We start from the raw sequence: 288,358 nt of genomic DNA, 5'->3' as shown, positions 1-288,358 counted from the left end.
GCAATTTTATTTTGAATTTACTCGTTTGTTTGCATCACAATTTCATCAATGTCTATATCTATACATTTTCGAAAAGCCGCAGCCTTATCAGGAGTATTTCTTGCACAGAGTTTTGTCCTTGGTAGGGTTTTCATAATGTTTTTGCGCTTGATCTTTGTAGCACCGCAAAAAGAAGTTTATTTCCACTTGCAAGATTCATCAACTTTTCCAAAAAAATAATTATTCTCACCATCAATATCACAATCTTCAGCAGTAGTAGGTTCTTCCACGTCACCATCAGACCTAGCTTCATCAGAGTCTCTGCCGTTATCACCAGGGGAAATATTTTCCTCCTCATCCGTGTCATCGCTTTCCTCAATGCCGACTTCCTGTTCCTCGTCTGACAGCTCTTGTAGTACACTCAGATAGTTTTCTTCGGCAATGAATCTTCGTGCCCTAAGCAGTGTGATAATTAGCTTTTGAATTTTTCTACATCGAAATCCCATAAAAGGACAACAAAATATCCTATGGAAATTATTCCAAAAAATTTATTCACATCATAGGGCTCACGTTGGAGAAAATGCCACAGGTCAATTTCTTTCCACAAACAGCTGCTTCGACACACCACACACTTAGCTGTTAGCTCAACCTGATTCAGAGAAGGAATGGTGAAAACTCTTGTGTTCCCACCAACTAACCTCACGCTACATCGTACAGAAATAAACAATGTTGATCAATAATTGCCACTACGGGATAGTACTACATCACCAGGCGCGCGTTGCACAGAGTGCAACAATGATGACCAGTTCATCTACTTATTCGCTTTATTTTGAAATTCGAGAAGGCAGGCGCTTGAATCAATAACAGAAATCTTCATAGTGATACACAGAAGGAATAATTGGTGCGTTTGGTTCACTGACCAACTACTATTAATAACGTGAGACCGAAACGGCACAATGTTGCACTTTGTGCCACAGCGCGCCCGCTGGAGGGTTAAATGAGTATAGATTTCTTTGAAAAAATACCAGGACAAATTTCAGTTATTTTTGCCCTCCAAAAAATACATTTTTCATTAAGCAGATAGAACTCACTTTGCAAAGCATTGCAGATGGAAGGAAATTTTATGCCAAACCGCTCTAGGAATGAATCGATGAATGTCACAGGTTTCTGTGAAGGGGGTTGCCTAAATAGTAGGATGTTGTTCCATTCATCTTCCTCTGGCAACAACCTCAAACTCTGCCCAAGATTTTTTTTCATGATACTTTCTTTTATTCCCTTGAAGAGCTTATTTTTTTAATTATCAGATTGAAACTTCAATGGTAATAAATACTTTTATTTCTAGTGGCATTCCAATATAGATTAGAAATGTTGTCCTCATATCCAGGCATCTTGTGTTTCGTTGACTTAGTGGTCATCCTAACATCTTTTTTCTCTGAGAAATAACATTCCGTATCATGAATTGAATGAGATAATGTAAAAAGGTAATCAGAGGTTAATAGAAAAATGTTTTTTTAAGAACTTTTTCCAAGTATTTCATTAATGATCATGAGTACCTGAAAGGTCTGAAGTGAATATTACTCATACTACACTCTAATTATCATTACATCCTTAATCTTTTAAACTCATGAGTTTAAAAGATTAAGGATTATAATTTTCAGCAAAATCTTTTCTGAATGTACAGTCAATTGATTATTGGTAATCTATTTTTATTCAGTTTACTATCACAAATTTTTGTCGCAAATAACTCTGAAATCAAGAGGTTATCTCCATGCTTGGTTATCTACTGTATACAATGTCCTTACTTTGATTCGATCCCATGCAGTTCTCTTAGGATTGAATTTCATGGAGTAGGGATCCAGAGTGTAATTCCTTATCTGCTGCACCTCTTGTTCTTCCATGAAGTTGATTTCAGCCAAGCAATATTGCCCATAGAGCATGTTTTGTGCTGCACTATTGGAGAGGTCAACTTTGATACCTGTGCACTGGTCAAAGTTCCCCATGTGGCATGAATTCCCACTCACTACACCATCTGGGAATTTTGTGGATGCGTCAAACACTGAAAAGAATTAACTCATGAGTTAGAAAAATGTTCAATTCTTAGGTGAATCTTAATGGAATGTTATTTATTGTGATGGTATTGTTTCTTTAATTCAATGGATTTTTTTTTCAAATTTCACTTCAATTAATAATCAAAAATGTATCTAGATGGTCATGTCGGATTATAGTAAATTAATTTGAAAAATTATTATTTTATTTTTATACATAAAAATAGGCTGTAAAAATTTTCTTCTTTTGGCATAATGCAGTATTTTACAATTATCTACATAACTAGGGTAGCAATATATACCATTTTGCGCATGGTACTTAATTTAGTGAAATTTATACTCTTTGGTCCGTGCAGATCCGGGCATGTTTCTAAATGAATCGCCTCAAAATATATGACGCAGTGCGCGTATTTTTACTTATCCAAAAATTCGTACTAAGGGTGAATTTTCTGACCACTATCTTGGATTTGAAATAGGTAACATTTTAGAATTATTGGCAAATATTACAAATTGAATCAAAAATAAAAATATTTTTGATAAATTTTATCGCTTCCCCTGGCCGTGTGATTATACAAAAAAAGGCTTGCACACATTTTAAACAACGATTTCTCGGTGTTTGACTCACTCAAAAATATTTCATTATTTTTCATATTAACCCCAAATGGTTTTACTAGCAACCAGCATCATGTAAATTAACGGACAGACGGGTTGCTTCTCGGACAATGGGTGCCATACGAAAACTAACCCAATGGAGCTACGTTGGGCACTTATCTTCCTGCAAAGCTATGCATGTTGCATATCGACTGTGGAGGTCTGCTACAGAATGTCAGTACGCAAGCGGCATTCGGTAGGTAAAGTTATCGCTGGCCAAATTTTTGAAAATAGTTTTCTGAAACAAATTGTTCAATCCCTTATCACCATTAAATTCTTTACCATAAAGAGCGTCTGGAATGGTACTTCCCGTAGTAGAGTGCTTTCCCATTGATAACTTGAAAATTTTAAGGATATGCAACCTTTCATTAAATGTTAACGTCACCTTGAAAGATCTGTCTACTCTTATTTAAAAATAGGCTTAGTATTAGCTGACACTCATTATGGTCGATGGTGCTACAAGACTGTATAGCAGGGGCGGTCATCAAACAACTTTTTTCAAAATTCAAAGTTCGACATATTACAAAATGTAGCCCGAGGTACCAAATGAACAGAGAAAAAATTTTGTTCGTGTAGGTTGACATCCTAAGGTGGCACCATAGCAGTTTATGTTGAGCGTAGGCAACCCGCAAAACATACCTTCTTTTTACGCTATTTCGGCGATAAATGTCGTGATTTAAATGGTTTTTCTTCAGCCGATTTTGCACCAGTCATGTCTGAAATAGTCGAGGTAAGCAACATAGATAGAATAATCACGTTTTTTATACAATCACCGGTATTAAAATACAAAGAAACGTAAAAAAAAACTTTGAAATTTTCTTAATTAATGGTTTATATTTTAATTTGGTGTACACGTATGGGCATGATCGCACTAATATGACCCTACCGTTAATATAGAACAACACTTTTAGCCTCTCTCATCCTAGAGTAAGGATCTCCTCATCTCCCTATGGCCCGCCTATGAACTGATGTAAATGCACTGCTCAGGGATGTGAAAAGCCCTGATGCCTTCATCTGGCGAATAGGTCTTTCTTGCTTGCAATATCCTTTGGAAGGCTGCGCTTCGCACTTCGTCCCTTTCATCAGTCACCAATGATGATGTTTACTGGATGAGCGAAGAACGATTTGCTCTGGATGAATTTCTCAAGATCTGTACTTTTTACGGAACTGTCTTATTCTCTTAAACATTTCCCAGATATGTTCTGCTTCTGTAATCTTCCAATTTTTCTTTATTGTGAACCACATAGGAATATAGAGTTTCATCATAATCTCGGTTATTGAATTCAAAGCCACTGTTGGTCGTCTTGTTTCTAAGTAAACGCGGATCACTCTGTTGGCCGTCATTCCCCATCTGCTTTTATTCATTTCTCCATTATCGCGATGAGCCAGCTCTTGTGGGATGTGTCCCCTGGCAATTCCACGAGCCATGCCCAGCGAATAATTTTGGTATTTGCTGATGAGTGATGAATTTAGTTCAGGATCAGGTAGACCAAGATCAATCGTCTGAAATTTCATTAAAGGTAGCTGCACACAGGTCTTCAGTTGGCGACCAATAGACCCAGTGTAGATATTTGGCCCCGTCGTTGGCCCATCAAATTTCTCCATTATAAGTCGAAGAGGGAGTTCATTTGAATGCAGAAGGCCCACATAAATCTATAAGGCACGCCCGAGACGCACGTCGATAAAACATATAGCGCCTCCCTTCCAGCCGGTCGCGGTATTCGAAGGTGCTCCGTCATAACCGATGCACCGTATGGAAGACGTGTCAATTATAGCGGCTTCAACTAATTCGAGGATAGAGTTTCCGAGACATTCTGTATCTCCTGTTTCAGTTTATGCATGTCCCAAATGAACCCCGCCGGGTTCTGCGAGGATAACTACATGCTCTTCGGATGAGTGATGCGCACTTTATTGTTGCTGCACAATTCCCTGATTTTCGTCTTGTCTTTTCTTCCCTCGAAGAACAATGCTATCCTCGGTTGGTCTCTTCCATATCCTCTGAAGTCGCAAGCTCCCTGTATTTCTTCCTTTGTCGCGCAATTTTCTTCCGGTCGACAATCATCGATGCATTTTCAGGTGTTACCTGGCCGACGCGACGTTTTCAAACGCTCCAGTCACGAGGGTTGCTGCAAACCGCTTGCTACGTTGTGCCTTTTCACCGATTGGCAGGTCACAGGCAGCTTCAGGATATTGCGCGACGAGCTACTTGAGGATAGGCGGGCGGATGGTTGCCATTCATCGTCGAGCACAGGTGGCGAGTAATCTTGAACTTTAGAGCACTAAGACTTGAGTTTGGAACCAATTTTCTGGACAAAGGATGTTGATGCCCTCGTTTCAAATGATTCCTCCGTTTTTATCAATTTTTTCTTTGGCAGCCTTCTTCCTATATTTTTTTGTGGTTTTCCAATCAATGGTCCCAATTACTAGTTCTCCGGTTGATATTTATTCTTTGGTCTAATAGGAATGACATTTCTTCATTTTAATTTACGTCCTCGGCTTACGAATACACTGGGCCAATTTTGGAAGACACATTGAGTAAAATCAAACGGTATTTTAACATCTTTCTTTAATTTTTTCAAGTCTCGATGGACAACAGATGAATTTTTCTTCTTAGTGCTCTTCATATTTTTTTTACATTTCGGGTGGTATCTCTAATCTGCCATGAGGATGCCGCGGTTCGACATTATAGGTCCAGACACGCCGTTCTACACTTGGTCCACTCTGTCGGCGACAACGTGGGCAATCTCCTGAACCGATTGATCAAATTCTCATCTTTGTTGCGTCTTTTCCATCTTCACCCACTAGTAATACTTCATAATATCTTCATATGTGGGAAGATATCTCCCAAACAACTGTCGATGTTTATTTTAGGTGCTTCTCCATTGAAAAAATCACTTCGGCACGAAATCCTTGCCTAACCAAACCTTGCGAAAGGCCATCCGCATGTACAAGATAATTCATCAATAGCGTACAGGTAATATATATAGTAAGGGAGAATAGAGGGGAAATGGAGAAAGAGGAGAGGATACCGGCAGAGTGGCACCTGTTCTCATGATGGGCGAAGAACTGCAAAATTTGGAACACGGAGCCATTTTCGTGGACGATGTAGCCTGAGCAGTGAGTTGACATTAGTTCATAGGGAGATGAGGAGAGGGGAAAAGTGTTGTTCTATATAAACGGTAGGGTTATATTAGTGCGAGTATGACCATACGAGTACACCAAATTAAAATATATACGCCATTAATTAAGAAAATTTCAAAGTTTTTTTACGTTTCTTTGCATTTTAATACCGGTGATTGTATAAAAAACGTGATTATTCTGTCTATGTTGCTTACCTCGACTATTTCAGACATGACTGGTCCAAAATCGGCTGAAAAAACCATTAAAATCACGATATTTATCGCCGAAATAGCGTAAAAAGAGGGTATGCTTTGCGGGTTGCCTACGCTCAACATAAACTGCTCTGGTGCCACCGTAGGATGTCAACCTACACGAACAAAATTTTTTCTCTGTTCATTTGGTACCTCAGGCTACATTTTGTAATATGTCGAACTTTGACTTTCGAAAAAAGTTGTTGATGACCGCCCCTATACTATAGACTGCTTGAGTAATTCGTTTATTAAGCGAGCAACTAAGGTCTGTTCACTTTATCTTTGCGGGTGAGCTGGTGTGGCTTAACCGAGTTGGGTTGAGAGGAGGGAAGGTTTATCTACACGTGACTTTCCCTTTGCCAATCAGCACACAGTAGGCGTGGCCTAGCAACATGGCCAACGTGGCCTTAAATAAACATGTTTTAATATTTATCACATTAATTAATCAACTTCGTGACTATTTTCGGGACGAAATTTTGCGGGGCATTCCGATTTTGAAATTTCCGAGACTTGGAGATATGCTCTAAAAATTATCCAAAAAATGGAAAAATATAAATAACCATTTTCGAATTTTGATATTTGTATTCTCCTCACCATCCTGTTGGTTAAGATGGAGCCAGAAGCGGATTTTAGTCATTGATTTTCGAGGGTGGTTCACTACCTTTCGCGGCGCATTGGTGGTATGCATCAGCTGAGCGATAATTTGTCTGCGTGGACTATTGGCCTTTATATATTCTCCAATTATATTTTATCATTGTTCTTTAATATTGTAAAATAAAAAATTACTTTGTAGAGCCACCTTAATAATCACCATCTTTATAAAGATTTAGGGATTATGGGGTGGGCGAACCCTTAATCCGTTATTACTTGGGTCATATAGAAGCGACACACGTATTTTATTACTATTAGCTTCCTATCCCTCCTCATTAATTCTCTCTATTTATTTACTACCATGCTTCATACTTCACTTATTTTGTCCATGTCTCTTCATCAAAACTCATCATTCCTGTTCCTCCCATCCGATTTAGATAACTTCTTTGGCTGCTGCCTCACTATCCCTGATGAGTTTACCCTCGTGGATTTCCTGTTGCAGATGATTGCATGTAGCATATGAAGCCGATTCTTTAGTCCAAGTCTGCCATTATAGTGGTTAATTGACTGATTGATTCACCTGAGATTCTTTCGTAATCAATGCCACTCCGCTTAAGAAATGATATAGACGAATTCTTACCTAACAGGATATTTATTCAGCTGCCATCAACACGCATGCTAGCATCAATTGAACATTTACTATTTCATACGACATTGACACCCATTTGAAATTTCAGGTTTCTCAGCCCAATACTTGAGTCGTAGAATTGATCTTATTTCGATAAATTATGATTTTATGTGTGTTTGCGATTGATTTTTAGTGAAAGGATGGAACTGAAATTCTCTGGAAGAGCGTTTTGTTTCATTACTAATCAGTGAATACTGGTCTTTACTTAACATTTGATTAGGGAAATAAATATTTGAGCAGTAACAACGACTGTAAAAAATTTTATTGGCAGATTATCTATGGTTATTCATTTTATCTTCAACGAAGTCTTTTTTTACTTTGAACAAAACATGCCGACTACCGTTAATGTTTTGATACTTTTCAAATGAGGATCCGATGACATTGGTCTAATTTAATAAAATCGCACGATTGTATAGACTACTAATATTATCAAGAACTTACTGACTCTTTTAGAGGTGATTTGCGAAAAGGAATAGTTTTAGAATTGCACGGATATTTAGTTAAACCTTGCTGCCCTATTTCGTTTGAACTCCGTGATCGCGTAGGGTCTACACATTGCTGTGTGAATTTAACAGATTTTTTTTTGTCCAAACTCATGGAATTACAGCAAAAACAGTGTAGTTAGTTTAAAAAAGACATTTTCCTTTCATAGAAAATATTATTCAAATGAATGTAAGGGCTTCATATCGTTGACGCTCGTATTCATGTAAGATATCATCTGATTGCTTCCTACTTCCTTCAGATTATTTTTATGCAGTTTTTTTCTATCTTACATCAAATAAACGTAATACTATCTCTGGAACACTTAAATGAAATTAAATCATATAGATATCCCCCCGTATAGTTCATCATCCTCTTCCCTCCACTTTTTGACAGTCTCGTCAAAGCCTCCAATATTCCTTCTCGGCTTTATGGTTCTCATAGGTGCTCACTACAAGATTTCTCTTTCAGAAAGCGCAGAAACCGCAGTACATGAATCTTATCTCCTATCCATACTCTGTAGGCACCAAGCTGGCAATCACTCTTACGGTGCCATTGGTTTGCGGACTGCATATCGCCAGGGTACCACTAATCTCAGTAATTCTCGCATTTTGCCTGGAGAGTTCTCACTTTGAGACCTGGTGGTCTATTTATACACTTTCTAGTCATAATAAGTTATTAAATCACAACTTTGCATTTTTTATTTCCAAAGTGGGCCTAATGTGGGCTCAGGCCTGGGAAATTTGTCGAAATATCGGAAAAAATCACAATATTTAAATATATTGGGAATCTATTGTCGAGTTTGGACAATGCCTTCTTGTCTTTTAAGAATCGTTATGTATAGACGGATTACAAAAATTAAAGACCACTTACAATAAAAATGTATTGAATATACATCATGATAAGTGTATCATAAATATCCGATATCATCGTGTACCATGCCAAATAATCTGATCCTGTTTCATCGGTAGATAATTTTTATCGTGTTAAATATCACTGCAATTAATCATGACGTTGGATATCGTTTTGATATTAGCTATTGTAATTCAAAAATTATTGTATTCCGATAGTAAGTATTCAATATTGCCAATTTATAGTGTGCTCGCCTTGAGCGTAGATTCAGCTGTATGGCGGGGTACATTTCAGGTATACCCTATTCATGGGGATGTACTCACTCTGCACAGCCCAGAGAGTGAAGTTCCGTAGCTTCCTTAGGAAGATTTCGCTCTGGGTGCGGCAAAGCTCGTCTCCTCCGGATGACGTGATCTGGCTGACAACCAACGGGAGCACCGGAAAAACTGGTGTCTTCGTCATGTCGGTCCAAGCCGAGTGCGGTAATCCTTCCATTCCGAGGAACCCGGCATATTCCTTGTACGTGTTAGCTGCACCGAATGATAATCCCGGGCTTAACGCCAGCGAGAGACACAAAATCAGCAGGGGACTACCCCGCGAACGGAACTCTCCTCGCGATCGCATCTTGGATGTTTACTACCAGTCCCGTACAAAGGACTGAATACGGGAGAAAGAAAACAAAACTCTTTGCCGCTACTTTTTTCTTTGAAAATCCTCGGGTAGTTGTTAAACCGAAATTTTTTGTGGAAACCAGTGTGTCTCCCTTGAGAGAGGGTTCGGACACTGGAGCTCTGTATCAGCTGTTCGATGCTGAGGATTTTAAGCCGCCAACACTATTAGCTTCGGGCGGTTTCGATCGAAAAACTGATCTCCACAATGTTTCCTTTACCTCGAAACCTTTGGTTAGTCCTCACGAGCCGATCTTGCAGTATATCACCAATAGATCGCATTCATCAGGTCAACACTTCGACGTTTCTACGTAGAAAACGAGAGCTGATTGAAGGGGTCTCTGTTGGCGGTCTGTGCCCTTGCTTGGCTGCGACCCTCTCGACCTAGTTATCTGGGCGGAAAAGAGTGTCCCATGCTGCCCGCGTTAGTATAAATATAATGAAGCTAGGTGATGGTGCGGGTGGGGGCTGAGGAAATGACGCGGAGGTGTGACGGTGGGGTGGTGGTCGGACTTTGTCGATTTCGGGAGTTCATTGGATGTTTTCGGAAACAAGGTTTTCTCGTCATTGTCGATCTTATCGGGCGTCTTTAAGGTCGGTATAGTTTTCCCCTCCGATATCTCCTCATAGGGAGGGAATTGTGCGGATTGTCGACCGGTTTGCGCGCTAGCAGCGTCGTCGATGTTTTACGGCTGGGCGTTTCACAGTGACCGTACGGTGGCGAAATGGAAAAATTTTGTTAATTCCCGTGCGCGCCGCAATTATGTTTTGCAGGAAGAGTGATCGAACTCAGATCAGCAAATTTCTCAGTCAGAAATCATTGCGTTTTTTTCACGTCCGTTGGTGTTTTCCTTTCGTCTCCTTATACTTTTTCACTGCAGCTGATAGAAATAGAGTATGCTGAGCTACAAGACCGTCGCCTGAAATACTTTGCGGTGGTAACTTTCGGAGGGAGTACATCTTAGTGTGTACCTGCCAAATCCACCCCGGATGCGGCCTTGCGACCTGATGATGAAGATCGCGTTAGTCTAGGGTTTTCGGCTTGTCTTTCATGGTTTATACGTTAGTTGATCATTTATAATGAGAACTTTGTGATTTTTTTAAATTTTCGATTTTGATTTAAATTGAAGGATAAATATTCCCTCGATCTATCGCCTGCTAGTCGGGGTATTCGCGGCGAAAAATCGACTCTATCATTGGTTGGTGATGTCAACAGCTCATCCATATGTCACCATTTCTCCGCTACTTTTCAATCGGATTACAATAATAAAAACCATGTTAATGTCATAAGGATGCAATGAGTAGTCTTTTAGTATAAACGAAACAAATGTAGAACCTCCCATATCCTGGATTTTATGTTGAGTGGGACTCGAACGCGCTACTTTTGGTTTGGCTGGCATAGGCTTATTCACCTCGCCAACCGCTTAGCATAGGATTTTCGTGGTTCTTCAATTAGTTGGTCAGGGGTCACAATCTATGTTTAATGGGCAATACCCGGGTTTCATAACAGTTACATTAGGTCGTGCGTACAAAATAGTGTACCATATGAAGTGTATTTCTTCTATCTCCCAAAATCAACATTTCCAAAACTTGGGTTAAAAAAGGCTGTTCGTGATGGTCCTGTATAACGTTGCTGTGAAACAAAGTTTCAAATACATTGCTCCGTTAAACGAGTTTTCTAATTGGAGTGATAAGTACGATGCTATCGACGTGAAACCTTCGCCACTATATTACAGTCACCGCATTTTTTCGGTCTATCTTTTCTAAATTGATATAAATTGGAAATAGGGTGGTTTCCTGTTTTTTTGCCTTAATAGAAATATTATAACTCCTGGAGTACGTATTTCATGCTTTTAGATTTTAAATGACGATATCTGTTTTTTGCGATTAAATGAAAAGTGAAAATTTTCAAGCGCGCGAAAACGCGATGGCTAAGTATGAATGCTGGGAAAAGCCCGTGGAACGTCATTCTAGTTCTGGCAGTCGACGCGTGAGGCCACCTTGGTGTGAGTTTATTAGCGCCGCTACGATCCAGGCTGCTTGCAGGTAGCATAGTACCATGCTAGCAGGTAACGCTTGGCTTGAATAAGGATTATTAATACCCCATAAAACGAAGGAAATTTTCCGCCCTTAAGCAATTTTAATAGGCGATTATTAAGAGATGTTTCCCTGAGGTCTGTGCCACATCCATGCATTGGTAATCTCAGAGATGTAGAACTCCTGACTACTCGTGTAGCATCTAGGTCCCTGTTACGTCATATGGAGTGGCATTACGCCAATCTGGCCTTTTTCAAATGAGGTTAAAATTGACCATTAACATTCGTCTAGACTGGTATTTCTAAAACCAAATAATTTGTGTATTATGAATACTGTAACGGTGAGTAACGAATCGCAATCAATGCCTTTCGTTTTCTTCGATGAAGGGAACTACCCTATTGTGTCTGATGACCACAAGTAACTTAATTATTCTACTCACTGTTTTATCATTCATCACATAGTTATTGATGTAAAGCAGGGTTGTCCACCTGCTGCTGATACACCTAGCTCTTTCCAATCCTACCTTGGAATCCCATAGTGGACCAGCCAAGTGACCCGTGAACGAGCCAAGTTTACTCAACAGACTTAGATCTAAAACCATTTTTTTACGGTTAATAGCATAAAAAGCCAACAACTGAATGCGTATAATTTTTATTTCATTAAATGCTTTATAAAACCACAATGCCCAAAATTTCTTAAGTTAAAAGGTAAGAAATTTCATTGAAAAAAATCCGCGTAAACGTGCTCCGATCCACCCTACGTAAATTCAATAAAGAAATTGTCTTTCTGACAAGAAATTTTGATACTCATTAACGTAGTTTTATTGAATTTGTACCCTTATTTTATTATAATAAATCAAATATGAATAAAAACGATAAAGCCGCTCTTTATTTATAAATGGTGTGACTAAACTGTAAGTTCATTGATTGTTAGGCAGTACGAAGTTCGCCGGGTCAGCTAGTCTTTTTATAAATCATTTTGTTACTAATATTAGGGGGACGGATGAGTCACAAACTAAATATATTTAACTATTCATACAGCCGCAAAACCCACCATTTTGAACCAATTCTATACCCTATAGACCCGCCAGTATTAGGTGCACCTAAAACCCCCCTCAATTCCTAGCTGCGCCCTTGAAGCGAAGGAAGAAATACAGCGGATGGTTACTGACTCGTAAACATACCACATATAACTGACCATGAGAAAATCATGGGTTTTTATTAGCACATGAGAACAAACATCACAAAAACTGAAAGACTGACCATGCGATTTGTTAATCGTTATCACGAATTGGATATTGAATACGTTTAAGCTCATAAGGGTATATAATTTGGGTTTATGGAATCTTCGGATTAAGAACTTCCTCATCTTTGAATTTTCCTTTGAGTATAGTCGCGTGAATCACATTCATTATCAGTTTCTTTAAATTTTCAAACGCGTTTCGTTTGATAGTTTTGGTTGGTTTAGGTTTCGAAAGATCATGAACAAAGAGCCTACCTTTAGCTGTAAATCGTGCCGTGGTAAGCATGGTACGTCCAAGTACTTTAAATATTCAGATAGATAGTTCTTGACTTCGTCTTCGTTTATTACACAGTTAAAAGATTTGAATTCATGCAGAGTACCAACTATTTGATCCTGATTTACCTAGTTTGAGTCATCCACATATTCGTTATAGGCCGTCGATATTGCTCGCTCAATCAATCATTTTTTTTATTTTAGTGGTGATCAGCCATATTCTGGAACATTTTGTTGATGAGCTCACCTTCCAATGAAATAATTTGCAAACATTCCGAGGAAGTGAAATCAAGCTGCTCGATTCCTCGACAGGAACACGGACATTACCGATTGTCAACAATTGCTTGGAGATTTGTTTACAAACACGGTAGTGAAGTGTCAACTCGAGCATGGCTTACAATTATCTCGAATTAAATTTTTTAAATAAAATTTCAATATTAAAATATAATAAAGCTGCAAATTGATTACCCACTGACTGACTCATCACAATGCGCAGCCCAAACTGTGATAGGCGTGGATATTTGGCTTATTGGACGTAAAAGTAAAAAAAAATTCATCGGGAGGAAAAATCTTAAAACTTGAAAAAATCGATCATTTTCGAGATATATCGACTTGAATTAACATGGGAGCCTTATGGGACTAAAACTTTTTCGCTTTTATTTTGTGCTTTTAAACGTCTGAGGAACATGATATTCAATGGACACAAACTAGATTTTTTGGTCGATTTTTTGGTACGTTTGTCATGGCGACCAATTGATATTTAGTATTTTTTATTATTTTTTGTACGTTTTCTATCCTTTTCTTATGGAAAAAGTTTAGGAATTTTTTTGACCAACTTGCAATAATTGTAGGACAAATTCCTTGAAATATAAGGTGTAGGATTTTTTGGTTGATTTTTTGGATATCTTGAAATGTTCATACGTCGAAACAATTCCGAGGAATAAGCGATTTCGATTTTACATTGTCGTGAAGGGCGAATTTTCAAACTCGGATTTCGGCGTTGAGACATGTGCCATATGAAAATTTGGAATCTCCTAGAAAAACCGTAGAGGGTACTTCGTGCCCTCACGATCTACCTTACTTTTCCCGAAACCGTCTTTGTTAATTCATAATAAAATTCCGAAAAATATCCTGCACGCGAAAAATCATTGTCGCCATTTTTTTGTGGAGCATACAATCTTGGATATCTTAGCAACCGTTTCAGCTAGATGAATGAAATATTCAGGGTATTACTTTTATCAAAAAAGTCAACTTTTGCAATGATGACCATTTCGCTCTATCGATTCATATGCGAGTTATATCGATACCAATCTCCTTAGTTACGCTTTAATCGCTAATAACTTTTTTGTTAATCAAGTTTTGAATATGAAAGTCAGATATATAAAATCTGATAATATGTTTTATCAGACAAATATGAAATCAAGCGGATCGAATGATTAGAGCCGAAGTAATTATCGATCAAAGTGTGGATTCGATAGATGCCTTTTTTAGACTTATTTACATAGTTACGGGCATATAAATTTTAATATATTGGTAAGATAGAAAAGCTCTATGCACACATGCAAATAATTTTTATGAGTATCGATTCCTAATGAAAATATATCGATATGAAATTATATCGATAGGACTCATTTTCTCCTTTGCTACTGACCGTACCTCTCTGATATTTTCAGGGTAGTACCTGATCGGTAATATAGATGTTTCGTTATAATAAGGGCTCCATGGCAACCATAGTTTTCATTTTATATCGACATTTAATTTCAATGTAAAGTAAACGAGTCGATTGGGCGCTTGAATTCATCAAGCGGGTAATTAGGGGGGGTGGGAACATAGTTGTGTCACATGTTTCCGAGTCATGTGCCCATAAGTGGTTCAAAAAGCGAAAGAAACACCCCAAATATCGTTTAAATGATTGAAATATGCGGGCAATACGCTCATTCACTGTCAACAATACATAAGACCTTCTTAGTAACCACGGTGATCAATGCTTCGGGAAACCGTTTTGATATGAATGATTTACGCAATGTAGAAAAATATGTAGTGTACGATGGATGAACTTATGAAATGTAGCCAATTTTTCATATTTTAGCCCTTACCCTAGGATTGTATCACCTCCATTTTTGATTTTTAACATTTGAATACAGCAGACTTAATGAAATTTAATACATAATTATTAGAAAATAAACGAACAGAGACTACTGAAATGATTATCCGAATAAATATGTCTCGAATAATGAAGTAATGTTCGGATTTCTCTGACGATGTATGTCTCTCAATGCTGTCATTTTTTTTATATCTAAGGAAGGTTTATAACAACAAAACGCATTGATTACAATAAATATATTAATACGGTTATTAAACTTGAATTGGAGAAAGAACCGAAGAATGTTCAACTGTCCCCGTTGATGTTATATTCGGTAAGTAATAGCAGTTTGATATATTTTACAAAAAGTATATTCGATAGGTGTCGAATGGGAGCATACAAAGCGAATATATTTCATTGGTGCAGCATGAGCAATGCTTTAATAATCATATTCATAAAATTTCTTCGGTCTAACATCAATAGTAATAAAGATACGGTAATTAGCATATTTGCTACCATAATCATAACGAATTGTCAAGTATACTCACATGTGAAAATATAAATTCGCAATCCTATTGATTTATCTTCCCGTTAGGTCATCTACTCTATATTTCATGGTCAAATACGCCCGCGGATGTAAAATCCTGCATGTTATAGCAATTCAATATATATTTTAAGAAAACGCTGAATCGATATACATCTAATGAGACGGTAAATGAAAAACATATTCGATTGGGCTTTGTGAAGAGTATCAGGATGTACACATTCACCAAATTTCATTGCTCCAAAGGATATAAGAATCAAGTTATGCAATTTTGCGTATTTTCTATAATAATCGATTCGATCATTCGATTATACTGCATCTGTAATGTAGATTTCGCAATGCGTTTGATTTTAATTCCGGTCCATGGCCATTCACCATATAATTCCTGGTCAACTTTGCCCATTGATGTAAATTCCGATGTGTTATAACAATTCCATATATTTTAAGAAAAAGTATATTCGATATATATCGAATGAGAGACTACATACAAAAAATCTTCCCATTGGGCATTGTGAGGAATACCAATGTGTACCCATTCACCAAATTTCATTGGTCCAACGCATATACTATTCAAATTATGCCAATTTGCATATTTGCTACAATAATCGATTCGATCTATCGATTAAACTGCCATCTGCACTGTAAAATCCGCAACGCTGTATATTATAATTCCAGTTAATAGTCATCTACTCTATAATTCCTGGTCAACAATGACTGTGGATGTAAAATCCTAAATGTTAAGGCAAATCGATATAATTTGGAAAATGAAGATTCGATATATATCCCATGTGAGACCATATACAAAACATATTTCTATTGGGCATTGTGAGAAATATCATGATATACCAATTCCCAAAATTTCTTTGGTCCAACTTATATAGCAATCAAGTTATGCCAATTTGCGTATTTGCTATAATTATCGTATCGATCTTTCGAATATACTGACATCTGTACTGTAAAATCCGCAACGATATTTATTTAATTTCCAGTCTATGGTCACCTACTATATAGTTCCTGGTCAACTATGCCCTTGGATGTAAAATCCTATATGTTATAGCAATTCGATATATTTGAAGAAAAAGTAGATTCGATATATATCGAACGTGAGACTATATACAAAACATATTTCCATTGGGCATTGTGAGGAATAGCAGGATATACCCATTCACGAAATTTCATTGGTCCAGCGGATATAGTATTGAAGTTATGCCAATTTACGTATTTGCTATAATAATCGAATCAATTTTTCGATCATACTGACATCTGTACTGTAAAATCCGCAACGATATTTATTTAATTTCCAGTCTATGGTCACCTACTATATAGTTCCTGGTCAACTATGCCCTTGGATGTAAAATCCTATATGTTATAGCAATTCGATATATTTGAAGAAAAAGTAGATTCGATATATATCGAACGTGAGACTATATACAAAACATATTTCCATTGGGCATTGTGAGGAATAGCAGGATATACCCATTCACGAAATTTCATTGGTCCAGCGGATATAGTATTGAAGTTATGCCAATTTACGTATTTGCTATAATAATCGAATCAATTTTTCGATCATACTGACATCTGTACTGTAAAATCCGAAATGCTATTGGTTTAACTTTCTGTCTATGGGTATCTACTATATAATACCTGGTCAACTATGCCCTTGGATGCAAAATCCTATTTTTTATAGCAGTTCGATATATTTGAAGAAAAAGCATATTCGATATATATCGCACGTTAGACTGCATACAAAACATATTTCTGTTGGGCATCGTAAGGAATACCAAGATGTGACCAATCGCCAAATTTCATTGGTCCAACGGGTATACTTTTTAAGTTATACCAATTTGTGTATTTGCTATAATAATTGAATCGATTTTTCGATCATACTGACATCTGTACCGTAAAATCCGCAATGCTATTGGTTTAAAATCCAGTGTATGGGTAACTTCTTTAAAATCCCTGGTCAACTATGTCCCTAGATGTAAAATCCTATAGGTCATAGCAATTCGATATCTTTTAAGAAAAAGTAGATTCGATATATATCGAACGTGAGACTACATACAAAACATATTTCCATTGTGCATTGTGAGGAATACCAGGATTTACCCATTCACGAAATTTCATTGGTCCAGCGTATATAGTATTGAAGTAATGCCAATTTACGTATTTGCTATAATAATCGAATCGATTTTTCGATCCTACTGACATCTGTACTGTAAAATCCGAAATGCTATTGGTTTAACTTTCTGTCTATGGGTATCTACTATATAAAACCTGGTCAACTATGCCCTTGGATGTAATATCCTATTTGTTATAGCAGTTCGATATATTTGAAGAAAAAGCATATTCGATATATATCGCAAGTTAGACAACATACAAAACATATTTCTTTTGGGCATTGTGAAGAATACCAAGATGTGCACATTTGCCAAATTTCATTGGTCCAACGGGTATACTTTTCAAGTTATACCAATTTGTGTATTTGCTATAATAATTGAATCGATTTTTCGATCATACTGATATCTGTACTGTAAAATCCGCAATGCTATTGGTTTAACATCCAGTGTATGGGTAACTTCTTTAAAATTCCTGGTCAACTATGTCCCTAGATGTAAAATCCTATATGTTATAGCAATTCGACATATTTTAAGAAAAAGTAGATTCGATATATATCGAACGTGAGACTGAATACAAAACATACTACCATAGAGTATCGTGAGGAATACCAAGATGTACCTGTTTACCAAGTTTCATTGGTCCAACGTATATACTTATCAAGTTATGCCAATTTGCGTATTTGCTATACTAATCGAATCGTACATTAGACTCTGCTGACATCTGTACTGTAAAATCCGCAATCCTATTGATATCCCTTCTATGGTCACTAATATCCCCGCTTTCAAAATTTAGCCTATGTTCTTATATTGGTGACGTAATTGGACGGGATGCATGTATTTCTTACGGGGGCCTAATACAAAAAGATATAAATTCAAATGGATGTATTTTCATTAGGAAACATAATTCATCTAAATAATTTCTGTGTGCGCATAATTCATTCTTTTCCTTACATATTGTTAACATTTTTATCTCCGTAACTATGTAAATAACCCCAAAAAATGGCTCAATCGAATACAACCTTGTATCGATCATAACTTCGAGTGTAATCAATCGATCCGCTTGATTTAACTTTTGTCGGATGAAAGACATTATCAGTTGTATTGTGTAATACTTTCATGTTCAAAATTTGATCAACAAAAAAGTTATTAGCGATTGAAGCGTATCCAAGGAGATTGGTATCGATATAACTCGCACGTGAATCGATCGAGCGGAATGGCAATCATTGCAAATGTTGACTATTTTAATGATGCTATTACCCTGAAAATTTCATTCATCTAGCTGAAATGGTTGCTAAGATATTCAAGATTGTATGCTCCACAAAAAAATGGCGACAATGATTTTTCGCTTGCAGGACATTTTTCGGAATTTAATTATTCATTAACCAAGAGGGATACGGAGAAAGTGAGCTCAAACGTAAGGGTTCGGAGAACCCTTAACGGTTTTTCTAGGAGATTCCAAATTTTCATATGGCACATGTCTCAACGCCGAAATCCAAGATTGAAAATTCGACCACCTCTACAATGGAAAGTCGAAATCGTTTATTCCTCGGAATTGTTTCGACATATGAAAATTCCGAGATAGCCAAAAAATCAATCAAAAAATCTAGTATCTTGCGTTTCAAGGAATTTGTCCTGTGATGATTGCAAGTTGGTCAAAAAAATTCTTTACGTAGTGCCATAAGAAAAGCATGGGGCACTTTCAAAAAATCATAAAAAATACTAAATATTAATTCATCGCATTGACAACCAAACCAAAAAATCAACCAAAAAATCTAGTTTATGTCAAGGGAATGTCATGTTCCTCACATATTTATAAATACATATTTAAAGTGAAAAAGTTTTAGTCCCATAAGGCTCCCATGTTAATTCAAGTCGATATATCTCGAAAAGTAATCGACTTTTTCAACTTTTCAGATTTTTCCTCCCGATGAATTTTTTTTTCTTTTACGTCCAATAAGCCAAATATCCACACCTATCACAGTTTGGGCTACTAATTTGTGTCAATCACCCAATCAATCAATTACTTTCCAGCTTTAAATAGCGTAATAATGGCGATACACTCATATCGTTTTTACGTACGATTTCATTCAGGATTTCGAAGTGGTTGCTAAGGCTGGAAGTGATTGTTGATGTCTGGTAAACCAACTCTACTACACGTAAGCGTAACCAATTCATTATTTTGGTTTAAACATTGACTTATTTTTTTACTTTCAATGACGTTTGCATGCATTACACCATTTCAAAATGCTTAACTGTATTTATGTTTTTTTATATTTGATTGGTTTTAACAGTTTTAATTTCCCTTTGATAATATATCTCCTTTCCAAAATTACATACTACATCAATGCATCATTGAAATACGAAAAATTATCATTTCAGTCGCATTATTGATTGCCTAATGTGCGGAATAATTTCAATCATAGTAACCGGTAATACTGACCATTATATACCAGGGTTGCTTTTTCCCGTGGTTATTTAACTACACGAAATTACGGATAGTTTGCTATTAAAATTTGTAATTACATTTTCTAGAATGCGTAGGGCCTATATGTTATGCCTGTTGCACACTTCTTTACCAACGCTGAAATTTGGGGTTACGGAGACTACACCCTCACGTAATTCATCGTTTAAGAATGTTTTACATTATATGGGATTCAAGAAGTCGGGAATCGATATCTAATAAAGTTCGCGTAAGGCGTCACGACAAATGAATGCCATAACCAAAAATTGAGTTAATCCGGCGAGGACAATTTGCTGTGAATATGTAATGATTATGAAAAAATCTTGCGCGACCGGTTATGAAAGCCGTGTTACGCTGATTTGCGTTGGTGGCGCCATCTATTCAGTGATAATAAAAATATATTTTAGAATATCTATTTTCATGTGTATTGTTAATAAAAAAAAACTTTCGTGCATGGTGATACTTTTGTGTCCCGATATTTCGCGTTCATATTGCCATCTCCCACCTCACAAATAAGAGCAGGTTTTAGAATAGCTAATTTTATGGCTGTGTGTGAAAATAATTTACAGGCCAGGCGATAGCTATCTTTCAGATTATTCCGCACTCATATATTTAAGAATAGATGAACAGTTATGATGTGTATGAATTGTCGAATTTTTATAAATAAACCTCAAGGAATATGCGAATGCTGGATTTTGAGGACAGAGCGTTTGAGCTTTTCTCGGTTGAAAAGTGGTAACATTTAATAGATCCGCGCTTTTTGGATTTCTGTCTTCGAAATTAACTTGATCGGCTGGGTATTGGTGCATTGAATTGGTCTCAGTCCGATAGTAAAAAAAAAGCTGTTATATTTTTTTAAGTATGTTGGGTTCTAATCTTCATAATCAGAAAGAGAAAAGCTACAATTCTAGGACAAGGGTCAAAATGCGAAAAATCGGTGATATTTCACAAGTGCATCCGTCGTTAATTTTATATTTCTCTCCATTACGTAAATATTCTATTCAAAACGGTCTTAACGCTTATATCATCGTGGTTACTAAGACGACGTTAAGTATTGTTGAGAGCGAAAGAGCGTATCCTCCGTCTATTTCATTTATTAAAAGGATATTGTAAGTGTTTTCTTTCCCTTTTTAAGCAACTTATGGACCCAATACTCGAACACGCGTGACATAAACATGTTCCCACCCCCCTTTCGAACCCGCTTGATGAAATCAAGCGCCTATCGACTCGTTTTATATATATTTAGTATTTATAATTTTTTATTGTTACGAAGTTTAGTTATTAAATTGGTAAAATCAAAACAAATAATTTAATTTGTAGTTTTGACCGACGTATCTATTGTTGTTGTGTTACTAACTCCTAAAAACATATCCCTAAGAAAAGGATGAATTTTTTTGTGAACTTTTCCTATTTTTTAATACTCTATATGTTATCCAGGGCTGAGACGAATCCAAGTAACCTAATATAATTAAAATTGGTGCAGCCGTTCTCGTTATAAGTGTTCTAACTAACAGGATTTTCGACTTTATTTTTTATATATAGAAGATGTTTCCCTGAGCTCTGTGCCACATGCATGCATTGGTAATCTGAGACGATGTAAAACTCCTGAATACTCGTGTAGAATCTAGGTCCCTGTGACGTCACGTGGATCGCATGGTCGCCAATCTGGTCTTTTTCAAATGAGGTTAAAATTTACCATTTTCATCATCTTTTTTGCCGGATTTTAAAATGGGAGTAACAAGTGCTGTTTTCCAAGTCGAAGGAAATGATCCTGCTGAAAAGAATCGGTTGAATAATAGGGAAATTGCATACTTTTTGTAGACAGTGTGCTGATATACTACAGTAAATACTTAGTACCGCAATACATTTTTTTCCGCTTAAAATTCAGTTTATACACTAGAAAATGACTCCCAAAAGTCTCACTAATTTCGCGGGCTAATAAATACCGCCCCCACTAATCTTACGCCGCACAGTGGTCCCAAATCGAAAAAAGCTGGCCAAAAGTCATATTTTCGAAAATTTTCAAGGAATTTTTGAACCTTATTTTCGGATTCTACAGGATATGGTCTACAAAATACACTACTAAGTTAGTATTTTTGTTCATCAGAGCGGCTGCAGTGATCCGTCAAACATGGAGCATTCACCGTAAAAATCACAGTTGCGTGAAATCGGTCGATTTTGAGGAAGTTCAGCGTCATGCAGGACAACCTTTACGCGATATATTTGGCCAAAAATATTTTTAACTACAAATATAAACATTATTACATAGTGGTACATAAATTTTATTCGGATTTTACTATGTTTAATATTTTATATATATTTTGTAACTTTTAGTGTTTTTTACCCGAATTTTCAAATAAAATGTACAATATCGTTTAGAAAGGCACGTGAATGCACGGTGTCTTTTGCACCAATACAAAGGGAAAAGTATATGCAACGCAGTAGTGAAGAAAATTTTTGCTACTAGTTGCTACTCCGACCTCAGCATTGATTTAACTATAATGATGCAATGCGCTGACGCGGGCGGCGGCCTGGCTGGCGCATGGTAGGGCTCGAGGAAATCCAGTATTTATGGGTGTTATTCAACATTGTTGGATATTTTATTTCTACAAAAAATATTTACCCTACGAATAAACATCTCTTGTCATACGTAGAACGTTTTATCATTAATAGTTTCCATTTGACCTTACCTTTTATTTACGCGTGCCCATGCTCTCATAAAAATTGCTTAAGGACTCGAGCGGAAGGATATATTTATGGAACGAAAGTACGCAGCTGTGCTTATAGTAATCCTCAAAAACATGAATGCATTCAAAACAAAAAAGAATCCCTCAAATGCTATTCCACCCTTTCCTTCCGTTAGACGGGTTAGTTTTCGCCCTCACGCTGCACATTGTCCCTCTGTCGCCTCCTTAGCGGCCTCCTCAACCACATGCAGGGCAAACGACGGCCGAAAAGGCCTAGGCTATTGATTGCGCCCATCGGGAAAACACAACCACCGCTCTCTATACACTTGTTATGAATTGCACTTTGGCCACCGGGGATGAACGGAGTAAGCCTTTTCACCTTTCAAATGTGATATTTCCTAGAAAATGGAGATAATAGCATCGCGAACCTCACACTGTGGAACACCCAAATTACTTCTAGACATCGCTTGCCCGAAATTTTCTCGCCAAAACTCAGTTTTACTCAGATTTTGCCAAACGAAAGACGTGAAAGTTAGTTTCCTCAAGCGTGATGATCGAGTCTTGAAAAAGTCGAGTATCCTCGAACTTTTTAAAGAAGACTTGTAGGGTTGAAGAAGAGTGCCCATAGTGTTTTAGTTCGATAACTCTGAAAAATTTCACGCGTCTTGAGATGCATGAAAAATTTCTTGAAAGTGGAAGAGGGTCCGTATCGTTTAAAAACCAATACTTATTGGATTGCTGGAGCAACAAGTTAGAGTTAGATGAGGACGTTAATTCAATAGTTATCCTAAAAAAATTGCGGAGAAGTGTTTTTTCTCTCAAATTATCTTCGCCGGTGGAAGGAAAGAAAAAGAAATGACAGGTTTTTTAGAAGAAAGTTTGCTGACTGCCTAAATGAGAAGTTGAAATTTCCTCCACCTTTATTTAAACAATTTGAGAAGTCCAGTGAAAGGGCCTAGAGATGGAAAACGGAGGATCTTAGAGCTAGCACATCGCCAGTAGAGCATCCATGAGTTATCGAAGCAAAGGTGATGAGTTCGTGGCGAAAATAATAAATGAGGTGACAACAACCACTCTCTCAAGAGCGCGGCGAGTGTTATCAAAATGGAGAGCCAAGGATGTGAGGCAAAGTAAAATCTCCCACGAAGAAGCCCTTTCCATGATCGTTTCTGGTAATTTCACGAAACATCAGTACTTGCTCCTCCGACGGACATCTAAAGAAGCTGCCCTTCCTATTGTCCACTTGTCCGAGGAGGCAATGGAGGCGAGGAATAAGGACATAAGAAGATTCAGGGAGCACCATGCAAGGAAATTTTCCTGGATAGCAACGAATGAAGACCTGTTTAAAAGATTACTCCTAACTTCAGATGCAATGATATCAAGTATTTCTAAGGCTCAAAGAAGGAAATTACTTAAATTACCAGTCGAGGTAAAGAGTTTATTAATCCTGGAAGAATTGAGTGGATGACGACTGTGATGAGGATTTGTCGGATAGTGATCATGAATGTATTTAAATTTTTTTCGTAACAATGACTGAGAAAGATAAGGAGAAATGTTAACTTATTTTTTTGATAATTAAAAAAGCCCAAATTAATGGAAAATCTCATTTAATTTTTCGTACCAAATCATGTGCTCGTTAAATTGATGCCTCACTTCGTAAAGAGCTTATTGCAAGCGTATCAATAAATTTGGCGGTTAACTTGAGTTATAGGAGTTATGAAATATTGTTTATAACATTTCAATGATTGTAATAATGCCTCCGTTGAAACTTGTGAAATACGGAACCCCGTTTAAAATTGCTTCCAAATCCATTGGCACGTTACAAGGAACTATAAAATTGTCTACTTAATTAGAATTAGATATTATAATTTTTAAACAATTAATGCAGTACAATAATATTAATAATATACTTATAATATAAATTTCCAATTAATATTAACTTATTTTTCGTATCAAATACGATCAAACATATGAGAAAGTAGAAAATGTTCTCTTGGTTCATTCAAAATAAGTTGTTCAAAATTTGTCCAAAAATAAACAATGCATTCATTTTATATGCATTTATGTATGTTTTAAATAACTAATTCAGTTTTATGATATGTATAATTTTAATTTACTATCACCAGTATAATCTCAAATTCCAATGTTAAAAAAATTAATTGTTTAAACAAAATGTGAAATAGCGATAAAATTATTGCAAATACATAAAAAATAGTTATAAATTCAGAATAAGCGGGTCAAAAACAATAAGAATGGACATTTAGGTCAAATATATACATAATAACAACGGCGTAATTAATTTTGGCCAGCTTTTTTCGATTTGGGACCACTGTGCGCCGTTTCGTCATAATTCAGTATGAGTCCAAGATCCAAGCCAAGTAACGTCGTAGATGCAGGTTTGGAAGAGCCACGTTGCGTTTAAAAGAGAACATGGCTGAAATAACGAAAAACTACAAATGGTGCATTGTTCCTCAGTGCAATAACACCCCAAAAAAAATTTCGTCAGCATTCCCACGGAGGAAATTAAAAGAAAAGCCTCGACGCATGCCGTCCGACGGGATGAGCGTTACGGAAAATAAGAGTATAATAAACGGAATGACAAAACCCGTGTGCTATGTGCGCGAAGATAACTCTAATATGAATAATATTTCCATATTTCATCGACTGAATAACTTGAACCTGAGATTTTTCTATAATTCGGCCGCATTAGAATAAAAACTTAGAGATACCTACTTGTTTGTCGATGGGTACGATGGACTCGAATTATTTATGGCACTTGTTCAATTTCAGTTACGTAAGGACATAGAAAATTGCATGATGTTTAAAATCAAGGGAGGAAATATGAAAATAAAGAGTAACGTTGTTCCTCATACATTCGACTGCCAGCCAAGAAGACAGCGTTTTCTCCTACTATCGGCGTCAAAATAATGTGCCGCTGTTCTTTGCAAATTTATATCTTGGCTAAAGGGATAAAGCAAGGATCCATTTAAAGGTTGTCAGGCCACCGTATAAAGTAGGACTGAAGTGCACCACAGGGGAAATGGGGTGTTTGAGGGAAAGTCAAACCCAGGGGTGCCGACTTACAAAAAATATTGGGGGGCCCAAACCGGGGACCTTGCCCCGGAAAATTTTATATAAGCATTTTAGAAGAGTCATCAGTTGGTCACTAGCACTCGTGGGTTACGGACGTGCTGTGGGGAAGGGAAAGTGACAGCGGGTGAGGTCGTGTTGACCGCTGGGGAGCTTGCTTTTGGGGAGGAAATGAAGAACGGAAGGGCGGCGAAATCGGTGGAAGTGAAGTGCACATTCTGCCATAGGACTCTGAGAAATGGGGTACAATGTAGTGAATGCTGCGCATGGTACCATTTTAATTGTACCGAAAGCAAGCTGGAGGATTGTGTAAGGGATGATTGGAGGTGTAGCAGATGTGAAATTCAGAAAAGTCGGAGAGTTATGGAGGAGAAAGCGGAAGCTCTTGAGCGGTTGCAAGCGGAGCTAGAAAAAGCCCAAAGTAGAATAATTGATTTGACTGCTGAAAACGTTGGACTAAAAGCAGAAATCGCAGAAATGCAGGTGCGGCTGGATGAGCGCTTCGAAAGCGACGCCCGCACTGACCGAGGGTTCGGAGGAAGGAAATCCGAAGAATCCAGGACTACGAGGGAGAAATTTGACGGTGATAATGCAGACAAGAGTGCGCTGAGAGGGGAGACACGGAGGAGCATCCTTAGGCAGGAGAAGAAGAATAATCGAGGAAGAGGGAGGATGGAATGGCGAAGCAGAAGACAGGAGATAGAAGAGTGTCCGCAGGTGGAAGATGGTGGGGAGGGATCGACTTCGGTGGAGACAGTGCCGCCCCGCGTGAAAATAATCGGAGATTCCATCATACGGTTTGCTGGTGGCTTTCAGGCAAAGGGTGGGGTGGGTGTGCAGTGTTTCCCAGGGATAAGAACGGAACAGCTGGACAGAAAAATAAGTGACATGACAAGTAATGATGATGAAAGTGAAAGTTTAGTGATAATCCATGTGGGGACAAATGACTTAAGAAGTGCAAAGTCTGACGACCATTTAATTGGTTTTATTTGGGATTTAGCAACATCTGCCAAAAATAAGTTTAAAAAGGCCAAAATTGTGTTTAGTGGTATTCTTCGGAGAAGGGATATGTACTATAGGAGAATCGACCGTATCAATGAGAGCATCGAGTGGGTCTGCTCGCAAAAAGGGATGACCTTTGTTGACCCTAATTTTTGGATAGGTGACAGGCATTTAGGCCGTGATGGAGTGCATTTAAACAGAAAAGGATCGCAGATTATGGCCAACTTGTTTAAAAACATTGCACATAAGCTCTGTGATCAGGGAAACTTGTAACGCGTGCGGAAGGTGGAACTCCCGAGCTTGACAGATGTGAAGGGAGTGAATCACGGGAAGTGGCCGAGCTTGGTGAAAATAAAGGTAAGGGCTTAAAAGTTTTGCTGGTTAATTGTCGTAGTATTATAAATAAAGTTAGGGAATTTGAGACGCTGATTGATGCATGTAATCCCGACATTGTGATCGGCACGGAGTCCTGGCTTGGTGATCACATTACGACAAACGAGATTTTTCCACAAAATTTTAGCGTTTACAGGAGGGATAGGGATGGACGAGGAGGAGGTATATTTATTTGTGTTCGTAAAAAAGTAATAAGCTCTCTGGAGTGGGTTAGAAACGATTGCGAGATGATGTGTGTCCGGGTAAAAAATAAGAAAGGAGGGAAATATTTTAAAGTAATTTCGGTGTACAGAAGCCCAAACGAAGGAATGGGATCACTCGACATTTTAACAGATGTTTGTTCAGAAAACCCAGAGGGGCACATTCTCATAGCAGGAGACTTAAACCTTCCCGGTATTCGGTGGTCCGGTGAAGAGGTCACAGTAGGGGGTGGGCGGGCACAGGAAGTAGCCAACCGTCTCATAAATGAAGAGGGTTTTGTACAGGTCGTAAATAAACCCACTCGCGGAGAAAACACCCTTGACGTCATGCTGTTAAGGCCAGACAATTGGGTGAGGAGAGTCGATGTCCTTCCGGGAATTAGCGACCATTTAGCCGTGTGTGCATATCTCAAATGGGAAGAAGCCCAGAGTGAGGCGGCACAAAAGAAAAAGACAATATGGCAATATAGTCGTGGGGACAGTATTGGATTCCAGTCTTTTTTGAGGAGTAGGTACCCTGAGTGGGAGAGCGGTGGTCAAAACGTAGAAGAAATCTGGGGGGATTTTAAGAAGATAATGGAAGAAGGATTAAACCTCTTTGTTCCTAAAAATGTCATCAAAGCTAGTACTGATCCCGAATATTACAACAAAACTATCAGATCACTATAGAGAAAAGTTAGGATTAGTCATAGGAAACGGAACGAAAGTTCGGATTCGCTAAAAAAGTACAAAATGCTGTTACGCACATTAAATAGGGAAAAGAAAATTGCCAAAGAATTTTTTTTGCAAAACACAATTTCTAAAGATAATGGCAACATGTTTTTTAAATACATGAGGAAGCGGAGAGATAATAAGGGAACAATAGAAGTTTTAAAAAACGACAAAGGAACCATAATCACAGATGACAAAGAGAAGGCCAATGCCCTCAATAATTGGTACGCTAGTGTTTTCTCAAGGATGGAAACCAGAACGGACGAAATTACTGATGTAACCCAAACAAAAGGGCAACAGGAAGACAAAGATTTGGATATTTCGAGACTGATTAAAACTTCGAGGTCAGAAATTTTCGGCAACATTAGAAAAATGAGAAAAAATAAGTCAGTGGGACCCGACGGAGTTTCTATCGATTTATTGAAATTGGGTGGCTTGGCCGTCTCAAATTACATATACCATTTATTCAATGTTACAATGAACAACAATGCCTTACCAAGTGACTGGAAGAAGGCCAGAGTAATACCAATATTCAAAGGTGGAGATAAAGATCTAGTGGAAAATTATAGACCGGTAAGCCTAACTTCTGTAGTATGCAAATTGTTAGAAAAGATCATAGCAAATTACCTTTGGAATTTATGGGAATGCGAGAATTGGTTGTATAACCGCCAACATGGATATAGAAAAGGCCACTCACCTGAAACCCAACTGTTAGGGTTTTGCCATGAAATTGCCGACTTAATAGATGCGGGAAAAGAATTAGACGCGGTAATAGTAGATTTTTCTAAGGCCTTTGATAAAGTTGATCACGAACGGCTTATGCTTAAGATGAGGCAGTTGCCAATGGAAATAGATGGAAGAGTCATCTTGTGGATCGATGAATTCCTCAAGGGCAGGACGCAAAGAGTCAAGGTAGGGGATGAATGCTCAGAGACAGCGAGGGTAACGTCCGGTGTTCCTCAAGGAAGCGTCTTAGGACCTTTATTGTTTTTAGTATACCTAAATGACCTCCCGGAAAAAATAAATTCTAATATAAGGCTTTTTGCGGATGACTGTATTATTTATAGGAAAATAGAAAATAAAATTGATCAGGAAAGTCTTCAGGATGACTTAAACAAATTAATGGATTGGGTATCTAGTAACGGGATGGAAATAAATCCAAATAAATGCAAATATGTTAACTTCAGCAAAAGAAGGAAATGCGTAAATAGAAATTATGAATTTTCGGGTAGTTTAATTCCAAAATCTAACAGCTTTAAATATTTAGGAGTCCATTTATCAAAGAATTTGGGATGGGGTTTAAACGTCGAGCACACGACCAAAAAATCTTTTAAAGTATTGCACTGGGTGATGAGAAACCTCAGAGGAAGCACCAGAGCCACGAAAGAAATGGCCTATACAACTCTAGTACGACCCACTTTAGAGTACGCATCTCTTGTTTGGGACCCTCATTTCAAAGGAGAGGTCAAGAAATTGGAGAAGGTGCAGAGAAAAGCTGCTAGGTATGTTTTGGGAAAGCACAAAAAAACGGAAAGTGTTTCAGAAATGCTCGGAGTTCTAAGGTGGGAGAGTTTACAAGAGAGGAGGAAAAGAAGCAGGCTATGTGGCATGTTTAAAATTATGAGTGGGGAAAAAGCATGGAAAGAATTTGGGAAGGACATATCAAAACCCAGCTTTGATGGTAAAAACGATCACCAGTTCAAGATAAAGTGCCGATCACAGAGGACAAATGCGAAGCAGTTCTCCTTCTTAAATAGGACCATAAGGGACTGGAACGACCTACCAGCAGAACTATTTGAGTCCTTCCCGAAAAATTTACATAGTTTTAAAAAGCGGCTGAAGAAGTAGGGACCAAGGGCTTTGTATAATGTTTTCTATTGTTCTTTCAAATGTTTTCTATTGTTTTTTCAATTTTTCTATTGTTTTTTTCAGTGTTTTCTATTGTTTTTTTTTCATCATATGTACATGTTACCACCAGGCTAAATGCCTACTTTTAACAATTTTAATTATAATAATAATATATGATCAACATTAGAACCCTGATCACTCAAATCTCGATATCCGGACACTCCGGGGAAAATCAACAAGCCTGACACATTTTTTCCTCATATCTGTAACGAATTTTTGGGGGGGCTCGGGCCCCCTCAGGCCCCATGGAGTCGGCGCAACTGGTCAAACCCAAAGTTGCCCAAAGAATGTGCAGTTCTCTCATATGTTGCTCTTTCCCCAGTTAAAACCAAATAGAAATTGGGTTGGGATGATATTTTCACCACGGATTCCAGTGATATTGAGAGTGCAGGTGAAGCTTATCCGTCTCGGATTTCCGATACGGGATTTTTCAGTGAACACGATCGCAATGACGATGAGCTCGTCTTGAGAGTAGGTTCCAGGATTGTGTTGGAAATTCGTGCCTATTATCGCTACTAAATTGAAAATTAGTAGTCTGGATCGCTCAGATTCCAGTGTTCAAGAGCTTCCTATCGCCTTCCGGGCAAGGTATTTTTAAGTTGAAAGCATCATTGACTGCTTCGAGATGAAAAATAAGTTCACCATAATACTCTCGACCGGACTGCCAAAAGAATACACATTTCACATTAGTATACGCTTTCGCCTATATTACTTGCAAGTCTCACTTTGTTATGAACTAAAAACATTTCAGATGCACATCAGCTACCTTTGCATTTATCGGCATCGACGAAGTCTACAGTTTCACTAAAATACCTTGCGGTATCATGATGGAATCAGTAACAGGAAGCTTGCTAGGATCAGCTTAAGAATAACCATATTCCGTCATCTTTACGCAATCTATCGCTTTCAATGAAGGAGAAATTGATCAAATAATAGCCCTGCAGTCACAATGAACAACTCCGATACGTCTGCACCTCAAGAAATGAATTATAACCACGCCGTCTCTTGTATTCAAGTATGCAACCACTACTATGGCCGTGCCGCCGTGCCTCCTCGTACTGAATTATGACGTCACTTTTCTACCAACCAATCATCGGGCGTTTTCGATTCTCACTTGTATTTGAAAATTCTCGTGAACTTTGATGCATTAAATGTCGCAAACCACATCATAAAATAATAAAAAAAAACTTTCACCGTGGTATGCAAACATATATTTTTATATAATTTTGGGGCTCTTGATTATATCTGAAATATATGCAAGTTCCCTATTTACAGAGGGGGATGTGGAGAGTATCATCTGTTCGGTGCAGAAAGAGTGAGCCGAGGCCGTCGGCTCCAGTGGCTTTGTTGGGAGGCAAAGATTTAAGGAGGCGTAGAGTCTCCTCAGGCGTAACAGAGACCTTGGAAAGTGAGTGATAGCAAACCGGATAAATTGTTGGAAGTTCGAATTTAGGAGTGGGAGGGGTGAAGTTTGAGGAAAAGTATTTGTTAAAAGCCGAAGGTCGCTCAACCCCCGAGAAAGACGTTGAAGCGCATGCGTAGAAAGCGTTGAAATGAAAATCACCATATCTGACACAGTTGTTGGAAAACCCATTCGTTTCGGAAATATACGGGAATGGGCTGCGTACAAAAGGCGACACACTCACTGAGAGCACCACAACAGAGAGAATTACCACTGAAAACACCACTAGATATTATATTAGACCTAGTCAGTCGCTTCTTTAGCCATCCTTCATCTTCCTCGGCTCCTAAAGGATAGATTTCAGTTCGATAGACGTCTGAAGGTCTTCTTCAGCGCACTTTGCTGGTGAAGGACACCTCATCAGCGTAGGTTGGTCTGGCCCAGCCTTCACATCCACTTCAAAACCATTTCATCACTTTAAAGATTTTTGAACAGGCCTTACATAAAAGATAGGTTGGTAGAAATGATTTTGTTTTCATTATTTGTGATGGCGATAACGTTTTAATTTTGTTTACGTTCATTTTTCTGTTTATTTCTGCTTTAAATTGCAATGTTATCCGTAAGCCGGTGCATCAAAGACAATGATTGAACAGCGTATTATCATGGACATTAAAGCTGTAAGGAGATGTTTGTGTATTTCGACACATTAAAACTTTAAGTAGAGGTATTCCTGAGGTATAATCATTCGCGATCATGTTGAATGACATGTGATAAAAGTCGTCATACTACACCTAAACCATGCTAAGGATATCACCCAGCACGTTAAAATCATCTCTGCAGCGATGTAAAAAGCCTACAAATAAAGTTTTCTTGCGCATCTGCACTAGATATTGATATGGAGTAACTACCTAACGCAATTGTGTGCATCAAGTATTCCTCTTAAGCTTACAAAGGGAAAGTTTAGTCACATCTTATTCACAATTCAACACAAAGGTTGATTATTTACAATAATAACATATTACTGCGCTTGTATGAGAAAGTGTTATAGTAACCGATTTAGCCCAGCTGTTAGCGCCCGTCGCTACCACGCGGAAACTTACGCTTAGCAGACAGCTTACTACTTAGCAGAAACTTTCGTTAAACTATTAATTTTATGATTTTCAATCAGAATAGTATTTTCTGGATTGAAAATCTTTCACATGTGCACGCTACGTTGGTTTTATTATCCTTTTGATTTTGATAGTTTTTATCGAACTGCTGTGGCCATTTCGGTATCAATTACCAAACCAGTTTGATATAATTTATCAAACTAGTTTGGTAGTTGTTACTGAATTTTTAATGAGCCACATGACGACCGAAAAGTTTGATAAATTTCATCAGAATTCGATAAGTAGTTCTAACTAAACTTTTTTTCCGTGTACGATTACTTATCTCGGATTACTTGAGGAATCGCCAAAATCCAGTGGAATTTTATACGGAAAGGGAATTTATGTCAAGGTACAGTTTTTCCAAGGAGACAGTGGCGGATGTACTCCTACCAATGTTGGCACGGGCCAACAATAAAAACCTTATGCATGATGTGGAATAGTCTTTAAGTGCTCATTTCTCCGTCAAAATATGTGTTTGGAATGCTCGTTTCGTTGTCAGAATTGAACGTAAATTCACCTCTGTAGATCATTTGTTTAAAAGCGGTAATGTTACTTAGAAAACACGAATGTTATTACGTTATTATTTATTTCTGTTTTTGTGACACCAGATAGAGTATTATGTGAAATATCTATATAAGTTTAGCGTGTTTCTGATTTCCAAGAATGCCAGTATGAATTTTACGATTATTTTACGATACGACATACGTCGTTTACAGATAGTCTGCGCTGAATTATCCCAGATGACGCATCCAAAGTGTCTTATATAATCAAGGAAGGTGATATGTGATCATAAATAGCTCTTTGAAAACTGTGGTGCGTATAATATTGTTGATAATTCAAATCGTGAATTTTAAGACTGCCCGCTCGTAACATTCGCTGTCCAGAGACGGCATCATTGGCATCTATGAGAACAGCTGATTGTGTCGACGTGGCAGGGCGTAGATGAAAAAGGCTGTTTTGTTTACCTTATATCATGTCGCTTCGTACCTCGTACTCGACAGTTATTTACATGAAAAAAAAACGAAGCAGAGGTTATTTACGTACGTCACGAATCATTTTTAGTGTTATGTGATACTCCCTCTTGTGTGGTCTTCCTGAGTCTTGCAATGTTGTGCGAACCTTGTCGGAGGAAATGATAATCATAATATTTTCCATCGATTTTACGAGATTTTTAAAGTATCAGACAAGTAATAAATCGTCTGGGAAAACTGATTTGAACTAATGTAAACATGTTCACCGAGCACAGTAGGTAATTTTTTTGTTGTAAACGGCTGGTGTCCTAACACCCTCTGCCACACGCCTTTTAGGCGGCTTGCGGGGTATTATGTAGATGTAATGTTTTTATTTCGTGATCGTGTGTGCTGAAATTTTGTGTTGTGAAGGGATGGTATATGTTCTAAAATCATTGATTTGAGTAGTAATAATTTGGCATTTACATGATAGAGTTTTGGTTTATTAATATATTTTAAGCGTGCATGATATACTCTCATAATATTCTCGTTATAATTAGTTAGCGGACGTGGTAAGCTAGCATGTTTGCATCATCACTCATCTAAAAGTGCATAATAGTTTAATATGCTGCAGAATAATAAATTTTTATATAAACGAATATTTTTAATGCATCTCATGTTTTATGATGTTGGTTTACATAATTAGATTTTCCTTTTTCTCTTGTCTAGACCTTTTCTAATTAATGATTAAATAATTCCTGGAGTATAGGTAATATAATGCAAAAAGTTGTTTGCCAACGTGTTGGTTTATTTTAAAGACTTCATCAGGGCTATGAATGAAAAAATGAGAGAACAATAATATACAATATTGATACATAAATAAAGCTCACAAAAAAGCTTTTTTACAATGATATAATTTAAAAAATTAGAAAGGCATACACAAGGATTTTGACATTAAAAAATATTTTTTATGTCAAAATTCTTGTGTATTCCTTTCTCATTTTTTATTGTAATATTGTAAAACAACTCTTTTGTAACCTTCATGTATGTATCAATATTGTATATTATTTTCGTCTCATTTTTTCATTCATAGCCCTAATGAAGGTTTTAAAATAAACCGAAACGTTGGCAAAAAAATTTTTGCATTGCATGACCTATACTCCAGGAATTATTAATCATCATGTTGGCTTACGTTAATGCTGGATTGTTTAGGTGTACGTTTCGACTCTTAAAGACTATAGTTAATATTTACTAATCATCTAACTGTGGAAACTTGTTGATTTTTTCCCACACTTCGGTCTGTTGTATATTTGAAGTATGATTAATCTATGAATTTTCGGTGAATTTTATTTCTGATTCCAATTCATACTGTCACTGCGTCCGTTTTCTTATTTTCTTGAATATCCCTATGTTTGATTACCAAATTAAACAGAAAAACTCTTTCCGCGTTACCCATTCGCTCCATTTTGGCATATCTTGTGACCCATGTGACGCTAGGTGAGGTATGCTTTGTCTTTGTTTGACTGGATGAAGGGATCTCGGAACGGGACATTCCATGAACAACGAAAATGATCCAAAAGACCAGCTTAAGTCGGAAGATGAAGAAGAGCTTCACTGAGGATCGTCTCTCGAACGTAATCGCGTCCTTCACGAAGGAGGCCGCCGAAGGAATCCTACGTGAAGACGAGATCAGAAGGAGCGACTGACGATATGGGCCAAGAGTACGGGGGTGGATACCGGCGGCCATCTTGGCTATGAGAGCAACTGGGATTTCTAAAACCAAATAATTTGTATATTATGAATACATTAATGTTGGGTAACGAATCGCAATCAATGTCTTTCGTTTTTTATGAAGGAAACTACCGTATTACCACGCAGTATATATTGACGTTTAGAATTTTTCTGTACATTTTCAGAAAATCTGTTCAGAAGCCCGTTGTATATTATACGGGCCAGCCTATTTGCTCTGCGAAAGATCTAGCTTCACCAGAACGACTTAATTGGTATTGTTTCCTGCGGTTACCTATCTTAAATTTTCGACCGCTGAAATTGTAATCTCTAAATGAACGCACTGTGTTTTGTCCAAGTGTTTTACGCGCGCGATTCCCGTTTCGATTTTTTATCTCCAGCCGAGAGGCGATGATTTCACCGCTGCGAGAACGAGTACGATGAGTACATTCGCTTCAGTTTTGCTTCTCGTTGCGCAATTTTTTTCAGTCTACAATTTGTATCGCTCTTCCGCATATAAGAATTTAAGCCTACCACTATTTGATCTATTATTTTATTCTCGTAGTATTAGCCCCATGGCCAAGGGGACTCAATTACATATTCGTGCCCATGGCATTCGCACAAGGTCGTTGGCCTTATCGATTAAGCTCGATCTTTCAATTGGGATACCTTATAGGAAATCCAGGTGATTGATTTTAGTCACACTTAATATGTCACTGTCAATACTCGAATTTTTATGCTCCTTCTTCCCACTTATTAAGAGACCTTAACTCGCTTGGACAGTAATTGCCGCATAATTGGTCATGAAGACTGAAAAGGAGAAATAAATGTCGATAAATATCTAAATAAAAAATAAATTATTCTGCTGAGTGATAGTGCATCGGATAGAATTCAAACCATCGAGATTCATCTGTCAGTCAAGAGATTGAATACTTTGAATTCTACAATAATGAATTACTTATAAGTACATTCATTATTTCAATTTCGGAGCATTTCATTCTTATTTCACATTCACCGTTGAATTTTCCTCTATTTCGCAAAATAAAATGTAAATTGTATTCGGCTTTAGATTGTAACTCTTGTAACCAGTGCCTCGTTGGTAGGGTCGGTCTTGGTGGTGTGGCTCATGCCATCTAGCATACCATACTATGTAAGTATTTTGCTATGAAAATTTGGTATTTGTAAAAACATTATATATCTGTATAAATCTTACCCGGGTGTTTTAAATAAAATGTTAAGAAGTTCTATCTTTGTAATATGCATTTGCTGAGGTAAACTGGAAGGGGCATGGGTTGGTTGATCTCGGGATATCTCGGTTTCGAAACTCGTCTCTTGCCTAACCTAACCTAAGGGTTGAATGGCCTCTTAGTTGTTTGGAAGTTAACATGAATCTATTTTGCATACATTTATTGATGAAAAATGGGGTTAGGAAAGCTTGATCAATTCCGCTTATTTATTGACGCTTATACGATCTAGAAATGTTGGATTAATGAACTTTTAGCATGCTTTTACTCCCATGTTTCCGCAGTGATGAGTTGACATTTAATGCGGTGGAATGCATCCATATACTTGGTTTGTACGGAATAATTTTGCCATTTATCTTAAATGTTCTCCGATGATGGTAACAAACCTCCTAATCAAATACCCCGGGCCGTTCCTTAAAATGATTATACCTACCGTGGAGTATCTGTGACTAAATTAGCTTGAAAAAATATTATTTTGCTGATTTGCTGTTGCCCAATTAGGACGAAAGTTGAGAATTCTTTAATAAGAATCGGGTATTACTCAACCAGAAAAATATAAATTAATTACAGAGGTGCCTCGACTTTGCCGGAGTAAGTGGTAAAGTACATTCGAATTAAAAGTATCGGAACGAATTAAGCGGCGCCACTTTCGTCTTTTTAAGTCCTCAGTATTTTCTGTAGTGCCAGTGGTAGGGAAATTTTAACAATAATCCCATCTCCCGCTGTATTTTTATTTCTACATCATTCAGGGAAATGTGTACACGGGTATGAGAAATGTTTAAGTCTACATGAATTGTGCTGTTCTTATTAGGTAATAAATCCACTTACAGAAGTTAAATGTACTTTCTCACTTTAAGTGGCCGATCCATCTTAGTATATTTTCTTTCAATTAATGCTGTAGTCTTTTGATGAGATATAACGAACGTAACATATGTAAAAGACCTGCCGCAGTATCATAGGAAATAATGCCACTGCACATTAAAATTCAGTTTCATTCTTTTCATTCGTTCCCATGCAATGACGTAAGAAAACTCGTAACAAAACACTTTTACCTTGAGGGAGTGACTTGGCTCAGTGGCAATATAGCCGACTTTCCATGGTTATCACACTGTTATCGCACTAGTGTCGTGGTTCGAAACTGTTCGCATAGAGAGTATTTTTTCAATTTCACAAAATCGCTATGAGATATTTTTCTAATCCATTTGATCTCATTACGTGTTTTCTTAAGTTATTGCAAATTTCCTACCCACTAGCACAAAAAATATACCGCAACTCTATTTCCGAACTGCGGCAAAAGTGGCGCCGCTCAATTCTTGCAATACTTATGAATTCTACTATACATATTTGCACCTCGGCGGTAAAGGACGCTATATCTGTTTTCCTAATTTTTCAGAAGAGCAGTTTTTAGATTTTTGAAAAATTAACCAGTAATCACTAGTAGGTTAGGTAAAAAGTTCACACCATTTTTATATCACAATGTTATTGGTAAACCTAACCTTCTAGTAAATACTGGTTACATTTTTAGAAAATCTTAAAGCTACTTTCCTGAAAAATAAGGAAAACGGACAGTATCCTTTACATCCTAGATAAAGGTATATGAAGAGGTAGGTCGGGGCTCTTGGGATGTGCGAGTAGTACTTTTTGGTACCATTCAAACTATAAATCCTAGCAATTGAGTTAAATTTATGGATGTAATACAAATTGCTCTATAGAAACCTACATTGGCGGTAGATCCCTAGTACTTCTCAAGAAGTCCTGTTATAATTATTAATTCTAGGTATTAATCCTAGTCTCAAGGATTTGACTTTGGGACATAACGCAAATTACTTTGAATAGTAAAAACAAGGGAAACCATATGCGAGTCCCCGCAACTTAAGTACAAAACTCAATTTCGAGAATGCCGAGGTCGATATACTCTGTTCCCGAGGGAGAAGCTGTAGATTGATTATAAGTCCAAACTTCCCATTAGACCTTCTGCTCCTCACTTCGGCCTCACTTTCGTTTTACCCATTACCGGCCGAGTAAAGAAGTACTTGAAAATATATAATTTTTACTGTTGATTTTTCCTAATAACATGCTAAATAAGGTAAATTGAAAATATGGGCCTTCAAAAAAATTTGCTTATGGTAAAAAAAAATGCTGCGTTTTCGCAACGTTGGCCGAATCAGGTATCTGTATGCAGTTATGCAACCCGCATTACAATACATTGCCGTCTCATAGGAATATGCTGTTTTTACTGTCGGATATAATCCTATACCTTTTTATAACACGTATATGACAAATATCGTCATATTGGATAAATATAATCCTTAGATATTATGTTTCCAATGAGATGTTGTTATTTGACCTAAATCCACTACAAAATAGACATGCTTTACGGTTTGAAAGAAATAAGTCAAAGCGAAAATTTTCTCAGAAGAGCATGCATTTCACATTTTTTCATTGATTATAATTTTATCATAGCAGATTGAATTACAACAATTAATGGCTAGTTATGAAATACTCAGCATTTTGGGTGCAATGGAACATAAAATTTTGTACATTCATTCATGGTTTGGCTTTTACACTGTTTCGGCAACTACTGAATTTTTTTAACTCTATAGCCAAATTCGTCCTTTCATTCTTCACGAATCCGCGATTAATTACATGGCCTACCTTTTTCTAAAACCGTCTGAATAACATAAGCACCAAAGTTAAAAGGAAAATCTAAAACGCTTGTTTTTTTAAACATTTATGCACTGTAGTGACCAAAGTAAGGTACCATTTGCTCATTATTTCAAAATGTATGCGCAAATTTTCCGAATTGTAATAATTTTTAATTCAAGCCGTCAAATTGAGGTCATAATTTACAAATCTGTCATTTTTGTCCGGACAGGAATTGTCTGAAAAGTGTAGATTATTTTTAAAAATCTAAATATGTTTTGGTTCAATCATTTCCGAACCAAATCTACGCCTTATCGTCTTCTTTCACCCAATATCTTGTTGTGGAAGTCGGTGATATCGCTGAATCGTGAAGTAAGGAAGGACTAATTCGGATTGAATGTGCAAAGTTTTGTATCCATTGCACCCGAAACGCTTTCATGTAATTCATAAACAGTCATTATTTGTTGTAATTCAATCTGTTGTGATAAAAATGTCAATAAAAAATTGGAAAATACGTTATCTTCTTTAAAAATATTCACTTTGATTCTTTTCTTTCAAGCCGTAATGCATCTCTATTTTATATTGGATTTAGGTAAAATAATGCAGCATCTCATTGGAATTATAATATCTAAGAATTTTAATTATCAAATATGACGATATCTGTCAAATACGTGGCATAAAAAGGCGTAGGATTATATGTGACAGTAAAAACGGCATATTCCTACGAGACGGAAATTAGTGGTAATGCGGGTTGCATAACTTCCTATAGATACCGGATTCGGCCACAGCTGCGACAACGCAACATTATTTTCCGGATCTATTTTCGCTTAATGTTGACTCCCTGACGAAATATAAGCTTTAATATCTATTGATTGAAATTTCTACGTCCACGTGGACGAATAAAAAACTAAATAAAGGGAATATTTACTCTTAGGAAAAATTATTTATCTTGCTTAACAGGAGACTCGAAAATTGACGCATTTTGAGTATTTTTATAAATATCGAAATACTTATTAAATGTCATTATAATCTCACTAAAAATCAGTTTAAACTAATTTTTATCGTAAAAAGCGAATTCTACATTAATAAAATTCAATTGAAACATTTTTTTTTGCATTTCTCAATAATGTTGCGTTTTCGCAACGTTGGCCGTAAATGGGTTAATTGCCAAATTCAACACCCCTTCTTCTTCTGTGGACCTCCGGTCCCATACTGCGATTGACGGGGCCTGCGAGAGGGGGACGCGATCCACGAACATTTGCAGGTTAGCAAACGCGCGATTGATGGATAAATATCGACGTTAGCAGGTGGAAGATAATTGGATTGGCTTTCCATTTTAAATGATCACATTGCGATCCTTTAAAATGGAAAAAATTACTGCTTCTTTCTAGTTAAATTTGATGAACTTTCGACCGAAATTTGCTGGTCTCGGTGACGTCGGCGTAAAGTCCTCGTCTACCGGAATGAAGTTCGCGGGTTCGAGTCCCGCGTGGGTCTGTGACCACTATACAAGGTATGGGTATTTTTGATCGTTCTAAGTAGTTTTTTTTTGTTAAATTCCCTCGCTGTAAGTGACTTAAATAATCTGATTTCAGAGTGCAGAGGACAGATTTTAAAAACTACCAATAATGCACAGCATTTGTCCATGATTATCATTTTGGAAATCAGGAGACCTATTAGTAAAATCAGTTTCCCTTAAAGTTAAGTGGCGCTAGTAATGCTCTTTGATGATTTTTCTCTTTCATTACTGAATTATGTTATTCCTCGCTTTTGAAAATCGACATAGTTTCAATACATATCTTCTAGAGTGTTGCCAGACAGCACACACAGTGGAATCCATATGGATTCCAACTGTAATCTATGGAAATTCCATAATGGAAATGCCATATGGTATTTCCATTATGGAATTTCCATATGGATCCATGCGGATTCCACATGGATATTTCATGGAAAGTAATGGCAAATGTCCTCTAAATTCCATGAATTCCATATGGAATCCACATGGAAAATTGACATGGAATCCACGTATAATCCATGGAATATTTCCACATGGAAAATTGTTATGGAATCCATGTGTAATCAATTGATGAACTAGATCAAATACAATTCTTGGTTTGTCCGTTGGATAATTCATTTTGAAATAAGTTTCAATGAGACTTGTGAACAATTAACCATCCACTAGACATAACCAAGTTGCATTTCAATTACTTCATCATTCTAAACCAAAATATTTGACAGATATGAATGCATAAAGAATTTCAATGCTTACTCATTTCATCCAACCTCCATGACATTTGAGAGCATGTTTGGCCTCACACCGAGCTTAATGTAACTCCTTTTCGTAATGATATTCTTTAAAGAATATCTATGTATGTAAAATTTTAATGTTTACCCATATCATCCAACCTCCCATGTTTTTTAGGGAAGGTTTGGCCTTGCACCGAGCTATATGTAGCTCCTTTTCATAATGAAATTCTTATCAGGTATAGCATGAATTAGCTGTGCACGAGCAATTTGTGTACGGTATTTCAAAGAAGGTGCCAAAAATCTAAGTCCAAAACTCAACTGAGTTAGGGACCAAAACAACGTTCCACAGTCAAGAGTTCAATTGCTTCCAAAGATCATGATTTGCGTTTTAAACAACATTCTTGGAGATCCATCGACGTTTGTCATTCAGTGCCCCTTAGAAAAATTTCAATCAACAAGGAGACATCGCGAGAGTGATGATATCGATGCAGATGATATTTTCTGAAACTATATATGTAAAGTAGAAAAAGTGTCACGGCTTTCTTCCACTTAGGCCCGGGTTGGAGAGATATTCTCATGCTAATATTTTGCGCTAGATTACTTCTGTTAAGTATTCTTATTTATCATCTGCAGTGGTGGCCGAGCGGTCTAGAATGCAAGTGTAAGGATTCCTACAGCTTGCCTATGAATCGCATCTCAGTGTCGGCACTTTTTTTCTCTCTTATAATTGTAAAAATCACTGTTACAAATCATCCCCATTCATTTTATGTAGTTACCTCGCGATTTTTGAAAATTTCATATTAATTCATGAATTCAAATTGAACTCTGAATTCTGCCCATATACAACCTGTATATAATTTGTATTCATGCTATATATAATTTATATAAAATATATATTTACCTATATACACTCATGTTTGTATATAACTTGTATAAAACCTGTATATTACCTGTCTGAATTTTATACGGAATGTATAAAAAAAATTTATACATTCGGGTTTTATAAAGTTTTTTCATAGAGGTTGGAATCCCAGCTAAAAATTATTCTGAATGGGAAAACATATTATAGCTACAATAGGATCACTTAATAAGATAATAAACAGTTAAAGGATGGAGTTTATGGGGGAGTTTGCTCTACTTTTTAATCGGACACATCCATCTTCCTGGAGGGAGGAGAAGCTCAGGAATTACTGCAGGAAAAAACAAATGTTTGAAGTGGAGGAACTAAGAAAGGTGTAAGTAAGAGGGAAAAGATGGAGAAGGAGAAAAGATTGATCAGGATTGGTGGAGCTTTAGTGGTCATAGATGGCTTCCGCTGGAGGACATGCACAAAAAGCCTAAATAAATGCCTGCTCCAGATCCTTAACCCATTTATGCTGAATTGGTCGTTATCAATCCAGTCAGAAAAAATTATTTTTTGACAATGCATCACATTGGTAAAATTTGGTTACATAGAAAATGTTTCAGAAAGATATGTCGAGGGATTCATACCAGTAAATGGCCAACTTTCAAAGTTTCAACAACAGCCTCTGGTATGGAGGCACGCATTCAGCATGGAAAAAGTGTTGTTCCCGTTGCACCAAATCATAAGTGGGGTAATATGTAACAATTAAATTTGCAATTTTTGCACATCTCAGAGTTACTAAATATATGAAGGTATGCAGTTATGGGAATTACTTGAAATATTTGGTTCACAATTGAGTTACTAATTTTGATGCCCTTTCAGCACAACTGACCCTTTCAGCCCAACTATGACCCTTTCAGCACAACTACGCAATATGTAATTTTTCCCATTTTTAGAGCTGAATACCAAAAATGTGATAGTAATGTCTATGAATATATGCATAAATGCTTTCTATGCCCTATTGAAAATGTCCCATTGAGGGTTTTAAGAAATGCTATAGGAATTATGTAAATTACTATAGTAAATAAATAAATTGTGATTCCTATAGGAAATAGAATTTCCTATAGGAATCACAATGGTTCCTATAGGAACAATAAAGGTACCTACAGGACCAATATAGGTTCATAAAGGACCAATATAGGTTCCTATAGGACCAATATAGATTCATATAAGAACCTTAATTGTTCCTATAGGAACCATTGTGATTCCTATAGGAAATTCTATTTCCTATAGGAAGTTACATAATTCCTATAGTATCCCTTGAAACCCTATAGGAAATCAATGGGGCATTTTCAATAGGGTTCTTTGGTGATACAATTATGCTACCCTTTTCCATTTCTGTTTGGTTTCTTCTCCATTAACTTAAATGGTCTCTTAAATCTGCTGCTCTCATTAAGATTTTTTCTGTCTGAACCGTCTTTGTAATCTCTATTGTCTACAGAACCTTCATATGTCTTAATATGGAAGATGTCTTAGGAAGGGATATTTGGAAGCTTGTATTGCCTTGGCCCGTAGTAAATCATGATTTGGCCCAGTAATTTTGTTCTGTTGCGTTGGAAATACCTATTGACTGAAGGGAGGACAGAAATTTTCTTCTACTTAGGAACTAGTGAGAATTGAGTAAACACTGCCATTGATTATTTCCATGGTAATCCTTCAGCTTATTTTCATATTATTTTGATTTAATCTAAAGGTGCTTCCAATTTTAACCCTTTATAGTGGATTCCCCATACAATTGGATCAATTTTTTCATATTGAAAGTAGTAATCATGTTGTGGTTATCCAACAATGCATCTGTATTATTTAGATCTTCATTCTTTCTTGAAGATTTTATGTTTCAATTTTATTTGTTGCTGATGCTGAAATAAAATTCTGAATCGAAAATTAAGTCTCAGTTTGAAGTGATAGATATGTCCCTGAGGAATTTATTGTTACCTGGATATGTTCCTTGCTACCAGTGAATTTTATGTTTATGAAAAAATGGGGTAATTGGCAGCGTACATTTTTGTGTTTTGAACATTTATCATCTCAATAAAACAATTTGTGATATCTTAAGGTTTTCTTTAAACAGAAGGTTTTTTGAATCATACTAGCAGTAAAAAGCAGCTTTAAAGCTATCAAGGTTTTCGTTATGGAATTCTATTAAATAGCTATACTGTAAGTGGATGTAGGTAAGATGTAGGGCATCTTTTGGAAGCACTGATTAATGGTTAATTTGCACCTTTGGGGTATTTGGTACATCTCAATGAAATAGGGGCTTGGAAGTACCTTTTTTGGCTATTTGCATTGCGTATGAAGATTGCAGGCAGAGGTGGGGTCCAGGTAGAGAGGGGTGGGGACATCCAGAAAAACATATAAATCAAAAGTGTGGCATCCGCACTCACTGCTGGCTACTCCCGTCAGTACATATTATTCAATAATTTCATCAGAAATTCTGTTTAATTTAAGTTCTGAGAAGTTAAAGTAAAAAATAATTTCCAGAAGAGAAACACCCCCTCTTGAAGAGGATTACTCAACTGACTCCATTAAGGTTGGGGCCTTGATAAAGAGATATATACATAGTTTGTTGAAACTTGGGTCGGTTAATAAAAATCTGTTGCACAAACATTTGTGCATGTTTATGTTACCCCTGTAGGGGTAACATGAGTAAACTTCAAAGAAAAAATTATGTATGAAGCTGTTACTTTCTATTGAAGTCGAAGCATCTCAGCCACACCTAAGGAAATGAAGTTAGTTTCGGGAATGAAGGAACATAGACAATAATCAGGTTTGCATACTAAAAGATTTTATTCATCAGCAGTATGATATATTTAGGAAAATAAAGGCAACATAACTAATGAGGGAATGTGCTGGTTAGATTGAACTGGAAAGCAATCACAAAGTTAACCTAAGACTCCAATTTCCTTGTGACTCCCTATAAAATGGTAAGTTCTATAGTTACCAATTCTGTCAGTTTTCCTCAATTTAAACATTTGATTTCACATGTGAGACAAGTTAAATAACATTTAATCTAACAAGGATTAACTGTGTACATCTTTTCCATTTTGATAATCCTACAAGTATTAATTATGGCACTGCAAAATGGCAGTAATAACAGAAATAGTCATATCAAACTTGGCCGAAGAGCAACAATTAGGTGGATTATCACACTATCCACTCGTGTGCTACAGTCTTCACCAACATAGGCGATGAAATTCAAATGATGATCATATTTAGACATGGGAGAAGAAAGATACAATGATTTGAATACACAAAACTTCCATGTCCATTTGTCCTTTTTCTCTCCTCTGTCATACTCCATATCTTACTTCAATATTTAATGGGATGGTTTGATATCCCCTGACGCTTCTTCATGGACCCTTTCCATTTTGTGGCAGGGAAAATGTCTTTATTCTGAAAGCGAAGAGAATTTTATCATGGCTTTGAAAAATAATGATAAATATTCATTGTTGGACCATTCAGTATTGGTTATCTCTTAATAGGCATTATTCTACTGTGGTTTTCTATTATTTAACTGTAGTATATGAGCGTTGGATTAATGAGTCAACGTGAGGTTTTTCACTTATTTAAATATTGAATCACAATTAGATGCTGTAGTGAGGACATTATTTATGCACAATCTCAGTGTAAATTTCACACATAATACAGTAGAACCTCAGAATCTGTATTTACTTATGTATCCCGCTCAACCCCATTTTTGGGCCGGCTGGTGAGGAAAAAAAAAACTTCTTAGCACTTTTTGGGTGCCTTCTAATTTAGGTACTCTTGGTTCGTCGCTAAATCAATAAAATTACGTTACCGTGATTAATAAGGTACAATAGTGTTAGAAATGTAATTCCTGTGAAGGTTTCTTAGTTCAATGCTAAACTCTGAAGACATAAACAAAAAGATTATGAAGGAAAATGGCACCCAGCTTGCATTAAAATTTGGAGGATTTGTGTAAGCCACGCAACCCTTTTATTCACCGGCATTTCCGGATAAAAGTTGTGCGGCTTCTATGGGTGAATTCGGTATTCAGTCCTTTTGTAATAACTACCTCATTCATTCACAGGTTTTTATCAAATTCCAAATTACATAACCTAACTATCTAATCCTACTGACTTAATTTGATCTATTTTTTTGATGAATTGAAACATTTGAGTTTTCAATCACGAGTCTTTTTATTTTTTACTGCCTCTGATTTTTAATTTCTTATGACTACTTACCAGCTTCTTCTGAACAGAACCTTCTCAATTGCTCTTGTTGGTGCTTCAATTGACAGGCATAATAGCAGGGACGCTAGGAATGTCACAAATATGTCTCCAGCTGTTTGCCAAAGCTGTGATAAAATTAAATTTTATTGTAGTTGTTATTGCAATGATTCAACTAAGAGGATAATAACTTAAAGGTAACCTCGCAATCCTAAAATTTTGAAGAGTTTTAATGTCAAGTTGAAAATAAACAATGGGGATAAAGTTTCAGTGATCAAGAAGAATTTGCATGAAAAACTAGATGTCTGAAGATTTTTTTATCACATTCAAATAGTAATCTTGATATAATACATGTCAATATATTTCCAAGTATTATAAGGAAAAACAATTCAGATTCATTATATGGATTAGTACTTACTACATTAGGCACTGATATATACTCTGGTTTCCTCAGACTACCTATGTGGTAAAGCTGAATGATTGTGTGCACCAAGTATGCACAATACGTTAGTCTGCTCAAAGGTATAAATGCTTTCCATTCAACAGTTTGCTTAAGTAGACCTGTTACGATGAAAAAATAGGATTGTTAATTCTCTTTGTCTTCTGCTGTTTCTTATATTCCGTACATTTGCGAATATTGTTAAAAATATCGATCATTTGAAAAATATCTTTGTAGTAGGTCTAGGAAATACATAATAATTGTATTTGAATTACCTAAATCTCCCTTGCTGAAAACAAACAATAGGAATCCTATTGAAGCTGCCCATGATATTCTGAAACAGGAGCCATAAAATGCGGACTCCAGAGCATTGTACTGATTTCCTGGATAATAGAACAAATACCCAGATATTATTGTTGCCACAAACAAAATGAAGCAACAGGTGAATCCAACATGTGACTGGATCTGGAAGAAGATAGAAGGTACCTACGTTTGTATTTTATGATGATTTTTTAATAAAATACTAGATAACCCCTGTAAGACTATATATATTCAGTATACTTGTATACTTTCATGCTTCAAATAATTGACATATGCTAATTCAAAGTATACAACACCAGATTATGTATTTATTAAAGTATACCAGGACTAGCCACGGTGATAACTTTTTACGGAGTCACCCGCAATGCACAAATAGTGCGGAAAATCCACAGAGGAAAAATCATTCGCCTTGACCGGGATTCGAACCCAGATCCCTCGATTTCCGGCCGAGTGCTCTAGCCAGTTAAGCTACCGAGGCGTCATTCTCCCCTGTGGAAATTTGTGGACTATACCGGACAAGGTGGTATGGACTGCTGAGCATATGATGCGACTAGCAGTCCAGGTGGTGCGCATGGCGCCACAGCCGGAGAGCAAACCCCGAACTTTGAACACTAGAGGTGTTCGCTCTGGACTTATTAAAGTATACCGGGACTAGCCACGGTGATAACTTTTTACGGAGTCACCCGCAATGCACAAATAGTGCGAAAAATCTACAGAGGAAAAATTATTCGCCTTGACCGGGATTCGAAACTGGATCCCTCGATTTCCGGCCGAGTGCTTTAGCCGGTTAAGCTACCGAGGCATCATTCTTGCGCGTGACGCCGCGGTAGCGGTAGTGCTAGGACGATACGTGCACATGACCTGGACTGCTAGTCGCATCATATGCTCAGCAGTCCATACCGCCTTGTCCAGTATAGTCCACAAATTTCCACTGGCTAAAGCACTCGGCCGGAAATCGAGGGATCCGGGTTCGAATCCCAGTCAAGGCGAATGATTTTTCCTCTGTGGATTTTCCGCACTATTTGTGCATTGCGGGTGACTCCGTAAAAAGTTATCACCGTGGCTAGTCCCGGTATACTTTAATAAGTCCAGAGCGAACACCTCTAGTGTTCAAAGTTCGGGCTTTGCTCTCTGGCTGTGGCGCCATGCTCACCACCTGGACTGCTAGTCGCATCATATGCTCAGCAGTCCATACCACCAGTGGCGCCGACTCCATGGGGCCTGAGGGGGCCCGAGCCCCCTCAAAGATTCGTTTGGGGGGGCGGAGCCCCCTCAATAATTCAAGAAAATAATTAAGTTATATTATGCTTTTTGAAATCACAAAAATATATTGGTAATTTTTATTTCCCATGTTTGACGATAGTTACCTTTTAAATAAATTTAACAATGAGTGTTGAAACAAATAATTATAAGGTTAAGCAGGTTAACTGAATGAAGTGGTGTGAATCATGGTAGTGTTTCGGTGCTGCGACACACTGTGAATTTAACCTCTTCCCGGGGCAAGACCTCCGATATGGGCCCCCCCAATATTTTTTATAAGTCGTACCTTCCCCCCTGCATACCACCTTGTCCGGTATAGTCCACAAATTTCCACAGGAGAGAATGAAGCCTCGGCAGCTTAACTGGCTAAAGCACTCGGCCGGAAATCGAGTTCGAAATCGAGGGTTCGAATCCCAGTCAAGGCGAATGATTTTTCCTCTGTGGATTTTTCGCAACAGATTATGTGGTTTTTTCACTTTCATGATTGTTGAATAAAACCTAGGTGTATTATAATATAGTAGAACAGATTACATTTTATTTGTAGAAAAAAGGATTTAAATATAGAGTTAACATTTCTGAGAGAAAGAAAGTCAGATGAAGGATAATTTTGGAAAATTTATTTGAATAATTACATGTAGCTTTGATGTAGCTGCTCGTACATCGGATGAAGTATTTTTGGTCATGCTATTTTAACCAAGTTTTCAAGGTGTTGTGTACTAATGAATAGCTATGTGGAGAGCCACTGACCTTGGGGTAAAATATTCATTTCCCAAAATCCCGTGAATTAAAAAAAATACTTTAATTGGGATGGTGGAAGGTAAGATAAATTATGTTGAAAAATAAAATATTCCTCATTCAGCGATTCTTTCATAAGTTTAAAATAAAAAACTGAAAATTACCCCACTTTTCATGAGCTAGTGGTGTCAGTAGAATTCCAGTTCATGAACCCAGTCAGGGATGACTTCATTTAGGGATAAAATTGCTCTACAGAGTGTAAAAGATAAAGAACCAATTGTAGCCATAGAGCAATACTGGGTTAGCAGAGCAGGGTTAACTAATACATGTGTGGCAAAACACTAAGGAAAAGGTCATTATATGAGACTTATCTGCAGAAGGATTAAGTCTGTTGATTTTTTGCCGTGAACGCATAGGTAGAGAAAGAGGTTAGGGGCCCAAAAAGGAAAGATGTGGATATTCTTATTTTTCTAACTCGCCATTAACAATTTTAAATTTTGCTCAATGAGCCTGTATTATGGCTTTACCCTCTTTCTTCAGTGTTATTTTTTTCACATTGCTAAATAAGGGAATGTTTTTTACTTAGCATCTAATGAGGTAGTTGCATAAGTTTGATAGGCTATAGTGAGTTTCTTACCTTGGTGAACTTGAATTTGGAATCTCGAAATTTGTAAAATATAAATCCGGTAAATATTCCAACCAAGTAAGGGCAGGCTCTGTTGTGAGCTTTTATGTAGAATGATGTAAAATTCTCATAAGACTGAATATCCTTCAAATTGCTGAAATAAAAAAAAAATTTATTTGAGAAATATATGATTAATTTGGAATTTGCTAACAATATAAATTCTGGAATTAAAGTGATTCTCATGCTCACAATAGAAATAAAATGCTCACACAACAATTGCCTTACTGAGTAAATTGATTTGTGGAATAATCATTATAAGAAATGTCTAGATATTGAGGTAATACAAAAATAATCCAGTTTTGGTGCTTAGTAAGATTGGTATGTTGGTATTTTCAATATTCTGTCAACTTTTAATGTGAGAGAAACTATGATGGATATAATATGACACTATGTAGTGAGGTATTGAATAAAAAGGCCATTAAAGTTCAAGGGCACATCAGCATTTACCTCTTTCTCAGAGTATTTGCAAGTGACTTTGTACTTACCGTATGTAAGGAAGCAGCGTTGCATCCTTTTCTTCGATAAATATTATTAAAAATGGAATTAAGAGGGACAGAAATGTGGCAATGCCCAATAAAATTAACCCTATTCTTGGTTTCTTCCATATAAGATAAACTATGAACAGTGATGGGATATAGAACTGCACGTCACAAGACAAGTACCAAGATTGGGGCACACACTGAAATGGAAAAGAGGTTGGATGTGTCATAAAATCTTATTTAATTGGAAGGTTTTTATTATTATCTTCTTTTCTTTCTCTTTCATAAAACCCATTTGGTAGGCAAAGTTGCTGATTCAATGGAGATGTAACTATAAAAACTTGAATATAATTTGGAGTATTTCACAGAACATCATATTTCGTTCACTGTAGAAATTATAATTATGTACTTCATTAAAATATTCTAAGAAATATGTTTCTAAGTATATAATAGGGTGCTTTCCTATTATTTTTTACTGCCTTAATCGAAAGATTATTACTCCTGGAGAACGTATTACAAATTTTTACATTATTAACACTTTCAATGCTGACCATGTAAAACTCAAAATCGTCCCCCGGTGCAGCTGTCGTTTTTTAATACAAAACACATGCATGGATGCCATAAGAGCTGGGAAAAATAATGAAAAAAATTTCTCGGCTCTAATTTGTTAGCTTTGAATTTTTTATTTATGACGTGATATCAAGTCACCCGCACAGCGGGATAGATACGTGATGCGGGTTGCATACTATTGGCTTTTTCCCCGCGCCACCGTTTCTTTTAACTTTTTTGGGAGTGCCATCGGCACATCAAAAAGATGAGGAAGGTATGAGGAAAGATTTTGCTGATACATGTCCTTTTTGGGTCATTGGGGTATAGACTCCGTTGCCGAAATAAAAATGGATGTAGAAACAGAAATAATCAACCCATAACCAGTGGCGGCTTGCCCATAAGGACTCTCGGACGCCGCCCCTCCCAAATATTTGAAAAAGTAAAAAAAAAAAAATATCCATGAATTTATAATTATATATCTAATTAATCAAAGTGTTTTTTCAGTCACATACATCGAAAGTGTTGGAAAAACACGAAAAGAAATAGCGCGAGAAGTTCGTATTTGTAGCCGTGGGGCGCTGGCCAGAACGTCCCAATCCATCCCCATGCAGTTATATGGAGAGTGGTAGTGGTGGGGGCCACTGGTGCTATGACGCGTCTAACGTTGTGTCTTATGGAACTCTTGGGACGTCGTCCGAAAATGCGCAGAGCGACGTGTGAGTTGACATCGCTGCGCAGGCCGGCGGGCGTACAATCTGGCGTCTACTTGGTGCTGCCACAGAAAAGGGACGTACGGAATCAGAATGGTCACTGTACTGGGTGTAGTTATACGATTTTAATTTTTAATTACTGGTAGGTATTGCTACAGAAAATAAATTATCCCATTATGCTTGCGTTTTTTTGGTGTTTGGATTCCGGAATACATAAAATCAACCAGTTAAAGGCCGTATTGATGTAGGAAAACTATTCCCGAGTATTTGCCACAGTTCTATTGTGATTACGAATTTCAAGAACCTTGGGGAAACTAATATTATAATGTTTAGGCCTGAACAATGTATTCATATCTTCCCGATGTTTAGAAATGCGGTACCTATTTTTCAGATAAATTTATCAAAATACCTGCAGTATTAGGAAAATCAGTTAACATTCCCCACTGATTTATAATTTAAGAAATAGGTGCGTGCATGATAGGGAAGGATTAAACATGATTTAACCCGTAAAACGTGACTTTAAATGGAGTTATTCAATGAATGTCAAGAAGTTCCGAGTACAATGCACCTTTTGTGTGTAGGGTCATCATTTTTCTAGCCATCCTTGTTCTATTAGTTCATGTTCACCTAATTCCTCAGCGGCAGAGCGGTAGCTGTCTGACGGAAAATGTCCCCTTGGGTCTGATTTAAGTGGCTTCGAAGAGTTCATATCAGTGCGGATATCCTTACAGCTCCTATCTGTGGTTCAGAGTCGTCTTCTTTTACGATCTAGAATTTATATTCTATTATATCATGGCAATGATTTCGAAGACATGGTTATTCCAAGTGCGAACCGTTGGCGTTTCGTGTGTTTACCACATATGAATCTTAGACTCAAGGAGATGGTCCGTGACGTCTGCTTGAATGCCTTTGCTGACCTTAAATTCGTCCCTCAGCTGAATCAGCATTAGTGGACCACGACTTCTCCCTTGAGTCTTCCTTATAGTAACGGCAAGACTCTCGGAAAGAACGGAGTGAAATGAGTTCAGACATCATTTTTGAGGAGTTAACTGTGCTTAATTGCCGATTAAGAAGTTTCTTAGTGCTGTGTGTACATTCAAGAAGACAATTTTGAATTAAGCAACAGTGCTCGTTTTTGTTATAGGGAAATATAGGGAAAAATTGTCCCCAAATCTGTGTCCAGGCACCTTGTTCTTTTTGGTCGTATTTTTCGTCGGCCCATTTTGTGTCGTCCCTTGTTTATTTATAGACTAGTGCCCCTTACCATATGTTCAATCGGAAAGAAATTGTTGTCCGGCGCTGATTTCAACGAACGTGTAATTGATCACTTCGCTGGACAAAAGGAAAGAAGGATGGACTTCTGCAATATAACTAAAGGCATGTGAGTATTTCAGATTTTGTTAAAAATGTGTGAGAAATGTTTAATTATTGATTTTCAATCATACTGTATTCAAGAAGCAACGCGTACACCGCAATCAAAGTTTACATCTGCAATAGCAAAGCGCGCGCATTCTAGTAGTGTTTGTTACCTAGTGGAAGTCAGTGACACTCCCCTCCCTCCTCAGGTGTTACAAGTGTCATTGCTACCTAAATCTTTGCAAATGTTGAATAGATTTGACAAATAACGCATTATGATTGCAAAATGAACAACATAAGTGTATTGCGGGCATATCCGCACGAAGAATTTAGGCGCTAAAACCTAAAGTTACGTATTTTCGTTTGTATTCGCAAAATATCGCAGCAAATATATTTTTATTCTTCAAGATCATTGATTAATATAATTGAGAGTCCGGACTAAGCCGATCCGTATGACCGAGAGTCTACTGCATTTAGTATTTATTAATCAAGCTTTATTAGGAAAACAAGGTATTTTTGTTGAAATAAACGGAACATATGGCATCACAAAATTTTATTCCTAGATTGCCGTAAAAACTTAATAAAATACACGAAATATTAAAAAACTATGACCCCCGGTGGAGTGCGCCCCCCCCAGCATTTGACTCACGAGCCGCCACTGCCCATAACTTCCTCATTACTATCTTCTGAACTCAAGCCAATAACATATTTTTGCAATTTGATGTGACCGAGTTAGAAATTAATGCATAAAAACTGGAACTAATATTATTTGCAAGCAAAAATCTTACAAGTAATCTTCATTTAGACCACGTATCGCGGTTTTTACTACGAATGTTCTGCGAAAACCTGAAAATTATGTAAATTTTTACCGCAGTGATATTTTTTCATTTGGTGCATAATAATATCAATTCAAGCAAACCATTCAATAATTTGTATAGCTAGGAATAGATTTGCAGCGTCTATGCCCCTTACTACTTACCCGATTACCGAAAGCAACGATGGTGTTTTCTTTCTAATTACACGAGGGAAAGACTAATTTCATCGTGCTTGGAAATCTTTAGTTACTTCTTAATTATGTAAGAGGCCTAGTCTATTGAAAAAAGGAATCACATGACATGAAAAAAATATTATATTTTCCCAAAACAAATTCAATACAATCGAAATGATGGCCATTTTCAAATTATATATTATATACAACTTCATACCATAGGCGCCGACTCCATGGGGCCTGAGGGGGCTCGAGCCCCCCCAATATTTCGTTTGGGGGGGTGGAGCCCCCCCATTAATTCAAGAAATTAATTAAGTCGTATTATGCTTTGTAAAATCACAAAAATATCTTGGTATTTTTTATTTTCCTTGTTTGACGATAGTTACCTTTTAAAATACATTCAGTGATGATATAAAACAATAATTATTACGGTATTAAACATGTTAACTGAAAAAAGTGGTGTGAATCATGATAGTGTTTCGGGGCTGCGACACACTTTGAATTTTTCCCGGTGCGTGAACCTTCGGGTACAAACTGGCGGGCCAAGAGGGATGTAAGCTGCCTCCCGGTTGATTTAAATGGAAGAATGACTTATTTTTGCGCCAATAATGATCACAAATTGACCAAATTCAACATAAACCCTTCTGAAACCGGCCAGATAATAATGGGAGGTTTGTGGCGTTTTGGACCCTTTGTGTTACGGTAGTTACTCACACATAAGATGGCTTTGAAAAAACAACAATATAGGATTTTAGAGAAAAAAAAGAAATTGGACCTCCTTGCTCCTACTAAGTATTATGGATGACGTTTTGAGGGAGAGTGGGGGTTAGGATTTTCTTACATGGTCTTACGTAACGAGGGACTGGAACCATATTACGTAAGATCTTGTCCGTATTGTAACATGGTATTGTTCTTCAATAAAACTTAGTTGTGGAGGTTAAGCATTCGCTCGCTACTTTCGTGCATTTTGTAATCTCACCCCTACCATAATGCTACTCATCTGTCGCCTGACTGCCTGGCTACATTACCTTCATGGTCAACCAAAACAGGATGTATGCAGGAGACATTGGTTGATGGATTGGTCACTCCCCCTCACTACATTGTTGTGGAAGGTGCAACAAAGTTGCTAGTCAGAAATTGTCGATTTGCGCCCGGGTATCAGATGACATTGCTGCCGCACCGGGCTCATCTACACGTTCGCTTTCGAAGCATACGCAGCTTGGAGTCGTCTGCCGCGAATCCTTCTCTCGCGCTCATATAACAACCCCGATTTAGGCGAGTAAAAGCCAAAAATCCTCATCCTACTTGTAAGTAAATAGGGTATAGAATTGAGTTTTAGAGACTTTTTAGAATTATAATGACTTTTAATGATCAAGATCAGCAGAAATAATGACCAATAATGGTAATAATGACCAATTTGCAGCCTTGCGGGCCAGCGCTGCGGCCGCGGCGACTGCTAAAGGACTGAATCGGAAAGCAGAAGCACCTGAAACCCTGCGCGCCTCCGCCTCGCGTCGCCTTGACACTTCAAGACATTACGACGCCGCAGCAATATGGAGTTCACCCTGCTGGCGCAGTCATTCAGTGTGAATATTTCCTTTCAGTGCAGACGTGTTTAGCATTTCAACTTTAGTATTTCGGAGACTAATTTATGTGACTATATGTTATTTGTTTACTTTAGTCTCTTAGTGCATTTTGAATTAAGTTTGCAATGGATAAATTTGTTACAAAAAAGCCGCGCTTGGAAGTTGATGGTACTGCAAGTCAGCCTGCGACAATCATTGTGTCGTCAATTGCTTCATCGTCTTCAGGCGAGAAGTGTTCACAGCCGAAACCTGGACAATCCGGCAAGGGAAGATCATTTCAGAAGTCTTGGTTGACCAAATATGCATGGTTAGAATATCAAGCATCTACCGAAAAAGTTTACTGCAAAACCTGCAAAGAGGCAGATGCTAAAAATCTATTACAATTTTCTTCAAAAAAAAGAAGATGCATTTCTTTCCCTAGGCTTTTCTAACTGGAAAAAGGCTTTGGAAAAATTCCGTCTTCATGAAAATACGTTTACGCATAAAGGAGGTGTTCTGAGACTAAATTCTATCCCTAACCGAAGTGTGGTCTCCCAACTGAACGAACAGTTAGATAGTGATATGACGAAAGGCCGTTTAGCACTTGAGACAATTTTTACTACCGTGCAATTTCTATGCCGACAAGGACTAGCAATTAGAGGACACGAAGATGTAAACTCAAATTTTTTTCAATTGTTGGAACTCCGAAAGAATGAAGTACCTGAGTTAAAAGATTGGTTAGGGCGTTTGGGGTACAAGTGGACATCCCACGATATTCAAAACGAGATCATTGATCTACTAGGAAAGACTGTGTTGAGAAAGGTATTGGCTTCAATCAAGAAGACTGAACATTATTCTATTATAGTTGACAAAACAAGTGATTCTTCGATTCATGAACAAGTGTCATTTTGTATTCCTACTGCCGATGATTCCTTAATCATCAACAAAGACTTTATTGGTTTATACAAGATCCCCAACGCTGAATCACAGACTCTATTTATTATAATAAAAGACGTTCTGGCTCGTCTTGATTTGTCAATGGATAACTTGAGAGGACAGTGCTATGATGGTGCCTCGAATATGAGAGGTAGGTTCAAAGGACTACAAAAGTTAGTTTTGGATGTACAACCAAAAGCAGGTTATGTGCACTGCACTGCTCACAGTTTAAACTTGGCAGTTGTAGACAGTCTCCGCGCTCTTACATGTATGAGGGATATTATGGCTTTTGCCAAGGACTTAATAAACACCGTAAGGGAATCCACCAAAAGGATGGGACTTTTCAGAAGCATACGCTGTGAGAGCGCCAACGATCAACCTGGTCTACGACCTCTTTGCCCGACTCGATGGACAATGCGAGCTTCCAGTATTTTGAGAATAGTGAAAAACTTTGAAGAACTTCTTGAGTTTTTCAAAACATTTAGTGCAGAGGACAAAACAGAGGCTGGTTACAAATGTGCAGGCTACCTTGAGTCAATGTTACAATTTAAGACTCATTTATTTTTACGTCTTTATTGCCATGTAATGAACCCAGTAGAGGATGTCAATGAAAAGATTCAATGCCCTCATCTAAGTGTTGCTGATCTCGGAAAAATATATGAGGGCTTGATTTGTATATTGAATGGAAGGCGTGATAGTTTTGAACACTTTTGGGAATTGTGTTTTAAAGAGAAACCTTCACAAGTTAATGATCCTTCGCTTCCTCGGAATCGACTTATGCCAAAGAAATATGAAAACGACAAAGCCAGCTCATCGCACACTTTCAAAACTCCAAAGGATTACTACAAAGCTATCTACATTGAAGTTTGTGAAACGGTGCAATCTTGCATTACTGAGCGGTTTGCATCCACTGGACTCACGCAGGTTATTGCAGTTGAACAAGAGTGTTTGCTTTTAGTGAACAGAGGGGAAACAAATTTTGTAAACTCAACTGAGTTTTTCAAAAATGACCTCAACATTCAGAGATTGCGCTTACACTTGTATATGTTAGCTGATATCGCTAATAAAAAACAGCTGGTCTTAAAAAACATGCGTGATGTAAGAAAGTACATTACATAAGAGCCTGCAGTTGGAGAAATGTTATGCGAAGTAGTGAAGTGCGTTAAGTTTCTCCAAGTAGTTCCAATAATGACAGCGACAGCAGAACGGTCATTTAGCGCCCTTAGACGTCTGAAATCATGTCTGCGATCAACAATGGGACAGAAGCGATATTGAACAACTCGGCTGTTCTCCATGCCTACCGAGATGTTTTGGATGAATTGGATATCCGACAGTCATCAGCGACTTCACATACAGTAATCCGGTCAGACGGTCGACATTTGCACCTTTCTAAAGACACTCTTGCACTAATAATGGTATAAATAGAAATATTAAAAATCTTTATAAAACGTATATATTCATACAGAATGTTACATTTTCAGTTTCAAAATATTAGTGATAGGTCAGTACTGTATTTATGTATTATGATTATATCTATGTTTCGTACTATAGCACTGTATTATTTATTTTCAAGTACTTCAGTATTTTTAGAGAGTAAGACCCAATTAAAACCCGCTATTTACATACTTGTTAACTGAAAGTATTAGGCGTACTTTATAAACGTTGCTAACTGTATTAAAGGATTAACGTTGAGATATTGTTTTAATTCAATGAACTGAATGAATTTAAGTCTTCTTCAAAGTAAACTTAAATTACCTACATCACTTATTAATAAAAGTGCTATTGCTGTGCAACAGCAATATTTTATGTTTTATTCTTTTTATGATAGTTTAGGATTTATTTAAATATAATTTTAGTTTGTTCAGAGCTACATATTCACTGCTCTGTAATAGTCTATGAGCGTAATTATAACTGTAAATGAAATTAGCTTTTTACCAAAATACCGTGCTGTTGATGTTTTGTTTCTTTTTTCAAAGCCAAAAAATGTGTCAGGCTTGTAGAGTTTCCCGAAGTGTCGAGTTATAGAGAGTCGAGTTTTCGGGGTTCTAATGTTGATTACATGACCCCTGTAAAAGGCTTTAAAAAAAACACTATTTTTTATCTAAAATTTAGAAAATTTCCCGAGGCAAGACCGGCGGTATGGGCCCCCCCAATATTTTTTATAAGTCGGCGCCCCTGCTTCATACAGTCATGTATGTTTGACCAATGTAGGAAATACCTCTCTCATAAAATTTTATAACAATATATTTAACCTATAATACTATTTGCAATATATGATACAAAAATATATAATACTATTTATGCCTTCTTATGAAAGAAAGAAAAAAGCTCGGGACAGTAGAGGAGAATCCTTGCAGCCAGTGTAGATATCTGCGGTCTCTTTCCTACGCCCATGAGTGCTTGCACTGCAATTGTGCAATACTTGCACCATCGATACTTCTTTCTGCCACCTTCCTCTTGGATAAGTTCAGGGAAGTAAGATTGAGATATTGATGGTAAAAGTGGCTTGGGATAAGGAATGTTGGATGGAAGAATAATGGATCTAATGACAGTCACTTCTTCGCCAAGCCATGGGATAATGTGTAAACAGTTATTTGCAATTATAATAAGAATGTTTATAGGTGCATAATATACATAAAATCAACAATAAATATTATAAATAACTTACACTTTTTCCGTAAATAACTTCCTTCACTCTCGTAATATTGCTGCTTGTCGATCCCCTCCCTACTTAGGAGTTGCACTGACAAACGAAGGAAGGGTGCAAAAGTCAGAGACATGTTACGTTGCATAATTAAATTAAATTCATTTTTAAATTAACATTAAAGTTTAACTAATCACAGTACTTCATGCATTAATTTAATAAATCTTATTAACACCAGACAATAAAGGTTTGAAAAATACTAGGCTTGCAAGAAGAAAAAAAGGAAGGATGGAAAAAAATATCTATATTCTCGCTAAACATTATAAAAACGGAATAAAAAACAAACATAATTAAGTTCCAGATTGTAAATATATATGATTTGTAAAATAAAACTCAAGTAAAATTTGTCATACTCACGCATTAATAGAAAGAAATAAAAATAATAGCATAAAATACAGGGGGGAATATGAATGGAAATTGGCTTACCTTTAATAAAAGAAAAAATTTCTCCTGATCCTCCCAGGAAAGGTTGCTTGAAACGGCATTCACAAATGCACTGCTAGATCCCTGCTGAGCAACTTAGGGGGGCAAAATGTAATAGTATAACTGAACTGACTTCTTACACAGGGCCGGAACCCTCGGGGTACGTATGACGTGATATCACGTCATGCCGCACTCAATGTGTTAAATGACGTTATATATTTTTCGCGATTAAATGATAAGTGAAAATATTCAAGAGCACGAAAATGCCACAGTTAAGTATGAATGCTGGGAAAAGCCCGTATGATGTCATTCTGGTTCTGGCTGCCACCTTGGTGCAAGGCAATGAGCACCGCTACGATGCAGGCTGCTTGCAGTTAGCAGAGTACCCCGCTACATAGCAGTTAGTGCTTGGCTTAAGTAAGGATTATTAATACCCATCAAACGAAGGAAACTTTTCGACCATAGGCAATTTTAATAGGTGATTGTTAAGAGATGTTTCCCTGAGCTCTGTGCCTCATGCATGCATTGGTAATCTCAGTGATGTAAAACTCCTGACTGCATACTTGTGTAGCATCTAGGTCCCCGTGACGTCACATGGAGTGGCATCATGCCAATCTGGCCTTTTTCAAATGTGGTTAAAATTGACCATTAACATTAGTCTAAACTGGGATTTCTAAAACTAAATAATTTGTATATTATGAATACACTAATGGTTGGTAATGAATTGCAATCAATGCCTTTCGTTTTCTTTGATAAAGTAAACTACCCTATTGTGTCTGATGATCACAAGTACCTTAATTATTCTACTCACTGTTTTATCATTCATCACATAGTTATTGATGTAAAGAAGGTTTGTCCACCAGCTGCTGATACACCTATCTCTTTCCAATCCTACCTTGGAATCCCATAGTGGACCAGATCCCATCTTATAAAATAGGGTTGCATGGAAAATGACAACCACAGCATACACTGGCGTTAATCTGGAATAAATTAAATTATGTTCTACTTTTATTGTTTCCTTGATAGCCATATGTACATGCTGGTATGTGCAGTTATTTGGCTGCGTTCATGCACTGGTATGTTTACCTGACGAATCTTTGGATGAAGAGCTTAATGAAGTTAAGATTTTCCCTCTTGTCTAGCTTGATCAGAAGGAAATATGTATTTAGTAATCCTCCAAAGAGGAAAAATGTATCTACTATGATCAATCCATTGATGAGAAATGAACCCTCTGGTTGCCGATATATCTGAAATATGAAGGGTTGTTAAACTTAATTTTCTCGATAATGAACTGCCATTTTCTAGTGGCATTATTTATCATGTTTGAGCATGATCAATAATAAAATATTTATTGATTTCAGCCCATTACTAAAAATTTTCAACATTTTTTTTTTGGAAAATTGAGTTAAATCCTATCTTCGTTCGAAGGTAATTGTAATGATTTTTTCTCTACTGTTTTGAAGGCTTGTGAAAGCCTTGAATATGGTCAATGGGTAATGATTAAATAGAATACATGGTAGGTACTGAGAGGCAGATAATTTTAATTTTCTTATGAATGAAATAGTACTGGAATAATCGGCTTTTTAAAACAAATTAATGGTGCATAGAGTTTTGAACTCATTGGTAGACATGAGAGTAGTTTCCAACATTACCTGTTCAACCACCTCCGGGTTAAATAGTGGTCCACTGATGATTGCTAGTGTACGATGGCCCATTATTATAAGCAGCATTGACATAAATCTTAAGCCATGGATGCAGTTCAATCCATGGTTATCCTCTGATGCTTTGACATTGAAGATATTTAAGAAATTCTTTCGGGCAGAAAAGCAAAGGATTATCCTCTTCACCATACCTGTGGAAGAGAGAAAGAACAGCATAAATCAGACACTTTTTTGATAATTTTGTTGAATCTTACTTTAGACCACTTAAATTAATGATGGTTAGAATTCTTTCTAACTCAAATATTAAGTTCAGAATAGGAGGGAGTTTAGAAAGTGGCTGGTGGAACCCGACGCCTAACAGCAAAAGGGGATAAGAGAAAGAAGATATTAAGCTCAAATATCTGATCTACCATCTGAAACATTACACTCACACATGAAAGAGTGAGTGCATGGTGTATATTGTCCCTTCCTTAAAATTAATTGTGAAGTGTGTTGACTGTGAACATTTTTTTTGTGATAATTTTTTTTAAAGATTACATTTAGTTAAACTGATAAAATGATATTGCTATTCACAAAAATATTTTCCCAACTTTTAGGGACAGCACATGAGGTATCCCAGGGTTGACAAAAATTGATTTTTAAGCTGACAAGAATTTCTTACTTAGTAAGATTAAGCTTTCATCCTATTTTTTTACTTCAAGCATCTATCTAATCTTAAAAGAAAGGAATCAATTTATAAAACATTGCAGATTGAAGGAACTTTTATTTCAAATTGCTATCAAAATAGAAGAATACAACAAATGTTTTTCTTATTTGAGGTAATCAACTTATTCTTTTCACATTTGTACAGTTTTTCAAATAACTGAGTTTAATTTAATACGATATTTTTAAATCTTTTCATGTTTATAATTACATATTATGGAGGCTTCTGCAGTGATTAAAATGTTGATTGGTTTCCTGGTTAATTCCGTGTCGACTCATTTTTGGTGGACGATAGTCACAGGTGCGTTCCATAGCTTCCGTGTTCATATCCAAATGATATGCAGAGCTGCAATTCTTCATATAAATAAGGCTAGTCAGGTGCACGCTGATTTGCTTGATTTGAAATCCATTGTTGGAAGAGCCATTTGAATGGTGAAGCTAAAGGATAGCCATTCTCCCAATTTAAATTCTTTTTATTATTCGCTATTTCTATCGCCTCATTTTTTCAGCTGATGAAAAATTTATGATCATTTGGACCCAAAGACGGAAGCTGGAATATGCTGGAAACTGTTGTCCACCAAATATGAGTCAAGGCAAAATTAACTGGAAACCAATCATCAATAACAAATGTTTTTTGTATTTAATGTAGTCAACTTATTCTTTCTACATTTTTAAAATACATGAATTTAATTTAATATAATATTTTTAAATCTTTTACTTAGAGGATGCAAAATACCTGTTTCTCCCTGATAATGTACCAGGGTTAATTTTTTCCCTTCCTTCTCATTATTTCATCAGTGATCATCATCTAAGAGACTATTTAATGAAAAGGTTTTCCTTATCAGTGTTTTTTTACCTGTTTTAGTGCCTGCATTTTCTTCGTTATCAGTCATAGTGTTGAGATCGTATGCAGTTACAGCAATGACTGTAATTGATAGAGCAGTCAAGAAAACACTGAAATAAAACAAAAATCATTGGATACAATGCACATTCATTAAATTGGAATGCACTGTCAAACCTTTTGGCACAATGGGTGTTATCATTAATGGATGATTCAAGCTAGTATAGGGATTTCTTTCGTAAAATGTAAAAAGAAGTACGCGCTTGTGTGTCGAAAAATACATTCAACATGATGTAAATAATTTTGGTATGAGAAACTACAAAATTATTTTTTCACCAAGATATTTGATGTTGTTATTAGAACTTTTTTCTCGCCAAAATTTGATAGACCTCTAGCAACGCCTAAGGTTTTTACATCCCCTTATTACATATGATTTTTTCCTTATTCCATTTTCTCCCAAGGAAAAAGCCCTGGCAATGAATGTACAGTATTGGTTCCCATATATACTGCAATTAATGCACATTATGGTGAATTATTATCCTTTACTAACAATAAGATTAAAATAAAAATCATAAGATGTATCAGTCTTTTTCAGATGTTGACTTTAATGAGCTCTGAGGCATCATTTGTTTCATCTTTCGTTATAAGATATTCAGATTTCTTTGAAATATCACATGATATGGTGTGTAATTGAAGATTGAGAATTCAACTTACCTGAAAGTTATATCATATGCATTGAGAAATTCGTCATTTCTATTTGTGATGCACATCCTCTCTGGAATTCTTACTTTAATATTCAAACTCTTTCCATAAACTTCATTAACCCAATTCATTGCTTGCACTAGGGCATCTTCTACTGAAGCTGGGGAGCATGAAGCTGGAATGCACAGTGACCAGTGAATGACATCCCGTCTTGATTTTGTTGGGTCACCTGCATACTGAAGAGTGATAAATGATGGAGTCAGTTACTGATGTTAGATATTCAGATGCTATTTCAGGTTAGATTCCCTCTTCTACTTTTAGAAAGGCACTTATGGTCGGCAAATTATTTTATAAATAATAGTATTACTGATTTTAGGACTGTAAAAGTAAAAATTAGACTGTCACAGGAATAAAAATTGTATTACTATTGTGTCTATGTTAGCAGTGGGGGAGTGTATCTATAAGAAAATTGAAAAGCTCCCTTCCTTAAATGAGTATAGATTTCTTTGAAAAAATACCACGACAAATGTCAGTTATTTTTGCCCTCCAAAAAATGCATTTTTCATTAAGCAGATAGGACTCACTTTACAAAGCATTGCAGATGGAAGGAAATTTTATTTCAAACCGCTCCAGGAATGAGTCCATGAATGACAAATTTTTCTGTATATGGGGTTGCCTAAACAGTAGGATGGTTTTTTTCATTCATCTTCCTCTGGCAACAAACTCAAACTCTGCCCAGAATTTTGCTTTCTTTTATTCCTTTAAAGACCTTTTTTTTAATTATTAGATAGAAACTTCAATGGTAATAAATACTTTTATTTCTAGTGGTATTCCCATATAGATTAGAAATGCTATCCTCATATCCAGGCATCTTGTGTTTCGTTGACTTAGTGGTCATCTCAACATGCTTTTTTCTCTGAGAGATAACATACCATATCATGAATTGAACGAGATAAAGTAAAAATTTAATCAGAGGTTAACAGAAAAATGTTTTTGTCAAGAACTTTTGCCATGTATTTCATTAATGATCATGAATACCTGAAAGGTCTGAAGTGAATATTACTCATACTACACTCTAATTATCATTACATCCTTAATCTTTTAAACTCATGAGTATAAAAGATTAAGGATTATAATTTTCAGCAAAATCTTTTCTGAATGTACAGTCAATTGATTATTGGTAATCTATTTTTATTCAGTTTACTATCACAAATTTTTGTCGCAAATAACTCTGAAATCAAGAGGTTATCTCCATGCTTGGTTATCTACTGTATACAATGTCCTTACTTTGATTCGGTCCCATGCAGTTCTCTTAGGATTGAATTTCATGGAGTAGGGATCCAGAGTGTAATTCCTTATCTGCTGCACCTCTTGTTCTTCCATGAAGTTGATTTCAGCCAAGCAATATTGCCCATAGAGCATGTTTTGTGCTGCACCATTGGAGAGGTCAACTTTGATACCTGTGCACTGGTCAAAGTGTCCCATGTGGTATGAATTCCCACTCACTACACCATCTGGGAATTTTGTGGATGCGTCAAACACTGAAAAGAATTGACTTGTGAGTTAGAAAAAAGTTTAATTCTTAGGTGAAAATAAATGGAATTTCATTTATTGTGGTAGTATAGTTTCTTCAATTCAATGGATTTTTTTCAAATTTTACTTCAATTAATAATAAAAAATGTATATAGATGGTGATGTTGGATTATAGTATATTAATTTGAAAAATTACTATTTTATTTTTATACATAAAAATAGGCTGTAAAATTTTCCTTTAAGGCAAAATGCAGTATTTTACAATTACCTGCATAACTAGAATAACTAGGGTAGCAATATATACTATTTTTTGCATGGTACTTAAATTAGTTAAATTTCTACTCTTTGATCATGCAGATCCCGGCTTGCTTCTAAATGAATTGCCACAAAATATCTGACGCAGTGCACATATTTTTACTTGTCCAAAAATTCCTACTGAAGGTGAATTTGCTGACGACTTTCTTCGATTTAAAATAGGTAATATTTTAGAATGATGGGCAAATATTACAAATTGAGTCAAAAATAAAAATATTTTTGATAAATTTTATCGCTTCCCGTGGCCGTGTGATTATACAAAAAAAGGCTTGAACACATTTTAAACAACGATATCTCGGTGTTTGACTCACTCAAAAATATTTCATTATTTTTCATATTAACCCCTTTGGTTTTACTAGTAGCCAGCATCATGTAAATTAACAGACAGACGGGTTGCTTCTCGGACAATGGGTGTTGTACGAAAACTAACCCAATGGAGCTACGTTGGGCACTTATATTCCTGTAAAGCTATGCATGTTGCATATGGACTTTGGAGGTCTGCTACGGACTGTCAGTACGCAAGCGGCATTCGGTAGGTAAAGTTATCGCTGGCCAAATTTTTGAAAATAGTTTCCTGAAACAAATTGTTCAATCCCTTATCGCCATTGAATTCTTTCCCATAAAGAACGTCTGGAATGGTACTTCCCGTAGTAGAGTGCTTTCCCATTGATAACTTGAAAATTTTAAGGATATGCAACCTTTCATTAAATGTTAACGTCACCTTGAAAGATCTGTCCACTCTTATTTTAAAAAAAGGCTTAGTATTAGCTGAAACTCATTATGGTCGATGGTGCTACAAGACTGTATATCAGGGGCGGTCATCAAACAACTTTTTTCGAAAGTCAAAGTTCGGCATATTACAAAATGTAGCCCGAGGTACCAAATGAACAGAGAAAAAATTTTGTTCGTGTAGGTTGACATCCTAAGGTGGCACCATAGCCGTTTATGTTGAGCGTAGGCAACCCGCAAAACATACCCGCTTTTTACGCTATTTTGGCGATAAATGTCGTGATTTTAATGGTTTTTTCAGCCGATTTTGGACCAGTCATGTCTGAAATAGTCGAGGTAAGCAACATAGATAGAATAATCACGTTTTTTATACAATCACCGGTATTAAAATGCAAAGAAACGTAAAAAAAACTTTGAAATTTTCTTAATTAATGGTATATATTTTAATTTGGTGTACTCGTATGGGCATGATCGCACTAATATGACCCTACCGTTATTATAGAACAACACTTTTAGCCTCTCTCATCCTAGAGTAAGGATCTCCTCATCTCCCTATATAGCCATATATGGCCCGCCTATGAACTGATGTAAAAGCACTGCTCAGGGATGTGAAAAGCCCTGATGCCTTCATCTGGCGAATGTCTCTTGCCTGCAATATCCTTTGGAAGGCTATGTTTCGCACTTTGTCCCTTTCATCAGTCACCAATGGTGATGTTTTCTGGATGAGCGAAGAACGCTTTGCTCTGGATGAATTTCTCAAGATCTGTACTTCTTACGGAACTGTCTTATTCTCTTAAACATTTCCCAGATATGTTCTGCTTTTGTAATCTTCCAATTTTTCTCTATTGTGAACCACATAGGAATATAGAGTTTCATCATAATCTCGGTTAATGAATTCAAAGCCACTGTTGGTCGTCTTGTTTCTAAGTATAATCTAATATATTAATTTCTCCATTATCGCGATCGGCCAGCTCTTGTGGGATGTATCCCCTGGCAGTTCCACGAGCCATGCCCAGCGAATAATTTTGGTATTTGCTGATGAGTGATAAATTTAGTTCAGGATCAGGTAGACCAAGATCAATCGTCTGAAATTTCATTAGAGGTTGCTGCACACAGGTCTTCAGTTGGCGACTAATTGACCCAATGTAGATATTTGGCCCCGTCGTTGGCCCATCAAATTTCTCCATTATAAGTCGAAGAGGGAGTTCATTTGAATGCAGACGGCCCACATAAATCTATAAGGCACGCCCGAGACGCACGTCGATAAAACATATAGCGCCTCCCTTCCAGCCGGTCGCGGTATTCGAAGGTGCTCCATCACAACCGATGCACCGTATGGAAGACGTGTCAATTAAAGCGGCTTCAACTAATTCGAGGATAGATTTTACGAGACAATCTGTATCTCCTGTTTCAGTTTATGCATGTCCCAAATGAACTCCGCCGGGTTCTGCAAGGATATAACTACATGCTCTTCGGATGAGTCGTGATGCGCACTTCATTGTTGCTGCACAACCTGATTTTCGTCTTGTCTTTTCTTCCCTCGAAGAACAATGCCATAAATACTCCACACTCTATAGTAATGTAAACTCTATGAACAATGCTATCCTCGGTTGGTCTCTTCCATATCCTCTGAAGTCGCAAGCTCCCTGTATTTCTTCCTTTGTCGCGCAATTTTCTTCCGGTCGACAATCAGCGATGCATTTTCAGGTGTGACCTGGCCGACGTCTTCAAACGCTCCAGTCACGAGGGTTGCTGCAAACCGCTTGCTACGTTGTGCCTTTTCACCGATTGGCAGGTCACAGGCAGCTTCAGGATGTTGCGCGACGAGCTACTTGAGGATAGGCGGGCGGATGGTTGCCATTCATCGTCGAGCACAGGTGGCGAGTAATCTTGAACTTTAGAGCACTAAGACTTGAGTTTGGAACCAATTTTCTGGACAAAGGATGTTGATGCCCTCGTTTCAAATGATTCCTCCGTTTTTATCAATTTTTTCTTTGGCAGCCTTCTTCCTATATTTTTTGTGGTTTTCCAATCAATGGTCCCAATTACTAGTTCTCCGGTTGATATTTATTCTTTGGTCTAATAGGAATGATATTTCTTCATTTTAATTTACGTCCTCGGCTTACGAATACACTGGGCCAATTTTGGAAGACACATTGAGTAAAATCAAACGGTATTTTAACATCTTTCTTTAATTTTTTCAAGTCTCGATGGACAACAGATGAATTTTTCTTCTTAGTGCTCTTCATATTTTTTTTTACATTTCGGGTGGTATCTCTAATCTGCCATGAGGATGCCGCGGTTCGACATTATAGGTCCAGACACGCCGTTCTACACTTGGTCCACTCTGTCGGCGACAACGTGGGCAATCTCCTGAACCGATTGATCAAATTCTCATCTTTGTTGCGTCTTTTCCATCTTCACCCACTAGTAATACTTCATAATATCTTCATATGTGGGAAGATATCTCCCAAACAACTGTCGATGTTTATTTTAGGTGCTTCTCCATTGAAAAAATCACTTCGGCACGAAATCCTTGCCTAACCAAACCTTTCGAAAGGCCATCCGCATGTACAAGATAATTCATCAATAGCGTACAGGGAATATATATAGTAAGGGAGAATAGAGGGGAAATGGAGAAAGAGGAGAGGATACCGGCATATGTTACTTTGTTTTAATTTGTATTTACATAGTCTTCAGCAGCTCACTTTCTTCCAATCTGTTTAATTACCATTTCTCTCCACCAATTTTGGATCCAAAAAAGATTGCATCTTAACTGGTACGTCATAAGACTTGAAGGGTGGGTAGTAATGGGAGAAGCTCGAGTTGGAGCGCCCTCCACGTGGTGAGTTCTGGGTCTCCCTGAGAGCCAGAGTGGCACCTGTTCTCATGATGGGCGAAGAACTGCAAAATTTGGAACACGGAGCCATTTTCGTGGACGATGTAGCCTGAGCAGTGAGTTGACATTAGTTCATAGGGAGATGAGGAGAGGGGAAAGTGTTGTTCTATATAAACGGTAGGGTTATATTAGTGCGAGTATGACCATACGAGTACACCAAATTAAAATATATACCATTAATTAAGAAAATTTCAAAGTTTATTTTTACGTTTCTTTGCATTTTAATACCGGTGATTGTATAAAAAACGTGATTATTCTATCTATGTTGCTTACCTCGACTATTTCAGACATGACTGGTGCAAAATCGGCTGAAAAAACCATTTAAATCACGACATTTATCGCCGAAATAGCGTAAAAAGAGGGTATGTTTTGCGGGTTGCCTACGCTCAACATAAACTGCTATGGTGCCACCTTAGGATGTCAACCTACACGAACAAAATTTTTTCTCTGTTCATTTGGTTCCTCGGGCTACATTTTGTAATATGTCGAACTTTGAATTTTGAAAAAAGTTGTTTGATGACCGCCCCTGATATACAGTCTTGTAGCACCATCGACCATAATGAGTGTCAGCTAATACTAAGCCTATTTTTAAAATAAGAGTAGACAGAGTCGAGTCGAGTTAAAGTAAGAGTAGAGTCGAACTTTGACTTTCGAAAAAAGTTGTTTGACGACCGCCCACTACAGTGTATAGACTGCTTGAGTAATTCGTTTAATAAGCGAGCAACTAAATAAACATGTTTTAATATTTATCACATTAATTAATCAACTTTGTGATTATTTTCGGGACGAAATTTTGCGGGGCATTCCGATTTTGAAATTTCCGAGTCATGACGATATGCACTTAAAATTATCCAAAAAATGGAAAATTTTAAATAACCATTTTCGAATTTTGATATTTGTATTCTCCTCACCATCCTGTTGGTTAAGATGGAGCCAGAAGCGGATTTTAGTCATTGATTTTCGGGGGTGGTTCACTACTTTCCGCGGCGCATTGGTGGTATGGAAGACAGCTGAGCGATAATTTGTCCTCGTGGACTATTGGCTTTTATATATTCTCCAATTATATTTTATCATTGTTCTTTAATATTGTAAAGTAAAAAATTGCTTTGTAGTGCCACCTTAATAATCACCATCTTTATAAAGATTTGGAGATTATGGGGTGGGCGAACCCTTAATCCACCATTAGTTGGGTCATATGGAAGCGACACACGTATTTTATTACTATTAGCTTCCTCTCCCTCATTAATTCTTTCTATTTATTCACTGCCATGCTTTATACTTCACTTATTTTGTCCATGTCTCTTAATCTAGCTCATCAATCCTGTTCCTCATCCTTTTAACTAACTCCTTTGGAAGCTGTCTAACTATCCCTGATGAGTTTACCCTCGTGGATTTCCTGTTGCAGATGATTGCATGTAGCATATGAAGCCGATTCTTTAGTCCAAGTCTGCCATTATAGTGGTTAATTGACTGATTAATTCACCTGAGATTCTTTCGTAATCAATGCCACTCCGCTTAAGAAATGATATTGACGAATTCTTACCTAACAGGATATTTACTCAGCTGCCATCAACACGCATGCTAGCATCAATTGAACATTTACTATTTCATACGACATTGACTCCCATTTGAAATTTCAGGTTTCTCAGCCCAATACTTGAGTCGTAGAATTGATATTATTTTGATAAACTATGATTTTATGTGTGTTTGCGATTGATTTTTAGTGAAAGGATGGAACTGAAATTCTCTGGAAGAGCGTTTTGTTTCATTACTAATCAGTGACTACTGGTCTTTACTTAACATTTGATTAGGGAAATAAATATTTGAGCAGAACAACGACTGTAAAAAATTGTATTGGCGGATTATTTATGGTTATTCATTTTATCTTCAACGAAGTCTTTTTTTACTTTGAATAAAACATGCCGACTACCGTTAATGTTTTGATACTTTTCAAATGAGGATCCGATGACATTGGTCTAATTTAATAAAATCGCACGATTGTATAGACTACTAGTATTATCAAGAATTTACTGACTCTTTTTGAGGTGATTTGCGAAAAGAAATAGTTTTAGAATTCACGGATATTTAGTTAAACCTTGCTGCCCTATTTCGTTTGAACTCCGTGATCGCGTGGGGTCTACTCATTGCTGTGTGAATTTAACAGATTTATTTTTTCTCCAAACTCATGGAATTACAGCAAAAACACTGTAGTTATTTAAAAAAAATATTTTCCTTTCATAGAAAATATTATTCAAATGAATGTAAGGGCTTCATATCGTTGACGCTCGTGTTCATGTAAGATATCATCCGATTTCTTCCTACTTCTTTCAGATTATTTTTATGCAGTTTTTTGGTATCTTACGTCAAATAAGAGTAATACTCTCTCTTGAACACTTTAATGAAATAGAATCATATAGATATCGCCACGTACAGTTTATCATCCTCTTCCCTCCACTCTTTGCCAGTCTCGTCCAAGCCTCCAATATTCCTTCTCGGCTTTATGGTTCTCATAGGTGCTCACTACAAGATTTCTCTTTCAGAAAGCGCTGAAACCGCAATACATGAATCTTATCTCCTATCCATAGTCTGTAGGCACCAAGCTGGCAATCACTCTTACGGTGCCATTGGTTTGCGGTCTGCATATCGCCGGGGTATCACTAATCTCAGCAATTCTCGCATATTGCCTGGAGAGTTCTCACTTTGAGACCTGGTGGTCTATTTATACACTTTCTAGTCATGATAAGTTATTAAATCACAACTTTTTATTTTTGATATCTAAAGTGGGCCTTTAGGCCGTTTTACACAGTACACAGAATTGCGCAGGTTAGAGCTGCATTAATTTCTAAAATGGCGTGGAATTGCGCGAATGCATGAACGAAATTAGAACAGGGGCTATTTTGCCGTCTCGCATCCACGCATTCTCGCATATATTCTAGCAATTCACCGCTTTACACGACGAAATTTAATTGCGCCTTCGCATGTACGTCAGATTGCGCAATTCCGTGTACCGTGTAAAACGGCCTTAACGTGGGCTCAGGCCTGGGAAATTTGTCGAAATATTGGAAAAAATCACAATATTTAAATATATTGGGAATCTATTGTCGAGTTTGGACAATGTCTTCTTGTCTTTTAAGAATCGTTATGTATAGACCTATTACAAAAATTAAATATCACTTACAATAAAAATGTATTAAATATATATCATGATATGTTATAAATATCCTATATCATCGTGTACCATACTTATTAACCAAGAGTTAGTGAATTCTATTAACCCGATCCTGTTTCATCGGTAGATAATTTTTATCGTGTTAAATATCACTGCAATTAATCATGACGTTGAATATCGTTTTGATATCAGCTATCGTAATTCAAAAATTATTGTATTCCGATAGTAAGTATTCAATATTGCCAATTTATAGTGTGCTCGCCTTGAGCGTAGATTCAGCTCTGTATGGTGGTGTACATTTCAGGTATACCCTATTCATGGGGATGTACTCACTCTGCACAGCCCAGAGGGTGAAGTTCCGTAGCTCCCTTAGGAAGATTTCGCTCTGGGTGCGGCAAAGCTCGTCTCCTCCGGATGACGTGATCTGGCTGACAACCAACGGGAGCACCGGAAAAACGGGTGTCTTCGTCATGTCGGTCCAAGCCGAGAGCGGTAATCCTTCCATTCCGAGGAACCCGGCATATTCCTTGTACGTGCTGCCGGCACCGTATGACAATCCCGGGCTTAACGCCAGCGAGAGACACAAAATCAGCAGGGGACTACCCCGCGAACGGAACTCTCCTCGCGATCGCATCTTGGATGTGTACTACCCGTCCCGTACGAAGGACTGAATACGGGAGAATGGAAACAAAAGTCTTTACCGCTACTATTTTCTTTGAAAATCCTTAGATAGTTGTTGAACCGAAATTAATTTTTTGTGGAAACCAGTCTGCCTTCATCGAGATTTGACCCTTCTGCGTGAGGCGCAGAATTGTGTGCTTGCAGATGAAGAACTGATCCCTTGAGAGAGGGTTCGGACACTGGAGCTCTGTATCAGCTGTTCGATGCTGAGGATTTTAAGCCGCCAACACTATTAGCACCGGGCGGTTTCGATCGAAAAACTGATCTCCACAATGTTTCCTTTACCTCGAAACCTTTGGTTAGTCCTCACGAGCCGAAGTTATGCAGTATGTCACCAATAGGTCGCATTCATCAGGTCAAAACTTCGACGTTTCTACGTAGAAAACGAGGGCTGATTGAAGGGGGGTCTGTTGGCGGTCCGTGCACTCGCTTGGCTGCGACCCTCTCGACCTAGTGATCTGAGCGGCAAAGAGTGGCCCATGCTGCCCGCGTTAGTATAAATATAATGAAGACAGGTGATGGTGCGGGTGGGGGCTGAGGAAATGACGCGGAGGTATGACGGTGTGGTGGTTGTCGGACTTCGTCGATTTCGGATGTTGATTGGATGTTTTCGGAAACAAGGTTTTCTCGTCGTTGTCGATCTTATCTGGCGTCTTTATGGTCGGTATAGTTTTCGCCTCCGATATCTCCTCATAGGGAGGGAATTGTGCGGATTGTCGACCGGTTTGCGCGCTAGCTGCGTCGTCGATCTTTTACGGCTGGGCGTTTCACAGTGACCGTACGGTGGCGAAATTTGTTAATTCCCGTGCGCGCCGCAATTATGTTTTGCAGGAAGACTGATCGAACTCAGATCAGCAAATTTCTCAGTCAGAAATCATTAGGTTTTTTTCACGTCCGTTTGTGTTTTCCTTTCGTCTCCTTGTACTTGTGCACTGCAGCTGATATAATCAGAGTATGCTGAGCTACAAGACCGTCGCCAGAAATACTTTGCGGTGGTAACTTTCGGAGGGAGTACATCTTAACACCTTCTAACATCTAACCTTCAGCACACGATTATTTTGCCCAAAGAATTGCCCCATATAATCGTATGATGATAATCGGTGCATAATCGTCTGCGCTAATGTAATGCGCTGGCTAAGTATTCGATTATTCACCGATTCTCTGCGTAATCGATTATTTCGGCCCGATTTTTTCCCTGAATCGATTATGCTTGAATTTTATCATATGATACGATTAATCGATTACGGAAAGTTTTTCCCCGTCACTACTGGTTACCAACCAGACCGCACCGACAATTAACAATCGATAATATCGATCAAAGGTATCGATACACCCAGTATCACAAATACATAGGAAATGCATACATCACCAAATTTATGCATTCATATATTCCAACAATGATATTCGGTGAAATTTTTCCATCTGTTTTCGGCCTTCATTCCATCTCCACGCCACATTGTGTCATCGCCCTGTGTTTATGTTTCTGTCTCTTTGTTTCAATTTCTATCTGTTATTATGTTTGTAGTATATTCGCCTGTGGCGGCTGTGTGAATGGTGAATGTGAATTTGAAATATTTTTAACCTCTATGGTTAGTATCTTCTTGTTGGGATCAGTGTTCCCCGAAACGCATGCGCTATGTGTATCGTACTGTTTGTGTGATTGTGACTAAAAACTAATATTACTATATTCTTCTATAGTAGTAGTTCGTCTATAGTGATTGTATGGTATAATAGTTCCAGTGGCGCCGACTCCATGGGGCTTGAGGGGGCTCGGGCCCCCTCAAAAATTCGTCATGAGTTATAGGAAAAAATGTTTCATGCTTGTCAATTTTCCCCGAAGTGTCCAGATATCGAGATTCGAGTTATCAGGGTTCTATTTTGATATTATGACTCTTCTAAAATGCTTAAATAACTTAAAATAACTACTAATAAAATTTCCCGGGGCAAGATCCCCGGTTTTGGCCCCCCCAATATTTTTTGTAAGTCGGCGTCCCTGAATAGTTCGTCTTCAATACCTGAAGGGAAAAAACTATTATTTATATTACTATAATAACACTTTGACTGCAGGTAATACATTCAAAGAAAACTATTCGGGCTTCCAGCCAGGTGGTCTCTCTCCATTCCGCCGACGCACAGTGGTCCGAAATCGGAAAAAGCCGGACAAAATTCCAAAATAGTGTTTTTTGAGGTAGAGACTTGAAATTTGACGTATATGCTCACAAATGATTGGTGATCATGAAACAATAAGTCGTTTTTCATAGATCTCATCCGTTGCTAAGATACAGAGGACCAAACACGACCAAATTTCCAAAAACACGCCCGATCTCATTTTTCTTCGAAAAACTTAGAAGTTAAGCTGCTCGTAGAGTTCTTGAAGGATTTTAATGCAGTAAAAAACATTATATTCCAGTAATATGATACTTTATCTACATTTTACATTATTTTTAAATATTTTGGTTGATATCGAGGTGGTATAATGTCGCAAAATGGCGGCTCCGTTTTCATGGCAAAACCTGACATAAAGTAGACATTATCTTTAGTTTGAGAAATAATAGTTCTCCAATTTTTACTGAGAGTATTTAGTAGAGATAGCTTAAGAGTATAAAGCAAACATCTTGGAAAAAAGTTTGCAGCTGCGGAAATGAGCGCAACTTTTTTATCGCACTTCACGTCCCGGCTCCGCGACGCGGGGGCTTAGAGACTCTGAGACACTGTTGGATATTTCACTTTCTCTGGAACTTAATTATTTAAAGTCGTCGTTTTATGCACAGTAAATAGTCTCTATTGACCCTAAATACTTAATTTAAGATACTGCTAAGATATTTGATCGATATACTATGTTACTGAACGCGTAAATCTGGTAAACACGCTTTGGTTTCCAAACTCAACGGAATCAGGTCGTATATTACGAACATCCTTTGAGTAGGATTGAAGTTTTCTCGTGTCGACTGACATGTACAATTACCAGGAAAGGCAACAAATGGCATTCTATCACTAATTAATTCCCTTTTCAACCTTGCCGTGGAGGTGCGTGCCAAAAAGGCACTTTTTATCATGCCGCGCAGCCTTTGTTGTTATACAATGGATATTTAAGAAGACGGTTTTTCCGCTTCCTATCCTGTTTAGCATGCCATATAACCTATCACGAGGAAATTATAGTTATTAAGGGATAATAAGATGAATTAATAGCTTTTTTTTAAAGAAAATTTTGTTATATAATAATAAAATGTGAATTCATGCAGTTAGTATAATTTATGTGCATAAAGCGACGACTTTAAATAATTAAGTTCCAGAGAAAGTGAAATATCCAACAGTGTCTCAGAGTCTCTAAGCCCCCGCGTCGCGGAGCCGGGACGTGAAGTGCGATAAAAAAGTTGCGCTCATTTCCGCAGCTGCAAACTTTTTTCCAAGATGTTTGCTTTATACTCTTAAGCTATCTCTACTAAATACTCTCAGTAAAAATTGGAGAACTATTATTTCTCAAACTAAAGATAATGTCTACTTTATGTCAGGTTTTGCCATAAAAACGGAGCCGCCATTTTGCGACATTATACCACCTCGATATCAACCAAAATATTAAAAAATAATGTAAAATGTAGATAAAGTATCATATTACTGGAATATAATGTTTTTACTGCATTAAAATCCTTCAAGAACTCTACGAGCAGCTTAACTTCTAAGTTTTTCGAAGAAAAATGAGATCGGGCGTGTTTTTGGAAATTTGGTCGTGTTTGGTCCTCTGTATCTTAGCAACGGATGAGATCTATGAAAAACGACTTATTTTTTCATGATCACCAATCATTTGTGAGCATATACGTCAAATTTCAAGTCTCTACATCAAAAAACGCTATTTTGGAATTTTGTCCGGCTTTTTCCGATTTCGGACCACTATGCGACGTTTCGGAACACGAGTTGGGTTCCACCCCCAGGACTAATGGTGAGTGGACGGTCAGTTACTGGCCGCGCCGAAGGCGCGTCGATGTTTACTCTACCGGTGAGTCAATTTCACCACAACCAGGCAGTCAGAATTACAATAACACAGGTGACGTGCGCATATGTTCTGTTGTTTGTTTGAAGTGTTGTTTGTGTGAGGAGGAATCTAAAAATAGTGCAATTACAAAGAGATTTCGTTTTTTATCTTTTTATATATATTTTATTATTTTTAAATATATTTTTATTAGAATATTATTTTTTATTCTTTTTGAAAAATTGTTCTGTAAAAAACAATTAATATTCTTTTTTATTTTTTAATGAGCTTTTTCACAATAAGCTCTTGCCATTACATTCATATATTTTTTATTTTTTTTATTTTTTGTTTCTTATATGGCAAGTTGACGAAAAAATAAACAAGTAATTTGACAATACATTTCAGATAACCCTGTGATTTGAAGAAGGTAAAGACATAGAAAACACTCATAGACGAGTGATTTGGTAGGGCAGTGTATATGTTGTTAGGACACTTGGGTCGTAGTCCCATAAGTCTATAATTAGTGCATTACCTGTCCCCTTCGGCCTGAACTTAAAATTACTAATTAGGTGTGACGAAGTCATTGATGGTTGGAAGTTATTAAGGAGAAAACGAAGGGATTTATTTTGGAATGATTCCAAGTTTTGCGGATGGTTTTGTCTTTGGCAAAAAATTCACATGCATACAGCACCACCGGATGGAAGATACTTTTATTAAGTCGAATTCGAGAACTTAGAGGGAGAGGATTAGTCGGGGTAGAAATACAAGAGATAAGCTTGTCGTGCCACGAAGCCTCTCCCGAGGCAGTACTTCAGATGGGGTTTGTAAGTTAATTTGCCATCGAGAATGAAGCCGAGAAATTTGTGAGTTGTGGCTCTTGGTATCTTTTTCTTGTTGTTGAGTGGCGATGTTTGTGGGAAGAATTTTTTGCGCTGTGAGAAGTGTGTGTGTGTGCCTTTTGATGCGTTAATCTGAAAATTTCAAGTTTGTGCTGGCATGATAAGAAAAGCGCCATTATTCAAGAAGAAAATGTTTTTCCTTCAACAAGACAATGCACGGTTGCACACCTGTTCAGAGTAAATAGCCAAAATTACAGAATTAAAGTTTCAATTACTATAGCATTCGCCATATTTGGCCTCCGGTTACTTTTTTATAATTTCGCAACATAAAGAAATGGCTTTGCTTACAAAGGTTTACGTCTAAGGAGTAGGTCATCGACGTATAACCAATGCCTATTTTGAAGGGATCCCGAAATTTCGCTTTTTGAACGCCTTAAAATGCTTGGAAATTGCTTACAAAATTTTATATAGCCGAAAAAAGACAATAATGAAAAATATAAAAATTTGACCCATTACGATTCGTTTTTTACCTTTTTCTAAAGATTTATTGAACGACCCCCGTCTATTACGCCATATTTTGTTTATTGCGTGAAACAATCAAATTGCTACATTTAGTATTGTTGTACAATGTAGGTAGCTAATTCATTTGATGTTTTCCGTAATTTAACCATAAATCATTCTCTTTTTTTTCATCTTTTTCGTTGATGAAACCATGAGTTCAAAAGTCACTTCGGTGAAACTTATGGGTTAGTATTTTCAATTTTAACGTAACCCAGATGGCACAAAATATGGGAGTTATCTGTTTCTTATGGTTTTCTCACGGAAGGAAATGATAATCAGCTCATCGTACGTTATGTAAGGCAAGCATAAGATTTTAGGGAACTTATCATAGGTAAGGAATGCAGTCAAATATTCTCATATTAGCATAATTTTCATATGTAGGATGAGCACCAAAGGTGGCATAACAGGGCACTATACATCCTATGTTGCCTAGAGCTTTGCCAGACATGAATTTAAAGCCTAATAGTGAAATTCAGTGAGTCATAATAAGAGCTGAACAACTGATAACAGATTTACCTGTAAATAGAAAATATTTTGACAACTTCAAGCGACTTGCCTGTGAGGATGAAAAGAATAGTATGCGAAGCTTTTACTTGTGGTGGAGAGAAAAAAAGTGACAATGGGAGGAATCACCTTTATAATTAGCTGACAGTCATGCTATCGACGACACCATTCCTTCAAGTACTGAATAATGTGCTCTTATATGACGAAAATCCCATCAGTCTCTTTCTTATCGTTTCCGATGAAACATTCACGAGCATAAGAACCGAAATAACAAGTTTTCTCAAGCAATCAACTCATTTATATGCTCAGAATAACAGCACTCCCACGAAAACGCATTACGCTTATCAAACAAAAACCTCGCGGTTCACTCAAATGCAAACCCACTTTAAATCCCGTTTATTTAATTATGTAGAACGACAAGACGAGTAAAACAACTCACAGATTGCACGCCAAACATCTTAATAACAATTAAAGTCATTGGGATAAAAAATACAACATAATAATGACGTAAAGCGATTGTAAAATCACTTTTCTGTCTCTCGTTAATTCTTTCGCTGAGCCGCTAGATTGATTTCATTATCGAAGCTAGCGAAATTCGCTCTTGGCGAATGCTTACATTCGCTATATGCTCGCCAGGCAGAAAGAGGATAACTTTTTCATCGCCAGAGACACGAGGCAAACCATTCGCGGCAAAATAGCCAGCGAATGAAAATGAGAATACGAGTGCATACAGCTTTCGCCAATCTTTTCGATAAATAGCGTTGGCTATAGCCAGAAAGAACCCTAATCAGGCCCCTGATCCCAGTTTTCCCGCGTCAGGGAAGACAACTGATTGACCTCGTCAAGTGTTCAGTTTTTTTTGTTGATTTACGTTATGAAATTTTTAGCTCACTAAGAAGTTGGTTCGAAAGCCGGTGACCCACGGTGATTTTTTGCGAAAAATTATTCATTGAAAATTTCATGATTGCCCTCAGAGTCGCCCATGCAAATGGCGATATTCGATATTCGATTCAGAGTCGCAGATGCAAATGGCGATATTCGATAAATTTCTATATATATGGAAACCCTGTAAACTCTTCTTGAAAATCGGTCAATCCCCAGGCGAAACGGGAGCGTCGGACGGAGTGTTCTGGAAGTAGCAGTCGAATTATGTGGGAGCGTTTAGGAGGTGTCGCGGAAGTGCCCGGGTAGCAGATTATGGCCTGCTGGGAGCGTTTCGGAAGCAATAGGGGAGTGTCCACACCGGTCCGCGGAGGAACGTCCGACATTGAGCGAGGTATTTGAAATGGAGTACATAAAACATTTAAAAATCATTCAATTTAAAAAAATTATAAAATCCTACATAAAACACATTAAAGCACACTTAATAGCATAAATTTCAATATTAATTGTATTCATGGATCGGGATGACCGGTGTACATTAGGATGGATAGGAAAAATCGATTTTTTTCAAATCCATCTGGCCCAATGAAAAAAAGTTGTGGGACTGATAAAAAAAAGGCCTGAAATTTTTGGGGCCTCCAGGTGAACCCCTGACCATCGCTCAAATGCAAGTTAGGGGGGAAATGTCAAAATTCGAAAAAATCAATATTTTATGGTCATTTCCTATAGATTTTGCCAAGTTACTGATCTAATAGGAAAAAAAACTTTCGTGCATTTTGACGTATCTGACACCGTATAGCCACAAAATGCCAAATGGGAGTCCGTGACCACGAAGAAAATATTCCAACGCCCACGCAGCGTCGCGGATATAAGAGTGGTAGGCCGCTCCCGTCACCTCCACGCTCGCTTCCCCCTCTCCCACACCTCTAATGCAGCAAAATTCATCCCGCGTGTGCTGCTAGGAGGGCGTTCGCCTTTGATTATTTGAATCGGAGGATGGTAGAAGGTAAAAAAGGATGCTTAGTGAGACGACTTGTCCCTTATTTGGCGCCTCGTCGGCGTTAAACAAATCGATGTTACCAACTTTTAGAGAAGTGGTGAAATATTTTTAGATCCAAGAGCGCAGGCAAGGAGCCTACGGTCTATGAAGAGGCCTCTCGAGTGGCTATAAAGGTGTGCGAACTTTGGATATGTGCTTCTCTTCCATCATGTATGTGACGAAATGAGTTTCGCGGTACCACAGGAAGTACGAAAACTTACGGAAAATGTGAATTGGCCAAAAGAAGGATTACACTGAAAAACAAAACTCAAACACTTTTAAAGGAACATTTGAAATATTGCGGTATTTATGCGTGTAAGTGAAAGAATATAAAGAAGGAGCATAAGGTTCCCCCCAATGAAGAAGCATTTTGAGAGACCAGCGGACGAAACGAAAGATGATAGCTGCTGGATTGAATCCTAAAGAAACACGACCACTGAGGAAAAAAAGGGAATCGTCGGAGAGCGTTGAGTCAACATCGTCAATTCTTGTACGGGAAAATAGTATCAATAATTTTCTTCACCAATTCATCCGAAGAAAATTAAACTGACGAGAAATCAGCTGATTTGTATCGCTATGTCCCTCATGAATTAAACATTAAAGACTAAAATCAAACTGGACCTTATGCGGGGAAAATGCGTCTGCCAACTGTGATAGAGGTATATGCAAGAACCAAGCGATGATCGTCCCCGCAACTTTAGCTGACAAAAACTCCTAACTTCTGAAGATACATCCAAGGTAGTGTACCGGAATTAATCACGTATACAGAAAAAGATGCTAATTACTGTGAAAACGAAAAGAAAGGAATCAAAGGATGTCATCAAAGGGCTCCATTTTGATGGATTGAAAGACTGTAATCTTGTCTGAAGAAAAAAGGCAAGCAGGCTTATCAATCCAAGTTAAGAGAGGAATAACTTATACGTGGTGTTAGTTTAAGAAACAGGGTCCCACTTTTTGGGGTTTGCCTCCCCCATCGGAGGATAAGCAAAAGTTATAAAATCTGTGATTCTCGATTTCTTTGCGAAAGAAAAAGTAGGAACACCAAATTCAGAAGGAATTGGATATGATGGTACCAAGTACATAAATACCTCACCGAAAGAAGGCATCATCCCTCTGCTACAAGCATAATTCCAACATCCCTTGCAGTGTCGGTAAACTCTTCTCGGGATTCCCACCGGGTTAATTGTTCCATATTGGCCAACGTTTCAAGCTCCGACTCAGGGCTGAATTTCGTTGAATCCCGAGAAGAGTTTACCCACATCTTGTAGGGAAAGCATCAAATCATATTTCATCCCTTGCAGTGGTCTATAAATTAATTGCACTAAGTTGACTTAGCATTGCGACATAAAAATAGGGAGGGCAATCTAGGGGCCCAAATTTGAGGATCTATATGACAAGATACTTCAAGAATGACAAAACCATGATGTTATAGGGCTTGAACCTATAGCATCAAAATTGTCTCCCAAAATTGACTGAAATACGCTGAGCACTGATCAGCAGTATCTTTTGAAAACTTTCCATGCGCTGTTTATAGGAATTCACTCCGAAAATTAGGAAAAAAAAAACTCAGGGAAAAGTGACTAAATCCCGCTGGCTTAAAGCGGCCAATGGGCTGCTGGGGTTCAACGTGTCCACCGGAAATCCGAAAGCCAATTAAATACATATTACTACTCATTAAAAATGTTTAAACGCCCGTTTGGTTTTTAGTAAAGAGCTGAAAGCTGTTATATATCTGGTTATTCAAAGGAACGGATTTTTCGGTCACCCTGACAATGTACTACTATATAATAGCTGATGAGCGCGACGAGGTGAGACGGGATGGACGGAATAATATTAAAGGCACGCAAGAACATGCGTTTGGCGACCAATCCGAGATTTTTTTTAATAGCAGGATTTTAATATCGACGTAAAAGACTACCCGCTGATGATATATTGGGGAGAGACCACGATACCTCCGGATATATCTGACCTTAACGCTGTGGAAATTCAAAAATAGTTTGAGAAACGTTCAACTTTGAATTTAAAAATTCTTTTTAATATAGATGCGGTCGAAAGATTTCTGAAAGAGGTTACCCAAAATTTGTTGATGAAAGTGAAAGACGAGGAACGCCACACTAGCATAAGAAATACAGACTGCAGGAAAGCAGATAATTGAGTATTTCTTTCGTTGATTGTTCCTCCACAGACGATGCTGAAACATCAAATATTAATTGGTCTAACGAAGAAAGACGTTTTTGGGATTGAATTTCGGTGCATTTGGGATGTGGGAGAGGCGAGCGGGGAGGGGACGCGAGCGGCCTTCTCCCAAAATTCATTTAGTCAAAGCTGTCTGACAATACCGGAATAGAAGCACATACCCAAAGTTCGCACACCTTTATAGCCACTCGAGAGGCCTCTTCATAGACCGTAGGCTCCTTGCCTGCGCTCTTGGATCTAAAAATATTTCACCGCTTCTCTAAAAGTTGGTAACATCGATTTGTTTAACGCCGACGAGGCGCCAAATAAGGGACAAGTCGTCTCACTAAGCATCCTTTTTTACCTTCTACCATCCTCCGATTCAAATAATCAAAGGCGAACGCCCACCTAGCAGCACACGCGGGATGAATTTTGCTGCATTAAATTATAAATAAAGCATTTCGTCGCTGCAATACATTAAAAATACGAAAATCTGCGGATAATCTTCAGTGCCGCCAAACGGCTTGTCATTGGGCAGAAGACGGATGACGTGGGTATAGAGCGTTCCACATTTAGTTGACAGTATGGGCTCTTATGGAGAATCGTTTCCCATGTTAATCTCCATAAGGCCAGGAGCGCGGTGTTGTCAATAACAGCACGAAAATTAATGTTGCGTTATGCACTGATTAAAAATTGCGTTCTAATGTAGGAAGAGGTGCTGCATTCATTAGTGCTAATAGTTTTTCGATAAAAATTATAACAAAAGCTATAAAAAACATTTTCCTTAAATTTCCGTCAGAAACGTGTATTTTTTACTTTATCTTCTTCTCGCAATTTCTGCCTGACCATTGTCTGTATTGAATTGAATCTTCTGGAGAAAATTCTTCACACTATTTTCTCTTTGAAAGTCTTCACCAATTGTACAAATATTGAGTTTAAATGTTGTTATGCCGACGTAACACCCATTAGGACAAGAAAATTTTGATTTTTGCAAGGTAAAAAGTAGTCGCTTACTAACTTACGTTTATTACGTGGTAGGTCCCTATATGCTGCGTATCAAATGTGAAGAGAACTACAAAGTTATTTTTGGTGAAAAAATCATTAACTTATACCAATTCTGAAGCGAGTTACAAGGTTTTGATCTTAAGAAAAAATATTACGGCCCCGCTGGGCCGGGCTTCTTGCTTGTTCTTGCGCGCAAAGGGAAAATTCTCGGGCGGAAAAGGAGTTTTTTGTCAATGCATACTATGAAATGTATTTATCTATTCGTTTGATATCCTAAACAGAGAATACTCATACGTCGTAACAGCAGTGTTTTTATCTGAATACATTGATACACGAAAGTAAGCAAGCGGCTTGGAAATAAGACGCTTTCGCCTTGGGTGTTTCGGTCCCATCGCGGAAACCAAGAAAGAGAATATCTCATAATCTGTGCGAAACACTACCCCATACAGTCCACGCCTTTTACAAAAGGGGGCTTGGGTTTTTTTCTCTTGGGTTTTTTCATAGGGTGCCATAAAACCTGCACAAGAATTGACCCTAGCCGAAGGGGCTGTTGGAAGAATTTACGAAGGCGTTCAGTTTGTCATTGCATTTTTTTGGAGTGAACAAGTGTTGTGTGGTCTGCTGAATTTGAGAATTGTGAAGTGTGTTTTACACTTATCTCTGCTGTAACACGCCCAATCAATATGTCCGATACAAGGAAGAGGAGAAAAGGTGAGAAGCTCATAAGCCGAAAGACAGTTGGTGCTCAAAGTCTTCTCGTACCTACTTAAGGAAATCTCTCAGCATTAGTGAGGCCTGCCGAGAAGCTTCGAAGGCTACTGGGTGCTAGGAGTCCACTATTTACAGAGTGAGAAAGGAAAGCTCCCGTGGTCCATTGGTAACTCATTCAAAAACTAAAGAAATTAGACATCCTTGCAAAAATTCGAAGGGAGTGATTTTCGACGATTTTGTGAGATCGGGAATTAGAAGGAAAGTACATGAATTCTTCGTGAAAAATATTCCTCCGACTTTAAAATCCATCTTAAACTCGGTAAATATGGATAATATTCTCCCAGATTACAAAAGGACAACACTATATCGTCTTCTTTTGGACATAGGCTTCGTGTACGAACGCAGAGGGAAAAGATTCATCCTTATCAAAAGGGATGATATTATTCGTTGGTGGCACAATTTATTATTTAAGACAGCTAAAAGATATCGTCACGAACACAGGACGAATGTATTCACAGGCGAAAGTTGGATTAATGTTGGACAAATAGTGAACATTAGTTAGCGAAACAAACTATTAGAAAATCCGCGTCAAGCTTTCCTTGCTGGACTGAGTACTGGGCTTGGCCCCCACTTCCCGAGGAGGACGATTCGCAATTTACACGCAGGAACGGAAAATGGTTCATAAAAGGAGCATTGCATGTGTTTCTGTACAAAAAGAACTCAATGGATGATCATGAAGAAGTGGGTGGCGAGTGTTGCGAGAGATGGTTTGAGCACTCACATCTTGCAAACTTACCCGAAGGATCAAATATAGTGGTAGGTAATGCCTCTTATTACTCAAGGAAATTGGAATCCTTGCCTACTACAAGGTGGAGGAAAGAGAACATTGAAGCTTTGAAGATGTCAGCTTGAAAAGAGATCTTTAATAAATCAAGTACGGGAAAATTTTGAAAAATTAATGATTGATGATGTCTTATACAACATCGCCTTTCATGTAATATTAGCCAGAGCCCAAAAATATTGCATAATATGGAAGGAATAGAAATGTTGTCTCATTCAGGAGTGGCGATAATTTTTATTATCCTTCAATTTATTGTTATTTTTTACATAACAGATTATTCATTATTCAGCTTGTGCATTGAATAAGTACATACATAAAATAACAAAAGACTTTTCCTTTTATATTGCAGCAAAGGTATTGTAATTTACGCTAAAAAATACCTTAATTTACGCCGTCTTTCGTGCGATCCCTAACTCCTTTTTGAACTAAACCATTTTGGCACTCTATTATGTGTGGTTGCATACGCTGTTAGGATGCCTGCCGGCGGAGCGGAAGCTTGGCAACACTGTTATCCATAAGGCCCGTGCTGTCAACTAAATGTGGAACGCTCTATAGTCATATTACGGGAGCCACTGCACAATAGTGGCGCACTTTACTGACCTTGGTGGCGCAGCTAGGAATTGAGGCTGGGTGGGGTTTAAGTGCAACTAATACCGGGGTGTGTGGGGGTATGGAATACCCACCAGGATAAGCGGTAGGCTCGAGATTAATAACTTGCGGAGTTTTAAGATAAATGGTTCAAAATAGTCAGTTTTATGGCTTTCTGATGGATATTTATTAATCCTTACACTATCATATTGGTAATATCAATCCAATTAAGTCAAATGGATTAAACTTCAAAATTTCTCTGAGCTCTGGGGGTGGGGGGTTTATACCACAAACCCCCCTTCGCTGCCCCACTGCTGCACACAACCCATGTATTGTCGACAAACGCTTTAACTCTCTGGATTTTTACAGACAATGAGTTCACGCGAGATAATATCACGAAGATTGTTGTATTTTAAAGGTGATTCCGATAATCTACTAGCATTGTAAATTTTTACCCCTCGCATTTTTTTAAGAAGTGATAAATTCAAAGTCAACGTGGTTAGAGGGGCGATATGAAGAGTTAAGTTTGTTCTCCATCGGTGAATATTTTAATGTTTTGTGCCTTAATCGTACTGCGACAATGGCAAGTTTTACTTAGACCATGTAAGCTATTAGCTAAAAGATTCTCTGAGATTTTGGGGGGGGGGGTTATCCCCCCAAAACTCCCCTTTCTGCGTCCTTGCTTCGCTTTGCTATTTTTATTATGCTTCATTCGCTTTATCTTGTGCCTGATAACAAAACAAAAACTGTTGTTTATCGGAAGGCGCTTAACGCAAGACATTAAACCCGAATGTGTAGGGCACACCCTGGTGCGTTTACGCATGCAGCACGTTTACGCAGTGCATTTTTTCCAAACAGAGATACTATAACTGGTGCGCCTAAAGTCATTTGATATGAATGCTGCTCCATAGGGGCTTTTCTTACACTATTTTGAGCATCAGTCATGCGTCGGTCTAGCGTTGCGTTAACCTGGCCCGTGAACGAGCCAAGTTTACGCAACAGACTTAGACCTAAAAACATTTTTTACGGTTAATACCACAAAAAGCCAACAACTGAATGCGTATAATTTTTATTTCGTAAACTGCTTTATAAAACCACAATGCCAAAATTTCTTAAGTTAAAACGTAAGAAAATTCATTGAAAAAAATCCGCGTAAACGTGCTCCGATTCACCCTAAGTAGATTCAATAAAGAAAATGTCTTTCTGACAAGCAATTTTGATACTCATTTACGTAGTTTTATTGAATTTGTATCCTTATTTTATTATAATAAATCAAATATGATTAAAAACGATACAACCGCTCTTTATTTATAAATAGTGTAACTAAACTGTGAGTTCATTGATTGTTAGGCGGTACGAAGTTCGCCGGGTCAGCTAGTCTTTTTATAAAACATTTTGTTACTAATATTAGGGGGACAGATGAGTCACAAACGAAACTTATTTAACTATTCATACAGCTGCAAAACCCACCATTTTGAACAATTTATCTTAAAAAATGCCTGGGGGAGGGCCCCCACACCTCTCGCTTACCTCGGCGGGTTTTCTATACCCTATAGACCCGCCAGTATTAGGTGCACCTAAAACCCCCCTATCCTTAATTCCTAGCTGCGCATTTGAAGCGAAGGAAGAAATACAGCAGATGATTTACTGACTCGTAAACACACCGCATATAATTGACCATGAGAAAATCATGGGTTTTCATTAGCACATGAGAACAAACATCACAAAAACTGAAAGACTGACCATGCGATTTGTTAATCGTAATCACGAATGCAACACGAATTGGATAATGAATACGTTTAAGCTCATAGGGTATATAATTTGGGTTCATGGAATCTTCGGATTGAGAACATCCTCATCTTTGAATTTTCCTTTTAGTATAGTCGCGTGAATCACATTCATTATCAGTTTTTTTTTAAATTTTCAATCGCGTTGCGTTGGACAGTTTTGATTGGTTTAGGTTTCGAAAGATCATGAACAAAGAGCCTACCTTTAGCTGTAAATCGTGCCGTGGTAAGTATGGTACGTCCAAGGACTTTAAATATTCAGAAAGATAGTTCGTGACTTCGTCTTCGTTTATTACACAGTTAAAAGAGTTGAATTCATGCAGAGTACCAACTATTTGATCCTGATTTACCTAGTTTGAGTCATCCACATATTCATTCTAGGCCGTCGAAATTGCTCGCTCAATCAACTATTTTTTATTTTAGTGGTGATCAGCCATATTATGGAACATTTTGTTGATGAGCTCACCTTCCGATGAAACTAATAGGAACCTTAATTGTTCCTATAGGAACCATTGAGATTCCTGTAGGAAGTTACATAATTCCTATAGTATTCCTTAAAACCCTATAGGAAATCAATAGGGTATTTTCAATAGGGTTCTTTGGTGATACAATTATGCTACCCTTTTCCATTTCTGTTTGGTTTCTTCTCCATTAACTTAAATGGTCTCTTAAATCTGCTGCTCTCATTTAGATTTTTTCTTTCTGAACCATCTTAGTAATCTCTATTGTCTGCGGAACCTTCATGTCTTAATATGGAAGATGTCTTAGGAATGGACATTTGGAAGCTTGTATTGCCTTGGCCCGTAGTAAATCATGATTTGGCCCAGTAATTTTGTTCTGTTGCGTTGGAAATACCTATTGATTGAAGGGAGGACAGAAATTTTCTTCTACTAAGGAACTAGTGGGAATTAAGTAAACACTGCCATTGATTATTTCCATGGCAATCCTTCAGCTTATTTTCATATTATTTTGATTTAATCTAAAGGTACTTCCAATTTAAACCCTTTATAGTGGATTCCCCATGCAATTGGATCAATTTTTTCATATTGAAATCAGTAATCATTTTGTGGTTATCCAACAATGCATCTGTATTCTTTTATTCTTCATTCTTTCTTGAATGTTTTATGTTTCAATTTTATTTGTTGCTGATGCTGAAATAAAATTCTGAATCGAAAATTCAGTCTCAGTTTGAAGTGATAGATATATCCCTGAGGAATTAATTGTTACCTGGATATGTTCCTTGCTACCAGTGAATTTTATGTTTATGAAAAAATGGGGTAATTGGCTGTGTACATTTTTGTGTTTTGAACATTTTTTAAGTAATTGTTGTGATTATTAAATTGGCAGTGGATAAATGTGGACTTATGGCGGAGGAAAGGTAAGAACGCACCAACTTAGGAAACCATCACCGGAAGACGACGCTCATTTATTACAGTATAACGGTACATTGTTAGCAATTGCGCCAAAATTCAAAAAACTTATTCATCTTGATTACACTCAGAAATAACAGTAATCATCTCAATAAAACAATTTGTGAAATCTAATGGTTTTTCTTAAACAAAAGGTTTTTTGAATCATGCCAGCAGTAAAAAGCAGCTTTAAAGCTATCACGGTTTTAGTTATGGAAGTCTATTAAATGGCTATACTGTAAGTGGATATAGGTAGGATGTGGGACATGTTTTGGAAGCACTTATTAATGGTGTATTCACACCTTTGAGGTATTTGGTACATCTCAATGAAATAGGGGCTTGGAAGTACCTTTTTGGGTATTTGCATTGCGTGTGAAGGCTGCAGGCAGAGGTGGGGTCCAGGTAGAGAGGGGTGGGGACATCCAGAAAATCATGTAAATCAAAATTGTGGCATCCGTACTTCACACTTTGCTGGCTACTCCAGTCAGTAGTATTCAATAATTTCATCAGAAATTCGGTTTAATTCAAGTTCTGAGAAGTTAAAGTGAAAAATAATTTCCAGGAGAGAAACACCCCCTCTTGAAGAGGGTTACTCAACTGGCCCCCTGGAGGTTGGGGCCATCATAAACAGTTACAGAGTATATTGACACTTGAGTCGGTTAATAAAAATCTGTGGCACAAACATTTGTGCATGTTTATGTTACCCCTGTAGTGATAGCATGAGTAAACTTCAGTGAAAAAATAATGTATGAAGCTGTTACTTTCTATTGAAGTCGAAGCATCTCAACCACACCTCAGGAAATGAAGTTTTTGGGAATGAATAAACGTAGACAATATTCAGGTTTGCATACTAAAAGATTTTATTCTTCAGCAGTATGTGATATTTACAAAAATAAAGGCAACATAACCTATGAGGAAATGTGCTGACTAGATTGGACTGGAAAGCATAATCACAGTGTTAACCTAAGAGTCCAATTCCCTTGTGACTCCCTATAAAATGGCAAGTGCTATGTAGTTACCGATTCTGTCAGTTTTCCACAATTTCACCATTTGATTTTACCTGTGAGACAAGTTACATAACATTTAATCTAACAAGGATTAACTTTGTACATCTTTTTCATTTTGATAATTATACAAATGTTAATTATGGCACTGGGAAAATGGCAGTAATCACAGAAATAGGAATGTCAAACTTGGCCGAAGAGCAACATTTAGGTGTATTATCACGCTATCCATTGATGTGCTTCAGTCTTCACCACACAGGCAATGAAACTCAAATGATGATTATATTTAGACATGGGAGAAGAAAGATACAAGGATCAAAATAATACAAGCAAAAAACTTCCTTGTCAATTTGTTCTCTTTCTCTCATCTGTCATTCTCCATATCCTTCTTCAATGTTAAATGGGATGGTTTTATATCTCCTGAGGTATGCCTCTTCATGGACCCCTTTTATCTTGTGACTGGGAACATGTATCTATTCGGAAACGAAAGAGAATTTTATTATGGCTTTGAAAAATAATAATAAATACCTATTCAATGTTGGACCATTCAATAATTGTTACCTATTAATAGGTATGATTCTGCTGTGGTTTTCTATTATTTAACTGTTGTATATGAATATTGGATTAATGAGTCAACTTAAGGTTTTTCACTTATTTAAATATTGATTCACAATTAGATGCTGTAGTGAGGACATTATTTCTGCAGAATCCCGGTGTAAATTTTACACATAATACAGAAGAACCTCCGGTATCCAGCCCTCGTATGATAGCTACCTCATTCATTCACAGATTTTTATCAAATTCCTAATTATATAATCTAACTCTCCCTAATGCTACTGACTTAATTTGATCTATTTCTTTGATGAATTGAAACATTTGAGGTTTCAATTATGAGTCTTTTAATTTTCCATTGTCTCTGATTTTTAATTTCTCATGACTACTTACCAGCTTCTTCTGAACAGAACCTTCTCAATTGCTCTTGTGGGTGCTTCAATTGACAGGCATAATAGCAGGGACGCTAGGAATGTCACAAATATGTCTCCAGTTGCTTGCCACAGCTGTAATGAAATTAAATTTTATTGTAGTTTTTTTGCAATGATTCAACTAAGAGGATAATAAATTAAAGGTAGCCTCAAAATCCTGTAATTCAAATGGTAATCGTGATATAACACTTGTTAATCTATTTTCAAGTCTAATAACGAAAGCCATAATTCAGATTCATTTTATGGAATTGCACTTACTGCATTGGGCACTGATCCATACTCTGGTTTCCTCAGACTTCCTATGTGGTAAAGCTGAACGATAGTGTGCACCAAGTATGCACAATACGTTAGTCTGCTCAAAGGTATAAAAGCTTTCCATTCAACAGTTCGCTGAAGTGGACCTGTTATGATGAAAAAATAGGATTATTAATTCTCTTTGGCTTCTGCTGATTCTTATATTCCTTATATTTTGTGAATATTATTCAAAAATATTTATCACTGGAAAAATATCTTTGTAGCAGGTCTAGGAAGTAATAATTGTATTTGAATTACCTAAATCTCCCTTGCTGAAAACAAACAATCCAAATCCTATGGAAGCTGCCCATGATATTCTGAAACAGGATCCATAAAATGCAGATTCCAGAGCATTATACTGATTTCCTGGGTAATAGAACAAATAGCCAGATATCATTGTCGCCACAGCTAATGTGAGGCAACTGGTGAATCCAACATGTGACTGTATCTGGAAGAAGAGACAAGGTACGTATTTTATGATGATTTTTTAATAAAATGCTAGATAACCCCCTGTAAGACTATATACATTCAGTATACTTGTATACTTTCATGCTTCAAATAATTGACATATGCTAATTCAAAGTATACAACACCAGATTATGTGGTTTTTTCACTCTCATGATTGTTGAATAAAACTTAGGTGTATTATAATATAGTAGAACAGATTACATTTTATTTGTGGAAAAAAGGATTTAAATATAGAGTTAACATTTCTGAGAGAAAGAAAGTCAGATGAAGGATAATTTTGGAAAATTTACTTTGAATAATTACATGTAGCTTTGATGTAGCTGCTCGTACATCGGATGAAGTATTTTTGTTCATGCTATTTTAGCCAAGTTTTCAAGGTGTTGTGTACTAATGAATAGCTATGTGGAGAGCCACTGACCTTGGGGGAATGGAATTGTTTAATTCATTCCCAAAATCAAAATTCCCTCAGAGAAGACTTTTTAAAAATACTTTAATTGGAATGATGGAAGGATAAGATAAATTATGATGAAAAATAAAATATTTCTCATTCAGCGATACTCTGATAAGTTTAAAATAATAAAAACTGTGAAAATTAGCCCCACCTTTCATGAGCTAGTGGAGTCAGTAGAATTCCATTTCATTAACTGATTTAGGGATAAAATTGCTCTCAAGTCGAGTAATAGTAAATAACAATGTACTAAATAATAAATATTTGCATAGCTAGAGAAGGAGGTGATGGGCCAAAAAATGGAAAGTTGTGGATATCCTTATCTTTCTAACTCACAATCTACTAATTTTGGTTTTAAGGATTCCGCCGCATTTAGACGCACTATTACATTCCATTTTTCGGGTGTACATAGTTTTAAAGAAACTGTTATTATTTTATTTTTATTCACTTTTTTAAACCCTTAACAACAATGTACCAGTTTTCCAATAGTACGAGAGAAAAATATTTGCATCTTCATTCTCCTGACAACGTTCCGAGCAGGAGGAACAAGACATCGACTTAAATATTGAGCACGCAGGCATACACCCAAAAAATGGAATGTAAAAGTTAACAATCAACAATTTTAAATTTTGCTCCACGAGCCCATATTATTGCTATACCCTCTTTCTTCAGTGTTATTTTTTTCACATTGCTAAATAAGGGAATGTTTTTTACTTAGCATCTAATGAGGTAGTTGCATAAGTTTGATAGGCTGTAGTGAGTTTCTTACCTTGGTGAACTTGAATTTGGAATCTCGAAATTTGTAAAATATAAATCCGGTAATTATTCCAACCATGTAAGGGCCTGCTCTGTTGTGAGCTTTTATGTAGAATGACACAAAATTCTCATTAGACTGAACATCCTTCAAATTGCTGAAATAATAGAAAAACAAATTTAATTTGGTAAAAATATGATTAAGTTGGAATTTGCTTACAATATAATTCTGGAGTTATGAGTGATTTTTGCTCGCATTAAAAATAAAATGGTTGCACAGCAAGTGCCTTACTTGGTAAATTGATTTGTGGAATTAATCATTATAAGAAATGTCTAGATATTGAGGTAATACAAAAATAATCCAGTTTTGGTGCTTAGTAAGATCGGTATGTTGGTATTTTCAATATTCTATCAACTTTTAATGTGAGAGAAACTATGATGGATATAATATGACACTATGTAGTGAGGTATTGAATAAAAAGGCCATTAAAGTTCAAGGGCACATCAGCATTTACCTCTTTCTCAGAGTATTCGCAAGTGACTTTGTACTTACCGTAAGTAAGGAAGCAGCGTTGCATCCTTTTCTTCGATAAATATTATTAAAAATGGAATTAAGAGGGACAGGAATGTAGCAATGCCCAATAAAATCAACCCTATTCTTGGTTTCTTCCATATAAGGTAAACTATAAACAGTGATAGGACAAAGAACTGCATGTCACAAGACATATACCAAGACTGGAACATACACTGAAATGGAAGAGAGTCATGTGTCAATTTTTATGTTTAAATAATATTTGTTGGTTGTGCCATAAAATATTATTTTGGAAGGTTTTTATTAATATTTTCTTTCTTTTTTCTAAAACCAATTTGTAGGTATTCAAAGTTGCTGAGTCAATGGAGATGTAACTATAAAAACTTGAATATAATTTGAAGTATTTCATAGAACATCAGATTTCTTTCACTGTAGATATTATAAATACTCACTAATAAAATTTCTAAGGAATATGTTTCTGACTACATGGATACTTGTGTATCAAGATCACAAGTAATTTAAGTATTCTACTCACCATCTTATCATTCATCACATAGTTATTGATGTAAAGGAGGTTTGTCCACCAGCTGTTGATACACCTATCTCTTTCCAATCCTACCTTGGAATCCCATAGTGGACCAGATCCCATCTTATAAAATAGGGTTGCATGGAAAATGACAACCACAGCGTACACTGGCGTTAATCTGGAATAAATTAAATTATGTTCTACTTTTATTTTTTCCATGATAAGCATATTATCATATTTTCATACTGAGGGGATGTGCAGTTACTTGGCTGTGTTCAAGCACTGGTATGTTTACCTGACAAATCGTAGGATGAAGAGCTTAATGAAGTTAAGATTTTTCCTCTTGTCAAGCTCGATCAGAAGGAAATATGTAGTTAGTAATCCTCCAAATAGGAAAAATGTATCTACTATGATCAATCCATTGATGAGAAATGAACCTCCTGGTCGCCGATACGCCTGAAATGTGAAGGGTTGTTGAACATAAATTTTTTGATAATGAATTGCCATTTTCTAGTGGCATTATTTATCATGTTTGAGCATTGAATACATCCTTTGTTTTGTTTCAAAAAGCAAATGCTTTTTTACTTAATTTATGAGTAAATACTATGAAAAAATTATCTGTTAATGTAGGGGCCTATTGCTTCTTCCGTAGGCTGTTTCTATGCATAAATGAAAATTTTTTGTTGCAATAATACAAATATGGTTACCTTTTTGTTTTTATTTATAATATTAAATAATAATAAAATATTTATTGATTTCAGCCCATTACTTACTAAAAAATTTCAACATTTTTTTTGGAAAATAGAGTTAAATCATATCTTTGTTCGAAGGTAATTGTAATGATTTTTTCTCCACTGTTTTGAAGGCTTGTGAAAGCCTTGAATATGGTCAATGGGGTAATGGTTAAACAGAATACATGGTACTGAGGGGCAGATAATTTTAATTTTCTTATGAATGAAATAGAATTGAAATTATCAACATTTTTAAGTGGATAAATGTGCATAGAGCTTTGAACTCATGTTATACATGAGAATAGTTTCCAACATTACCTGTTCAACCACCTCCGGGTTAAATAGTGGTCCACTGATGATTGCTTTTATACGATGGCCCATTATAATTAGCAGCATTGACATAAATCTTGAGCCATGGATGCAGTTCAATCCATGGTTATCCTCTGATGCTTTGACTTTGAAGATATTCAAGAAATTCTTTCGGGCAGAAAAGCAAAGTATTATCCTCTTCACCATTCCTGTGGGAGAGAGGAAGAATAACATGAAATGGACATGTTTTTGATAATTTTGTGGGATTCCATTTTAGAGCACTTGTATTATTGATGATATGATATTTAGAATTCTTTTTAACTCAAATAATGAGCTCAAACATCTGATATCCCATCTGAAACATTACACTCACACATTAAAGAGTGAGAACATTATGTATATTCTCCAATCCTTAAACTATTTGTGACATGTGTTGACTGTGGAAATGTTTTTGGGGATAATTTTTTAAGATTACATTTAGTTAAACTGGTAAAATGATATTGATATTCACTGAAGTATATTTTCAACTTGAAGAGACAGCATATGAGGTATTCTAGGTTTTACAAAAATTTGTATTTAAGCAGACAAGAATTTCTAAGTTACATTAAGCTTTTATCCTATTTTTTGCTCCAAGCATCTATCTAATCTTTTAAAAGAGAAGAATCGATTTATAAAACATTTTTAATTGAAGGAACTTTTATTTCAGACTGCTGCCAGAGTGGAAGAGTTCAACAAAAGTTTTTGGTATTCGAGGTAATCAACTTATTCTTTTCTCTTTTCTACATTTTTTAAATATCTAAATTTAATTTAATATGATATTATACAATCTTCTACTTTGAAATTGTAATATATGTTTCTCCCAAAAGTTATATTGTACCTGGGTTAATTTTTTCCCTTCAATTTTTTTCATCAGAGATTATCTTCTGTAAGTATTTCTAGTGAAAAGTTATTCATTATCAGTGTTTGTTTACCTGTTTTAGTGTCACAATTTTCTTCATTATCAGTAGTGTTGAGATCGTATGCAGTTGCAGCAATGACTGTAATTGCTAAAGCTGTCAAGAAAACACTGAAAGAAAACAAAAATCATTGGATACAATGTACATTCATTAAATAGGAATTGCACTATCAAACCTTTTGACACAATGGGTGTTATCATTAACGGATGATTCAAGCTAGTATAGGGATTTCTTTCATTAAATGTAAAAAGAAGTATGCACTTCTGTGTCGAAAAATACATTCAACATGATGTAAATAATTTAGGTATGAGAAACTACAAAATTATTTTTTCACCTAGATATTTGGTGTTGTTATCAGAACTTTTTCCACGCCAAAATTTGATAGACCTCTAGCAACACCTAAGGTTTTTACATCCCCTTATTACATATGATTTTTTCCTTATTCCGTTATCTCCCAAGGAAAAAGCCCTGGCAATGAATGTGCAGTATTGGTTCCAATATATACTGCAATTAATACACATTATGGTGAATAATGATCCTTTACTAACACCATGATTAAAATAAAAATCGTAAGATGTATCAGTCTTTTTTAGATGTTGACTTTAATGAGCTCTGAGGCATCATTTGTTTCATCTTTCGTTATAAGGTATTCAGATTTCTTTGAAATATCACATGATATGGTGTGTAATTGAAGATAGAGAATTCAACTTACCTGAAAGTTATATCATATGCATTGAGAAATTCGTCTTTTCTACTTGTGGTGCACATCCTCTCTGGAATTCTTACTTTAATATTCAAACTCTTTCCATAAACTTCATTAACCCAATTCATTGCTTGCACTAGGGCATCCTCTACTGAAGCTGGGGAGCATGAAGCTGGAATGCACAGTGACCAGTGAATGACATCTCGTCTTGATTTTGTTGGGTCACCTGCATACTGAAGAGTGATAAATGATGGAGTCAGTTACTGATGTAAGATATTCAGATGCTATTTCAGGTTAGATTCCCTCTTCTACTTTTAGAAAGGCACTCATGGTCGGCAAATTATGTTATAAATAATAGTATTACTCATTTTAGGACTGTAAAAGTAAAAATTAGACTGTCATAGGAATACACATTGTATTTATAATAGCACCTTCACTAACAGTTTTATTTGGGTGTCAAAGTTAAATATGTAAGCTGTGGGGGAAGCTACCTGTACCAAAATTGAAAAGTTCTCTTCCTTTAATGAGAAGATTATTTAGAAAAAATACCAGGAAAATGCCACTTATTTTTGTCCTCCAAATAATATATTTTTCATTAAGCAGATAGGGCCCATTTTGCAAAGCATTGCAGATGGAAGGAAATTTTATGCCAAACCGCTCTAGGAATGAATCCATGAATGTCATTGGTTTCTGTTAAGGGGGTTGCCTAAATAGTAGGATGTTGTTCCATTCATCTTCCTCTGGCAACAACCTCAAACTCTGCCCAGGATTTTGTTTTCATGATACTTTCTTTTATTCCCTTAAAGAGCTTATTTTTTAAATTATTAGATTGAAACTTCAATGGTAATAAGTACTTTTATTTCTAGTGACATTCCAATAGAGATTAGAAATGTTATCCTCATATCCAGGCATCTTGTGATTCGTTGACTTAGTGGTCATCTCAACATGCTTTTTCCTCTGAGACATAACATACCATATCATGAATTTAACGTGATAATGTAAAAAGGTAATCAGAGGTTAACAGAAAAATGTTTTTTTAAGAACTTTTGCCAAGTGTTTCATTAATGATCATGAGTACCTGAAAGGTCTGAAGTGAATATTACTCATACTACACTCTAATTATCATTACATCATTTTTTAATTATAATTTTCAGTAAAATCTTTTCTGAATGTGCAGTCAATTGATTATTGGTAATCTATTTTTATTCAGTTTACTATCACAAATTTTTGTCGCAAATAACTCTGAAATCAAGAGGTTATCTCCATGCTTGGTTATCTACTGTATACAATGTCCTTACTTTGATTCGATCCCATGCAGTTCTCTTAGGATTGAATTTCATGGAATAGGGATCCAGAGTGTAATTCCTTATCTGCTGCTCCTCTTGTTCTTCCATGAAGTTGATTTCAGCCAAGCAATATTGCCCATAGAGCATGTTTTGTGCTGCACCATTGGAGAGGTCAACTTTGATACCTATGCACTGGTCAAAGTTCCCCATGTGGTATGAATTCCCGCTCACTACACCATCTGGGAATTTTGTGGATGCGTCAAACACTGAAAAGAATTAACTCATGAGTTAGAAAAATGTTCAATTCTGAAGTGAATCTTAATGGAATGTTATTTATTGTGATGGTATTGTTTCTTTAATTCAATGGATTTTTTTTTTCAAATTTTACTTCAATTAATAATCAAAAATGTATCTAGATGGTTATGTTGGATTATAGTGTATTAATTTGAAAAATTATTATTTTATTTTTATACATAAAAATAGGCTGTAAAAATTTTCTTCTTTTGGCATAATGCAGTATTTTACTATTACCTACATAACTAGGGTAGCAATATATACCATTTTGCGCATGGTACTTAATTTAGTGAAATTTATACTCCTTGGTCCGCGCAGATTCGGGCGTGTTTCTAAATGAATCGCCACAAAATATCTGACGCAGTGCGCGTACTTTTACTTATCCAAAAATTCCTTCTAAGGGTGAATTTTTTGACAACTATCTAGGATTTGAAATAGGTTACATTTTAGAATTATGGGCAAATATTACAAATTGAGCCAAAAATTAAAATATTTTTGATAAATTTTATCGCTTGCCCTGGCCGTGTGATTAGACAAAAAAAGGCTTGAACGCATTTTAAACAACGTTTTCTCGGCGTTTGACTCGCTCAAAAATATTCTATGAAAAATTTTCATATTCACCCCTATGGTTTTCCTTGTGACCAGCGTCGTGTAAATTAACGCACAGACGGGTTGCTTCTCGGTACATTGGGCGCATCACGAAAACTAACCCAATGGAGCAACGTCGGGCGCTGAATTTCCTGCAAAGCTATACCTGTTGCATATGGACTATGGAAATCTGTTACGGACTGTCAGTTCGCGAGGGGCATTCGGTAGGTAAATTTCAAAATTAATAATGTTGCTAAGTGCTTCACATTCAATATTCAACTTTATGATGATTTTCGGGACGAAATTTTCCGGGTAATAACGATTTTGGAATTTCCGAGTCATGACGATATGCTCTAAAAATTATCCAAAAAATTGAAAAATGTTAGTGATCATTTTGGAATTTGATATTTGTATTCTCCTCACTATCCTGTTGATTAAGATGGAGCCAGAAGCGGATTAAGGTGATTCATTTTCGGGGGCGGTTCATTACCTTATGCGGCGCATTGGTGGTATGCGGGACTGCTGAGCGATAATTAGTTTGCGTTTACTATTGGGTTTTAGATTTTCTCCAATTATATTTAAACATTGTTCTTTTATATGGTAAAATAAAAAATTGCTTTGTAAAGCCACCTTAATAATGACCATTTTTATAAAGGTTTAGGGATTTCGGGGTGGGCAAACCCTTAATCCGTTATTACTTGTGTCATATGGAAGCGACACACGTATTTTATTACTATTAGCTTCCTCTCTCTCCTCATTAATTCTCTCTATTTATTTACCGCCATGCTTCATACTTCACTTATTTTTCCCATGTCTCTTCATCAAAACTGATCATTCCTGTTCCTCTCATCCGTTTAGATAACTTCTTTGGCTGCTGCCTCGCTATCCCTGTTGAGTTTACACTCGTGGATTTCTCGCTGCGGATGATAGTAACTTAGACATTTGAAACCTATTCTTTAGTCCAAGTCTGCCGTTATAAAGGTTAATTGACTGATTAATACACCTGAGATTCTTTCGTAATCAAGTGCACACTGCTTAAGAAATGATGGAGACGAATTCTTACCTAAGAGGATATTTGTTCAGCTGCTGTCCTCACGTATGCTTGCATCAATTGAACGTTTGATATTTCATACGACATTGACTCTCATTTAAAATTTCAGGTTCTTCAGCCTTAGAATTGATTTTATTTCAATAAAGTATGATTTTATGTGTGTCTGCGAATGATTTTTAGTGAAAGGATTTCACTGAAATTCTCTGGAAGAGCGTTTTGTTTCATTACTAGTCAGTGACCGCTGGTCTTTACTTAACATTCGATTAGGGAAATAAATACTTGAGCTGCAACAACGACTGTAAAAAATTGTATTGACCGATTATTTATCGTTATTCATTTTACCTTCAATGAAGTCTTTTTCTACTTAGAATAAAACATGCCGGCTACCGTTAATGCTTTGATACTTTTCAAATGAGGATCCAATGACATTGGTCTAATTTAATAAAATCGCACGATTGTATAGACTACTTATATTAGCAAGAATTTAAGGACTATTTTAGAGGTGATATGCGTGAAAAAATAGTTTTAGAAATGCACGGATATTTAGTTAAACCTTCCTGCCCTACTTCATTTGAACTCCGTGATCGCTTAGGGTCTACATACTGCTGAGTGAATTTCACAGATTTATTTTTGGTCCAAACTCAGGGAATTACAGCAAAAACACTGTAGTTAGTTCGTTATAAATATTTTCCCATCATAGAAACTATTATTCAATTGAATTTAAGGGCTTCGTGTCGTTGACGCTGGTATTCATGTAAGATATCATCTGAGTGCTTCCTACTTCCTTCAGATTATTTTAATGCAGTTTTTTGGTATCTTACATCAAATGAACGTAATACTATCTCTGGAACACTTAAATGAAATTGAATCATATAGATATCGCCACGTACAGTTCATCATCCTCTTCCCTCCACTCTTTGCCAGTCTCGTCCAAGCCTCCAATATTCCCTCTCGGCTTTATGGTTCTCATAGGTGCTCACTACAAGATTTCTCTTTCAGAAAGCGCTGAAACCTCAGTACATGAATCTTATCTCCTATCCATACTCTGTAGGCACCAAGCTGGCAATCACTCTTACGGTGCGAAAAATCCACAGAGGAAAAATCATTCGCCTTGACCGGGATTCGAACCCGGATCCCTCGATTTCCGGATAGTAGTTATAGTCCACAAATTTCCACAGGGGAGAATGACGTCTCGGTAGCTTAACTGGCTAAAGCACTCGGCCGGAAATCGAGGGATCCGGGTTCGAATCCCGGTCAAGGCGAATGATTTTTCCTCTGTGGATTTTTCGCACTATTTGTGCATTGCGGGTGACTCCGTAAAAAGTTATCACCGTGGCTAGTCCCGGTATACTTTCATAAGTCCAGAGCGAACACCTCTAGTGTTCAAAGTTCGGGCTTTGCTCTCCGGCTGTGGCGCCATGCGCACGACCTGGACTGCTAGTCGCATCATATGCTCAGCAGTCCATACCACCTTGTCCGGTATAGTCCACAAATTTCCACAGGGGAGAATGACGTCTCGGTAGCTTAACTGGCTAAAGCACTCGGCCGGAAATCGAGGGATCCGGGTTCGAATCCCGGTCAAGGCGAATGATTTTTCCTCTGTGGATTTTTCGCACTATTTGTGCATTGCGGGTGACTCCGTAAAAAGTTATCACCGTGGCTAGTCCCGGTATACTTTCATACTCTTACGGTGCCACTGGTTTGCGGTCTGCATATCGCCAGGGTATCACTAATCTCAGCAATTCTCGCATTTTGCCTGGAGAGTTCTCACTTTGAGACCTGGTGGTCTATTTATACACTTTCTAGTCATGATAAGTTATTAAATCACAACTTTTTATTTTTGATATCTAAAGTGGGCCTAACGTGGGCTCAGGCCTGGGAAATTTGTCGAAATATCGGAAAAAATCACAATATTTAAATATATTGGGAATCTATTGTTTGGACAATGTCTTCTTGTCTTTTAAGAATCTTTATGTAAAGCTCGATTACAAAAATTAAATATCACTTGCAATAAAAATTTATTGAATATACATAATGATATATCATAAATATCGGATATCATCGTGTACCATACCAATTAGTCCGATCCCGTTTCATCGGTAGATAATTTTTACCGTGTTAAATATCACTGCAATTAATCATGACGTTGGATATCGTTTTGATATTGGCTATCGTAATTAAAAAATTATTGTATTCCGATAGTTAGTATTCAATATTGCCAATTTATAGTGTGCTCGCCTTGAGCGTAGATTCAGCTATATGGCGGGGTACATTTCAGGTATACCCTATTCGTGGGGATGTACTCACTCTGCACAGCCCAGAGGGTGAAGTTCTGCAGCTCCCTTAGGAAGATTTCGCTCTGGGTGCGGCAAAGCTCGTCTCCTCCGGATGATGTAATCTGGCTGACAACCAACGGGAGCACCGGAAAAACTGGTGTCTTCGTCATGTCGGTCCAAGCCGAGTGCGGTAATCCGTCCATTCCGGGGAACCCGGCATATTCCTTGTACGTGTTAGCTGCACCGAATGATAATCCCGGGCTTAACGCCAGCGAGAGACACAAAATCAGCAGGGGACTACCCCGCGAACGGAACTCTCCTCGCGATCGCATCTTGGATGTGTACTACCAGTCCCGTACAAAGGACTGAATACGGGAGAAAGGAAACAAAACTCTTTGCCGCTACTTTTTTCTTTGAAAATCCTCGGATAGTTGTTAAACCGAAATTTTTTGTGGAAACCAGTGTGTCTTCATCGGCGTTGGACCCTTCTACGTGAGGCACAGAACTGTGCACTTGCGGGCGAAGAACTGATCCCTTGAGAGAGGGTTCGGACACTTGAGCTCTGTATCAGCTGTTTGATGCTGGGGATTTTAAGCCGCCAACACTATTAGCACCGGGCAATTCCGATCTAAGAACTGATCTCCACAAGGTTTCCTTTACCTCGAAACCTTTGGTTGGTCCTCACGAGCCGAACTTATGCAGTATATCACCAATAGATTGCATTAATCAGGTCAACACTTCGACGTATCTACGTAGAAAACGAGAGCTGATTGAAGGGGCCTCTGTTGGTGGTCCGTGCACTCGCTTGGCTGCGACCCTCTCGACCTGGTGATCTGAGCGGCAAAGAGTAGCCCATGCTGCCCGCGTTAGTATAAATATAATGACGACAGGTGATGGTGCGGGTGGGGGCTGAGGAAATGACGCGGAGGTATGACGGTGGGGATGGTGGTCGGACATAGTCGTCGTCGGGAGGTCATTGGATGTTTGCGGAATCAAGGTTTTGCTCGGCATTGTCGATCTTAACGGGCGACTATGAGGTCGGTATAGTTTTCCCCTCCGATATCTCCTCATAGGGAGGGGATCATGCAGACCGTCGACAGGTTTACGCGCCAGCAGCGTCGGCACTCCATAACGGCTGGGCGTTGCGTAGTGACCGCACGGTCGCGGAATGAAAACATTTTGTTAAATCCCGCGTGCGCCGCAATTACGAAATTGCATGAGGCGTGATCGAACTCGGATCAGCAAATTTCTCAGTCAGAAATCATTGCGTTTTTTTTACACCCGTTGGTGTTTTTCTTTTGAGGAGGCATGTACTTGGACGCTAAAGCTGATAGAATCAGAGTATCTTGAGCTGACAAGGCCGCTGCCTGAAATATTTTGCGGCTTTAACTTTTGGAGGGAGTACAACTTAGTTGTACGTCCATGGGTGTAACCAGCGAGGGGCAGTGGTGGGTAGCTGTCCCCCCCCCCCCCCCCCAAATGCAAAAATCGCATAAGTCTTCAAGCAAAATCAGTACTGAATTGAAACGAAAGTATTCAACAAATTTTCTTTAAACCCACGAAAGATGATATATATATATATTAGTATAAGATATATAACTAAAATAAAACTATTTTTTCAAGAAAACAATCTCATGAATCCCATTGCTTGCCCCCTAGACAATGGCTCCCCTCCCCTCCCCCAGTTATGATCCTGTGTACGCCCTTGTGTACCTCCCAAAAATTCTGGCGGTGTGTACCGCAAAAATCCACTTCCATCCAAATCCACCATGCGGCCTTGCGACCTGATGATGAGCATCGCGTTTGTCTAGGTTTTTAGGCTTGTCTTTCATGGTTTATAAATTAGTTGATCATTTATGGTGAGAACTTTCAATATTTTTTTTAATTTTCGATTTTGATAGAGATTGAAGGATAAATATGCCCTTAATTTTCGGTTTATCGATCCATCTCGTTCTAGTCGGCGTTTTCGCGGCTCTTTCACCGATATGTTTGAGATGTCAAGGGCTCATCCCATGCGTCACCACTTCTCCGCTACTTTCAAACTGATTATAATAATAACAAAAAAATTTCAATGTTAAATGGATGCAATGAGTAGTCTTGTAGTTCAAACAAAAAGAATGTAGAACCTCCGATGCCCTGGATTTTATGTTGAACGGGACACGAACACGCTACCTTTGGTTTGGCTGCCATAGACTTCGCCACCCGCGTCGCATAGGATTTTCGTGGTTCTTTAATTAGTTGGTCGGGGGTCACCTTTTCTGTGGGTTACCTCTCGGCCAATTGTAAACAAGTTGAATGCGATGGTGGTTGGCGTAACATGGCGAAACTCCTTCATGATGCACAAAGGTTAAGATGGCCAGATGATGATACGCTGTATCGAAACCGGTCGCAATATATTTTATTTTGTGAAACAGCTAAGTGTTTTCTTAACCTTTGTGCATCGTAAACAAGTTGAATGAGAAATAACTGTTTTATCGACGAAATAATATAAAACTTTTGTACGATGTGGCGCGAAGTTTATCGTGTGTTTCGTGGAAATTTGCCATTTTTACTTTTCGAAATAAGTGATGGAGCATGTAAAAGAGAAAAACGTCATATGTATGGAAAGATTAAATGATAAGAGAACAGAGCCGCGTCAAGCGACTTAGGTTATTTAATGTGTTAATTATTAACATTCTTACATTAGTATTTTTCCATTAATCAATAACTATTTTTTACCAATCAAAAGAACAGGATATGAGTGTAATTAATCGTGTGAATATCTTATCTCATTATCATGCAATGATTACTCTAGACTTTTAATTCTAAAATATTTACTCTTCAACCATGTAGTTCTTATTAAAGTGTAATTGTGAACCTTGAGTTTATTATTGGGTTAACTGTTTTGTACCAACTCCTTTAAATTAATTATAAAAATACATCGATTTCGAAGCGGTCATCATTTTTCCCTCGAGTATTATTCAGGAAATTCAACATGCTTTACGTTAACTCAGTCCAATGTCTTTGGGCAGGATGATGGTTCCACTTTTATTTGAAGTGTGCTTATATAATTTATGAAGCCGTGTCTCACCTTATAAAGCATATTGGTGCTCGGGTAGCCCGTGAAAGAACCTGGTTTGATAACTGTTTTCCTGCACGCATTCCCTGCCCTTGAAGACCACTTTCGATTCTAGGTCAGCATTATCCCTGACCTTGCTTTTCTCTTGCGAGAGAAATGCTTTAGAATTATGACCTAACTCGGGTGAAAAATATCGATTGGACTTTAATTTGCCCCGTGTCGGCCGTGATTTGCTCCGTTAGCGAAAATTGGATGGAGACATTTCTATTTTTCAGTGGCAGAAGCCATGGCCAGCGGTGACGAGTTGCATGGTATTCTGTTGGCGTAGGATCACGTTCGACGCCATGTATTAAATATGTACAGTAATCATTCTGGAGTCTTGGTTCAATCAAGTTTAATCCGTTACATCTTTCCTGGTTACGAGAAACCTATCAAATTTATTTGCAATCGATTAGAACTCTGTGGAGAGGCATCCTTGAAATATCATTAGTCGCACTCGCTCAAAGGTTATGAAATATATCGCGCCAGTCTCTTTCCTTCGATCCCAAGGAAACTTAAGCCAACGAAATAAATCTGAATTATGATATGTTTTTTTGCAATTTATGTACTGTTTCTGATATTTGTGTGATTCCCGTCTTTTGCCGTAGTTATATACTATATTGGTTACAAATTGGCTTTTTTGGATCATAGTTTTTTTTAATGCAGCCATGTATTTCTATACTGTTGCTGCTTTCCCAAACTTAGCTTTCGTTATCTGGCTCCATACATTGATTTATTGATATACTCCGACTACCCGCATAGTACAGGATGTCAAAAATAAAGAGGGGGCTCTGTTTGTACTGTATGAGAAAATAACCAGTTGAGGTTTCGGCAATCAACCTATTAATTTGTGCTTTGCTTAGCGGATTTAAACTCGGAGTAAGGAAGGGGTAGGGGAATTTTTGGATTCAGGACGCGCGGCTAAGATTTCAAGATAAAATAAATAATAAATCCCGTAACTCAAGTGATCCCTCGACCTGATTCTACCCACCCGGTTTTCCCGCGACTGGGTATACAACTGATTGACTCCGTCAAGTGGTATTTTTTTGTTTATTTACGTAATTTGAATTAATTTTTTAACTCACTAAGAAGTTGGTTCGAATGCCGGTGTCGCACGGTGATTTTTTTCGTAAATTATTCAATTCGCAAGTATTTATGTTCCTTCCAATGAATATTTAAAGGCGAGCGGTGTGCATAAAATATCGTTGTTTCCCATTTTGATTTCTCTAGTATTTGATTACATAGCTTATGATCTCTAGGCTTAAAATTCGCTGGGGTAAAACGCCCTTCATTTTGCTATTTTCTTTTATATGAGCCAGCCTATTTGCTCTGCGAAAGATTCACCAGAACGACTTTAATTGGTATTGTTTCCTACGGTTACCTCTCTTAAATTTGCGACCGCTGAAACTGTAATCTCTAAGTGTACGCACTGTGTTTTTTCAAAGTGTTTTTAACGCGTCCAATTCCCGTTTCGTTTTTCATCTCCAGCCGAGAGGCGATGATTTCACCGCTGCGAGAATGAGTAGGTACATTCGCTTCGGTTTCCCTTCTCGTTGCGCAAAGTTTTTCAGTCTGTAATCTGTAATGCTCTTCCGTATATAAGAATTTAAGCCTACTGCTATTTGATTTTGTTATGTTATTCTCGTAGTATTAACCCCATGGTATTCATACAAGGCCGTTGGCCTTCTCGATCAAGCTCGATCTTTCGATTGCGATATCATTTACGAAATCCAGGTGATTGATATTAGTCACACTCAATATTTCTCTGTCAATCCTCGAATTTTTATGCTTCTTCTTCCTACTTATTGAAAGACCTTGGATGGTAACTTCCGCAGAATTGGTCATGAAGACTGAAAAAAGGAATTTATGTCGACCAATTTTGAAATAAAAAATAATTTATTCGAAAGCTGAGTGATTGTGCATCGGATAGAATTCAAACCATCGAGATTCATCTGTCAATCAAGAGATTAAATACTTTGAATTATACGATAATGAATTACTCATACATTCATTGTTTAAATTTCGGAGCATTTCCTTCTTATATGAAAGTAACCGTTGAATTTTTCCTCGATTTCGCTAAAGAAAATGTAAATTGTATTCGGCATAAGATTGTAACCCTTGTAACCAGTGTTTCTTAGGTAGGGTCGGTCTTGGTGATGTGGCTCAAGCCATCTAACATTCCATGAGATGTATGCTATGAAAAACATCCCAAGGTATTTGTAAAAGCATTGTATATCTTTATAGTTTTACCCGAGTGTTTTAAATAAAATATTAAGAAGTGCTGTCTTAGTAATACGCATTTGCTAAAGAAAACCGGGAGTGGCATGGGTTTGTTGATCTCTGGATATCTCGCTGTCGAAACTCACCTCTCGCCTAACCCATCCTAAGGGTTGAATGGCCTCTTATTTGTGTGGAAGTTAACACGAATCTATTTTGCATAAATTTATTGATGAAAAATGGGTTTACGAAAGCTTATTCAATTTCGCTTATTTATTGACGCTTATACGATCTAGTAATTTATTTATTTATTTCACATACCACCGAAAATAGCACTGTTCGGCCTTTACAACCTCGGGGTTGATAATATTAAACAATCAAGCGTGCACAAACATCCATCCCCTGGATAAGAGTATCTTACCCAGGCGGGACTTGAACCCGCGACCTTTGGTTTGGCAGGCGAGGACTTTACCCCGTCGCCACCGAGGCCAATGATGAATTATTGAATTTTCAGCATTGAAAAAAATATTTTGCTGATTTTCTATCGCCAAATTAGGTCGAAAGTTGAAAGTTCTGCATAATTAAATTGTTTTGGAAAAAATTTCGTTCATTTTCTATGTCCAAATTAGGCCGGAAGCTGAAAGTTCTTTTTCTTTAATGATGAATTTTTTTGCTAAAAAATTAGTAATTGAATACGTAGGTAATTGGACTTTGCCGGAGTAGATGTCGAATAACAGTCGAATTAAAAATTATTGCAATGAATTGTGCGGCGCTGAATTCGCCACAATTCGGAAATGGAGCTAAGGGATTTTCTGTAGCAGGGAGGGAAATTTGAATAATATTTCCATCTCCAGCAATATTTTTATTATTACATAATAAATGGAAAATCTATACGGGATATGTGAAATGTTTAATACCTACTACATGACTTGCGAAGCTCTTACTAGGTAATAGATGAAAGTAGACTAGGAGATGAAAACAAGTAAATAATAAATCTTCCTCCAGAACTTCAATTTACTTTCTCTCGTAAAGTGGCCGGTTCGTCGAAGTATATTTTTTTACAATTAACGCTGTCGTCTTTTGATGAGTGATAACGAGCATAACATACCTATATAAAAGACATGCCGCAATATCACTGCAAATGATGCCACTGCGTGTTAAATCTAAAGCTGATAATGACACTAGAGGACTGGTACGTTCCCATGAAATGACGTAAGAAAACTCGTAATACAACACTTATAACATGAGGGAGTGACTTGGCACAGTGCTGTGTCATCGTACTGTTATCGCACGAGTATCGTGGTACGAACCTTTTCGCATAGAGAATATTTTCTTCAATTTCACTAAATGGCTATAAGATAATTTTCTTATACATTTTATCTCATTTCGAGTTTTCTTAAGTTATTGCAAATTTCCCTCCCACTGGCACAAAAAAATAAACCGAAACTCCATTTCCGGACTGCGGCGAAAGTGGCGCCGCTCAATTCGTTGCAATACATTTGAAGTCAACCGTACGTATATGGAGAGATGATGGTACAAGGGTCCTGGGTTCACATCCGGGTGAAATTTGGAGTCCCCCGAATGGAAAATCTTCGCGGTGTGATGGGGCCCAAAGAATGGATCTCTTATGTATAAGCGAAATCCCCACGCCAGTGGATTACTCCGGGACGAGCTCTTCCCTAACCTTTTCAAGCCAAGTTGAAAAACTGAATGATTAGCTGCAACCTCTGCATTAATGGTGGTTGCGTTGCAATCCGTTAGCTATACATATAATATCTATATAGGTGTTTATGGTGAATATGTATCCTACAATTAAAGTTTATGGGAATAATTTATTGGAACATGGCGGGAATATAAAGAGGAATTGCTAAAGTCAATGGATTAATTGCAAGAATAATTGTGCATACTTTAATTATTGCGCAATGGGATGGCTATAACTCTGTCTGAAAATGTTAAGAGGAAAATACGGCACACCATTACGATTAAAATTAGTTTATTTCAACTCTCTTCTCTTTTCTTTTCTTCTTCTCGTCTCTCTTTTCTTGTGCATGATTTTTTAAATTTAATTTTAACATAATCTGGCTTAAATTGCCTGCCTAATCTATCGCCCTCGATCTTAAATTTTTATTCAAGCCAAAAAAATAAAGACGCATTTAGCCTTCATAACTTTGGTAGGTGATGTACTTAACTTTATTTAATTTACTTATTTATTTATTTATTTAAGCAATTTTTCACATACAGCCGTGACACCAATTTACAGTGAATTTTTTTAATAGGCAGACAGATGGGACAGAGCTTGTGTGGTGCCTTTCTTGCATGACTGGTAAAAGGATCAATGGAAGGAGGGAGCAAATATAGAAGGGAGGAGAGGCGATATAAAGGTGAGCGCTTGGTCAGGGAGATTCTGGGAATAGGCAGATGGAGTAGGGAGAGCGAGTTGGTGGAACGAGTCGGTATTCTAAAATTCAACAGAGAGAGGAGTTCAGGGCAGTCAGAGGTCGAGTTTAGGATATTGTGTAGAAAGTTGAAGTCCGTTTTAAGTCTGAGGTTCTGTAGATTATACAAGGAAAGAGGAGACAGCACTGCATCAGAGGACATAGGGGGTTGCGTAAATGAGGGACTCTATGTCTAAACATTTTGGCAAAGAAGTGGGGGATGCAATCAAGGGATTTTAGGTTAGTCGGGGCTGACATGGACCAAATTGGAGAGCAATATAAAATCATGGGAAGGACAATCGTTGAGAAATAGGAGTAGAGTGCAATAGGATCCTTAATTTCCGTGAAGCGGTAAAGAAGGCCTAACAGACACGTGGCTTTCTTTTTTACTGTCTGGATGTGGTCGGTTATAACGCCCAAATATTTCATCGTCGTAACTCTGGTGATGAATTAATAGTGTAGTTGAAAGTGACGGGTTGTGTTTTTAACGTAATAGTCATGATGCTGCATTTTCAGGGTTGAGCTTTAATTTCCAAGTATCACACCGCAGGGAAGCTTGATTTAGGGCAATTTGAAGATCTCTGCACTCAGAAGTGTTTTTTATTTCCTTGTAGATCTTGCAATTGTTAGCATATGGAAAAGTATGTGCTTGGAAGGACAGAAGCACTTACGCACTTTGCTTTGTTACACACTAGCATTTTTACAGCCAAGAGTGTCTTGTCTGCCGTAGGAAATATTTAACACTTCTAGTTTTAACATGACTAGTACTCCTCTTGTCTGTGAAATCCGGACTCAAGGTCAGTATTGATTCTAATCTATATTGATTCTGATTTATAAAATTCCAACCCGTGACACGCGTTACGATGGTAAGTGCAGTTTTCCGATCCGAGTGTTAGATGCATGCATAATATACATCTGTTGCGTCAGTAGCTGCTGCATCTGTCTCCTCGACAGGTTATTTGAGTGGAGGGGAATCTCGTGAGGCTGCCATGCGAAAAACCTGAGGGCATACTTCGTGGATTTTGAGAAAATTCAGTAGTTTCGTTTACATAATATATTGCAATCCGCGAAGGAAGCCAGGATATCACGGCTAGTTTTTGGAATCAGAAACGTGATATCGCGTGAAGTATTACCTATCTCGTTCGTTATTCCATTTCCGTCTCAATGGAATCATTGAAACATATATTTTACCTCCTCAGTTTCAGACTTACGAGACATTAGTAATTTCATAATAGTAACCCTGAATCATTGAGCGAAATTATTTTGAATCATATATTCTTTTCTTGTATTTGATAGAAAACTTATAAAACTAAAAAAATTGTATTGTGGTATAGATGAACGGTATGCAAGGGTGACCATCACCAATTAGTAGACCGATACATTTGTGCTAATCAGTGGTGAAGGTCGGGGAGTGTGAGCTTTAAGAACTTCCTATGGAAAATGAGTTCTCATTCGTGGTCATAATAAATTGAAGTTAGGTCGGTGGAGAAAAATATCGTGGTTCTATTATGCATCACCGTGAAAAGGATTATTTTTATTAAAAATTATTACGGCCGTTGATTTCTTCCTTTATTGATTAGATTAGAATAATTTATTAGTTATCCATATATTCAGTCATTGTCAACATACCTCCCTGAGAGCCCAGTGATCATGACGAAACTCTATCGACCCCATTCCAAAGTTGCTTTTTTAGCTACGGCACTGACTCCACATGCATTAACAGTACATTCTGGTGATACCATAGTAAGTGCCACCACGCAGTCATTGCAATGTGGCCATTAATGACACCTAGGTTCCCGTAATGATGTGTAATTGGAATGATGCAGTAGCGTGCGCAACTTGACACTAGTGCCGCATTCCGCCGGTCTAACTTTGAGAGTCCGCGTGACACTCGCGTTTACGTTATTCCGCATCGGCGGTGGTGTGTTGTTAGTCAATAGACGGAGCGACCGTGAAAACTCGCGTATCGAGCGTTCGTAAGCACGTCACACTCGTGTGACGAACTTCGTCCCAGAGGCAGAGCGTTGAGAGTCCTTCCAGAGTCGAGGTCGCGCCATCACGGGGCCCAAGCCTCGAACGCTACGCGTCGCCGTCGGCCGTTGAAATCTCCCTTCCCATGGTAACTGGACCTGCTCCGAATAACACCGTCATTTATTTCCCTCTCTCTTTCGAATGAATTCTTTAAAAGAGAAAATCCGTTGGGTGTTGGCTAATCGCTTCGAAGCGAAAGGGAGAACTTTACGTTAGGAACGTGAAGTCGACTGTATAGGCTCAGTTCTCTCATCACTAAGTATGTGATCAGGGTGATAAGGCATACAGTAAACTCTCTTTAGGATATTAATCCGCTCCAGAAGACCGCCCGTAAAGTGGATCCCATTGTATGTTGAATCAGCATTATTTCCATACGAGGAGTCAGTGTAAAGAGCATCAGCGCAAGTATGACGTATAATGCGAGATTTTGTTGGAAACAAAATTAGGGAATTTTGAAATTTTAGGAAGCGCGCTCAAAATCAGCTCAGATAGTATGCCGTATTATTCGAAGCCATTGTAAATCGGAGGTTTAATGTGCTCCAGATCTCGCTATCTCTCTTTCTCTGACCTTTCCCTGTTTTAGCTAACTAATCAGCCCATTACGAAGATAGCGTTTGTGTACAAATTGTTAATTTCGATAGAGAAATTTATTTCCATTAAATTTGCACTCATGACGATGGATAGCAATTAGAATTAATTAAATCTATCCATACATACATCTATTATACCTATCCATGCATTGCAATCCTAAGATTGGTGTACTGGAGCTCTACATTTCTTCCTATCCCAAGCTAATTCGTTTACCTCCTTTAGGTTCTCCTTCCCCGTGTCCCTTTTTATCTGTCCTAGTTACTTTTACCTTGATCATTTATATAGGTCTCTGAGAACCTTTTTTTATCTATTACTTCCGTCCATTATGTTTCCCTTGTAATTTCTGTGCCTCATTATGTAGATAATCTTGTCCGTGTTCTTCTTTGGCGCCCAGTACTCCATTTTGTCATTTTTCTCATGTCCTTCGGTATACATCCTAATTTCTCACCCTGTTCGTCCATTTTAATCAACAAGAAATCCAGACACTATTATGTAATCGTTAACACTCTCCTTAATAATATTGGCGTTAAGCATCTCAGTGTTGTCCTCAGTATATCTTTGAGAGCTCCTAAGGACTCCTCCCCGTAATTACTGAACCTAATCCGAAGAATATCGTCAATTATTTCCCTCTCTCTTTCAAACACCAGTTTTTATGAAAGTTTGGAAAAACCAAAGGCAAATTGCTTCGAAAATTGCTTTGAAATTGCTTTGCCGGCCTCGGTGGCGGCGGGGTAACGTTCTCGCCTGCCAAACAAGAGGTCGCGGGTTCGAGTCCCGCCTGGGTAGGTTTCCCCGGTCCAGGGCATGGTTGTTTGTGTACGTTTACTTGTTACATTTGTTGAACACCTCGGTATAAAATGGCCAATAAGAGCTGTATCCGGTGGTTGGAGAATAAAATAAAATAAAAAATAAATGAAAAGGAAGGGAAAACTTGACCTTTGGAGCTCAAGCTGGATGAAGCCGACCATTTAGGTCTGCCTAATGCTCTCATCTAAATTTCGTCTGAAGATTTTCACAGCTTCTTTTATCAATGTTGGTGGTGGTTCTCGGGTATTGCTGTGTAGATAACTATTTAACTCAACGTTTCACTCCTACTGGGAGCGTTATCAAGAGAATGGGAGGAAACCCGATACAGTAATACCCGAACAGCAATACGTCGCTATCATCTAATGTCCAACCCTTACAGTTTTTTGTTAAATGGAAGTAGATTTTTGTCGATTCCACTCATGCGTTCTTTGAAAGGTTGATTTTCATGTTACAGAAGATAGTGCCCGAGTCGTGCAAAACAGATACCGCGGAGCCCTATGGAAGAACGATTTTTCTCAAACGTGTGACTGTAGTGTTAGCAAGGCATGCGAGGTGATCGGCTCATTTTTCTGATGCGGAATAAGAAATCTTATAGTTAAGTAATATTAGGCAGGATTTAACATTGCAATATGCATCAAGATATTCTAAATGTCCATTCTTTTTTAATCAATTATAGCAGTCATACGGGTCAATAATTCATTTTCATCTTGTTCAAAGCTAATTGTTGGGACTGAGGAAGTAGCTAGTAAATAAAGGGTTCGAGTTTTACTTTAAAACGTCAATTATTTTCGACATCTTGCTGGTATCAGTTGAAGGCTCCAGCATACCTGTCGGCCAGAAGAGGTTCTAGACCCTAGCAATATCACGTTGATAAACGGTGAATCGTTGATTACAAATTGAAATTGGCGTTCCAGATTTGGGGAAAATTTTTGAAAATGCAACGCTATGATACTTATACTTTGTGATATTTCATTTTTAAATTTCCTTTTCTCAGGCATCACCGGCAATAGCGGAAATTTGCATGAAAGCAGGTACACCATTTTAATGCTTGTAATAATCCGTGCCTTCTCCACGAATTTATTTTCATTCTTAATTACTCGTGGTAGTCTAACCCTCGCCACCCCATCTGAAAATTATATTTTTCCACTTGAACCGCTTTGGGGAAGGCTCTTGAGTATCCCCTCGGCTCTCCTGCCAGTTGCTATGAATATGCCTGCCGATCGATTTGTGAGTATATTTTTCCGGTACGTCTCATTTTAATCTTTGTATTTGTACGCAGATAACCTTTGATTACATCGAGTATACCTCGCAATTTGACGACTTCGAGCTTGGTAATGGTAATTAGCGGTAATTATCAAGTACTTCTCACATCCTAATTTATTCCGTGTGTTAATCAATATTTAAAGTCTCAAAAATGTAGCTACAGATGATCTTTTTAAATATTCGTGTAGATTATAATTATAGATGCATGTTTAATTTAAGGTAGAAGAATATCTCTTTGAATATAATGTGAGCATTGTAAATAAGAATCTCACCCTGGTTTTGAGTTTTAATTCACGTAGGGAGGGAATGATTAAGTTCATTGAATTTAAATGTAATAGTTCCGGTTTATATGGAATTATAACTGGGCAAAAGCGGATGCACATACTTGTGAGAATCGATGTATTGCAATTGCTTCTTTGTTAAAAAAGTGACATTGACCTCAATTTCTCTCATTAAATGATCCCTTTTAGTTTCTCCTGGGTTTTCCGCACTTAAGTAAATTGTCCGTGAGCTTGGTGTCAATTAAGACTCCAGTGGGCAAAGTCTTCCTCACCTTGGGTAACATAATGAGTTCTTATTGATCTCATTACATTTTGCTGTAGTTAATGCTCTGCGTGAAACTTTAAAAAAAAAAAAAAAACGTAAAGACTTTGGTGTTGGCTATAGATCATTCTACATAGACCTAATAAAGAAGATTTAGGGATGACAATCTCAAGAGAGCCTTGAAAAAGATTCGTAAGGTTTAAAAATGTTTTTCTTTCGTTTTTATCCCCGGTGACTTTTTAAATAAGTTCATTAGATTTTGGGTTTAAGCTAAATTAATTTCGGGCCATAACGGTAAAATTCTGAGATTTATTCAGTATACCTTGGTACGTATTTCTATCACGGAGGACATTTATTCATTTTTCCACCATTTGTGGTAAAGTATGCCATGTGCCTGTCAACCATTACTTTTGCATTATAACTTAAAACATTGCTCAAATTTTGGTGGTAAAATTGAAGATAAATTGAGTTGCAAAGAAGTTTCCTTTTTAAGGAATAATAGCAGCTGTATAAAAATAATCGTATTTTTTGCTTTCTTTGTTGGGTTGGTAGCTAAAATGAAATTAGTTTTATAAAGACACAGTCAAGTTGAATAAAGTAATATGTGTGCAGAATTCATTCATTTGCTTACAAATTTAAGTTCCTATCTTTGGACGCCATATTCCATTGAATTACTTTCGGACCTTTTGTTTTTTTTTTGTATGTGCATTATGCAGCATCCTTTAGATTCAATTTTTTGTAATGCTATGACTTATGGAATTTTAGATCATGAGGTGAAGTTTCATCTATAACTTTGGTTATGGCGATGCGTAAAAATTTAATTTTACAAGTCTTAAAAATTTTCCTTGTCTCATGAAAGTTGGAATGCTGAAAGAAATAATAGCTCCCAATCGCTCCAGCCTGCCAGCGCTAGAATTTTAATGAGGTTTTCCAATCTCTTCCTCATCACAAATCTTACAGCCTGTGACGTTATTAATAGATGTTTCGTTTGTTTGAGTGGCATTTTTAGAAATCGACTGTTGTCTACCTTGTAAATGTCACCGTTTCTTTGAGAGATGTTTATGCTAGCTTAGCATAAAATTAGTCAATTTTAGATTTTCTATCCCGGAAATAATAAATACAAACGTTACTATGGTTATATTACCCACTATATTCAAGAACTAAGGTAAAATAATTACCTGTTAAAATTTGAGGAAACAATAATAGTCCTAAACAATATAAAATACTAGGGTCGTTCAATAAGTATTTAAAAAATATATAAAAACAAATTATATTGAGCCAATTCTTTTATTTTTTCATCATAGTCTCCTTTCAGCTCCAAAAAAATTGGATGCATTTTGTAAGCATTTTAAGCCGTTCAAGAAGTAGAATTTCTGGATATTCTCAAAATAGGTATTAGTATGGGTTATGAACTCCTCCTAAGACGAAAAGCTTTGTCCGTCAAGCCGTTTCTTCAAGTTTTGAAATAAGAAAGAGTCACTGGAGGCCAAGTCTGGTGAATACGGAGAATCTTTGAAACGTTAATTCCGTAATTTTGGCTATTGCAACCGAACTGGTGTGCAACCGAACATATTATTGTTGAAGGAGTATCATTTCCTGTTTCCAATTAGGATGCTATTCTCTATTTCTAGTAAGAACCGATCTGATAATGATGCATAAAACTCTCATGCTATTACGAGGGTCGTTCAATAAGTCCTTAGAATTTCCTATAAATCACTCTCGTAGTAATATAAATGAATTTTTCACAGTAAGCAGCACTCTGTTAAAGTTTGAGCTGTATCCATCCCATAGTTTCATTTTTGTTGTCAACTGAAGTACTTTCAGTTGTTTGTAAAAAATGGAGAAAAGTGAGTTTCGAACGGTGATGAAATTTTGTTTTTAAAAGGTCAATGCCGAAAGAAATGAAAGCTGAATTGGAGGAAGTTTACGGCACATCTGCACCTGTGTTTGGAACTATTTATAACTGGGTGAATGAGTTTAAACGTGGCGTACGTCCATTAAAGTTGAACATCGTTCCAGACGCCCTGTGGATGTATCTACCCCCGAAATAATTGACAAAATTCATGATATGGTTTTGTGTGATCGATGAATCAAAGTGTGCGAAATAGCCAAGTGTTGAAGCCACAGGCACATCGCAAGGCTCAGTTGTAATAATTTTGCACCAAAAATTGGGTGTTAAAAATTCTCGGCAAGATGGGTGCCGCGTTTGCCTACAGCAGAAAATAAACGCGATCGTGTGGTCAAGTCTGAGGCTGATTTGGCTCTTTTTCTTCGCAATCGTAAGGATTTTCGGCGTCGATACATAACTGTGGATGAAACTGGATTCATTACAACACACCTGAAACAAAAGAACATCCAAAGCAGAGGACTTTTGAAGGCGAACGGGTTCCAAAGAAGGCAAAGACGGTGAAATCGGCTGGCATGGTTATGGCTACTGTCTTTTGGGATGCGCACGGAATAATTTATATCGATTACTTGGAAATGGGAAAAACAATAGCAGGAGAGTACTATGCGTCATTATTGGACCGATTGAGGGAAGAAATCAAGGAAAAGCGACCATATTTGAAACGGAAAAAGATAATCTTTCATCGTGTTCTTTTGTCTCTAAAGTATAGCGATGAAGCCATATTTCCTCAAAAGCTATATATCGATGCGGAAAATCTCAGGATTGTTGAAAAAACGCCAAAACAGTATGATTAAGTGATTAACGTTATATGAAAGTAATTTAATTTATTCGTTATTGTATGCTATTATGAACATGCTCTCCCTCTTAAAAATGTTATCTTTCATGTTTGTAACTTAAAAATAATTTAAATCAGGTTTGATTTAGTTGTATGTAAGCCCAATACGGATTCTCGGAAGAAATTTATTTTATTATCTTGTCGGTAAAGTTATATTTCCCCTTTTCCTGTTCTGGGTTAAAGATTCAAAAAAATGTACAAATTATTTCTAAAAATGTTTGTAAGCATTGTGTAGAGATGTGAAATGGACGAGCTAAATATTTATGTATCCCTACGTAGCCGATATGATATGGCAGACGTGGTTCTGCGCACCGATTGAATAGGATCCATTCCGCTCATATTAAACCTAATTTTAGTTTTAATGAACGCCTTTCACTTATTTCATGTCCTTTTTGTGCTCTATCATGCTATTACTCGGTCGTTCCTTAAAATATTTCAGCGTTTCGCTGATTTGCCTGTTTAAATTTCGGCGTGAATTAAAATGCATTACGCATGAGTAGAATACCAATAATACGAATATCATCGTGTATATACTGTAAAGATCTTCTGTGCTTAACTCCATGATTCATCTTCCTTTGGATCTTATGTTCTCATTGCATTATCAGTTCCATCAACGTAAGGGTTATGCACGCTACGGTTTAAGATTTGCTCGTTATGAGTATGATGAACACTTTCTGAATGCAGTTGAATGATGTGTTCTACTAACCTTTCCAGGATTCATGCTTGCTACTGTTTCCGGAGCATTAGCTTCATCAGCAGGTAGTTGAAAGCTATCACTTAAGGTAGTAGAGAGAAGCAGGTTGAAGAGAGCTATCACTTATTTATTCGTTGTAAATACTATTAAACCGCAATCTAACAGACTATGATGGTTCAAATTTATATTTTTGTAAGAAATGTACTTAAGCTAATGTTACCGAAGATCTTACGTCTTTGGTTTTGCAAACTTGGAAATGCAATCTATTTAATAAATCTCAGTTACAAAAATATTTATAGATACTTAACGTATCAGATATTTGAATTACATCTCCTGTGCGCAACACAAACAGAGCTTTCAGTGCGCACAAGTGAGCGATGAAATATATGCCCCATTAATGACACCCGTATAAAAAATCAGAAAGAATTAGCATTAGAACTTATCAGAATATTTTGATCCTTAAATTAGTCTACTGCTCAAGATATTATGCATTGCTCTACATTTATAAACTAGCAATCGTCAAGGTTAGTGTTCATCAGTTTTCCATGAAACTTTATGTTTATACATTTCTGTTAAACAAATGAAATCGTAATGCTAAGCTCCTAGACTCTAGTGACTTTGATTTATCGTCTGTGTAAAAATCTATCATATATTGTTACGGTTGAGAGCTAAGAAATATTTTTCCTCATTTTCATTTGAATCGCCACGTAGGCAACCATATCATAAGTTGGGAGATCAGTAATTTCGTCTCGAGAATAGCAATGTTGACGTAGAGGGCAAAAAAATACAATACACCCACCCAGACAACCCAGACCCATTACCACACCCAGACAACAAGGAGAACTATTCGACTTTTAATTAATCTCACCTTCTATGTTCAGTTTTTTCTCTTTTCCTTTCAAAAAAGGGCTGAAAATTGTATTATCGGTCACCTTTTCATTTAATTTACGATGCCTCTTTGGATAGCTTATAATGGCTACCTTGGATGACCAAGGCTTTTGCGAATGGAAAACTCCGTTGCGATTAATCTCATAGATTTCAGTCATCCATAATGGAGAATTTTCTCCTCAGCATGTCCTTTTTTCACTTCGGTAATCAAGCGGAATAGTCGTCTTCCGCACTTGTTGGTTATCCGCTAGGAAATTCCCGCTGTTTTTTATGTACCTAGAAAGGGTTTTGCATAGGGCGTAGATAGAGAATTGTTTTCCATGACGCAAAAATTATTACTCTAGTGATTGGGTAGGTCTTATGCGGTTGTTAAGTTTCATTGTGTGTATTTTTATAAAATGGGAGTTTTCTGTCCAAAAACTCCCGCCGAAATCGTGAAAAATGTAAGCGTCCTGGTAGCGCAATTGATAAAGCACCCGGCCTGCATCCCAGAGGTTCTGGGTTCGAGTCCCAGTCAGACCGAATTCTTACGTTCTGATTTCTGACTTTTTCCATTTACCAAAGCACCGTTGTCCTCGTCCTCTTTCTATTACATGTTCCTATCCCTTTCTTTCTTACCTCTGAATTTATTTATATATCAAATAAATATTTATCTTATCCTGAGAGTCCAATTTTTCTGTCTTTAGCGTAGCCATCAATTACTCCATCGTCTTAAGTTATGAACTTAGCCGTAGGTGATGTGGGGTTCAGATATTGCCATTAGATGATTTATATTTCTTCACATTTCTTTACATGTCATATCTACCTCTTCCACGTTTTTTTCTTCCGTCCTTCCATCTCGCTTTCAATTTTTTTCCTTCCAGTATGCTCTCATCCTCTTTCTTCAGGGTCCTTTCATCCGCCCCCAAAACAAATCATAGTTATTATTGAAGTCATTTACACAGACTTCCTTATTCTCAATATTTGAACATTCGGTGATTTGTTATTAGCTAATCCAATACCTCATCGTAGCCACGGAATCGGTATGCTACAAATAAATCACAAGGAGACTCTATCACAAGCCTCATGGAAATACCATTAGAGTATTTGTGAGTGATTATGAGCTCTTTATAAAATTCATATAGTATTTTCGAGCTTCTACAATGTCATTACATTATTTGAATCTTTATTAACAGTCTTTAGTCACATTTTTATCAATTGCAGTAGCGTATAAGATCCGTGAAATACATATCATATCTGAAGCAGTCTGGATAATTTTAAAGCTGGGCTTATTAATACTCGGGAAAAGTCTGGGAGTTCCAGCTTGGTATTTGAGAGTCCATTCTGTGATGGCAACCCACCTTATAGTAGGAAATCCATCTATATAAGTAATTTGAAGTTTGTATTAATGGTTATTCTCTTCTCGGAAGTCCGGAGTATAATGTAACCGACCACGTTTGGTTGATTTGGTTCACTTACCTCTCGAGCTCCGTTGGCTTAGGGCGATTTAAGTTCTCGTTTTCTGTGGATACAGCCTACGCCGCGTTACACTACGTTGCATGCAGAAGGCTCTCTCGACTGCATTTAGTCGAGGCAGCGCCGTGTCTTGTGGTCAGTACGTCCTACGAAGGAAAAAATAATGTTGAGAATGAAGCCAGTCTTCCTTTCCTCTTGAGAGTTTCCCGAATATAATTACATAAGTATGAAAGGGTGAAGTGAAATGTGGTGAATTTCAAAGTCCTCAGTGAGCTTTAAATTTTGCGTGAATAACTAAAAACTGTTGTCTCTTATTTCTTAAATGTGATTTCTCGGCCCTTTTTTATTCTTTCATAAATTGGTGTGAGGGATGCCAACGGGTCTACATAACTGCGACCAGTCATGATGATTTTCTTTCTTTTCTCGAAATCTGGGTAAACGTGTTTAAAATCATAATTGACAGCTCTCAGAGTCAAATCAGGGCATCGAGAAACTCAAATTATACGCCGATAAAAAATAGACCCCCAAGACCACTTTCTGATCTCTATGCCAGAGGGTAACCTTGTTTTCTTTAACGTCTCGCCGGACCTCAAAATATCGGTGCTTCGGAACTTCAGAAATATAAAACTGAGCAAGTGAATGGGTGGCCTCTATCAAACGAAGGTAAACTGCTTGCAATTAATCTCTTCGATTGTCCAAGACAGGATATCCTAAAGTTATCTCAGTTCTCATGCATGTGAGGGAAGCTATTTTTTCTTCTTTCCAGTGCTTTTTTCTGTCGTTTTTAGGTGGGTCAAAGAAGGTGTGTCCATTTAATTTGATGGATGGCGCCCATTTCCTTCTTTATTTAAATTGTCACTAGCGTTTACAATCAATTTAATTGGCATCAAGAACAGAAATACGGCCGAGGATTTATTTACTCTGTTCACGTAATATCTCAATGAATGTTCTGAAAGGAACATTCTGTGTTTCAGTGGGGAATAAATATCACTATAGATGAACTGATCAGAACTGGGTGAGGCTTTTTTTGCGATTGAATGGAATTTAGTGTCAGTACACTCAGTTATTATTATATCTGGAGTGAATTTTCTATCCATTGGGAAAATTTTGGTTAAAATAAGGTTGAATATTCAGTCTATTTCCGTTTAGTGCCTTTTGCTTTTGAGGCATTTATTATTTAGAGTGTATGGTTGGATATCTTAACATAAGCTGAAAGAAACAAATTCCCTCAGACCGTAGTCTTTACTTTGCTATTTAAAGAAAGGATAAGAAAGTAAGCGCAAGAAGTTAACCACTGGTGAAAGCGAAAAAAATTGCAAACCTGAATGCGTGAGTGCTTGAGACCGACGCAAAAATTGGTTCCTTACGGCAAAACTACGGAGTGATTGAGTGAGAGTGTGTTTTTTTATTTGCAAATTTCAGCATAAGCTGAAAAAAACGAATTCCCCAAGACCGTACCCTTTACTTGGCTATTTAAGAGAGGCCGTCCATACAACTCCTTCCTTCCAAATTCATTAACTTGCCCAATGAATATTTCGTCATTGGGGAATTCATTTCAACTAGTGCACGGCCGTAGAACATTCATTAACTGATTTCTAAACCTTATTTAACGAAAGAAAAACATTGGGGATAATTCGGTCGACTTTAGATGACGCTAATCCTGAATTATCACTTGTTCATTACCGCCAGGTATGAATTCGGGGGAATAAATATATATGGGTAAAAGTTAGCATGCAAGTTCACTCAACACATTTGGCATATATTTTTTATGAAAGTGTCCTCATAAAGCGAAGAATGAGGGTAACTTAGCGATAGCTGTAATATGGCTCATGATGATCGGTATTGAAATTAATCTAATCGCTATTAACATGCGTAACAATGGTGTTGCATAAAGTAGTCCCACCATTCCGCCATTGTTCCCATACGCACTCTTATACCGATCTTTATCTCTATTGCTGAGAATTTCAACGGAAGTGTTAGCCTTAACTTCGCGTTCTGCCTACTAAGAATCATTGGAAATAACTCGCAATAGCTATTTCTTCACTTTCAAGAAATAGTATGGAGCTCATTAAATAAAAACGCTTCATTCTGCGTTATGCTGTGAAAAAATATGTAATTGATGGAATACCCCGTTGAGTATATTCCATCTTAATATTTTATGTGCTTTTTTATTTAACTATTATTTTCTTAATATTTTAACATTTGTATTACCTCCGTCAATAAACTTTTTATGAAGTTAATATTTCTTTTTGGTCGCAAGGGAATGAATTTAAATCAGTGAGAAATGTGATGGAATGATACGCATCACAATATGAATGGGGCTGTAGAGATACAAAAAGGTTAATCACAATCAATCACATATTTTAGGTGAAAAGCACAAAATATTTGAAAAAAAATATGCATTTTTAGTTCTTTTCGAACATTTTGACAGTTCCGTATTGTTACGTGCTGCTTTTATGGTGGAAGCTGACACTTGAATAGGGTGGTTTCCTTTTATTTTTTTATTGCCTAAATCGAAAGATTATTACTCCTGGAGTACGTATTTCACGCTTTTAGATTTTTAAATGACGATGTCTATTTTTCGCGATTAAATGAAAAGTGAAAAATTTCAAGCGCGCGAAAACGCGACGCGTAATTAGGAATGATGGGAAAAAGTCCGTGCGACGAATTTCTGGTTCCCCCTCCCGCCTTGTGAGGTGACTTTGATCGAGGCTCTGTGCGCTGATAGGACGCAGGATAGTACCTTGCTGGCTGGTAGCGCTTGGCTTAAAAAAGGTTTATTAATACCTTATCAAACGAAGAAAACTTTCCGACCTTAGCCAGTTATAATAGGTGATTATTAAGACATGTTTCCCTGAGCTCTGTGCCTCATGCATGCATTGGTAACCTCAGACGATGTATAACTCCTATCCTCTCGTGTAGAAAATAGGTCCCTGTGACGTCACGTGGAGTGGAATCGCATGGGCGCCAATCTGGCCTTTTTCAAATGAGGATAAAATTTGACCCTTGCCATTCGTCTAAACCGGTATTTCAAAAACCAAATAATTTGTGTATTATGAATACACTAATGGTGGGTAACGAATCGCAATCAATGCCTTTCGTTTTCTTTGATGAAGGAAACTACCCTATGTCGAGAGGTAGGAGCTAATTAGGATTTTTCTTTGAGCGGACTCCTCTTGAAAAATTCGAAATAATGCTTAAAAAAACAAGTTATTATCTTGTGGCGTTAGCCCATTCAAATCACGAGGATGGTTGAAAATGTTTTTCGGAATTTTGTTACTATCAAACGGTCCGCTCACCCCGCACCAATCAAGGGCTTTAAATGTGACTCATTTCACTCGACTGCGCGACTTTTCCACTAAGCAGCCTTTTTTTGGTCATTGTTTACCAAAGGAGGAGAAAGATCGTTGCTTATGTGCGTCCCAGTCTTCGTTCAATGCACCATGTTTTTTTGGATGATCCCATGTAAAGTAGAGCGGCTAGCTTTAATTTATGGATGTGATTTCGGGCGGGAGGCATTTTTAATAAGAAAAATTGTAAAGTGACGCCTGTATGTTAATCTAGCCCAGCCTGCTCTCAAAATTTTTGCGTGTATCCCCCAAATCAAATAATCCTTACTTCCCCCTCTAATTGCCCTGACTACAGTTTGTGGTCGTGTCCAACGAAGGAGGGATTACGATAATAAGTTCATTTAACGTTCAAAATTCATTTCCCATAATAACTTTCTTGAGTTATTTCACCGTACATTCCCCTCCAAATGCAAATTTTCCCCCCAAATCCGTCCCTCCAAATTTTGTTACCTTCAAAATTTTCAAATTCTGAGCAGCGAAACTTTTTCCACGTGTTCCCCTGTGGGTGGCCGTGAGCTATCTTTCTAGAGTGATAATAACCATCCGGTATAGGCAGTACATGCATTGCATTCTTGCTTTAATACTCTAGGGATTACCTGAGGCTCACAGATTTTTCCAGCCAAGCGTGTATGTTTTCGAATTATTCATGGGAATATAAACTTGGTGGTGGAAGGACGTTTTAGTTTCCGTATAAGGATAGGAAACCGGAAACCCGTTTAAGTCTCAATGTACAAATTGGGCCAGTGGGGCGGTTAAGTCTCTCTGCACCAGGTCCAGACGTCAGGTGCTCTGTCGCATTCTAACCACCCTTCCCGCTTCCTAATTCAGCATGATTAGTTTGTTTGATATCGCCACCTGATCTCGCCGGCATCCAAAATTTATCATGCGTTAAGAACGCTGGGCTATGAGACCTTTCCGGTCTTAAACAGCTGTATTAATCTGGAAAAATAATTTTCTCGTGCACATTCATTTCTCAGTAATGTGCGAGAAGACTTATAATCCCCTCTAAATAAAGAAATAATACCGTAATAATTTGTTCCTTGCAATTGCTATTTATCCTTTATTTATTGGCAATTTTTACTGTATTGTAATACATTTATATACCGCATTTAAACAATTAATATGGTAAAATTAATTGGCCGACTACGGTGGCGGTGGGGTAAAGCCCTCGCCTGCCAAACCGAAGGTCATGGGTTCGAATCCCGTCTCGGTAGGTGGTCCCTGTCCCTGGCTAGAATTATAGACGTGGCGGCCAAGAGATATTATGGGTGGAAGATAAGAAAAGTAATAGTATCTACAAGTGATACACTCAGACTTGAGGCCGTTTTTCATTTACACGTTACCTACATTTTTTTCTACGAAGTGTCCCGCAAGCCCTAGCTTACGGTAACTCTCAAATTATTGAAATTATCCAAATTGTATAAATGACTAAACCCAAAATTGATCGCGTTCAAATATCGTTCAGACACAATAAAATTGCGCAAATATCGTACAATTGCACCTTAATTCGTTACTTCGAAATCTTTTTTAGCATAAAACGGCCATAATTCGGTATCCTCGAGTATGATGTCTACTGATCACGAAAGAGACTCAAAGCATTGTAGCGCTCTTTGTAGCGGAAAATGATTCACATGGCAGGAAAGGAATATTGAATACGGGATAAATCGAGCAGTATCTGTTGTAAACGATGCACTTGTGAAATGAGGAGAGGGTAAAATGAAATAGTCGTGTGTTGAAAGAGGAATTGTTTGATGTAGATCGCTGGAAATCGAAGGAAGGAGAGGATGCTGATAGCGGGAATTTCCGTTATATAGGAATATTCGGAAAACTAAAAGAATATGGAAAGTTACGGGCACTTCTGGAATATAAACTGGAGTGGCGAGAAACTTATCTCAGAAAAGGCTCTTCGTCGGCAGGCATCATTATAATTTTGGAGCTTGTTTTAGGCTCTGAGCATCAGCTTTAATATCAAATTACTCTTAGGCATGTGAGCGTGTGTAAACCTGATATGTTTCTCTAGTAAGAATTCGTTACCGTCGCTTCTACGGTGTCTATTTTTAATAAATACCCCTTCAGGTGTGAACTGCTTTATTGTCACGATTAAAATATTATAAATTTTCTGCACACATTTCCTTTAATAGCCACCGGTTTCAATGTGCTATTTCACATGTCACTGTTATATGTTATAAAAACACAAGTTATGCTAGTTTTATTTATGATTCATGAGTAAGAAATAATAAGTACGTATGAGAATAATATCTAATTGTTCCGAGGACGATGGAATGGTGTTACATTGACACCTCAGACGCCAAAATTCGAATTCGGCTCGATCGAATTCGTATCGGTGATGAGCTGCCTGTAATCGGCGTTCTTTCATGCGTAAATTGTCTATGCAGCATTCAGAGTGCTTACTTTCGATGCTGTTTTTGTACCCTTTTTGCCTTTTAATTCCCAATGAATCATGTCTATCCCGTTTATTTGTATTTTAAGTCTCGTTCAGCCCTTCTGGACTTAGCTTCAAGGACTGTGAACGACTTGGCTGCTGCCACTGTCTCATGTTTTCACGCTGACAACAGGTGAAACTGCAGTGTGTCTCAAGCCTGTGGCTTCCGCATCTTTCGGTGAAACCCGAGGAGATGAGTGACTTCTTAGATTTTATGCGCGTAGTTGAAGTACTTTAAATACTTACCCTATTTTTGCAGATTAGTTTTCGTAGCCCATGAGGATGTTTCTTCCCATTATTTCCATTTCAATTAGTCCATAAAAATCTACATTAAACACTCCTTTCTTTTTAAACTATGGTATTTCTAGCATTTTTGCAACTATTATGATTTGCTGCTATTTTGATTCCCTCTCTTTAGCTTTAGTCAATTATCGGTGCATTTTATTACTTGATCATTTAACAAGGTCATTTGGTTACAGGAGCCACAATTCTCTACTCCTAACCAGGAGAATACTGGGTATCCAAGGACCTCTTCGGCGACGTGGTCAAAGATAGGCCTTAGTGATAAATCGATAAATTGAATAATATCACGATATTTCAAATTATCAGGAACCCGATGCTTGGTTTTGAAAATTAGCGACTGGTGATACTATAAAAAATAGAACTACATTTTTTATTCGGGATTACATATCAGGTGCGATATTTTAATGGTCTCGTATTTTTATTAGGCTCAATATATATCTTACCGATATCAATTATTACTCTCGCCAACTATTGATGTAAAAAATTATCGTTATCCAATATTTAATTTTCGATATCTACCAGTCCTATTCAAAGGGCCCCAACAGATAAACCTGCGAATAAAATTAATCGTCGACGGACTGTTTTTGTTTGTAGTTCAACGGTTTGGAATGGAATAACGAGGTAATTTTCCACCCAATTTGCAAATCTATTGAAAAGTGCTTATTTAATTACAAACCTGGCAAACCGCCGACCTGGTGAAGTGAAACCCGCAAAGGGATTCCGGCCAGCCCGTCGTGGCCAGTCCACCACAGCCCCCACCTCGAGTCTGGGTTGCTATAGTATCCATTCCATCTTCGCCTTATTTCACCCGCCAGTGTGATCTGTAGGATCTGTAGGGGAACTATTCGCCCCACAGGTGGCAAAGATGCGCATGATGAAATAATTAATGCTGTCTTAAGCTACACTTACTAATAATCAGCAATTTCACACAAGAGCTTCTTTCGTATAATCATCTTGGTTTTAAGTCACTGTTTAACAGGTAATTTTACAATTATTGAATTTGATCACAATATATTTAGATTATTTTTCTAGCTTTCATTACCTTAATAATATTTCTCTCTAACGAAACCATTCTAGGAAAAAAATAAAATCTGATGTGAAGTTGGCGAAGTTACAATTTCTTCAATTATTACAGAAATACATTTCTCAACGCAGAGCCAAATAAGCGGCAAGGAAATCTTTTTGCGGTTTTTACGTGAAAAATTGCTAGTATTAGAAAAAACGATATCGTACAATGATCCCTTCATGACAGGCTGTTGGAAATATTATACAGACAAAAATCTCTGAATATTTCTCTTCGCAGGATGATCAACCATTTCTCTAGGAATATTATGTCTGGCTTCGCTAATGGTAACCCTTGTCGTCCTAATGACGGCGGGGGATTCTTCCATTCTTATCCTTCCGCACCTATGGTTACCACGAAGGAGTCAGCGGGGTCTTATTGCGGATCCTCCTTTGTTTTCCCTGCGTCTCCTTCCTCTATTTAGGCCCAGTTCTGGTCTTCGAGAGAGTATTATAAGCTATTAAAATTATGCGACGGGTTGTACCAAACTCACTCACTGTGTTTCAATATTAAGGTTGGTTTGGATGGGTTAGGCTAGAGTTTGCCCAAGGCTAAGCAACAGGCGCGTTAATTTCATATATTCAGCATGAGGGGGGGGTTCCTTTCCCTGAGGTGCTTTATGCTGCGAGAATTCACCCGCAATTGGGAAATTTCCTTCATCAAAGAAAACGAAAGACATTGATTGCGATTCGTTACACACCATTAGAGTATTCATAATATACAAATAATTTGGTTTTAGAAACCCCAGTTTAAACGAAGGTTAATGGTCAATTTTTATCTCATTTGAAAAAAAGCCAGATTGGCGGCCATGCGATGCCTCTCCACGTGACGTCACGGAGGCCTAAATACAAGACGAGTAGCCAGGAGTTTTACATCGCCTGAGATTACCAATAAATGCAAGAGGCACAGAGCTCAGGGAAACATTTTTTAATAATCACCTATTCAAATTGCCTTAGTTTCCTTCGTTTGATAGGGTATTAATAATCCTTATTTACGCCGAGCGCTACCTGCTAGCTGGGTACTCTGCTACCTGCTAGCAGCCTGCATCGTAGCGGCGTTCATAGCCTCGCACCATGGTGGCCTCTCATAGCAGCAGCCGGAACCAGAATGACATCACACGGGTTTTTCCTAGCATTCATACTTAGCCGTCGCTTTTTCGTGCTCTTGAAATTTTTCACTTTTCATTTAATCGCGAATAATAGATAACGTCTTTTAAAAACGTAAAAGTGTGAAATACGTACTCTAGGAGTAATGATCTTTCGATTTAGCCAATAAAAAATAATAGGAAACCTCCCTATTTGAGTAAGCACCTGGTATCCAACCAACAGCCAGGCGCTCCACCGTTGCTCTACCCAGTTGACTACCACGCTAACTGTAAAACCAAATAGATTCTTAATTTGTTTTACGGAGACATCAAATAACTAACTTTAACGCCTTGAGTTCCTTCACCGAATTTTGAAAGTAGGTATAATAATTTCAGATCATTTTCCTAAATTACAGTACCTACTAACTGCTATAGGTACTCGTAGGTCACTTGGGTTATTCAGGTGAATTAATTGCATTGGCTTCATTGCTATGTTTATTGGTGTAGCAAAAGTATTGAATAGTTTAATAAAAGACTAATTGTGTAGCAATATCGCGGAAAATTTTTTTTTCACCCTTTTTTGCGACAAATATTATTTCACAATCACTCAAAAAGGAGAATTTCTCTAAAATCCAAAAATGTTATTGGTTCGTGTTGTATTTTTCACTACTTATATATAGTAGTATTCTCTTCATTTAGTTGCACGATGTCAATTCTTCAATGGCTCTTTTCAGTAGGGTGAGTCTGTTTTGTTTCCCTCCTGCAGTAACTGGTATGCCGTCCACGAATACTACTCTTCCATGAATATGTTTATATTTTTCCGCATTTTCTGTGGGAGAGGCAGAGTCAATATTATTGCAAATTCTAGACATTTTCTATTCATGGATATTTTTTTATTCATTGGATTACCTTACCGCACCTATGCATATTGGAACAGCTAAACATTTTTAAGTGGGTGGAAGTCTGATATCAATAAATTTAGGTCGTGTATAGTATTAAATTATTTGCGGAATATTTAATGTACCAAACCTATAATGTTCAAGGTGTTGATTTTGAAGTCAATAGTCGTGGAAATTTTGTATTTATTCCTTTAATTCTTTATATATAAGTCATGAATATTTCCTAGCAGCATGGATTTTTTTCAGTTCAGTAAGTTTTTAATTATCGTCAAAAGATTTGTAGACTGTAAAGAATGGGTGAAGAAAGTAATATTTATTATAAATTACTCTGGAGCTACGTGAGAGTAATTTGACAAAAAAGTATGAGTTGCTCACTTTCAGGTAGTAATCTTCCCGTGACGGAGTTTTCATCCAGAGCGAAACATGCGCAATTTTACTTAGGTTCCCGTGAATCACTTTGGTTTCTCAGCGTTGAAGCAGAAGTTCATGCAGCAAATTTCACCCTAATTAATATACCTACAAAAGGAAAATTTTATCTTTCGGTGCAGGTTGCTTATCTTATTCCTCGATTTTTGCCGATTATTTTCATTGCATAAATAAATATCTCGTAAAAGTCCATAATAGAATTATTCGTCTCCTCCTTTCTTTGTCTCGATAAGTTTATACTTCGCTTGATACTGTTCAGTAGGAATCACGTTGTGGATTTGTGGTGTTTAACGAATTTACTCGTATGAGACGACGGCGTTACCACCTTTTCATCAGTGACACAATGACGCGGCCGTCAAAATTATTTTGTATTTACATCAAAAGTTATACGAACCCCCACGTGAAAATTAAACCTTAACAATATCTTGAGAAAAATCTCTGAATCATTCTTCTCTTAGAATGATCTTCTCTTCAACTAGTTACACCAAATTGGTTTTGCTAGTGGGGCTCGCGTCGCCGTATTAAAAGTAACTCAGCGTATTCCTGGCAGGATCTCGATTTCCTGACTCTTATGGAGGCTGTAATATTTTTATAATCAACCCTAGAAAACCTGAGTAATACCTGCTACCTTGTCCATGGAGGTTAATCGTATGTGAATAACTACACTAGCGTGAAAACGCAATTTCATTAGTGTAAGTCTTGAATGGATATGGAAATGCATTTTCGGCGGAATAATCTTCAACGTGAGCGAGTTATTTGAAGACCCGAAAAATTGTGTAAGTTTTGCCATTTTCAGAAAAAAAAGGTTAGTCAGAGAGAAAGCTGGCAAAGAAATATCCTATGGGGGCTTAAAATCGCTTTTAGCCTATGCATTGACGACCAGGATAATGTTTTAGCTACAGTGCTGTTGTTTAGAGACGAAAGTTTACTCTTAGTTCTGGATATATACATCGATATTTTTAGAAACCTGTGGAAAAAAAGCCTCTCTGAGCCTTTACATGTATGTTTTCACCATGTAACTACAACACTCGTGCGATGTTCGATAGAAACCAACACTTGGATATGAACCCGCAATCGGTGACTTCACTCCGTAAATATCAAATATTCGCGAGGAGATTCCAATAATTAAGCCTCAAAAATAGCTTACTAGAAACGAATTTAATTCGCGATAAGTGCTGAAAACGCCGAATTAATAACTAGGCATCGATCGTAGCAGGCGAAGAGGGCTTTTTACAAAAAATAATCTTCTTACAGCTGAGAATACAATCATGGAAGTAAGAAAACAATTCATAAGATGCCACATATGGAGTATGTTTCTCTATGGAAGCGAGGCTTGGACGTTGACAGCAGCAGAGAAGTCAAGAGTGGAAGCATTCGAAATGTGGTGCTACCGAAGAATGAGGAAGATTAAATGGATTGACCGAGTAAGTTACAAGGAAGTGCTAAGAAGAGTGGGAGAAAAGAGAAGCCTCCTAAAAACCTTAAGCAGAAGACGGGACAACTTAGTTGGTCACATTTTGAGGCACGATTACCTGATGAAGGCAATCGTTGAAGGACAAGTTGAAAGGGAAAAAGGGCAAGGGATGGCCCCGAATGAGTTACATAGGACAGGTTATAAAGGATGTAAAAGAGAAGAAATATGTAGCTATGAAAAGGTTACCGGATAGGAGAGAGAAATGAAGAGCTGCGTCAAACCAAACCTAGGATTGTTGACTAATGTGATGATGATGTAGTTCTAACAACATGTATCTCAAAAATAGCAACTTTTCAGAAGAGCAAAATAAACGATTTATATTTTTAATTGTACGCTGAAATTAAAAAACAAAAATTCATAGAGCTGAAAAAGAAGAATACATTTGCAAACAAAGAGTTGTTTTTTGCTTTACTTTTATTTTTTTAATTTCATTACACTTTGTTTAAGATACCTGTCTCTAACCGACCAAATTTTGAGATACGTGTTGTTAGAACTTAGCCATCGATATTTCTACTTACCTTTTTTTTCTACAGTTCACGTGTCTGAAACGTGCACTGCACGTTATGTATGTCTATTTTTCAGATAAAAAACTAGGGTTCTCAAAAATAATTGCATATTACTCGCTGTACTCTTGTGAGGTAAGATTTTTTATCCGCTTTCAAAATTTGTGCCCACTAGTGTCAAAACATATTTTACGTTTCGGTGAGTGCATTCGTATCTTTGGGAATACACGGTTGGATTATACTTATCTTACGCGAGGACATTGAGTCTTGTGAACCATTTTTACGACTACGGCCAGTTTATTGTACCACGAAGGAATTGATAACGAAATGAGTGACGAAACTTCGGGGCAATATCCGAAATATCACGCGGTATACACCGTGTGTCACTCTTTATTCATCATGAGCCGCGGAAGCTTAAATCAAGAAATATTTCAGTTACTTTATTTCGGTTTTTGTCTTTCTTTTCTCAAATAATTTTCCCATGGTGTGAGAGAAAACGTCATTCACAAAGCAAAGTTTTGTGTTAAGAAATGCATGTTTTTCAGGGATTTGGCGTCTGAGCGAGTTGCATTGCATGCTTGTACGTCGAAGAAATAAAGCAGAGAGCGTATATGAGCAGTGAGGCAAGAAGGAATACTTGCGTGGTTTATTTAGGGAATAATGCTAAACAAGCGTGAGAGTCTGGGAGGAAAATAACTTAGTTGCAGACAGGTAACCCCTATGCCAAAAAATAAAGAAATTGAAACGTAAAGCGTTAACGGTCGGCTATTAACACGTGCAATTTGAACCCTTTATTTTCTTATGAGTTAAATGTGTAAACACACATGAGTGTCGGGGTGATTGATAACATTACCAAATAAATAGATTTCCGATTTATTTTCTTTCTGTCAGTGTGATTCTCTCTCTCTCTCTAATCCCACTCGAAGGTTGGTTTGGATAAATAAGGGTTAATTACACGTACAAAGTTCATTACCCTGAACCCGTTCAAGAGCTCATCCGGATTATAATCCGGGACGCCCCAATCAGTTGCCATTTACATACTGGGCCACCACGCTCTCCGCGAGTGAAATATTAAATAAATAAATGAACAGCAAACAGTCTTTCTTTCAATAAAATTTATCGATGTAATTCATAAAGAGTCGATCAAGTGTTAGAGAATCTCTTAGGGATGACAAAAAATATTTCTGATAGGATTCTCACACATCAGTTGAGTGGTTGTAGCGTTCAATGTTGTCAGTGTTTCTATGGTGAACTCCGTCATCATCTTCAGAGCATTGATTCAAATGCAGTACAACGTTTTCAGGGATTGTATTCGTAATTTCACTTCCCAAATCATCAGGTGCTTGGTCGCATCTCCGCGATGGCTTGCTTCAGGAGAGTATTCCTGTTCAGTTTTCCTCCGGACGTAACTGGCAAGCACTCCACGAACGACACTCCTCCATGTAGGTGCTTGTAGTCCTCTGTATTTTCTGTCATGATAAATATTCAGTACCAAAGAAAATGATTAAAATAGCGATATTTTGCTCAATACATGCTGGTATCTCCCTGTTACAGGCGTCGCAATAACATTAAAATGTACATTACATGCATAAAATTGAAGTTGCGTAATAAAAAATAATAAAAGCATTGGTAATAGTATAAATAAGCAAGTTTTGTTGCTGAATATTAATAGAAATAGTCATTATATTTTTGCTACACACGCTAATGAATTGTAATGAAGGGAAGCAACAGAACTTGGTGACAGGATTTCATTCTTTGTAGGCATCGTCATGGTTGTGTTCAGTATTTTTTGCGTGATATCAGCGAGTGATTTTAAGCCACTCCCGACGAGTGGAAACTTCTATATGAATGGTTACGTAACAGTTGTCCTAATGAATATAGAATAATTTTTTTAAAATAATGTTTTCCTTTATTTTTCTGCATGTAAGTTTTAGAAGCTAAAAATTTTACCTATTTCTTATCTTGAGTTATCAGGATTTATGTTTACACTTCACGCCAGATAGTTTTAAAAAAGTTACTTTTGCTCCCCTTGGATATGGCAACGGGTACCATGGGTCTCACTGTAGAAACGCATATTCACATAATGCCAGGTAGCGGCGAGGATCACGTAAATTGCAGCTTCCAGTGTGTTATTGTATTTTTAAATTTGATGCATCAGTATTGTTGTCATTGACTTCATAATTTTCAGTCCACATAGATATAATACTCTGACAACTATGATAAATTTATCTGGCTCTCATAGGATGAAAACAATTATAGCTATCATTTCATGTACAAATCCAAGTCACTGGCGTAAATAGTTAGCTATTGCTAATAAATTCGTGAAGCTTTATAATAGTGTCTTATGTTATCAGCCAAGTTGGGTTGAGTTTTCCTAGGGCATTCATGCATTAAGTCCTGTATTTTTTTCTGAAATGGGTGGTACAGTGTTTTTATTTAAAATTAAGTAAATTTTCTATCGAAAAAATTTTATGGTCTAGCTAAAATCCTTTTACAATTTATGCATCACTTAAACATTTAAGAAATTTTTTATAAATAAACAGACCATGGATAAATTCCAAAATATATGAATACCTTACTCATATGGTATTTACTGCGCCCTCAACCTTGTAAATGCACTTTAAATGAGCATTCAGAATTTCCTTACCGGCAACGTGTGCTTTGATTTCATCTTCCGTCACTTTAGACCCACGTTTGATGACAACGAACGCCTTAGCGACCGCTCCGGCCACGGGATCTGGAACTCCCACGACCACAGTTGATACCACATCTGGGTGTTTCAAAATGACGGCTTCCACCTCTGTGGGAGACACCTGAGGTAGGCAAGTAAGTCACTCTCAATGAGCACATTCAAATATTGGCTTTAAGCATTTTTATCCTAGATTAGCTTTTGTTTTATTTGTTTTCCATTATTCATTTAAGTTCTAATTTTCGTCTCCCATGAAATCTTGCCTCGTCCCAACTATGATTACATCAGAAATGAATGATATTTTCACATAATTTTCTAGCTTTATGTTGCATTTGATCCCCTCGTTAAACGTTTTTTTTCCTTCTCTGAGAGGCAACATTCGTCACCATCTTTCTCGGACACCTGAAAATGATGTTAAATCATCGAATCGCATTTTGTGGTCTAGACAATATAATTTTTAAGTCGAATTTGCGAAATCCCTTTCATCTACAATCGAACGGTTCTACCGTGTATCACTGGAACTTATCAGAATGATAATACCATTTATGTTTATCAGCGCGTGTACGCATGGTAGATGGAATAATTTCATATGTGGAACTATATGGTGGAAATTATAAAAATAATTCAATTGAACTCTGTTACAACGAAACGTGCTGAAAAAATTAATTCGGTGGAAATATTGCTATGTATTTTTTTAAGTAATATGGTAGGTGAAATATTGAAAACTGCAAGAGGGAAGGGTTTTGAAATAGGAGAAGTGGGCGGAGGGAAGGGAACGGAGTTAGTGAATAGATTGGGGCATGATGTGCTATGTGAGAATTTGAAGGGGTGTTGGGAAGGAATGCAAGGCCGGACTTATTTTTATAAATGTACCATCTACTCTAACCATTAATTTAATGGCAAATGAAATCAATAAGAAATTTTCGTGGTTTGCTATACCATTCGATAGATATGCTGGATTATGGACTGTTTGAAGACGATAGATTTATCGAAAACTTTTTTGGTATTAATAAGCAGTCAGAACCCAAGAACTTTGAAAACAATGGGATCTTCGATGCTCATTATTTATTCTCTTGCAATACGAATTAAAAGTAACTTTGTTTGCTGACAAACACAACTATAGTGAAGTATAATATAATGGACTATTTCACCATTTCATCAAATTTGGGTACAGTCCGGACAGATTTTCAAAATGTTTCTTGTGAACCCATCCCTAAACGGTACATTAGTAACAAATTTTGAAAAATCACCAAAAACCTGGTGACCGTCACCATTTCCGTTTTTCGATCAGTCCGCGACATATCGAATCCCGCGGCTGAAAATCAACGGCCGCAACATGGAAGACTCGGTAATATTTTTGGTTAGCGGATAAGGGGAAAGAAGAGGTAGGATTCTGATTTGTAGATAGAATGAAAGAGATTTCGCTCTACCGTGAATTGAATACGGAAGTATGATTCTGGAGAAGGACCAAGACAGATGATTCGAAAAACGTTCGATGTGAACCAAACTTAACCTTATGCAACGCAATACGCAGCCTATCAATTCCAGATTGTAAACGTGGTAATATGCATCTGTAATAATGCTTTGAGTCTATATTTTCTCTTAGATTTATAATAAACTTGCCTTTTAGAGCTGTATCAATTTCTGGATAGGATGTTCGTCAAAATCTTTAAAAACCTTTTAAAATCTTTAAATGTACAAGCGGCATTTTAGTTGTAATTTCGAATAGTTTCTCTTATCAACTAAATTTATTTTGTCGTGCAAAATATTTGTATACTTTCCGTCACCTCAAACACTATTCGGATGGTTTCTTCTGATTACGCGGTGGGTGTAAATGAATCGCAATAGTTTTAACCAAATACCTTTTTCTCAGTCCAAGAACTAATGTGATGGAAAAATTTAGTCTTACCCAATGCATGTAAGTCTTGAAAGTGAATTTGTTGCGGTCCACAACGTACAGGAAATCTTCATCATCGAAATAAGCGATATCTCCTGTGTCGTACCAGCCATCTGCATCCTTGAAATCGCCGATATCCTTAATGATAGGAAATAAGAGGTTGAATGGAGATTGCAAGTTTATACTTCTGTGTTCCTAAGAAAGAAATTATTTCAAATTGGAGAAAGGATTATACATAAATTCATCCTAATTATCAGAGAAAATTCATACTTGCATTGGAAAGGATTATTAAAATTCTTAAATTCTTCCTGATTCAGGCATTTCATTAGTTTTATTTCACCATAAACACCATACATATTGCTTTTCCCCGTACAGTGAAACATCTTACCATGGGAATAGAGACCAAAGGGGTTCCGAATTTGATATACTTTGTTGTGATGCATTTTCTGTACGTACAGCGGTTTTTCTACATTTATAGGTATTTCTTAGCTATTCTTTAAAAAAACTTTTTCGTGCTCCGGCTATACCACACCTTTCCTGTGTCGAGCGTACCGTGCTGTGCCGACCTCCTAAGAAAGCTTTGGAAATCCTTATAGTTTCATTTCTTGTGGGATGTTGCAAGCATTCGCGTTTATAGCCATTTTCAAAAGGAAATGAAAGAGATTAAGATTATTCATATCACTGACAATGAGATATCAAGTATTTATCTGCAGAGGTTCTGTTTTACTGCGAAGCATTCAGTTTGTGGCGAAACCCACGCGAGTGAGGGAATTTTGCTAATGAATGTCATTCACTATATTTTTTCGAATGAATTCCTCGTGTTTTTGGAGTATTTTTTCATTTTGCCTCACAATTAGATCTATTGAACCCATGTTCTCATTGATCCAAGTACAACATATTTATTCTGATTAAATAACTACATCTTAGTTTCTAAATATATGCTTGAGAGTAGATGTTGATTATTAATTATGTATACTGTTTGTTCCATTTTTTGACTTGGAGGTGATATTTTTGAGAAATCGTAAATGAGAGTGCAAATGTGCTCTTAAAAATGCCATTGCTTACCTTTTTCTCTCCGCTGCTTACATAGCCCTTCATTAAATATGGAGTCTTTACCCAAAGATTTCCTTTCATGTTTCTACCCAAGGGTCGACCTGAGTTGATGTCCTTTAACTGGAAGACAAAAAATATTTTTTCGTAAATTATCCTCAAAAATGTAGACATAATAATTTGGAATAGCTAGAAGAGTTGGTATTTCGGTGAATATTAAACACAGCTCATTGCATCATGTAAATATTTCGGGATGCTCACGGGGGAAATGTTTGAAGAGGTATCAGAGAGGAGTCTCATTTAAGGGACCGATGAGAAGAAATTGGATCAGGGCAATAACTTTTGGCAAGTTCGTTGCCGGAAAACATTTTCGGAGTGGGGTGGGAGTTTCCATTTCGGGAGGGGATTTATTTGGAGGAAGTACAGTCAATAAAACTATAATTTTTCACATATTTTCTAATGACTTCAATTTTTTAGATGCTCCTTGGTAAAATGGGCATGCTGATTGCAAAACCATTGTTAGTTTTCTTCTACCACGTCAATACTATAGTTAAATGCAGGCACGTAGTCCTAAATTTGCTTCGCGGGGAACTTAAGTGCTGATTGGTTTGCATACACTAATATTTTGTTGTCAATTCACATCATTATCATCGTCATCACTGGTCAACAATCCTAGGATTGGTTTGACGCAGCTCTCCACTCAGTTCTCCTATCAGCTAATCTTTTCACGCCTACATATTTCTTCTCTTTCACATCCTTCTTTACTTGTTCCGTGTATTTCGTTAGAGGTCTTCCTTTTCCGTTCTTGCCTTCCACTACATACCATTCATTAATCAGTGCCAAAGCATTCAATGGGTAATCATTTTGTATGGCAGTATATGAGGTAGGATCTCCCTTTAAATTGCTTCTTAAGCAAATTTTGTACAACATATGATACAAAAAGAGGGTATTCTTTGTAGTGATGGCATAAACGACTCATTTTGTGGAGCTGCCTCACCACTCACAGTTCTCTCCAGAGAGCTTCTCGCAATGTGTGACTCATCAAAGCGTTTCGGGCTGAGGGGAGAGGGAAGAGTGGAGTGGGAGAAAGGGGAATAGGGGAAGGTATTGAGGGGAGGATTTCAGAACGAGCATTTAAAATTCAACATTTCCTACATCACAATTTGAAATTTTGATTTCAAATCAATCACGTATTGCATAGTCACAGGTGATATTACATAGGAACCATTTCTGCCGATACGTTTAATCTTTCATGGAAGACGGAAAATGTATTCCGCCTCCTGTGCTTAGAGATGACGACTGTTGAAAAAATTCTGTTGTAACAAAATGTTCTCTCCTAAACTACATGATCATGTTAACAATTCACAATTAATTTCCTCGATTAATCTTAGTAGTGCTTGTGATAACATATTTTCATTTTTTGTCTTGTATTATTTTCATCAATTTGCCGTTGGCGAAAACTTTTAAATGAGCATTTTCAACCCTTTTTCTTTCACGATGCATGGAAAATGCAGGAGAGAGAATTACGATAAGAGTCATATGAGATTCTTTAGAGTAACACCTAGAAAATGAACCAGAAGAATCTTTCAAGCGACGTGAAAAGGTGAACAGTGGGCTACCCGCGAAAAGTGTCATGTGCTCCCTTTGACCCGCCAAATATGGAAAATGTATGTGGAAAGAGTCGTGTGCCCATGGAGTCCGACTTCCACCGCTCACGACTCCAACATGCACATTGTGCCTGGAGGGAGTCGTGTGCTGAGGGGGTCGCGACTCACCAAATAAGACTCTCTCGCCTCACAGCTCTATCTGCTGAGTCGCACATTTGAAGTGACTCACTCGCACAGTGCCCATCACTAAATCTGTAGCTTAAAAATTTGACGTGATAGATATAAACCGAGGTTGTTTTTTTATCCAAAGGTCAAAAGTTAATCGAAAAAAAGTCTCAGATCTAAGACAAGAAATCGGTTGTTCTCCAGTGTAATATACCTCTCAAAAATTTTGGGGGGCTTAGATCCGGCCCCCCCACCCGCCTATTTGCCACGGATACAAACTTTGGCCAAGGATCTACTTGATCTGGTTGCCCTACATCCCATCGCATATTACAATCAAGCTCTTGCATGCGTTTAGAGTAACAAAAGACAGCGATGACTTTGACCCTGCTATACTATGCCATGTCATTATTTTCATGGGAAACGCGCAATGATATTAAATAGGTGTATAAGTAGAATAGTGCTTCTAACCTTTGCTTTCACCAACGGGTCCAAGTATCCACACGTCATATGGGTATCTGAAAAATAAGGGTGCGTGGAATTTCAGTAACTTTGAACCGACAACTGAGCATTGTGGCATTAAAAGAGAATACAACGACATATTATTCCGAATTTTCTATTGGTGACTTTAATCTGTATTTCTAGCATTTATAAATCAAATAAATTAAATGAAAATTATTTTACTTACCGCCTTGAAGGATATTATATTTTACCCCAGCCGCCGTACTGTCAGTTTTAGAATATTCGTATTCAGCTGCCGCTAGGAAGTCATATTCTGTAGAGGATATCAAAAGTGCCTCTGATGTACCATAAACCTATTTAAATAACAAAAATAAATGAACATTTAAAGTTTTATGGGAAGGTTCATGTATTTCTAATGAATTATTATCTATATGATGTGCACTTAAAAAGCAGTATAAATTCTGTCTTTATTTTGGCTGAAAATAGAATTCTTTAGTATTCAAATATAGTTCAAAAGCGAGGAATCTAGTGAGAAGGTCAATTTTATATTTGAAAACGAGGTGGTGGCATTATCATTGAAGGCCTTCAACAGCAGGAGAACTACTACCAGTCAGAAAAAAACCATGATGCCCACCAAGCCACTTATAGGGTGCAAGGGACGGGGTGAATAGTACTCCACTTCATTAAGTCAGCTACATGTTTGTGCTTTTACTAATTGAACCTACATTTACATGGTAGGGGTATGCTGTCACCAAGTATGAACCATTCGTTCCGTTACCTACGCAGTACTTCGGGATATTTGTGTGCAACATCGACCAGTTAGTGCTAATAAAAAATTACGAATTAACTAACCTGTTTAACGAAAGACCTCTTTCTGCTTTAGGTATGTTCTCTCTGGAAAGCTGATTTAAGAGAACATAACTAAGGTATAAAAAGTTGTCGATAACATATTATTTTATTATTGAGGGCTTTTTATATCGCTGTGAATTATGTTACGTTAAATAAGTATATTTTAAATTACGTAAGTTAAATTAATAATTAAATATGTATTTATATTTATTTATTTACAATATCCTTATTACGATGCCCATAAAGTTGCCATGAATTTAACTGTCAATCATTTAAGTGTAGATTTATCTAATTTCATCTGTTTTTTTCAGGCTCAAGTGTTCGTTTTGGTCCCAGCAATACCTTATAGTGCTGAAAGACCTCCGTAGAGGAGATCATCCTCGGTTGTTAATTTATGATCCGGTTAAATATAATTTTAAAATTTGTTAGTTTATTTGATCGAAATCAAGAATTCATTCAAACAAAAGGGGTGTTTATCACAAGTCTTACCAGATTCAGTTTCACATGTGGCAGTTTTGTCTCCAAAGCCTTTGCTGTAGCGTAGTTGAATACTGATCCTCCAGATGACACAACTTTCAGGAAGGTAAAGTCGTGAATGTCTAGTTCTGGAAGCTGCACAAATTCATGTACTGAGTATGGATGAAGGAAAACTGTATCAGGCTGTAAAGACGGTTTGATAGTCAGTATTCTACCAAGAATGTTCGCTAGTTTCATGCGAATATCAATGTGCTCCTTATTACGAATAAATTTTGTTACTGACCTTATAATGTAATAGATTCCTCATGAAAGATTTTACTTCATACTTAGAAGAAGCGTAGAATGTATATCCGTTCACTAGGCTCGCGTTAGATACGCTGAATAAGCTTGTGAAAAAATTTCCCACCGCTACCATTAGGGAAGAATTTCTCTCTTGACTGCAAAAAGAAGGTGGTGGTAAACAAAACCATGACATCAGAGCGATTGAAATTCCATGATTGAAAAAAATATACGTGTTTGCCTTTTTAATTTTTTTATATGTCACATCGAGGAGTGTAACAAGTGACCAATGTGAGCAAGTGGAAATGAGGTATCACAGTTACAGATTGGTAGCCACTTACGTATAATTGGAAGGATAGAAGGGACTAAATTAGGGCATGTTAAAATACCACATAACTTAGAATATTTCTTCTGGGATTCAGACTTCATCAGGATGGCAGATTTTCCCGCATTTACAGAGTTCAATCAGCCTTGTTCCCTTGAGTTTCATAACTACCCATGGATATCGCACTGACATACTCAATGCTGAATATTTAAACTGTTTCAACGTGCTTACCCGTCTTCCTCTTTCATCTTCTTTGGGTGGCCCCTCAATGCAAAGTTGGTAACTAAGGCCTCATGCGTGTGCATTACACCTTTTGGAGTTCCCGTACTTCCACTTGTGTTGGTGATAATCAGAGTATCTTCTTTTGGGTCGATTTTCACGTTTTTCGGGAAAGCTGAAAAAATGTATTAATTTAGGCATTTCCTGAAGAAGAAATATAAATAGTTTATACCATTATGGATTTGAAGAATATAATTTCTAAATTTAGCTGTCTGATTGTCACATATATTTTAGAGCTCTTTTCTCCCTTTTACCTGACAAAGTTCATGCAGCTTAAATTCAGTTTAGCTCAGACACCCATCCCGCACTCTTAGACGCCCATTATATAATTGGTCCCGACGTCTTTGTAAACTGAGAGATAAGTAAAAACTTCTTAGTGGTTCATCTAAGGTCATTTTTCCACGATCGATAGGAGACTATAATGGCAGCGGTAGGAATTACTAATAGGTTAGTTGACTTGCAGTACAGCATACTAACTTGTGTATGCTGTTGCTGAATTTTCCCTAGTATTTCTAATGGCATGTTATTCAGTATCTAGCTTCATTGACGCATTGCCTTCATGAGTAATTGGCAATTTTTGCCTTTGCATGAATGTGGAAGTATATTTTGTTTGCATGCGTTAAATTTTTGTGACCGTATGGTGAGCATTTAGGAATACTTTTGTATGCTGCATGCTGATGATTGATCAGCCCCTTGCAAGCAACCTAGAGGTGACTCGCAGAGTATTATGCAGATGTAGATGTATCATATGAATCCTTTTCTTTCATTTTCATGCAAGGGTTCATTCTTCCTTTTCTGATATTTGCCTTCGTAATCCTAACTTGGCACTTTAAAACCCCTATTTAAAAAAATATACTTAGCCCCTGTACGACTTTTAGAAGGCGTCTATTACTAGTGTAGTGTACGTTGTATAGAGCGATGAGCATGTTATCGGCTCTGACGTATAACTCAACGAAGCCAAGAGAGTTCATTTTAAATTTGCGCTTGTCATTCAGCTTCCCCGATAAAATACTTGAAGGAAATGAACAGTTCGAGATGGCCAAATCATGCTCGAAACTTACTCAAATATCCCGCATATCGTTGTTTTCCGGCGGTCAGCAGCCACAATTTTAGCTAAGTTCACAAAATCATTATTTTTGTCGCAGAAACACGATTCAAAGACGTACTTGATCGTATGACTACCGGGAATACGATGCAAGCAATCCATTTTTGTTACATTTCGAAATTGAAAAAGTTATAATTGTTGTCAGAGCGGTCAGCTTCGGGGAGGGAGCCCCCTCGCTTGGAGCTCGGAGGGTCGAGGAGAGAGGGCAGCGAGGGTGAGCTACTCGAGGGTAGCGTTGCGGACCCTGCGGAAAGTGTACCAAGCCATGTAAACTCTATGACCAAGCCCAACTTGGGGCTACCTGCGACATGGCCCCAGAAAACGCAACTGTATACCGTAGGGTGGCACATGGGCCCGCCAGCTACCTGAGTCGGTCCTTTCCTCCCCCGGCGCTCGCGACTCAGGTAGGTAGCGGGCCCTTGCGACACCTTACGGTATACAGACTATAAATTATTTACTGCTCTCACCCACTGACTTCTTGATGACTTCAACTGAAGCATATGATACTTCCCAAGGTTTTTCATTTTATCTAAATAATAGCGAAGTTGGGCGAAGAAAAAACTCATGCCATAATGTAATGAATACGGGAAGTTACTGTATTTTTATACATTACTTGTTAACTTGAGTATGTACAATTTATGAATATTTTTTTTCCTTTTCTGAAGTGGAGTACTTACGAGATATTGTAAATATTAAAAGTCATAGTGATAGGAGAAGGTATCGCTTGGATTTAATTGTAATATTTGTATGTTACATAAGTTATGGCTTTGCTTTGAATGTCCCAAAAATCTGCTCTACGACTATTGCGAGCAGAGATAGCGGGAGTATAATGGATCAAGTCACTTTTGTGAAAAAAAATGGAAGAAATAAAATCAGTCTCTTGTCATTATTGGTGATAAATTGATGGATACAAGCGCTAGTAAAACATTTGGCTTGAGTTTATGGTCATAGGGGTAGTAAGCCGCTTACCCGAGCCGTCTTCTTTCTCGATCATTTCTTCGACTGAAAGAGCTCCTTCCACTCCCCCTCCTATTGAGATAATTTTAACGTTCCAGTCTAGTTTTTCAGCTGCCCATTTCACAGAAGCTGAAGTTTCTGAATCACAAAGTGCAAAACTAGTGGACACTTCCCTCATTTGATTCAGGTACGCTTCTGCAAAAGAAAAAAAGTTTATTATTTTTTTAATAACGTTAAGAGTTTTTCTCCTAAATAAGATTAATTAGGTGGTTTTTTTACAGGAAAAATGCATATTCGTCTCTTTGTTACTGGTATTATCTGGCGTAAAATCTCGCCATACCTTATTTATTTAGCTTAGAACTCGGAATAAATAAACAGGATTGCATGCAGTAAAACAACAAGAAGAAGTAATTCCCATGAAATCTTATTTAGGGTCTTAATAGTACACAAGGACATGTTGAAATAGCGGGCTTCGCTCATTCTACAGACGAGTAAGAAAAATAATGCTAAAGGAAAGAGGAATATGGAATCGTAATGAAATATGAAGGAAGAATTAAAATGAATAGCCCGAGAAAGAGTGGCATAAAATAAAAATGGGTGCCACAAAAAGGGGGATATTTCGAGTTATAAAATCACGATTGGAAGGATTCCGATGTTAAGGAGACAAGGAAAGGCATAAAGTGGTCCGACGATAAGAAAAGGATTTGTTGTGAAAAGATGAAAATATACGGGAGGACATGACCGCATATGAGGATAATTGGAAATTATCAGTTTTTCCTACACAGCCATAAACGAGAGAAGGAGAAGTAATAATCAAATAATGATAGGTAAGAAAATAAAAAAATACAAAAATAATATTAAGAGTGAAAATAGATAATACCGTTTCCAGTTGGCCTTAAAGCTTGAGTTGATTTCGATACAAATTTGACTGTACAGTGCACACTGATCAGTATTTTGCGTACTACTTTTCTGCATAAATGAATAATGAAAAGAAATGAAATTTATATCTTCCGAGCCTTCTAATTTTTGCATTTGTGACATTTGCCTAAAATACTGGATCAAGCTTTCATATGGTTCATAAATGGATATTTTTGTTGAATAGGCAATGTTGGAGCTAAAGTTGGTTCCCTCTCTTTTCTGTGCCGACTACTAGTATTACACCCTCAGTCCTGCAATGATTTTGAAACGAGACGAGAGATGGTCAAATATCGAGGCAACACAACTTGCTTTTAACGCCATCAAAAAGCCGCACCCAGCGATGAATGAGGGAGGGGTCCAGGGGAAAAAACCGCGCCCCTCGATATTTTTGGGAGATACGAAGGAGGCATTCATGAACAGGAAGGAGCTTCTGAGAGGATCGTTGCGTAATAGTTTAAAGAAAAGGTTAGTGAAGATTTTGATCTGGAGTGTAGCTCTCTACGGTGCGGAAACATGGACACTGAGGAAAGAAGACGAGAGAAGATTGGAGGCATTCGAGATGTGGGTATGGAGAAGAATAGAGAGGGTGAAATGGACGGAGAGGAAAAGGAATGACGAAGTGCTGGATATGGTTGGCGAGGAGAGGCAGCTTTTAGATGAGATACGGAGGAGACAGAAGGTATGGATGGAGTTAGTGCTTAGCGGTGAGGGGATGTTGAAAATGGTGTTAGAGGGTAGAATGTTAGGGAAACGAGGGAGGGAAAGGAAAAGAATAGGATTTTTAGATAGATTGAAAGAGAGTAGGCCTTACAGTGAATTAAAGAAGGTAGTGCTGGAAGGAAAGGGAGGCTCCCAGATCACTTCTTGAATACTCCATGGAAACCTACCTTAATCGGTAGAATACTATAATAATAACTGTATTTTGAGTTTAAGCCCCGAGTAAAAAATCCAATTACTGTTTTCTTTTTGTGGCTTTCTAATTCGTGAAATCCCTTACCTCTACGCTCCCCGTGACAGCTCCCTCTTACAGCTCCGCCGCATAGCCAAACGCCGATGTTCACCAGGTAAATCAAAGCAGCATCTTGAGTGACGAAGAACAGGACGTCACCTTTCTTGAAACCGAGTCTTGTCAGTGCGCTGGCGATCTTCATGGCCACCGGCTTAATCTCTCGAAATTTGTACGAGACTCCAGTGTCAGTATCCACCTTGGGCAAAATAAATATCGTGAGAAATGTGGAAGGCAGAGCGGAATTGTGCTTTTATGTTGAAAATATTTTCTGCGGCCCAGGCCATTTTGCTTACCACCCACGGTTTATTTTTTATGATGTCGTAATTCATGTCGATGGCTTGGAATAGCATCTCAGGAACTGAAATATTCGGGATTGCGATGTCTCTCGCTGCATTAGGTGAGATGAAAACATAATCTTCATCATCAAGTGTCACGTTTCTAAGCTCTGTTGGCCCTGGGAAAAAAGTATGAAACTTTTATATATTCGCGTCCATTAATGGTTGAAGCAACTATTTACCAAAGGCGCGAAACATTTTTAATGGCCCGCTAATTTTGGAAGTTATTTTGAAGTTCAGTAAAAATGTGTGGAAATATCAAAATGACTGCTATTCTGGATACCGTACTTATCATGCTGATGCGAATGGCCAGGTTCATATCACTCCTCGCTGCATGCGTTTATTTTTGAGAATATTTTATTAACATGCCATACTTAAATTTTAACATGCCTTGCACAACGACTCGATTCTCATCTTCAGGAACTTGGTATGTAATAGGCACCAGGCTTTTGGTCCATTATAGCATTCCGTTTCTGTTTGTACGTACCTTCTACTTTGGCTTCCATTTTTCTTCAGATGAAGTAGTTATCTAGGCGCGATTAGTTTCGATCCTCAAGAATGACCGTGCTTGTATCACTTGGTCACTCGGTTGTAAACTTCAAAGCATCGGCAACAGCAATGTTTCCAGGTTTTAACCACAATATCTGGGACTAACGTAAGGTTCCTGATGAATCTGCGGCGATCAACGTGTTTTCTAATACATAATCTTCTTTGATGTTGTGGAAATAATTTATGTCTATATAAATAAGTCAAATGGTCAACTTACGGCAGTGACAGCAAAAGTGAAGGTGCGTGCATCGAATCTCATGCCCAACTGATTCCCTGCTGTTGGCTTTCCTTCCGCTTTCTCCGCGGCTTTGGGTAGTGGGTTCTGACTTCTGAATCATCAACTACTATCTCCTTCTTATATTAGCTGACCAAGCATTTTGGAGAACAATGCTATCGTAGAGACGCCACAGTTTGCATCCTGCCTGAAAATGGTGTGTCATGCCCCAAAATTTGTTTTCGACACTATCTTCGAACTTTTACAAATAAATCACTTAGTTATTGCTTTCAATTTTCATGTAGTTCCCTACCAGATTTAGCTATAGTATTTACCAGTGGCGCGTAGCCTTTTTAATTGTCCGCTAATTTGGAAATTATTTTGATGCTCTGTAAAAATAAGCATTAAAATATCAAAATCACTGCTAAGCCGGATATTCTTGACCGTAGTTATGGTATTGCTGCATATTTCATGCAGTAAAATACATGGATGACTATGAGAAAATCGCCTTATTTATGATCCATTGTTATAACACTTAGAGAATGTAATTTTCCACTGAGGTCCTTGGCTAAGACCGTATGCTAGAAGTTATGAATAGAGAATCGGCTTACAATATTACCTCATAGTGTCGACACTCTCATAATTGCATTTTCGTACAGCTTCGCTCGAAAAATAAATGCTTAAGTCTCGATGTTTGTGAAAACCAATTAGCTTCTAGACTTGCTTCTGTTAGTCCGATTATTTCGATCAGGCAGACTTGACAGGGATTTGGTAAAGTAAATGACAAAGATGTTCGAATACTGGTCTTTATTCGCTCTTCATCGCATGCCTTCATCTCCTTTGCTACCGAATGCCTCCGTCTCTCTCTGTCTTTTCTCTTGTCAATCAGTTTTTCACGTAATACTCCCATTCCGTGCAAAGTACGCGCTAGTGCAGAAAATGGTGGAAGGGGCAAGAGGAGGGGGGTGGCGAAAAAGCGTCGATCCTGGGAAGGAAACCCAGTGCATCGGCAAGCGGGTGGTGGAATGTCAGTGTGGGGTGGGTGAGGAGGGGGAGGTAAGACGTGGGCGGAGCAGGCGACGAGGTCTGTGGGGCTGACACTGGTACTATAGTTCTGTCAAGATTATCTATACATCACTGAAGGCGGCATGCCGAGGGATGGCGTTAGGATAGCCAGGCGTCAATGTAACACATTGCGGATTTTAAATAATGGAATAAAGGCTGATAATTCTTTCGAAATAGCTTTAAGGATCATATATTTTTACATCCTATCGCATGAGAACCCGTGGTGGTGCAGCGTGGTTTTTTTTTATCCCTAATTGTGTATAAAAATATTTGTACATATTATTATAGCACGTCGTCCTGAGCAGCTGGGCAGCTTAAAAAATTTAAAGTTTGCCTAATTGATCATTAAAAGGTGAGGTTACACAAAAAAACTCACTAAATGTAATAAAATTGGAATAGATATTTATGGTAATATGTATGGGTATTTTTTAAGTTAAAAATCGTTTAAAAAAACATGAAAAATTACACACAAACAACTTCTGCTAGAAACTATTCTTGTACTTCGGTAACAGGGCAGTGTAGGAAGATAAAAAGATACATTACAATGGAATGACGTTTTAGCTACACATATTTAGTATTTTTGGACAGTTTGAACGCCTTCGAAAAATCGACTTTTGCCCGCGTAAAAGGGTATCCCAGCCGCGGCAATGGCTGTCTTTAACTTGAAATGCCATGTACGTGTGGCTCACTTCAATACCTTGACCATCTAAATGTGAGTATCTACGGGAGAACCTCCTAAGAACATTAAGGGATACGCAGCTTTTTTTGTAATGATCGATTATGTAATGATAATGATGAGTAAGAACAGAGAACTGAGTAAGAAATATCTTAAAAAACAGAGGTTCAATCTCTCATGAAGGTATCCAAATCCAAAAATAAAAACATTGAATGTAGAAATGAATTTATTTTTTTCAGGATGCAGATTTTAATATGTGGATCAAGTGCTATCGTGCTATTTTGCGTATAAACAACTTAGCAATTAGTGGATTAATTTTCACAAATTACATATTTCAATCGCGTAGCGTTTCAGCATTAATGTATTAAAAAAAGAACTTCAATATACTTTACGCCTGGCCTCAGGTCTTATGAAACAGTATTTATCATTATTATATGATAAATTTGCATATACATTTCGAAAATATTTTGAAGCACATGAAGTTGAAGTATATGTTTGTACGACAGTTTTAAATGCCATGATTTTCGAGGTATTTATCATATAAGTGGGTTAATGATAGATGGCAATAATAAGGTACTTATATAATAAAAGCTGTTTTTTCGGAAATTTTTCGAATAGATTTTTTACATTTTTTGTAAAGTATTGTAAGATGGATCCTTTGTTGGGTAAGTTAATACTTTCCAAATGCATTCGCTATCCAATTTAGACGCACGTCTTTAGCTGAAGCCGGGTCAGAATGCAATTATTTGGGGAAATGCATAAAATTCGCTCGTTAGCGAATAAGTCTCAAGTGTGTTTAGCCACAAATAATGCCCTTAATTAATCATCTAGTGTCTGTCTCAGTGAGATAGATAGACACCAGTCACAGAATCAATATTCAAATTTGCATTCATTTCTCTAGATTTCCCTATGATTTCCTTCTGATTTCTTTCGTAACATAGCTAGATATGCCATTTTCTGGCTTTACCAGGGACACGGCATCGTCATTCCCACAAATGTTGACACTGTGCTCGGATATAAACACTATTATCTGCATTAGTCGCCATAAGATTGTGGAGAGTTCAGTGCCCGGGATGAGTTTCTCATAGATACACAATACTCATTCACAATATTCATTTTGCAAACCAACGCAAGGCACATTAACAACTTATGAGTATGAGATAGACAACTTTAGAAAGCTTGAACAATAGTTGCTTTTTCAAGGAAATAAGCGTGGACTAGCAAGCGACGCGCCTTCACGTAGTCATCCGCAAGAGGACTTAATAGGGTAGTTTCCTTCATCAAAGAAAACTAAAGGCATTGATTGCGATTCGTTACCCACCATTATTGCATTCATAATACACAAATTATTTGGTTTTTGAAATACCGGTTTAGACGAATGGCAAGGGTCAAATTTTATCCTCATTTGAAAAAGGCCAGATTGGCGCCCATGCAATTCCACTCCAAGTGACGTCACAGGGACCTAGTTTCTACACGAGAGGATAGGAGTTATGCATCGTCTGAGGTTACCAATGTATGCATGAGGCACAGAGCTCAGGGAAACATGTCTTAATAATCACCTATTAAAACTGGCCAAGGTCGGAAAGTTTTCTTCGTTTGATAAGGTATTAATAAACCTTTTTTAAGCCAAGCGCTACCAGCCAGCAAGGTACTCAGCTACCCGCTAGCATCCTGCGTCCTATCAGCGCTCAGAGCCTCGATCAAGGTCACCTCACAAGGTGGGAGGGGGAACCAGAAATGCGTCGCAAGGACTTTTTCCCATCATTCCTACTTACGCGTCGCGTTTTCGCGCGCTTGAAATTTTTCACTTTTCATTTAATCGCGAAAAATAGATATCGTCATTTAAAAACCTATAATAATCTTAATATAAGCAATAATCTTTCGATTCAGGCAATAAAAAAATAATAGGAAACCACCCTATTTACGAAAATTCATCCAAACTCCTCAATGAAAGACGATGCTTTAGTAGTTCAAGTATTGAACCCCCGTGTTCAATTCGGGATGTCTGGATTTGTATCCTTTTCAAGGAAAATGATTTTTCCTCGGAGCAATTTTCCCAAAATATTTTGTGCAGGTAAATTATTGCTAATATGGTGTGTATATATTCTCTTCACTCTCTCTTTTACTAGCTACTTATTGAACATAATTGGTTGTAAAGAAGCATTTAAAACGCGTCATGAAATTAAGGAAAGCTTTATTTGCAAAATGGTTGATATGATTCCTCCTTGTGCCAGTATCAACTGCTTAGTTACCAATCTTCTTGGCTCGTTTCTGGAGAGCAGATCTATCTAGTTTCCCTGAGGGAGTTTTTGGCATGCTGTCCAAGAATTCGACTCCCCCATGAAGATGCTTGTGGATTTCTGTTTGCCCTGTGAGTGAAAAAAATGTCGTTTAGAATGGTCTTGCTTTGTAAATTTTCGTATTCAGTGCTTTTTACGCCTCGGTTACACAACGCCTGTATCAACGCTAGAGGAGGCATCGAAATAACCCGGAACTCAAAGCGATGGAATGCTGGTTGCTATCCAACGCGCACGGGAGCAGCTGAAGCCAGACTACCAATGACATCTCCCAATCCCATACATTTTGAAATCGCAAATTTCTATTTTCAGTGTAGTGCATTGTTGGGTGCAAAAACTGTACTATTGGATCGAATTGATTTATCCTACAAGTTGCAACCTCATCCAAAATTTATGCGCTGAGAAAAAATCAAATTTGCGCAATTCCAGACAAAAGACGGTCAGATGTGCATTTTTTTCTTCACTTGGGCAGGCGGTATCAACATTTCATTGTTTATAGTTCAGTGGGGAACAAAAACCGTCGACATTTCATCTCGAAAGCCCCGAATTGGTGAAAATTCATTCTATTTTTTCATTTTATAAATCGTTCACGCAGGTGTTTGAAGTACAGTTGCCATAAATGCGAATGTACTAAATTCACAAATATACTCTCAGGGTGGTATGAAATGTCAACATACTCAATAATTCTGCAATCAATATGCAGTAATTACTTAACAAGAATAGGCATGGCACTGTACGCAGTTTGAGGTGATTGCTGTCCGTGCAAAAATGAAGAATCGGATAATTTTCAGTGGAGTATTTATTTTAGGATGTCTTCATTTTGGGAATAAAAATTTTTCTGGAATAGCACTAGCATAAAATGAAGTTATACGAAAATATCCGATTTTTTACTTAAAACCAAATAAAAGATAAATAAAATACCTCAAAAACGAGCAAAATCTAAATGAAAAATCATGTCTGGCGAAATGAGCGTTGGCATAATTATGCGGTATAATCGATATATTGTATCATATCGCATCGTGAACTGACAATAATCTACTTACCTTTAAAACTTCTTGATCTTATTTTGCAATTGCAACGTCATTCTCGAGCACAATTTAATCAGCATATTTGTGTTTCTCTGTTTTCATTTTTTCCTGGTGCGGAAATATTATTTAATAAAAAAAAGTTTTGTCTCTGCCTACCTGCAACGTGCATTTTTATCTCTTCTTCGGTCACTTCTGATCCAGGCTTGAGAACAACAAATGCTTTCGCAGAAGACGTTGTTTGGAGATTAGGTACACCAACAACCACTGCTGATACTACTGCTGGATGACTCAAAATTATGGCTTCTATATCACTCGGAGAAACCTGAGGAATATCAATAACCCGCATGGATATTAAAGAATTTGACCAAGCATCCATTCATTTATATTGTGCGTTTTAATTCATAACTTTTGCAGAAAGGTATTATAATATATTGAATGAGACTTCTATTTTTCAGTTTTATCAATTAAAATGGAATCGCACCGCATTGTAGTGAGTATCATATACATTTAGCTATGCAATAATAAATGTACCATAACTTTACACGTAGCGTGAGGAGAGACTCTAGCACGGAGGCATCTATCCTTTTATCATCCAGCTTATGACATGACAGTGAAACATTTTTCTCGTGTTGCTCTGGTAAACGAAGCGGTAATCAAGAATGCCTCTTTTTAATACTTGTACCTCTCAGATAGACTTACCCAGCGCTCATTATACTTGAAGGTGAATCTGCTTCTGCCTACGACATAGAGCCAGCCGTCTTCATCGAAAAATGCCAAGTCTCCCGTGGCAAACCATCCATTTTCGTCAATGCCAGTTGAGACATCCGTCTAGGCCGCCGAGTGGTATTGTGTTCAAAGGGTGAAATAGAAGTTGCGACCGTTTTGTAAGGAAAAAATGGATAAATGATGAAATAGAAGCCAATATGGAGAGCGATAATAATTAATCACATTTTATTTAGGGATGAGTCAATTCCCCTTTTTATGGATTCCAAATCCGATTATTTCAAATCGATTCCCGACTCTCGATTCAGAGTTCATTGATTCTCATTTATACTAACACGTGGGACAATGATTTTTTATAAGCATTGCTATCATTTAATTTTTAGAATTGAATGGAATAAAATAACAAATACGATTAGGTGGTCCAGAGAGTATGTTTATTAAAAATAGTGATGTATTATTATCGTAATACATCCTCATCTTTAATGAAATAATAAACACTTAAACTGTGTAAGGCATAAATTGTTAACTCAATATTGTAGAGTGCACAATGACTCAGGTGTGTAGCGGCCAAATTATTGCCGAAGTTTAAGCGACTCATGGAAGGTAAGTTTACTCTGACTGTGGTAAATGTTTATGCAACTGGATCTGTTAGGCGTGAGTGAAATCATCTATAATAATAAGTAATCGGATTTAAACAGTGAGAGAAGAGACTTAAGATGAAGTGGGCACACATATTGAAATTTATTATTTGTGTAAGAATCCGTGTAAGATGACAAACTCGAAAAATAAAAAGAAATTATTAACTGTGAGTAATTCTGTTTTCATTTAAACCATGTTCTAAACCGCTTAATTCTTACATGTTAACCCTGTAATTTAGTAAACATTCTTCAACCTTCTTTTAATAATGCCATTTTCCTTCCTTCCTTTCAAACTTGACTTATTCATAAACGGCATGCAGGTGCAGTAGAAGACATTGCATGGTGATAATGTATCTTTTTAGCAACATCAGCATTCATGAATAATCTCTTAGTCATGTGACTAAGCAGCTATTAAAGATCAATTCTTCAACCTTCATTTAATAATGCCATTTTCCTTCCTTCCTTTCAAACTTGACTTTTTCATAAACGGCACGCAGGTGCAGTAGTACACATTGAATGGTGATAATGTGTCTTTTTAGCAAAATCAGCATTCATGAATTATCTCTTAGTCATGCGACTAAGCAGCTATTAAAGGTCAAATTGCCGGTTTCCACCGAGCATCACGCTGTGCACGCCTTAAAGTGACAGCGAGACATCAGTCCTCAATGAAACCATCATGTATTACAGTTTCTATAGAATTCATGCTTTAATTGCATCAATGATAGTCGATCAGTACTCATTCATTCCACAAGATCATGCCTGACATATTATGCATGAGAATAGCTGCTCTGCATGCATTGCCCACTTAAATACCTTTACCTCTTTATTTCCTCTTAAGTAGCCTTTCATGAAGCATGAGCTCTTTATTAAAAGCTCTCCTTTCTCGTTTCTACCCAAGGAGAGACCTGTCGATGGATCCACTATCTGTAATGGAAGTAATTAAATAATATCAAACTATATCATTAATGAAGTTTATTGCTGCGATTATTCATGATTTTTATTCTCGTTGTACCTTGTTTTTGCGTTTTAAATTGCTGGGAAAACCTTAGCAAATATATGCACCTAATACTAGTAGATAATTTGATATATTTTTTACAAATTTGTGGCACAAAATGTAATGTATATCTGTCATTATTTTTCGTTTTATATAGTTAATTAAATTTATTTTAAGGTGATGAATAAATTTATGACGTTTATTGCTTTTTTGAGCAAACATGTCGTAAATAACCCATGCCGCAAAGTTCTGCAATGATTCGCAAAATCTGAAGAAAAAACTTTTTATAGAAATACGAAAAATGTCGCGCAGTTTTACAAAGTAAAACGTCCCGACTACCAGTCTCTCGCTCAGAAAGTGAATGGGTTATATGAAGTATTTTCATGAAGATGGCAGTAGCAGATCGCTGTAAAGGTAGATTTGTCTCGAGCTGATATTTACCTAAGTACAGATAACATCACTCTCCTTTGATAATGAAAATAAAATCGCGTGGAAGTTCATAACTAATTGTAACAAAATGTTCTGTAAGTGTCAAATTAAATATTTTTCGATTGCATTGTTGTTTCAGGTTTACTACTTACCTCGGCTTTGTATTAAATCAATGCAGAGGCGTTTGTGATTTTTAGCTTATATTTAATCGTTTCTCCAAAGGCATAAAATTTCATAATGGTCATGGTATACGAGATTACTCTCGTGTATTGATTTTTATTTATAAGAGATTTATATTCAAACTTAACGAGAATAAGTTTTTTAACAGTGTTTAAATCGAGTTTCTGAACTATTCTAACGCTAAATCAACTGTCGTACATACTTTAGCTTTCTCCCTTGGGGCCAGGATTCCGCTAGTTAAATGAAGTTCTGTAATTTATAGTAAAAAACAAATAATTAATTTTAACTCTCTAGCCTCTTTTGATTTTGAATTAATTATTTATGAGCTTTTGGATGTCTTACCTCCTTGATATTTCTTGTATTTTATTCCGGCCACTATGCCTTCGTTTTCTGCGTCTCTTATTACTGGCGGCGGGGTGAACTTAGTTGTGGCCACAGAAAGGGCTTCTGTTACGCCATAGGACTGTGAAATGGAGCTCCCAGTTAGTGCGCATGAACAAAATATGTTCTTAGTTGGCTGATAAGATATCAGTCATTTTTTTTAATAAAAAGAGATTTTTTTCTCATAAAAGACAAATTCAGTGCATTCATTACCAATACCCTAGCTTATAACTAGTAGCAAAGAATACCGTGGAGGTTATCAATAGGCTGCATAATATATTTTAATTATGTTAGCAATATTTGATGAGCAACAATTAATATTTATCATCAAATTTGGCGGGCTGGATACAGGGGAATTAACTCTCATCACCCAGTATGGATCGTAATTTACCGTTGCCAGTTTTACGTGGGGTAATTTGTCTTCCAACGTCTTCGCTGTGGAGTAATAAAGTGCTGATCCCAATAAGCTGATACTCTTTATGAATGAGAAATCATTCTCATCAATCTCCGCGGATTGAAGAAATGTGTGCAGTGCGTATGGATAAAGAAGAACGATTTGGGGCTGCAAAAAAATTAAAATGTCATGTCTTGTGAACAAATTGAAGAGAATAAAAAGCATTCAAAGTATATCTGCACGCTAACCTTATGTTTGAGGAGGCTCTCCACGAACAATTTTATTTCAAACTTTGATACGTTGTGTAACGAAGCCCCTTGAAAAATGCAGCCCAAGGACATGTATATTAAGCTGGAGAAATAATTTCCAAATGTTGCCATCCACGATGGACTGGTAGCACTGAATCACAAACGAAATTTAATGTGGTCAAAAATCATTGCTGGGGTGGAGGTTTAAAGTAGCATAGGAATATAATCACAAAACCGTGATGTTGATTTGTGTTGTATTAAACGTGAAACCATCTGCTCATGACGTATGGATTTATTTTCTCTTACTTAGTAAATATGATCCAATTCCACGCAATGTTGTACGAAAATTCCACAGAGAAAAATCATCCGCTTGACCGGGATTTGAACCGGATCCCCCAAAATCCCGGAATCTGGTCGCGTTCCTTAGGCAATTAAGTTACAAAAGCGTTTGGATAACTGGTTAGGTAATTAGCCAAAGCACTCGACCGGAAATCCTGGATTCGAATTCCGGTCAAGGCGAATGATTATTTCTCTGTTGGTTTTTCACATAATTTGTGCGTTGCGGGTGACTCCGTAAAGTTATCACCGTGGCTAGTCCCGGCATAATTAAACCGCGCAATATCGCTGTAAGTATGAGAAATCGAATTGTCAAATTTAAAAAATAGTGGGTATTTTTTTTGCTATAAATTAATATATCTATTTCGATAGCCCTTTAGTCGTAATGAGTTAATCGATGGAGTGAGATTTTAATCGTTAAAGCTGAGCGATTGTTTCATTGTGTCTATATTTTCTTTGCGGCTTGATTATTATCTTTCCCGTTTAAAGCGAAGTTGTTGACTGGTAATAGGGTGGTTTCCTATTATCTTTTTATTGCCTAAATCGAAAGATTATTACTCCTGGAGTACGTATTTCACGCTTTTAGATTTTTAAATGACGATATCTATTTTTCGCGATTAAATGAAAAGTGAAAAATTTCAAGCGCGCGAATACGCGACGCGTAAGTAGGAATGATGGGAAAAAGTCCGTGCGACGCATTTCTGGTTCCCCCTCCCGCCTTGTGAGGTGACCTTGATCGAGGCTCTGAGCGCTGATAGGACGCAGGATGCTAGCGGGTAGCTGAGTACCTTGCTGGCTGGTAGCGCTGGGCTAAAAAAGGTTTATCAATACCTTATCAAACGAAGAAAACTTTCCGACCTTAGCCAGTTTTAATAGGTGATTATTAAGACATGTTTCCCTGAGCACTGTGCCTCATGCATGCATTGGTAACCTCAGACGATGTATAACTCCTATCCTCTCGTGTAGAAACTAGGTCCCTGTGACGTCACGTGGAGTGAAATTGCATGGGCGCCAATCTGGCCTTTTTCAAATTCAAAAACCAAATAATTTGTGTATTATGAATGCACTAATGGTGGGTAACGTATCGCAATCAATGCCTTTCGTTTTCTTTGATGAAGGAAACTACCCTATTATGCGGCATTTACTAGTTTCTGATTAATTGACCACCTGGGTTTCATAAGGTAGTCAATTTCTAATCCAGATAGTTATAAAATTAGTTGCAAGTAAATTCTCTTGGTTTATTATCTCATTCTGGAGAAATCTCGCATAATTAACCCCAATAGAGTGCGTTTTATTTAAAGGGAAAGAGTTAAAAATCTTAATCACTACCTGAACTCGGGTCCCGATGCATTGCACAAGATTTGCACAGTTTCTTAGTTAAATGCTGGTGATAGGAAATTTATATCATAAAAAGAGCGAATATGTGATAAAAAAAAGTAAACTGAGACTCTCCGAGCTACTAAGGAACAAAAAATTATTCAGATTTCGTACCTGGTCACATATTGCATTTATTTATATTTTCTGTATTTTTTCGGCAAAGAACCTTCCAACCATCGAACCACTCTCTCATTTTTCTGAGAACTTTTTGCAAATTACTGAATTCCTTCGTGGGTCAACTTTTGGGGTTGAATCCGAATATTTTATGAATGTCAAAAATTTCGAAAAAAGGTCCACCAATCCGTAAGTTTGTATTTCGCAAATGAACAGTAGCTGCGGACTACATAGGATCCTCATTATATAGGCTTAATCAACGATCAGGAGCTCGTGCAATTGGTTTTTGGCTTGGTCGGTTACGTCTAATATATATACATCGACCTTTTAACTTGATAAAAACTTTTTGTAATCAATATGTATTCTGAACGTAAGTGCCAGACATACATAACTATATACCTACTTAAGATCCAATAAACAACCTATTGCCGCTGTCATAGCAGCAATATGCGAAGTTTGGACGCTCGCGGTCAGGAAAGTTGGGTTTCGGGTAATGTGCGGATTACGGACAGTTACGGTCAAGGCAGCTTTGGGCACCGTGTGAAAAGCGGACGTTCTTAAAGTAGTGCATGAAACAAGTGACTTTGCAAATAGTCACGCACACGGGTGCAAGATTAAACAACAAAGGATGAAGTTCGCTATGGGATGGAGTACGGATGAGCCGGCTTAATGACAATTGTAATCCTCGCCATTAACTGGGGCACGAATCATGCGTACATTTCTATCATTAATAACTGGTATGAAAGAAAGGGTCTATTATGTTCAAAGATACAAATGCGGACTTGCCAGCTGTGTACGTCATTGGAGTCACCCGCAAGTACACAGTAATGTGCTTCAGTGCTAATTCTGGATATTTAACGATTGCGGTCCCGATCCCGAAAAATGATTCTTCCTCAGAGGAATTTACGCACTTTAGGGTCAATTTTTTCTGGGTTGCCTATTGTGCTTATCAGTGCAATGTTGCAATTCATTTCGTGTATTTCATTATGTGACAAAATCTTCACCTTTCCAACTTCTTCAGCATTCCTTTGTTAAGGAAGTAGGCCACAGTGTTATAATGTGTGTGGATTACACCCTTAGGACTTCCAGTGCTGCCGCTGGTGTTAAGAATGATCAAAGTATCTTCTTTACTATTAACTTTTACTTCCTCCGGGAACACTGAAAAGATTAAAAGTTGATGAATTGTCAAAAAATCTCCTAAGGTTTCTGCGTTGAAACACTTGTTAAATTACCTAAATCATTAATTATACATTTATTCCTTGCGATTTCCAAGCATAGCGTTTCAGATGCATTCATTTAATGTAATATACCAAAATGTTAATTAATAAATAGTATATATATTTTTCTCTGATCAACTTTCATTTTGATACAATTAATTACCGAACATTCCCTGGAATCTAAGGACATTGGTTGACCCTAGCTTTAAAATTTAGTCTCATTCTTTATGCTTTTCGACTGTCACTTGAATTTAATTGCTTGCTAATTGTTTAATTAGCTGTTGAAAAGAATCGCGTTAGCACGGTTCGATGAGAGGGGAAAGATCTTACTTTTACGAAAATACAATTATGTTACCGCTATAAATAAAACAGCATCACCGTGTATGGGGATATGTTTGTAGGGAAATCAAACTTTTTTTAACTTAAACCTAACGTAACATTGAAGCTCTCACCGTTGGGCTTTGGCCTTGTTTGGATGAAAATAAATTAGTTAAATAGATTAGTCAATTGGTTATTATTATTGTTTCTTATCGTTAAAAATTAGAAGCAAGTGAAATCGGTTTCTTAATTGGAAGTTTTCATACTTAACCTCGTTTTTTATGCTAACTAACCATATTTTACATAATTTTACTTAATAAAATACTATTTATTTGAATACTCATTATCATAAACTTAGTTGTTGATTTAATGATTTAATTTAAACATGCTAAATTAAGCCTTGTATTCTTTAATTGATTCACGCACCTGAGCAATCTTCATTCTTAATGAGTTCTTCGATTGACAATACTCCTTCCACTTCTCCGCCAATCGAAAGAAAAGTAACATCCCATTCCAGCTGATCAGCAGCTGATTTGACTACGGCTGCTGTTTCAAGGTCACATAGAACGAATCGAGCGGACACCTCTCTCATTCGAATCGTATACATCTCTGAAAAGATTACATATTATAGCAGTTATAAAACTTAATGACTTTCAGCCGTGTCAAGTATTTAAAATGCACAAAATACACTTTTACACAACTGTATATACTGTATATTTATATAACTGATACGGTTCGACGCACTTCATTGCTTCACGGCATCGATAGTGCATATCGTATTAGTACAGTTTATTTTGCCACTTTTGGCTACCTGTTCCGGGCGGCTCTCGCTGGCAAGACAGCGTTTTTTATTTAATTTGACGATAGCTTGCAATGCGCTTGACCGAATATCGTGCTTCATCTTAAACGCTTACCTTGACGGTCCTTTTGGTAACATCCTCTGATGGCCCCGCCGCATAACCAGACACCAATGTTCACCAGGTATATCAGTGCCGCATCGTAGGCAACGTAAAACAGGACGTCACCTTGCTTGAATCCCAATCTAGTCAATGCGCTAGCTATCTTTCTGGTCACTGGTTTGATGTCTCTAAATTTGTAGGATATTCCAGTGTTGGTGTCAATCTTTTGTATGCAACAAAGAGAAAAATATGTTACTAAAGTTCCAAAGTACCAGGCATGGAAAAACACCAATACTGCTCAAATCAGTTGGGTAAAATAGTGGTTATTTCAACACTCACCACCCAGTTCCTATTTTTTATGACGTCGTAGTTCATGTCTATAGCTTGAAAAAGTACTTCAGTGACAGAAAGTTCTGGAATAACGACTTTCATGGCTTTTTCTGCTAAAGGTGATGTCACGACATTTACGTCTTTTTCACACGCTGAATTAATGTGCTGCAGTGGCCCTGAAATAAGCAGTAAGCATTAATTTACCCGAATATCTAGTTCAATTTCTTCTGGAACTTTCGACAAGGGAATCGTTCACGCATTTCCTTCTATTTCTGGTTGTGTTTGAGCTTGAAAAAGTAAACACGTATTTCATTGTTTTCCCATCCGTCGCCTACTTCCGCGGAGAAAAATCGACAACCTTTCGGAAATAAATTGATGACATCAGAGACTCGTGCCGAACCGATTATTACCGCGTCTAAGGTACTACTCCGCCTTGCATGGATCTTTGATGTTTACTCTCTTGTTAGCAATCCTTTCGTACGTACCCTTAGAGTACGATTCTCTCTCCACGAGTTACGGAGTCGAAACTCTCATGACGTCACCGACTCTTGAAAATTGGGTGGCATCTTTCACGTTTTATTTTAAACTTACGTGAGAATGGCTGACTGGGGAAGAATTTTTCTTTTCAAAGTACCTTTCACTCCCATCTGCCGAAATCTTTTGATGAATTTTGATTTTGGGTTAGCGTTGACAACCAGCCTATTCCCGCAGGGCGTATACATGCAAGGCTTCCATGGATGCGTTGAAAGTCTGGCGGTTACATGGAAATACCTGTTTCGATCAAAACACTTAAATACATGTCCTACTTACCATAACCGTTTTTGTCCATTTCTTCTCTAAAGTCTCCAAATCTCTCTGGCTGACTGTCGTTTTACGGCAATGTATTAGGATCGTGTTTACCTGATCGCTTGACTGTAACTCTAGAAGCTAGAATATAAAACAAATTTAACCAAAAATTGTAATTTCCACTGTATTTTGAAATATTGTGCACCAAATCTTTACGATGGTTTTTTCTACTCTTCAGAATCCGAAAAATATCGTTTATGGTGTGAGAAAAGAATTCATTTACCCTGACTTCAATTTTGGCGGGAAATTTGACTTATTGCGCAAATTAATTAATAGGCTGATTTAATTTACTTCTTCACTTTTCCCGACTGCTAATGAAATTAATGGGATATATTCTTGCGTTTAATTACTTTTCCGTGTTCACATGAAGTGCGATCAAATTCTTACTTACAAACCGTAGCGGTGGGAACTAAGAAATTGCCCGGCTGGAAACAAGTGTGTCTGTATGAGACCTGTTGTTGAACCGGCTTCTATTTCAATGGAATTTCGTCGACAAAAATTTCCCCGCTGCTATTTCATCTTATCATTTTTCCGTGTGTTTGCTCCGCTACAGTGTTTATCGTACCTGATCGGTATCTCTTACGAAACCTTGACGAATCGCGCGAGTTCTCTCTTCTTACCAAGTGCAATTGTTCCCTCGTTGAAGACGGAAAAAATCTTCAGAACGTGTCAAAATATCGCCATATTTTTGTTCGCCGTCGTCTCTCCGTACGAGATTGAAGCTAAACCTCAAGGGGATCTTGTTGCCACGGTGATCGTGGTATTGACTAGCAAACCCGAACATTCCGGTTCGAATCCTGGTGACAGGATGGGGATGACTAATAAGGTTTCTTTATTGTTCGAAAACTATACTTTTATGTAAATCAAACATTCGTTTTTTTTACTTCATTCAGTTTTTACGTCAAGTACAATGCCAATTGATAGTGTAGTTCATAATAACGTAAAAGACGAAACGCGTGGTAAATCAGTCATACTTAGTGGAGAGGTTCCGTCTGTTTGACTTACATTTCGATATATTTCCACGCTATCTTACCTGCTACAACTTAAATATTTTAGGTACCGTTATCACACGGAGAGTTTGCCTTTATATCATTTTAAAGAAATAGCACTCCATTTTGAATGAAATTTCTCTTTGTCTTAATGAACCAAGTGCAATCTTAACCTTGCCGTTCAACGTATCGAACGATAAGTGTGCGGTAAAGAAATCTATGGTTGGGGCATGTCCTTTCAAGATGAAATCATAATCAATGCTTCAATACATGAAAATTCTTGTGTTTGATATATCTGCGGGAAATCGTAGGGTTTCTCTCCCTCTTAGGGTTTCTCTTCTTCTTTTCTTTCTGTAGAAACAGCAAATCATGGTTTCGGTAGGAGTGGGCCCCGCTGCTCCAATGGCGGCGTGGAGTTTTCCCTATCCCCTCCCTTCCATCATTATCCTCACCCTGGAGGCCTCTGCGGGCTCCTAATCGCGGCGGCGCTCAGTGGTCCCAGTGGTCAGAGTTCGGAAACAAGAGTTCCGAGACTTAGAGCCTTTGAGTCGGAAAGGACTTTTCGCGCTATGTTCTGCGGATAAGTTCGGAGGAATTTCTGGGGAGGGGTACCAGAAATTTTTGGGGGGTACACTAAAAAATGCCACAGTGCCTCGACTTTGCCCTAGTAGGTGGTTAGGTTCAGTCGAATTAGTATTGGAACGGATTAAGCGGCGCTACTTTCGTCTTTTTAAGTCCTCAGTATTTTCTGCAGTGCCAGTGGTAGAGAAATTTTAACAATTATCCCATCTCCCGCAGTATTTTTATTTCTACATCATTAAGGGGAAATGTGTGTACGGGATATGAGAAATGTTTAATTCTACATGAATTGCGCAGCTCTTACTAGGCAATAAATCCACCTCCAGAAGTTCAATTTACTTTCTCACTTTTCTTAGGACCTTTCGCGATAAGTTCTGCGGATAAGTTCGGAGGAAGTTCGGAGGAATTCGGACGAATCCCATGGGGGGGTACCAGAAATTTTGGGGGGACTCTAAAAAATGCCACATCAATTTATAGGTGGTGGGTGGTGGTAGAAAATTCTGGGCATCTTTCTATCTAGAAATAACTGGAAGGCAAGATTCGCTACTTTTCTAATTTTCGTAAATTTCGTTGTCTCTATTCTAGTTGCTTCTGTGGTTTAATTCCAAGGCCTCCCGGAAGATTCTCATTTTGAAATGTTTTCCTCAGATTTACATTTATTAATATCATTTACGACCGTCTTGCATTTATACATATAATTAATTATGTAAAGAAGTTCATATAAACAAGTAACATATTTTTGACAAGCAGTGGAAAGATCTTCTCGACACATGTTGGAAAAGGCGAGAATTTTCGGATTGTTTATTCCGATGGTGCGGCCTTGTGCGGCCTGGTCGGCGACAACTGATTTATCGGCGTGACATAATCGAATCGCCACGCTCTATTCCTTGACTCTAGTTCTTATTGTGCTTATGCTGTTTTACCTGATTAATGTGGTCGCATGCGCCGCATTTTAATTGTTATACTCCCGAAATTTGGCTACTTAAAATCTTGAAACGGATTACCCCCATGAGCCATTAATATTGACAAACATGGATCGCGAAGGTTTTAGTAATTTGACGAGGCCTTAGAGTATTCAGGCCATCACACAGTCCTAATGTGGAGGCTCTCGGTGTAAATAAAGCGTCCTACTTGTACAGAAAGAGCCAGTCCTGTTTTAATTAGGAAATGAGGAAACATTTTCTCTGAGAGATAGTATTCTTTTGTCCATTCAAGTTTGAATATAGGAGATACCATCTCCTGACTTGGACTATAGCGAGGTCAAATACGTAAATTTTTATATTTTATCAGTCATTTATATTCTCTCTATTTCCAAATACCCGGTTAAGGAATTGAAATGTAAATATTACTGTTGGTAAAACAACTTTTTATTTAGCGGGTTTTCACAAAAATCAAAATTATCCATTCATGTTTTTTTACGGCAGGAAACTGAATAAAATTTGAGAATGGCGATGCTTCATTTTATTTTTCTTGTGTCTCTCGGTGCATGTGCGTATTTTTAAACAAAACATCCCTACTTCAGGGATATGAAGCCATGTAGAAATACTTCATTTGCTAAAACATGGCTTATACTCCTAGCAGTTAATATTCACTGAGTTCTCCTGTAACACCTTGAGTCATCGCTCTGGTAGTCTTTTTATGCGGCATGGGTTGATTCTTCAATGGCTCGTTTAAGGAGGGCGGGTCTGTCAATTTTTCCTCCAGAAGAAAAGGGAAACTTGTCCACAAATGCCACACCGCCGTGAAGATGCTTGTGTTCCTCAGCCTTTCCTGTGAATACAAGATAATATTGAATTACTTTGAAGCCTACTTTTCTAGAGTCGTTTCGTTTTATTAAGCGTTTTTACACGAAGTATCTTCTTGCACTACTTGAAGCCATCGAGTTATAAAATTATTGGTCTTATCTCGTTTTTAGATAATCGACGTGAAAATAACACACTTTAATAAAAGCCGATGAGTTGGGAAAAAAATCAGCAATCTTAAAATAGTTAGCAACCTTAGTATGTTTGGAAAAAGATCTTGCGAAATTTTTAAGTTTTTAATGCGGATTACATTACAGAGGCATCCCAGGTGATTAAATGGATAGATTTTTTCCAGGTTAAGACCGCGTTGATTCATTTTGCCGGACGACGGTATCGGGTGTTTTCCAGCTTCCTTCATCGGGTCTCTCGGGAGGTGGAATGCGCCCGAAACCGTCGCGACGCGTCGTCCGCAAAAGTAAAATATACGCGGAATTTGCCTGGAAAACATGATTATTTTAATCCATACATACATATCTATAAAAATGGAATTTTTTTCCAAAACTTTCTCAGAAAAGATTACCCAAACCAAAAAAATTATCCAAAAAATTCAAAGAAACAACACGCTAAAACAATACCGTACATATTCCAAATTTTATTAAAATAAAAAAATGTTGTAGAATTAACACAGCTATTAGACAACATTTTTTTTTTATTGACACATCAGTTATGGATACAAAATAATCAATATTTGTATATTTTTTGTAACCAAGCTGGTTCCATGTTAAAATATTGATATTTTTTGTCACTTTACCTTACCTCGGAGAAATTTATATTTCTTTATTGAAAAACCTAAAAAAATTCTATTTCCTGTCATTTGACTTCAATAAATTTTTAAAAATGCATAAAAATATGTACCATTAAGAAAGTTATATTTTCATTGATTCCACGATTGAGTTTTTACCTGCGACGTAAGCTTCGATTTCCTCTGCAGTGGCTGTACATCCGGGCTTGAGGATAACGTACGCCTTGGCGTCTGCTGTCGTTTCAGGGTTAGGCACGCCGACAACGACGGCTGACTCAACTGCGGGATGGCTCATAATGACCGTTTCCACGTTCGTTGGTGAAACCTGTGGAAATCCGATGCTGATTTAAATTGCATTGTGGTGTGAGATACCATTTTTACTATACAAAGGCATTATGTTTTATATTGTAGTTACAATGCTGTGGCTGTGGACTAATTCAATCGTTTGCAATTTATAGATGTATGAAGATAGATTTTATTTTTTATTGATTGATGAATTTATAGATTGATGAAGAAAGAGTATGCCCCTTTTTTCTTTCTCGTACTCCCGTAATTCTATCCCGGAATTCGCCAATGCTCGCTATTCGATGTCTAACTTTGTCTTTGTAATACTCATATACTCTTATATGTGCCTTTATCCATTTAATCACTTAAGCATCTGTCTGTATTCATCTCTTACTATTTGTCAGCTAGTTATTTAACAGTATTTCCCTTTCTAAGTCAACTCATGCTCTACTCCTGACAGAAAAAAAAATTGCCGCCACTTTTTTCTCACAACTAACCTCTTTTTCCCCTCTGGCCTCTCGGTGTGTTATAGGCAGTACAATTTGCTAAAGCTCATTGGACGACATCAATAGCTATGTATTCGATTTTAAGCTATTGTAGGCTATTTAATACTATTCATGCATACTTTTATTTGAAGATGCAAATCTCTGTAAATATTTAGTATTGGAGCAGCGGCTTAGGGTTCGATGAAATATGGAACTGCCTTGTCTTAATCCTATCCCAAGAAAGCGTTTCATTATCGTTGTTATTGTTATTTCCTCGAGAATTTTCCTATCAACTACTACCATTATCATATCACTATGAAATTTCTGGGGTAAATTCGTGATGGAGTTATAAACGAGTGGAAAGCCGTTCAGTAGAATGTGATTATGAACTTACCCAGTGCGCGCAATGCTTGAATGTGAATTTGTTCCGGCCCATGATATACAGACAGCCGTCTTCGTCAAAAAAACCCTCATCTCCTGTGTCATACCACCCGTCGTCGTTCAATCCAGTTGTCAACTCCTGCAAGTGAAGAGCAAAAGACATGTTGACGCTTAAAAATGGTGTCGTTCGCAAAGACCCGAAATCGCATTTATAAGCATTCGGTTGTAGAAGGGATAGATAATTAAACTTGACGTATATCTTCCCCTTTCAGCCGTTATTTCGTAGGTTTTAGATAAGAAAACGTAAATTTTTTCGTCCACTTTTCATGAGTTTATGGCGTCATCAAAAATTCACGTCTCCTTATTTTTTGAGCGCGATCGACAATGGAAGAAAATTGAACCAGCCCATTATGACGAACACTTTTTATTTGTAGAAATTATGAAGTTTATCTCGGGCCCAGTTTACTATAGCCTTTGAGATAATCCAAAGAATGCCAATCCCTCACCTAGGCCTCATTGCCACGTTGAACATTTGCATTTGCTCAAAATAATTCAATCTTCCGTTTTGCTTTTAAAAAATTCAGAACATTAATTATTGTCTAGGAAATTATTTGGAAATTAGAAATAAAAGTTGCATGGTGAATATATCTTTTATCATTGGTTTTATAAGTTCCAGAAATTTAATCTTCATGGCTCTGTTACCATTTTTCTGAACAACATTCAGTTTGATTTGTTTTAAGGCCAAGAAATACCAATCACATTTTCTAAAATTATGAATAGATTTAGCTAACGTGCACTCTTGGGATCAAGGTATTTTTACCTATCATTAGAACCATTGTGTGATAATTAATAAAATTTTGATTATATGTCTATTCTATGAATCTATGAATTCTTTGAATCTACTATAAAAGTGGTCACTTCTAATTGTTGAAATGAAAATTCGTATTAGATGCTACGAACACTTATTTCGTGGTTTGAGGAATGTTTACTGGAACTTAATGTAGGGTAATGAGACTATCCTTCTGGCGTTCTTGATGCGGGTTTGGAAGCATTGAAGTTACAGAAGGTGTGACAAACATGAGTTCGGTGTAGAGAATAATGTAAGGATACTACTTGGCAAATAAATCTTGAACCCAGGAGTGAGAAGGATTTCTTTCTGAGAGACGATGCTGCCTTGTAATATTTGGTAGTGGAAATGATGGCTGCGGAGATAATCAGACGTGTATTCAGGATAATGTGGGTGGATAATTCCGTCCGATTGTATAATTTTTGCTCATATCTGAATGCATAAGTAGTTCCTGGCCGTGAATGACATCATCGTTTAGATCCTTTCGCCAAAAGAGTAAGAGTGACAGGAAATGTTTTTCATTTGTATCACATTCTGTGATGAACGATTATAGCAGCAGATACAATAAGGTTGGAAGTTTACGAAATGTGGCTAAGGCTCTCTCTTAAGTGGATGGATCGTGGGGGTAATGTGGAAATTTTAAAAAGAAGAGATAAGTCTTTTGGTTAACGAAGGAGCAGCATAATTGATCACATCATGAGTCACGATGAGCCATCGTTGAAGGACGGATTGAAGGTGAGAGAGAGGGAGTCCAAAGGTAAGAGACATAAGATATGAGAAGAATATAAAATAGAAGCACTACATGGTTATTAAAAGGATAGATGATAGGAGGTTTAATGGAACCAATATTCGGATTGTAGTCCGACGATGTTGATGATAAGATTGGGCTGAGATGTGGGGTTGTGTTTGGAACGTGTGCTGAAGAATGAAATTTAATCCCATAATAAAAGCATTAAGATTTAACAGTGCCTCGTATTCCATTTGAATGATACGTCTTTCTTAAGCCAAAGCGAAAATGCAGTGGAGTCGTTTTAAAGTTTATAAGATTTTTTTAAATTTATGTTAATACCTTAATGGTTCCATGCAGGTAACCCTTCATTAAGATTGTAGATTTGATTAGAAGCGTTCCTTTGGTATTTCTTCCCAATGAAATTCCCGAAGTGGGGTCCACAATCTGGAAAAAAGTTGTATTATATCATATTAATTTGCAATTGTATTTCTAATGGGCTAAGTAATTTTAATGAATTGATACTGTGACGCATTTAGTGTAGTTTCTTCCATGCATGGCAGTAAGCGCTTGGTATAATATTTCATTTATTAATATTTCATTATTTATAAGCATTTCCCGAAGACTGCAAATCGCTTAATTGCTTTTGAAAAATATTACAAATTATGCATAACCAGTATTTTTTATTGTGACAGCATCGCTCGTACTTTAAATGCATTTATTGAGGATTCTATTTAAAATGTTATTTTATACGGCGCACATACGAAAACAGCTGTGTGTGAATATTTTGTCTCAGTTTTTGTAACATTGCAGCTTCTAGTTCTGACAATTCCATTTGTTTATTGTCGCAGTAACATCAGAATTCTTTCCTTACTTGATTACGAGCTGATTAATTTTTGGGAAATGTTGTAGTTACTATGCACTTGAGTGGACGAACAGTGTATGCTTACTTTTGCCATCGCTCCAGGGAAGAGTGGCCCGCAGCTCAAGTGTGGGTCTAAAACATAAGAAATTCGATTTGATCAATCACGATCAGCCGATGAGATAGAGGCTTATGTGTTCTAAATTATATGGATTATAAAACATGTTTGGTTCAATTTCTTATGCATACTTACAACCATATTACGACCGTGAGATTTCGATATTTGGAGTATTTAATATATAATTATAATAATATATTTTTAATTATTATAATATGTAGGTATATTTATTTATTACTGTAGACTTATCAACACTCAAATAATTTATTTCACCTTCACATTAATATACAGCACGTTAAATTTTATGCTTTTTCAGGATACAATCAGTGGCTCAGTTTCCTAATGATGATTTAGGAATTTGTAAAGAAATAGTATTGGAAAGAATTTTAAATTTTTCGCCAATAGGACCTCCAAAAGGGAAAACGTTAATTGCGGATTTAAAACCTTTTTACGAATGAATGAATTTTATTACGTTTCAATGCGGGTTCTCAGCTCTCAAAAGTTTTTGACTAATCGTCCGCAGCAAAAAATTTTGTATTTCATTTAATAATTGAATTTTGTAATCAAATGACTTTTTCCATTGTATAGTGTGTTCGTTTGCCACCTGTTTTTTTTCAAAATTTTATTTGAACTGAACTGTTCTGGTGGCTCACTATTGCCCGATTTTGAAAACGTAACGCAACTGAGATCTTGATTTCAGTTGTTAACTTATTGCTTCAGGGAAAATTTCATTCCATAGAAAAGGCATAATTAGGCTCACCCTGATGGATATCATTTGAATGTCTATCAGATTTTCTTGACGATTTCCGATAACTTGTCATTATCATTTAGTTTTGTCTAAAAAAATTAAAATAACCTCGAAATAAATAGAAAACCGAATGATTTTTTTGCGTTGCTGCGCTTTGGCGCTGGCATTCTCCTTGATTTTCTTTTTATGCATCTCTATCTTGCTATACCATTTTTCAAGAGGATTACGTCTTTTTTTGTATTCGCCTTTACAATGACAGATCCGAAATCGTAATTCAAAAAAATAATTCAGTAAACTCATGGGCAAGTTAAGTTATGGCAAAAAATAGATCTTTCAAATTCGGCCATATTATTGTAAGCTAAATAAGACAACGCGAAAGTTCCACCATCATTTTATGGTGTAGTAACGTCTTTTCAGTTGTGGTGAAATACTCTAAGAAGAATATACTTTACTTGAAAATGTAGTTGAACAAGCTAAAAAGCTGTGGTCTTTTGATCTTTGAGTAGCACTGACCAAACTCTTTAAAGTTCAAAAATATCCCCTGGATGGGGAACAAGCCGCCATATCGTATTTTCTACATCGCATGTGCGAGTCATTGGAGTAGCCTAGATGATCTGTATGAATTTGTGACGTCACCAACTTCGAAAGGTTTAAAGCTGGTGATTTTTCTTCGTAAATATCTCGTGAAGTAGGTGACGAGTCGGAAAACGGAAAAAATGGCCCTCTTTATGTTTCAAAGTCCATCACAATCGAAAATTTAAAATTAATTGGCGAACGAGTCCTTTAATCGATGAGGTATTTCTTTTATAAAATATATACAGCTGACTCCGAATATTCGGCTGCGGTTAATCCGGTTTACGGATTATCCGTGCATGATTTTCACTCTCGCTCAATTTTTCCGCGAATTTTATGAAAAAATAAAATCGGACGCAAAATCATTGGAATTACTGTATCAATGCTGGGATACGCCGCACTTATCATTTCATTCTGAATCCCCTTCGTAAAACGGAAGCGATCGCGCGCTAGCTGCTTTAACGGTAGCACCGTGTTCGTTTTTTCCAAGCCTCGTCGTGCGCGACCGCGCTCCGTGATCACGGATACACGTTCGGTAGCAGTCGCAACCCGGGCAACCTATGCGAGACGCGACTGCGTGGCGTGGTGCCTGACAATGTAGTTTCTGACGTCGAGCAGTGGTTTTGAAGCATTCGTGCAAACCACTTTTCTGTATCCGCGATCACACAGCCACGGATGTGTGGTTTGCGAAACCAGGCCTTACATGGAGCGTTAATAATACGAGTACAACCATGTTACCGCCGCTAAAAAGATGGCGAACTGGTGAAGAAAGCCTCATTGAGTCCGGGAAGTACTCTAAAATAACAGAATAACTGCATAAATAATAATATATTGTTTGTTTTACGTAAATTATGAACATATCAAGACATTTAAGTGACAGTTTGGGTTATCCGTGTTTTCCGATTATTCATGCCGTCCCTTCCCCTCATTAGCCCGGATTATCGGGAGTCTACTGTACATAGTATCCACGTCTCCTGTATGTGGTATTAGACGATTTATTTAAGAATTTATGTACAACTATATAGCCATGTTCTTTAGCTTACCTCCCTCAAATGTTATGTATTTGACTCCAGCCACTATCCCCTCGTATTCAGGATTCTTTATTTCAGGATTACCACCGTATCTGGAAGAGGCTACCACTAAGGCCTCTGATGTGCCATATGTCTGTGAAATAAGAGTTAATGAGTAATGAAGTTTAGAGCAATGCCTTGTTACATAGCGACCAAGTCATTTTTATTTTGTGTACGTTTCTTAAATCTCAAACTCAAAGCACTATAACACACATAAAGGAACATTGAAGTATTACAGAAGCACACTGTAAGCCATTTTTGGCCCTTACTCCCATGTAAGCAATAATAAATTGGAATTTTCCAAGCCCCAAAAGTAAGCAAACTCGTTACCTACCCTACCCCAAGAGTGATTACGTAGTACTAGATCGTCCCCTGAGAGAAATGCATGGCTTGAAAATTATCCTTATCTCATCATGAGCTGGAGGAAGAGTGTGACAACGTCCGAGTTCGTTGTGGGTTGTATGATTTCTTCAAAAGACGGCCTCGATTCCACCAAGAAAAAATCATTCGCCTTGACTGGGTTTTCTCACCCTAACCCGGATCTCCTTATTTCCGGTCGAGTGCTTTAGCCATTTAAGATACCGAGGCGTTATTCTCTTCTGTGGAAATTTTAGGACTATTGCGGACAAGGCGGTATGAACTGCTGAGCATATGATTCGACAAGCAGTCCAAATAATGCGCACAGCGCTTCAGCTGGAGAGCAAAGCCCGAACTTTAAACACAGAGGTGTTCGCTCTTGTTAAGTATACCGGAACTAGCCACAGTAATTGGTTATAGTCCCAGCATAGGTTGATTTATTGGAGTGGGGAGTCACGGGGGCACGTCCTCCCCCCGGACGCTTAAAAAAAGACAAAATTTTGTATACGATTATTATTACGTTCGTTTTGTTTTGTGTTTTACGGAGCCTCGATTATTTAATTTCATATTTATAACTTTCATATTAAAATACAGAGAATATTTCGTGCAGTAATTGTTGGATCTTGTTTTTAATATCAAGTATAAGAAGATCGTTTGCCTATCAGACCCTTGTGGCCCCTTCCCCCAGAAAAAAATCCTGGATCCCCTCCTGAGTCCCAGTGTACTTAAATTAGTCAATGGTGAACACCTGTATGTGTTCAAATTTCGGGCTTTGCTCTACGGATGTAGCGATGTGCGTACGATTTGGACTGCTTGTCGCATCATACGCTCAGCAGTCCATACCACCCTGTCCACTATAGTCCTCAAATTTCTGCAAAGGATAATTACGCCTACTAGTTAGTAGGTAGTTTTACTGGCTAAAGCATTTGACTGGAAATCGAGAGGTCCGTGTTCGAATCCCGGTCAAGGCGAATGATTTTTTTCTCTATGGATTTTCCACACAATTTCTGCATAGTGAGTGACTCCATAAAGTTATCACCGTGGCTAGTCTCGGTGTATTAAAAATCGGTTCCACCATAGGATGTTATTAAGATTATTATGAAAAAAAATTCATTCGATTGATACTACAGGATACATTTTATAATAAGCCGAGCTTAGAATTACGAAAAAAGTTGTTTTATGTCCGCCCGAGTTGTCCAATTATGCAAATCGTCCTGTCGATAATAAGTCTACGAAAACTAAGCGATGAAATTAAAATATATTTATGGAGATTGTGGACAATTTTTTTCCTGTCTCATCGATTTTGGAGACAATTTTAGTCGTAGATATTGATCGCTGGTTAGAGTTAGCTTGATTTTGGCGAGGAATTTTTTTTACCGGGATATTAACTTTAATTGATACACTTCACCCCACAATTTATCCAGTGGAGAGACTTACCGACATTAATTTTACTTGAGGCAATAGAGCTTCCAATTTCTTTGCTGTAGAGTAATGAAGCACTGATCCGAGTGAGCCGACAGCTCTAATGAAAGAAAAGTCATTGTCCTTAATTTTATCTGGCTGAAGAAAAGCATGCAATTCATGCGGATATACCAGTAGTGCCGCAGGCTGCGAAAAAAATCAGTGGCATAGAAATGAGAATGAATGAAGATTTGAAAAGCACTTTTCACTATTTTCACATTTATTTTCCTTACCTTATACTTAAGTATGCTCTCCGTGAACGCATTCGCCTCGAATTTAGAGACAGTGAGCACTGATGCACCTCGAAGCAGATAGGTACATGCGGTGAAGAAAATGCTGCTGTAAGTGTTCCTGAGAGTTGTGAGGATTGATGAACCTTTATCCCTGGATTTAAAGTGGTAAACAGTGTCATAATAATGTTAAAACTCTGAAAAAGGCTGAATTGATATTGCCAACTCATGAACACTTTCCCCGTGGACCAGGTCCGACATAGTGCTAGGGCTCACGAGCTATGTTATGACTCGGAGTTGAAGTGGCGAGTGCTTCAATAATCAATCATGCTAAAGAAACCCCTTCTGTGCAGGCTAGATCGGAAGGAAAGAGACCAGAGTAAGGACAATCTCACTTTTTGGCATCGTGAATCAAACGAATCGATGTTTCTGCATAGAATCTTCAGCGGTTCTTTCCGGACCAATGAAATTCTTACTCATTTCCGTTTTCAAGTTCCCCCTCGCCCCTTACATAATGACTCTGCTTCACATTCCGCAATTTCGTCTTCCCTTCTTTCAGCGCTCTCTTTTCTACCGAATCTACTTTTTTAACTCCCTAGCTCCAAAATATTTTTCCCGGGACCTCTTTTCCTTGATCACTATTTTCAAATCCGCCCTAAAATGCCTTCTGAAGAATTCACCTATGTCTATCCCATAATCCCCCGTCGTATATTTAAGCACTTTGTTTTCCATTTATTTTTTTATTTATTTTGTTATCTTTGAGCTGTTATTTATTTATTCAGAACGGCATGCGTAAAAGTCTTTTAGAGGGATATGAATAAAAATAAACGCTATGGGTTTTAAGGCGAGGAATTTTAACAATTAACACAAAGCTGGGAATTTTGAGCAGCCATAGGCTAAGTGAAACTCTACTTTTGTTGGGATATCCATGAGGTATCAAGATGGAGGCAAGATAGGGAATGATACTGATAAATAAACGGCTTTGGAGACCGAGGCGGCCCGAATGAGTTACATATCACAGGTCATTAGGAATGCTAAAAAGAGGAATTAGGTCCCTATGAAATGGCTTGCAGATGGGAAAGCGGAGTGGAGAGCTGCGTCAAACCAATCTTAGGATTTTCGACGTACGGTGATGATGATGTTAATAATGGAGACCAAGGCCGCAAGCAGATTTTCGGCGGGAAGTACATTAAGAGTAGAGGTGAATTTCTGAGGTTCCATTTTGGAGGGGTTCGATCTTCCAAAAACTATGTCATATTTAACTTTAGCCCTGGCATCTTCTCCTTATTCTCCTTCTGCATAGCCTATATTCTTAAATCCAGTCTAATTAGATGATGCTCATCCATACCCTTTTGAAAAGTTATATTTTCGGTTTGAAATGCGTCCGTATTGGAATATATTACTCCAACGCAATTTTTTTCCACGCAACCCTGCTAAATAAATGAATTGGCTCCATTTCCGTGATTCTTACGGTGACACTGGTAAAATTCCATTGCTTCTGGGGAAAAAATATGAAAACAGTACCAGTACTCCTGCTTGGGTAATGAAGCCGTTTGATTAAGTAATCTTTGTAAAACATGCTGTCTTTGGTGGGTCTTTTTTGTGATAATTACAATTTTTATATGACTCATTTTCCTTCAGAGAATTATTTCTTAATTTTGAGTCCATCAAACTGTCTCACAAGTTGTTGAGGATATGAATTGAACGTCGCCCATGATTTGGCATTATTCCGTGCATAGTCTACTACAGCATGATGTAGTAAACACGAATATATAGCATGTTAAAATCTTTAATGCGTCAAAACACTCACCCCACAATGCTCCTGCCCATCACTGCCGATAAAAGGTATTCTGTGAAACTGTGATACGTGCATATGACACCTTTGGGAACACCAGTGCTACCACTCGTGTTTGTTATCAAGGAAATATCTTGCTTTGTATTTATTTTCACATTTTCCGGGTATGCTGAAAAGCGGAATTTGATAAAAGTATTTTAGTGCTCTCTATAAGAGTTATTCATTCTCAAGACTTCAATTGATGTGAAATTCTTCGTCATATTATATATGGCGTAGAGTGGTCGCTAGGTACATGGGACATTATTTTCTTCTCAGGCCTTACAGATTTGACTGTATTTAGCATTTTTCGGGTAAGATATTGAGAGATAAATTTATAAATACAAGAATGTGAGATAAATCTAGCTACAAGATGTTTGGTAGCGGTAGGGGAGTTTTGGAACTTAAAACCAATACTTCAATGTCTGTGAATAATTTTAGGAATTTGAATATTTTTATGCTGTTTCAAAGTTTATTTCAGTCGACTGTGCAACTGGTTGTACAACCGAGTGAATGGGCTTAATATTTTCTGAGTTTGCTTAGTTTCTAATTTTGTTAAATTGACCGTATAGCTGGTATGGCGATTGAAAGGCATAAAGAGGGCATTTTTAAAACAAAATTTGAATGACGCTCTTGATTTTCCACTAATCACATCAATGTATATTTCCTGATTATTGATTATTAACCTAAATGTGGGTGCGGCCGTAATTTCATTTTGATGAATTCGGGACTAGGGCTGTGCGAGACTCTCGACCGCCCGAGAGTCTCGACGGTCGAGACGAGAATTTCATTTCTCGTCATTGTCAGGACGAGACTCTCGGCGAGACTTGACGAGAGTCGAGAAGTCTCGCCCCTTCGAGATTTCTCGACACCCTTCGAGACTCCCGGCTACTCGATAAAATGAAACTATTTCTATTTTCGACATTGAAAATAATTTAACAAAAATATTATTTTAAGACATCTTATATATTTCCAAAACTAAAAATAGTTGTAATATAATATCGACATTGACAACTTAAGCATATAGCAAATATATATAAAATTCTATAGAATTAGACTATGATCTCTTCTTTTTTGTTAATTTACAAGTGAATGTTTCTTTTTTATTATATTACTATAATAAGAAACATTGCAGTAACCCTTAAACATGCCTGTGTATAAAAATTATATGATAAATTTCATTTTAAGTCCTAATAATGGTTTGTAGATAAACGGAAACGTCGGCAAAATTTACATTTCAATTCAGATACCTACACTCCAAGATTAAAAGTTTATATTAAATATTCAGGTCAGGAAAAGGAAATTTTTTTTCCAAATCCCTCGTAGGGAACTCTATTAGCATCGTGCACGCTCTTTAAAAAATTGGATGCAGAGGATATATCATTAAATAAAATATTTTTATAGTGTGAATAAATCCATAAAAGTCGAAAGGGATACCCCACTCAACTCTATCATCGACTGATTGCGGTATTCATTGGAAATTCTCCCCTTGCCCGGGAGTCTCGACCGGTGTCGAGAAATCTCGAAGGGGCGAGACTTCTCGACTCTAGTCAAGACTCTCGACCCAAGCGACACTCTCGCCGCGCCGAGTCTCGTCCCGACAATGCCGAGAAATGAAATTCTCGTCTCTACCGCCGAGACAAGACTCTCGCGCAGCACTATTGAGTACTCATAAATTTTATTTTTCCATCGAGAATGAAAATGAGACTCACCTGAACAGTCTTCATTCTTGATGAGATCTTGGATTGACAATGCTCCTTCTACTTCACCGCCAATGGACAGAATGGTGACACTCCAATCTAGTTGACTTGCAGCCCATTTGACCGAGTCCGCGGTCTCGCTATCGCAAATAGCAAATCTTGCTAAAGACTCTCTCATTCGCCTCAAATACAGCTCTGAAAATAGTTTAGTTTTGGAAGTGATAAGTGGAACTGTAGGTGAAGGCCATCCTTTACTTCCTGCAATACTTGCCCCTTTCATCTTTATGGAAGCAACTTCTGATAGCCCCTCCGCACAACCAGACGCCGATGCTCAGCAGGTAAATCAAGGCACACTCGTAAGTACAGTAAAACATGACGTCACCCTTCTTGAAGCCCATCCTCGTCAGCATGCTTGCAATCTTCCTCGCCATTGGCTTGATATCACGATATTTGTAGGAGACACCAGTGAGGACATCACCCTTATGTGATACAGCATAAAGGTATAAATTCACAATTAATCACACAAAATATCGGAAAAATACTGACAGCAATAAATTTGATCGTGATTTTTGCAAACAGATCTATCCATGGGGATGGTAGTGCGCCTTTGAAGGTTTCATAGATCTCGTGAAACTATAATTAGTGGGGTTAACGTTAAGATAGTATTTTAAGTCATTATAAATACAATTTAAATGTACGAAGATATAGCTTCTTTTCTATTTAAAAGTAAAAAAAGTTCTGAGACTAATTTAACTTCTCTCCTACGTCAAAATAGTTAACGTAAATGAAATTAGTTGAAAAGGACGCCAAAGCGAGTTTCCTATTCTTTTAATAATAATTATAATAATAATAATGGCACGTATTTCCGATAAAAAATTATTAATAACACCAAAAGAAGTTCTTGTTGGGGGATTTCCTGAGCGAATTGGCGTTTCGTCGGACCTTATACATAAAAAATACGGGTTTCAAATTGATGTGTATACGAACGTATTTTCCTCTTGTCAGTCTTTGCTCATAAGGAATGCTTTATCAACTCTCGAGAGGGGAGACACCAGATAGAGATGTTATTCCTGTGTCCGCCTGGGTGGGGGGAGGACGAGATACGTGACGAAGAGAAAATTGGTGGAATCAAGAGGCTAAGTTGACCTTTGGCGATGCAAGAACGACAAAGCTCCGAAAAAGATACGCAACAAGGTTTTAACTTCACGCGATTGCTTCAGTTGCAGCATTAGTATTCTCCTCAGAATAATGTGACTCCAAAGAAAGAATCATTCCAAGTAATAGACATTCTTGGCCAAAAAATTAATACCATGGTAAAGCTCTACAATACTGAACTTGATTGATTTCCATTTAATAAGCGCCATAATCGCTTCGATGAGGGAGGAGTATAACAAAAAAGAGATAACTTACGACATAGCTGCATCTTTAACGCGAATCGTGAAAATCGTGGTTCTTTTATTTGCCACCAATCCATGGTAGAGCAGAGGTCAACAGTCAGCAAATATTTTTTAATTGCTCCGGGTCTAGTCAAGGATACATTACGGGGTAACCTGCAATCCACAAATGTGCGAAATTCTTGAGAGAAAAGATCATTCTCCTTGACCGGGATTCGACCCGGATCACTTCCGGTCGAATGGTTTATCCATTTAAGCTAAAGACCTCGGCCGCTAATCGAGGGATCCGGGTTTGAATCCCGGTCAGGGCGAATGATTTTTCCTCTCAAGAATTTTGCACACGTCTGCAAATAGATTTTTTTCGAGAGGTTTCTGGCCCCTTTTTAGAATGAACTGAATGCTGTTGAAATAAGATTACCTGTTGCTAACTGGTGTTTCTGGAGAAAATACGATGAATTGAGTTAGAATGAGTATCTGATGAATATATTCCAGTCAGATGATCCAATAGTGGACTTTTGGATTAAATTTATTTTACCTATATTTAATTAAATGGATTTTTGATTTGCAAAATAAAGGCAAATGAAATAAACTTAGGTCAAATAGGAAAGCCAATTGTAGCTATTATTTTTTATTGTAACATCCTCAACATAATTTAGCAACATTATGCCAAATATTCCCATTAATCTCATAAGATAAATTATGCAGGAAGAGGTATACAGGTATTTAAATTATCATTCTTCTTCGTGGCGAAGTGACGCACTCCGCGCAATTTGAAATGGCGCCATCATTTTCTCCTTACATGCAAGTACCGCATGGGCAAAAATTTAAAAATATGCGAGCATAATCCAAAATATTTTCGTCGTAGAAGAAAACACTGAAAATTACCACTTTAGGAAAAAGTCCAACTTTTGCTTGATAAATTTTCGAAGGTTATTATCGCAGGAAATAAGGAAAAGTAGTCAGCCATTAACATCCCCTTACTAGTCTCCAGAAGTCTCAATCATTAATTCAGAAATGGATTTTTAGGCAAAAATTATTTTTTTAGATTGAAAATTTATCATAGACCTAATATTGAATTATGTTTCAAATTTAATACTTAAAAAGCGTAGAATTTCTGAGTCTTCACAAAAGAACATAGTTTAAGGGATGAAGCTATACCAAATACCAATTAAGGAGATATATTGGTATTTTAAGACTCTCGAGAGTCTCGTGGAAGTGGTATTGTCTCGTCTCGAATATTACCCAACGGTCTCGTCTCCAGTCTCGTCTCGTTTTCGGGACGAGAAAGACTCGAATCCCGCGGCAACACGTTAGGGCACCCTTCATCGTTCATCTTAAATCGTTCTGCATTACTTACCACCCAAACTCGGTCTTTGAATGCTTCATAGTTCGCATCAATAGCTCTGAAAAGGATATCAGTGAAAGGAACATCTGGAATGGCTAAGTTGGCATATTCTTCAGCCAAGGGTGATCTTACAATATTTGGGTCGTCAATAGAGTTAGTGCTCCTCATAGACCCTGGAATAGAATAGAATAACTTAAATTACTTACAAAAATCCACTGGAAAGGAGTGTACTGGCGAAAAACTGAGGGACAAAACGTATGTCATTCTTCTCCAACATCAAAAAGTAAGGCGCTAGTCGCAAGCAAAAAGCGGTCGAGATGAAGGTGTTGCACTCAGAAACTTTTTTGTTAGCGAGAACATTCCACCACACTTGATAATAATTGTTCCAGCATGGAATACCTCCCCTTACGCTAATATTTCCTGTGATCTTCGTCAGGAGATATTTATTCCCAGAAATCTCCCATACTTGCTGTTGTTTTTATTTTTTTTAGTGAAAAGTGAAATAAATATGGTAACTGTTGCACTATCTGTCAATTCGTTAAAAATAAATTAATTGGGAGCTATTTGCTGATATTTTCTACTGATTTCCTTAAAAACACACTGCTTTTGTTTGGCTAGCTCAGAGCTTCGGCTGCTATTGACGTACGCTTAATAACTTTCAAGATGATAATTGGAAATTAAATTAATGAAATATAGGAATATCTTTTCTCGTGTAAGATTTAGAATTTAGAACACTAATCGTCATTAACTAAGTAATGATTGAGAGTAAACTTTCTATGAGAGAATTCCCCAGTCCTAAGTTCATGCGCATTAATTTCACACACTTTTCACTCACAATTTCGTCACATTTGTTTTAATTAGAATCCATCATTATTTGTTTTGACTGTCGTAAATTCTCGATCTTTTTTTCTTGTGGATGTCGATTTAGTTGGATATTTTGTCGTGCTTTACACTGAAAACAGAGTTTTCACATACATATTTCACAAATAATTCCTTTCTTTGTCATTAGTTTACTTGCATATATAATCACAAGGTGATAGTTTACTATGGATAATGCTACGGCCTAAACCGATTTCACGAAAATTTTGAAAACTTCTACCGAGACGTCACGTAAAAAATTAGGAATTCAAATTTTTTTCACCCCACTAGTTTCCCATAAATTTTCAACCGGTTTATTAAGAGAAAATGCGGACGTCACGACCTTGATGTATCAGAAATGAAATGAAAAAGGTTAACTTTCTCGTAAAATCAGCAGAACTGGTCGTACCGCTAAGCTTATTAGTTTTCTTCAATAATCTATGCTAATGTAACACCCGCTACCCGCTGTTAAAGAAATTAGCATTGAAATATGACGTTTGTTACTTGAAATTAATGGGAAAAATTGACATTGACGCCCTCAATATTCACAAAATTAAGCATCAACTCGAAAAAAGCTCGTGTCTTAAAATATTATTTTTATTATACCTAATGTAAAATTTTACGGACATTTGAGGTTATCTTTCATATTATATATCTACTGTAAAAATTATCGACTAGGTCTCTTAAGAAATGCAAACCACGCACAGTAAACAATTACTAAGTATGAATTCGCTACTCAGTCTCCTTAAAATGTTTTTTTTTTCTATTTTTAGAATTCCTTGGGTTGTTTTGCGCTATTTATGCATTTACTATTATCATTCCACATTTACCTTTTCGGTTTTCGTTCATATCTTCTAAAAGGAAATAACCTGGAACACAGCTTTAAGACTTTGGTGTGATGAAGAATGACAGATGATGGTGATTCAGCTGCTAGATCCTATTTGGGAGTGAAAAAGAGAAGATTGATAAAATCCAGTAGGTAACGTAACGCATGCTCTTTCGTTTTGAAATAAATATATTCAAAATAAAGTATGTTTTCCGTAAATAATCTGCGTCGATAGTTTAATGTTATTTTCAGTGTAGAGGGGTTTACAAAATTGTTCGAGTTAATAGTATTAATGCTAGTTCAAATGAATTAACTTGAGAATACCTTGATAAAGCAACAAAACGATTCGTAAGAGATGTAGATGGTCATACGTCGAGATAACTACTGTTCCGAAAATTGAGTCGTTGGGCTCCTTCTTATCTTTTACCCCAGACTTATCGTTAAGTTGATTATCTCTGTCCAATGTTTGTCTCACTCGAGCAACTTATTGACATCTCTTGTTATTTCATCCCAGTTACTTCCTGTTTGCGTACTCATCCCGATGATCCTGTAACAATTCCATTCTTTATGTACACTATCCTTTCCCTGGGCTACAACCTTGTCGCGGTGGAAAGGCTTGTGCGTTCCTATGACCCCTAGAGCTGCACTGGCGGGATTAATTCTAAATTATTCCCGGTAGTGCCACCTATGCCAGATAGGTCGAAGGGTAGGAGCCAGACGAAACGTAGTCCACGTGATGGTGTCACGTGAAAAACACTGATGGAATGGAAAGGGGAAACCCTACCAACTATCTCTTCCCTGAAAACATGGAGTACAACCAAATGAGCCCCGGAATCTCATCGCCCAGGACCCGTCCGCAAAGGGCGGGTGTCGGTCACGGCAGCGAGGTCGGCAAGGTCCTCGGGGTCGTCAACATGCGAAATTCTTGCATAGACTTATCATCATCACCAGCAGCAGCAGCAATGAAGAGAGAAGAAAAGAAGATCAAGAAGATGGAGAGGAAGAAGTCGGATATAAATGTAGGCGCGTGGAATGTGAGGACTATGATGAGGGCGGGGAAGTTAGAAAATATCAAAAGGGAAATGGATAAAGGGAGGATAGATATCTTAGGATTATGTGAGGTGAGGTGGAGGGATGGGGGGGACTATTGGAGTGATGGGTATAGGGTTATGTATAGTGGTTGGGAGGAAAGCCAGCGAGGGGTAGCTTTAGTATTAAACGGGAAGATGGGTAAGCGGCGAAATTGGTACTGAGGATATTGAACAGACGAATGGAGGCGAGGGCAAACGAATATTTGGGCGATGATCAGTTTGGTTTTAGAAAAGGGAAGTCAACTCGCGACGCAATAGCGATAATGAGGTCCCTGGTGGAGAGGAACCTAGAATATGACCAGGACGTATATGCCTGCTTTGTGGGTTTTGAAAAAAACATTTGATAGAGTGAATTGGGTAAAGTTAATGGATATCCTCAAGAAAATAGGTGTAGATTGGAGGGATTAGCGACTGATACGTAATCTGTATATGGCCCAGACTGCGCAATTGAGGGTAGCGGAGAATCTGGGTGGGCAAGGATTGGCCGAGGGGTGAGGCAAGGCTGACCTTCATCGCCGCAGCTCTTTAACGTGTACGCTGAAGAGATGGTAAGGGAAGCGTGGGATGAGTAAGAAGCTGGGATAAAAGTGGGAGGAATGATGTTCAAATCAGTGAGTTTCGCCGATGATCAGGCGTTGATTAGCCAGTCAGCTAGGGGCCTTCAGGCTCTAGTGGATGCGTTATACGAGCGTTGCGAGTAGTATGGAATGAGGATTAATCACAAGAAGACCAAGGTTATGCGGTTTTGTAAAGCATCACGAGCGAGGAGTGTGATACTTAAGATAAAGGTGGGTGGTGAAAAACTTGAGCAGCTTGAGCAGTTAAACTATTTAGGCAGTACGTTAGAGGAAAACGGATACAATAGTAAGGACATTAGGAAGAGAATTGCATTAGCAAAGGAGACGTTCATGAACAGGGAGGAGCTTCTGAGAGGATCGTTATGTAAGAGTTTAAAGAAAAGGTTAGTGAAGAGTTTGATCTGGAGTGTAGCTCTCTACGGTGCGGAAACGTGGACACTGAGGAAAGAAGACGAGAGAAGATTGGATGCATTCGAGATTTGGGTATGGAGAAGAATGGAGAAGGTGAAATGGACGGAGAGGAAAAGGAACGACGAAGTGCTGGATATGGTTGGCGAGGAGAGGCAGCTTTTAGATGAGGTACGGAGGAGACAGAATGTATGGATGGGAGGAGTACTAAGCGGGGAGGGGAAGGATAAGAATAGGATTTTTAGATAGATTGAAAGGGATTAGGCCTTACAGTGAATTGAAGAAGGCGGCTCTGGAAGGAAAGGGAGTCTCCCAAATCACTTCTTTAGTACTCCATGGAAAACTACCTTAATCGGTAGAATACTATAATAATAATGTACGCTATTAGCTCCTTGGAGATCAGGTAGAGCTTTTGGTCAGAGAATAAATAGTAAATTTACAGTCTGATTATCGTAATTCGAATCGCGACGGTGAATATTTGTCAATACTCTCTGTCGCTCGCTGGGGAGGTTCTGCCTGAGTGGCCGTAAAAGCCCTTCAGCCTTTTATAGTCGCTCCGCCAGTCCTTACAATTTTTGTCTGCCGTTTGTTAAAGGATCGTTTTTTTTTTCGATTGGCTACGTTAGAAATAAACAACAGTTCCACTTTCCCTTGGAAAACGGGCGTAGAGTATGTAGACTACCATATAAAAACAAATTTTTATAACTAAACAACGTTTTTCTAAGGAAATAAAAAATGTATTATCTATCAGCCTGACAGATTCTCTAGAGTATTTGATTCATATACATTGGAAGCCGTTGGGAGCATTTTTCACCGTAATATTTAATTTATACTTAAAATCATAACATAATGAAACTAAGTGTTTCGACAATGTTTCCCAGGGTTTCAGACGATTTTATAGGGTTCTATGACTTTTTGTCGTATCTCGTCTCGTTCACCACAAAAATTTGTGTGATGAATGGTCGGAAGTGGTTTTTCGGAAGAGGCAAGGCGGAAGAGCCATTCCAGATGTGGGGGTGGAGAAGAATGGAGAAGGTTAAGTGGACGGAGAGGAAGAGGAGCGAAGAAGTGCTGGACATGATGGGTGAGGAGAGGCAGCGTTTAGAGGAGATACAGAGGAGACAGAAGGAATGGATACAGCGAGTAGCGGGCAGGTGATGCTGAAAACAGTGTTAGAAGGTAGAGTGTTAGGTAAATGATGGAGAGGAAGGAAAAGAATAGGATTTTTAGATGGGATAAAAGGGAACAGGCCTTATTCTGAATTGACTTATTGAATAGAGGGAAGTGCTTGAAGAAAGGGGATTTTCCGAAAATGCTTCTCAAGTACTCCATGGAAACCTACCTTAATCGGTAGAATACTATGATAATTATAATAATGTATATTCCGTTTATTCTTACGAATATTCTACAAACTAACGATGCAGTTTTTTTGAATATTTTCTTCAAATTAAAGTATTAACATGAATCCAAAATCAAACGAGTAAATATTCTTCCCTTCGTGGGGAAAAATCACTTTTGGCCTGTTTAGTATGAATTTGTTGAAAAAACCAAAGGGTTTTCTCCACGGCGAGAGCAGAGCGAGCAGGGCGGATCAAGGGATCAATCCCCCAATATTTTTGGGATATAGGGTGGTTTCCTATTATTTTTTTATTGCCTAAATCGAAAGATTATTACTCCTGGAGTACGTATTTCACGCTTTTAGGTTTTTAAATGACGATATCTATTTTTCGCGATTAAATGAAAAGTGAAAATTTTCAAGCGCGCGAAAACGCGACGCTTAAGTATGAATGTCGGGAAGTCTCTCCGCGTGACGTATTTCTGGTTCCCCCTCCCGCCCTGCGAGGTGACCTTGAGGCGAGGCTTAGCGCTGATACGACGCAGGCTACTAGCGGCTAGCCTAGTACCCTGCTGGCTGGTAGCGCTTGGCTTAAATAAGGATTATTAATAACTTATCAAACGAGGAAAACTTTCCGACCTTAGCCAGTTTTAATAAGTGATTGTTAAGACATGTTTCCCTGAGCTCTGCGCCTCATGCATGCAATGGTAACCTCAGACGACGTATAACTCCTATCTTCTCGTATAGAAACTAGGTCCCTGTGACGTCACGTGGAGTGGCATCGCATGGGCGCCAATCTGGCCCTTTTCAAATGAGGATAAAAATGGACCATTGCCATTCGTCTAACCCGGTATTTCTAAAACAAAATAATTTGTATATTATGAATACACTAATGGTGGGTAACGAATCGCAATCAATGCCTTTCGTTTTCTTTGATGAAGGAAACCACCCTATTGTATCTTAAGTGTTCACTCTTCCTATATCCGTCCCCAATTTTTTTCCTCATTGCGGCCTTGCGCCTAGGGAACCGATTCGTCGCTCCAAAATACATATTCATACAAATATGTTCCTCCTGCTTCCCTGAATCTGGAAAATGACTATCAATTCCACGTACAGAACATTTTTTATTAGCTTCAAGGGAACGCTCCATCGCTGCAGCGATGAAGCCAGAAAAATGCTCGAGATAGGCGCTGAAAATGCATTGCTGTACCGTGGGTTGCATATTCAAAATATAGTTGCGTTACAAAATTTTATTATCTATTGCACTGCTTAGTTTGATCACGATCTGTTCTTGTTAGTCATATTGACCAAATACTACACAGACTGGGCGTAATACATTTTAATTACATTTAAAATTCAAATTACTAGAGAAAATTTTATTGCCAATGAAAAATAAAATTTTAGTTTCGAAATAATGTTCTTATTACAAAATACTATGTATTTACATTTTATATATTACATTTCATGGTGGTATATGTTTTGCGAAGGTCCTCCATTTATCCCCATGTAAATGCTATAGTTGCTGCTAATATAAAAATACGACAAACGAAGTGAACTATCTGGGAGTTTCGATAAGTTCGAACTTTGCGTGGAGAACATGCAAGGAATATTTGTGGCCGAGCTTTGAAGAAGTTAGGATTCATCGAGTGTATCGCGGGAAGATTTTCGGATTAGAAAGTAAATGAGAGGTGCTATTTCGCACTCGTTTGACCCCACCTTAAATACGCAGCGAGCACATGGGATCCGATGCAGAAAAACTTAATCCGTGAACTGAATAAAATACGAAGGAAAGCTGTGCGATAAGTCAAAAACTGACGCGGATTTAGCTGATGAGCTCATCAGCTTAGGGATTAAGCTGATGCTAATCTGGATGGGAGCCCCTAGAGACTCGGAGGCTGCACGCTAGGCTAAGATTGCTTGAGCAATTTGAAATGGATACCTTTTACAGTAGCGATACGGAGAACATCATTAGATATATTAGAGCCTCATTATATTTCCAGGCCTGACAGGAGCGATAAATTAAGAGAGATATTTTTCGAAAGGATAGGTATGGGAATTCGTTTTTCCCCCGAACAATAAAGGACTTTAATAATTGCTAGTCCTAATTTTAGTAGGTAGAGCATGAATGGCGAGTGACGTGGCCAGGATTTTGAAGTTTCACCGGAATTTTCGGGGCCCTTCTGGGATGTATGGAGAAGCCCCAGGTCAAAGGAGGTCAGGGGGTCCTCCCCCGAAAATTAGGGATTTTTTAATGCTAAAAACGTGATTTTTAAGACTCAAAAACAGTAATTTTGTACTGGTATTTATTAAAATAAATTACGTAAATTGAATGAAGTGAAAACTTTAAAGGTGTAAGGAGACGGTAACCCAGAACATTGGTGCAGCGAGGGGGATTTTGAGGGATAAAACCCCCCAAGAGCTCAGAGAAATTTTTAAGTTTAATCCATTTTACTTAATTGGATTTATATTAATTATAGAATAGTGTAAGGATTAATTAAATATCCCTCAGAAAGCCGTAAAACTCATCATTTTCAACCATTTATCTTAAAATTCCGCAATTTATTAATCTCGCACCTACCTCTTATCCTGGTGGGTATACCATACCTCCACGCATCCTGGTATTAGTTGCACCTCTCTCCCCCAGCCTTAATTCCTAGCTGCGCCCCTGACCCAGAAAACCCTCCTGCCCCCCGCCACACTTTTTTAGGTGGCTTTCTAGGAAGCATGTACATATATGAAATGTCAATTTTTCCGTGCCACAAATTAAAAGTTTCTAGCATTAAGCTCTTTTCATTGTGAATAAAATCCTATAAGTTAGTGATTCCACATGAATCTAATGAACGCAGCCTAAGTTTTGATGCTGCCTTTTATCCAAACTCGCAGGTCCAAACACAGATACTTTTTTCTTGTACCTTACGATGATGTCTTGCAAATTTAGAAGATTTAAGGCATGATAGTGTGGTAAAATAACGTCCCAATCACCAATAAATCAAGAACATATGCCAATAGGTACCACAAAAAATTAAAGTTTGAATAGCAAACTTGGTTTTGCATGTTACAACGCTGTCAAGTAAGTATACCTATAGGTATGTTTGAGCCAGCCAGCTTATAAAGCTGAATGAGGAGGTGAGGGTTGTGAGAATTGGGACTTCCATTAAAGTATTTAACCTGGCACACTCTTAATGTGCGTATACAATTAAAAATGTGGTAACAAGCAAAACCTGGGAACAATCAAAGCTTTTTATTTTTTATGGAACTGACAAAAGTCTTTGAGTCATTGGGAATGGTAATGATTGATATATGAAAACTTAGGTATTTTTTTATCATGTGGAATTACTATACTGTGGAATACTATTTGCAATTCTTTAAAAAAATCTATGAAATTGCACTGGAAAAAATTGAATTTTAATCTGTTAAATTGGGTGATTCGATTATTATTACCTCTCGTGCAATCCGTCACTAGACTTAGAGTTGTTGATTACATTTCTGGACAGTATTCATGACTAAGTATATTTTTTAAATCAAAACATGGTATTGAATCATAGTTCACATTCAAGGTCAAAATAATGTTAAGTCTTTAATAAAATTCAAGAAAAAAGAAATGCTGTTCAGTCTATTTCAGATCCAGTAATTTCTTTTTATTTCTTTAATATGTACCTGGATTGACTACAATATCTTTAAGGATGAAAGAATTCATTTTTCCAGAACTTTTTGTAGCTTTCTTATCTTCACCAGTTGAATGTGTCATCCAAGTAGAATTATCACATATCCTTTATTAAAACTTCCATGGGTACTCCTAGTTAAAAAAAAACTCTTGGGCTTTGTCGCCTCGTCAATTTTCAGGTGGCTCCAAAGTTTCCTGACCAATGCTGCTCACTTTTTCATGGGAATCTGATGAAATAGGATTTTTTTTAAGTCCTACTTATTTAGATTCCTTTATTATTCCCTTGTCATATATCAATGATTAATAAAATTATATTAAAGTTTATATTAGGAAAACCTTGAAGACTTGAAAATCATGGTTCATATCTTTTATAAGTGAAAAATTACAAACAAAGAGACAGTAACCAGATGTATTATTTTCATCTAAAATAGGTATTACTAGGTGATGACAAAAAGGAGATTGCCAACCAACTATTTCTGAAAACTGCTGGGTACCATGCTATGAGGAAAATGAACTAGCAAAGTTTGGCTGTTACCACTACTTTTCCTGGTGATATTTTATTGGTATCACTATTTCATCATTAGCAATGATATCAAATTTTGATTTGCAAGGTTATTCTTTTACATCGCCTTTTCATCATTTATAATGTCATCAAATTATGATATCGTAAGTAATATTTAAGTAGTATTACATTTAGATGACTTAAAGGATGCAGACCAGGGATGCTAACTTACAAAAAATATTGGAGGGCCCAAACAAGGGATCGTGCCCCGGGAAATTTTATAAGTAGTAAGTTTTAAGTTTTTTAAGTATTTTAGAAGAGTCATTGATCAAAATTAGAACCCTGATAGCTCGAATCTCGATATCTGGACACTCAAGGGAAAATCGACAAGCCTGACACATTTTTTCCTCTCACCAATAATGAATTTTTGAGGGGGCTCGGGCCCCCTCAGGCCCCATGGAGTCCGCACATGTCAGAGAATTGCTGATATAATATGCATATAAAAATAACTTATGATGCTGCTTTGGGAAAACCAAGGAAGATGTAAATAAATAATGTAGAGGTGATAAATATTTACGACCTCCTTGGGGAAAACTCAAAGCAAGTAGTGTTGAAAATACCGCATCAGATACCTAAAGTAGCTACATAGCTTGGAAATTCATAGACAGACAGGGGGACTTGGATTCTCATGTCTTTTCTCAATAATGAATTGAATTACCTATTCTCTTCTTTATGACCATCAAACTCCACCATAGCCACGTATGATATCTGATCCAAAAAACTGCCTCTTCAGACCCATTTTCACCTCATATTTCTCCTGCTCTTTTGATTTCCTTTTCCAGCTGTTATTATTGCCTGTTATTAAGTGTTACCTGTTGAATTGTGAGCTTCAATTGTTTAATATTAATATTTTTCAATATTACCTCTGGAAATATATCAATTCGGAGCTAGGTATTTATTGTTGTAAGAATTACTTTGAATTTTCTTTCCCCATTCAGCTGCACACATCTTTAGATATTATCGTAGCTTTTCAAAATAAACCATGATTCATATTGATTATATAATGTATCATTGTCAACAATTGAAGAACACTGCTATCAATTCTATCTTAGGATCTATCTGCCATATATGACTGACTGGCTGTCTTGTCCAGTAAAGTCTTCAGCTTGCTTCTCAGATTTATCTGTGTAGGCTGTTTCCTTTTCCATTCTAGCTTAACTGAACCAGTCAAATCTATGTCCAATCTGAATGTCAAATCTGTGGCCAGTTCGGTTACAATTACCAATCCAGTTTGATAGAATTTATCAGATTGGATAGAATTTATGAAATTGGTTTGGTAATTGTTTCCGAAATTTTCGATGTTCCATATGAACCGAAAAGTTTGATAAATTTCATCAGACTTCGATAGTTCTAACTAAACTTTTTTTCCCGTACACAGTGAAATAACTACATGTTTTAGATATATCACCTTATTTAGATATCCGACGAATATCGTCTGGTGCATTGGGGAATATCTTTAATAAAATTCAAGAAAAAAAGAGATGTCAGATTATTTCAGGTCCGGTAATGTCTATTTATTTCTTTCATAACCTGATATAATAAATACCGCTGAGTATACGCTCCATATATGGACAAATTAATGTGTGTGATAATTTTGTAACCACTTGGTAATGCCTAAAAGGAGATTACCAACCAAAAATTTCTGAAATATGCGATAATGCAGCGCTGTGATGAATATGAACTTGCCAAATTTTGGCTGTTACCATTACTTTACTGATGATATGCAATAGGTACATAGAACTATGTCATCATTAGCGGAATATCGAATTTTGATGCACGAAACTGTATTTTTACGTCACTTATTCATCATTTATAATGCCGTCAAGTTTAAGTATCCTAATTGATTTCATAAGTACCACATTCAGATCACCTTAGGGATACAGACTTAAAAGTGATGTTGGTGATAAATTTTTGATATCTCATGCATATTAAAATTGATGCTGTTTAAGGAAAACTCAAAGCAAGGATTGTTTAAAATGCAGCATTAGGTTGCATAGAAATGCCTAGAGAAATGGGAGCCTGGGCTCTCGAGGTTTTCTTCAATTAGGAATTGAATTACCTACAGTCTCTTCGTTATGACCGCCATCACTACCATAGCTACGTACACTATCTAATTAAAAATTGCCTCTTGAACTCCATTTTCACCTCATTTTTCTCCTCCTTTCTTGATTTCCTTTTCTTCTTGCTTCAAATTCACCCCTTCTAATATCTCCTCCTGACGCTAGTCCATCTTTTATACATATCCTCCAGCTTCTCTTCCAGCCCCTTTCATTTCTTCTACAGCTATGAAAGGGTGATTTGATGAACTGCAGTGTATGTATTTTCTAGGAATAGATGCCAAAAGGTATATATATTCCCCTGATAGACATTAATCAGGGTTCATGCATTGAAAGTCTGTTTGTAGACATAAATAGGGACCGATTCCTAAAGCAAGTTCTTAAAATATGGTAGGGTTGGCACTTTTCCCATAGGGATCCTAATGGTTAACATTATTCTAATGCTTAGGTACATCATTTATTTGGAGAACTGAACTAATGACCTCTTCAAATCAGTGTGCAGAGTAAAAAGGCAGAATGCAGTGGAGGTGCCACAAAGCTATTTAAATTTTTATTATCTATTTCTCCCCAAAGGCTGGTCTTTAAGGCCTTTACAAACAACAATGGATGATTAACTAGAGCAAATCTTCAATTCTACAAGGAAATTCTCATATTTTCTTAATATTTTACAATTATAACAATATTTGTGAGCTTGGTATCTTAGTAAATGTTGACCTTGCATTTAAAGAAGTACCGTATATGATATTGCTATGAAATTAAAGTAGAGTGACTAAGCTTATCCTTTGTATAAGTTTGAATCTACCTTGAGAGATTGATGTGGAATATTTCTTCCAAACAAAAATTCACTGACTCGTCAACTGTTTAATATGACCCTTTTTCAGTAATTTCAGAATATGTGAAGCATTGGTAATCAGACTTCCTTCACAGCAAATGATGTTTTGGGCTTCAATGTTGGTTTCAAAAAATCTGTCCAGTGAGCAATAAATTAAGTTTGTGCATTTGGAATTATATTTGGAGTATCACAGATACAGAGGCTAAATAAATATCTATATCCCAGGAAAGATTAGTATTTCCACTGAGAACATGAGAAGCATGTGCAATGTAGGCTATATGCTTTGCTTCAAATGGGGGAGAATGAACACTGATAATTTATTAAGCCATAGGAAAATTAGAAAATCTTTGGAATTGGAGCAAATGAATTTTCATTTGCTCCAATACCAATACCTTCAAATTCAATAAAATTCAATTGAAAATGAGCCGGGACATATCCTGGTGCGCCCTCCATGTGCCCCCCAGTAGTTCACCCCGTGCATAGTGCTGGTGCCCTCTGGCCATGGCCATCCACTACCCTTTTACTTGTTCTTAAATGTGAAAATCACTATTTGAGAAGTTTTTACACTGGAGAGTATTTTGAGGGCTCTATTAGTAATATCGTTATCCATATTCTTTTTGACAAGTAGTATAAATACCATCTCTATCTAAAATTTTTGCATCATGAAAAAGTAATGCCCTAGGGCATTACTTTTTGCGACTGATGGTAGCTACCATCAGTCGCGATGCATTATGGAAGCAAAACCACTTAAGTGAACGCAACAAACAAAATGATATGTCACAGGGCATTGTGCAGAGTTCTTCGTCTTTGTCTCCATTATCTTCCTACTTATTTCTTGGTCTTCCTCAGGGTCCTTTCTTTCAATTTTTAGTTCGATAAGGTTGATGAATGAAACAGTTAGAAAAAGTGAGTTTTGCGGGCTAAGGGGGAGTATGTCAAAGATGTTCTCCGAAGGAGCATTGAACTTGGTTCCTCCGCTAGATAATATCGATAGTTGACTTTTATTTTTATACTGCATGTAATTTTCCATTTCAACTAATGAAAAAATTATTTGAAAAAATCACTTTTTTATCTTTTTCTGAGTTACTTACTTGAAATAATGAAAAAATCACTTTCGTATATTTTTCTGAGTTATTTTTTATTCATAATCCTTCTTTTTGAACGATCATTATTTGATAATCACGACAAAAACTCGTATCTATACTTTGCTCAAGGGAGTGCGCCAATATAATGAATCCTTTTGGACAGCCATATGACTTGTGTTTATTTTTTCAAAATTTTCAAAACGAAAATTAAGCAGTTCCAGCCCTCTTGATGCAGTTAAACCCGAGATAAAAATAGAGAAAATGTTTGCCATGCCTTAATTCGAAAAACGTTTGAACTGGAACTGGTTTGAAGAGAGCCTGTTTCGGTATCGTCGGTATTCATTTGTTACAACTTGCGTGCTTATGTTTATCACCGCAGCCAACCGACGGCGCTGTATTGGTAATTGCGGGATTGCGGCGTGAGTGATCGTGCATGTGATTGTGGATATTCGAATCGAGAAACTTCTTGTCAAATAGGTGTGCATTTTTGGTGCAATAAAGTGAGTATGTTGGAAAATTAATTCATTTCATGGTAAAATAAGTTTATATTTATGGGAAAAACAGCTGTCTTTATATCATAAGACGAAGAGCGTGCTGTTGTCACTTGTGATCAGACTCTTGGGCAGCCCGGCCAACGTTGCTCTTAAGTTCAATTACTATCCGTGGTGTGATTTATCCATTTTCGAAAGCGAGTCTTTCCTGTATAAGTTTCTTAAATGGATTTTTATGTTGTTATTCTTGTCTCATTGATTTTAATCTGACGTTCTAAGTGGGGATAGGTCTTGACCTTGTATTATTTACCGGCTCGATTCGTTTCAGTAGCGAGGATGGAGGATTTACCTTTCAATGAAGATCAGCTGGATCAGCTCAAAGCGTTTACTGCATGGTGTAAAATGCAGCCACAGACTCTTCATCATCCTCAATTATCCTTCTTCAAAGACTTCGTAGAGCATTTTGGTGGTAAAATTCCTGCGAAAACCGAGCCAAAGTCAGAAAAACCCAAAGAACAACCAAAAGAAGAACCTAAACCTGAGCCAGAAGAGAAATTGCCCCAGGATGTGTCGGATAGCGAAGAAAGTGTGGTGGAATTAGATAATGAAGGTGTCATTGGTGAGTGTGTTCATTCTCTTACAACTACTGCATTTTATGTGCCTAAGTATGGCGATGAAGCTTCATTTATCTCATTTTTACTTTTGAACTCTAAACTGCATTTGTATACCCTCACATGTATTGTCATGCCTAATTTTCTTTGCTAACTACTTTACACCCTTCAAATCACACTCATTAAAATTAATTTATGCAATTATGTTTGTTGCTACATCCATATTTGTTCAAAAACATTCCCGCAGTGAATTCTGCCTTCTGCTATATTTCCCTGCATACGATCTGCTCACATCCTGTTCTTTGATCATCCTGTTCTCTTAAGACCTATCATTCCCCGAAATGCTTCTTGTTATTTTTTATGGTTTTTCTCTTAGTCCGTCTCATTACTCTATGAATAACAAAAATTATGAACCGTAGTAATCATTTTGTTTAAACGTTCGGTGCTAAGCAATTGTTTTAGTAGCTTTGCTAGGTTAATCACTTGGTGCATGCCGTTTGGCGTCTTTTCTCTTTTAAATGATTAGCTATTTCTAGGTATAAATAAATCTCTTTAAATTACTTTGGTTTATGGCAGTATTTAATGTTCTCTGTTCAGTTTTCCTTGCCTCGCCTGAGGTAGGGCTGTATCCAGATTTGGGGCTGTCCCTTTCTTGGAGTTGTATTGATGAAATACAAGTGAATGAGTTAACCGGCAGCTGTTTCTGTCCTTTCATGCTTTATTTGTTATCACTTAACCTTATGACCTATTTAACATATTACCTGAATCTGCTTTAGGCGGTTGTTTAAGAAAGGAAATTGTGTTTAGGAATTATATACAAGTATCATCGGCTTAATATTTTTTATCTATGATCCTTTGATCAATGGTATTCATGGTTATTATGGACATTTTATTAATTAAAATGTGTGTTTTCTGCTATTACAATCCACTTTTTTTCCCTTAACAAGCATCACAAAATCTTCAGATTATCCATGTTTCCCTCTTTTTTGTGTTTTTAATTTAGAAGTTAAGTTGGGTTTGAAGAAGAAGATTGAAGGAATGCTTAATTTTGAGTACTTTAATTTGTGGTGGCTTTATAATACCAAGAAGTTTTCTAAACTCATCTATTAAGGGGGAATTATGGTCTAGTAAACCTATATGGCCTGAGAAAAAAGTTCATGGGAATGTGAGTTAATGGCTTCTTAGTCAAAAGGCAAAAACAAATAATAATTGTTAACTCTTCTTAGTTTTTGCTTCATTTCCTCATGTATGAGACATGGGTTTATGAAAACAATTTGCACATAAGTCATTATCCACCATGTTGTACATTTTGACTCGTTTTTCCTTTGCAATTCATAATAATAGACAAATTGTGTAATTTATTACTTTTTAGAACCTGATTTAGATGATCCTCAGCCAATGGGTGGTGATTTTGAAAAGGAGGTGTCAGAGGAAGATATGGCTCAGTCAGATGAAAAGAAACGAGAAGCTATTTCTCAGTTCTCAGAGGGTAATTTGGAGGAAGCTGTTAAACTTTACACTGAAGCTATCATGCTAAATCCAGGTTAGTAGATTAATTTTTGATACAAGCTTGCTTTTAATTTAGTTTGTTGAGTAATTTTAATATGATAATTTTTGGGTTTCAGCCTCTGCTATTCTCTATGCCAAGAGAGGTCAGTGCTATCTCAGGCTGAAGAAAGCAAATGCTTGCATGAGAGACTGTACGAGAGCAATTGAAATCAATCCAGATAGTGCTCCAGCTTACAAGTTTAGAGGAAGGGCACATAGGTGAGTGGTTTAACTGTAGTCTTAGGATTGCCAATTTATGCTTATTGCAAAATTATTTTTCAGAATATATATTTATAATTTTTTAAAGTTTTTCCTCAATAGACATTAATGTGATAGTGGTGAAAGGTTACTAACTGATTGAAATTATATGAAATTTTGTCCCAGCGTAACATCTCATGAAATTTGCCAGTCATTCGGTTAGGATGGTTTGATAGGTTCAGCATCTGAATATGGGCATACATAGAATGCTGCAGAATTGATATTCTGTTAATCTTAACAGATGGTTGAGTACTAAATTAATGAATTTATTGACTAGTCATTAGCTCTTGTCGGCATCATCAAGACTTTTGCACACCAAAATTTATGGCAATGTTTTAAACTTATCATTCCTTGCTCTTCTTCTAATCTCAAATACTAGATGGGAATTATTTTTCAAGGGTGATAACGGTATTGTTAAAATTGGTGCTTTTTCTATTTTGATGAACAGGATTTTGTGATTTTTGAATTTCTGGTTCAGTATTATGATTGATTACCATGGTGCCCTTCTGAACATAACCCTGAAAACATTCATTGATATCAGTATCCTATCCTTTATGTACCAAGCAACACCTCATCCACCACCACCTTCAAAGTCTGTTGATCCCTAAGTATCTCTAAAGTTGGGTTCTGCCATTTCCGAGATTATCTTTGTTTGACCAAGAATGAGAAGAGGTCATTACACATATATTTTCTTCTTTCATCTTTTGCTCTTGAAATGTTACTTTGTTTTCCCTGAGGTTGACCATTGTTACTTATTAAACCTCTTCATTCCACTCTTCATGTTTTTTACGTAGCCAAGAGCCGGTAAAAATTGGCAATTGATTGTGATTAAGTGACTAAAATTATAATGGGCATCCACATGAGCTGCTGTTGGAAAAAATTCCCTTGGACCTGGGATTGAACCACAGACCTACAAGCCAACTCACATGCCGCTATCTAGGTTCCTTCATTCCCGTGGTTATACAGTGTGGTTCATGAAATCATTAAAATCAAGGAATCTTAACCCCTTCGAGACAGCAGTCTTTTCTTCTTAGCATGACCGCTATGCTGAGCCCCAAGAGACTCTTCTTTCTCGTGGTACGGAGCATTTTTGGAGGACATTCGTTAAGAAGGGTCTCGCGGATAATCACACGCTCTCAGCTCGAACCTTTTCCGACCCCTCCCAGCGGGGACTCCGCATTATCTCAGACTCTGAGAGTAGTTGTGCTCCCTCCTTTCTGGGTTTACAACCCTATCTGCAGCATTGGTTTGCGGTCAACTTATGGATTGCTTATATGTATTTGGCACATGGATAATAGGATGGTTTCCTACTATTTTTTTATTGCCTAAATCGAAAGATTATTACTCGTGGAGTATGTATTTCACGCTTTTAGATTTTTAAATGACGATATCTGTTTTTCGCTATTATATGAAAAGTGAAAATTTTCAAGTGCACGAAAACGGGACGGCTAAGTATGAAGTCTGGGAAAACTCCGTCTTACGTCGTTCTGGTTCCCGTTGCCGCAAGTGAGGTGGCCTTGGGGCGAGGCTTTGAGCGCTGATATGATGCAGGATGCTAGCAGGTAGCAGAGTACCCTGTTAGCTGGTAGCGCTTGGCTTAAATAAGGATTATTAATACCTAATCAAATGAAGAAAACTTTCCGCCCTTTGCCAGTTTTAATAGGTGATTATTAAGGCATGTTTCCCTGAGCTCTGTGCCTCATGCATGCATTGGTCATCTCAGACGATGTAAAACTCCTATCTACTCATATAGAAACTAGGTCCCTGTGAAAAATGTCAGTCATGTCGCCCTAAGTATATTCAGCAACCTCAGCACAGGGCAATAATGGCTGGATGCAAGCAACATCGTCCTTGACAACATCGCTAATGTATACCTAGAATTGTATTTCGATACATGTATCCAGCTTATATTTCTTTGTTCATGTCACTGTTGTCCGGTTAATTGCATTGTATTTGCAAGAATTGCTATAACAGTAAATTTAGGTGCCTACTTTGTTCTCTAACCTAACTCTTCCAATCAAATTCTAATTCTATATGTTTTTGTATGTTTTGTGATGCCAAAGCTGCCTTAGATGCTATGATCTGTGTTTATCAGTCGAATCTCAAACAAATACATTGATGCTTAAAAGAAGATGAAGTATTTTATACGATCTGTGCATAATGAAAGTAAGAATATACTTGTGGGGATTAAAATTGCCACACTCCTTTTCCTACCACTTTCCTAACGAGCTAGGATGGAAGATGACCTAATAATACTACTAGTTAGGTTAAGCTACGAGACTTTGAGAATTACTTCTCAATCATTCCTTGACGTAGTGGGCTCTATCGTAGCATTATGATTTAAGATCATTAGAGGTGTTGCATGCTGAAAGGTAAGGTCACCTTGTTTGGTAAATAATACCATGAAACTCGATATTTTTGCAAAGTACGCTGCCTAAGAGGATATTTCTCTGATCCAAGGCTTTATTCTGTAGATAAAACTTACAAATAAGGAACGTATAAGACATATGATGATTACCGTATAAACACATGTAAGAGATATTGCCCTATTTTAGCCATCAGAGATAAAGGAAAAACATTTTTGCAGCATTTTTTAAAATCCTATTGTGTAGTGCTGCAGATGTATGCCTGGACTTTCGACAGTTATCAAAATTTCCACTTTCAATGCTACAAATTTAGGTGACTTTTTTCAGCTAAATTTGCACGATATGTATGGCACTTGGAGATGAGTAGGTATTCACTTGTAGTCTTAACCTTATGATGCTTACTAGGGATGGTCTGATAGGATACCTCGGACCCAAATATCCATGGATAATGCCCTTCACCTTATATTTCAGATCCAAATTCATCAAAGAAATTGAATCTAAATCTAAAATTTTTAATCAATTCTTTCCTGAATGCACCATCCCATAAGAGGGAGTAGAAAGAGTTCCGATCCTCTCTCCGCATATGCTGTTGCACTGCGATTCTTGTCCTACTCATGAACAATTTTGTTTAAAAGCTGTAATGGGATTATTGCAATAGAATTTCAGCCGTGGAAAATTTTAAGGCAAAACACGACCAGCACATAGCATGAATTATCCCAAGAGATTGAACAGCAATCAGAGGAATCTCAGCACCGCAAGATAATAACCATGATGAAGATTTCACAAAACCACCCATTGGACCTCCATCAGCCCATTCTTTCTCAGGTTTTTTCCTTTCTGAGACCTCACACACCGTAAATCATTATCTGCGAAGGAAAATATAAAGTTACATGAGAACAATGGAAACATGTTTCATCCTTACTCCATCTCGCTGACTGACGTTTTTCGATCTCTCGGATTCAATTCTCCACGTTTCTGGAGTCCAAATGCTAGGTGAGTCACCCACTGAGCCCGAAGATATCTCGGTAGATTTCAGCAATTGTATGATGTGCTCAAGGTTCAAAAAAGAATAAGACCTAACACGATGCATATCTGACAGCATTTAAATATTTTAAGCTCTAATTGATTGATTGACATAAAGCTTTAAAGTTTCAACAAAACATTTACTTTAAACATTCAACATAGTCCAAACAGCACAATTTTGGAAAAAACAAGTGTAGAATGAGCACATTCAAACAAGACGAGGCGGATTAGAAACTTCAGGCAATGCAAAATGTGTATATCACATTGCTGTGCCTTTGCCCCTTTGCCTTGAAGGCAATGACATCACATGCAAGATCGGAGGTGTTCGTCCCTTGCTCCTTCGCTCATAGCCTCAATGCTTGAAAGACGGAGGGAGTGCACTCCTTCCCCTCGACCTCTTCTTCAGCGCTCTTCACTAACAAGCATTTCCGATTTCTTCATCTGCCATTTAGTTCAACAATGTGCACACTCATTTGAAATTTTTAGCTAATTGGAAATCACTCAGCATGATGTTGACTATTAACCAGGTATTGTCCTTCAAAACTACTCATTTCTCTACGTTTGATATGCGATTACTATTTGCAGTATAAATTCCTCAGGATGCCCACTCGTTGCAATAAATTAAGCTCGCCCTCTGGATCGAAAAACCCCAGGCGATCTTTTCCATGTTCACCTCTGAGGTACTGACATGATGACACGATGCTTACAAGTAAGAAATGCAAACAGGAGCATTCTAAAAATATGTCACTTAGTAAGAAACTCCCCTGCCTGCCGCTTGTTTTTGACCTAGGGTTTCAGATGACTGATTCTCTCTGAAAACCAAGGCCACTCAGTCCCCCTTGGACTTAATACAGAAGACTCGTTATTACGAAGTTCACGGGACCGAAAAACCCGAGGTTCGTAATGATGAAGTTCGTATGAACGTTTCTCTAAGGAATTGTCGGAAAAAACCGTATGTGATATATGTGATTAAATTATGCAGAAATATACATAAACAGGAAAATTCGTTTCAGTTTCGGCATGCGGCATGACGTAATCGGGGGTTGATATCTTCCCGAGTACAGTAAGTTCGATTTACGAACTAGATGCATTCCAAGACCTTGTTCTTAAGTTGATAAACCTACAGTCCGGCCACCGAGAGTCGTCCGATGGCAGGCAGAATGGTCTAGGTCGGGATAGCGTTGCCAGGTAAGAAAGTGAAATGCTTACAAAGGGCTCCGTGAAGAAAGGAGATGGAAAGGACGACGAGCGTGAAGGACCCAGTGGAAGGATCACTTGTTTTGGGGATTCGAAGAAAGGGCATGTTTTTAGTGGATCAGGCTTATTTCGCTGCTCTTTATGCATTTGACAACGTTGTATGACTAGGCGATGGTGTGAGGTGCGTTTGGGGGAAAACGATTGACTGCAAACCATGCTGGCGCAGGGTTATCCGCATCTCCTTTTGTGCCGTCATCGGACAACTCTCGCTGGCCGGACTGTATGCAAGGCATCGAGGAGTACAGTTATCCTGCGGAATGCAACACTTCATAACAATTTTGCGCTAACTCACGATTGTGGGGAACTGATCTAGCTGGGCGTGCAATGCAGCCGGAACCGAAAAAATCGCTCTCCGCGGCAAGGAACAATGGGCGAAACGATGAACAGTTCCTAACTTCACACCGGATTCAATGATGCTATGTTCAGATTATGCCCAGAGTACAATTTCCTCTACCGCACCGCGTAGCAACAGTCAAATCAAAAGGCGCCAAATTCGAAATTTGAAATTTTCTAATGCTTGCATCTCTGAAAGTTCGTAAATCGAATGTACGTAGGAAGAGAACTAACTGTACATCAAATTTATGAGCTGTAATGAGTCTTTCACCATGATTCCCCAGGAATGAAGCTTATTATATGACGTTGCGTGTATGGTGAAGAAAGAACCATAAATGACGCTCTTGGAAGGAATCTATTAAGGAATTATTGAACACACCTACTTTGGAATCCTATCATTGGACCTCAACAGCAATCATGAGTGGAGGCAGAAGCCAGGGCTAGAACTACATATATGCAAGGCATTACATGTCTGTTGTAGGATGTCTGACTATCCCCATGCACATGCTGTGGATATGTTATCATTATGGCATCAGCTGAAGTCTAATATCTGGGATTTACAATAACTTCAAACCTATCTTAGGAAGCACATCTAAGAAGTATTTTTGGCATAGCCCAGAAGAAACTAGGTTTCGTCAAGTAAGTTATGGGAAGAATTTTGGATGAAAAAGTGAAAGAGGGATGCTATGTTGGACTTGTAAGGCTGCACCTTGAATATGCAGCGAGTATATGGGATCCAATGCAGGAAGCAACCGGGGAACCGATACTGCATCCCTCCTATTCCCTCTAGCCGAGCTCACTTGCCATTTCCTCCGATGCCTGGACTTCTTACCAGTTGAATATTTTCTTAATAGAATGCCTCTTGACTAAATTGTGTGGTAACAGATTTTGTGGGTTGTCTTCTAGTGGTTTATGTATTTGAGTACTCTTTTATATTTTTTTACTGACTTATTCGAAGATGGCAGTTTATGTGATCTATCCTATTTTGATAGTTATCAGGTAATACTAATGAGTTTAGAACTGAAATCGTCAGTAGCATTCTAAATCATTTCATTTACTGTTTCTCGGTCTTTTTGCATTTTAATAATGTTGAGATTAGCAAAACTGGCTTTTTTCTTTTCACCTCATGAACATCATTGCGTGAACAACCTTTCTTCTATTTTCTTCAACTTTGCTAACTCTACCTCTTTTGGAACATTTTGTCGAGGTTTACATCGTTAAGTGTCCGAAACATGTGTACCATGATGCAATAAATCCATATTTTTCAAAATGGGTAATTATAATTGCCTGACTACAATGATATTGATTAACTTTATAATAATAACTTAATAACTATACATTAAAGTTGTATTTCGATGCAAATTATCGTATCAATAACTACTCTCTGACCACATTACCTGTTAAAAGGAATTTTTTCAGTGTATTGCAATTGTTAAGTCATCCGAGGCCCAAGAGGTTGAAAGATCAATGGTCTTACCAGTAGTATCACCATCATGTCTTCGCTATCATGTATTTGTGGGAGAGTATTCACTGTGTAATAAAATTATTCTTGAACACTCGCTTCAGAATCAAGAAGTACTGAATCTTCTTCAAAGAAATCTTCAGCTTTATCTTATGTTGACTATATCTTGACTTAAAAATTACGTATGTATTACTTTTAGAGAACATTTGTTGAATATTATTGGGCTTGCTACCTTTCTTCTTCACTCACAGGAAATCTACCAACTGTAAGTCTCATCTCTGAAAGTCTTCTTTCAAGACTTTATGATAGGTGTTCACTATACCTCTTACCTCTCTCAGTAAAGTTTTGTGACCACTGTGCGTCTTAGGAAGAGTTATATGAGATAGAAGCCTGATGCCAGGCATACATACAGGGCAAGCAGAATAAATAAAGGTCTGTTCAATAATAAAGGAAATCAGGGCAGAGGTACCCAAGTCTTTGAGAGAAGACATTTTTTGCCTATATAGTGGTTTCTCTTGAAGCAGAAGAGATTGATTATGAGGGGTTATATTCTCTCAGGCCAAAAACAAATACTCTCATTCAAAAAGTGTGTAGATGAAATGAAAAAATTATTAATTAAAAATAATTAATAAGTGTGACTCAGAGTACCACACACATCAAACCACATATGGGAGTGACTAAAAATGGCATATGGTGTATGACAAGCCACATGAAAGAAAAAGTTATTTATTTTAATTTAATTTTTCAGTTATGGGCACCGGGCATATTTTGAAATATTTTTGAAAGTTAATTTTTCTTTGTTTTTCTATGCAACTTCCTTAATCTTTAACAGTACTTACCATATTTTAATGGCCTCCAAAGATGTTAATTAACAATCTACGACATATTTTCAACAATCAACCTTGGCGTGCTTACTATTAGAGTGGGCTGATGGTGGGATGTCTTGAAACTATCTATAAGGCTACTGACAATGCTATTGCCACTTAAGAGATGTTATTGGCATTGGTCTGTTAGTTAAGCATGAAGACATTGGATTTTATGTCAGATGAAATGAAATAGCATGTCAACTGCCTTCATGTGAGATTTTGAGTCCTATTTTGTGAGGACATGGTGTGGTTTAGACGCGATACATTTGTATGTTTTAGGTCCTTGTGCCACAAGTTCCTAGTTTGCCAGACTGAGAATTTTGTGATAGTTGTAGGTTTTGCTGAACAGGGTTATTGACTTTGGATGGATGTATGCATTTTGTCTATCTGTGGGTCCCCAAATTCTAATGGTGGAAGTGATACAGTTCATCATGGTGTAAAAGACGTATTGATAGGAAAACATGGGCTAATTTATCATTGGTATTTAGAAAGCATATTTTATGCAAATGGTAAACAGAATTTTATGTATTTTGTGGTTATAGTTGGTGAAATTTTTAGGTGGAATAAATTTAGAGAACCAAGAAAAAAACGTGGAACTATGAGTACAATGGAATTCCTCAGTGCAGAAATCATGGTCAGCACAATTAGCAACAGTGGCCATGAATGAATTATGTGTGTTTTTCAATAATATTGTGTGGCATTCCCCTCCATTGCCATGCTCTATTTCCAAGATAATGAATTTCATATTATTAGCACATTGTCAGATAAATTTAGTGTGGAATAATAAATTTCATTTTGTTCTACTCTCTAATAGGCTTCTTGGACAGTGGGTTGAAGCTGCCAAAGATTTGAGGAAGGCATGCATGCTTGATTTTGATGAGCAAGCCGATGAGTGGCTGAAAGATGTTACTCCTAACGTGAGTATGAAAGTCTAATATAAGCTTCATTAGCTCTGTAGGTTATTGAACGTTAGTATAGGTTTCAGTTTTTATTGCCATTCCATGTACAAAATAATCCATCTGCCCAAGTTATACCAGAAAAAATGTTCTTATCAAACATTTTCAGTGTTCCTAATCCTTGAAAAATTATGTTACAAAATGGTTTGAGGAAGAAGGTATGTAGCCGGTGAATTCTTTTCTTTTTAACCATTATGATGTTTCCATGCAAACCTAGTATATCTTATCTAGTAAGGAATTTCAGAGATGAGAATTATCTCAGGTCATCAAACACAACACAAGATACAAATTTGTATTTACACCTCAGGTCTTTCATTGGTAGAATTTCGTGGTGGTTTTGTGCATGCATAAAGTCTTTGCTATGGGTATCATACCCATCTCTTTGGAGGCCAATCTGTCAGGCTGTGGACCATGTTATATGTCCTCCTGCATTGGCTTGTGGTAAAGAATCCCATGTATCACACTTTCACGTTTGAGCTCTTAACATTTGTGCACTCATTGTGCCATTGATGTTTTCATTTGGTCACTTTTAATCACAACTAAAAGTCCTTTACACTATCACCTAGATGTTGCCACAATCTTGCTCACACATTACACATTGCTGAATTCACTTCCTTCATAGTGAACAATTTAGCTGATGTTCGTAAGTTGATATGTAATCAACTCTCTTTTGCTGCCTTTGCTTGAATAACTGCATCGACTGCCCTCTTGTATTTCCCAACAAGCTCTGGCAGGTCATATGCAATGGAAATGTCTAATTTGTTGATAGGACAACCCTTGAAGTAGGTGCAGGTGGACGAAAGCAGTTGGAACTCGTACAAGGGATTTAGCTTGAAGAAGTCTCTGTAGACTTCAGGATCAGGCAGATCGTATCGTGAGATATTTGTCAATGTGCTGAGTCCTTCATAAATGTGGTAGTTTTGTGGATGCTCGATGATATCATCACTCACTTTCTTCTTATTTCCAAATATTGATTTGTGGTTGTAGTATGTTGTCAAGTAGCAGTCAACCATCTTGGCGTGATTTCTCACTCTCACCTGTAGGGATAAAGCATAGTTTTATTTTCTGTAGAAAGAATATTCATATCATAGCAGCTCCTTTTGAGCTTACATAATTGGTTTGGCTGGAAATCATTAACCTATGTATTTAGAACTAAACGTGACCCAAAAGACAGCTTTATAGGAGTTATGCTATTAAAATGAAACAGTTGTAAACTCAATACTTTTTCATTGCTGTCTGACCTCGGTTTCGACAGATCTGTGCCATTCTCTCAGTCAAGGGTAGTTTCTAGGTCTATAAAATGACACTGAGCTGCAGAAACCCAGGTTGGTTAACATTTAGATGAGTGTGGAGTTTACAATGCTGTTAAATTATGAAGATTTACAATCTCCACAAATTATCATCTGAGAAGATTTCGTGTATGTATGCCCTTACTTTAATTTTATGTTAATGTGTATTGATTTTTTTCCTTAATAAGTTCTGTGCATGGCAATTACACATGTGCCAATCATTGTATCTAGCATCATAGCAAGAAGCCTAATGGTGGCTCACTAAATAGTATTTGGAGTCATGAGACAATTCCCCATGAATTAGTTTTCAGTCAAATGTGATCTCTAACTTGTTTGAAGGATAGTCTTACTTGTAGAAAGTTGGAATACTTACTGCAAAGCGACGTGCACTAGCTATCTTGTTCTCCACTCGCCTGTCAATGGCTGCCCTGATGTCCCGAAGGAATGCAAGTTCCTGAGCGTATAAAAGTCTAGTTGGTGCTCCCACTTCGTAGGGCAGCGACCAAAGACTTGTGGAATACATGACTGGTGGTTCACTGCTTGACATGAGCGGGCTGATGTTCCAAATGAGGGTACCTTGGACTCTCATTAGTTCTTCTGGTTTCACTTGGTCAGCCTTGTTCAGGATCATTCGTACCTAGGAAAATATCGAATTCATGAATCAGTAAGCTAGTGTAATTTATTCATTTCTGTTTAAGATTATAGCATTTTGAATTTAGTTTTCTAGATTATTTATTTCGGAAGGTAATTGTTATTAATTTACATCGGCATGTGAAAATGAGCTGGAACACACCTGTCTTGTCAATATGACAGTTTTTATTTAAGCAAATTATTGGTTTAATCCTTTGTTACACGCTAAGCGGGGCTTTTGCTGCCTTTTTCGAAAACTCAAAATAGGGCCTTTACGGCGTATAGATCACTGGTGGCACACTTTCGTATTCTAATTCTGTACTTTTTCCTCGACCAAGAACATTAGTGTTTGCAATGCCTTAAGAAAAAGTATTTATCAAGAAATTTGCATTTTGATATGCTTTATTTTTGTTTATAAATGAAGGAGAAAAATATTTGAAGTGCTTTTGGTTATTATAAGTTATCCAAATGTGTTAAATACCCTATAATTTTAATGTATATTTAGGAAAACCAAAAATATTAAATTGCGGCAAAAAAAGCCGTATGCAAGTACTGGCGCTATCCTTGTGGGCGCATGTAGCTAAGGGTTAATGCTTGGCACATTGTTATTTCATAATGCTTATCATTTGCGTCAACTACTAGGATAGTCGCTTGACACATCAAGAGGAGTTTAGAAGGTTTATACAGAGCTAGTCCTAATGCGCAATTTTTTCAATCTTGTATGTATCTTTCTTAGTTGGGTGTTATACATTTCGTATCAAAGTGAAACATGGCATGCAACCCACGAACTCAAATTTGGTTGGTGTGGTTAGTTTATGTATACATTAATGGCGGGTTATAAATTTCAGATGTATATGAAAGCTATCCCAGGATTAAAGCACCCTAATGTTAAACATGATTACACCTTAATCTAAAATATGAAAAAAATGCATCTGTGGCTATTGCGAATTCAGCTTGTGCTTTGAATTCTATTTTTTTTTTAATTGAAGTGGGAAATGTATTACAGTAAATTCCGGTTATTACGCGCCTCACTTTACCGCGGTTTCGGATATACCGCGGGTCTATCCATGTCCCCCGAAATGGTTACATTGACCTTTTTTTTTGAGGTAGGTAACTTTGTGGCGAATTTTATCTCGGCGTGACTACCGACGCGTCGCAACGGCGCTACTTCAAGCGACTGTATTAACGCGGTTGGCGACGTATTCCATACATTGTTTCGTAGCCATAAAAAAACTCGGCAATTCCTGATCGGTCATTGTGTCTTGTGAACTCGAGCTGAAAAGTGTGTTGCACGGCTATAATAATTTTCGAGATTCAGGGAGATTGAGATAATTCTCTTTCGTACGTTCGCACCGCGGCGCTCAAACCAAGGTAGGTACTCAATGCCCACAGGCTTCGAGTATTTAATGATGAAGGAGCTGTTTTACCTTTGTCTTAGGCTTAATATGAATATGAAAATTACTTTTTTACGAAAATTTTCATTGATGTTAGGGTTAAAACGATGCCTGCCAAAAGGAAAACTTACACAATTAAAGAAAAGTTGGGCATAATCGACAGAGTGAAGCGCGGTGATTCAAAATCAAGTTTATTCAGGGAGTTTGGTGTTCCTGAAGGAACTATTCGTGGTTGGATGAAAGAAGAAGATAAATTACGATCATTTGTTCATCAAGTGGATGACGAAATAGGACTTGATAGAAAAAAGGCCAGATTGAGTGCTGCTGGTGATGTGGATGAATGTTTGTTGACGTGGTTTGTTCAGAAGCGCAGTGAAGGTGTTCCATTATCCGGTCCACTTTTACAAGCACAAGCAATTAAATTAAATAAACAAATAGGTGGTGCTCATGATTTTGTTGCTTCTGCTGGCTGGCTATCGAGGTGGAAAATTCGCCACGGGATAGCGCAAGTTAACATGCAAGGAGAATCGCGTTCCAGTGACAGTGTAGCAGCTAGAGAATTCTATGGGACTTTACGCAAGATGATTGATGAGGGTGAGTACACTGAAGAGCAATTGTATAACTGCGATGAAACCGCTCTCTATTATAGATTGCTTCCAACAAAATCACTTGATATTAAGAAGTCGGCAAATAAATCCGGAATAAAAATGAGCAAAGAAAGAGCGACTTTATTGCTGTGCGCGAACAAATCAGGAAGTCACAAGTTAAAACCTCTGTGTTTTGGTAAAAATCGAAGTCCTCGGTGCTTCAAGCACGTTAATATGACAGCACTACCCATAAATTACAAAAATAGTCAGAATGCCTGGATGACTCGAGACATTTTTTTATTTTGGTTCAATGAAGATTTTGTTCCATCGGTTAAGAGCCACTTAAGATCAAAAACGTTAGAAGAGAAGGCACTACTTCTGTTAGATAACTGTCCGGCCCATCCGTCTTCTGAGCTTTTGATATCGAGGGATGGTAAAATAGTGGCCTCGTTTTTACAAAAAAATATGACAGCTCTTATTCAGCCCATGGATCAAGGGATAATCAGAGCATTTAAAGCCCTCTATCGGTGGGAATTGCTCACTAGTGTCATAAATTCAGAACTGCAGGTACAAGAATATCTGAAAACAGTCACCCTGAAGAATATGGCTTATAATATTGGTTTGGCATGGAAGAAAATAACTTCAGCTACATTTCTAAATGGCTGGTCAAAGTGCGAGTATACAGCGGGCGATAGCATGGAAGACGAAGACGAGTTTATGGGTTTCACGGAAGAGGACGCACGTGAAGCTTCAGATGTTCTTTCTAATAAACTATTTGTGAGTGATCTCGAGGCCTGGGTTCGCGAAGACGAGGAAACTCCTGTATCTGCTTATAAGAGTAACGAAGAAATTGTGGCTGCAGTCCAGAGCCGCGCAAAAACAGCTGCGTCATCGGAAGATGAGAGCGAGAATGAAGAAGACGAATGTGAGGTCGAGATGCCAAAAATTGGCCATTTATTACATAATATAAGTGAATTGATGAATTGGTTGGAAGGACAAAGTGATTGCGATAGTTTTCATCTGTTGCACTTGCAAAGCATAAAAAATTACGTGACAAAGAAACGCCATCAACTATCGCGGCAAAAGAAAATATCCGAGTATTTTAGTAAATCCCGTTAAAGTAGAACGTCTAAATCATAAAATAAATATTTTAATAATGTATTACGCAAATAAATTGGCTATAAAAATTACCTTTAAGGGTTTTTTTATTGCTTCCCACGCAGTTTCCCGTAATAACGCGGTTGTCCGATAACGCGGGTGTAAACTATGTCCCCCTAGAACCGCGTTATAACCGAATTTTACTGTAATATTATTTTTCGTACTTAACAAATTCGAAAACTGTGATTTGCACCAAAAGTTTGTTTTTTCAATTTTGTGCCTTTATCGATCAGCATTTTGGCTGGAAAAAGTGTCAGCAGTGACAATGCTTTGTGTTACAATTTAGATGTATTATGTGCAAGCGTGTATTGTAGAAAGCTTGAAAGTAAAATCCTTTGTGTTGCTGTAAACATGATTCGAAATGGCATATTGATCTTTAGAAACTATACCTTTAGATTAGAGAGAGGCTAGAATTAGATTTACGCATCAAGGAGGCCCAGCAACTGTAATTTGATGTTGCCTGCCTGTGTTCGTCCTTATTTGTTCTTTAGTACACAGTGTATTTCAAAATGGGAATCAAGAATTCCAGCTATATTTTTACTGGCTTTTTACAATTGGCGATGTTATTGATTACTGTTGTTTACCTGATATTCTCTGCCTTTAAGTTGATCCAGTATAGCTTCAGTTTCTGGTCCTACATCTAACTTAGCTGGGTCATAGACAAGGAATATAACATCAGCTCTGTCAATGAACCACTGGCATGCATCATTGAATGGGAAATGCCGTTCCACTTGCTTTCTGATTTCCAAAATCCCTGGAATTTCTACTATGTTGACCTGCGAAATAAATTGTAAATGAACATGAAACTGGTCGTTTCAGCTGGAATATGGTGGAACAGTTTCGTCATAAATGAAAGAAATCTTGCAAGTTCCACTTTTTATGATAGCTTTCATTTATGGTTAATGAACAATAACATCATTCAAGTTGAGCATCAAATTTCCTTTTTTACTACATAGTCTTTGACAGTTGCTGTCAAATGGATTTTTAATGGCATTGTAAAGATTTTATTCTGACTTTGGTGAAAAACTACTGTTGTGCATCAATTTTTTGAGAATACTAATTCAGGACAAAAACGTTTGATTTGGGACTACTTGTATTTAATTTTTTTCCTTGAAATTCGCTGGCATAGAGTGGATTGCCATAGCATTAATAAGTCTTCATTGAAGGGGAGGGGACATTTTTTCACGGGTATAATGCTACATATTCTGAGGGTTTAATTTACCTTTTCCAAAAGTTTATTTGGCAATCGTAGCCCACGCAACCTGTCAAGTAGCCCCTGTCCAAATTTCTGTAAACCAGAGAATGTCCAATCGGCAGCAAGTTGAGTTCCATCAAGTACCTCCACTTGATCACCAGACATGAGGATGTTAAAGTAGGCAGGTGATGGTTCGGCTCCTGGAATAATTATATTTCATTATCTACATCTTGGAATTCATTACTAGTTGGAAAATAATCTAGGAAAAGAAAATTCCTGAATTTTAAGAATATGTACATGTATTTATATACTTGATGTCTTTGACAATTTTCATAATGCCTCTGCATTTTCTTTTGGAATATAGGAAACCCATTTTTTTTCAAGCCTTTCACTCAATGATTACCTTGGACAAGTTATGTATGTACGTTATTTCTACGTCATGGTACACAATGTAGAAGCGGATGGTCTAATATCATACATAAATATTAAAAAGTAAGCCATTGGGCTTATCTGGCTTTATTGTATTAATTGCTTTCACATAACCTGCCATTGACTACATATGTACATGGCTTGGATTCGTAATTTGCTGGTGATTACTACATATTTGTCTGCAGAATTCTGCCTTCTAGGAATTTGCTAGGCATCTCATCCCAGTGTGTATCTTCTCATCTTTACATTGATCATACTTATTTTGCTTCCAAATGAGTGTATTTTTTATAAATTTTAAATTTTGCCTTATCTTTTATGAGCAAAAACTTCCTCGGTGTAGGAGCTTCAATTTAGTAGCCTTACATGGGAATATGTATTTCTTTATATTACTGTAATCATTTGTTTCAGTAAATATAGTGAAGGGTTTCAAAATACCTAGCTTGTTTTTGTTTTCAGCTTGAATAATTAAATGCTTTCTTTTTAAAAATTTCAATTTGCTGTTCAATTTTTGTAGAAAAAAGTGTAATACTCCAGGAAATGTATGTTAACCCTTATTTTTATTTTGATACATTGAAACATACTTATCTTCACTTTTTGTGCATCTGTTACTCTTGTAAACTCACCTGTCCTAAGTGCTGTGTTAGTAAATTCAATATCCATCAAGTAGTTTATGATGGAAGATTTTCCTCCACTCCAAGGTCCCATAAATAATATAAGGGGTTTAGAAAATATTTCTGGGTCTGTAAAGGAATTAGTATATATTAGACAGGAAGATGTGCTTAACCTCATGCAGATATGTGTGTCTGGTGATTAGTTTACCTCCAAAATGCCTATTGCTGAGATCACGGTACTTGTATAGAATTTCCAGTGGTTTAATAGCATTGTCATAAATACGCTTTAGGTCTTTCAATGTGGAATCTTCTATTTTTGACAGTACCATATCAGTTGCTTTGGTGTCCTCATTGAGCTTAAGCACAGCATGAATGTGATCGGTATTTCTCCTTTCTGATGGAATAAAATTGTCCTAGAAAGAAATGAAACTCGTAACGTTAAAATTTTAATCTAGAATGGTGCCACTCACCAAGATTCCTTATAATAGCCTGAAAGTCCAGGTTATAGGTTGCAGTCAATACGGGGTGAAAGAACTTCTCTTTCGACCTTTTTAGAAATGCAAAGTGTTAAAGTTTTCCTAAACTTTGTTACTGATTTGAAAGGCAAGAGTTATAAAGTTAATATTTGGCAGCAGTCTGCACTAGGTTACCGCTGAAAGCTCCTCTTCTGGTGGACGTGGTGCTTCCTCCTGCGGTTCTTCCGGTACTTCGGCTTCTGTGAAGGGAAAAAAAATTATGCAGTCCATTGAGATGTCTTCTATCTTATTCTACTGTGTTTTTATGTGTTTCCTGTCAGGATTACTAAATCTTAGTTCTAATGTGGCAGTTACAATATTAGTTTCTCCGTTGCCCTTCATAGATAATCATTATCAGTTTGTCTTAATTTTTATATGGCCATTATACTCTACTTTGATATATTTTTGCTGTATAAATTTGCAAAAGCATTATCAGTGACTTATTTTGATAAGATCTCTCTTAAGGAAAACATAAGTGAGCTACTTCAAAGTCAGTGTTTTATAATCATATTTTCCATGAAAACTCCTGCGTTTCATAGGCATGTTATAGAAATAAGTCATTCTTTCAAGTTCTGAAGATTTACTGCATCCTAATTCGTGAGTTGTCACGTTCCTTTATAGTGCTTAAATTGATTGTATTGTAGCTGAAGGACTTTATGAGAGTAGAATTGACTTTTTATGTACAAGAAAGCATTTGCAAACCTTCACAAATGTGTTTGCAATTCTAAACTTAAATAACCAGAATCAAAGCTATGATTGCTATCCTAAAAATATTGTGATGTAAAATGATGAAGTTATTTTTAAGACATTGACTATAAGTTCAGCTAGCATTAGTTTAACCTAAGACAACCAGCCGATTGGTTAATCAGCTTTTGAGGCCTTACCAGCAGACTCCTCAAGTGAGGCCACCTCTTCTTTTTCTATCTTCTCCTCAGAGACTGCCTCTCCACTGCCTTCTTCTGCAGAGGCCGCCACGGTTTCTGCAGATGCACCCTCTTCTCCGCTACCCGCTTCCTCTCCTCCAGGTCCAGCTTCAGCACTTGATGCCTCCTCAGCACTCTTCTCTTCTTCACTGACTGCCTTATCCTCGACACTTTCTCCCTTATCCTCAACACTAGCAGTTTCTTCTGCACTCTTGGTCTCCTCTGCACTGGCCTGATCTTCTGCACTGGTGGTTACTTCGGCACTGGCTTGATCTTCTGAACTGGCCTTATCTTCCGCACTGGCCTTATCTTCCTCACTGGCCTTATCTTCCTCACTGGCCTTATCTTCCTCACTGGCTTTATTCTCTTCACTGGTGGTCACCTCTGCACTGCCCTTATCCTCTTGGCTAGCCCCTTCCTCCTCTGCACTCGCTTGTTCCCCACTGGCTACCTCACCGCCCACATCACCCTCCTCACCACTAGCCTCAGCACTGGTTTCTGATGCCACTTGGCCAGCCACTTCCAGACTTTCAGCAGAGATTTCTTCTGTTGGTGCTGCCTCACCAGAACCAGCACCAGCCTCCTCAGCCTCTGCACTCTTGGGCTCGGCTGAAGTGGCTTCTGCGCTGTCTCCAACCTCGCCAGAGGCACCTTGGTCTCCAGTGACCTCTCCACTGCCCATTTCCTCTCCACCTGCTTCAGTGCTGGCATCCTCTCCACTCCCAGCTTCCCCACTCCCCTGCTCAGCTGATGTGGCATCTTCGGCACTGGCCGGTGCCTCTGCTGAGGCTTCCTCCGCAGACTGTGGTCCTGCCCCCTGCTCGCTACTGGTCTCTTCTACACTGGCTGGTGCCTCTCCAGATGCCGAAGTGTCCTCCGTCACCTCTTGAGAGGCTTCAGTCGAGTCTGCTTCTTTCGATTCTGTTCCAGCCTCTGCTGATGTGGCGGCTGCTTCGGTCGATTCCCCACTACCCTCATCAGGGGTTGGTTGCTCTGCAGATTCTGTGTCGGCAAGGCTAACCCCTTCCTGGAACATGTTACAGAGTCATCAAAACACTGTTTCAAAGGACTGCTTTTCATTGAAAGTATATTCAAAGTTATGAAGTTGATCAATTATTTCCACAAATGATATTAATTATATAAATCAATCTAAAGTTAATTTAACTAATAGATGAAACTTATGGGGTTTATAATTATGGGTAGTGTGGAAGGTAGGTTAAGGAGAGAGAGGACAGGAAATTGAATTGTGGGTATTTAGCTCTGGCAAGAAAGATTTCATAAATTTTCTGGGATCTGATATGCTGGCAACGTTTGCTCAATTATGTTTTATCAGTATTAGTTTTTATACAAAATAGCGCCAATTAAAGTGAGTTGCATGTATGAAGTCTTGATGTAGCAGTGAGCATTTGATATCTAAAAAGAATTGAACCATTTGTTTGGCAAATGTTAATTCTACAAATATTTTACATGGCTCCGTATGCTTTGCCTTGTACTCTCCGGCAACTCTCTTCAACCTCATTATCCTTAGGAGCCTACATTTCTAGTTTATTGCATTAATTCATGGAAAGCTGTTGTGACTTACAGTAGATTCAGCTGAGGTTGCTTCAGCAGATGCTGTGTCTTGTGGTAGAACGACCTCTTCACTCCCTGCTGTCTGTTCTCCTGATGCCACCTCATCGCTTGTTCCCCCACTTTCCGCTGATCCTGCTTCAGTCGGCTCAACTGGAAATTAAGCATTCCTACATTAATTTTACTTCCTAAATAATTCTTCTTGTCCTTGCCTTCTTGTGATACTACTATATCTTTTTAATTCTTATTTTTTATTTTGTTCCAAATGTGGAGAAATGATACATACAAAGTTGTAGGTGGGTTTGGTGTCTTATTATCCTAGTGGATTAATTATCCTGAAACTTGCATCATGAGTTCAGCATTTTATGGTTTAGTTGGCAGTTTTCTAAATTTTTAATCTACATCTCTATTATCAAATGTGAGCGCATATTCACCTGTCGTTTCCTCATGGCCCAGCTTCTTCAAGGCAGCTTCAATGTGCGGTCGGCATTCACTGAAAGATGGTTGAGGCTGATCCACCCCTGCAAACCCTGGTTGAGTTTCTTGAGCCACTGAAACTGAATATGCCATTTCCATTAGAATCGTCAGGTTTACAAAATCTTGATGTAAATTCATTAAACACTGTGAGCATCCGGTTATTCAGTGATGGCCTGTTTTGAGTGTAAAATTATTCATTTTTTGTATTAGTTTTCACAATGTATTTGTTTAGAATTTAACATGTTCGCTGACAGACTTCAATGGAGTAATTATTGCATGTGTGCAAAGCATTTTAACCAGCGGTATGATGTGATACCTTTTGGTGTCTCGCTCAATTTTGCAATAGATTTAAAGAATTGCATTTGCGCTGAATTAAAATGTTGGCATTTGATGACATGTGAGTTACCATATGGTAGAACAAGGCAAGGAACAAGGTTATCATCACACATAATATTCCAATTCCATGATTGGCTATATACTCTGTCCCTTAAACTCAAGCAAATCATCATCTTAATTTACTTTATCTCCAAAACTAATTGAAAGATTCATTGTTTCAAGAAATTATTAAACTACAAGACTTAGGCTTGACATAGACATGCTCTAGACACCAATAAGAGTAACTGTTATGGCTTATATTTAGCTTAGGTATATTTAAAAGAATTAGGTGGCTGCTTAGGGAATCGATTTTTTATCTGGTGTTAATATACATTTCCTCCAATAGATACACCAATTAACACCTGGTCATCTCAGATAATTTTTATTGATCACCTCATCCACTGTGGCATAGCAAGATCTTTCTAATAGTTATAAGCATCAACTGTTTTAGCTCATGATGATACATGTTAGCATGCATTTTCGAGGGGATTCAGTCTTGATAGTAGTGACCTATAACACCTTCATATCTTGATTCCTCACTCAAATCAACTAATGGTATTAAAAATCATTTCATTTAGATTATCATTCTTTCCGTGGAATAGTTCTCATGCACATGCTATTAATTTTCTTTGACTAGCCTTGACTAGCTCGCTCTTCTTGAAGTTGAACTTCAGCTGGATATAATTTACTTCCATTGCAATGAAGTAAATAGCCACACACCGCCCATGGTGATAGGACGATGGCAGCAAATGACGTCGACATTCCTTACTTCATTCTGTGATAGAATTAAGAATTCTATATTTTGTCTCAAATAACTCCTAAGAAAAGTATGTGCTGGATCAAAATTCGGAAATAAGTACCAAACGTTTTAATTTTACACCCGTTAGGAATGTTTACGGAATCATTTCCACTGTCGGTGGTTCATCTTTGTGGAATACTCTTGCCGTTATTACCATGTCATTATCGTGGGTCATTGACCGGGTTGCAATCTCCCGCTGATTGTGTACCCTTGATAATGGCGAGGTGGCATTGAGATCGGTCAGGTTGTAATTTAATGGACAATTTCTAATTACTGCGTTCCTCCTCATTGTATGTTTCTTATACGAGCCCATTTATCTCGTGTATCACGAATGTAATACCATAGGATTCTTCAGTCGGCCGCAAGTTACGCTGTGTCTCGGTAATTGTATATTACCATACGTACTCAGACTTTGACGCTGAATATTACTACTTTTCAACACTACTTGTCGTTAATGCAAATGTTCATTTGCAAATTTTGATGGTAGAATAATTTGTGACTAGCACCGCGCTGCGGCCACTATTGAAAGTCTATTATAATTGGCCCGAAGGGGCAAAAACATAAATCTAGTGTAAGGTTACTCGGGATTTCCACTGGGTCAGTTTCTCCATCACGGCCGACGTTTCGATGAACGAGTCGTATGTCGTCATCAGGACATGATCCAGGGTACGTCCATGCCATCCAGGGCATGACGATGGTCGACTTATTCATCGAAACGTCGTCCGTGATGAAGAACCTGACCCGGATGAAATCCAGAGTAACCTTCCATGATACAATACGCTGGGAAAGCCTGCGATCATTCTTCAATATAAATCTAGCTTCTAGGGGAAGGACCGGGGCTTCCTATATGCTATCTCGTAGTCGTCGATGGTCTTTTTCACCGATTCTTCGTGAATCATCCTGCCTGAATCGAAAATTAGCCCGTTTGTAAATGCGATCTTCTCTTGTTAATAAAGGACCGATCATGTGTCTTTTCTTGCGACGTGGTATTTAGGATTGCATTGACTGATGCCAGGACGGCCAAGAAATACAAAATGCTTCCCACCCTCCCCTAGCTTTCCCCCCCTCCAGCGCGCCTTAGATCAGCGATGACGTGCTCGACCGACTTGTTTCCAGCTACGTCTTCTTACGTTACATCCTTTGGCCGTTGCTATACATCGGCGTTGATCTGGAGACGAAAAATAGTTCGCGAGAATGCCCGTTTTCCGGGACTTTCCAAGCTCTTTATTTTTGGAAATAATAATCGTTCGGAATTATCGTAATCGTGAAAAGAAGGTCCTCTTAGTGTTCACGCCCCTTGAGCCTGTAGTGATAATTTCCTTTCATCGGAATTTCCAGGAGCTTACACTTAGATTATGCATGTCATTTTCGTGAAATTTTTAAAATATGCTCTTCACATTGTATGTGCATTTTTATTTTGCGACCAAAAATACGCTTTTCGTGCTATATATTTTGGATAATTTATGAAAATCCACGGTTTTATTTGGTTCCTATTGCATTTCTTTTCTGTGCTTACCGAAATTTTTGCCAAGACCAGAATTTTATGCCCCAATTACATAGCATCATAATAAGAACAACATTTAGACCCGCCATTTGACTACTTGTTTAATAGTTATCAAATTGATGCTGCAATTTTAGTCGGATTTCTTTAGTTACCTGAAAGTGGTGGACTCCATTAACTCAGAAAGTATTGACGTAGGAAAAAATTGGCAACAAGTCGTCACCCCTGAAACTTATTCTAGAGTAATCCCAGAATTTCTGGTTGTGGCCTTTCTGGCTATTTTTAATTACAAATAGAAGTGTTCTGGTAGTATTTATACGTCTACCCGGGGGGCGATGTTTGTTTTATAGGCATTTCATGATCTCGAAATTTTCATATATGAAGTTCCCTTGTCGTGAGCGAAAGCGCTATGCAAGCTGTGAGAGCGAACAAATGAGTCGTCGGAAATAGACTTCGATTCCAATCGTATGTGTCATGTCTCAATGCCTGGCATACTCGGGCCGTCGGAAGAATACCGTCTATATTCTTCCTTAAGTTTAGGCAGCTGAACGTACACTCTAGTTGAAACGGTTGCGTCTTAATTTTTACTAGGGGTAAATGTGAAGCTTCGCTAGCTGTTCCAAGCCCACTGCTCGTATTCTTGCCAAGATGTAAGATGTAGTTTTGGTTTTTTTGTCTCATTGGTATATTGGGCTGCTATCTCCGAATCTTTTTGTTTCCTTCCAAAATTTCGTGACGTGGCATTGCAAAAAATGCCTCAAGTTTTACTTTCATAGCTTTTTCGTTCATAGATAGGACTCCGTCGACTAAGGACGATTTTCGTGTTCAAAATCTAAGTAAGTAGAATTCCCCTCAAATTTTACCCGTGAGATATTTTTACTCTGACTAACCGAATAGACTCCAGCACACATATTTGCCGTTTCTGCTCATCTCCGCGAAAAACCAGTTTCTGAGGAAGTAACTAAGCTAATCGATGGTGGTAGTATTTATAGTGTTAAATTATTTTTTCCTCATTTTCGGCGGTTAATCCGAGTGTAACCTTCATTATCTTCCGTCGTGTCAGATTTAAAAATTTGCAAATGTCAAAAATTTAAAGATAAATGAATTTTCCAAAAGTCCTGATTTTTTTCTTTCGATAATATATTCGGGTGTAGCTTGATGCGTCTTTTCTTATCGCCATACGTGTATAAAGCCTGAATGAAGCGGGAGGTGGCTTATTGAAACCTTAGTTGCGAATAAATTGCCGAAAATGAGTGAAAACCTTTATTTAGTAGACGTTTCAATTTATAAATGTGTATATGAATATGTATATGTAATGGTGATGCTTCCCTGACCGTGGGTGTTTGGGTCATCAGCGATATTACTTTGTTTCATGAATGTGCATTCAAGGAATCTTTGGGTACGATATATTTCATAATCTAACAACCTAATTTGCATTTATTCTCCATTGAAACTGCGTAAAGGGCAAGCAACATTCGGCGAAGGAGAGCGATGAAGTGTAAAACATGTAAATCGAAATGTGCCTCTCGTTTCGTCATTTCTCAGGCTTATGTAAGAAACCCAATTTACAATAGTTATATCTTAATTGACGACTGCAATGAAGTTCATTATTTTATCACGGAATGGTCGCAACTTTCGGTTCGGTAGGCCTAACTAAAGAGTTGTTTAAAAAGTTACGAAAACGACTACCGTAATAGTGAAAGCAAAACGAATGGGAGCGTCTTATTTTAGGTGAGAGGATAATTTGGATGTTTAGATACTAAATATTTCGTTGATGCATCATTGTCATAGTTCGCTTTTACTGACCTTCCGAGTCTGAGTTGAGTCCTAATTTTTATGTTATTTTTTCATCTAAAGTTTCGATGTAGAAGGATTCTCGGATTCTACATCGGGTAATTGGCTGCGTGTCTCTCGACGTTTCGAAGAAGGGTTCGTTGTTCATCCTCAAAGGTCTTCTGAATGGCCTCTCTGAAGGTGGTCCGGTATATAAAACGTGTCTGTGGGTCAGGTGCTATCTGATTGGCTCTGGAGTGTTCTGCTTTTCCCGCCTTGTACTTTTACATAATGGAAGTCATGATGGTCTCCATTCATTGCTGATATGGAATCCGGAGTCTCGGTTGATGGTATTTGCGCGGATCTGAATTGCTTCATTGACAGGGCGGTCGGGAAACATGCAGCCAGTTTCCCGGTGGAGAACTCGAGGATCCTTTCGGGATCTGTTACGCCGTGAAAATCTAAGATCTTACTTTAAGTCTCGGTGTTTTTGTTCTTCAAATTGGTATTTGGATGTGGATGGAAAGGTTGTGATAGGATTCAAAAATCGATAGTTAGGCACAGAATTGGGTTGGGAGTCGAGGAGTCACAACATATTTAAGTGGTAGAAAAACGTGCTGAGTTGGTCTATCGCGGTGTAGTCAGAGAATAGCGCCACATTTTTCCGTCACGGATGGCATATCCCAGGACCGGATCTACTAAAAAATCTTTGGGTCTGCACATGCCAGAGCTTAAAATACTCGGTGAATGACGTTCCCTTGCCTGTATCCCCGTTTCCTCCTTCGTCTTCTTCATACCTCTCCCTCGGTTCGAACTCGTAAAGTTATTGCCATTTGTTTTTCTTTGGTTCTTTTTACCCGGGAAGAAGAATGTTCATTCATGCCGTCGTGGGAACTTTTTTTCGTGTATTTTTAATTTCGTCGTTGCCAGTGCGTGAGGCTACCTTTTGTTACACCTCAGTGATATTCGCTTGGCTCGGCAGTTGTCCATTAATTAACCTGAGCTTACATGTTTCACAAGTTTTCGTGTAATGCGTTTTCATCAAGTGGTGTTAAATATCGTAGTCACATAACTTTTTGATAGGTTCAATTTACTCGGGTATTCTTGACCTTATAATGGAATGTGAGAATGGAAGTGTAGCCTGGTCAAATTTATTTATATTTATTTATCTTTTCCTTTTTGTTGAATTCTTTCAACTCTCTGACTTTTCAGGTAATATTATCGTTTCTCTGCCTAGAATCGTTGAAGATTTATCATGTTTCAACGTATTTTTTATTTTACTCATTGAAATATTTTTCTAGCTTCTGAATCCCAATGGATAATATACCGGTATTGAATTCTATTTCGGTTTAGAGTTTCTGTTGAAAGCATTTTACGATACGCTTCATATAGTCATCACGAGAGATTTTTATTCCTCAAATTAAAGAAGGGTGTAGTAAGAGACAATGATTTGTGATAATTATATGGGTACGCGAAAAATATCTACTGTATTTACATATTCTTTGCCACGTTGATATGATCCTCACAATCAAGTTATTTGTTTTCCTTCGCTTTAAATCGATTTTTTGTGATAGCTCCCGTATTTTCTCGATGAAACCTTTCCGTGATCGAAAATAAAAGTAATGCACTTCTTGAGTTTCTCTATTCGTGTTTAATCAGCATAACCGGGGTTTCATAACATTTGTATCTTCCTCTGTTATGTAGGTAACTGTGTTATGAATCCAAGATCATGCCATGTCAACATAAATGGCAAACCTTACGAAGCTTAATATTTAAATCTTCCATAAATCAATTAACTTCTCGTTCATTCATTTTTTTCCTAAGACGACCGTCTCGTGATAATCCTTCCATTTACATTTCCCGTGCTGCTATATTAGTTTGATTCGATTAGGCTTATGAAATTTTCACGTACAATCTCGTAATTGTTTTCACTGATCATGTCTGCGTCGTCATGTGAAATGCTAGCTGAGCGACACCCATTTTACCTTCGTTGGGTGTCTTTGGGGCTTGATGGGCTGTAAAGCATTCTGCACTCGTGCCGGGGTCGCGGGCTGTATAAATAGGTTCCCAGCGAGTGGAAGTCTTTGTAACCGGCGATTGTGTTGAATTTATTTGCAATGGTAAAGATAACAGTGCGTCACCGTGGGGGGAAACCTAATTTATTTTTGGGTTCTTGTCGCTGCTCGCAGTATTCCTACTCGCTCAGCGGTGGAATATGTAATCGCATTCAAGGTATCGTCGTACTTGGCTCTTGTAATACAAGACATCGGTTCCGTTTTTATAAAAATATTCCCATCCACTAAGGTTCTCTCAGTGTTAAGCAAATGAAAGAGGTGCATCTCTTTATTTGGTTGACTTCGTTAAATTTTTCGCGTTTGATAGTGGAAGGCCTAAGTGTGCAAAGAATTAAGCATGTTAATATACGTAAAGATTTTGGCGAAAACTAGCGTGATGTTTAAATTCTAATTGATTAGTATCCCGATGATATGCAAGGAGAAGAGTTTTCGATAATTCATCCGTGCATTGATCGTGCAAGGTAGATGACCCGCGAAGTCGATCAGAATGTCGCCCACTAGCTCAAAAATTTTGGAGTTTGTGAGGCCTGGAGTTCAGTGAACCGTCGCATAGAAACCGTCACATTCGTTTTCCTGTTAAAACCAAGTAGAATGTGCTGTGTAGAATTATGTTTTACTTAAATTATTTACTTGAAGTAGTTAACGGTAGGCCTCTAGAATGATGTAGTGACTACGTTGTTGGGGGTTGTAAGTGTACGATGTGGTATGAGTTTCATATAATTTTAAGCAAGGATGAAGAGGGTCTCGTGAAGCATTGTTACTGCTTGAATTCAGTGTGTGTCTGTGACTTTTGACCGCTTCCACATTGGTAAATTTACTTCGAGCATGTGGAAAATAGATCTATGGTGTATTAAAACACGCTTCATATTTTAATTTCGGCGAAATGAGGTTTATTAGAAGCAGATTGCCATTAGCTTTTCACGGATTTTTGATAAATTTGTTTCCTAGCATCTTAGTTTGACGGCAATGCTTTACCATGGATTCAATTAGGATTCGTCTGAAAGCACGTAGAATGTGGCTGTGGAAACCAGTTGCTTTCGTATATTGTGATTTTTTTCTGTTATTGAGCATGCTTTGAGTAGCTATAAGCTCAAGTATGTTTTGACTTTGTGTTGAGAACATTCGGGTATAAGAGACTAGGTAGTTCGAGTGGAGGTACTGAGGGTGCAGATTATTATGCCATTGAAATGGTTGCTTTGAAATTGTGGTCATTACTGAGTATAACCTATCTAGCGTGACCATTTCTCCAGTCAGATCTCGAGCTCTCCCCTCCATTTTTCTCCATATTTTCTCGTTTCGCACCTTTTATGATATTTGTTGTTGACCTGTACTATAATACTATTGTTATGATGTTTCATAGCCTCTTAAAAGTATTTTTTCCGGTCGGCCATGATCTATATGCTTGAACATGGATCCATTGGGACAAGGTTTTACCCCTCCTAAACTTAAAAATCTCATCATCATTACTAGTCATTAATCCTGAGATTGGTTAGACGAAGTTATCCACTCCATTCTTCTATCAGCTCTCCTTTTATTAGTGATATAATTCTTCTTTTGTACATCCTTCGTCGCCTGCTATATGAAACTACTCCGCGGTCTTCCTCTGTTGTTTCTCTATTTCTCCTGTCCTTCAATTGTACTTACGTCAGATTATCGAGTCTTATGATGTGGCCGTTAAAGGTGTCCAGTCGTCTACCCAAGGTTTTCAAAAGCCTTCTCTCCTACTCTACTTAATAGTTCGACGTTACACGATCTTCGCATTTGATTTTCGTCATTATTCCTGAACATCACTTTAGAAAGCATCCAAACATTGATTTCTCTGCTGCTGTCAACATACAATATGTCATAATTATAGTAAAGAGGCGAAAGTTTTCTTTTCATTCATGGCTGCCGTAAAAAAAAGGCCTATAATTTTCTCTGTGGGCACGGAGGTTTGTTATAGGCCCAGGAAACGTCAGGGTATTTTTAATGGATTTGAGGAAATGTCAGGGAGTCTCTCCAAGGTCAGAGGAAATTTGTCATAGCGTGTGAATCATAATATCCGCCATGATTGACGGGCTTACTGGTGCTTGTGTTCTTGACGCGAAAAATTTTCCGTTAGTAATGCATTAATTTGATCTGAATCCTTGAGTTACTCACCATATTTTGACTATAGGCCGACTGTAATTAATTTTGCGTATTCCATTTTCGACTAAGTAATTTTGCTTAGTTCATTAAGCTAGTTTTTTCCTGTGTTAATGCTAAAGACATCATTTGATTAATCAATTCAAATTTAATGCCATATTTTGACTTAATTTGGATTAAATAAAGTTTGCTAGTGCACCTTTTCTATGCCTTCATCCTTATGAAATTCGATCTTAAAATAATTTATATGTATTTGTAAGTGATGGGTGTAATTTAAAGGCTCATATTCTTAAAAAATTATTAAGTAGTCGAAAGTAAAGTGTGAAAAAGTCGGGGGCAATGAAGGTTCTTGTCGGGGAATGAATTTTGAAGCAATCATTTTTTCCTTGTTTCCTCCGCTTTTTTATGTTTGTTCACGACGGGTTCGCCTGCCCATTCCTCCAGTGCCTTCTGGTCAGTAACTGTCGTCATCAGACATCAAACCAGAAGATGCTGGCGGGATTGCCGACGAAACTGTCGTCCTCAGTCATCAAATAACGCGGTGAAAACCCGGAAAAAATTAACGCAACAACTTTGCTTCTCTGAAGCGGAAGCCATTGCAATTAAATGAATTTTGATTTCGCGAGTCAGGTGCGTCAGTCTCGTCTTGAGGTAGTCATCCGGTCCATAGGTTTGCGACCACTTTCGCATTCTTCTTCCTTCTAGTTCCTTATCTCTCTATCCCACCTCCCCTTCGGCATCTTTATTTCTGGGTGCCGCGGGGCCAGAAGTCAGGTGCGTCCCCGTCGGGAGCGGCTCCCGCGGTCGCTGCGGCCGGCTCCCGCTCACTCGTGCATCCGTTCTTATAAATATAGGCTCTGCTGCCCCGTTGTCGGCTCTCCCGCGTAAGAGCTGCGGTCCCCCCCCGCGCCACGGTCTCTCATCCACCCCGGAGTTGGACGCGGAACATTGTGTGCGGAACCCAAAAGTTTCGGGTGATCGAGGAAAATCGCCAAGGTGTCGCGTTTAAAGGTCAAAATTGAATTCGCCTTTCTTTTGTCTGCCACGAGCCACTCCACCCATACTTTTCCTCTGGGTTTTTGGCTTGGGGTATCATCGCGTTGTATTTCACGGGATCCTTGCGAGGCAGGCTGATATACCGAATTAGAACTTGATGGAAGATCGGCGTGATATGCTTGAAAGGTCGGCACTTTGACTGGATTTCTTTTACAAGGCCATTACTGTGGCTGATGTGAAGAGTATTGTAGAATTTTGGGGAGATGAAAAGTATTTTAGAATTGTGGGTAGCATTTTTTGTCCTCTCTTCTCATCTTAAGTTTTAAGAATGAAATTTATGGGTTAAAAGATGTCCCTGAATTGTCTTTTTCCCTTTCAGTTGTAGTTTTCGTGTCTGGGAAATGAAATTTTAGCGAAGTATTTTTTAACTTCCCTTTGATATGCCGAGTATTGAGTATGCCACTGGTGCCTGAAATCGTTAATATCATTTTTCAATTCAGGTCACGCTTGTCGCACGTCACCCTGATTTGAAAGGGCAATGATTGTAGATCTTTTCAATTTCATGAAGTCTTTGGCTGAACGCTTCACTAAAGCTAGGAGGCCTTGCAAATATCAGTGTTGGCGGAAAGGTTCAATTCTCTCTTCATAATTTTGCTGAATTGCACATCAGTATTCATTTATTCCCGAGCTCGATTTTAGCCAAACAGGTTGTTTATAGTCTAGAAGTATATCTCTTTTCTTACTTTCGCGTACTTCAGCTGCGTTCATGATATCTTTGCAAAAGATTTGAAAGGTTCCTTGTTTTTATAAATTACTGATTTTGCGTTGATGAGTGGACGCTGAGGATCGCTAACCCATGCTTTATTCCTGATTCTTCAACGAAATCCTAAAATTTCACAGATTTCAAGTGTATGCATTTTATCCGTCCTTCTGCGTCGAGATCAATTAAATCTAAAGGGTCTTTTCCTATTACAGCAGACTCCCGATTATCCGGCTGCGGTTTATCCGGGTTGCGGATTATCCGTGCATGATTTTAACTCTCGCTCAATTTTTCCCGCTATCTTATAAAAAAATAAAATTGGACCCAAAATTATCGGAATTACTGCATTAATGCTAGGGTACACCAGGCTTATCATTTCCGTCAGAATCCCGTTCGTTAAACGGAAGCGATCGCGCGCTAGCTGCATTCAAGGGATCACCGAGTTCGTGTTTTCCAAGCCTAGCAGTGCGCGAACGCACTCCGTGATCACGGATACACGTCCGGCAGCAGTTGCAACCCGGGCAACTTGTGCGAGACGCGACTGCGTGGCGTGGTGCCTGACGATGTAGTTTCCGACGTCGAGCAGTTGTTTTGAAGCGTTTGTGCAAATCACTTTTCTGTATCCGCGATCACACAGCTACGATAGTGTGGTTTTCGAAACCAGGCCTTACATGGAGCATTAATAATACGAGTACAACCATGTTATTGCCGCTAAAAAGATCGCGAACTGGCGAAGAAAGCTCTCATTGAGTCCGGGAAGCACGCTAATAAAGCAGAATAATGGCATAAATAATAATATATTGTTTGTTTTACGTAAATTATGATCATTACAAGACATTGGATTTGATGTTTGGGTTATCCGTGTTTTCCGATTATTCGTGCCGTCCTTCCCCATCATTAGCCCGGATAATCGGGAGTCTACTGTATTACTAAGTGTAAAATAAGTCATCTAGCCTCTCGTTTCCTCTGTCATCGGTCCATTCCAATCCTCTGATCTCGCATATCCCTGCGTGTACCCTCTGTTTAGTCTCGTCATAAACAGGCTCGTTCGACAATTTTCCTTTAATGTAGATAGTGATGGGTATTAAAAATAAGGGTACAGATATTTTCTCCGTTTTTAATCCGTCGCCCACTTTTCGAGTTATTCGCAACAAAAAATTGACTGCTTTAACCCTTTCGCAGATAATATAATGACATCACGAACGTTTATCGTGCGACTCAGTGCTTCTCCACAACTCTTCAGTCTTGCCCATCAGTCTTACGTGGTTCGTTGTCATTTGCACTCTAGTAAGCGTTTATTTCCGTTGAAGATCGGGACTTTTTAAACGGGTTAATGAGCCAACTCCAATGACGTCACAAACCCTTGAAATGTGAGCAGCAAAGTTTGAATTGTTTCATTTTAAGATTTTAGAAAATAGTACAATGAAGAATCTTTTTTTTTCGTTTTCACTATCTTTCCCTACCACCCAACGAATTATTTTTATAAATTCCTATTTCTTTTGCACAGTATTTTGTCCTCAATCATGCCATTGGAAGTTCTCCCTCCAATCCTATTACCTATAATTATTGCCATTTTATCTCCAGACGCTCCTTTTGTCTCTTACGGTATCGGTAAGTATAGTTATCACAGAGGAAGTCATGGGTATGACCTATTAGAAAGAGCGAATTGAATTCATGATGTAAGGAAATTTTACGGCCTTGTCTGGGGACCGTTTTCACGATCGGTGGAAACGGTCTTTCCCTGCCTTACACGCGGTTTGGATATATTACTTTGATGTCGCAAAAGGCTTGAAGCCGTTCGGGGCAAGCTCTCTTCCTTGCCTCTCGCGATTTTATCCTTCCTCGTTGGCGAAGGGGCGAGTGAATGTTGAAGCTATGCCAGTGTATGTTGCCGGTTTCTTGGGGAGGAGGGGAAGGGTGCACCTCGTCATTCTTTTATTGGCGCTCGCGTGGCCCCCCATGCCAAAAGGAAGGCGGTCGTGATTAAGGGAGGCACTGAGTGTTCTTTGGCTGGGCGGCAGCAACCGTTCGCGAGTCAGCTGGGACCACACGCCGATCTTGTGATCTCGCCGATGGGCGGAATACGCTCACGGTATAATTCCTATGCGCGAATAGCAAGTTACGGAAGTGCTCCGGGTGAATGTTTTGTGAGTAGGGCGTATGACTCAGAGCCATACTTTCTTGGATGACAAAGTACCCCTAATTAGATGTCGTTCTTCCGTCTTTTCATATGTTTACTGCTATTTATCGAAGTAGCAATAATGGTTTGAATGAAAAAGTATCGCCAGAAACCATTAACTTTTAGCAATAATGTATTAATTTTGTCGATTATCTTCCGTCGTCACTTCACCACGCTACCTCGTTTTGCCTTGAGAAGAATAGAAAATTCGCGAAATCTCTTTTGCAAAATCATTTATCGGCAAGCTAGATGATTTGAAAGGCTGAAATGGAGGTAAATTACTTGAAGATAAATTTGTCTCCATCAATTTATTTGAAGTCCCTGTTTCTTCAATGAAGCGTGTTATGATGCTCACTTGTGCTACCTATCTCATAATATCTGACCCGAATTCCCTCCTAGCGTTACCATTCGATAGATCAGCGTACGTCTTCCTTCTGTTCCCCTCGCTGTTGGTGTGTAGTATTTATTAGCTTTCTTAGCTGCTTTTATCATTTAAATATTCATCCCCTCATTCTTCGATACGCGCCCCTGTTGCACCATCTACTTCATCGCGCTTTCTTATGTCCCTTCTTTATTTCCCATCTCTGTCATGTCCGAGTCTTTCTTCCCGTCGTGCTTGTCAGCCTTCCATCACTCATAATCAGTTCCACGTCATACTTTCATCTAGAACCCAACATATTTTTCCTCGTTCCCTTTTCATTTAATCATTTTTTATACGCCTCACCCCAATCTCATGTGTAATTGTATATTTTAATTTGACTGTATGCAAAGAATATCAGTAATCTTTGCAAATGACGGTGACTGCTAAGCCCGAGTACTGAACGAATCCTATTTTGCCTGAAGTTGCTTAGCGTTACACTTGCAACGTAACAGAATTCTATCGTCATAGGTCGTACTGTTTTTATGAAATAAATTATGCCGGGCGTTACTTTTGTAATTATAGCGTCGTAAGATATCAAAATGTTCGCCTTTGTATTTTCTACTCTTCTTATTGTCTACAGTGAATTGACTTTTTTCCCCGGCCTGATATCAGCATGTACACTCTACTTCTTCTTTGTTCCTTATGTTGCCAGATCATTGAAAATATACATTAATCACAGTGAAAATAAAAGAAAAATAAGTTGAATTTCATGAGTAAGTTTTTTTTTGCAAGTCATTAAAATCTTCAGTTCGGCAATCTCCCTACTTCATTCCATGCATATATTTTCTTCATTCCTTATCGCTACCCTGCATTCTTCCCGCTGCTGTTTGTCATAGACCAGTTAGTGGCAGAATATATTCGCCCGCTGAGCTTTCTGAGATACTAATTTTTTTTCATGTACGTACAATTCTAAGCATATGACGAGGAATTAATTTCAGACAATTATTTCCCCTTACCAATTATTGACATATTGTGGTCGTTGTGAAAGTTAATGTTTCCCTGATTCTCTTTCGCGTGTCCCATGCATCAGAGCCGAGGAAATCCTAGTCGTGAAGTAGATGCTGACGTAGCTCGTAGACTGTCACGGACTTAAAATACTGTTTGGAACCACGAGGCATAATGATCCTCAGCAAGTAAGTCTTCTGCTGGAGTTATGACTAGACGCGGGGCTGTCACTCGTTTCTTCCCGTTCATAAATCTAATGGAGGGGGGGAAGTTCTGGTACACACAAGCACCCATGCCGTGACTAGAGCGCTCACTTATAAAGATTTTTCCTCAAAAACAGGTGTTTTAGGTTAATCGTAAGGTTTTAGTTTTACTTAGTTAATGGGCCTTAATTAGCATCCCCGCGATAGATCTTACAGATCCCCTTCAATGCAGAAACTACAGTGTTTGTAGACCTAAAACATCGGAGAACTCAGATTCTGTTTTCAGGCAATTAATAATTGAATTATTTTTTCTTGATGATTGTATATATATATATACATATATGACTTCTTGACGAAAATATGGCATTTTGTACCTGATGATAGCGAAGTAAGGTCGCTGAAACGCGTCGTACCAAATAAATTACTGTGGACATGCACTAAGTTTGCTCTTCATTTATCATTATTTTTTCTTGTTCATGTATGACTTTATGACTTGCGTACAGCTTTCTCGAGATCTATTGTTCCCTTTTATGCCTTTTTTCTGATTTCTTTCCCGTGAAGAGTTGGAAGTTTTTTCTTTGCCATTTTACTCTTGTAGAAATGTCCTCCCATCTTCCTTGGGAATGGCGTGCCGTGCACCTGGAAGGAGACCAAAAGCCGCTTTTTGTTAGCGTCCGTCGTAGACTACACCTTTCTTGTCACATCACGTCTAAATGCTCCATTTGTTTGAGAACTTGCCTCGGAAACCTCTCCTCTCGCCTTTTAATGATGCGTGATTTCGTATCGGACCTCGCGTTCCAGTTTTTTTTTGCTGCAAGTTGGCCGTCCCTATTTGCCATCTGGTTTTATTTCGCCCGTGTTCCCTCCCTCCATGGGACTTCGTGGGGACTATTTTAAGGACCACGAAGAAAACAGTAAGGAAAGGCCGTGTCATAGAACAGGCGCTTGACACTTCGTTTTTAGTAAATGCCAATCGAAGCCCAATAGAGTTCATCCTTTCTCTCCGTATGCTTGTCTCAATCTGTCGTGAATCATGTGCAAAATGGAAGGCTCATGCCACTTTTAGCTTTATCCTGTTTTAATTTGTGGTGCTAAATCCCTGTAATGGCGTTATTTGACGTTAGATTTGTCGCTTGTGCATCCTACGAAGTCTGACCCTCTTGGCATCTAAAATAACTGCTGATTTAGCCATCGAGGAAGTGGAAGCTCATACGTAATGGTGCTTCCCTCTGTTGTAATTTAATTTTCAATAGAAATTTTAGGTATTATTCTTCTTGTGTACTAACTCAAGAGGGCCTTAGTAAAGGCTTGAATAGCAACCCATCCCATCTTTGTGTTTCGGGACCTACATTGCTTCAAAGGACGCGATATTCCCGCCACAGTGGTATTTTATAAGTTTTCGTGTCTCATTACTTTTTTTAAACTTCAGCTTTCGTCTTTAAATTCAGGGGGTGTACAGATAAGACCTTTTTAAACAATTGCATGCGCCTCAATTAGGAAAATGTTATGCCTGAGAAAGTAATTACGTGTTAAATATTCCATTTTGATGTAAAGGTACGAGCTGAAGATAGTCGACTTAATGTACCTAGAAGTCTTCAATATGATTTTTGAAGTTTTAAACGAATAATACGTTACAAAGAAGAGTGGTCGAACGGAAGTAACCGTCCTCTCAACTTTGATGCATTGGAACCGATGATTTATTGTGGCTCGGCCCTTATAGGATGAACGGATACTTTTTTACCCATTTATAAATTGATTTGATTTGCGTTTACCTCTCTCATATATCCTTTCCAGAGGAACATGATGATTCCTCTGTGTGTTCTTTTAGATAGCACTCATTTGGGTTTTTTATTTCAGCGTAGGCAAACGAAAAGTTATATTTATTTCGTAGGTTTGGTAGGAGTATTTCGCGACACCGCCTGTCTTTTTATATTCCTTGTTTATCAGTGGATCGGACGGCCATTGTTACTATCTAAAATATTACGTTTGACTCTTCGGGATTACCCTTTATTATTCCAATTTCATTTCCTTTTGTAAAAAGAATGTGACTTCCCTCTCTGAATTCTCGTGCAGCGTGCTAGTATATTTTAATCATGTGAAGCTAATCTTATCGTCTTTTCGATATTTTCATGATTCTTTTGTCCATTCATTCTTGCCTTTCCCTTATGTTCGTTAACTCCATACCCAATACCTTCCATATCGCTGCGTGAAAGTTAATCCTCGCAGAAATATCGGTTATATTTGCTTACTTTGTAATCGTATTTTCTGACCTGTACCAGCAGAACAATTGGTCTCAACTTATTACAAGAAGGGCTCGGCACCGCTCTGAAAAAATGACTACACCAGTCGTAAAATTTAATGGGTTCTTTCTATTACCTCTTCTTGGCTCTAGCACAACAAGCTTTGCCAAGTCTTGCATAAGAAGCTCCTGGATCATCCCTTTCGGTAAGAATTTTAGTGACAGCTAAATTATAGCAAACGATTATGAAATGGTCCAAGTGTTATTTTGTAGAAGCAGTATTTTTGTAGAAAATAAATTTGAGTGAATTTTTTAAAAGATATTCGTGCAGAAGATTATGTATTATATCCTTTTCTACAAGAATTCTTTTATAGTTTTCCATATGTTCTTTTATACTTAAGTAAAATGAAAAGGATAATTAATGCATGGGGAATGGTTGATCTTCTCTAAAATGCTATTCAATGGATTTTTACATTAGAGTTCGTTTCAGTTCTACTAAGGCTTGGTGACGTTGGACTATGACCAAAGTCTATGGCTAAAAATAAAATATTCACGTTGAATATTTGCCGAAGTGCCTCAGTTGTGTGGCCAAGCTCAAGATTATCGAACGCGGTAGTCATATCTAACGTTCTTGAATGGTCTAGTTACGCACACTCGTACGCATGGAAATGAGTTTTTGGTGTCTGTGGCTTAAGTAATTGATAGGTCTTCATTCTGTCATTCATAATGGCGTAAAGAGTGCTTCATATGTTTTGTACATTATTTCGCCGGATCACTTAGAATATCCATCTTAACCAGTAGTGAAATTCAACGGCATTCACTATCGGTTATAAATCGCTCGAGTTCCCAATATAGAATTATGTCAAAGGATAACCTGTATACAATTTCCCGGTTACACTAGTTTTTTTTATCCGTGATATGGGTGGTTCGATTTTATTATGAATGCTTTAATATCATTAGATAAAGTTCAACTTTGATGTAGTCCTTCAATCAAGTCACCAAATATTACGAGAAACGTGAATAATGAAGAATTGAAAATTGGACGGTAACAGGATGCAGTGCAGAGACTCATAATAGTGCATACGCATTGATTAACGTATGGGTTGTGATGCATGTCGATATCGAATGTAACTTAGTGGTTATTAGTTCGTTGGCCTTCCTTTTTTTTTTTTACTTGAAATGGTGTGTAGATTTTGAGATGGGATGGTTAAAAATACCATTTTAGAAATGGTTTAGTTGATCTACCTTATGTTCTTGTCGTTGTCAGCATTTAACAAACTCCGCAGTCTAATTCAGGATTCCGTCATTTGAAACTGACGGACGCCAAATGTTAACCGTTATTTGATCATATCATCTTCCTTTTTGTTGATTCGTAGTAAGTGATTCTTTAGCTAAATACGGCTAAATTATGGTAATCATTCAGTGCTACAATCCGAAGGCTAGATGTGGTGATGGAGGGACTGCCTCATTTTGATGATATATTTATGTATTGATTGCCAAACAATACTAAAAGTCCTTCGATCACCTATATATGATCAATAAATCGCCCTTCACATAGTCCCACGTTTCTGTTATATTCGGATCGCAGTATTATCACATTCTTTTTTAACCTTTTTTTTTTAATGCTGTTGGTTATCAATGCCTATTCTGACTAAGGATCCATTAGTATAACAGCTAAGTTTCAACATTTGTATCCTGAAGTTTCTTTTTGCTGTTTCGTCCAGACGGTGTTTATGTTATTAGTATATAATTTCCGCGTTCGAGTTAAGTCTTGTAGACATCGCGGATCTTTTTCTGAGAATCAAGGAGTGCACCAAATGTCTCCGTTAAAAGTCATTGGCTTCTTTGCGTTTGTTTTTTTACATATTGCACTTTATTGATTAGAGGTGAGTTGTCAAAAGAGTTAATTACCTGGTTGTAATTAAACTGCTGCGTGTATTTTCTCAGCTATTACGTCAAGTTTGTGATCTATATCGCATCCTAGAAAAATAGTGTAATTGCGAAAAGCACACGTGGAATATCAGTAGCACTTCATTTCAAGAGATCTTTCTGTACTTATTAGCATTTATTGGCTACAGTGCTACCAGGACTTTTTTCTGAAAAGGGGTGTCGTATAGCGTTTCGTGGATAGTCCATTTTGGAACACCGTGTATACAGTCCAGTTCCCATCTTCTTAATGACGAATATGCATATAATTTAGACGAAATATTAACGCATGGTTTATTTTATGGAAGTTTCTGGAGTGAATTGGAACGCGTTAATTGTAAATGTAAGTTACTATTTTCGAGAATGCATGAATTCAAAATGTTTATATCATGAGCGGTAACAGTTCCGTTGTTTACCCTATGCATGGCGGGTTTCCTGATTGGGAAATACGGGTTTTCTGGATAAATTCGAATAGTATTCTCCTGAAATACTTAACAGTTAACCATATTGTCAGATCGTTCGTTTATTGAACAGGCCTAGTTCTAGTTTTTTTTTTCTTTTATCATGGGTACCTTCGTGTTTCATGATTTCCATTTATCGTTTTCGGTGTTTTTTTCATTCTTTTGTTGCAGTGCTACGAGTGCTCCACCATTATAACGTTAGGGGCTACGTTAGGTGTCTGCACCGTGAGTAGAAACAGATTGATTGCAGAAAATGAGCTTCATTACAAAGTATAGGCATTTAGCTAGCTTGCATTTTCATATCTTTCACCCTTGACATTTCATAAAACGAATATTTTATTTTCCCGATTTGTGAAAATGCTTCACGTTGAAATTAAAAAAAGATGTATACGGAATACTTAAATGAGAATTGCTGGTTTGTTTCTTTCATGAAAGACAACGCTTATAATTGCGCTGATCTCTTCAGTTGTGATACCCCTTAAAATCTCATTTGGAGCGTTTGAGCCGTCTCACGGAGTTTTCCCTCGGTCGTTTTTGGTTCTGTTACGCAGACTAAATGTTTCGCTTTTCGCTGAATTGAATCACCGCCTCGTTAAGTGGAAAGTGGAAGAGAGCTTCAGGAAGTCGTTTGAAAGTGAAATTGTGGCAAGAGGTATACGGGTGGAATGCGGAGGGGACTATTTTTGAAGGAGTCGGGAACGGCGGTAGCTGCACGTCTTCCCGGAACATCTGATCGCGGCGAATTGGTTGCTCTAGCCGCGGAAAATTTCAGGGTACTCTTCGCTTTACCGTCAAAAATGGGTGAAGAATACCTGCTTTTCTTGCGGCTTTCGGAACATTTATCCTTTTTAAGTACGTCTTATTTGAAATAGAATGTTCATTATGTTTGTTTCATTCGAAGTTAAATCGTAAAAGTTAACCTACTGTTAATGTCGAGCTGTTTTAATGAATATAGGAATGATTATTGGCGTTTTATTACTCGTATACCGTGAAATACCCTTCATAAATAATTTACTGTTTATATTCTGCTCTGTCTAATTCCTGACTTGTGAGGGCACCTTAGAAATGTTTCTCTGTCACCAGTGGCTTATTACCATGAGTCACGCGTCATCGCTGGTTTATTATGTATGGATTGTAGTTAACTCATTCAAGCTATTCATTCATTCATAAACTCATTCAAGTCGGTTTGGAAAATGCTCGCTCTTGTCTGCAGAGACAGTCATCTTTAGTATTTACCTATGATGAAAACTTTTCATATCAAGTGATTACTTTTTTCACTTATTCATATCGTTATAATTCGGCTGCCTTAGTTAAAGGTTCTCTACACTGCGTCCAACAGTAAATAACAGTTATATTCAAGAAGGTTAAACTGCCTACCTTTATCCCGAAAAACGTGGGTACACACTGTAATTTTTGCTCACCTGACACGTTATTCTTGTGCTGCCCAGGGGATTGTGATGTGATCATAGTTTTTCTCGTAATTCTTCACCCTGTGGGGTATCCAATATACTGAAAACTCCAATAGGTTTTAATTTGTAACTGTTGATTGCTATTGGTTGGAAGTACGTTCGGAATATGTTGTGTTTATAAATTTTATTCGGACGACAATACGAGACCTCTCAATGAGTCATCGGAGTGAATCATGTCGAGCCCAACAAATTCCAATCGCTTTGCAACCGGACGGAATCTACTGTTCGAAATCAAATCCGTTCGGATATAATTCCAATCGCTGTCAAGGACTCCCTCTTTGGCGGCGATAGCTTCAAGATATCTGAATTGCTTGGATTTGTTCACCTTTGAAAAAAATTATTGGCAGGTTTTTGCAGCATGAAATTAAATGCAATTTAAACCGTGTTAAATACTTGTGCGTGTAATAACTATAGTGATGTTTGAGTTTATCTTGAAAGTGGTTAAAGCTAGTATGTCAAGTGCGGCTCCGCGATTTCAATGATTTTACGCTTACCACATGGAAACGATCGATATGTACTTCGATGAGTAGTCAAATTAGGATTCCTTGTTCGTAATAATCCCATTGTCTTAGACATTATTTAAGTATGAATTATCTCTACGGTGAGGTTTCCAACCTCTACGGTAAGTCCTTGTTAGTCTTTGAAGTATGAGCTGAAATTCAGCTATTTTTTTTATGATTTGCGATCCAACTTTTTATAGCCGTGGATAATTTGATGTTAAATAAGTTTGTCTAAATTGGTGAGCTCTGTACGTTGTCTTTATTGCACTGCGTTGGAGTGGTTACAAGAAGCAGCTGTTTTGCTGTACGTCCAACCTGACTTGCTTGTACTCAGAAATTGTATATTCTTGAATCATGCTGCTTTCCTGCTGCTCACTGTTGATCGTGTTGTTGCGTGCCTTGATCGGCCTTCGTTGTGTTTATTTTCTGGAGCAACCCCTCCACGTAGTCGCCAGTCCTGACAAACAGTGCTATCATCGAGCCTCTCCGAAATCACCTTGGAGGACTCGGTAACGTTATCCAGATCCAAACAAAAATCGCTGACCTACCCTCACGTCACGGTATTGGGTATCCTGAATGGTATAATTTTAAAATGAACGCATGATATGTTCGGGTGTTGCCTGAATGTTACTGTTAGAATTGTTTCAGTGCATTTTTATTAGACTCCAACATGATTGTGGTAATTGATAACACGAGAATCCTGCATTTCAGTTGTTTTAAAAAGTGATATTTTTGATGTATGGATCTGGTGTATGGACTTAGGAAAGTTCAAATTTTTGTAAATGATTTAATTTTCGATTAAATTTTATTATTATTTTATTAAACATCTCTTTTTTTAATATTTCGTGTAGTTCACGGTATCGTAAATGCCTAGTAGATTTGACCGGCAATTGGGATCTACATCTGCATAATACCACGCAAGCCGCCTAAAAGGCGTGTGGCAAGGGATGTTTGGACACCACATTTTCACAGACAAAAAGGAAGTGTTCTAAGGAAATTACGACTAGCATTTATTAAAGTCCTTTATAGTTCGGGGGAAAAGCAAATCCCCATGTCTATCCGTTCGGCAAAACATCTCTCTTAATTCATCGCTTCTATCGGACCTGGAAATATAGTGGGGCTCTAATATTATGTTCTCCGTGTCTCTCTTAAAGATATCCATTCTCAAGTGTTCAAGCAATCTAAGCCTATCTCGCAGCCTCCGAGTCTCCCGCGGCTCCCAGCCTAATTCGCTTAACATCTGGGTAACGCTGTCTGTATGCCCGTAGCGGTTTTTGACAAACCGCTACGGCCTTCCTTTGTATTTTATTCAGTTCGCGGATTAAGTCTTTCCGCACCGGATCCCATACGTTCGCTTCATATTCAAGGTGCGGCCTGACGAGTTTGAAATAGCACCTTTATTTTACTTACTCATCCGAAAATCTTCCCACAATACGCTTGACGAATCCTAATTTCTTCTGGCCGCAAATATTCCTTATAAGTGTTCCCCATTAGAAGTTCGGGGTTATCGTAACTCCCAGGTACTTCACTTCGTCTGTTGCCTTTATGATAATACCATCCACAGCATAAACATGGTTATAGTCGGACGAACTCTGCAAAAAAATGTACCGACTTTCATTTTCTCAGATTAAGTTCGAGTCCCTACTCTTGGCTCCACAAATGAACATTGTTTAAATCGATGGTTGAATTTCATAGTCTGAGTGATCACTAATTTCGCGATAGATGACAGCGTTGTAAGCAAATAAACGTATTTGACTGCCGATTTGGGAGCAGAGGTCATTAATGTATATAATGAACCAAAGGGGGCCTATTACGCTTCCTTGTGGAACACCTGATGTCATTTTTTACCGAACACCTTATTTCCCGATTGTATAAAAAACAAGCTATTTATCGTAAAATTCAACAAGTGGGACTCCAAGTCCCTTACAATGACCCAACAGATAGAACCCTCAAAACGACAGTTTATATGATGGCAGCTGTAGCGTTTGTTCCAGTTGAAGACGTTGAAACAACTTTCGAGCTTCTAAGAAAGTACGCGGATAAAAATATTCCCAGACTTGAGCCAATTATGAAATATTTTCAAGAAACATACGTTATTGGTGTAAAAGCTGTTGGCAGACGACGCGCTGTTCCTCCTCGATACCCTCCTAGTCTATGGAATCAACATGAAGCTACAAGGGCAGGTTATGCAACAACAAATAATGCATCTGAAGGTTGGAATAACCGATTTAGGTTACTAGTCGGGAAAAACCACCCGGATTTATACTCAGCTGTAAAAGAGCTGCAGAAAGAACTAGCTGACACGGAGATTGCCTTGATTGAATTAAGTGTTGGGAAAAGTATCAAGGGCAAGCCAAAAAAGAAATGGTACGACATGCACGAGAGGCTGAAATCGGTTGTAGAAGAATATGAAGATTACAAGAACGATAGGAATTTTCTTGAATTTCTTAGAGCTATCGCGCACAATATAATTTTATAAAAAAATGATGTATCTTGTGTATGAATATATTTGGTTATGAAAAATATGAACTCATTTTTATACAATCGGGAAATAAGGTGTTCGGTAAAAATGTTTCGGAGAAAAGGGTTTCGGGAAAAAAGCTTTCGGGAGAGAGGACGCGTTACGATTCGGGAAAAAATTCTTTCGGGAAAAAGGTCGTCGGAAAAAACTATTCGGGAAAACGGTCGGGTACGGAGCCATTTCTTTTTGCAGGTCGATGTTATCAGTGGAGAGAGTCCAGCATTTCGAGACCTGCCTCGAAATTATGCATTTTTGCGCTAAATGTAATGCTTATTTTCCTTGCGGTAGTTTTGTATTCCTTGCAAACTTCGTACACTAAGAATGCTGTACGGTGTGAAGCGAAAGGAAATATCTATCAGATTGTCATATCTGTATACTAGACCAAATTTGGCTTCTTTTCGTGGAAGTTTTTTTTTATTGCAAAAACTTAGCTCTTTACCTCAGTATTTAACTTTACTGCTAATTTTACTACTCTACAATATTTTCAAGAGAATTTAGGCCTGATGATGCCATAGAGCGGTGTAATTATGAGTAGCTACAGTTGCAAAAATATTGTAAAAAATTGTTCAATAAATATATTTATTTTAATTGATGCTGTCTCGGGAAATTATGAAGAAATAACTTCAGATTCCGCCCTCAATCCTATTTCACTACGTGGGATTCTTTCTAGGAAAGTATTATTTCGGCCCTCCGGAAACTGTTATTTGGGCAGCACTTAAGCTCTCACCGGTGCCAGAGGGCTGTTACGTCAGTGGTGGCCTAGACTAGGGCGTTCCATTGAGCGCTGATGTCTGTCATCTGGAGTGAGAGAATCCCTCGTCGGCACTGGAGCGGACGTATGAGCCGAGAGAGGGACCCAGTTCTAAATATACCGGCCAGGAGTACAAACTTGATCGTAGCGCTTAACGAAACTCCACCTTCCATCCCAACTTGGCCGATTTACTCATGATTCAAGTCCCCGAAACTCGTGGGCACTTATTTCAGGACGGACCCTATCTGAGTTTGCCTACAGTGTTCCTTCCTTTTTGTCTTCCTTTTTCAAGCGAATTTAGGACAGCATTGTCCTCTCTTACAATTAACTTGAGTGACAATCACAAACATCCATGCCCTGGATGGTTATCAATCCACCCAGGCGGGATTCTAACCCGCGACCTACAGGTCGGGGACTTCACCGCAGCGCCACCGAGGCCGGCAGTGTTCGGAGAAAGTGTAGTAATTTTCTTTTGGAAGCAAGCCACCTCCTTTAGGAATGGTGGACAGAGAATCGTCTGGGACTACTTGTTTTTTTACTAATTCAAATCATAACATGGGGAATCATTATTCGTGTAGTAGGGGGAGAACATGGTTTCTCCACTAAGAATACGCGTCACTACCGCTCGACCAGTCGTGTTTTGGCCTGCTTTAAACTTGCGATATCATCTTGAAAATTATGCGTATTCGCAGTTAACCCTTATAAGGTTGATAATGGTCTATTATGTATACCCTGATTTTTTTCAAAATGATGACGTAAGTTTGAAACAAGTAATACATCAGGAAATTAATTTTTAAATGCGTCCTGTCAAGAGGGAGCGATGCGTCCTTATCAACAATTTCGGAGCGAAGGACGCCAAACAAACCTCTTCCTTGCGACCCATCTGACGGAGAACTTATGCTACTCGTGGAGACTTGCGTAATTACCAATGGTTGTAAGCTTGCCAGTTCGATGATGAGTCTAATTGGCTATGTAACGTTACCCAACCGCAGCCAGGTTTTGAAAGTCGGCGTAGGGAATAGGGAAACGTGTCATCAAAAAATACGATAGTTCTCGTGTCTGTTCGGCGAAATTCAGTCCTTTTGCTTTATACGACACCAGTGTTTGTAGCTATCTAAATTCGGATTTTCGAAAATACCATGACTTCTCAATATCGGGATTTTCACTTCTTTCTGGATGGCGCCGGGTTTTTTCCACGCGAGACTGTGCGAAAAAATGTATATTTCGCCGCATCGAGTCGAAAAAGCGGCGCCTGTATAAATCGCCCTCGTCCCTGTACGCTTTTCTTAGATGGGATGCGGCTTTTAATTCCGTCTCGATTCTTGGCAGTGGACCTCGGCGCGCAGTCCGCCAACTCTGAATCCGATATGCGCTCTCACCCCTATTCCCTTGCCCCCCTCTTTCCCTGGAAGACCGCGACGGAAAGTTTCGTCTCCCGTGCCCTGTGATCGAACCGGGGACGTACCGGCATCGGCGACAGGTCACGGTCGCGATGGGTCGGTTCAAGCTTAAGAATGCGGCGCCGGGAGTTGTGCAATTCATTTGTTTTTTTTAAGTAATATGAGTTCCTCGCCGGTGATCTGGGAGTTGCCCCTAGGAAACTGATATTCTTGAAGTCCCAGAGCTTTTTCTGGTCTTTTAAATTGGTTTAAATAGCCTAATTGTGTTCTCCTAATTTCTTTCTCCCATCTAGGCGTACAAGGTAAGAATTACTCGGTTAAAGCGTGCTTCGTTCTGAGTCAATTGCTCGTAAACTTCAGGTATTCGTTCATATCAGTAAAGTTATTGTAAATATTTTGAACTATTGATGCTTTTTCAATAGTTTGGCATGAATTTGCTTTCTATCAGTCTATAATCAAGGCTCCTCCATTATTTTGGACGTATGCATCTGAAAAGTTGCCGATCGTATCAGAATCCAACAATGTTATCTGTGCTTTGATCTTTAAGTCTAGTTTTAAATAAATTATTTTATGGGTGCTTGCCATTTGATTCGTAATTCAAGGGTTATGTGCCGTTACTTCATGCCACTTGCGGCCCGGGACTCCTGAAATTCATGGCCCCATCGTTATTTGAGAGCATTGATTGAATAAGTAGATGGCACACCCATATTCTAATGTTGCGTAATGCTATTAGATGACAAACGTGGTCATTTCGCTCTGCCACTGGAAGACGTTTCACGAACGCCGATTCTATTGATAGATTATCCGAGCAGTGCCTATTCATCGAAGTCCACTTCCACTTATTGTTATCTTCAGATCGTAAGTTATGAATGGTGTAGTGCTTTGACTAACACAATGGACTCCCCATGAGATCACTTGAGGGCGGTGAGTATCACTACGCTTTCGCCTCCTCTATCGTGAAATCAGTCGTGCTCAATGAGGTTATACGGGCACCGTAGTTGAGACTAGTCCAGCAGTGATGTCTCATCCCCGGTGGCCTATCGATAATGTGCATCTAAGGCGGTTGATCGGACTTCGACTAACTCTAGATTCGCGACGTCACTTAAGGTGGGGAAGGTCAATACGCTCGAACCACTCAACACGAAATCAGCGGGACCACGCGAGGGCAGACAGTACTGGACGCTCACCAATCCAAACTTGTCCTTCGGTGATGTCACAACTGCGATGACCTATCGGGAACCTGTGTATCCATAGCGGCGGTTCTGGACACTGGAGTCACTTAACTAACATCTAACACGAAACTAACAGTGACCGGCGGGGGTTCACAGTACCGGACGATCACCAATCCAAACTCGAGGCTTGTCCATCGGTGAAATCTCAACGCCGATGGACTATCGGAAACAATGATATCCATATCGTCCTGTCGGGTCCCAGGTGCCACCACACACCGGTCAACCCGTAAGTGAAGGGTGTGGGGTCATCTTCGGGAAGAGGAGGGGGAGTCTTTCCCGGTGGAGGTCGCGGTCACCGTCGAACTCCCTCCACCGGTCACTCTTGGGTGGGTGTGGCTGGTGGCTGAGAGTGTGTGGTCCGCCTACCTTGGAGGAGTAGGATGGCGGCGATGCCGCTGGCCCAGATGAGCCCAGACGGCGAGGCCGGTCTCACCATCGTTGTTGTGGGGTCGCTCGGTCGTTGGTCGAGGTGGAGGAATCGGGGGTCCCTCGCTTGAATCGCTGGCGGCGATAGGAGGCACAGTCGACTGCCGTCGCGCGCCGACCGTTCCCGTTCACCGTGCCTCCTCTTCCCACCACTTCTCACCCTCTTCCCCCCTCCACATCTCCCTGTTTCACTCTTACTCTACCCTCCTCCCTCTCAGCATCCGTGACGACACGAGCGTCATGGCTTTACATCATTCGGCACTCATCGCCTCCGCTCCATTCTCGCGAGATTAGTCCGGCCAGACGTAACTGGGTGTCGCTCCTCCGCGGAGGCTACCATGGGATGATGCGGTTGTGTCAGATAGGAATTACGAAGTTGAGCTGAAATGAATAAGTCGGAATGCAGAAAATCCAAATGATTTTTAGAGTGGAAAGGAAATATTTTTTTCGAAACCGGTTTCACAATTGCATTAGGGAGAGGAGAACAGGTGATAGCCAGCCAAGGGCAGTGCTAGGAGTTAATACCTTCGGTGCTTAACGCCTGATCTGCTGTTGATGATTGCCCTTGGCAATATAAAAATCTGTTTCGGAGATATTTTTTACAGCTTATGTGCCATTAGGATTTCCTGTCTTAGGATTTTTCCGATAGGGAATGGCTTCCAGGGACTCAATCGCTTGTAGCGGAGTTGGTAGGTTACTCCATACCTAACTTTTTATCGTCAGATAAGGTTTTGCTCAAGTGCGCACGAAAAAATCCGTTTAACACTTAAACTAGAGTTTTTGATCAATTTTTTAAGCTTCTCTTTCTCATTAAATTCCTCTATCTTTGTTGCGTGTGTTTCCAGCGAATTGCTTTCTTCAGTTTACATCTCAAAATTGTGCCAGGTCATCTAGCTTTTAGTCTGTGGTGTTTTGTGAGAGTAATAACGTTGACGTGGAAAAATATTTATTTAACCTGGGATAAGTCCTGCAGAAAAGGTGCACAGGTCCATTAGCAATATATTTTCATAGTCAGTGTTACTTTTAGCAAAAGTAATTAAATGTATGTGATGAAAACTTACAGTAATCAGAAATACAGACGTATCAGATTAATGAAAATATTCGATGTCCCTTACTCAATAACATGTGCAATATCTACAATATTTAACTCCTAAGAAAGCCCACAAAATGCATATGACTCATTCGACATTCAAAAGTACTCACAACAATACGATAGCAACTTTGCCCTAACCTTCATTATAATATAAATTACAGGTTAATTCTTATTTATTTTTTGCTTTATGTTTATTTTGATGTGATATCAGTTTGTACGCAATAAACGTCAAGTTACATATGTGATCTTAACCACAAATGTAACTTGACGCACAAATGTGACTTATAAGGGTTGTTTTCCCTTTCCAGAAATGAAACTTGATGACATGATTTAGGTAGGTGAACGGTAGAAGTTAATTTTCGAGCCATCTTGGCCGCTCCCGCGCGCAATAAAAATATATATTTGCAAAATGTGCTGTCCGCTCGTTATATTCGTTATTTTATCTGATGTAAACGAGAAAGGGAATCTTAATTATCACCTATGCTTATTATGCAGTAGCAGTGGGCTTAAATATTTATTACACCCCTTTCTGTGAAATGCAATTTTAACGTATCGCCACCGATGACATGAAATAGTAAGCAGCTGACCAATTTAAAGAATATGGGGGTGTTTTATTTCTCAAATTTTCCTGAAAAGGCATTAAAAACCTGTCTTTTTTTTACGGTGAATTGAACGATGAGAGTTCGATCGGACAGTATGAGTTTATGTACCAGTATAACTTGGGGACCACGAACTGGATTTCGGTTTTGGAGCGTTATCCATTTATAATATCACTATATATCGCTCATGGTTTTAATGTCTTTTCAGGAAAATTTGAGAAGTAAAACATCCCCATATTCTATTAATTGGTCTGCTGCTTACTATTTCATGTCATCGGCGGCGATACGTTAAAATTGCATTTCGCAGAATATCGCTCCTTGTCGTAACTGATGTTGATTCATCTAGCATGTAATTGTATTTAATGTAATGGTAATTAAGGTCGAAGTGGCCGTGTGACTGTTCTGTTTCATACATTTTTTAGACGCTAATTATTGTAATTATCTTGTTCTGGAAAATTCAGCTATATTTCGGTTACATATTCAGCTATATGCATGCCTGCGGCCTGTTTCTCAGAGCTGGTGTGTGTATTGGGAGCAGGAAATAAATTTTGTCCTTTAGATTATTCTTCCTTTATATTTCAATTTTATTTTTTTCCAACTCTGGCCAAAATGAAAATAAATATATTTCGTAGTTAGCCTTTCTTTCGCATTCGCATTCTTATTCCAGTGTAATAGATTATTACATCGCCTTTTTTTTAACCTTTGAAACCTAATGTTCTAGAAAAATTACCAATTCAGTCCTCAAAATTTAAAATTAATTTGCATTTGTTTGCTTATAAAATGGGTAATAAAATAAGGATTTAATTGTTTCATTTTAACTTCTTTTTGCTGCGCATCATGTTTATTTACTTAAGGGTATACATTTCCAAACGAATTCTATGTTAAATAATTTTAGCGTAATTGGACAATCTATAATTGATGGCCGGCATCTTGGCCTTTCATTAATAAGATAATCATAAGAATTCTTATCAGGGTCATTTTATTTTGGTTCGACGGTTTTTAATTTTATGTTTATTTTGTTAGTTTGGCTGAGGCACGTTAATACGCGTTCACCTCCTATTGACAATTTCTTCGACTCGTTAAGTACTCGGTATGGGGTTATAAAATCTTCATTACAGTTTGTATATTTTACTCATTTTTACCGATTTCTGTTATTCAATAATTTTTTATCGTCTTCACAATGTGGAGATACTGCAATATTAATTATTATTACAATTAAATTCTACAGTACAATTTTAATTATTATCAACTTAGTTTTTTCTAGTTGCGTTATTATGAGAAATAGATTCGTGGTTATTATCTTATATAACCCAAGGTTGGGAGAATAGAGATCGGGTAAAGTTAAAGAGGCAGTATAGAGAAAATAGACAGGCTAAAGATTTGGGACTGAAAAATAATAAAAATTTTCGAGTAAAGTCTGCTTCTCATTCGTGTCCATTCCACCTCTTATGTATGCATTTGAAAGGAGTAGTATAGAACTCGCTACAATCCCAATCAGATGCCTGAGAAAGCGCGGTTTTGGTTTTTCTTTTATATATGAAGGCTCTGTGGTTTTTCTCTGATCTTTTGATTTAACTACCAGCATTTATGGCAGAACGTTCTGAGAAAAGAACGGCGCGTTCAGTTTCAATTCTCAGATACAATGCTTATAATTCCATTGAAAGGAGGGCGACTTATACACGATAAGATAACGTGCTTACCAAAAATACACCTATTAATGTGGTAGCACTACCTTTTAACGTGTATTTTTCTCCGATATAGCAGTAGAACTCTCCTATATTATAAAAAGTTACATTACCTGGCCAACCCCGTAAAAACAGATAGAAACCTAAACTTTCTAATCTACCTGCATGAAAATTGGCAATCCTTTGCCTTTCTCCTCGAGATCCTCGTATTTAGAACCTGGACCTCGCGAGTCTATTATATAGGGCGGGAAGTGGTATTTTTGTAACCTTTCGCGCGTTTCTTGTGCTAAGATACGTATTTTTGGGGAAAGGGTTTCTATTCTAGTTTTATTTATGTCTTGCTAACGGTGGAGCCTGCGGAAGGCATCTGCTGGTGAGGATTTGTAGATCCCGTGTTTTCAGAATGGAAACTTATGCTGTGGCGTGAATTGTTAATGAATTAATTTATTTTTCATCTCCAAAGGCATGGGAAAGCTTAAGAAATCGGCTAACCAATGATGATTGTGGATTTTTTTCTAATGACAGTCAGAAATTAAATTAATCCCATTATTCAGTTATGAATATCTTCCGGTTTTCCTTTGGCCGTGCTTGATGCATTTTAATGGTTTAGCCGTCCACAGCTTTCGTATCTTTGGCCTTAGTTACATTCTCCGTTTGATGAGTAAAATAAAAGAATTTTTTGGGCTTACGCCACTAAAGGTTGATTTTATCGCTCTTTCAAATGACATCAATGAAATCTTTTGTAAGAAGTTGAGGTCGAAATGCATTGACCGTAATTTTTTTTCTAATTATGATTTGTATTAATTTATTTCCCAAATTTTTTTGCGTTTCATGAAGTGTGGTTTAGAATGTTGCAATGAAAACGAATACTGAGATTAATGTTACAATTGCCTACGACTTGTTTCCTAGATACGAACTCGCGACTTTCCTTATCCAATGTCATCGAATATGGGTGCCCAGTTTGGGTACCCTGGACTTAGTTTTGAAATTTCTCCCTTTGTCATTTATATTTGTTCTCGCCTTCTGTTTTAAAATCGCTTTGCGTTTATCGCTGGTGTAAGAGTTTTTCCTGCGTGTACATTCTTAATACTCAAGGTTAAAATTAGACAATGAACGATGACTCACTCCTCAATACTCACTAAACATCTTTTTTCCGTGCTCAGTTACAAGTTCATCCGAAAAATTGTCACGGAAACTACTGACCGATTGCAAAAGAATGCGTTGATTTTGAATGTCGGTATTTTTAAATGAAACTGTGGCTAGGTTGTCTTAAAATGACTTTGCCTTCTAGTTGTTGGAGATAAAACATCGCAGATGCTCATCACTTTATTCTTAGAGTAACGCGAACAGTGTTAAGCCTAAAGTCTAATTCCTGCTATGCTTAGTAAAGCATGTCATCAGTTATTGTTTTCACGCCATGTGATTCCTTTTTACACGCTTTTTCTTAACTTGCGTCGGCTTTTGTCTGTTTCATCGATAGAATCTTGTAACTGATTTTTAATCCCATATAGTAATATGCGTGCTAATCCTTACTCACACGTCAGGCTCTTCTACCCTCATTTCTAATAAATCGAGTCAGCACTCACGTTTTACTCTTTGAGTGATGAAAAACTTATTTTTTTTTACTTTTTAGCTCATTTTATGCTCATACGAGAAGGAGATTTTGAACATCAGTGGTGTTTTTTCTCCATAATAAAGCTGGCGAATATACTATTTCGGTCATATTAAGACGTGGCGCAACTCCGTAGTTCGTACCGTATGAAAAATAATAAAAATTGATAAATCATTCTGTCGTATATGCCGTGTATTTATTTTGGAAATGAATCCTTTTTCCCTTTATGTTGTGGATTTAGCGTTTACCCATCGTGGTTAGTGTAGAAATTAGACTAAATCGGTATCCCAGGGGAAGCTTCCATTTTAAATCTGTCACTCACCTGTCGCAATGTATAGATGATGACTTGGATGTCTGCTTAAATCCTTGACCTTGGTCCGTCCCCACCCATCCTCCCTAGAACTGAGGAAAACTTCGGAATGTTTGTTTGAAAATAGAATCGCTCTCCGCCAGTCGTCGATTTGTATGCGTGCATTCTTTTCTTTAATCCCCGATAGTTCGTCCAGTTGAAGGAGATGTATTGCGAGGGTTTTTTCTGCTACCTCTCTCGTCAAATACTCTCAATAGCCTTTGTAGCCATTACTGGGTACGCGCCACGGAGTATCATTTTACAGAGCAGTTTCCTGAAAAAGGAACTTAGAATAGGCAATATTTTTTTCATTTTCTTTCCACTCCCCGCACGCAAATGCACCTCCCATCACATTCAGAGCGAAATGGTTAAACATATTTACCCATAAATTTAAATCCCCTCTTTCTACTTGGCATCAACTGAGTTAAGTAATATACGTTACCTCCGTGACACGTGAACGTACCTGACTTCCTGATTACCCCTTACTCGCTAAACTTCTATGTGTTGATAGGGACTGTCCTAATATTGGAATGGAGGTCGATTTTGGTATTTCCGATCCGCGAACGCTTTTATTCGGATCTTCCAATAATTTTCATTTTTTTATCCAAATTACCTAATGAAATTTTAATATGAAAACAAAATACAGTCTTTTGTGGCTTAAATTTTCACCATTCACTGTGCATGTTGTGAATTTACGAAAATTAACTTAAATTTTAATTTAGAAACTTGGATCAAGTGGTGACAGAAACAGATGAAAATTGACGGACGTGATATCCGCGTGCCTTACGAGGTAGAAGATGAGAAGGGTCGGTCAGAGGCAGCCTCGGAACCACAGGTCAATCTGTTGTAATAAATCCATCTAGATGACTAGAGGAAACAATAAGGTTCACATAATGCTGGAGAACAATTCAATTGTGTACTGCGGCCTTCGGTGGTACGTGTCGTCGCTTCGCGTCTTTTGTCGTCTGTGATGGCTACCTCACCTATTCATTATATTTTAATTATTGTCCCAGCGCTTATGCCCACCCCTATGATTGTTTAGGATGTGAAAAAGGTTATAAATTCTACAGGTGATGATCCGACGAAAAAATTGCTGTTAAAGTATGTTTGCAATTTGTGTTAATTTGATTGGAGAAGTAATGGTATTTGTCGTTGCTCTCGGTATTTCTTCGTGACTACTTATCCAGGATAATTGTTTATGATTGTTTTGTTAATTTGATTTTTGAATTACAAATGAACGTTTCAATGTGGTATACCGAGAAAAGAGCGTCTCTCTCCCAGCTTCGTCTCTAATTTTCATCTTCCGCCCCTCCTCCCCAGCCTCCCCCCCTTATGTCGGCTTTAGGAGACTTATTGTTTTGCCAAGACACTCAATTTTTCCCCACTCTTTACTCTCACCCTCCGCCATTTTAAGAATCATCATATTGCCAGAATTCCTACCCTCACCCGCTTCCAAGGTTCTATTTCTCTGGCCCGTCCTCTAAAATTTTCTTTTATTTTGCACCATGTCGTAAATTTCTCGTCCAAAATTTTCCGGCGAACTTTACATTACCTAGCATATTAGCGTGGCATATTTCCGAATATTCAGGGCTAAAATGAATTGAAAGAAATATTGTCTCGTGGATGAATACGATAATGTGATTACGTAAATCATTAACTGACCTATATTTCTACCTCATCTCTTTTATACTACTTCTGTTTTTGGTGTTAAAGTGATGGGGAATCTTTTAGTAAACTATCAGAAGATTTGATTCTTGTCTTAGCAGAAGGTAATTTACACTTTTCCAATCTGTCTTCGGGGAGAAATAATTAGTTCATACTTGTAGAAATCTAATTTAAAAGTTGAAATTGGCATGTATAGCACTAATTATTTTTCTCGAGACAGTTTAATTACTTAAAAATTGGAATAAGAAGTACAAGCAACACGCTCTATACTTACAAGTGCTTTCATTGTTTTTCGTGCTAAAATGATTAACCGTCAGCATGGGTCTTGATCGTGTCCCCACGTTGTGAATGGTACAGGTCGGATTGTCCGATAAAGATGCGCCAATGATTAATTTCCCGGCATGCCATTGTGCCTATTGATAATGTCTTATTTATTTTTGTCTTTGTTTGAGTTTGCAAGAAATATGTTTAGGTGCCAGTTGTGTGGCCTATTTTTTTTTAAGTTGGGAGTAGCGTATACATCTTTTGGTGCTGAGTCGTTACTAAACCAATCACAGCCGATCATTAAATTCCTCGAGTCATTCACAAAATGCAGTGGAAAATAATTTTAATCTTATCCTACTCTACACTCATCCTGTCGCCATTTTTATTTCGTGACTTCTAACTACTAGTTGATAATGAAACTCACGTCTACTCATTCGCTCAGTGATTCAACTCTAAAACTTGAATAGGGTAGAGCTCACCCCAAACTTTGCTCGTGAAAGCCACGCATTGAGAGTAGGGGAATCAGTTATTTTCCCAGGGCCACCTCACCAGGGAACGCTCTTAGGCTTCGTCTGGGATAGTTTAACTTGGCTTTTTATTTTCCACACTCAATTTTGAACTCCACCGGTTTCAACATTTTTCGTGTAATACTCAAGCGCACACATGAATGACGAGAAAAAGGAAACAGTAGAGATGAAAATAAAGTGAGGGAGGTTATTAATTGTTGTTTAATCTTCAACTTGAAATTAAATTCAAAAGAGAGGACTCGTCTATGATTGATCTTATCCAGACAAGTCTATGAGAAGTAGCTTGTGCAGGCTCCAGCGTTCATCGGCAAGCTTTCCTTCCAAAGGCTGGTCTTTGGTGATGAACACGACTCATTCGGCAGGGCGATTGACAACATTAATGCCTTTGATGACTTGAAAAATATTACATACTCGTTGAAGTGAATACATTGAAAACAATTGGATAACCTATAACTCGCGGTCGTCAGCTTTACTAAATAATACCTATTCCATTCTAAGAACAGGAAACGAAATAACTTTTTTGTGATGTAAGTAAAATTTATTTCTTTTTTTTGTAACAGTACATACCTTGTAACACGGGTGGATGGAGCTCTACCCGAACCCTTTGATTAATTCTCGTCGTCTCCCGTTTCCCTCCACGCGTCGTCGTTTTAACCGTCGCGTGAGAGGTGGCCAAGAAGTCCAGAGTCCTTGGTACTCTTTTAAAAATTAAAAAAAAACAGTTGGTGGAAGCTAGATTTCACTGTGTCTCGTTCTTCGGCGTATAGAGTTTACACTCGTGGATCGTCTTCCTCATTTTCGTCTTAGCTTATTATAAAGGGGTGGCGCCAACACGATTCACTGTGGTGCCGTATGGAGGGTATTCGATTTCTATCGGATAAGGGGACATCCATTAATTACGTGAGGCCTTAAGGGGGGCGGGAGGGAGTCAAGACGATTCTCACCCAATCTTACTTAGGGGAAAGAGGGATTCCTGGCAAGTATCATGTCATTTTTTCCGCAATAAACAGTGTATAATTAATATCTTAAATACAAGTCTTAACTAATCTTATATAAAAAAAATAGTAAAACGTATTGTTCTTTTTAGAGATCTAACGGAATGAAGCATATATTAACATATTTACACTGAAAATACGCATTTTGAACAAGCTCACGTCTGATTATGGGGAGGTGATCGAGCCCAGTTTCAGGATATCTCAGTAGGGGGGAATAGGCTTCGAAAAATTGCCAAAATCACCTCACGTTATAAATGCTAAGCTAACCTCAGCTCGAATCTCGAATGGTGTATCAAGTGACTATTGTAAACTCTCCCAGTGCAGGAAGCTCTTTGAGGTTTCACTTTTTTGTTTATTGCTGACGTCCTTTCTTTCAAGCCTATTTTCCTCTAATTTAATTGGCTTATTATGGAGTGGAAGTGCTGTAAACTATTTTCGAAAATATTTTCGTCTTTACTCTTGCAACGTCCAGATTTTTACCCTTGCAACGTCGAGTAAGTTTTATTACTAGTAAGTCGTAATGAGACATCCGTGACATTTTTTTCGTGATTCTACGAGTCATGGCGCTTTTTGAAGTAATAAATGCGTAATTCCCCATCACACACCACTGTTTTGCTGTTTGTGCGTTTGCACAAAAGTTTAATCTTATCATTATTGTCCAATGTTTTAATTTAAAATAAGTGTTTTAGTCATTCCACTTTTAAATATTATCCGATGAGAAGGCCATCTGCCGATTGGGGAGTTATGTTAAATTAAACCTGTATAAACGGTTGACATTTAGGTTTATTTCCCATGAATGGATGTTTTCCTAGTTCTATTTAAACTGAAGCCTTTTTATCGAATCTTTGGGTGGGATGTGACGATAGATCCTATGGTAAATTTGTATATTTGAATCGTGAGTTTTTCTATCAAGACCTCGTTTGCTGGATTTATAAACATTATTGCATTGTAAAAATGTGGCTATTGTATGTTTACCTGGTCAGAGTCGTTTAATTGATAATTCTGTGATGCTGGAGTTTAGGATTTCTGGTAGTTTTATGGTAGCTTTAATACTAAATTTGGCATGTGCGAAATTACCGTGGCATATGTTCTGGGGTACATGTTTCCTGCGTATCTACCCGTTGATCGTAACTTCTTGGCAATCGAATTTAGTTTTTCATAGAGTGATGAAAAATGAGAAGCCTAGGAATAGTAATCTCAACCGATTTTGCAGCTCTCCAGAAGACCGAGATATGATGATTTGACTGGAAGTTACTCTTGTGTAAATATAGAAAAGCAACGGAAGCTATGTGCCTTTTTCGGCAAGTTGCTAAGTCAGGTTATCCCACTCCTGTTTCATTATGCATTCCTGTGATCTCTGCAAGTAGGCACATTATTTCCTATGCAGATACATCGTGTTTTTGTTGGTCACTGTCTGTAAATCAGTGTTGCAAACAACGTGCCTTTTTTAAATCAGGTCACGAGGTCAAAGCTTAATTTTTTGCATATTTTTTTAGAATTAAAAGTAGAGAAGAATTTAGAAGTAAAGTGCGTAGGAAATTTGTGGAATCTGGAATTTTGTTTCTTTTCCTTATTTCCACCCAACATGGTTACTACTGAGAAGTCAATAGGGTAGTTTCCTTCATCAAAGAAAACGAAAGGCATTGATTGCGATTCGTTACCCACCATTAGTGTATTCATAATATACAAATTATTTGGTTTTAGAAATACCTGTTTAGACGAATGGCATGGGCCAATTTTATCCTCATTTGAAAAAGGCCAGATTGGCGCCAATGCGATGCCACTCCACGTGATGTCACAGGGACCTAGTTTCTATACGAGTAGATAGGAGTTTTACATCGTTTGGGGTTACCAATGCATGCATGAGGCACAGAGCTCAGGGAAACATGTCTTAATAATCACCTATTAAAACTGGCTAAGGTCGGAAATTTTCTTCGTTCGATAAGGTATTAATAATCCTTATTTAAGCCAAGCGCTACCAGCTAGCAAGGTACTCTGCTACCTGCTAGCATTCTGCGTCGTATCAGCGCTCAAAACCTCACCCCAAGGTCACCTCACTTGCGGCAGCGGGAACCAGAACGACATCACACGGAGTTTTCCCAGCATTCATACTTAGCCGTCGCGTTTTCGCGCGCTTGAAAATTTTCACTTTTCATTTAATCGCGAAAAATACATATCGTCATTTAAAAATCTAAAAGCATGAAATACGTACTCCAGGAGTAATAATCTTTCGATTTAGGCAATAAAAAAATAAAAGGAAACCACCCTATTCCTTCCGATTTTAAGTCGTTGATCATTTAATTTCAATACCATTAATAGGCAATGGCTGGAGGATTATCTCGTTCCTAAGTGCCAGCATGACATTTCTTAAATCTAGTATGGGAAGGCACTCCGTTTTTCTCTCGAACTATTTTGAGTTTTTTATTATGCTTTGCTTATTTTTCGCAATTCTTGCAAGTTCAAAAATAAGCCTTCAGTTTAATCAGCCAAAAAACATGCAAAGTATTCATTGGTAATGAACGTGCACCACTGTATTTCCTCTGTAAAAAAAAGTAAACTTATGCCTGGAAAACCCTGAAATCTCGGGAAATTTTCAGCTCCAGTTCAAATTGTCATACTGTAGTGAATGTTGACGCGTCGCTGTTATTTCATGTTTAAAAAATAGAGGGACTTCTTTTCGGACCAACCTGTGGCTCATCTCGCAATGAGATTCATCATTTTTTTTTACTTTTCTATTGGTGTCTTAGGAGTTGGCATGGTCTGGAGGTGATTTCATCCTCAATCTGAGGAAGAAGTTGGTGGAGGATTGAAAAACGGAAAAAAATGTGGGTCTTCGTATGTTTGAAACCCTAACACAACCGACAATAATTTTAAATAATTGTGAACGAGCTCAATCAAGTTGTTTTCAAGGTCATTGAAGTTAGCCTCCAGACGGCTAGGCTGAAGTCTTCATTTAGCATCACAGATCGCTGTGATTCTCATCGTAAATAAATCTGAGTCTCATTGTCAGCGTCTTTTGTTGTATTAGCACGTGTCCGTTCGTCTTTCGCCCATTCCGTTGAAATGAAAGAAACTAGTGGTCAATATGAGGTGTTTTCGAACGCGGATGGGACGTCTTCGCATATTTTCTTTCCAAGTCGGTGTTTATAGTTTTTAAATAGGTGAGTGGAGTAGTCATGTGTTCTCCCTTTTTTTCTTTGAACCCTATTTTCGCCTTTTCTCATTTCTCCCGACTAAAAATATGTCTTTTAACGCTCGTGTTTTAGGGACTGTCATGAATATCCTGAAAATCCCTCCATGCTTGAAGTTCGCAGCCTAGTTTCAGAAAAAAATTGGATTTTCGTTTGTTTGTATTCTCACAATCTTCGACGGCGGGGTTAAGTCCTCCCCTGCTAATTCAGTAGTCGTGAGGCCGAATAGTGCCTGGGTTGGATTTCCATCATCCTGGGCTTGGATGTATGTGTTCTTCAATCAATTTAAATATAATAAAGAGTCTTACACCCTCAACGCCTTAATTTAATATTTTGTAAAAACTACACCTAATGCTGCTTGGTAAATAAATTCGAGAAATTACAGTGACGTGTAAAAAACTTAAATTTATTTATTTAGTATTTTTATTCTATTTTTCTTTTATTTCAATGGAATTTTATGTTTACTCATCCGTTCCACGTCATGTATTATAGGTGTAACAATTTCGTCGAAATAGAGTAAAACAATGTATTTTAAATGGCGGATATGTGTGTTCGCCGCATTTTTTGACACATTTTTCCGCACCTCGCCGCCCGAGGTGTGGAAACCCCTAAAATAATATTTACCTATACATACCATTGAACTTTTGATGCACTGAAAATCTCGTTTTAGTGCTAGCACATATTACGGCTAACTTCACAGTGCATACGTTCATCAGTTTGTTATTTCATTAACAATTTAGGTAGAAACGTCTTAATTAATGAATGAACTTGGAATATACGGCGATACTTTTTGGAACCGTGCTACAGGTCAAATTTTGAAAAGTATGTCAGTTGTCCAAACGCATATTGGTTAATTATGAAATTCTGTGGTCCATACAAACTTTTTTCTGTCATTATACTACCCATTACATGAGTAACAAATATCTATCTTTTGGTGTGGAATGTATACGATCAATAATTTATGTATCGGCTCATATCACTTTATCAATCCTTTATGGTATACCCCTGGGATGCGACAGAAGATGATCAGCAATATTTGTTTGGGGGTGGAAGTGAACTACGTACAAACACACACTTTAATTTACTGGTAGGAAATAATTTCGTCCAAACTTTACTCTTGTTGGCTTGATTTAAACGTGAAGACTGGCGAAATTATTAATAATAAAGCACTCATACTAGTTATGTCAGTCTTACTTTTTATGCCGTGCAATTGAGACGCTTGACGGGTCAGGCCAGAGCTTGGTGTAGATTTCAAGCTGCCCTGGTGCGTATTAGTAACTGTCTCATCGTCGTAAGTAATTGGGGCGCTTGCCAGCCAAGACGTTTGGCCAATGAAACAGTCTAGCGCTTTCCTCTGTCACTGTATTTAAACTCTTTTGACGGATTTTCGTTATTTTCTATTCCGTGTAGACACCACATAAATTGCGATAGTGATTTTTTGTAACTACTGATAAGCAACTCCTGTAACTTAATTTTTTAAGTGATAACATGATACGAGTCCTTTCATGGCGAATTAATTTTTTTTAATAACTCTCGGGATTCTGGCCGAGTTAAATTTAACTTTTTGTTGGAGCTTCGGTCGCCACTTTATGGAATTCCGTTGCACTTGAAAAAAAAGTGTTCGCACGATTTCTGGAGGTGGGCTTCGCCGACACCGAAAGTGAAACCACGCCTCTGAGCCGCCGCCGACTCGGCTGAAAATAAGATATGTATATCTCAGAATATACTCGGTATTACCATAAATAATAGATATTTAGTCATAGTATTTCATTTTTCAATCCTTGGAACTCTTATTTTAATCGCTAGTGACTTATTCGCGCCGTAGAGACCATCGTCGCTAGCCGCTAGAAATATAGGACTCCGCACTAAGGAATGTTTACTGTCGGTGCCTATTTCTGACTATTCTACAATGATTTTACTGCTCTACCGGTCTCAATAATACATTGCCATTTTCAAGGGACTAAGGGAGTTATTTCCTTGAAAGTGGCTCTCGTATGCAATTATAAATCAATTGAGCTGAGGGCACTTACGTCTGTTGGTGGATTAGGGCTCTAGTCATCAGCATTTCATTATCACCGGTCTAGTCCTGCCTTTGGATTGATGCAGTTCTCCACGTAAGTCTCGGATAAACTTCACATATGTGCATACGTATGTCGTCTCATTCACATCGTCTACTTGTTTTGTACAGCCACTTACCAGACCACCATGCCTTATGATGTTACCGATCGAGTTGTTCCCTCACCTTCTAGGATTTGCGTTAGACTTAGCTTTTCTCCCATCCTCAACACTTCCTGATTGCTCGCTCGGTCAATAAATTTGATATTTACCCTTTAAATCGTTCTCCAGTGAAGGTCAAAACCTTTAAATTTCATCAACGCCTAACGTCAATGAATCGTGGCCTTGCATACGCTCTCCTATCTGCTGTTTCGAATGTCTTTGTCTAATCACCATTTTTTAGCAGAATCAGCGATTTCTCGCCTCCTCGAAATTCTAACTTCTCCTACTGATTCGAATAAAGCCACTACGCTAATAAGACGTGGTTTGTGTTTCACTCGATTAACACGTTTAATTATTTCATGTATTGACTAGCCTCGACATTTTCTACTTTTGGCTTACAGTGTTTATGAGTGATTCCCTAAGTTCTGCGGCTTATTTTATCCTCCCATCGATTTCCAAATATTATGGTATTTTTTAAGGGAATGCTATTTCGAAAATTATTGTAAACAGCATTTCCAAGTTTTACATTTACGAAACATCTCCGTAAGATTACAGACTAGTGACTCTATTAACGTGAATAATGATCCCTTTCTTTTAGGTTTTTACTTTTTGAATATGGTGGAGAATTGTGCTTCAAATTCTGCAATATAGCTGTCTCATCAGTGGTGATTTGTGTTGCTTGATATTCGGTCTTAGAGCGTTGATTCATTCAATGTCTTTAGTTAAGAGGCGTTCCAAAAGCGGATTCCTCGTTTCCGCTCCTACGTGCTTGATCGGTCTTCGACACATCCTCTGGGTATAGAGCCAAAAGCTGTTGCAGTTTACTGCCAAATGATTTCCTCCATTACGATGCGGTACTAAATTCCTCGACCACGATGTTAGTGCCTACCGGCGTGCTCTTCATCTTGGTGCATTTATTCCCGATTGACTTTTTATCCTAGCCCTTTATGTGCTTTTATATATTTACTAACGCCGTGATATCGTCATTCCAGGGTAAAAAAGGTGCCAAAAATCTCGTGAAAAATATAAAATTGATAATTGATTGTCTTAAAATATTCTCGCTCCTCTATTGTTTCAAGCTTTGAGGTGCATGATTGTTATCGCGCAACGCATTCGATAAGTTTTACTGCTAGATCAAATGCTTACATTGAATCAGCATTATACCTTTTCAGTGTTCTGTAAGCACAAAGAACATCTAAACTCTTTCAAGCCATTTTTCAACGAATGGCCTCGGAAAATTATATCTTAATCTGGTACATATCTCGGAGAAAAAAATTTAAGCCATTTATCGATATTGACGCTGTTTCTTTCTTGTAAAGTATCTGTGCCCATTTGAGATTTGATGGCCTCAAAGTGAGCTGTAGGTAATTGAGGGAGTCCCTTGGTATTGTATTATTTCAGTTGATCATTTATAGTTTTTTAACTTTTTATTTCTAAATATTTTACTTTTTCCATATCCTCCTTAACTTTCCCTGAACTCTCTTCCAATTTTCTGTCCCATATCTCGAATGTGAGATGTCTCGAATGAAATGCCTATGCACCATGTTCTTCTTTTTTAATTCTTTTACCATCTTTGAAAGATCATCCATCCTATTCATCCACATAAATGATCTTTGAAATTCGCTGTTTTTCCTTACGTATTTTGTGTTATAAGTGACAATTCATTCATGGTGGCATATTTTCTAAAGACCTTTCAACGCTTTGAGCACCTAAAAATTCCAACTTAAATGTTTTTCTTGTTGTTAAAATTTTTGGATCCGTATGAAATTTTGGCTTTAATAAATTGAGAGTAAAATGGTTTCCGTCCCGCGGCAGCCATCTAACAATTTGATATAGACTGGAGAGGCCCAATCCGATAGAAATCGCTGTGCCAAATGCGCGAATACAATGATTGAGTTTTTCAGTCGTGCTTAGAGCAGGTGCGCATTTAAATAAATTTACAGAACTTGCGTCGCTGACAGTAGCGTTATCCGAATTTCATGTCGATTAGGTCTGTTAACACAAATTCGTATTGGATTAAAAATAATGATCGAACTCGTAACTTTTCGATGCTATTTCTCGCGATTTAAAATACTCTTTATTTAAGGATCGATCTGCGATACCGATCTTTTTGAAAACCGATTAAAAAACGCTCCAAGTGGCAATAATGATCAAAACTTCTGCGGGAGGGACTGGAGTCCCCTTTATGTTGTCTCCTTTGCTACATCGTGTAGTTACGATTGGCTGGACGCAACTAAACCAGCTCTTGATGTCAGTGTTGTTATATACTCTGACAGTAGCGATGGTAGCTCCCTGGCGTGTGAGGTGCGGCTGTGGTGACGTCCTTGCTTACCCTCAAGTGGCTACTGCTCTGTCTTTCGCCGTCACCGTTTTCCCCTCGTTTCTCTCGTGTGCTTCCCTCCCTGATCCTTGCCCCTCTTGCCAGTTTCTCCTTCGGCCCCCGCTCTGTCTTAATTTAGCCCCAACTGGCCTGGCTCCCCTTATAAGGGCTCGCGGCAGACGGCCCGGGTAGCGCCGCCCCCACCGCGTGCGCGTTCAGGTGTCGGGCGGCGCATGGAGGCAGGTGTCGGCGAGTCTACCGTCTCTCCTCCCCACCGTCTACCCGCCTCTCTTCCGTCATCGAGACTGGAACGACCCTCCTTGGTAGGGTCAGGGCCGCCCTCAAAGGGATGTGTGGTGCAAGTCCATCGACATACTACCCCGCAAGCCGCCTCCATGGGCCTGCTGCAGGGGGTGTTAGGTCAATAGCTATTAATAAAAAAAGTGCGTTTGAGACTAAAGGAAAGGAGCGGTTTTTCCTTTCTGGGTCCCACCTAGCATTTATTGAAGTCCTGAATTAATAAAAAAAACTAATTTCAATACGTTTCAGCTAAGCAAGATGTCTCGTATTTAACCTTTTCTCCACCGGGCCTAGAAACATAGTGAGGTTCTTACATGTTCTTCGTGTCTTTATGAATGATGTTTGTTCTTAATTAATCAGTTGATCCAAGACTACCATATCGGCCCATGAGTCGCTAGCAGCTCCTAAGCCAATGCGTGTAAAAGCTGTTCAGCGCTCCGTGTCCTCTAGTAACGGTGAAGTCTACTGTCTATCCTTATGTCTTAACCTGCGGTCATCGGGACCTCGCGACGCGGTTTGCTCATGGCCGCCCTCGGGGGTGGCGAAAATTTAGCAGATTAAAAGAAATTTAGAGGGCATAAGAAAAATCGGGTAAGGAAAACGAGGAAAGCGTGGCAGCCTGGTGGTTAGAGTTACTGATTGGTTCGGGGGCTGACCGAAATCGAACGACCGTATTCAATCCTGGGTGAAACCTTTTGACACCCCAGCAAAAAATTCTCGCATTGCAAGCCAGCAGAAGGAGAAGAATTCAGACTTCTCCGTGTATGAATGCTATTTACACGCCACGGGCTTACAATTAGTCTGTGGTGGTCTCAACCCTCACTTATCCGTAACTACCTTCGGGTTGAATCTCTTTGTGACTCTACCCGGCGCCTCGGTAGGCTTTTGGCTGGAGATGTTGAGACACAAGACGTTAATATGTTCCAGAAATAAAGTGTTTTGTGCGATTGTTTCGATTGCAGCCTAAGTTGTATTCAAGTTCGACATTTTCCGAGGGAATGCGAATTCCGTGACAATTCGTTCGTCAAAGTAATTTTGAAAACTTATGATAATTACTTAATATGTTAATATGAAAACTTATAAAACTAATAATAAGTTATAGCGTAGTCTGGAATGATGTCCACTGTTCAAATTCTGCAAGTGGGTCAATTATGTAAATGCTTTTAGCGTTAATCATCAATTGTTGGTCGTGTAATTTGTTCGGTCACTCGTCAATTGGCTGCGTCACTGTAGCAATTGTTTTGGGCCTTTTGGCGTTTATATTATTAACTCGGTGAGATTCCCACATGTACCTCATAGAGGGGGCCCTAATCCTTCACGCAGGAGCTTCATTTAAGTTTTTTCATGCATCTCCTCGAGTGTAAATTTCGGTCAATAGTCCTACTTGTAATCTGTTTCCCCGTGATATTGGGATCGCTCTATCGTCAGCGACGCGTTTGTGGACGTAGTTAAACCCCTTAAAGGCGTGGTGTATGCTAGCGTACCAGTCCACACAATCCAAAAATTAAAATTCTGATGTCTGTGGTACTCAACCCAGGAAAAGGGAGCCACGATTGTTTCTTCCGATGTGTTAGTAAGAAATTCATTAGAAGAATTTACCAAGTGAATCCGCTTCTTTCTGTGGAGCTGCATACCGTTTCCGGTCGTTCAGAAAATCTGGGTTCGCAGTCTAATGGCCTGATGAATTTTCTCCCCTCTCTGTTGAAAAAACTCTTGTTTAACGGTTATGAGCGAGAAATGTCGCTACATGTGGAATTCGCAGGAATATCTGCAGCTTGAAAAACTAGGATTCGCAGCGCAAACCCGTGCCTTTCTTATGTCCCGTTCCCATTGCTGTCGTGCTCTCGATGATCTGCAGCACGGATATTACAAAAGAGGATCCTCATAAGTCGGCCTCTAAATGTGTTGTCAACCACCGCGCATTTGAATGTATTTACTAAAGTCGCCACTCGCGTCGCTGACGGACAAATTGAGTTTTAAGGAATAACTAGCAGTTTTAACCGAAATTTACATACATGATTGTGTGATCTATCAAATCCATAACTTTTCATTGCTATTCTTAGCTAATACAAACATTGCATTGCAAAATATTGGAAAAAAGTGGATCTCATTGCACCCATCACCGCTAAATGGACATTTTTGGAAGCCGATTAAAATGCGACCGATATGGCGACAGAAATCAGACTTCTATGCGATGGAATTGGGCCTCCTATATGCATTCCCTTTGATCTGCACAATAGCAAGCGCTAACGTAGTGTGTGGGGCGAAAAATACTTTTTTCGGAATAAAATTTGCCCTCTATGCGACAAAGTTGTCTGTTACGTGAGGGTCTCAGATCCGTTTTTTTTCAAAATTTGATACATAACATTAACCCGAGCCCTGAAGTTTAAAATTTTGCGAAAATTCAGTCAGAATTTGAAGATCAATAGCTGCAGAGATAATTTTAGGAATATCAGTTTTGTAAGGCCTACCTAATGAGGTCAATGCCATTCCTCTGAGAAGCACACGGTTTATTTAATTCAAATGCTATCACAAGAACAGGGTAAATGATTAGCATATAAAAGCAATCCCTTACAACCAAACAAGGTTTCCATAATAACCGTATCCTGCGACGTATGCAATTATGCAATCGTAGTATACATCGAACTTTCATCAGTTAAGTTACCTGTAGACTCGAAATAGACATAATTCATGCATCTACAATTTTTTGTGTGCCCTAAGGGATGGAAGTATCCATGCAGAGGAGAGGGTTGATCATCTTTGCTTACAATTAGTCTACTTCTTCACAGTAATGTAATGCTTTGAATATGCTACTTTTAGTAGGCAAATGTAAACATATCATTATAAATTTCCAAATATATATTGAATTTCTCCCCCATGTAACCCCCAGGGTATTTTCATATTATTGTAAGTTTTCTCTCAAGAATTGAAATAGAAACTTTGTTCTTCATAAACTAAAGTTACCCTTTTGGTGAAATATTAATATCTGGGCACTTTTTAATACTTTTTGCATATTAAAATATTTGTGAGTTTGAGGGAAATTGACCTTCCATCTTTTTGTACGTATACATATAATGTATGTAGATGGGAAGAGATGAAGAAAACTATGCAAAAAAATACTTTTTTTCAAAATGGATACTACTTGTCATTTTTTCCATGGTGATTATTCACTTCACATCATATGTGTGAATAAGTTGAGGACTGGCTGCATTGCTGTCAGACAAATAGTAATGTCTGTTCTTTCAGTTGTAGTTTGCCATGATTATAGTGTAGGCAGTAATTGCAAATGGGTATACTTGCACATGGGATTCAAAAAGGATGGGTAGAATGAGCTGGTTTAAAAAATTATGATTGAAAAATTAAAACAGAATCGTGAAGTAGATGTATGGTGAAATTATGTCATAATTAAGTGTGTGTTTCTATGTGTATGAACTTGTATGACTTGCTGTGAATTTTCTTCTCCTTCCATCATCAGAAATGTTCAGTTATCTATCACATAAATTCTTTTGTGCCGAACTTTTTTGTTGTGCATGCCTATTTAGGTTTCTTTGCCCTAATGTAGATGGAAAAAAACGGAATCATTAGAGGAATAGTATTTTGTAAAAATGTCCATTACTCAACACAATACTAATGGAAATTAAAATTCTCAAAGACCCCTAAAGGAACTCACCATCGCTTTATACAGTAGACCCTCACATTATGACGGGTTCGACTTACAATGGATTCAGTGCAATCTGAGCTGATACGCATGCTTTTTAAATTTTGAAATTTCAGTGATTTTGTTTCCATTTGCACATAATGTATGTATTTATTCATGTCATTCTATGCCTTATTTTTTTAAAGAAGCACAATTTTTTATCAGTAAAGTGAGGATCTTCTATGCTATAATTGTTACCATTCATCGTCGAGGTTGTTATGCTATAGATGGTTTCAGTGAGGAATGTGAGATTTTTCAGCAAATAGCATGATTTTATGAAAAATGCAAAGCATTTTTAGAAACCCATTGAATTAATTATGAACTTAATTTATTCCAGCATCAAATAAAAATTAAAGCTCTGTGTTAAGTTACTTTTAAGAATTAAAATTAATATATCAATTAAATATATCCACTGCTCCAAACCCAATATTTTGAAAGGCCCACCTTGGGGAGAGGCCCTAGAGGTAAGTAACAATGAAAAAAATGGTGTAAAACTTTTCCTTGAAAAAATTCGCAGAAGCGTGAATTTTTATGGTGATCAAAAATTACACTGTCTTAAATTCTATTGATCATCAAAACACAAACATCCTACTTTATATTAATGTAGTTGAGCTCACCTCAACAGTGAATTACATGCGATTGGCATGGCAATGTCATAGATCAGAATTGAGGGGTAGAGAAATACATCATTCTATTGTTTAAAAAATGTGTGCACACGGGAAAATTTTTCACTCACTTGCAAAAGGGTTTCTGTTCAGTGTCAGCCATTTGAGTAGGGGTTAGCAAATGTTATATCTCATGTGTTATGTTTATAGATTCTTTTTTCTAAGTTAAAAAATTTTTCTTTGTAGGCACGCAAGATAGAGGAGCACAATCTTAAATATGAGCGTAAACACAAGGAGAAAGAACAGAAGAAGCTATTGGAGAGAGCAAGGAAGGCTCGAGAGATGCATCAGAAAGCAGAGGAAGAGAAAGCCAAGGCTGCCCAAGATGAGGACAGCGAAATTCCATTCATCTTTCGTGACCCTGAAATCCTCAAGGCATTTGAGGTACGTTTCGTGAATGGAATGTGTTCTTGAGAGAAGGAATCAGTGTAGACTGTTGGGATCATCAACAGTTGTTGATCAGAAGGCTCAAGCTTATCGTTTTTTGTTAACCATTGACATATTGAAGAATCCCTCTAGCCCTATGTATGACTCAAGAGTGAATTTCTATGGGGAAAATTTTCCATGGACTGCAAACTAAACTGCAGACCTTTGGCTTTCCATAGAAGCTCCTGATTGTGGTGCACAAGTGTAAACACTTTGTTATAAATTTCATATTATTGTCTTGCTCTCTTCAAGTGCACCAGTTTGCCCTATGGTTTTGTCATGATTATAATCATTTCTCTCTCTGATATTTCTCTTGAGAATTGAAGTTAGAATCAAGGTGCCTTAATAGTTTGGTCGTCTGCCCAGTGGCTCAGGAAACCAAAGGTCAATGGTTCCATTCCCAGTCCAGGGAAATTTTTTACTCAGCATTCTATGTAAATTTCACCATCAATTACGCTAAAGGATTAAAAATACCACATTTAACAATGAATTGATTTGAATATATGTTAATTTGTAGGAATTTTAAAATTGTAAGATGTGAAAGGAGTGGAATTTTTTGCATTTCCTTTAGCAAAGAAATTTAATATGCTGATAGAGCAGGAGTTATCATCGCTGGATGTCTGTTGTTGTTGGTGCCAATGAATTATTTTCAATTTATAATTTGTGGGATGAGTGATTTATCAAAAAAAATGTATCTTAAGATAGTCAACCCCAGTATCAAACTTAGAATAAAGCATATAAGTTTAAGTTAAAATATGTATGTATCAATATTTTTTCAAATATTGCAATATTGCAGGGTGCAAGAATGTGCTCTGATGTTATAAGTCCTATTGGCATGGCATGATGGTTAAACATTTTAGGTACTTGATCATTTTTTATGCTTGTGCACTATGGCACAAAGCTGTTATTCTTGGAGCCATTTTTGTTTTGATATTATAGACTCCCATTATCTATGTAATCACAAGGATGCAAAACTTTTTGTTCACTGGCCAGTGGGATAAGCTAATACACAGAGCATATGTAAACATAGCTAGCAGCAGCCAGCTAGAGTGCCAGTAAGGTTTAATTCCCCCATTGATTGAGGAAGATGGCTGCCATCCGTTTAAGTGCAAGATTGTAAATATGACTTAAATGATGTTATTGCTGAATTAGTGGGAAATTAATTGGGGTAATAATTTTAATGTGGAGTTTTTATCCCTAAAATATTTTTTACTTGTGTTTCCAAAAGTAGTATAAACATCTACTCCATCCGCTAATTTCATAGATAAAAAAAGCAAATGAAGGTTGCTAGTTATTTTTCATAATTTTTATGATGTCTCTATTGGTAGCTGTTGGAGGTGAGATATGAAAAATAATGGTACCAAAAGATTTTTTTCTGAAAACTACCATTTAGTTTTATTAATTTGACTGGAAAGGTGACATTGGTCCGTAGCTTCTGATACTCATTCTGATTTTGAGTCCATGAAGAGCTGAAAAAGTGAATGGGAGTCAGAACGTAGCAATGGGCGTATCTTGAACATCAAGGCTTTGCCTGCCAATCAGTGTGCACATTAGTGTATCTCTTGATTTTTAACCCTTTCACTCCCAAGCATTTTTCAATGTGCATACCCAAAATTCCCAATGGTTTTTTTATGAAATTATTAGTACTTTTCTTAAAAATTCTCATGGATTTATTTTAGGTTTTATAGACATGGAAAAAATCACACATATGTAAAAATAAATGACGTTTTCAAAAATGTTAATTATCATTATGTATAAATTTTAGTTTTGCAACAATAAATTTATAAAATTAATACTTTAAAATGTTTTTACGAAAAACTTAACTTTATGGCTTATTGATTCATAGTATTTTTTTCATTTTGCTATTATTGAAAATTGAGTTACATTAAAAATTTAGTTTTTGATAGATCTATCTAATTTTTTAAGCATAAACAAAAAAATTGTTGTCATAAAAATTTAATTGTTTAAATCTGTCACAATCACTTTTGAGCAGTGCCTAAGCCAGTCTTCTGTAAAAAACAATGAAATATGTATATATTTATATATCTAGGCCTATAATAATACAAATTATTGCTATTTTAAATTAAAGCTAAAGGAATTGTTTAAATGTTAACATTGAATTTATTTAAACAAATGAATGACTAACATATGCAATGTTATTTCTATAAAAACGAGGGCAAACAAATTATGATGAAAATTATTTCACGGAGGATTTTTCATTATTTGTTCAAGTTGTTAATGGAATAAGTACATAGGTACACTTTTGATTAGTTTCACGTTTAAAATATCACGTAGGAATAAATTTTGCCTTTTGTTCACAATCACTCTTTTAGCACTTATGCTTATGCAAACACTCCCCATGCAAACCCCTGTTGCATCTGACGCACACTGTTCTGGATCTTCTTCTTTGTTCCTTTGTGCTGCAGACACAGCATCTGTATTCTTTTCTCCCACCCAGTTTCCTTATTCCCGGTGAAATACGGCCCCTCACTTCGCACTCTTCCCTGAAATTCAACCACTCAGCTCCTAAGTTTTCAATTATACTAACTGTGTACATAAGTCTTGTCAGAGGCTTTCCAGGTTCTTTGAAATTTTCCTTATATATTATGTAGCTATTCAAAACCATCCTACCAATAATGTTGAACGCTACTTTCTTCCAATATTTTAATGTTTTCCTTTCATCTAAATATACATAGAGCATCATGTCTGAAGAGTCTACACCTCCCATGTACTTGTTATATTCCAAAATTACTTCCGGTTTCACAGTTTTTTTCTCGCGGCCTTGTCTCAATTTTGTCACTTCACTATTCCTTGCAGTCGCCTTACTTGAAAGAAGGATCACAGGTCCTTTTTGAGATTTTTTTTTCCCTAAATGCACTGGCTAGAATACAGCCGGAACGGCAAAACATTTTTTCCCCAACGGTGAACTTCTTTTTGAAAAACTCGGGCAGGAATTTTCGGTTTTTTCTAACAGTTCCTGTAATATATGTGCCCATTTGGTAAAGTTTGTTCACTAAGGGAACTGACATAAAAAAATTGTCCACAAAAACATGGTAGCCTTTGTATAAATAATTGTTCATCTGAAGGAGTTTCAGTACCACTGTATATCCCAGGCCATGTTCCTTCACCTCCATCCTTTCTTCATCATTTGATCTACCTTTGTAGGTAAAGAAACCTAAGCAATAGTTTGATACAGCATCACACAGCATCCAAAATTTGATTCCCCAGCGGTGATGGTGCTTATTTGGCAGGTACTGCAACAAACTTGTACGGTTTTTTGTCCCCACCAGACTTTCATCTACACTCAGAGTTTCGTGAGGGGTATAATGGTATCTAAATACATTATTTGCATGGTCAACAAGGGGTTGATACCTGATGCAAGGGTCATATCTGGGATCGTTACGGGCCGTACATTTTTTAGGGTCAACCAAATGAAAGAATCGCAAAATTTGCTGGAAGCGATTCCGCGGAAACATTTTTCTGAACCAAGGGGTACTCTGAGAAGGCAAAGTCGACCAATATGAAGCTATGGTGGGCTTCCGTATAATTCCCATGTTCAAAATACAGGCTAGGAATCCTTTCATTTCCGCAATTGTAACTGTTTCCCACTTCAGTGGTGGTGATGATCTTCCTGAATGAGAGGTAATGTTTTGTTTTGCATATCTATTTGTTTCAGTGACGAAGAGGTTCAAAAGAAGGTCCGTAAAAAAAGTCTAAAATAAAGAATTGGTGGCGAGTTAGGTGGTGGGGCTTTCTTGGGTCCACTTACTTCTTGGAACTTGAACTTAGTGGGTATTTGTTCTTCATTAGCTTGTACTTCCCTCCATTCTCCGTTGTCACTGTCTTCGTCAGTGTCCAGCCTACCCGAAGACTGAAACGAATGCTGATCTCCATCACTATTGTTCCCCGACTCACTGTCACTTTCGTTGTAGTCTGATTCACTTTGATTGGATGAACTGTCTAAAATTTCCAAAATATCCTTGTCCGTTACGCGTGATGGTCCAGCCATTATTGGTGATTTTTATTTTGAAAAATATCACTCACACCACTAAAAAAAGGCACAAGACTTTTATACGCAGATTTCGCTGCAATGATGAACTTATCGCGAATTCAAGTGACTCAATGCACAGAAAACACAACGCGAAGAAAAGTATCCGACCTCTGATACGCGCGAGTTGACGCAAACTAAGCCGTCGGGACCCCGCATGCAAACCATTACATTTGTAACTGATGACGCATTCTCAGAAGTTGCCCACAAAGTAGGTGTCAGCAAAGCAGTGACACAATGAATCACTTATGTACATAAGGAAGATTAGGATAAAAAACTGTGAAGCCATCACTTTCACGGCAACTATTCGGCGACGTTATCGGCCACTTGCTGAGGTTCGCTGAAAACATTTTATTCGCGCGCCACGCACGATAATCTTACCCTTAGTGTGCTCTTCCTGTAAACAAGAAGTATTGTTTCCTTGTGAATAAAATGTAATAATGTAAGTCAGATAAGACGATTCCTTTGAAATGTATGTCGATACCGAAAAAGGATTTGATTGTAATAAGGAGACGTCGAAATATAATTGCAGCGGGCGGGAGATTAGAGGTTAGATAAAATGTTACGTCGTGGAAAGAACGGAGTCATACGCACCAGTGTATTACACGAATAAAGACGAACGTGATGTAGTGAAGTGAATAACAATAAATCACTCGTAAAAGCGTGCCTAAGCTTGTTGAGAACATCATAAGGTCATTATTCAGCCGTGGCGGCAATTTACGAGAGGAAAAAAAGGAGTTCAATAAGCTGTCAGTTTACATAAAAAATTACAGAAAAAGAACATTTCAATTAAATATTTATTAAAATTTATCCTCAATATAACTTATAAACGATAGTTAGCAACAATGACGTACAAATTTTCTAATTTCGCAAGTTATAAAGTGGCATAAGAATTTCGACAAAATGAGTCAGATTTTACAAAGAGTTAAAGAAAGAGCGTCCATTAAAATATCAAAAGTATAAATTAAATTATATAAAAAATACCTAAGGATAGCAAAATATGTATACATTCATTATAAAAATAAATTAAATAATAACACATCATAGTTTATGTGAAATATTGCTCTAAGCAAGCGGCCGATTAATCGGCCGCTTGGGCGTATTGGGTAGGAAGGCCGCGGCCGATATATCGGCCGCTTGGGAGTGAAAGGGTTAACCAGGCTGATTATTCTCAATCTTTCACTTTGCTCTCTTAGGACCCTGAAGTAGCTGCTGCCTTCCAAGACATCTCAAAAAATCCTGCCAACATTATCAAATACCAAAGCAACCCAAAAGTTAGTGCCATAATATCGAAGCTGGCCACCAAGTTCAAGGGTGGCAGTGGATTTCCCTTTGGTGGCGGCATGCCGGGTGGTGGCTTCCCAGGAGGGTTCCCAGGTGGTTTCCCACCTTCAGGTGATGCTGGTGGAGCCAACTCTCCTGGTGCTAGTGGTGATGATGTAGGCCTTGACTGAACAATGGTGAGCTACTACCTGCAGAATTATACATATTGGTATTTCTTGTACAGTTGACTGATGTGAAGTTCAGCTCACGGAACCAGAAATTTGGAGGTTCTGATTAGCAAAATCTGTAAGGAAGTTTCTTTTAAGAAACATTGAAAGAATTAGGGATGTTTACCTGCCCACTGAAGTCTTGTGTTTGTGTTATTATAACTGGGTCCTAATATAGCTCCCTTAGCTCATTGTTGGTTCAGATTCTACGCATTCCATTTTCACCTATGGGACCGACATGCATCTTAGATTTTTTCAATAGCAACAATTTTATGTTTACATAGTTGACAAATTTTATCCCCAGTATTGAGCCAACCTCAGATTTATTATATCTTTTTTCATGTTACAAATAAATATCAATCATCTAGGGATTATAGAGTTGAGTGGTAACTACTCACGACTATCGAATCAAGTTAAGTCATTGTATTAAGGGGAAAGGATATTTCAGGAGAACTCTGCTATTACGGTCACTGGCATTTAGTTTCGAAAGCGACCGCTGCAGTTTGAATTCGAGGGGAAGTTGTTTGAGTGAGTCTTCGAGAGCAAAGAAAAGCATGGTAGGGGAGGAGGACTGAGCTCCTCCGTCTACGGTGTCAGATTTCGGTGTGCTGGTGGTCAGGATCTCGGATGGCCTTGGGAAACCTCAAGAGTTTTTTGTGTTACAAAAATGTGTCACATTGGTTGGTCAGCAACGTGGTATGTGTCTTTTGCTTTGGATATTTCCTGCAATGAATTCCGCTGTCTTTCTTCAGGGTCTCATGTCTTTCTTCATTCTGCACTTAAGTGAAAGCATCAGTGTATTGTAAATAAAAGACTGCATTGTATAATTATTAAATTACACCGCATGACGAGACTTATTCCACGTCGGTAGTCAATACTGCACAACATAATAGATCATAACGAGAACGCGAGAAATCTCATATCACTTTCGTAAATTGCTATATCCTTTTTCTCTCTACCATTTGTTGTAGCAATTCATCACAAAATCCACATTGATATTACTTCATTAATACATATTATAGCACACTTCATTTCTAAATTTTTCCTAAGATGGCAACGACAGTGTAATTTTTATTGCTGCTGGGAGGCTTTTTATACTAATAAGTAGGAAAAATATCTTACAATTCTAAAATTTTTACAATGAGTGAATTTCACAGGAGACATTTATGTGTTTATAATTACATTCATTAAAATTCTTTTATAGTTATTAAAGCTGAACTCTTCTGGGATCCTACCAATTTCATTTTTTTCCTAACTATAAAGTCTGTAGTGCTGTCATCAGCACTAAACTCTCGTTAAGAAGAAGAATCACGGTATCCTCAATTTTTTTATCCCACTCATTTGAAGATACCCGGAGAAAATGAAATCGTGCCTTTAATTTTTCCACCATTCCTTTGGCCCAAAATGATTTCCCCTTGGTTTTGTATTATTTAAAATACCATGAGGATACCTTGCAATAGAATTACATTATTTTTTATTAGGTATTTCTAGCTGTCCCTGCACTTGGAAGAAATATCTGCTTCTTCTGTGTAGCATATAATTTCCTTCTTTTACTTTCATGAAGGTAACTCTTTTATTTTTAACTCCTTCCTCAGGAGTATTTGTATAATTATAAGGGCACTTAATTTCCAACAAGCCTTTGCCATCAGATATTATCCCATCAGGACTAGCAGCCAAAAAAGGTGCATTTTAATCAACAAAGAGACCTGTGGGCAAAACTTTATTTTTGCTTGATCCCTGATATATACCCTGATGGCAGATTTTTCATTGGCATTTCCCCAATCGGTTGCCTAGTTTCCTCCGAAGGAAGGAAGCAAACCATCATCAGGCCATTTTGATGTTTGATTTCCTTAGATTACATATACGACCAAAGAAAGATGCTTGAATCTCTCACCTTTCTGACTGCCAAGTCCCATTAAGCATTTGACCTCCAGTTTCCCTCTCTTAATTTTCACACGACCTTTGTTTTATTTTTACTGATGAATGGAAATCACTCGTCGAATCGTGGTTAGCCAATGTTACATCTTTTTGAATATCACGAATGAGTCCATAATGTTGTGTTCCCTCCATATGCAGACGTTTATTTTTGGATGTTGCAGAGAATTCCAGTTCTTTTCCTCATATACTCCTTATGTAGGAAACAATTTTTTTTATAAAGTCTTCTGGGCTCTTGTTCATTAGTTCTTTGTAAAAAATGTTATGTACATCATCCTTCTCAAGGCAACTGATGCAATGGCGCACCTAGTTTCGTAGGACCCCTTCGGCATAAATTGACTCTCTCTTCCCTCCTATTTACTTTGCCACGTAATATGTAGTTGTAGAACTCTGCAAGATTGTTAGTGACATTTTATATTATAAAAAAATACAGGAGTGACGACATATGTATTAGAGACTGTTAGCATAAGTGATAATCTCCCATATGCCGCAACTGATGAAATGAGGGATCAAATTTTCCTCTCCTTCGTTGGGCCCTTCGGAATAATGTATGTCACATTTACTATGGTTTTCGAGGGTAATATTTTCCTTTTCTTTAGCTGGTTACTCTCCGATCTCCACTTCTCGTAACGAGTCAGTTGTTCCATTTTCTACTTCCCAGAATCCAATCACATTTGATACTGAGGTGGAAAAACATAAGGGTCTCTCCCAGATAAGATAATTAACAGTATTCATGAAGATTTGACTACACGATGTAGATTTTTTTCTGCATGAATGTTAAATTCTATGCCCACTTTGAAGTATCAATTAAAAATAAAAATGATTAAACATAACTTACAAAGTACATAATTTTACAAGAATTGCAGCCAAGTGCCTAATTATAAAACAGTTCAAAATTGGTACGTGTTTTGACTTTATCCCAAGGTATGAATACATTATTTTTCCTGCGAAAAAAAAATGAATGAATGAATAAATGCTTATTCGTCAAATCCTGATTGAAAGGCTAATTTGATAAAGGCCGGTAGGTATAGTATTGCCGTTGCTTTATCATTTCATAAGGTGTTCAATAAATGGTAGTTTCCTCGTGAGTCGGACTCACTATGTTTATAGAACCGTTAAAATGACTACTCTGCAAAGAAGTGCCAAAATTATATTAACATGAATTGTTTTTTATGTATCATTTATTTTTTAACAAAAACCTGCCTCTATTCCCCGCCCTCATAAATATTATAATAATGAAAGATAAAAAATAATAAATTATAATATTATAATAATTTTAATTTAATTTATTAAATGTGTACACCACAGTTATTCACAAGTCTCTCTTCACTATGCGATTAAATTAATTAAGATATGACTTAAGTTTGCTGTGGGCATGTACTGTATGACTGCCTCGAAAGTGCAAAAGAGGAATTATTATCGACAATAATGGGTAAACTCAAATGCGGTCACCTCCCCCCCTCAAAGCTGAATTGTGCCAGGATTTCTGTATAAAATTCTGCGTATTGTTTTTCATAGGCAACGACCGATGGTTAATACTGAACATAGTGGTTAGCAAACAAGTAAAATGGCTCTATACAACAATGGAACAATGCATGTTCAATATTCACTGTTAGGATACATCGTGATGCGTTCAATAATTAACTCAAAATATGCATGGCAATGATTTATAGGGTAACTTTCCTAAGTCTTTCTTATTTTCGAATCATTTTACGGTACTTCTACAAAACCATGAGTTTCAGACAAGTGTTATCATTATAGGTATAAAAGATTTTTTTAGCCACAGAAGGCAAGAAAATCAATGTTATTGAACCGTACAATGTATTTTTTTTTTCTAAACTAAACAGAACTGTGACCTACATGTCAAATTTTATTTGATCGCTGTATGGATATACCCGGTACGCGGGTGCTGCTACGAACATACCTAAGCGGCCTCGGAAACATGAAAATGTTGGCAAGAGCGACTAACCCTGACATGGCACGTGTTCATGAGCAACTCTCAGAGAAACAAAATTGGGAAACACGGGGTCTGGAAGCAATGCATGCATTTTTAGTTCTCTTATTATCCGGTGGTCACGGCAAATCTAATTATTGCGATTATTAATCACCATCGGAAAATTCAGCTGGACCACCAATTTCAACGTTAAATAGATCGAAATATACATTTTTTTATTTTCGAATTATATTTGAAGTCTGATGATAATAAATATGTGCATAGAGCGAGTTTTTTTATAAAACTTTTTTAGACTTACACACGTCTGCATCAATAATAAATATTTATACACATTCCCGTTTGCATTGCCCAGTTTCATCAATGCAACCCTTGAGAAAGTTGATACTTGCTTGGCATAAGCCGTTGCAGCCGATTTGTTGATTCATAAAGCCTAGTGCCTACTATTTTACAGGGTATCTCAATCCAACTACCGTACTAACATATTAATTAGTGGATATTACAATTTTCTTCTGCTTTTTTTCAATAGACCTTCTTAAAATAACATTTTTTACTAAACATTTTGCTTCATGGGCAGTATAAATAGTAAATTTAAATATCGCAAAGCCGGTACTTTTTTGCTGGTGCAATCGAGAGAGTACTGATGTATGCATTTTAATACTCACCACAAAAATACCGGTACTTTTTTTAAGTATCCTCATCTCTCGCTCTCGTAGCACGTTTGAACACAAAGGGAGGGGAAGTAGAGCTGGGGGGATCGTTCTCTGGAAGACACCAGCGCTACTTTCCCGCCAGCAGTGATAGACATCTAGCCATAGAAAGGCCAAAACATCCATAATGCTTAAGAACATCACGTGAATATAGTTGCATGCATGCACTACAGGTTTACATATTTGAGAGTATTAAAGAAACAGCTTTGACTTAAACATTTGATCAGTTCTTTGTCTCTATTTGGAGCGGAATAATTCTCACGAAGAAAAGACTATATTTTAGGGAAGTTGGCAATTTTTTTCCTCCCAACTGGTTTCACATGCGTAACTGCAAAAAGGCACAAACCAAGGCTACGTATATCCCATGATTTTTAGTGAAAACAGTTCCACATTACATGCATAAATGGCCCCCTAGCGATCTTAACGGTAGCGTCCTGCAATGGCATTTTCTGGCATGTTATCCAGTCCCCTTAACCCCTTTAATGGGAACCATTTTTTTAGCAGTCACCTACCTGGTGGGGGTTTTTTACATTTCGATAGAAATAGTTGAAATTCTATACAATAATACCTTTTTGCCTTTCGAGTTCAAATATTGAAAAAAAAATTTTAAAGGACAAAAAAAATTAAACAATTTTTTTGTTTATAACAAATTCCTTTTTTTTAATGCAATATTTTATGGAAAAAAATCACTTTCATTGTTTTACACACCATTCACTCTGGAGTTAAGTTGTATTATTTATGCTATATACACATTTATCTTTTTCACTCAATACTCCATTTTCGTGTGGTACATTTGGAAACACGGTGCGGCACAGAGAGGTACATTGCAGTCCTTGCAGCTGCATGTTGTTTCCCTCCTCTGCTTGTGTGACAAACATACCACACATCTCTTATGGGCGTGCTTTTTTGTTGCTGTTGGGGAATTAGTTGAGGGAAATGCCTTCCTGATAACTGTTAGGGGGGGTCAATTTTTGAGCGGCTTCCAGACGCCTTTGATGTTGCTCCTCCGTGCTTGTGCAACATCTTATGAATAAGATCTAATCTGAATTTGAGATGAGTTTCTTTTCCTCCATTCTTCCTGTATATTATATTAGAGTTGAAGATACAAAAATCAAGATGTCGGAATATCTTTTGATAATATTTCGTCATTCTTTTCCTCACTGTACTATAATTGACCATGCTGATCCAAGAGACCAACTCCTCCCATTGACTCATTGTAACCAATAACAGCAAGAGGTTTCTGTTTTGAGTTTCCTTTCCTGTCTCGCACATTGTTTGTACTTGCATCTTGCACACTGCTCAATACATATACAACTTATATCTATATTTTCTCTCCACTTAAGTGCCATCAACTTATTCCTAAAAGCAGCAGCATTTTCACCAGATTTCAATTTTTATTCATTACCGTTTTTGGCAAGTCCTTCCTATTTACTCTCACGGTTCCTGCGTCAGTTCCCAGCGAATTCAAAAAATCAAAGAGCCTGGGACTACTATAATAATTGTCAAGTCCTAAGAGATGCCCCTGGTTCAGTAGCTTCTCTGCAAGGGTTAGAACAACCTGTGATGGTTTCATAAAACTACTCACATCAACTCCTCCTACATCCTTCACAAGTTCTGTGTCCTTTCCAGTGTACATCATCATATTCCATACATACTCACTTTTCGCCACACAGTTTATAGGATTCCATCCCAAAATTTGACCTTTTTTTAATGTATACCTTCCACCCTAGACGGCCTTTCCATAGTAGTAAACTTTCATCAATCGAAAGTTCTCCCTCTGGAATATAACTTTCAGCAAATTTTTTATGCAATGGTCAAAAAAAGGCTTGATGTTGTACGGCTTGGGAGGAACTCGTTCCGCGTCACTACATGACTCGTTATCTGCAAAATGCAGAAATCTCAAAAGGAGAAAAAAATCTCTTCTCTCTCATTATCTCATAAAAGATGGGGGTTGCTAAAAGCCAGTTGTGGGAATAATAACTCGATAGTGTGGGCTTCTGGATAACTCCCTGCAAAAGCAACACTCCAAGAAACAACTTTATTTCTTCCCTATTGGTATCAACCCAGTCCTTATCACGGCTTCTCCTTTTCATTTTCTTATGAAGAATTTTCTCATTTATCATTTGCAGGGCGTACAAATTTGTCTGCTCTACTATATAATTACGGATCTCTTCATCAATAAAATGTTCAAAAATTTCTGGAGTGTCATCCTTGCCAACCAAGTTTCCTTTTACACCAGCGTCAAATCTGGCCGGGAACCTAGGCCTAGGACGTCCACTTTCAACCCACACACTAGAAAGTAACGGAAGATTGTGGCCTTCCTCAATACCTTCTTCAACTTCACTGTCTATTTCACTATATATGCAGTTCTTGGATTCTGTGAGGAAACGTTGTAAATGTGCCACTAGTACCAGCGGTCGTTCCCACTTACACATTTGAATATTCTTCCTCTGCACAGCTTTCACTCGTACTCTCTTCTTCTTCACTTAGCTTCAACATTTCATTTATGATATCTTCAGGCAGAGTAGGTGGTCTCTTAGCCATTTTAGGATTAACTAAGGAAAATGCCAAAACGATTATAAACTAGACACTGATGAAACATTCTATGAAGATGCCAAAAAACAAACACCGAGAATGGGAGCACAGGCAAGATGAAAATTTTCGGAGGAGGAAAGTACACAATGGGAATGTCAAATAATGGATAAAACACGTCTGAAAGCTGCACAACAGAAAGAAAACTGAATGTAGAAACTTGTAAAGGTGCGAAAACACTGTAGCAAATTGTAATTGAATTGCCACTCACAAAACAAGCGATATTCAAAGAAATTTCAAATGTTCAAAATTTCGCACTTTGCGCACGACAAAAATAAGAAAAAAAAACACTGCTAAATGAAACATGTCTGTCCACAAAAACATGCGTGCTCAAACTAAACTCTTCTCTGTAAGAAATGTGACAGGGGGTAAGTGCAATAAAAAGAAACGCTAGCGGTTCTTTGGACCCAAAAATACCATAAAACTTTCACCCAAGTAAAGCATGTTTTTACCCCTGCAGCTATGAGAACAGAGTTTTTTAAAATCACGCAAGGTGTCAGACCCATGCGGAGCACAGGCAAGAAAGAACTGCATTTCTAGAGGCTCAGCCCAGTGAAGGAAAAATCTTTTTATGTATCTCGTCCACAGACACGCAACCCATTTCACGAATGTCCTTGGTGCGCATCTAGAGATGCGCTCCCCAGTAAAGGTTAACTATGGTTATTCTGGACAAGGCAATATGATAATGCTTGAACCGAAGTAATGTCTTTTTTTCCCTAGCCCCTAGTGGTTTTTCACTTGTTAACACTTGGCCTAATATGAGAGTGAAAAGATGATGATGATGATGTATGTTGATAATAATTCTATCGGCATTAGGAGATGAATGAAAATTAATGTATCTTGAACAGTTCCAATGGGAAAATTTCAATGAATTTATCTCCAGTAATTTGTCGAAAGTGCTATTTAATTATGCATCCAATCTCTTATGAAGAGCCCAGAGTAAAGGCATTTGCTCAGTGATAATAATGATGAATCATGAAAGATTTGATACTTTCAATAGCCCTATGGCACTTTCCTTATTAACTTCTTTTTCGAGTAACTGCCGATTATTCAGTATGTGTTCACTGTTCTCATCACCTTGCTCTTGAGACTAGCGTCAGAGCAATGCCACTCTTCTGACTCCAGATTTAATTTTCATGTATTATCTCTTTGTTTGAGTAGATAAAATAGGGGAGGGGATAGAGGTATTGTTTAAGAAAGTATGAGCGATCCAATCGAGTTATGTACTTTAATTATACCAGTGGGTTCGAAAAGGGTCAGTTGCCACTGCCTATGAAAACATATTTGGCACCCACGGCGACTGTTATAGTAGTTGACTGCTACATTTAAGGCCAGCTGAAACTGCAAGGCCAAGGTAATTGAATTATCTATTGACTTTACTTGCAAATCTTACATGAGTTTGGCAATAACGCTTCCTGTCAGCATATTTCTGAACCTACTGGTCTTGACATCTCTGTAACCGAAACTACTTGAATCAACATTCGTAATAGCAGCCCAAGCACTCGAGTCGAGTGACAACTACTTGTCTCAAATTTTTTAGTTCTCCTGCAAACCTATTATTATCAATGACTTCAACTGCCATGTGTATTTGATTGATTGTGATAGAATGTATGCCTTGTTTTCTGAAATCGATCTTTGATTCCCTAGCCTTGTTCATGGTGGGGTATTCTGTTGGTTCAGCATTATTAGAAGTGAATATATAGGAGTGCAATAATTTCTTGAAAAATTTCCAAATCAAATTTATACAATGCTGTACCTAAGACGCAGGAAGTTTCTATTGGCACGATACAGGGTGTCCATTGCTTGTCATCTGCATTAAAGGTCCCACATCGATGATTTGTTCCAAATATGAATTGTTTTAAGTCAATGTTATATGAGATAGTCCATTTTGATTGCATTCAAAATACCTTCCTACACCTGTTTGTACGTGAAAAGTTACTCCGGTGAGCTAACAATTTCATAATGTGATAACCTTTACAGTTTAACCCATGCACAAAATAAAAATTGCATTTCTTAAATTTTATACGCCTAAAGCAAAACGAATACTTAAACAACTTATTGTGTTCGCAGGCTTGAGTGCCCTCCTCTTAACCATAATCCAGCTAGCATTGCCAATAGTCACTCAGTACCAACTTGCTTACAAAATTTAAAGAGTTGTAAAATATAAACATGAAAATAAATTATTTCATGGGCTTAATGTGTATCTATTAAAATTTGATAATAGCTATTTTCATTGCATGTAGTGCAGGACATTTCTACTCTGATAATTGTCTTAAATGTTTTTTTTGTTAATTTAATAATCAATGTTTAGAATTTGATCAATATAAATTATCTACCCTCACAATCAGTGCATGTAAAAATGGCTGTTAAATGGTTGAAAATTTCATCGATGGCCTATTATGCTATTCATGTTAGTTGTTTTTTGTATTCGAGATTACTCATTATCGTTTACTGGGAATTCATAATATCAAGTTATCAAATATCATCATTAATATCAAGTTCCACCCTTTTTATATCAGTATATTATTTATAATAGTTCATACTTTTATCTTTCAGATTACCTGAAGAGAAGAAATGTTGAGGTGTTGCAGTTTAATTTTACAGGCAATGATATTTTTATCTGGATAAGGTTCCTCTTGGCATCCATCAAGTTGTATACATCATATTGTGCCTCGTATTGGGTAACTAATGTGATTGGGCATACAAAGTTTTTTAAAATACTGTCCTCATGTTGAATTATCCTAATCGGCCTTATGCCCAAGCAGGTTGTAACTTCTAAATATTAGTAAACATTGTCTTTTAAATAGTGTGATATTTGACCTAATATTTTGCTTCGAAAGGCTCGGGTGACATTACTTGAACAATACCTAGCTCTTTAGTCGAAATGAACTGAGACAAAAAGTCAAATCCCATGAGTATAGAGGATATATGGGATGTGTAATCCTATGCCTGTTGAAATTGAAGGTATTTGTTCTCTTTTAAGATTTCTTATATATAAGGTCACAATAGTCAGTGGCTAATTATTTCTCTTCTTCCATTGATCTTGTATTTTGATAAATCAATATTGTCAGTTGTTCTATATTTAGTCATGAATAAATGCACTTGTAAAGCAGCTGGTAGAGGGCTTAACTTGGAAAGAGTATATTAGTATGCTGTGGCCATACTTATAGTCCCAATGATTAATCCTATGTTTATAGCCAACACCCAATTTTCACATTTATTTCTAAACTAATAATTTCATATAGCTATTGAGTTAAAAGGAATCCCCAACTATGTATTTTGAAAAAGATTAGGCAAATTTCTTCTTTGAACAAGTAGTTTTGTCAGTGGTCTTTTGTGAAAGTATTTTGCAGCAGATAATTTGGGAAGGTATTCTGACAAAGTGAAGGAAATTATAAACATGGGAGATTTAAAAAAATACTCTAGTATTATTACTAGGCCTTGATTATTGATAATTATGATTGATCATCTTGGCTATATTCATAGAGATAAGTACTTGCATGACAAACTTACGATGTTGAATATGACTTTATTTATAGCGAATATGTTCATGTGTTTCTGTCCATTTGTTTGCTTGCATGATTGCAAGCGAGAATTGTTTCTCTTAAGCATCGCAAGCCCTCATATCAACAGACATTCACGTACAGCTCCATCCGTCCATCAGCTTTGGGATAACTTCTCTTATTAGCAGCATGATATCAAAGTCAAATCATACTATCATAAAGTTTTAAGTACTATATCACATCACTCACAAACACCAGTCTCACAGGTTCTTGCTGACATACCAGAACCACTTTATTTAGTCATCTTTGAAAAAGCTGCTTGATGGAAGTTCTTGTTGTATGATAATGGAAAAGGGAATAAATAAATAACCCTTCCACAGACTGTTTTTTTCTTGGATTTACCTAAAAATAAATAACTTGCTGATGTCCCTATAATCACAAAACATAATGCACTTCTGATATAATTAGTAGCGATATTTTGTTGAGTAATCTTTAGGAGAAACAACTAAACCACGTCCTTTTCTGGCTCCACGGTAAACTGTTTCCACTATATCAATCATTTCTTGCTTATCCTCAAGAGGCCAATTGATCTTGTTGTTGTTACCAGTGCCCAAATCTATCATGATGTGCTTGTTGCGGAAGAAGAACATCACAGTACACGGATCGTATAATTCATACCTGCATTAAAAAAAAGAAAACACTATTAGTACAAAATTTTGAAGCTCATACTTTTCATTCTAAGGGATACCATGAGAAATACAGAAATTATAAGCAGCTGATACTAAATTTTCTATTGATAAACATTGAAACTACATTTTCTATTGTGACATATTTCAAAAATGTATTGATACTCTACTCTGGCATTATCTAAAAGTCCAAGTTTTTGAAGGTTTTAGCCAATGCTGTGCAATGCAATCGAGTGGCTGTCAGAAAATAGGTTTGCCACGTATGGGGACACTAAATTTAATGGGATTCTTTTTTAATTTTGTTACTGTTATGCTGAGAATTGGAGGAAAACTACAAGGTCTACAGAATTATCACTTGAAGAGCATCGAGGAGTGATTAAAGTTTCACTATTATTTTTCGGTATGTACAGTGAGTCCTCTTTTAACGTCACTTATCGTTCCTGAAAAATGTGACAATAAACGAAATTACGTTAATCGAAACATAATATCCCATAAGAAACAATGTAAAAAGTGATTATCGGCTCGTAGACCTCACAATTCCTATGCGAAAAAATTTTAGCATCACATATCTGGGGCGTTTTTTACGATGGGAATGCCAAACTATGGCATAAATATGAGTTCCAGTCTTCATCGACGACAATAGCAGCAGTGACATAAATCCTTCTCCATTTTTGTATCTTCCCGCCTTTGCTTTTCGGCTTTGCTATGGTGGTCGCCCAGGCGAACATCGCCTGGGCATCATCATCACTGAAACATCGTCGCAGTTACAGGAACCAAAATTATTGTGAACACAGTGAAAAAAGTGACGACAAAAATTCAGAGTTCTACACGGAAAAATGCCTTGAAATCACTTTTTAGGTTCCTGAAAACTATATTGTCAAGTAAAACCTTGCGCACCTAAGAATTCATTTTGCAGAAAATTTGCTAAAACCGTAATCGCAATTAACAATGAACACACCGTTTAACACTTTTTAAAGACTGACTGTATTACCGCTCACAAAACGAACAACCTGCAACGCCTGCCGCTTCGCCTTTTTCCTCATGCAAAATTTAAAAGACTTGACATTATCGCGAAGCAAAGGTGCGATAAACGAATGACGATCTCAAAATTTTCGTGACATTATCGCAAAATGATGTTAAACGGGGTGACGTAGAACAAGGACTCACTGTATTTAAACTGAGGATGTTTGCTATTATCATCTTAAATTAATGCCTTAAAGTGTCAGATTATTTGTTTGAATCTTGTGCTCTCATATAGACATTTTAAGAGCATATAGACATTACCCTATTCCACATTTAATGTATCTGAAATTTGAAAAGATTACCTCAAACTATTCTCAGTTGCATTATTCAAATTTGAGGTCATACATGATCAACACAGCATTGCAGATGTATTTATTTACTGTTCTGATGTTTTTGGAGTTGATTAAGATTTTCAATTTATTATATCTTATTCCTATCATTTTCAGTTTCATTTACCCATTTTAAAGGAAATATTGCAGGAACTTGAAGTATGTGTGTTTCAATTATGACTATTCTTTTGTTTCTGTAAAATAGTAGCTTCCAGCAACGTAATATGGAACTTTTGTAACCACCCCAAATCATAAAATTATTTCTGCCTGTCATAAACCACCAATCCCTAACTAAAATTAATCTTAATGCCTACATCGGTAACATCGCTCAGCACATGACACTGCAGCAGATAACCGAGTCAATTTTTAATGTTGAGCTTTTAGTGGCCTTTTATGCACATTAATCTACATCTTTCTTATTAAACACCATGATGCACGAGGAGAAGAAGCTATATTTCCTGGTTAAGGCTGATGGCTTAATCGATCAGCTGCACTGAATTTGTTAATTTTTTAATCAAATCACTATGTTAATCTTTTTATGTGTTGATTAGCAGTGAAACAGTTAATGACAGGCGTTATCTAACATTAAAACTGATAATTTGAAACCAATATGAAAAATCTTATAGTTTCTGCAAGTTTCTACTAGCAGGAACACTGCGAGAAGTTAATGTTGGCGTGTTGGTTGGCTTACACCCTGCCTCAGTTCAAATCCCAGCAGAGGCAGAGATTTTTCACGAGTCATGAACCTTGTTAGATTGCCATGTGGAGGGTACCTCAGATGCGAAACTTAAGTTCCTCGGATGGGACATTAAGCAATGGTCCCATTGGTGCATTAAAAGCAGGCTGATGACGATGCCAGATTCCTATCCCTTCTTTCTCTAATGCAAATAACCACAGCTGTTAGATCCCTCCTCAAAATACCATACCAAGAAGGCACTGCACATGTTCCTGAAATATTTCATCACTGAAAAATGTTATGGCTGGCCAATATATAAACAAAGTTGAATCAACATCGCAGGAACAAGTGACTTTGTACGCAGTCACGTGCATGGGTGCAAAGTTAAATACACCTACGGATGAAGTTCACCATGAAAAAATATTTGACTAAGCCCCCAACTATTCACCCCGACAGTGGCCTAGTAAGCACTTCCCTCACCACATGTGCCACAGTGTGGACTTTTGACGTCAACATCTTGTTCGGTTAAACCCATCCCAAAGTTCGCTCTAAAAAAATGGCTTGGTGGTGTAACTGGCTAACACACCCGAACGGCAATCAGGAGATCCTGGTTCGAATCCTGGCTAAGTCAAATATTTTTTCATAGAGAACTTCTTCCGTTGGTGTATTTAATCAACGTACTGGAATATAAGTTTGTAATTGATTCAAAATCACATTGAAGGAACCACTCTCAGACTTCACTATGCTATCTCATAAACACAATGATTCATTGCCTTTCAAAATAGAATAGCAAAAAGAATTTCTGCTTTTAAAGCATATCAATTAAGTGATGACTATGAAGATAGCTGAAAGAAAATGTACTTTTCCTCCTCTTGTTTAACAAATATACTAAAATACCGAGATATCAATTAACTTATCAATCATGGATATTAACCCCTCAAGCGTGACTTTAAATGCCTGTGGTCCTTCTCTGAGTATGTGCAACACACCGTCGGCGTCTCCTGAATGCTGTGCCTCAAGCGTGTGTAATACACCATGGGCATCCGAATGTTTCATTAGGTATTCCTATCTTTAAGCTTCAATATATGTACTTTTAGTGATTATGTGAGACATATCTGCCTGCTTTCGTTCTTTGTCCTTAATTGCCTTTGTTTGCGTGCTCGTATATTTCTAGAATATTTTTTCCAGCTGATGCCAGGATGCTTCCTCTGAGAGCGACGTCTAGTGGACACATGGAAGATAGTCTTCCACTTACGCTCCAATTTAGGAGCTTTCTTAGCGATTGTGTGTTCTATGTGAGGACGCTCAATGCCTTCCTCTGTGGTTCACTACCATCTGCTCTTCTGCCTCGTCCTTTCCTTTCTCTTTCATTATGGCAATGTTAGTGAATGCTTGGACCGTCCAGGCATTGTCACTCAATAGTTCTCGGGACCTCAAAGACCTGCCAGCATCTGGTATCTTATTTACAATTTTTGAAGCTGAGGGGTTGGGTTCTTTTCTTCATGCATTCGTTTGCTTTGGTGGTTATATTTTTTTTCGACCTTGAGTCCCTTCCGTATCTAAGCCCCTCCTTAGTTGATCATGCCTTCTAGTTCTCGTCGAGTTGTCCGATGAGCCTGCGCTTGACGCTCTAGAGTAAAATAGTGCAGAATGTTCTATACCACTTTGGAAGTTTCAATTGAATTCTCCCTTGACTTCAGGTTCAAACATTTATACCATCTCATTTTCCTGTGAATTTTCAAGAAAATAATTGTGAAGAGATCGGCTGCGGAGACGTGTGTAATTTAGTTGGAAAAAAATATCGCCTTTCGTGTAAAGACAATCCCTTGGCATTGGGAGTAATTTTTGATGATGAAACAATTACAGTGACTGAGACAAACCGCTATGAAGCATAGTTTCTTGAAAATTTACAGAGAAAATTCCGAAGCAAAAAAAATACACTTTCAGATTATTTCTAAGTTTGCTCATATCAATGGGAATAATTAAGAAACCAAGCTCCAGAACATGTATTATCGGAAAACATGTATTCAAACTCCATTTTTTCTCAATGTAATGGGAAAGGAAAGGATTTCATTGCACACCAAATTTTTCCATTTTGTAGATAGAAAGAGGAAGGAAGTTGTAAACAAAGATCCTTACCACTCTAACATTTTGCCTATTAGTAAATATTTAAATCTTACAGTTAGTGAACAAAATCATAGCAGGACAGACTTTAGAACAGCGCAAAGGATGGCTCTCGGATACCAATACGAAATGTACTCGATCGACCAGATGACATTTTGTTCAATAGACCCCACAAATTAAAACATTTCGGGTTGAAAGAAGAAAGTGTGTAGTGAAAGAGAAAAACAGAGATATGAGACAAGTACAGGTGTGAAAACTTACAGGAACCCCTGTGGGACCCTGTTTGGAGAAACACCACATACTGGTCAACTACCAAACACGGCATTTAGGGAGCAGGCATAAGTAAACTGCTCCGAAAATTGTACGTACGTACTAATAATTATCAAGTTCAAACAATTTTTTAGAGAATATAATTATTTTGGTGAGCGATTACAACGCTAAAAATATTTTAATTAAAGTCTGCACAAAAGCTTCAGTGCCGATGAATTACAGCACCCTGGGCGATATAAATACATACGACTAAAGCACAATATAGGAACGGAATGGCGAAGACGCTTATGCTGCGTCACACATGCTTGAGGGGTTAAGGCCATGTCAAAATAGTTCATTTTAGTGACCAAATCTGTAGGTTCACTCCTCGCACACTATTCAGTAGAATAGTCAGTATGTTGATGTCCAGAATTATTTTCAAGCATCCCTCCCTCTCCATCATCGTACTCACAAAGCAAAAGGAACTTTTGGTGCAAAGATAATTCTTTTTCTGACTTTGAGGAGATACATAAGGCAAAAGTTCTCCAAAAAGGCGGGAAGACGTATAAATCTATATAAGTTTGACACTAGGAGCAACAATACACCTGAAAACATGCACTTTTACCTTTAACCCACTTGCGTTTGAACAGCAATATTACGCGATGAAAATATTTGAACCTTAATCAGTATTGTAGTCAGAAATGGAAAAAGAGGGTGACTTTTCGAAGCAAATGTCGTGCAGTACAGAGGAGGTCCTATTATTCCTATATTCCACCCACTCCACTTACACAAACCCACATAGCAATGAACCTCTCAGAGACGTCTCACTATGGTCTCGAATGTCTCAGAGATGTAATCGTGAGACGTTCAGGATTTTTTTAAACGTATTTCAACGTTGACAATTCCTTTCCATGTATATTTTTCGGTGCAATTCTGCAGTTGCGATTATTAAAACCACGATATTCAATATGGGTTTCTTATTTTCAAAAGGTCATTCATAAAAAATTTGTCGCTAAAAATCGTCGAGATAAGTAGGCCATAACTGTATATTTTGCATTAAATACTTTTTTGCCTACATTTTTTTAGGCATACCATAGTACCAACTCTCATGAGATATCTCTGAAGCTCTCAGAATGTCTCCGAGACGTAACATGCGATACTCGAGACGTCTCAGAGATCTATCCGAGACATATTTATGCTACGTGGGAAAGAATATAAATATTTACAGTGATACGTTTACGGTAACAATAATATCAGAAAAAAACTTACATTTTGTTGAAATCTGGAACTTCCGTGATATCAACGAGATATAGGACTGCAAAATTTTTGACCTTCTCAGCTATGCTATATAATACTTCGTCCATTTTCATGCACGTTGGATCCCAGTCATGACCAAAACGGATAACCTGCGATGATAGAAGAAGAATTCAATATTCTACTATACCTCACTTCGGCAAGATTACATTTTCACAATATTTACCACAACACGATCTTCTTCGGAGAGAATTGCCTGGTCCACTTGCCAACCATTGTGGAGATGTGGTAGCATGTACGACATTATGCAAGATGTTAAAACCTCTTGGGGGAAGATGAAAAAGTATTTTTCACGCTAATGTTGCTAAACACTCTATTTCATCCACACAAACCCAACGAACTTCTGCCACAAACATTGGATAGAGCCCTCCAGAGCCCTCGCTCGTGCTTCGCCCAAACAAGAGACTAGCGAAAATTCGAGAACTTTCCACCGGATGGAAGGAATCGAAAGAATTATGGTACAGTCACTAGTAGTTTGACGTTGGCCGTATTCGTCACAGTGGCGCTGATGCCAAGTATGCCCAAAAAGGTATCCTCCTTCCGATCTCTAAAGCCGATTAGCATAGCCGTTTACCGATATTTTTTGCCGCTTGACAAACACCTAATTGACGTGGATCAATACATCATCTTACAAGACGATACAAATTATAATGTCTAGAAAAATACCTCAAGCAATGGAGTGACTTGTAAGGCATTGTCGGCGAAATTGCAAATCGCTCGCTTTGCTTATGAAAAACTTCAAATGAAATTATAATTTCATGTCACCACTAAAATTTAAGTACTCAGTTAGGGGCGGTTAGGGGCACAATTTATAATTCTCACTCACAAAGCATAATTCATACTCGGAAAAGTAAAATAGAGGGTGGGAGGTGGTAGTGACATCTAATGAGCTAAG

The 288,358-nt window shown here is 37.7% G+C and overlaps 9 protein-coding genes across 13 annotated transcripts in view; 1 reads left to right on the top strand and 8 right to left on the bottom strand.

The window, feature by feature from the left end:
• Positions 1-2,144, bottom strand: part of LOC124162373 (nose resistant to fluoxetine protein 6-like) — a 17,371-nt gene extending 15,227 nt beyond the window's left edge. The window contains exon 1 of the mRNA XM_046538887.1: positions 1,782-2,144. Within this exon, the coding sequence (XP_046394843.1) occupies positions 1,782-1,979 (198 nt within the window). The 5' untranslated portion in view covers positions 1,980-2,144. The remainder of the gene's footprint in view (positions 1-1,781) is intronic.
• A 42,967-nt stretch (positions 2,145-45,111) lies between these two features.
• On the bottom strand, positions 45,112-72,874 carry LOC124162972. Its single transcript, XM_046539752.1, has 10 exons — positions 72,564-72,874; positions 64,873-65,126; positions 63,598-63,821; positions 62,899-62,996; positions 50,455-50,683; positions 49,922-50,063; positions 47,244-47,433; positions 46,948-47,090; positions 46,545-46,657; positions 45,112-45,732 (listed from the first exon to the last, which is right to left on the bottom strand). Coding segments are annotated over exons 1-10 (1,695 nt in total). The 5' UTR covers positions 72,865-72,874; the 3' UTR covers positions 45,112-45,731.
• A 17,181-nt stretch (positions 72,875-90,055) lies between these two features.
• Positions 90,056-103,460, bottom strand: LOC124162372 (nose resistant to fluoxetine protein 6-like). The gene is made up of 13 exons (XM_046538885.1): positions 102,453-103,460; positions 98,225-98,478; positions 96,936-97,159; positions 96,239-96,333; positions 95,277-95,476; positions 94,523-94,683; positions 94,237-94,405; positions 93,723-93,916; positions 93,186-93,327; positions 91,759-91,948; positions 91,465-91,607; positions 91,169-91,281; positions 90,056-90,696 (listed from the first exon to the last, which is right to left on the bottom strand). Coding segments are annotated over exons 1-13 (2,187 nt in total). The 5' UTR covers positions 102,754-103,460; the 3' UTR covers positions 90,056-90,695.
• Positions 103,461-133,826: 30,366 nt separating this feature from the next.
• Positions 133,827-150,887, bottom strand: LOC124162762 (4-coumarate--CoA ligase 3-like). The gene is made up of 13 exons (XM_046539399.1): positions 147,616-150,887; positions 147,087-147,247; positions 146,782-146,989; positions 144,879-145,061; positions 142,757-142,919; positions 142,205-142,358; positions 141,934-142,104; positions 140,822-140,948; positions 140,605-140,651; positions 138,380-138,487; positions 137,327-137,452; positions 135,376-135,541; positions 133,827-134,197 (listed from the first exon to the last, which is right to left on the bottom strand). Exons 1-13 carry the CDS (start codon positions 147,632-147,634, stop codon positions 134,064-134,066), a joined length of 1,767 nt encoding a protein of 588 aa, XP_046395355.1. The 5' UTR covers positions 147,635-150,887; the 3' UTR covers positions 133,827-134,063.
• A 922-nt stretch (positions 150,888-151,809) lies between these two features.
• LOC124162806 (4-coumarate--CoA ligase 1-like) lies at positions 151,810-162,880 on the bottom strand. 4 transcript variants are annotated; one of them, XM_046539464.1, is made up of 14 exons: positions 162,773-162,880; positions 162,346-162,462; positions 161,545-161,711; positions 161,221-161,428; positions 160,733-160,915; positions 159,776-159,929; positions 156,945-157,095; positions 156,694-156,864; positions 156,264-156,384; positions 156,124-156,170; positions 155,138-155,242; positions 153,657-153,785; positions 153,114-153,279; positions 151,810-152,001 (listed from the first exon to the last, which is right to left on the bottom strand). In XM_046539464.1, exons 2-14 carry the CDS (start codon positions 162,362-162,364, stop codon positions 151,877-151,879), a joined length of 1,746 nt encoding a protein of 581 aa, XP_046395420.1. In that variant the 5' UTR covers positions 162,365-162,462; positions 162,773-162,880; the 3' UTR covers positions 151,810-151,876. The 4 variants fall into 4 exon arrangements, with proteins under 4 accessions (XP_046395420.1, XP_046395421.1, XP_046395422.1 ...); XM_046539465.1 differs by having other exon boundaries at positions 162,605-162,862; XM_046539466.1 differs by having other exon boundaries at positions 162,769-162,858.
• Positions 162,881-165,395: 2,515 nt separating this feature from the next.
• Positions 165,396-182,978, bottom strand: LOC124162766 (4-coumarate--CoA ligase-like 1). Its single transcript, XM_046539402.1, has 14 exons — positions 182,916-182,978; positions 182,596-182,702; positions 180,920-181,080; positions 178,440-178,647; positions 178,181-178,363; positions 176,448-176,601; positions 174,641-174,791; positions 174,384-174,554; positions 172,563-172,683; positions 170,169-170,215; positions 169,561-169,665; positions 167,658-167,783; positions 166,653-166,818; positions 165,396-165,719 (listed from the first exon to the last, which is right to left on the bottom strand). The coding sequence occupies exons 2-14, from the start codon at positions 182,612-182,614 to the stop codon at positions 165,586-165,588; spliced, it is 1,746 nt and encodes a 581-aa protein (XP_046395358.1). The 5' UTR covers positions 182,615-182,702; positions 182,916-182,978; the 3' UTR covers positions 165,396-165,585.
• An 11,603-nt stretch (positions 182,979-194,581) lies between these two features.
• Positions 194,582-281,441, top strand: LOC124162985 (putative protein FAM10A4). 2 transcript variants are annotated; one of them, XM_046539767.1, is made up of 8 exons: positions 194,582-194,704; positions 195,024-195,314; positions 196,679-196,849; positions 196,932-197,073; positions 205,234-205,336; positions 264,594-264,791; positions 270,078-270,341; positions 280,116-281,441. In XM_046539767.1, the coding sequence occupies exons 2-7, from the start codon at positions 195,032-195,034 to the stop codon at positions 270,333-270,335; spliced, it is 1,155 nt and encodes a 384-aa protein (XP_046395723.1). In that variant the 5' UTR covers positions 194,582-194,704; positions 195,024-195,031; the 3' UTR covers positions 270,336-270,341; positions 280,116-281,441. The 2 variants fall into 2 exon arrangements, with proteins under 2 accessions (XP_046395723.1, XP_046395724.1); XM_046539768.1 differs by having other exon boundaries at positions 194,598-194,704; positions 195,027-195,314.
• Positions 205,395-243,355, bottom strand: LOC124162984 (translation initiation factor IF-2). Its single transcript, XM_046539766.1, has 11 exons — positions 243,169-243,355; positions 216,110-216,232; positions 215,689-215,828; positions 214,068-215,133; positions 213,319-213,383; positions 212,877-213,081; positions 212,681-212,797; positions 211,656-211,828; positions 211,018-211,209; positions 207,038-207,301; positions 205,395-206,412 (listed from the first exon to the last, which is right to left on the bottom strand). The coding sequence occupies exons 1-11, from the start codon at positions 243,236-243,238 to the stop codon at positions 206,035-206,037; spliced, it is 2,793 nt and encodes a 930-aa protein (XP_046395722.1). The 5' UTR covers positions 243,239-243,355; the 3' UTR covers positions 205,395-206,034.
• On the bottom strand, positions 281,069-287,852 carry LOC124162986 (thioredoxin-like protein 4A). Its single transcript, XM_046539769.1, has 3 exons — positions 287,630-287,852; positions 287,419-287,555; positions 281,069-281,740 (listed from the first exon to the last, which is right to left on the bottom strand). Exons 1-3 carry the CDS (start codon positions 287,705-287,707, stop codon positions 281,527-281,529), a joined length of 429 nt encoding a protein of 142 aa, XP_046395725.1. The 5' UTR covers positions 287,708-287,852; the 3' UTR covers positions 281,069-281,526.
• Between the last annotated feature and the right edge of the window lie 506 nt (positions 287,853-288,358).

The sequence above is a fragment of the Ischnura elegans genome, chromosome 7, assembly GCF_921293095.1.
Source record: "Ischnura elegans chromosome 7, ioIscEleg1.1, whole genome shotgun sequence".
Taxonomy (NCBI): Eukaryota; Metazoa; Arthropoda; class Insecta; order Odonata; family Coenagrionidae; genus Ischnura; species Ischnura elegans.
Note: the sequence above shows the minus strand (reverse complement) of the source record. Positions and strands in the feature narration are given on the sequence as shown.

Excerpts from the sequence above, each read along its gene's own strand:
- LOC124162972 (XM_046539752.1), bottom strand. The coding sequence starts at position 72,864 with ATGCGATCGCGAGGAGAGTTCCGTTCGCGGGGTAGTCCCCTGCTGATT. Across the intron at positions 62,997-63,597 it reads GCATATGATATAACTTTCAG|TGTTTTCTTGACTGCTCTAT; the intron begins GTAAGTTGAATT and ends GTTTTATTTCAG. Across the intron at positions 50,684-62,898 it reads AAATGCAGGCACTAAAACAG|ATTTTATGACACATCCAACC; the intron begins GTAAAAAAACAC and ends CAATTAAATAAG.
- LOC124162806 (XM_046539464.1), bottom strand. Across the intron at positions 160,916-161,220 it reads TTACCAAAAGGACCGTCAAG|AGATGTATACGATTCGAATG; the intron begins GTAAGCGTTTAA and ends TAATCTTTTCAG. Across the intron at positions 153,280-153,656 it reads TCAAGTATAATGAGCGCTGG|GTTTCTCCGAGTGATATAGA; the intron begins GTAAGTCTATCT and ends GATATTCCTCAG.
- LOC124162762 (XM_046539399.1), bottom strand. Across the intron at positions 145,062-146,781 it reads CTGTCACGGGGAGCGTAGAG|AAGCGTACCTGAATCAAATG; the intron begins GTAAGGGATTTC and ends TTTCTTTTGCAG. Across the intron at positions 142,920-144,878 it reads CGAGAAAGAAGACGGCTCGG|CTTTCCCGAAAAACGTGAAA; the intron begins GTAAGCGGCTTA and ends ACATTTTTTCAG.
- LOC124162766 (XM_046539402.1), bottom strand. Across the intron at positions 174,792-176,447 it reads ATGGGCAGGAGCATTGTGGG|GGATAAAGGTTCATCAATCC; the intron begins GTGAGTGTTTTG and ends CTTTAAATCCAG. Across the intron at positions 165,720-166,652 it reads AATCGAAGCTTACGTCGCAG|GAAAGGCTGAGGAACACAAG; the intron begins GTAAAAACTCAA and ends TTGTATTCACAG.
- LOC124162984 (XM_046539766.1), bottom strand. The coding sequence starts at position 243,238 with ATGGTGAGACCGGCCTCGCCGTCTGGGCTCATCTGGGCCAGCGGCATC. Across the intron at positions 216,233-243,168 it reads CGCCATCCTACTCCTCCAAG|TTTCAGTGGCTCAAGAAACT; the intron begins GTAGGCGGACCA and ends TGGCATATTCAG. Across the intron at positions 207,302-211,017 it reads TTAAAGGCAGAGAATATCAG|GTACGAATGATCCTGAACAA; the intron begins GTAAACAACAGT and ends ATATTTTCCTAG.
- LOC124162372 (XM_046538885.1), bottom strand. The coding sequence starts at position 102,753 with ATGCGATCGCGAGGAGAGTTCCGTTCGCGGGGTAGTCCCCTGCTGATT. Across the intron at positions 94,406-94,522 it reads TTCATCCTACGATTTGTCAG|ATTAACGCCAGTGTACGCTG; the intron begins GTAAACATACCA and ends AATTTATTCCAG. Across the intron at positions 91,282-91,464 it reads ATGGATCAGTGCCCAATGCA|CTGTGGCAAGCAACTGGAGA; the intron begins GTAAGTGCAATT and ends ATTTCATTACAG.
- LOC124162986 (XM_046539769.1), bottom strand. The coding sequence starts at position 287,707 with ATGTCGTACATGCTACCACATCTCCACAATGGTTGGCAAGTGGACCAG. Across the intron at positions 287,556-287,629 it reads CCGAAGAAGATCGTGTTGTG|GTTATCCGTTTTGGTCATGA; the intron begins GTAAATATTGTG and ends CTATCATCGCAG. Across the intron at positions 281,741-287,418 it reads GTTCCAGATTTCAACAAAAT|GTATGAATTATACGATCCGT; the intron begins GTAAGTTTTTTT and ends TTTTTAATGCAG.
- LOC124162985 (XM_046539767.1), top strand. The coding sequence starts at position 195,032 with ATGGAGGATTTACCTTTCAATGAAGATCAGCTGGATCAGCTCAAAGCG. Across the intron at positions 197,074-205,233 it reads TTTAGAGGAAGGGCACATAG|GCTTCTTGGACAGTGGGTTG; the intron begins GTGAGTGGTTTA and ends ACTCTCTAATAG. Across the intron at positions 264,792-270,077 it reads AAATCCTCAAGGCATTTGAG|GACCCTGAAGTAGCTGCTGC; the intron begins GTACGTTTCGTG and ends TTGCTCTCTTAG.